This window comes from Notolabrus celidotus, chromosome 20 (genome assembly GCF_009762535.1).
Source record: "Notolabrus celidotus isolate fNotCel1 chromosome 20, fNotCel1.pri, whole genome shotgun sequence".
NCBI classification, from domain to species: Eukaryota; Metazoa; Chordata; class Actinopteri; order Labriformes; family Labridae; genus Notolabrus; species Notolabrus celidotus.
In genome coordinates, this window is record NC_048291.1 from 9,436,473 (window position 1) to 9,724,830 (window position 288,358).

Genomic DNA, 288,358 nt, shown 5'->3' on the forward strand with positions numbered 1-288,358 from the left:
TTTAATTTTATTTTACCTTTATCATTACTATTATTATTGTAATTATATTTTTAACTATGTTAGTACATTGTTGTATTCCCCTGTCCCGTGTTGTAAGCTGCTGTGACAAAAGAATTTCCCCCAATGGGGGACCAATAAAGTATATCTCTTATCTTATCTTAAAAACAAGACTCCATGGGTTCCTGCTGTATGGATAACTATAGGGATAATTATGTAAAAAAATAAGTTAAATTGACACTGCAATAAGTACCAGCATATTTCACAACACCACATAACACACTGTTATCCAATAATAAAAAAGGCCATAGCACCATCTTACAATTTAGAAAAGAATGATGAGAGAAAGTTAAAATACTGGAAGGAAAAATGTCCACTTTTTAAGTCCATCTCTGAATTTCTAGATGGGGGTAAGAGCAAACGTTTAATGTTTATTTCCTAAGTTGATGGTGACATGTGCAAAGCAAGAGCAATCCTGGGAGGATTGGGTAGATGCAGATCAACTCCAATGTTTACCTACAAATTGGTTTACAGCTTTTCCATCATTTTGATACATTTATGTTTGCTAAAGCTCTAGATTAAAGCTGGTGTTGGTAGTCACAGAGTAAACATCTGTTCAGAGAGAGGGACTTCGAATGTCAATAGTATCCCTCCCAACCAGATTTCCTCTAAGCCCCCCAACACAGATCGGCATGTGCAGTCATGATAGTTCCGGATTCATAACCAATCGGAGGACGTAGTAGGGGCCGCCCCTTAACCAATCTGGACAGAGGATTGGAGATAAGCTATGATTGGTCCGTCATAACGGGAACGAGGGGAATAATAACATTGCTTGATGCAAAGGAATTGGAAAATGCAGAGATTTCACAATAGTCTCAAATGACTCCACTTACTGATGAGTACCGATGCGCACTCTCACCTTTTCTCCAATCCCAGCAGAGAAAAAGTAACGTTTTTTACACCATTCCTACCAACAGCAGCTTTAAGGCCTGATTTAGGCCTGAATAATAAAGCTGTAGCTCTCCTGCTCACAGGCAAATAGAGGTTCATGTTTTATTTTAGTGTCACCACATGGCAGCGTAAACTTACTTCACACATGTATATTTGAGTCGTGCCGTGTCGCTCTCTCGCTGTCTCTTGTTTTGAGCTGAGAGCAGGCTTTCTTTCTGGATCGCCTCCCACGTGTTGAGCCGGCTCGCCTTCCTACCCCGCAGCTCCAGGACTAAAACACAAAATGAGAAGGGGACAGAAATCAGACAAACGAACAAAGCTCACACTATGTTGGGTTATGACGATTTATTTGTCATCTTGGTTTAAACTCTCACAAAAGTGTTTGCGCTTGGCCGAAGGGATGCGCCGGATGTATCTTTTGATAAACAGTTGGAGGTGTGAGATGATGATGAAGGGTGGGGCTAAGCAGGGCCTCGAGTGGTACTCCACGATCAGGTTGTAGCGCTGGAATTTCCAGTAGGTGTCACTTCGCTCCTGGACTTTAGAGAAGGTGTAGCTTCAAGCAGGAAATAAAATGGCATTAAAACATGCTCCCATCTAAAATCTGTTTTTAAATATTAAAATGACAAAATATTATTTGACACACCTGAACATGGCGATTAGCAAGTTGACGAGAACAATGTTGGTGAAGAGAAGGTAGATGACAAGGAGGATGACGACCAGCCAGTTGGCGTACCCGCTCAGACATGGCTCCTCTCCGGCTGCGATCAGTGTGGCGTTGTTTGTACATTCAACTTCTACCAATTTATCAGCTGCGTGAAAAAAATGAAAGGATATGTGCTTCATATTTATGGACATCTTTTGGAATAACATCCATTATAACTTTGATTATTACTAGGTGGATTTAAAAACTGGATTCTGATTGGTCAAAACCCCAAAATAATGATTCTTAAAAGAAAAAGTGAAACCAGGAACAACTTGATCACACACATCATTTCAAATCAACCCACAGCTTGTCACTTCTGCCTGTTGAAACTGTGATAAAAAATGTTAGCCTCCATCTCTGTGAGGGATCTGTGAACTGTCAGACAGAGACATGATAAAACAAAGACTGAGCAACTCACTGTCCATCTCATGTATGGGTATCTGTCCGAAAATATGCAGGTAAGGTCTGTAGAAGACTCTGCGAAATATCCAGTTTGGACGGGGGTCATACGAGTACAGGAGTGCCTGATTAGCTACTCCGTATGCCATGAGCCACACAGCCAGGAAAAAAAGGAAGAAGAAGACATCCTTCATCTGAGGGAGGGAAGAGAAGAGAGGGAGGATGATGGATGAGCAATAGAGATCAAGACCAGTGTTAGTGCATCCGCTGTCCCTCTTTCATGTGCAGTGTCTTTTAGAGACATGTATGGATACTTGTGAAAAGATCACTTTGTTCGACTGTGAATACTTTCGACTCTCTCTAAAAGCTTTGCAGTAAAGCTCACTCCACTATTTGCTTGTTTGCAGAGATCGCTTACATAGTAGATACAAATCTAAGTTCATGTGCATATGTATATCTTTAGATAACTTATAAGCATGAAGAGTTCTTCAGCAAAACATTTTGAGATGGCAGTAGCACAGTCCAAAAGAACTTGGCTTGGGAACTGAAGGATCACTGGTTCAAGTCCCAGTATGGACAAAGGCTGTTTTCGAAACCACCTACTATACTAGCAGTACGTACTGATTTGGCCAAAATTCAGTATGTAGTACGTACTATGTGAACAAGAGCAAAATCTGCAGTATGCCAAAACTCCCCGGATGTCTACTGATTCGGGAAAATTTCTCAGTATGCATCGGACCAGTCTGCCTCGCGTACTGTTTCCCACAATGCACAGTGCTTGTTCCGCTTTTTCTTTTCTCTTCTTTTTTTGATGGGGGGAACTCAGTTTTTAGGTGCTGTGAAAATTATAAAATTCAATATAAACCACATCTTGAATTTTTTAATTATTATTGATGCTAAAGAAGCAGTTTATCTGTCAGCTTGGTCGTTGTTTACTTCCGCATTCCGAAACAGGAAATTCAGTAACGTCTGGCCCAGCGTACTGCATCACAGATTGAACAGAACAGACTAAATTCAAACGCAGTATGTAGTAGGCAATACCTACTGAATACTACATTAGTAGGTAGTATGTAGCAGGCCGTTTCGAAAACAGACAAAGTTTGGCAGGTGGACTGGTTGCTGGAGAGATGCTGTTCCATTTGCCTGGGCACTGGGGAGGTACCCTTGAGCAAAGCCCCAAACTGCTCAGCTGGCACTGGTTGATGGCAGCCTCCTCACTCTGACATCTCTCTTAAGTGCATGTCCATAGCATATTTGTGCATGATTGTATGTATATCAAACTATGTGTGTGTAGCATGATCAAAATAAAAGAACCCAAGTGAAAAAACTGAATTTCCCCCATGGGGATTAATAAAGTACCTTTACTTTACCTATTTTCTTTTTGGATAAAGTTTTTTTATGCACACTCACCATCTTGCCCAAAATGATGATCTTTGGTCCGAGCTGTTTGTGGATTGCGAAGATGTGGATCAAACGAAGAGTAAAGACCATAAAATCTATGGCCATCACAGCCCGACCGAAGTCATACGACCAGGGGAACATTCTGGAAACACAACAATACATCGACTGGTCATATTTCATGCAATCGATTCGATGGTGTCACAGTTAGAGTAAATCCTGTCAGTGTTTGAGAAGAGTCACCTGCAGCAGAGAGCCAGTATGAAGAGAGAGATGGCTGTGAGGTCACACTTGTTCCATATGTCCTGGATGTAGTTCTTCATCCTCTGAAGCACGAAGTTGCTGCCCACGAAGAACGTCTGTTAATCAGAAGGATGAGAGTTAGAGACAGTATGAGGATGAAGGTGGATATTTATGTGTCTGTGTACGAAAATGGAATATGTGGTTTTGGTTATTTGATATCCCATAACCATTCAGACTGAAAATTATGCTTCATGACAAACCAGATATCAGTAAGTGCCACAAAATGCAGTTCCTTGGGTGTCCACTTGAGGTCGTCTTGCGATAAACATTAATGTAACAGTGGTCTACAGGTTGAGCAGCGTTCACCAAGATATTCTCTGCCCAACCACAAATTACCGTTGATCTCATTCGTACGTGCATATTTGTGTTTCCAACCAACCTGTCGGATCTCCTCACACACTAAGGTGAAAACCCAGAAGTAGAGCACGATCTCAAGGGTGGAGGGGCCATCAGGTGGTGGGGGCTTGAAGTCCACCAGCAGAACGTATGCGAAGAGGCAGAGGAACAGGAAGTACATCAGGACGTTTCCTAGGAACGATGTGACAGGGGCGAACCAGAACTGTCTCCACCGGGAAACGAGGAATGGCCGTCTTGAATTTGAGGATGAAGAACCTGAAATTAAGGTTGACAACTAGTCAGACAAAATATGCTATTGCTTTAAAGAAAACATAAACTTCTACAGGATGAAGATCCAAACTCACCTTGCTGGTTTTCTTTCAGAGCTCTGAGCTCTTCAGCGTCATCCTCACTGACACCCAAACAAAGAGTCACAAACTTTAGTTGAACTGAGATGAAAATAAAAAACACACTACAAAAAACACCACCACTGTTATAAATGGTTGAATGTGTACTTCTGTATGATGTCATCCAGGGAGAAGACGGTGGCATCATTTCCCTCCAGACTGTCGGTGTCTCTGTAAAGGAGCTCCACAGACTTCACGTCTTCCTCCTGCTCCCTGAAACACACACACGCACACAGCCTTTAAAGCATTTCTTTGTAGTTCAACAAACAGAAAAACAAAAAGTTAAATTACATCACATATATTTGTGATCATAGGTGAAATAACCTCTTGAAATCCTGTCTAATCAATGGATCAAGTTCAAAGCACTTCTGTTAAAAGTCTTTATTTGCAGAGTTTTCTGGTTTTTATTTTTTACTTCCCGTTGTTTGCGTATTTGCAGCACTTTACAGAATTCTGCTGCACTTTTATTCATTGGCAGGGCATTTCTGCTGTTGGATTTCATTTGTAATGTTTCTCAATTTGCATCATCTAAGCATCTGCAGCTCATTCCTCTTAACAAACATTTTTAAGCCCGTTGCAAATCGTCTTTCTTTGTCAGCCACTGTACCTTTCTTTTAACTGAGGGAATAACATTTTAGGAGTTATTATACTAAAATAAAGGGTCCTTAAAAACTTGATGATCAATGACCATAACTAGATGAAAGTCAATATTTCACATCCAACAAATGTTACACAGTGTTTGGAAAGTCTTTGGTACAGTTTTAGTCAGTAAATCTTGACTATACAGTATATTACAAAGATTCTTCTTAATTCTCTCTGAAGGCAAATTTGTGTTTGGTGATTTTGGCGTTTCAAAAATAATTCACTTTACTTGAGTCTACTTCTGATTGGTGAAGCTAGTGAATGAGTATTATTTCAAAGAGTGATAATTCAAATGTTATATTTGCTCAGTTTCTTATTTCTTGAATGATTAAGTCATAAACTTAGAATTTAAAAAAGAGCCCTGGAACATGAATCAATTTCTAAAGCAGCAGAGTCCCACAGTGATCACACAACAATACCCCACACTGACCTGAAACTGATGATGTTGGTGTAGAGGATGAGGGGCACGAAAAAGGTGAGAACCAGCTTCCAGACCTCAGTGCTCCTCTCCATGTCACCCCACCAGATCTGAGACAGCAGAGACTGAAGCAGAGAGAAGAGATGTATATTTACACCGCCTGCTTCAAGACTTCTTTCAAAAAATTGAAACTATAAGACTCTAGTTATTTCATTTTGCTGTCACAAAGTCAGATATTTTTCAACCAGATCAGGATCAAACTGGATATGTATGTAACCAACTTTACTCCTCAGTCTCATATAGTTCCTACTAAACATTCTACAGTCTGTTGTTTGTCAGTGTTTGCATCATCTGTGATAAAGTTTGGTTGTCTCTGTGGTTACAAAAGTGGTGAATCTGTTTTTTTCCAGTCTTTTTGTTGTAGTTTGTTTCAGAGATATCAGCATAGGATTTTTTTTAAAGCTTGAGCCGGATTTTCTATCCACTTTGTTAAACTCTACAGTTTGCAGGAAGGCCTCATCCCAACCTGAACTCCATCGTGACTGAAGAACAGACGGGCGTCAGCAGCAGTGGCCATCTGAACACAGGTAGCTCCGCCCCACACAGTTGACTTCCTTATAAGGAGAGTGAAGGAGCGACTCTCACTATTCTGGTAACACTCTGCAAACACATCTGAACACACAACACACTCAATGAGTTTATATGAAGATGAAGAATGCTTTTACAGAGTGCTAAATGGCTGAGCTTTAATTTAGCATAAACAGTATATTTATATTTTCTTGAAATTTGCTCAAGACTTTGCCCTGCTGTTAACTTGTCTTACTGCAGCTTCATGTCTGTAACTCACCAAGTGCAAGGTCCTCAAACTTCTGAGCGAGCTCCTTCATGGCCAGCTTGCTCTCTGTCTCACTCTCTAGCTTGGACAGCTCCCTCAGCATCTTACAGCCGCCCAGAGCGCTCAGCACAGACTCCCCCGCCTCACACACACACAGACAAAATACTTAGAACTGTGTATTCAAACCGACATGTCTTTTGGAGACAGCCGATAAAACACCAGCTCTATGTTGGTGTAATAATAAGATGATAAATGTTTCTCAGCTGAGTCTCACCATCTCCCAGAAGTACACGGCCATCTCGGTGCGGTTCTGCAGCACGGCCCAGATGAAGAGGGCGGTCCAGGGGGAGAGACAGCGTTGGTCCCGGTACATACACTCCCCCAACAGCATCTTGTTCACGTGCTGCAGGGACGCATGTTTTCAAAGTCATTTCTGTGTCTCTATTCTGGTCAGGATCATAGAAAAAGAAGGCCTCAGAGATACAAACTTTACAATTTTAATTCCAAATCTTCTTCACAGATAAACTTCACCACCCTATGCATTTATTAGTCTCTGAATCAGAGATGTCAGCTGTTTTGTTCCATGTTTTGTTTTTTGTTACACCTGCTGCTTCAGTACATCATGCTGCTAACTGTTGAGGATCGGATATTGGTTGATGTAATCCCAACCTCTTGCCATCCTGCAGAAATTAGTGGCAATTACAGGTAAGCTCTTTTAAAATTCATGTATGAGGTTTAACTGGTGTTCAAACTCATCTGCTCCCTGTTTCACTAACTAGTCCAGCAGTTTCTATACTTTCTCATCTTAAATTAATCTTTGTCAGGTTTATGAATCTCTGTGTCCTGCATTCATTATGTTTAAAAGTTACGTTTGAAAGAGTTTAGAAAGAGTTTATGAAACTGCTGTCAGAAAACTCTTGGTTTTGAATCTTGGCTGGGGCCTTTCTTTGCATGCGTGGGTTCTCTGAGGTAACTCCAGCTTCCTCCCACGGTCCAAAGACGTGCTCTTCAGGTTGATTAAGGATTTTAAATCTCTAGTGGTTACCTGTCTCTAAATCAGCTCTGGGATAGACTGAATTACTGTCAAGGCTGTACTCTGTCTCTAGTCCAATGGCAGCTGGGATTGGCTCCAGCCCCCCTTGCAACCTCAAACAGGATAAAGGGTAAAGATAATGGATGGATGTTGTTCCTCACTCTCCTACCTTCAGAGCCCTCCTGGTGCTGGTTCTGTGGTCCAGACCCAGAGGTCCATAATAGAAAGGGTGACAGACGTCGCCAAGCAGGTCCCACAGCAGGCGAGAGACCTGCAGCAGAATATGACTCTTATTTAAAAGTCTGAACTTTTATACAGTATAAAAAACATTAAAGTAAAGTGTCTGCGCAGTTCTCCCCTCCAAACATCTCAAACATGGATTCAACCTCTATAATAGCGAACTTAAATCAGCCATCAATCCTCTTCCTCACCTCGTACAGATTGAGATCCATGGCGGAGGCGATTCCAGAGGACTCGCTCAGTGGGCTCTTCGGAGGTGACCCTGCAGAGTCCAGGTTAGGCATGTATCCAGCCAGGCACTGCCGCTCGCTCAGACGTCTCTGCAGCAGGATGTAGGCGAGGGAGCTGTCGGACAGAGAGCGGTACAGACTCTCCAGACGACCGTACGTCAGGTAGTCCAGGATGTTCAGACCGTTCTCACAGAACAGACGCACAAACTGGGGTTTATCGTTTACCAGGGCGTCTGTCATCGAGTCTTCGAGATCTTCGTACTGGAAATATAAGCAACATGGAATATAGGAATAAAGCTTTGAACACTTTCTGTAACACATATACACTGTTGTTACTTTACTTTTTTACTTAGCCTTCGAATAAAAATGTCAAACTGTTCAAAGGGATTCATTTGTTTCTATTTCCTTCCTCTGTGCAGGACTGATCTGCTTCCTCCAAAGAAAGATAAGGCCTCTGTTTGTGAATTTTAACATCTTAAATTGCCTCTGATGCATGATACTTTTTATTTAATCTATCTGATTTATAGGATGAGTTGACCTCTGACCTTCCACTGGATGTCTCCGTTGAACAGCTCCGTCTTGGCGATGTCCACCCTGTTCCACGCAACCGCCAGTTTGAGTTCCTCTGTGTACTCGCTGGCATCACTGGACACACGTTTACTGGCTGAACACACACATACACACAATTGAAATTATTGGTCACATTTGATATGTTACGTTGGTATACTCCATATATACTTATCTATTCACTCACCTCTAACTAAAGCTTTGAGGAGAACTGTATCAAAGTCATCTGAACCCTCCTGTTCTCCGTGAAACACAGTGATCAGCTCTCTGTTCTGATAGATACTCAGAGCCTGGAAAAAGGAGAGGAAGACAGCGTGTGTGTTCAGTGAAAAGTTTCATTTGATTCATTAAACACATACACACACACACACACACACACACACACACACACACACACACACACACACACACACACACACACACACACACACACACACACATAGACTCACGCTGTCCACCAACTTCTCCAGCTCGGCCTCAGCTGTGAAGTGTCTCAGCAGCCTCTCTCTGACTTTGTCGCGGAGCTCCGTGCTGAGGCTCTCTGAAGCCTCCCCATCTGCAGGAGGGGAGGAGGGGCTGAGGGGGATCTTAGAGACATCTGTCACCAGTTCACTGATGAAGTCTGCAGCAGCACCAGAACCGGCCAGAACCAGCCAGGGGGTTTCTTTCCTCAGAGAGGTGTCCAACCTCTGAGACAAAGAACATGCACACACGAGGAGAGTAAACTGGAGCTCATTGTTTACAGTTTGATCTCAGATTTTGACACTGATCTCTGGGTGTAATGTGGTTTGACCCAATATAAATGCTCAGTGCACTTTCACAATGGCAGAAGTGGTTAAGACCAGTCAATCCACTACAGTAGGCTCCCCCTACCTGCATCTTTTTCTTGTTTTTGGCAAATGAATCAAATTTAATCAGGTCCAAATACAAATCTGCTTCGTAAAACCCCTGTTTTTTACATGTGCAATGACTTTATGCCCAGATTTTTAAAATAAAATAAAATGTAAATATATGTGCTGACTCCTCACCTCAAGCATGCTGGAATCTCCTGAGATCAGCATACACAACACTGGGATCTCTATACTGCCACTTCCTGGTTTTAATGAGAAAATAATACATTGAGAAAGTCTTAAGTGGTGACAGTATTTCATCCCCTTATTGTCGAGTGAAAACCATGTTTCTCTGTCTCACCCCAGATGCCAGTGCGCTGATGGGAAATATAGTCCTCCAGACTGGCCCGGAAGCACGTCTCTCCCTCCCGACGGCCCACACTCCCATCATCCACCAGGAGGAAAGCCTGGCAGTTATTATCCAGGCAGCAGGAGTCTCGTGAAGTGTTCTGGACGTAGTAGCGAGCAGGAAAACTGCCCTGCAGAGAGAAAAAAAGGGGGGGAAATCAGAGAGTTAATTCATGTGGTTTAGTCTTAAACTATGTACGCATCTGTTCAACACAACTGTCTGAGCTTGGTTAAGATCGACACCACATTTTCCACTCTCATTTGTTGCTCTTACTGTGTGACTTCTCAAGCTGTAGCAGGACTTATATCTGAAAGTTCTCTTAGTTCAGTTTTTAGTTAAAGTTTCAGTCAATCATTTCAGTATGAGAGGTAAAGAAAAGTTGAATTTAACATGTTTGATCATTCCCTAACTTTGGCATACATTAGGAACAATGGGAATTGTTGAGAGGGGATTACATAACAACAGTATTCCATGTCTCATTTTACACACTGCAAAAAGCCAGCCTTCAAAAACAAGAAAAATATATACAAAAAAGGGGGTATATTACTTAAACTAAGCACAATTATCTGGCCAGGAAAAGAAAATTTGGTTTGTCAAGACTTTCCAAACAAGTAAAATTAATTTAACCTCAATGAACCCAGAAATACCTTAAAATTAGTGTATTTTCACTCATAACAAGTGCATTTTTCTTGATAGAAAAAATATGACACTTCTTTTCTCAATATGTTGAAAAATATTCTTAAATTGAGTAAATGCTAATGCCATTATCTTTTTTTATTTTTTATTTGGGCTTTTACACCTTTCATTTGTAGAGGAGAGGACAGTGGATAGTGCAGGAAAGTGGGAGAAGAACATGAGGGAAAGAGGCCACAGGCTGGAATCAAACCCCGGCCAACCGGTCCATGGGTACGCAACTTAACCATTGAGCCAAGTCCACGCCCTAGTGCCATTGTCTTGACATAATGACATGCACTAGGAATTGTATTTTTTGAAACCAGCAAAGTTATACTAAAAACTCATTTACTTTTCTTGATGGAAAGACAAAAGTTAAGAAAATATTTCTCATTATGTAGGATCATTTTGTACCTTGTAATTTGGAAGAACTTATCTGAATGAAATTATTTCTGTTTGAAACACTTTGAAATGTTAAATGTTTAAATATCAAGTGTCAGTTTACAGTACTGTGCCAACTGTTCTAATATATAATAGTACATATTTCCTATTGTTACATAGAAAATAAAACAGTGGATTACATTTGGCTGTCATTTGTTTTAATTGTGTGAAGAGATAAAATTGTGTCAAAGTCATGATTTCTTATTTCATGCTTGAAATAAGAAATTATTACTTTGAAAAAGCAGTTTTGTACTTGTGAGTGTTTTGTAACAGCTTTGCAACAGTTGACAATCTAGCTCCAAGCATGTATTACTCAGTATAAGTCATAAAATCTCAAGCTGTAATATCTTACTGAGATAATTTAGGACCAAAACACTCAAAACAAGTGAAACACTCGGACATAAAAACTGCTTAGTGAGAAAAATCTTATCAGGCAAAAAATAAGCTAATTTCACCCTTATCTGAGATATTCAATCTTACTTAGATTTCAGCTTTTGCAGTGCAGTTCTAGACTACTAGCTCATGTGATTGATTCTGCACGCTGGGTACCTGAGGGTTGACGAGCTGCTGTCTGTTGTGCACCAGCCCCCAGGGCGCCAATCCCAGCGCGATCACCTTCTTCTGGGACAGAACTGGAGCCGCTGCCCTGTGGTCCCTCACCGCCTCCCCAACACAGCGGGTCACGCCCTCTCTCAGACCCCATGTGAGGATCCAGGCTCCTGGGAACAACAAGGATGGAGTGGGCAAGATGTTTATACTATATTTTATACACGCAATGAGATTTGAAGAATTTTAAGTCCCTCTCAGAATGTAACTTACAAACCGCAAGTTATTTTTCTCAGAGACGATTTTATACTCCCACACTGCTGACATTCTCTTTCACATTTGACTATGGTAAATGGAATTGTACTTATAAAGCGCTTTTCTAGTTTTCTGACCACTCAAAGCGCTTTTACACTACTCGTCACATTCACCCATTCATACCCATTCACTCATTGATGGTAGAGGCTGCTACACTGCTCAGCATAAATGAGTACACCCCTAACAGATTTGTTAGAAAACCTTTAGTTTCCTTGAAGGATCAGTATTTTTTGGGGGATACAATACTATGAAATACTCCCACACATGTGGACCATTCATTGCAAACAAGATTTGTTAATTTGTGCACAGAAAAAGTAATTTTTCTAACAAATTCATCCAAGACCATGTTGCAAAAATGAGTTCACTCCAATCAAAGTCTTAGGAGCAAAGCTAAATCTTGGGCTACAAAATTAAAATTGACAAGAATTCAACCACAGGCGAGTCTAACCATTCATCAGCAGACACCTGAGTATAAAAGGGCTTTACTTATCAATGAAAACCCCTCCCATTTCATGCTATCAGTAATGGCTCCACATGGAAGAGAACTTTCACAAGACCTGAGAAATAAAATCATTTCTTTACACAAGTAAGGTGAAGGCTACAAGAAGATTAGCAAAGCTTTGCTCATCAGTCAGAATACTGGAGTAAAAGTCATCCAGAAATGTAACAGTCCCTCAGAGACTTCCAGGCTGTCCAAGGAAGTTAACACCCCGACAGGAGTGTCTTCTGATGAGAAGGGTTGAAGAAAACCGCAATGCAAGTTCACTGCAGTTGGCTGAAGAGGTAGAGAGTCAAACTGGAGTGACCGTTTCCCGAGACACAATACGGCGTACACTGCAGAAGAATGGCCTGCATGGGTGTCACCCACGAAGGAAGCCTCTCCTAAGGCCCATGCACAAAAAAAGCCCACCTAGCATTTGCCATGGTCCATGCTGATAATGGTTAAGATGACTGGGACACTGTACTATGGAGTGATGAGACCAAAATTAATGTTTTTGGAACTGATGGCTTTAAAACTGTCTGGCGTTGCAAAGGTGAGGAGTATAAGGAAAAATGCATAGTGCCTACAGTAAAACATGGTGATGGCAGTGTCCTCATGTGGGGCTACATGAGTGCTGCTGGTGTCGGGGAGCTTAACTTCATTTATGGAATCATGAATTCACAAATGTACTGCTCTATACTGAAAGAGAAGATGCTGCCATCACTCTGTGCCCTTGGTCATCGTGCACCTTTCCAACATGACAATGATCCCAAGCACACATCTAAGGCAAGAGCTGAATGTCTGAAGAAGAACAGGGTGAAAGTGGTTCAGGGGCCAAGTATGTCTCCTGATCTGAACCCAATTGAACACTTATGGGGAATTCTGAAGAGAAAAGTTGAGCATCACTCTCCATCAGGCATCAAGGCACTAAAAGAGGTCATCCTCCAGGAATGGAAAAAGATTAATGAAACAATACGTCGGCAACTTGTCCATTCCATGCAGACAAGACTTGGTGCTGTCCTTAAAAAGCATGGAGGTCATACAAAATACTGGATAGTAGTTTTTGTTGTGGGGTGCATTCATTTTTGCTACAATTATTTTGAGTAAAACTGAAGATATTGTTATCCAAGTTATATTATTAACCTTACTTTCATGATATGAGTTAAACAAATGTTCTATGACACTCAGTTTTGCCAACATTTTTGAAAATATTCTTGTGTTGAGAAATGTATTAAAATCTTACTTTTCAAAGAGGGTGTACTCATTTATGCTGATCACTGTATGTAGTGAGGGACCATCAGTGTTAGCTAATCTCATTCGTTCACATTCACACACCTATGAACAACAGAGGGTGCAATTCGGGGTTCAGTGTCTTGCTCAAGGACACTTCGGCATGTGACTGCCGGAGCTGAGATCGAACTGCCAACTTTCCGATTGATAGACGACTGACTCTACCCACTGAGCCACAGCTGCCCCAACTACAAAAACAATCAAAGTTTGTTCAACAGGCGAGGTCCTCTGCCCAGTGAAAGTGTTCTTCACTGAATCAATAGTTAGGTGTCGCAGTAGGTGCCAGCATTTAATTATTATAATAATAGAAGTGAGATGAAGCAATGTCTGTCAATAACGCTCATATCTCCATCACTGCATCCCAAATGTTTTTGTTCCCATACCTCTTTCTCCATCAGTGCTGATGTTCCCTGTTCGTGTTCTCACCTGTGCTCTGTGCAGCTCTGACCAGCCCGTTCCTCAGAATGTCTCTCACCCACGGTTTGACCTTCTCCCGCCCCTCTCCCCCGACCACAGATACCACCAGGTTAGGAGATGGGAGGCCCCAGTGAGCCGTCATCAGGGTGTAGACGATCTGAGGCGGGGTGTCACAGGACAGACGCAGGAACTAGAGAGGACAGAGAGAGATTTGAGATATCTGCTTCCAGACAACAATAACCCAACAAATTCTTGACATTCTCAGAGACTAAACCTGGAAGTCCAGAGGTTTATCACAAGCAATGCTTCCTCTGAAAAGATGCCATTCTGTGTCTGCGGACAATCACACTTTCCACATCAGGTTTTAGTTTTTCGCATGAGTTCATTTCCACTGAAGGAAAGACTTTCAGTTTATGCCAATTTTGCATGCATGACTTGAAACTAGAGACTGAGCTCAAAAACTCATGAGGAAAGCATTTACAGAGGGAATAAATCTATTGAAATGTTGCCTCATTTTCCAACAAACTTCTTTAAAATCAGACTTTTTTTTTACAGGCAGTAGGGACGAGCATCAAGGAGCTTTGTTCAGAGATTCAGATTATAATTTGTCATGAAAAGGTTAAAGTGAACCTGTCTGTGTATAAACTTCTGTCAAATTGCATTACCATTAATGCAAAGTCATAAATTGTAAAAGGTTTCTCGTCTGAAGACCAGAGTATTTCAAGAGCAGTGGGTGTCCTCTTGGATTTGGTCACTCACATGACTGTGTCTGCGTCCAGCCCCGGCGAACTCCAGCTCTCCATAGGCGTCTGTGGCACACTCTGAGGAGTGCTGCTTGCTGTCCCACTGAGTGACGATCGCTGCTCCAAAGAAATCTCCCGTAGCCACCGAGTCATGCTGCTCCCGGACCCCCCCACACTGACACAGCGCCCCATTACTGACACACAACGACACAGAAACACATTTGTTCATCTGTGGATTGTGGCGTCTCAATGAATGGAGACATCTTTTCAGTTTCATGAGAAAGTTAAAGTCATGTGTTAAATGTTGCATTAAATCCACAGCCTCCTTCAGTTTTCAGTCTAAATGGAGACTGCAGCAGAGTTTATGCAAACTCTCAAGTTGAGTGCATTTGTTTAGATTTATGAAGGCTCATAATTGGCTGCTTTAGCCATAGTGGCTTTGAAAATAAAGAGTCAAACTGTCAGATTAAGATTGAACCAGATGCCAGAGTTTCATAATCAATCTCTCAGGCAGTAAAAGAGAAAGTTACAATAATCAGTAGTGCATGAATTATTTCAGAAGTTAAACAAAAACAGATATTCCCTACATCCTTGGACAGAAACATTCAATTATAAAATTGCATAATATAAATATCAAATCTTTTGGCTTTTAATTCATAAATTAAATGATATGTTTTGTTTGTACGCCACACAAAAGGAGAGATTACCTGAATGAGTCTTCAACAAACGTGGAGCAAATTCGCTTCTTGATGATCTTCGGGATCCAGCTCTGGGAGAAGGAAAATGGGACAAGTAAATATAAGAAAACTCTGACTTCATAAACATGTGGAGGCGGAGGGACAGAGGAGCAGGTGAACAAAAGGTGAAGCTGATGACATGGTTTAAAAACTTTGTTCATAAGGCCAGATGTTCCTCTACAGCTGTGTGAATTATCAGTGAGGTATAAGAAGTACACTGCAGACTAGAGTCTCTGTTTAAATTGAAACAACGGACAAATAGATCATGATTAACACACAGGTCAAGGCACTGGTGGCCTGGCAGTCTAAGTGCATCCCATATACAGAAGCTATAGTCCTCGTTGCAGCAGTTACAGGTTTGACTCCCGACCTCGACCTTTTGTTGCATGTCTTCAATCACTCTCTGCTCCCCTCACTGCAAAAACTCAAAATCTTACCAAGTGAAATTGTCTCATTTTTAGTCAAAATGTCTTATCCCACTTGATTTAAGATACATTTACTTAACAAGTAACATTTGAGCAAGATAGAGGGACTTGTTTTAAGACATCTTAAATATCTTGTTCAGTCAAACAATCTTGAAATGATCTGTTTTGAGTTGTATTTTAGAAGAAACAAGGTTTATTTTACATTTCATACATTTTTCAAGCTGAGATCTTATTTGTAGAAGAAGGACAATCTTGATTTAAGACAAACCCTTTACTTGATTTAAGTAAATGCATTTTATTGGAGAATCTATCAGAAAACAGCTCCATTGATAAAAGAAAGAAAGAAAGAAAGAAAGAAGAAAGAAAGAAGGAATAAAAGAAAGCAAGAAAGAAAGAAAGAAAGAAGAAAGAAAGAAAGAAAGAAAAGTTGTTTTTAAGGGTAGGTTAAAGTTTTCAGGCAGTGTTTCTTCTAAATCAGATAAAAATATACATCCTCAAACTACATGCACACAATGAAACACCTACTTTAGAGCGTATCTGGCTTATCCTAAAAAAGAACATGACTGAATATTAGTATATCCAGCTCACTATGAGAAGACATTATATCTCAAAATGCTCAAATTAAACTTTGAAATCTTATTTCAAGTACAAGATGGTCTTAAACATAGAGAAGTGCGACTATAATACAACTCAAAATAAGCTGAATATATCTCAAATGAAGAAGTTGACATAAAATGTATTAGTGCAAAAATCTTGTTTTGAGTGAAATAATACTAATTGTTAGCATTCATTGCTTATTCTGAGACACTAAGCTTTAAAATACTGGTCAAATATTGCTTAAAATAAGTTTTCCCTACTAATTTTAAGATCACAATTTTCTAAATATTACATCTTATTTTAAGAAATCTTACCAAGCAAATTTTCACTTGTTCTATTGGAAGATTGTTTTGCTTATTACAAAGTAAAAGTCAGAGGTGTGGACTCGAGTTACGTGGCTTGAACTCAAGTCAGACTCAAGTCACAATTTTGATGACTTTGGACTAGACTTGACAATATCACCAAAGACTTGGACCTCAACTTGGACTTTAGCATCAATGACTCGGGACTTGACTCGGACTTTAGTCTGAGGACTTGAAAATACTTGACTGTACTACAATGTCTCCAGAAGTCCATTTGTTGTTGCACCGCTTAGCACTGATTATATCCTGAACGCTGTCAGCACTCTTTTTCTGTGTAGTTAAGTTCTGTCACTCACACTGGTCTTATTTGAGTTTTCTACCTCTTTGAACAAAATGTCAATAAGAGTCAATGTAAGCAACGAATGAAGACCATTTTCTCTTTTTCTGACTAATTCTTGTCACTCTGGTTTCATTTTATTTAAAAAATAAAACAATTCAAAATGCATTCATTGTATTCGTCAAATTCAATAGATTGTTACATTGTTAAAATGCCATTTTATTTGGTAAACAGTGCTTATGACTTGTAAGGACTCATTTCAAGCCTATGACTTCGGACTTAACTTGACTTGTCTTGTCTTTACTTGAGACTTGACTCGAGACTTGGGATTAAAGACTTGAGACTTACTTGAGACTTGCAAAACAATGACTTTCTCCCACCTCTGGTAAAAGTACCTTGAAATAATTTTTTTTCTTGTTTTTCGAGGGGCCTTTTTTCCAGTGCACTTTTCCTGTCCCTCTTCAGCTGTCCTATCAATAAAGGCAAAAATGCCCCCCAAAAAATCAGTGTGTATTAAACATCTGTATCCCCACTGCGCTGCAGTATTATAAACTATGATAAACCGCTCACAAGTCACATGTCCCAAAGCTGCTGTTCAGAGCATGTTGAGATCTAGATCATGTTTCCTAGGGGGGCTGGTTGTGGATTGTATGTCATATCAATGTCATCCATGTTTAAAGCTGAGCTCTTTCTCCCTCAGGTGTCCTACTTTCTGCTTTGTATTCATGGTAGTTCATGTTAACATGAACACAGGAAAGCAGCTAACTGGAACCATCAGGCGAAGCAGGAACCTGGGACACACCTTTACTATTCAAGATTAGACCAAAGATCAGATTTCAACCTTTCCCAGTGAATACCTCCAACCTCAAACTCAAACAATGAGAGCAGAGGGATCATTAAGAGCCTTGAATGTGAGGTTCAAAGTCTGACAGGATGTTACGTTCGCAGCACAAAGCACAAAAAAATGCAGCAAAGAAAACAAACTCAAGTCTTTTCCTCTGATTTATTGAGTCGTGTGCTCTTACAGGGTAGGTCTAACTTCCCAGAAAAGCAGTTCAAGAGTCTGAAGATTTATCTGAAGGTCTTTCCTTTTGCTGGAAAAAATCACTGCCAATTACCTGCATGCAAATACCAAATATAAAGGCAGAGATTCCCTAACCGTCATTAGCTGCTGATTTTTACACATAGTTTCCAGTGAAGTCACTTTGGAAAGAATCTAGTTCAAGTTTTTCTTCAAGACAGACTTTAAAAATCTATCTCAGTTTGTTAAAGTCAGCTCTGATGCTCAGAAAATGTTAAAGGGACATTATTTCAAATGCATGGTGTAAACTCCAGACATGCCTCCTTTGGGTTTTCATGGAAGCTGTGTGTTGGAGTGGGTGCACTGTGCAGGTTTCACTTGTATCTTTAAAGAAAGGAATGTGGTCTGAGATCACAAGGTCACACAGAGAGGATTAAAGCTGCAGGAAACAGAGAACCAGACCAGGGATCAAGTTTTTTGAAATATGAAAGTCAGGGGTTAAATGAAATGTTTCAGTAGCAGACGAGAGATGAAAGCTGAGTGCAGAATGAGAGAAATGTGAGGAATGAGTGAAGAGGGAGTCATGTCGAGGCATGATGGAGGAGACTCAGGACTGTGGAAGAGACCGACGGACACACTCTGTGATTATAGCAGCTAAACAATGAGTGTGTAACATCACAAACATGGAGTTTCGACTGGTCCAACCTGTCTGCATGTTGAGGACTTTCAGACTGTTTGCATTCAAGAGGCAGAGCTTCGTCTCTTTTTCTGATTGGATCCTACTTTCAGAGGAATTATTCCTCTGTTCACAGCTAAGGTGAGCTGTGACGGCAGGATTTATCTGATGGTACATGTTATTCTAATTCAGTTTGCCCTTCCCTTGCAGAGTGCTTCAAGGAGGGAGGTGAGAGTTTATTTTTATACCACTCCTGAGACATCTATAGCTCATAAAACCCAAGCTCATTCTTCATAAAATTAATCCTTCTAAGTGAATCAAGAGGTCAGATTAATTTCACAGACCTGACTCTTTAAAAAACCAACTGTCTCGGTTTATTTTTACTGTCAAACATTCAGCCTTTTTAAATGTATGCATGTATTTTACATGTCAGAAACGTTATCATAAAGCTTCATACAGTTCATACATGTGTCGTCTTTTCTGCTCTTCCATGAAAAAAGACTTCATAGATTTTAGGCTGAAGCCGCATAAGGTGAAACACACTAAGAGGTTAACCTCATGTTGGTTCCACCTTCTATGGAGAGCTATTGAACATATATCACTTCATTGTCATTATTTTATCATACAGATAATGGACTAGTTACATTTTCTTGGCAAAGCTACAAAGAAAGTCGTCCTGAGTCAGGCAGGCATCACAGAGAAAGAAAAACAAACACTGAATGTGTGTACGGATTACTTCACTCACACACTTTATTTAATATTGATTTTGGCGTGATACCGCTGCTTCAAGCCCGCCTTACTGCCAAAATACACCCATGAAGCCACTACATTAAGAGAATATCCAGGAGCTGTTTGTGCGGTTGAAGGAGTTCACACTGGCTTTCTATCTTACACACTCAGGCTCTGAGACAACGCCAAAGTCTCTCCTTCCTGTAAAATGAAATATGGTAGCAAATTCAGGAGCCATGTTTTTATTGACTGATGGTTGATTTTTTATCTGTCTTGTTTTTGTGGACCTTGTTCTTATGGATTGCTCATTTCTTGTTTTATTGAGGGTTACCTTTTTAGTACTGAGCACTTCGTCACTCTGTTGTGTCATGTCTTGTTTGTGCTGTTTGTTGATTGTTGTTAAAAAGAGGCTAGCTCACTGCAAACAAAATTTACCTATGGGAACAAATAAAGTACCTTTGCACCTCGAGGATGGGTCCAGCCTTTCTGACCAAGGTGACCCACCTGGGGTATTGGCTCATAAAAAGGTAGCATGAAGTATGTGTGCACAAATGAGTGTCATGGTACTTCTTTGGTACCTCAATGTTGCCAATATCACAAGATCACCTCTGACAGTTGTCAATTTTATGACTTTAATGTTTGATTTTGATTTGAATGTTTTATCATTTTTCTTTATTTGTAACTATTTGATTTGTATTATTTGTCCCCTCAGTTTTATTGATATGTTTAGTGCATTTTTTTTATCTTCAACATTTATCCTTACCTTTTTTATGTATTTATTTTAACTATGTATATTCTAATTGTTAATTTTGATGCTTTAACTTATTTTAATTCCATAATTTTTATTGTTATTGGTGTGTATTAGTCTCTACTTCAAAATCCTTTATTGTTTTGCCATTTTCCTATATCTGCTTTTTTTCTGTAAAGCTGCAAAGCACTTTGAATTTGTAGTAAGGAGATACGTCCTGATCCAATCATTGCATTATTTGAAGTTGTCCCCAGAGTTTTCACACTTACAGGCGCACAGGGTGATGCTTTAGCCTTTCTGTCACAACTGGCCCGACGTTTCGTCTTGACTAACTGGAAATCCACAGAACCACCATCACACAGTAAATGGGCAGCAAGTGTGATGGCCCATCTCAAACTTGAAAAACTCAGATACTCCATTAAGGGCTCAGCTGAAGTATTTTTTAAAGTCTGGAAACCCTTCCTCTCTTACTTTGAACAAAATTTAACCTCTAAACAGTGAACATTATATCTGGGTTCCTTGAACCTCTTCCCCCCAATCTCAGAGTGTCTGCAACCCCTCACCTTTTTTTCATATGTTGTTGTACTCTGAATACTTCATTTTTACGTCAGGTAGTATGTTAGGCTTGGTCTGCCTTTTTATGTTGTTTTTGCTGTTTTTTGGTTGATACATGTTGTGATGTGTGAATTAATGTATAAAAAAAGGAAAAAAAGGAAAAATTCCAGTAAAAATATTATATAAAAATATAAAATGAAAGCACTTTGTCATTTGATTTGGATGAAAGGTACTATATAAATAATGAATTATAGTCTTTTTGGAGCGACATCTGAGGTGGCCATTTAGATTTCAAGGTGAGAGCCATGCCACCTCTGACCTCCCCTTCGGACATGCCCCTGCATAAATTCCAAAACATACAAAAGACCAAATTAAAACAGCTCTGCCATAAGCATGCTTCAAGTGATGAAGGTCATGTTGCAAAATGCCAAGATGTGCAGCTAATGTGTAAACCATGCAAAGTCAAAACCAAATGCATCAAGGAAAAAATACTCTGCATATCCATCCATCACAACAGAAAGGAAGTAGACACAATGTGCATGTTAAGATGCTGTAATATCACATGATGTTATGTATGTCTCTAGCCACCCGGTAGTTAACGTCATGCATGAAGCAGCTCATGAGTAACACATGTCTAATGTATAGGTTTCAAGATTCAGTGTATGTGCTGAGTCATTTCAAAGGATGCTCCTGTAGATTAATGATCTAAAAACAGCACGTCCTTCTCCATGTCTTTAATCTGATGTCAAACAATAAGTCGGAAATACTAAATATGCATCTGAAGACAAGTCAAAGTGAAGACAGATTAGTTTAGTTTCACTTTTGTTTGTTTTCTCTCTCTCTCTTTCTCTGTAACAGGATATTTACTCTACTTGTGTGATGGGAGATTAAAGAGATATCCTGCACCAAGATGTGTGTGTGTGTGTGTGTGTGTGTGTGTGGTGTGTGTGTGTGTGTGTGTGTGTGTGTGTGTGGTGTGTGTGTGTGTGTGTGTGTTTGTGCGTGCGTGTGTGCGTTCGTGCATGCGTGTGTGCGTGCGTGCCACTGTCTCACACTTGTGTTGTGATGGGGTGAAGGTGAGCCCACCTGGCAACAACAACAACAACAGCACACCTTCCTAAGAGTAATGACTGTTTACATCATCCATCTCCCTCTGCTCTTGGTCTCAGTTTACAGAGCTTCTTGTTGCATGCATTACTTACATGTCAGGTTCATTCAGTTCATAATAATTTAAAACATTTAAATTTAACTCACATGCCTTAAAACCAGGATTTGACAAGGCTCACTTACTTTGTAGATCCTGCTTTTTGAACCTAGAATAACTACAACAAAACATCACTAAGGTTTGTGCTGCTATGACCTAAACACTGTTCATCCTCATCAATTGAAGTATCATTGTAAAACATTGTCCAGAATGGATATGTTGAGTCATAGGCGTTTCTAGCCCATTTTTGGGGGTGCTGAAGCACCTCTAAATTGAATCCCAGCACCCCTAAATCTTGAGAGATTCATTTTTTTTACTGTATGTTCTTTTTAACAAGCTAGAAAAGTTTCATAACCATACAGTACTTGGTTGAAACGTAATATTTTAACAACAAAAATGCAACAGCCAGCTCCACTGCGTTTTAAATGTTGTGCAATGAATCTCAAATGAAAGTCTAAAAAATAACTCCAATGTCAATTTTTGGTATTTTTGGTACTCACTATAGGGGGCTGGTTTACTCCATAAACATACATAGTGTTTATGTATATGTTGAGGAGCTGCTGTATCAAAATGAGTTGTCTTTCCCCAGAAATTAGGGTTACCATATGTTTCTTTTATGATTCCAATCCATTTCTCTTTTGCTGTGGCTCAGCATTTAAGTAACCTTTATCAGATCTGATGGTTTAGTCACAGACTTTCCCAAAAAGTGTTTCACTTTTCTTTCACATAATTCGTGGGAATGAAATTGCATTAAGATGTACAAAACAGTGAAATTTATCTTGCACAGCCGGGCAGCTCTCTGGGTGCTCAGCACCCCTAAACATTCGATCCTAGAATTGCCCCTGTGCTGAGTGTAATTACTGCTGAAATGTGGCAACAGATGTTGTGGTATCACAACTGCTGCATGCTAATGTTTCACAGATGTCTCAGTGACTTCATCTGAGAGAAAATGTTGCAAAAGTTTAAGTTCTGCCTCATTTTGGGGCACTGCTCTAAGCTTATTCAGTGTAGATTTTGCATATTTCTCCCGCATTGTGCATCAATATCATTTACCGTAATATTTGTAAGATTGTTGCAATGATTTTCACATGTCACTTCGCTCTGCCGGTACACGACGCTGCTGCACAGACTTGTGTAAATGCATTTGATGAAGCTATTTACAATGATTAGTTATGCACTGCCAAGGTTGCACTATTTGTAATAAAGGATTTACTTGAGCAAAATTATAAGCTGGTACGTCAAGACACCATGTGCAATTTAGAGCAACCTAAAACAACACTTTTACCATCAATTCTGTCTTAACAAAGCTTCTACAGTTTCAGTTTGGTTATGCAGATGTTTCCTAAAAGTAAAGCAGAGATGTGTTAAATTTCAGAGGTTCATCCTTTGATGGCTGATCATTGTACAGTCCTTTTATCACACTGCCTATTTTTTATTTCTGTGTTTCTCTCTTCAAAGAAAGCTCAAAGTGTCCGTAATAAAATTTCAGGTTTCAGGTTTACAAGCAACCTGTAGTTGCATGACTTCACCTTCACCATTGTATCTCAGCAGCACACATCTGTTTCACACGTGTTGTCAAAGCTGAGGATAGTTTTGCCTGTGGGCTTTCTTTACAGTCCTTCTGTCTGTTTCCACAATAAGACACGCAGGGGACACTTTGATGAACATCGGGGACAGCAACATGTTGTCCCCAAACTCAGCATGTCGGCTAAACACAGGGAAACATTTCTGTTGTAAATATACGAGAAGAAACCTTCATCATAAAACTTTTAAAAAGCAGGATGAAGTCTGGTTTTGCTCTTTCTTTCAAGTGTAGAAGAACTTGAAGATTTTGACTTCTTAATCTGCAAAATGTAAAGCACGCATGTGAGGCATGACTTGGAGTTATTTTCTTGTTTGAGGGAGTGACAGGTCACAGCATAAACTCAAAAAGCCCAGGGCATTTCACATTTTCATGTCTGAACTGGCTCAGCAGCACCTGAAAATCCACTTACAGCGCTTTTGCATTGATTCAACTCAATATAGCACTTTCAGTGTGCAAGTGCCTGAGAAACATACCTCTGTGCTCACAGATCCACCTACAAACAGATCAATGTTATGCATCCACTATAACTTTAGTCTTATGCTGTAACTCTACAGGTGACACATACCTGATCCTTCTCCTTCCTGCTCCCAGCCTTACACCCTCCTCCTCCACCATTCTCCTTCTCCTTCTCCAGCTTCTTCATCCTGCTCCACTGAAGCTGTAGTCTGCTAACAGGGATGTGGGTCAGCTGTTCATCCTGTGCCCCCGCCCACAGCTTCCTTTCTGCCCCGCCCACAAAGCCTGAAGGAAAAGGGGCGGGGGGTGCAGCCTGGCCCACTTACTCCACTTCTTCTTCTCCACAATGTTCATTCCTTACATTCTCTGACTGTTTGATAAGAGTAGTAAGAGGTTTCAGTACAAAGTGCTAAAATATAACATTACAGGTATGAGTCATGTGAACAAATATAACACAGAAGGATTTTCAGAACAGATGTTCTACTTTTCATCAAAGTTTAAGAGTACTCAAGTCAAACTGAATCAGTTGAGAAGAAGATTTTTCTTCTTCTGTGGTTTTCTGTTTCATTCTTCTCATTTTTAACATCTTTACAGACTTCATATAACTGGGCCAAACTTTTTTCAACATCATCCAAACTGGCCATCCTATTTAGGATAAAAAATGTGTTGTTTACTCTCTAAAGTGAAAAAAGGAATCCCTGTGTATTTAATTTGTCGGTGAATAGCTGCACTGGAAAAATGCCCCTCCAAAAACAAGAAACTTACTTCAAGGCACCTTTACCTTGAAATAAGCAATAAAATCTGCCAATAGAACAAGTGAAAATTTGCTTGGTAAGATTTCTTAAAATAAGACATAATATTTAGAAAACCATGATCTTAAAATAAGCAGGGAATACTTTTTTAAAGCAATATTTTACCAGTATTTCAAAGCCTGGTGTCTCATAAGCCAGGAATGCTAACAATTAGTATTTTTTCACTCAAAAAAAGATTTTTGCACTAATACATTTCATGTCAACTTCTTCATGTCAACCATCTTGTACTTGAAATAAGATTACAAAGTTTAATTTGAGCATTTTGAGATATAATGTCTTCTCATAGTGAGTTGGATATACTTATATTCAGTCATGTTCTTTTTTAGGATAAGCCAGCTATGCTCAAAAGTAGGTGTTTCATTGTGTGCATGTAGTTTGAGGATGTATATTTTTATCTGATTTAGAAGAAACACTGCCTGAAAACTTAAACCTACCCTTAAAAACAACTTTTCTTTCTTTCTTTTATCAATGGAGCTGTTTTCTGATAGATTCTCCAATGATATGCATTTACTTAAATCAAGTAAAGGGTTTGTCTTAAATAAAGATTATCCGTCCTCTACAAATAAGATCTCAGCTTGAAAAATGTATGAAATGTAAAATAAACCTTGTTTCTTCTAAATTACAACTCAAAACAAGATCATTTCAAGATTGTTTGACTTAACAAGATATTTAAGATGCATTGTCTTAAAATAAGTCTCTCTATCTTGCTCAAATGTTACTTGTTGAGTTTTTGCAGTGTATAAAACAGTAAAATCCACAGCAGGACACTCTCTTGTCTTAGAGTCTCCACACCCCTTGAGTCATTTCCTCGACACAAGGAAGTCAGAAAAAAAAACGCATTCTTGAGCTCAGGGATTCCTCAGGTTTGTGTTAGCTCATCCAGAAAAACAAGGAAACACCTTAATGACTTTTCCCACAGTGTCAGGGTGGGAGGGATTTTAATGAGCTCAAAGGTTAAAGTTTCTGTTCAGTACAGTGAACCCGCTCAGGTGTGATCACATGACCACAGAGTAGTCACCCAACAACATGTGGTTGGAGATGTCCTTCTTCAAAGGTTTTTAGTGCCCTCCTTCATCTTTCTACAGCCAAACACTAACTCCTGTTCCATGACCTATGACCCCTCCCAGTGGGTGCTGGTGGCAGGTCTGACAGGGACGCTCCAACTGTCACAACACCGGCCCAGTGCTCGTTACAGCCTGAGACACTCAGGGAGCTTCAGGAGTCATGGATGGAACCCATCCTCGGACAACAGCAGTGACAAACTTAACTTTAAAAAAGAATGTAGAAAAGATAGATTCACTGACTGCACAGAAGACTAAGATATCATTCATTGTAAAACAGGTGAAATATACAGTTGAAGTGACTTTCTTTCAGGGGACTGGTCAGTTAACTCGCTGGACGTCTCTCTGTGTCATACTAGTACAACTTTATGGTGATTCTCTGAAGAGAAGATAATGATGTTTACTGTTGAAACCCTCCAGTCCAAACCCATGTGTGTTTATGTGTGTGTATGCTGTTGGGAAAACAATGTGAGATTAAGGAGACAGTACAGGAAGCAGTAACTAAATACCCCGGAAACATGCTTCCTGATATTTCTTCTTAGGATAACCCAAGGAGCAGTCATGGGTCATGTGACTGTAGGCGACAGTTTGTTCATAACCTTATGAGGAGTAAACATGTGTAAAAAAATATGAATTTAAAAATACATTTTTATTGGTATTTCTAAGCTAAACTTTAATTCATCAACTAAAACATTCATCCTGCATCTAGGGGCTGTATATGACTGCATTGTGGTTAAACGCAGCTGTTACTGATGACATTTGTTGCAAAACATTTTTAAAAATCCTCAAAAAAACAGCATTTCAGAAGCTGAAAATGTCCCTAATTGACTCTCCCTCAGGTAGAAGCTCTTTAAGTCATTTTGACATTGGAACAGGTTTTTCACAAGGGTCTGTACTCAGTCCTCTCTAATTTACTGTAAAGGTGTTAGTCCTGTCCTGACAAGACAAACCAAAGAGTTGCTTTATCTTTATGTAGATGACACTGTTGTTTATATAAATAAACACCACCTTACATTGCCTGCTTTTCACCTTTTTTGGGGTGATTTTCCTGGACTTCATGGTTTTTTATCCTACTCCTCCCTTCCTCAGCCTTATTCTGTCTCTTCCACACTCCCTGCCTCAACCATGTGCTGACACTGCCTATGTTCCCAACACTGGACTTGAACCCTATGTACTTTAAGTATGTACTTAAAGTATGTACTTCATCTAGTATGTACTTAAAGTATATACTTGTTAAGTATGTACTTTAAGTATGTATTTCAAGTATGTACTTCAAGTGTGTACTTAAGGTATGTACTTCATCTAGTATGTACTTAAAGTATTTACTTAAAGTATGTACTGTTCAAGTATGCACTTAATGTAAGTACTTAAAGTATGTACTTGTTAAGTATGTACTTAAAGTATATACTTGTTCAAGTATGTACTTGTGCAAAAGCAAAATAACATCAAAAGCGTTTTTGGAGAGAATACAGATAACAGATGTTTTTAAATGGCAAGAAAAGGACCCAGATAATTTACATCAGAAATCTTGGCATGAATCAGGATAATTCTTTAAGATGAGATAAACATGCCACTTTAATTGTTAAGTCTCTTACCAAAATTGATGTCTTAACTGTGTCCCAGTGACTTCAAGAGAGTTATCCATGCTGTCATTACATCCCAGCCAGTAAGCTGTAGTTTCCTCGGTGGGTTTAGATTAGTCGTCTCTGCAGGGTCTTCAACTCTATCAAAACGCTACCTGTGCATTTTATGAATGGTTTTAAGATTGTATTGATTGTTTGGTTATAAGTCCCAGAACAGAGGGGATCAAGCCCTCACAGTGGCTGGTTCTCTAACTTTGTATTATATGTGGGTGATTTTAGCTTCTTATGATTTTTTTCAATGTTATGTCTCCTTTGGTTGTACAGCACTTTTGGTGAGGTGTTTACAAATATAGGCTATTTGACTGGACTATAGTCAGCTCATGACTAAATGCTTACTCCTGCTGCCCTCTGCTGGTTTAAAGTTTACAACAGTTTATACATGAGATATGAAAACTACTTATACTTCTAACAGAGGAACATTACAATATCTTTAATGTTTCAGTAATGACTGCATGTAAAGAGTCACCATGAAATGCCATCTTAATGAACTGAGTCACAGATGTTCTGGACCTTAGACGCCAAGCTTGGAGTGTCAGCCTGCTAATAAACTAACACTGGATTGGCTTAGAGGTTTAGGGAACATTCATGAAGACTTAAGACAGGTGGGTTATACACTAAAGCTCATCTGGCAAAGATATTTAAAACTGTATCTTCTTTGTGTGATCGGTGTTAACAAGCATCGGCACATTACACTCACATGTTCTGGAGCTGTCCCGGTCTAAATGTGATCTGGTCTGAGTTATTAGGAACGTTGACTATTGTAACTGGGGTAAGACTGGTCCCTCATGCTTGTACTGTTTTGTTTGGTGTGTCTGTTCTTTCTCAAGCCAAGAAGGACATGTTAGCCTTTACGACTCTGTTGACCAGAAGGCTGATATTGTTGAATTGGAAGTCCTCTGTCCCACCTAACCATTCGAGCTGGATTAAGAGTGTACGTTATTTTCTTAAATTTGAAAAGATCAGGCTGACCCTGAGTGGCAAGGCTCATATCTTTACAAAAATCTGGAATGATTTTTTATCTCATGTCGATAGCTCGGCTTGCTGTGTGTCTTTAGACTGAGCATCATCATGGTGTGTCTTAATATGTTTATATTATTTCTTCCACCTGTCTTTCTTCTTTATATCTTTATTATACTTGCTGGTCTTATGTTGTCCATTTTTGGAGTTCTGTATAGTTCATCTGGAGGGACGGAATACCTTATTATTTTTATTATTTTAATAATTATATTAATCATTGCTTTAACATATATTTATCCATTTATCTATTTCTTGTATTCATCTGATCTTGTTAATGCTACCTTATTTTTAACTTTTCTTTCCACTATTATTTATTTTATTAATTTTACTGTATTGATTTTGTATTTTGTATCAATACTTTGTATTGATAAGTATTTTATTTATAATCATACTTTTTATAATTTTACCATTGCTGTTGTTTTCTGACTGTTATTCTGTGAAGCACTTGGGGCTGCATGTTTTTAATGTATGAAAGGTTCTATATGAATAAAGTGAGTTGAGTGTGTCAGGGTGGGGGGTTATTTGTTGTTTTGTATTTCGTATGTCATGCCTGTTTTTGTTCCAAAAAAAAAATGCAGAAAATGGACCAACCTCTAATTTTGGATGTGATTGTTTTTCTGTGAAAATCAATAAAGTAAAAAAAAAAAAAAAAAAAAAAAAAACACATGTGGGTTGTGATTTTTCAGTTATTTATAATAATGAAAGTAACTATGTTTATAAACTAATACTAGAGTAAAAAGGTATGAGAGTAGGTAAAAATGTCCTTTTTATGCAATCACTCTGAATATTCAACTGGTGATCAGAGTGTTAAAGAAATCAAAGCAGGCAAATTTACATTTCCAGTTTATTAGTTTTATTTTAAAAAAAATAACGCAGCAGCTGCAAACAAAAATACAAAAGAGAAAAAAAAGTTTGTATGTCGTGAGACGGAGCTGACTCTGCAGAGGGACATACATGGGTTCTACTGTTCAGACACAGACACTGCATCTGTACACTGTGACACACATGTGCACACAGGGGGAAAGTCCACCGGAGCTAAATCTCTAGACCTGGTCCCCGCTAAAAACTATTTTTCTTTAGGTCCGGCACTAACTGTAGGATGTCACTGGATCAAATATGGAGGGATAGATCGCGAGCCCAGACATCACACAGGACAACTGAGAATGTGCAGAATCTGAAATGCACTGCGTCCCAACACCAAACCACACACTTGCTTCTAAAGCAGGTTTGAAGGAACTCAAACTGCTGAATACAGTTTATTTAAAGCGTGCAGGTTGTGTGTAGGGAAAGACGGCCCACAACTTAAGTATGAAGTCTCCAGAAGAACATTTTGAAGACTCTATAGAGTTTAACTGGCAGCAGGTTTCTGAACGTGCAGCTTGTAGTAAATTGTGTTACAGCAAGAGGAAGTGTATGTATCGTTCACGACACATCATGATGAGCAAAAGAATCTACAGTGCAGAATCGGTGTGCAAGTTGTTTAGGACACAGTGCATGGGCTTTTACAAAACTTAAGTTTGTAAAAAAACAAAACAACCAAAGACAGATAAATTCAGTAAAATCAATCACTCAAATCCTCTGAATGTTCCAAAAATAAAGGACCTCCTGCTGTTGTTGATCCTTTAAACTGTCAATTTCTTTTTAGATGGCAGTAAGAAAGTTCAAATTAAGCCTAAACAAACGTATCAAAGGGGCGGGGCTTAAGAAGATGAAATTTAGCACGCAATCCTGGTGCATCGTTCTTCTCTTTCTGCCCTGTAGCTCAGGGAATAAGCTGCTGTGATATCTTAACACGTATCTGCACCACATTCACACCAACGCGTCGCTGGTTCTGGTCTGAACAGGTCGATGTCGCACATGTTTCTATGAACTGTACACATGTGGAGGAGGCAGGTTCTTGAGAAAACAGGAATCTCTAAAAGACTCACATCTACAGCTTTTAACAGATGAGAAAGAAGAACAGACTTCCACACGTATTACAGGGAATGAGGGGGCAACGGGGGTGAACGGTAACACTCTGCAGACGTGTGAACAGGGCCGCTGTGTTCAGGTCTACATGGGTCTGACACATGCAGAGGACATGAACCAACAAAACAAACCCCTCCCCAAAGAAGACTCAGACAGCAGGCACACACTCCGCTGAGTGACTACGGCACAATGATTCACCACGGCAACGCACTTTGACCCCGAGGATGTGAAAACCTTCAAATACTGTTTGAACAAGAAAATGACAAAAAAAAAAAGAAGAAGAGTCTTTAAAATGTTGCTGCAGAGGGGACGCCAGACTGAACAGGTTAACGCATCCGGTACTCTGACGTCTTGGACAGCTCACACAGCTGGCCCTTGAAGTCGATGTCAACGGTGAAGTCCAGGTCTCTCTGTGGGGACACAAACACGTCATATAGCATGAGACACAGAGACAATATCACATCTGTAACATACGAGTCTGAGAGGGAATACTATAGTGTTTTCAATGTGATTGTATTTTCTACAGAAATATGTGCACCAAACTTCTTTAATCCAAGTGTTTTTATGGCCTTTTTCTAATATCAATTCAAGTAGAATTATGCAAATTCATACTGCAGGATGATGCTGCCCCCTGCTGGATGACTGTTTTCAGCATGTTATACATATCACAAAAATGTTGACAACACAAGTCATGGAAAGTTTTAAGTCTCGTCAAATGTTCAACTTCTGCAGGTTTTACGTGAAAACAATTTAAACAGGACCATTAGAGAAACCACTCGTCTTTTTACCCACCTATATAATGCCATACCGTTTTACTGTACCTATCCTAACCATGGTGTGATCTTCCAACATGAGGACTTGCATTAAGGTAAGCAAAAAGACTCTAAAGCAGGGGTTCCCAAACTTTTCAGTCCACGACCCCCAAAATACAGGTGCCAAAGACTTGTGACCCCACTGTCCCTCAAAGTGATTTAATGTGGCTTCATTTATCTGGTCTGCAGAAAATTAGCCTACCTATATGAGCATGTTGCTGTTTCCTTATGAATTAACCTACTGCTACTGATGCTTTTGAAAATTACTGTTCACTAACCCTAAGTCTGGCAACAAGAAGGGCAGAAAACGCATTACATTTTCAATTTTCAAGGTTTTATTAAAAGTTTGGCTACTATTTTTGTCAATATTTTTATTTTAAATGGGTAAAATGTAATATTTTTAGGTAACATTAAAAAAAACACTCTGGAAGACATCTCACCGACCCCCCCATTTGTGTTTCGCGACCCCTCACAGGGGTCCCGAACCCCTGCTCTAAAGCATGTACATAGTGCGTGTTTTTTTAGTATTAAAGAGATTGTGCTTACGTTGTTCTTGACATTGGGCTTCATGCTGATGGTGCCAAAGATCTCCTCTCCAGTCTTCACAGTCAGGTAATCTTCCAGGTAGAACACTGTCTGCTTCCAGTGAGTGTATGGAGACTCTGGACCTGACGGGGAAGAAAACCAGGTTGTATGAATAGAGTGAACTGGATCTCTGGAGCAGCTGTGCAGATCAAGATCCAAAAATGCGCAAAAAGATGCTTTACATGCAGATTGAATGTCTTGATAAAGACACTGGAGTTATCAATTGATGCTGCATGTGTATCTGGACAGGTTTATTAAGATGCATTATCAGGAATATATGGTGTATGTAAGTGTGGTGCATTCACTTACTAGTGGAGAATCCAGTCCTCTTGTGGCAGCGAGTGAACTCGATGTTGAAGTATGTGACCAGAGGCGTGGATGTAGTCGTTCCTCTTCACCTGCAGGCAGAATGTGAGGTGAAGGTGAGGTCGTCCGCCTTCACCGTGTAGATGTCCACCTCCTGAAACACAGACACAGAGGTGAGTGTAAATTCAGAACACACTTTTATTTTTTACAGAAACAGAACTTTAAATTTTTTTAAAGAACTGCACCCACCTGATGAGACAGGCGCTGCTAACCAGCTGTTTAGGGTCGACCACATCCACCAGAGGTTCCTTTATCGCCACCTCCTTAATGCAGGACATATCAAATCCATACACGTTCTCCCACCCTGGAACTCACACACAAACACAGAGAACAGTCAGTACATGCAGTGTAGAAACAGTGTGCCAGACAATCCTGAGCCTGCTTGCTGCTCCGATTAACACACCAACAGCTGTTGTTTAATGGATTAGTACTGCAGGAGTCCTCAAGTCCAAAATGGGAGAGACGTGAGCAATTAAAAAAAACAAACACCAGTTCACAACAAGTTCAGATCCATTTCAGGAGTTTCAGATTAATCCATACAGAGAGAATCTGCTAATCCTGCTCTCCTGCACTGTGATTGCAGGTAACAAAAGCCTACCCAAAAAAGTTACCTTCAGGGCTTTCTGCCAATAGGAGAGAGTGTCCTGGCAGAAGTTGCGGAGGACTTGTAAAGCAATCTGCTGTAATCACTCCAGGATTACAGGAGATGGCTGTGAGAGTTCACGATGACTCAGTGTTTAAAGACAAACAGGATTTTAACCTAAACCTGACTGAGTATTTTGGTGCCTATATCAAACCACGCTGTGACCCCTTAAACCAAACACTTGGGTTTCAGGGACAGATCACCATGGGGGTTGGCGTAATGATTCAGGGTTGACTTGCTGCTTGTAAACGGCTATCTTCCAGGGATAAAACCTGTGTCTGATGACATCAACTAAGTTGGATTGGACTTATTCAGACGTACTGTATCAGGTTCTTTAAGGACATTACATCACCTGAATAGCCAGCAGCTCTTGAGCATAACTGAAGCGACATCTTCATCAGTACCAATTTGCAGCTGATATTTGCTTAAGCCTCTTTCAACTGGTGTTGATGATTTTCTGTTATTACGTTGCGTCTCAAACTGAGGTCGTGCTAAGTGACTGGTTACTCACAGTGGATTTTGTAGTCCTTGTACTGCCTGTCTTCAATGGCAGTAACGTAAAGAGTCGCCCTGTCTGGCAAGATGAGTCCATCTGGTTCTGTTGGAAGGAAAAGGTGGGAGAAAATTTGATTTGGGCCAATAGGCAGATCTCTCTATCTATCACAGCAACTTCCTGATTTTCTTGATGATGGTTTTGGGTCTGTACAGTTTCTAGTGTCTTAAGTGTGTTTCTGATTTGCTTCTTATCCAGACCAAAAGCCATTCAACAACTACTCCTCCTTGTCTTTACTTGAACTTACACATTTAAATCTTTCTAAAAGGAGGGTTACATTTTAAAAGAATGTCTATTACAACTTCACAAACACATTTTCCAGACTCATACATACCAGCCACTTATCCCTGGCATAGATGACTGTGTTGAGCATGGACTCATAGAAGAGGCAGTAACCCATCCACTCTGATATGATGATGTCTACACCTTCCACGGGCAGGTCCACCTCCTCCACCTTCCCCTTGATGATGGTAACAACTACAGACGAAGGGAAAAAAAGGATAAGGTCTCGAACTTTGCCCACTGATCCTGACATGATTTCGTACCACAGGATTTAATCTCATCACTCACCATCATCCATCTTATTGGCCTTCACTATTTTCACAGCATAGTCTGAGATGCTGCTGCACTCGATCTACAAAGACAAACAACATTTATGCTTTTTTGCTGCAAAGAAACTGTTACCCACAGATGTGTCCTTGTCATGTTTCTCAGTACGTACCCCTATAACCTTCTTGGCTCCAGCTTTAGCAGCGAACATGCAGAGGATCCCCGTCCCGCTGCCCACGTCCAGCACCACCTTATCTTTAAAAAGATGTTTGTTGTGGAACATTGAGTTACGGTACGTCAGCGTGCGCACTTCATCCTTCAGCATCTCCTACAGAGAGGAAGCACAAAGACAAAAGGGTTAATAACACACACAGGGCTAAAAGTTTGGGGTGCAGTTAAGTTTAGCTGTGAAGAACTCACCTCATGATGCCAAAGTGAGCGTATGAGTCAAAGTAGTAATCCCTTTGACGTCATGTCCTCTGCTGCAGGCTTGGCTGAGCTCTCCCCTGAGAAACCTCAACAGAGATACACACACACAAAAAGAGAGAAGCACAGAGTTACATGGCATGACAACACTTTCGCTTTAAATTGCTCTTTAATGTCATCTAAGGAAAGATTTCTATCACACTACATTCAACTATGGTCAGGTGTGATACAAGACGCAATGGGGGAAATCCACATGAAGTTCTAAAACTCACTTCAAAGAGGCCAGTCTGAAACTACAGAACATGGTGCTACAACTCAAGACCATCAAGCCCACTCAGTGCAGAGGTGTTGGAGTGGGCGGGGCCTGTCCCCTCTCCCTGGCCCTGGTTGTATGATCCATATAAGCCTGATTTAATGTTCTTTGAAGAGAATCCTACAGTGATATTGAGACCTTTAAATGTAAATGTATTTATTCAGTCTGGCTTTTATGTAGGGTTTAACAATTTTATTACTTACCTGTTACTGTAATATTTATTTAAATGTTGCTTTATTGTTTTGTCTTATTCTATTTTTATTTATTTTATTTATCTACTCAGTTTTATTTTCAACTAATTTCCTTACCCGTTTTAAATATTTATTTTAACCATTTTATTCTTAATTTTTATGCTTTGAATTACACATTTTATTACTTGGGTGTCTTTGTTTTATTTTACTTATTATTTCCCCCCTAATATGTGTTGCCATTGTTTTATTTCTGCTTCTTTCTTATTTTCAATCACTGTAAAGCACTTTGATTTGTATGAAAAGTGCTACTTAAAAAAATCTTGATTGATGATAAAATTGATGAATTTGAACTGTTGTATCTTAAATTTACTTTAGTGCTCATGGTAATCTGTGCTGCTCAGACTGGTCATTGTTCACAAGAATGGGAGCACATGGTGGTTTAACCTCAGAGAGATGGGAATTGTCATCTGTTTCCACAGCTCTACCTCAACGTGTGTTAAAATTTTGTTTTCTAAAGTTCAAGATGAGTAGGATCGATTAGTTGTAGCTGTGACTTGAGGCCAGATGAACAATTGGAAATAATATAACTCCTGGCGGTCGCACCTAATTGTAGTTGGTGGAATTTTTTCCCTGCACAATGGGGGGCCCCTTAGAAAAAGTTTGGGAACCACTGTTGTAAAACCACATGCATACATTTATTCACATTATTTTCCCAAAATTTCCTGACTTTTTTTCTCGGCCATACAATGGGGTACAGACATTGCTTTTGAAAGGGGGTACACAAGCCAAAAAAGTTTAAGAACCCTAGTTTTAAGTGGGCACTTTGGTGGCCGGTAATATTAATGGGGCCTATGCCCGCCTGCGGCCACCCCTCTAATGGCGCCACTGCCCTCCCCATGTCAGCTACAGACTCATCAGGAGGTTAAAAAAGGACCTTAATCCCCTGTAAGAACTAACAGCCAACTAAGGCCTTTACATGACAACCAGTGTAGCAGATAGGCGTTACAATAAGTTACATAAAAGCCGTGTACTGAGCTACTAATGAGGCAAAAAAAGTAATCTAAATTAACCCCAACAGGGTCAGCAAATTATATATTAACACTGATAATAAAGCCAAACATCGTGGGGACAGATGTGCGCATGTGTAGCATCACTAGCTAACCTCGGCTAACAGAGGGAGAATGAGGCAGCAGCAGCAGCATCATGCTAGCTAAGATGCTAACACGTTAGTCCCCATGCGGTCCCACAGGCTGCTGAGACACAGCCGGCCGCCTTTTATGCCAGCTAACTGACCCCGGTCTGTGGTCTGTTCACCTGACGTTATTTTAAAATTTAAAGAGTTATTACATAGACAGCAGTGAAGTGAAGGTTAAAGAGTTAAAATGAGATGTTAGCTCTGCGTGGTATCAATGAATGAGCGGCAGAGCAATCCCACTTGTAGCAAAGTTAAAATGGATGCATCACTATCTGGCTGGTACGTAATTACACCAAGCTGACTGTTCAAACGGTTTCAGTTGTTAGCATCCCCTTCCCAGCTAAGTAGATTTCCTGTTAGAACATTAAAAAGGCACAAAAAAGGAGTTCATTGTGTTCCCTATTGTAAGACCTTACCTCCATCCTCTCTGCTGGCGCCGCCATTTCGATCTCCTGCCTGACTGCGTGGGGCTCGTGAGCTTCAAAGATCCTACCAGGTCCCGCCCACGATAACATACTCTGGTTTCTGATTGGTCCGCCTAAATACAGAGCCCGCCCATCTTTGCTTCGTCATTTTCTTCAAATTTGAGCGTTGACTGCTATGGAAGGGAAACTGTCTACTTAATGGAGGGAAGATTAATTAACTGACCATAATGAAATAATATAAAATCTCTTTGATTTGGTGAATCTCATTAATATTAAATAATAATTTGTATTCACCCATTTTTTATTTCGTAGCTTTTCAAAAGCAAAAACGTGAATTAGTCACTGTTTATTCCGGTGTCTTGAAAAAAAAAACCTGTTTTATTTGTGTGAAACACATGAAATGTGATCTAACCAGTGCTGGAAAAGGTACACAGATTCTTTGCTTAAGTCAGGGTATAGATCCTCCTGGTTAAACATTACTCCATTACAAGTAAAAGTTGTTCAGTCAGATTATTATTTGAGTTAAAGTCCTGGAGTACTTGCTTTTAAAAGTATCACAGTATTTTCAGTACTTTTTAAAATATCTCAAAACATATTTTCCCAAAGCATGAGTGCAGTCAAGTATGCATTGGTGAACATTCTGCTATGTTATGTTGATCTAGAAAACATTATATAAAATCTAAAAAGTATACTATAAAACATAAACAGCAACTAAGATAATAATACAAGCACAGACAAGTTGGTTTAAATGTATCTATATATATGTGGGATAGATGGTGATGTTTTGTAGGCTGTGATGAAGTTTGTTCGGTAAACAGATCAGAGATGTACAATAATACCAATCATTCATCATATTTCAAACACCTCAAACATGGTCTTAAAATGTGGCCGTGGTGCTCAGGTAGAGAATCATCATCCTTCTCCACCATAGCCATCATTACCACAACTAAATGAATGGCCTGATCTGAATAACATTTGATCTTATGCTCAACAGAGATGGCTACACCACTAAGACAAACCAAACACAAGTACAAACAGTTTACGGTCTTGGGGATCTGATTTCAGAAAAGAAAAAAGGAAAAAAGTAGTGAGTACCTAGAGCATTGATTGAAATATAATGGAGTCAAAAGTATGATATCTGTCTTTCAAATGTAGTGGAGTAAAAGTAATAAGTTCCCCCCAAAATAATACTCAAGTAAAGTACAGATACAAGTAAATTTATTTCGTTACTTATCTAACTAATATGTTGGTATACAAAAAAACTTACTTTGAGATTTTCCTCTCACTGGAAATGATAACCCAAAACATCAGACAACTGTTAACAGGTGTAAAAAGTGTAAGATGATAGTATAATATTACTTAAAAATAATTATCTTGTGCATACAAGTTATTATTTTGTGAGCCTGTGTATTATCTGCTTAGGACAAGGTTTTAACTTGGCAATTATCATCTGTGCCTAATATATTTAATGTGTGTACACTAGCCAATGCATTGTGCTTATAAGTCTTTTTTAAAAACATTTTAGAACTACGGGAACCTCGATATAATATGCTATAGCTGCCCAAGACTCAAGGTACGAACAATAAATAAGTTAGTAAGTATTAATACAAATAATTAAATGAATATAGGAATAGGCTGAGCTCTAGAGAGACTATAACTTTATTTTATGTAGCTAATAAGAAAAGCCAAAGTCTTACAGAAGTGTTCTCCTCACTTTATTGCAAAAGCTAAGTTTCCACCTAAGTGCCATTCCCAGAACTCATAAGTCCAAGAAAACTAAAAGTTAAAGACATCTGAAGACAGGTTAGAATTAGACAAATTACTCTCCTATGTGGAAAAAAACAGCAATTGTTTTATGCAGGTTAACAATGGTTTATTGGAAAAATTCACAGGACTTAACACAGGAACTGACACTTTTCGTCCCACAATCAGCTTGTGGCTCTTTCTTATTCCATCATTTTTTCATTCTTCCATGTTACACGTTCTCAGTTTATCATCATACTGCCAAGGAGGCCTACTCTGCAAACTGTATTCGTCATGGTAGAAAATATATTTAAGCTAAATAGCCTATTTTATCCAACTTACCTGACAACGAGGGTCACAAATAAGTTATTAAACCTATGGGAAATTCATTGCCGAATATAGTTATTCGGGCATTTCAGTTTATCAAGCATCCACGGCAAACTATGAATGTTTTCATTTTAATGCATTTACAGCTATCTGACAAATTGTAGATGAGACTGAACCACCTGTCATAAAATAATAAATCAGATTAAAAGAACAGGCTAGTCATTGCCCTAACTTTTTTGATCACATTGATTGCTCTAGCCTTTGATTTAAGTAGTCTACACAGCTGTTAAAGTGCATGCCAACAGGAATTGGTCAACAAACGCCACTTGTCTGATTTGATAGAACCTGTACCCAGGGGCATCGTGGTGGGAGGAAAAGTGGGACCGACTACCTAGGGCCTAAGTGGGGAGGGGGGGGCCTTAATGGCCTGAAATAAATTGTGTTTTCTACTACGCTTTTATTTTATTTTGTTATAACTGCTATAAGAAAACTAAAATTGTCTGAATAAATAATCAAACATTCAGAATTCCAGGGGAATTGTCATATTTTCATAGCATCAAGTGTGGCTGAATCTGATTTAAAGTAAACTGTAGGTTTCTAGAGATTTACTTTACTTCATGAGGTCAGATTACACCAAGTAAATTCCTTGTTGTTATTCAACAAGTCACTTGGCTTCAAATAATCTTCTTTACCGAGGTGGACAGTCTGAAGGTCAATATTGTGCAGCTACATTTGGAGAAATTGTAAATATATATATTGATATGTAGTTTAGAGTTGAGTCAGTTAATCAGGATTGTTTTAAGCATATACTTATGTTTAATGCAAATTAACCAGTATTATAGCAGCAATGTTACATTTTGTAGGGTTGGCTGTGGTGATGGGGGCATACTGAGATATCTTTTCAGGGGGCCCACAATTCCTGGCAACGACCCTGCCTGTACCTGTACTCTTTCAAACAGAGACGTCCTTTACTCTGTCTGTATTCTGCTTTTATTGTAAATAAATGAAAACAGTGTGTCATGGCCAAGAAGGCAGTTAATTAGGTCAGTGAAATAACTTCAGCTCAAACGTCGCCGGGCTTCAAGCCACCAATGGAAAGGAGCGTGCGCGTCCCCGGGTACGTGGCGCGCGGTCCCGCTGTAGGTTCTTGTGTCACGAGCCTTATCCGAGCCGCGGAGTGGAGGCAGGAGAATTATAGCGGACATCACTATCACAGGACATCTCATTTAACACGTTTGAACAGAGACGGTGTTTAATCGTAAGTCGATGTTCGGCAGGTAACTCTGTCTGCTGAGAGCGGTCGGTTAATCGGTGATGTTTTCCACCATTTGAATGATATCGCTGGCCAGCTAGCTAGCTAGCTGTTGAGCTAGCTTTACGGTGCGTGACTCGAAGTAACTTAACGTTAAACTGACGGACGTTATTTTCATTAACGCATCAGGCTGCATTCCTTCTGGAAACATCCCCAGAGTGGTGTTTCTACCTGAAGTCAATCCTTACTGCAAGTGTTAGAGCAGAGCTGCTAATCTTAGCCTGATAAGGATTGAATGAAATAACGTTAGCTTGTCATAGCCAGCGGAAACGAGCCAGTTATCCGGGAGAACTTATCCCGGGTTAACAACCGACATCCAGCAAATCCAGCACATGCTAACCACGCCAGCCTCCTACAGACACCGTCACAGTGAGGTGGTAGCTAACAGTCAGTCATAGAGCTGTGAAGGGCTGCTCAGGAGCTGCTACAGACCTCAGGTTGGCCCTGTTCAGACCAGGGAGAGAAGCTGACCGACAGTTCGGTTTAACGGATCAGGGCTGAGAGAGAACACAAACCTGCAAACATGCCGGCTGTGTCGAAGGGAGACGGGATGCGCGGATTAGCGGTGTTCATCTCGGACATCAGAAACTGTAAGTCTCATTTTTGATATCAAATTTGTGTCATTAAACATGATTTTAACCAACCTTGACCTGTGTTATTACTGCTGTCAGTAATGCTCGGTGCAGGGGCGTGTCTAGAGAGGTGGCCAGAGGTGACAGGGCCCATCGGTATCTGATAGGCCTCTCTAGATTCCACCTTAGAATCCCGAACAATGATTGGCTATTTGCCTTCTGAGAGGTGGGACTTAGAAAAATCAACTGTGTGCATCAGCTGTCTCTGCATTAGAGATGGAATTTATGGCTCTTTGCAGGGAACAGGATCTTGAGGAGCTGGCTCTTTGGCTCATTGTTATATTTATTTATTTTTTAGAAGTCAACCAGGGGTAACTCGTTTTTATCTAGGAAACTATCACAGGTAGCAGTTATAAGATAAGATTTGGATCAGAATAATTCAAACTTAAACATCCCACCAATATGTATGTACTCTATTGGTGGGAATTATTCTGAAATATTGATTATAATTTCATTTGGCATTGTAAACATTCCATAAGATGGTGCCATATCCCAAAGCTTCGACAGTGAGGTCACTATTTTGAATTTTCCATCACCTAAAAAACTAGTGATGCTATAAATCTACGCAGGCTACAGATAACTTCCATGCAAAACAAGAACATTTTAACAATACAGAGAAAAATATATAAAAGAACAAAAGGAATAAATATATATGTATAACAAAAATATAAATACAACTAGAATAAAAATTAGGACATTATAAAAATGTGAATGCAAAATTGTACTGCCCCACCTGGTGTTTCTACACCTGAACTAAAGAGCTCCTTGACTGGAATCCACATCTAAACAATGTAAACAATAACAAAGTGTAGACAATAAGTGTGAACAAAAGACTCATGGGCCACGCAGGTGACACGTGAAGGCAGCGTGGGCAATCTGCATATAAAAACGGCTCCTAAATGAACTGCTCACAACTGCGAATTGGTTCTCATCGATCACTTAAAAGAGCCGTTCAAAAGACTGACTCGTTCGCAAACGTCACATCTCTACTTTGCATTCATTGTAGCACTTTTATTGGTGCTTTAAAGGTGCAGTGTTTAGTATTTAGCAGAACATACATGGTAGAAATGGAATATCATATCCAGAAGTATGTTTAAATAGATGTTTAATCATCTGAATATATGAATCATTCGGTTTTTGTTAACTTTAAGAACAATTTTATCAAATCTACATAGGAGAGGGTTCTCTTCCACAGAGGCCCCCATGTTGCAATGCCATGTCACAAAACTAGACTGATCCAGAATCTTAGATTTAAATTATAGAGAATACTTCACAATTATGTTTCTTAAGGCAGGTGTGTGACAGAAGAAAAATCATCAGCTGCAAGCTGTCAGGTGCTGAGCATCATATTGGTATGAATGTAGACTAACTATGATACTGCAGAATCACCTCAATCTGACCTCTGATGCACATGCACAGATCTATATCAAGGTTAAACCAGTGGACAATATTTAAACACTAATACATTGCCTTAATTACAAGTTCATGTTTAAAATCCTTTGGTATTTATTTTCCTCTTTACTCATCAATATTCTGATATTGAACTTATCCTTTTATAATCGATTAAAATGTTAAGATCTGTTTTAAATGATTGATTAAATATGCGTAATGCTTAATCAATAGTTTCTTACTACTTAAGTTGATGTCATTCAAGCAGCTGTCGTGACTCATAGATGACTCCACTCTGCGTAAAATCCTCTGTAGAGGTGTGCGTGTCTAATCCTTATGTAGATCCTTGATTATATCGCCTGTCTTCATCCAGGTTAAGGTGTCATTGAAAATGACTAATTAAAATCGTTATTTCTTGGCGAATCAAGCTGCATACACACAAAGAGTTATTCATTTCTTAAATTGACGTTTCATTTCTTGAAGAGAACAAACAAAAGAAGTCACGGTGAGGTGAACGGCAGGGGTGGATTACCTGTCCCTGTTTGTAGTGTATATTTGTTGTTTTTATATTGTGGAAACAACAATTCTCAAGTATCTTGAGGACGATAAATAGTTAAGTAGTTAAATTAATTTACTTTGTTTTCATTATTGCACACAGAGACTGTTCCAAAGAATGAAACACTCGCAGAGCAGTGAAATAGTGTGGTATTTAAAACAAGGAAACACCAGTGTTTGTTATGATATCATCTTAGCCTGTTCAAACAACAAAGAGGAATCAAACAGGAGGAGTGATAGTTAGACTAAGCTTAGTAAATCTAGGTTGGAGTTTTTTCACACGGCATCAGGCTGCTACCTTTATCTTGCATATCATGTTGCTGGTTGGCTGTTAAAGAGTCTCAAACAGTCCAATTAGACGTTCATAGTCTTTATGTAAACATAGTTATTTTTATTAAATGGTCACACTGTTTATTTTACATAAACAACTATTATTTTTTTGTGGTCAATTGTTAATTGGTTGTTTTACAGTGGCTTTGACATTGCAAAACATAGCATAAGGTTCATATACACCTAAAGAAAAGAAGAAGAGGATCCTTTAAAAAAATAGAAAAAAAAAAGTAGATAATTCTATCTACTCTGCACTTCTGTATATACTTTATTATATTTTATTTTATTTTATTATTATACTTTATGTATATTTATTATTTTATTTTAATATTATTCAGATTTATATCTATTTTATTCCTTCTGTCTATTAATATTCTAATATTTACATACTGTTTATAAGAGCATACTCTAATAACTCAACTCCCCCCGAGATGAATAAAGTATTTCTGATTCTGATTCTGATATCGAACATTATACTCTGATCCTGTGTGTGTTATGGGCTTCCATCACACACAGAGACATACACAGCTGTCACTGTAAGCTTGTAGTCATCTGTGTGTTTGTTTCCCTGCATATTAAATAGTATTTTGTCGTCATTATTGTGTTGAAGTTGTGGACAATTTCAGACTTGTGACAACAGTAAACAAACCACGTTTTTGCCTTCCAAACATCCGTAGTGATTTATAAAATGCAGAGAAAGAGCTTCTCTCATCTCAGTCACATAGAGAACTGTCACTCACACAGACAGGCAGCAGACCCAGCACTCATTCTATTGTTTCCAACTGAGACGTACGGTTGATGTATAGAACTATCATCCACGGGGTGTGCGTCCCTTAACATCACATCTGAGCCGTTCACGTGAGGATTGAAGCCAATGCGGAAGTGTTAAAAACTGCAGTTCATCGAGGATCGCTTGAGGCTGGCTCGGGAAGTACCGGAAACTACATACCACCAATACAAAAAGCGATCTTTACAGCAGAAATTCATTTCTGAACCGGTACACACTGTACGGGGGGTAAATATTTTCATAATGCAGCAATTTCAAAGATATTAAGATTATTCGTTTTCCATTATGAGAGGCACAGCTGACTTGATTGACAGGCGGGAACACGCTGTTGGCTAGGACAGTGGTTTTGAAGTGGGGTCTGCGCCCCCCTTTGGGGCCACCAGGGGCACTAGGGGAGCCTTGGAAATTGGAGGGAAGGGAAAAAAATAGAATCTGATTATTATTATATTGTTATCATTATTATTATTATTTGTATTTATTTATATATTTTTTTTTTACAACACGTTGTTAATAATTTCCAATGCTAAACAAATGTAATAATTGTTGAAAAGTGAATAAAAGTAAGAAATTACATTCTAAAAGTTGATGTTTCTTTACATATTTTGAAGCATTGTATTTGGGTTTGCAAAGGGGGTCCCTGGGCAGAAGCTAATGCTGTTTGGGGGGCCTTGGCATGGTAAAGTTTGGGAACCCCTGGGCTAGGAGGCTCAAAGCCCGCCTCTTTACCTCACACTAGCTTGACAGAGTTAGGTTGAGTTCAGCATTTCCAATATGGCTGCTGTCGCCGACTGGCTTCAAAACAGCGCTTCAGAAACAGATGGGTTACGTCACGGATACTACGTTCATTTTTACACAGTCTATGATTCACTTACAACTCCTCCCATCTTTAGCTGCTTTGACCACAAACTTGAAATACATCCTATAAATGTGTCAATGAGGTCTTTAAGATGTGCAACTCTACCGTTTCTAAGCAGCAACTGTAACACCATGTTAGCTTAAGGAGATCTCCTTCTCTCCACCTCCTCCTCTCTTTGTGTTTGAAAAACTGAAGCAGACTTGTGCACAGGTGTCACAACGAATGTGTGGTTTCAAAGCTGTCGAAGCAGTGAGCCGGTCTCTGCAGATGGAAACTCTGGGCTGTCCTTCTTGGACTTTCCTGGAAAGGCTTGTTGGAAGGCTGACATCCTGTCTGTTGCTGAAACAGTCCCTCATGTGGTAGTTTTGGCTCTTCATCAAATCTACTACACAGATATTTAAAATCCCCCTCAGAGTGAGAATAAATGATATTTCTCAATATGATAAATTATTGTAACAAATTGCATGCTTGGAAACACACATGCAGTGAAACAAAGGTTGACATTGTGAATTGTGTCAAAGAAGAGCTCTAATACTTTCCCTGACATTGTAGTTTTTGTTCCTTTTTCCACCATTTGTAGGTCACTAAGCATTTCTACTGGCCACCCAGGCTTTCTGTCAGCCACTTGTAAAATTTATGAGCAACATTTTAGCACAGTAAAATATGAGTCAATGGTACCTGATATGAGAAGCAAGCACAAATCATGTCCTCACCTTTAATCCATGCCAATTCTTATTTTGGGATCTTTAAGTTACAGTGATTGATAAAAGGAAAGCCCATCTGCTATGGTGACCTGGATTTTTTTCCTGTCACAGACAACACTTACCTCACACCTGACAGGTGGCAGGTGCTTATTTTAATCCCCTTTTCCCAGGATTTCATACTTATTTTTTTACTTTGCCTCTACATTTAAGAATGAAGGCTCAACACACCATGAAGCACTTCTTAATCTATTGCAGGTAGTCAAAAATTGTAATTTTTTAGCACTGCTTGGAGCCTGGATGAAATCAGAGCATGCCTGCTTTCTATTAAGAGTCTCAAGTAGAGCTGGGCGATATTGAAAAAGATGTTATCACAATAACATTTGTCGTATCAGTTGATATTGATAATTATCATGATAAATATTAGGGATGTCCAGATCCTGATCTTAAGTGTTGGATCAGGGCCGATCTGGGCATTTTTTAATAGATCGGTGATCAGCATTTGAGCCGATCATCTCATCCGATCCTTTATGTCAGCTGTCACTGTGCTCAATTTGAGCTACACTCAACCACGACAAACAAATGAAAAATCAATAAATAGATGAACTGGTTAATGAAGGAATTAATCAATCATGAATACATAAAATGTGATTAATTTTTGTGACTGAATATTAAGCTAAATGAATCTATTACACCATTCTGTGGAGAGTTTTGATTTTTATGTGAGTTTTACAACATTGCTAGCTGAACTTTGTTAAATGGGATAAGCTGAAGACATCTTTTGATTAATTTGTGTAATTCGCTTTATTTTTTGTTAAAAAGATGTTTTAAAAAAACTGTGTGCAGCTCTATTATCAGGGAAAATACAAGTATCAGATCGGGACTCTGTATCGGCAGATACTCAATATCAAAAAATCGGATCGGGACATCCCTGATAAATATGAAATTGTTGCTTCATTTAAATTTTAAAGGCAGATTTTTGGTCCTGAGTTAAAGTTGAAGTAAGCAGACGATTTGTTAGCTTGTATCTGGATTTAGTTGTCTGATAAGCTTCTTGAATCCCTAACTTTTGACAGTGCTAACAGGAAGCAGGTCTTTGTGTAAGATGAGATTTTTTTTTAGTTTTCTTCTGTCAGTGTCGCTCGTTTCAGCTATGTTTACATTCAGTTCCAAACTTCTTTAAGCCCCGCCTACCTATAACCCCACGAAATTGGCTGTTAAATGCCGTCTTCTTCTTCTGTTAATGTTTGGTGACAACTAGTGTTTAAGGCTCTTTACTCTCATATCCAGTGGTTGGAGGTTATATTTACAGGTGTAAATATATATTTTTTATCGCACCTGTGTTATATTTATATTGATACATTTTTTATCATTTTTATCAACATTTCCAAAGATCGATCACAGAGAATACTTGAAATTTACACCCCTAATTTAAAGAGATTTACCTTATTTGTTTTAATATTTAATACTTTCATTTGGGAATTTCACTTCCCATTTCTCTATAACTGTTCAGACATTTTCCAGCAAGGTATTTTTGTACAGTGATTTTAGTTTTTTGCAAGGTGCTGAAATAAAATGTGCAGTGGCTTTATTTGACTTACAACACGCCTTAAAAATGAAAAAGAATTACTTTGTTTACAAAGAAATATAAGAGAACAAACATATACTGCAACTGTCCATATCTGAGGATTGAAATAAAATAAAAGTTATTTAAATTTTGAGTTCAATCCATTTTTCTTGAAAATTGTTAGAGAATTGTGAGTGAATCGTATCGTGAAGCAAAAATCGGGATTGGAATCGAATAGTGGGTTAGTGTATCCTTACATCCCTATTATCGGGTTATCACCCAGCCCTAGTCTCAACCATCTTCACATGTTGTCCTTTTTGATTGCTACAGCTAAGCCCTTCATGTGTGCATTCGAGTAGATGACTGTGTTCCTGTCTCACCTTTCCCTTCTGTCCCTTTTAGGTAAGAGCAAGGAGGCCGAGATCAAACGCATCAATAAGAGCTGGCCAACATCCGCTCCAAGTTCAAAGGGGACAAAGCTCTGGACGGATACAGCAAGAAGAAATATGTCTGCAAGCTACTCTTTATCTTTCTGCTCGGACATGACATCGACTTTGGACATATGGAGGCCGTCAACCTGCTGAGCTCCAACAAGTACACAGAGAAGCAGATTGTAAGTGTCCTGATTCTCTCTCTCTCTCTCTCTCTCTCTCTCTCTCTGTGTGTGTGTGTGTGTGTGTGATAGATGAGGTTTGTGAGTCATCATTTCCTTCTTTGTCACTTTCTCATGCTTCCTGCTTTGTCTTAGTTTTGATCATATAGGTACTAAACGTAATTATTACTGAGGATTTTTCACTCACATTTCACCCACATTTATGACAAACAGTCAAATGCACCTGCCGAACACTGAGCTCCTACATCAGCTCACATGTCAAGTGTTTTACCTTTTAAGACCCAGCATTTAAAGTCAGACACACATAGATTTTGTTTGATTAAATCATCAGCATCATGTGCAGCCCTAATAAGTCTGTTTTCAGTGCACTAAACACTGCCAGTGATTCCTATGTGTTGTCATGAAAAGCAGGCCTGAGTGATCAATGTTAAACTGGCAGCATGTCAAGTCTGTACTGAATCATTGTGGGACATTTGGCCTAAAGAGCAATTCTTAGAAACCCTCAGTTCAACCAGTGCATAAGGAAGTAAACACAGAAGCAAAGAACCTGTATTTATCGATACATGTCGACTAAGGTTTGTTCAGCAGGAAGTTTTGATCTTAACGATTCCTTAAATATGTGATCATATATCAGAGGAGAATATGAAACACTGTAATCCAGGTCTATCAGTGTTGATAGAAGTACAGATCAATGACCTGGTGTTATTGCCCTCATGCTGCTACCTAATGTAGCATGTTAGTAATCAGCTGGTCGACAGAGAAGTCTTAAAGCCTGTCGGTAGGCTGTGGTAAAGTCAGGAGCACCCACTGCTCTGCACCTGCATGATGTGCATTAAGGGGGGATTAAATATGGATTCAGCACATCTCAACACCCTGACTTGTGCAATAAATCCTCAGCACCAAATACTTACAATTAATTTAAAAATAATACATCCTTCTTAACAGATTTCTTCATATTTGACTTGCAGGATCAGTACTTCAAGACTCTTTGCTGTTGTCATCATGACATCAATCCTGCACTTTACCTTTAAAGGGCCTGTTGAGTTTCTCAGTTGATCAGATATGGTGATTGTCTTGCAGTTCATCAGTTATCACAGAATACTATATTGTGGTACTATCAGGTATTGCACCTGCATTTTCAAACCCCTACTGTGTGTGTACAACCACCTCTTTTTAATAGGAAATAAAGAAGGGATGCACCGAAATGAAAATTCTTGGCCGAAAACCAAACACCGAAATAAATGATTATGCAAATTATTAGTAGGGAGACCGTGGACAGTTGTAACATTTCACTCCTTGGATTTTAGAGTAAGCCATGCATTTTCTGTTTTGTGTTGTATAGGCATGTTCTAGGCCATTTATTAGAAGAAAATTGAAGCTAGTTTGTATAGCAGTTTGAACACACTGGGTTAAAAGAGCTCAAAGTTAGAGACAGAAATGTCAAAAATGTTATTATTTATGGCTCTGACTGTGCACTAACCTCACTAAAATCAAGGATCTCATTGAACATATCAGACAACGAGGGTGCATGCCCCTCATCTGGTTCAGAGAGACGAGTCCTTTTTCCTGCGCTCTGTTCTCCTGCGCTGTGCACTTCTCCGTCTCTAAACGGGTTCTCCGCATCCATCGCGGCCTGAATCATTTCTCGTGTGCGCTGCTTTATTCCCACATCCAAGTAATGATCTTTATAACGAGGATCAAGTAGTCGCGATGAAGTGCAGAGGATCCGAATAGATCTCAGTGAAACCTGAGCTGACAGACTCTAAGAGTGTACTTTTCATTGTTTTCACTTCGTGGTTCGTCTCAACCTCTTTGCTTAGAAGACGCTTTAGTGCAATTAAAGGAATAACGGATGCAGACATGTGAGCCCATATTCAGACAAGCGCGTACTGGCTGCGTTTTTTGCTTGCGTCATCACAACATTCTGTTTCAACCGTGTTGTTTCTGTGATAAAAGTCTTTCGGTCGAAAACCAAAATGTGCTTTTGGGCACATCCCTACATTTCATACATCCCAGTTACCTCAAATAAAGATATGCAGACAATTTGAACTCATAAGAGTAATATTTTACAGACTTGCAATGTCACCTAAACATGCTTCATGCCTTTAAATATAGAAGCAAATGACTTAAATCATTCGTAAAGGCAAATAAAAACATGCTTGGTGGCATTTCTCAGATCTCTTATGTGAGTATGTTGTGTATGTATGTGAGTAACATCCCTACTGATCCTCAATGTAACACAAGGCTTGGAGTGAAATAGGTGTGTTATAAACTAGTGTGTGTTTTTTAATTATTAATGTTTAATTGTGTTCAGAAAGAGACGATGCACACTAATGAACTTTGGGTAATCTTGGCAATGTGTCAGATTCAGACATAAAGACTACATTCATCTGCAGTCCTAGCATATAAAACGAGTAGTATTGAATTATGGTTGCATTAAATTGCTCTGATCTCAATAAGGCGTCCTCTTTAGATAGTAGAGCTCTAACAGGGATGGTCTCACACACACATAGCTGTGGTTCTTTATCACTCTGCTCTGATGAACATGTTAGGTGACAGATAGCCGCCTCTGCTGGACGTTAGCATCTGCTCTCTATCTCCTGGCCTGCTCATCTTAAAAAGAAAGCTCTCTACTTGGACGGTTATAAAAGCAGGGGGTCATCCCATCACAAACCTTTCTCTGTGGTCGGTACATTTGGTTCACGCTTTCTCTCCTCGGGCATAACTACATGTCCGTGTCCTCACTGAAAGGGTTAGACAATAGGAACTTCAGTCTGAGGTAATTCTGCTGTGAAACCTAAAAACCAGTCCCTCCAAAGATCCTGACTCGATATTATTGTGCTGACTCAACCCTTCCTGTTCCTGAGAAAAACCCGTCAACCGCACAATCAGGAAGGAGTTCAGTTTGTGAGCTTTCTGTTCTGCTTTAGCGTGCATAAACACCACTCACACGTCTTTCAAGAGAAGACATCGTCCTAACTATCATATTCAACACTTCAGATTCATCCTGATTCTGCTGTGATGGCACCTCAGAGTATAAGAAGGGAGAGAAATGGTCTCACATCACTTGTGGTGCACTTAGGAATGATGTGGGCTGTTGCAGGAAACCAATCCCTGCTGCATTTTCTAAAAGACTGGTGATGTGGATGTAAATCGCATCAGATATTCTAATAACTGATCTAAGTTCATGCTTATTATCCAAAAAATGTGCCTCTTTATTTCCTATTAAAAAGAGGTGGTTGCACACACACATTAGAGGTTGAAAACGCAGGTGCAATACCTGATAGTATCACAATATAGTAATTCTGTGATAACTGATGAACTGCAAGACAATCATATTATGTTATATCACTATATCTGATCAAGTTAAGAACTCAACAGGCCCTTCAAAGTAGGGATGCACCGAAAATTGGCATAATGATTATTATAATTTATTTTGGTGTTAAGGTTTTCGGTTTTCGGCCTTGGTTTCCTCATTTTCGGTTTTAAGTTTCGGCCAAGAATTTTCATTTCGATGCATCCCTAGTTTATAACACACCTATTCCACTCCAAGCATTGTGTTTACATTGAGGATCAGTAGTGTAGATTACAAGGCATGACACTCTGTACGTTGTATACTCACATAAGAGATCCGAAGAAATGGCACCAAACATGTTTTTATTTGCCTTTAAGCAAGATTTAAGTCATTTGCTTCTACATTTAAACGCATGAAGTATGTTTTTGTGACATTGCGAGTCTAAACACGCTGTAAAATTTAACTCTGATGTTTCAGATAGTCTGCATATCTTTATTTGAGGTAATTGGGATGTATGAACTATTCCCAATTTTTACCAAACGGCGTCACAGTCCTCTACTTATCCACACGTTGCTAACTGGTGACAGCAATGATCCACCCAGCCACCACGTTAACAATACAGCCTTCAAACTTTGATGAAAAATCAGTGATGTAATCATTTATGAGGAAGGATGTGCACTCGTGTTTTTCTCAAATGTTTGATTACAAAGCCCTGACAGAGAGGAGTCACTGTGGACACTTGACACTCCAATGCCATTGAAGTATATTCTGTAGCTGCATAGACGGGTGTTTTTAATATCCTGCCCCCGTCTTGACCTTGCTGAAGTCAGACTCAATGCTCCTCACTGCTGTTTTGTGCCTAAATCAAAGGTTGTTGTGTCTTCATTGGTGGTTTGGATAAATCTCACAACCACACAAATGTAATGTTTTATAACTGTGCATTATGACAAACCCTTGCTCATGTTTTAACGCCATCTACTGGTGTTAATTCTGAATTACACTTCCATCAGACTGTGTGCTCATGGTGTGTTTATGCTGCAGCTGGGTTGGGGTATGGAAAACTGATGTTGGACTAACAGCTGTTTAAAATTAAAGCGAACACTGAAGGATTTGTCACTAGACTACAGCATCCAAGTTGCGTGCTGACTGTAAGCAGATGTCATGAAAAGTATGACCCTGAATTGGTTGCTGTATTAAATTAAATCTCCTTTCTGTATTCCTGTGTCCCTGCAGGGTTACCTGTTCATCTCAGTCCTGGTGAACAGCAACAGCGAGCTGATCCGTCTGATCAACAATGCCATCAAGAACGATCTGTCTAGCCGTAACCCCACCTTCATGTGCCTGGCCCTTCACTGCATCGCCAACGTGGGGAGCCGCGAGATGGCCGAGGCCTTCGCCAGCGAGATCCCCCGGATCCTGGTGGCTGGGTGAGTGCAGAGCAGATTAAATTAAAATTGCTCCTTTTAGTGTTGTTTCTTAAGTCTCAAAAACCATCAGTGACTGATCTTCCGGGCCTTGTGACTGTGCTGCCTGCAGAGATACGATGGACAGTGTGAAAACAGTCGGCCGCTCTGTGTCTGCTGAGGCTGTATAAGACCTCTCCGGACCTGGTGCTGATGGGGGAGTGGACGTCTCGAGTGGTTCACTTGCTCAATGACCAGCACATGGTGAGAACGCCTGGACCCATGCCTCCTTCTTTTCACTACAGATTACACTACACGCCCTTATAGAGCATAATTATCTGTTTCCTTTTTAATATGACTCAGAACTGATACAACTAATGATGATGATAATGATGTGTGTGTGTTTGTGTGTGTGTTCTAAGGGTGTGGTGACAGCAGCCATCTCTCTCATCACCTGTCTGAGCCAGAAGAATCCAGATGAGTTTAAGACCTGTGTGTCTCTGGCTGTGTCCCGACTCAGCAGGGTGAGTGTGCAAGAAATACCCTGGAACACATCAAGAGCTGTGCAATGACTTAATGTTTCCATATAGCTTCAATTGAGACGTATGTGCTGTAAATAGTCTGCTGCTTTTTGCTGAAACGGTTCAGCTGAGTTCATCCTCCCTGTGTTTGTTCCGCAGATCGTTTCGTCGGCCTCCACCGACCTGCAGGACTACACATACTACTTTGTCCCTGCACCGTGGCTCTCCTGCAAGCTGCTGCGCCTGCTGCAGTGCTACCCTCCTCCAGAGGATGGTGCCGTCAAAGGCCGTCTGGTCGAGTGTCTGGAGACCATCCTCAACAAGGCCCAGGAGCCCCCCAAGTCAAAGAAGGTCCAGCACTCCAACGCCAAGAATGCTATCCTGTTCGAGGCCATCTCACTCATCATCCACTACGACAGGTGAGCAGAAACTCAACTCGGCCATCTGTGTCGAGCTCATTTCAAATCCCTAGTGTATCAGCAGGTTTGTTATGATGAGATAAACCCTAAATAGTCTTTTTTTTCTTAGATGGATAGAGAGTTAATATTCTGCTTTCTGTTTCAGTGAGCCGAACCTGCTGGTGCGAGCCTGTAACCAGCTGGGCCAGTTCCTGCAGCACAGAGAGACTAACCTGCGCTACCTGGCTCTGGAGAGCATGTGCACTCTCGCCAGCTCTGAGTTCTCTCATGAAGCCGTGAAGACGCACATTGAGACCGTCATCAACGCTCTCAAGGTGGAGCCACACACCAAACACAGCCACAATAAAGTTTCATTAAACCTTTCCATATTTAACTGGACGCACGTTTTTAAACTGTTCCCTTTGTGTCTCCGCAGACCGAGAGGGACGTGAGTGTCCGGCAGCGAGCAGCCGATCTGTTGTACGCCATGTGTGACCGCAGCAACGCCAAACAGATCGTAGCTGAGATGCTGAGCTACCTGGAGACAGCAGATTACTCCATCAGAGAGGAGATGGTGGGTGTGACAGAGTGGCAGGGAGCATTTACTATAATCCTTTAAGACTCTGTTCTGTTTCAGTTCTCCACAACAGATGGAAATGTAATGTGCCGTGTCTGCCTCTTATCAGGTGCTGAAGGTGGCCATCCTCGCAGAGAAGTATGCTGTTGATTATTCCTGGTACGTGGACACCATCCTTAACCTCATCCGCATAGCTGGAGACTACGTCAGCGAAGAGGTCTGGTATCGCGTCATCCAGATTGTCATCAACCGAGATGATGTTCAGGGCTATGCCGCCAAGACGGTCTTTGAGGTACCACTCTATGAAATGTTCAGATGTAGAAACAGGTCATGTTCTTTGGTGTTTACCTGAGCTTTATTTGTTGAAATTGTTGAAATTGAATGCTCTGATCCTCTTTCTGTTGTCTTTCATTTCGATCACGTGACCTTTTATTTAATGCACTGTTGGCCTAGCGGTCTAAGTGCCCCAAATAAAAGACCACTTGATCAAGATGAAAATGTGCCCCTACATGGAGGATATCGTCCTTGTTGTAGTGGTTGCCAGCTCGACTCCTGTCCTCGATCATGCTGCATGTCTTCCCCCTCTTTCTACTCCCCGCATTTCCTGTCTCTCTTCAGCTCTATTATCCATTAAAGGCGAAAATGCCTAAAAGATATTACTTAAAAAGAAAAAAGGAGGGGGTCTTTTATTTGAATCAAAACTTGTCCGGCTGCAGACTGACCAAAGAAGTCTTTTAAATGGTGCAAATATCAAACAGTCAGTGACATCAGTGGTTGTTTCCTGCAGGCCTTGCAGGCTCCTGCCTGCCATGAGAACATGGTGAAGGTTGGAGGCTACATTCTGGGAGAGTTTGGAAACCTTATTGCTGGTGATCCTCGATCCAGGTATGTTCGTTCCAGCAGCTATAACACCAGGCTAGCAGTCTGAATGATCGATAATAACCCTGCTGTCCTTTCTGTCAGCCCCCTGGTCCAGTTTAACCTTCTTCACTCCAAGTTCCATCTGTGCTCGGTGCCGACCCGCGCCCTACTGCTATCCGCATACATCAAATTTATCAACCTGTTCCCAGAGACCAAGGCCACCATCCAGGAAGTGCTGCGCTGCGACAGCCAGATCCGCAACTCAGACGTGGAGTTGCAGCAGAGGGCTGTCGAGTATCTAAAGCTCTCCTCCATTGCCAGCACCGATGTCTTGGTTAGTTCTGACGAGCGAACTCTGATCAGGATCCGTGATTTCACTTCCTGCTAGCGCTGAACATGATTTGAGTTTATAGTCTGATTGTCTCTGTTCCTCTTCAGGCCACCGTCCTGGAGGAGATGCCTCCATTCCCTGAGAGAGAGTCGTCCATCCTGGCTAAACTGAAGAAGAAGAAGGGGCCTGGTGCTGTTTCTGTGACAGAGCTGGAAGACAACAAGAGGGAGGGCGGGGAGCTGAACGGAGGAGGCGACCGGGGACCTGACACATCTGCTATGGCTGCCTCCAACGCTGTGAGAACACACTCTGTATTCAAAATGAAGAATGAATTTATTTTTACTTTGAGCTGCCATCACACAAATCCTCCCCCTCCTCTGTCTTCCAGTCTACCCCCTCTCCGTCTGCAGACCTCCTCGGGATTCGTTCTGCAGCTCCTATTGGTGCTGCTCCAGCCAGCGCTGGCAGCCTATTGGTCGATGTTTTCTCTGAGGCAGGGCCAGCTGCTCCCTCTGCGGCTGTGAACGATGACGGCTTCCTCAGGTAAACACTCTCTATGAGTACACACACTTCCCTTAATCAAAGTTCAGTGTGATCTGCAGATAACGCTGTCACTGCTGGACTAAAGAGTCTGTGTGTTGAGACAGCCCCACAGAAATGAAACCAGTGTAAGTTAAGGAGTTTGTAGTATATACAAACAAGCACCAGTTAGGATTCTTTATTGACCAGTTTCAGTTTTTGTCAGTTTCAGTTTAACATAGACACTAGACTTAACCTACTGTTGAATCTCCAGCTGATACTGATTCCCTGACACTGGACTGATTTTAATCTTGAAGCACCTTACATTTGGATGCTCCTGTCTTAAACTGCACATGTATAAAGTTGTGTTGTCTGTGGTGTGTTTGTGCTGTTTAACTCTATGCAGTTAACTGTACTGTGTCTGTGCTGCTGTTGGCTCTGTCTTTCTTTGCTCTATCTTTGTCTAATATGGACCTGTCAACCTGGAGACGTTTAAAATCACAGACGAGGCTCTACTTGTCCTCTCTGCAATAGCTGCAATCAGCCCATCACAGTTCCTACACCCTTCCTTTTTCTTTCCTTTAGCATCCTATCTACCAAATTGTACGGTCCTTTTTTACCTCCATTCTAGTGATGGGATTGTATCAAATCTAGATGTATTCTCTTGTTTTATCTATTCAAGTAAAGTACCCATAACTGCATAAAGATATCTGCTCTTCCTAAGAGAATGATTTCAGTCTCTTGGTATTAAACTAGTATGGTAGTGTTAGGTTGATCCAGAGACTGTAGGTTGGTGCAGGCTGTTAGCCATGAGCACTAACTGGTCAAGGACGAACATGCATGCATCCGTCATGTTGGTCCTTGACCAGTTAATGCTCAAGATCCTTTTCCATATGCATGATGTCATCGAGGCTGGGGGTTGGGACTGACTTTGTGGAGCAAGAGCAGCAGTGCGTCCAAGGTAGGGCTGGGCAATAAAACGATAACGATAATTATCATGATATAATTTTTCTCAATATAAATATGACAAAAGTATGATACAACAATGATATATTTAAACCTGTGATTACACCCCCCCAACCACTGGAAAGGGAGGGGCGCTAGTGTGTCTGAAACGCTAGTCCCCACCATAGACTGTATAAATAATAGACAGCATCGCTCCGCCTTTTCCCTTTGAATGGTTTTGAAGCCAAAATATTCCGTTCCAGAACGCTGCAATCTTGTGAAACAGAGTCTGCTCAGTAGGGAATTTGTGTGTTTCCACTGTAACAAGCTCCGCCCTACAGCGTACCGTCACAAGGTCCTACAGAGTTTCTCTCTGCGGCAGCTTTCAATCAACGTGAATTCGGATGTAAAACGCAGTTTTATAACCTCAAATAACTAATGAAAAGAAACGTTTCAGAAAAAAGAGGCCTTGAACACAAAACAGTAGAATGATAACTACAAATCACCACAGCATACGGATGTGAGAAACATTCGTACGACGTGTAGTTATTTATAAAAGTTTGACCGCAGCCCCATTCATTTGAATGGGGGAGACAGCATTTTTGACCTATACTGCAGCCAGCTACCAGGGGGAGCAGCCCTTTGCGGCCATTGCGGCGGCCTCACTTCGAGCCGAGCAAGATGAGGTCCATTTTTTTTTACAGTCTATGGTTCCCACCCAACATTAAACAGAACAAGAAGTGGACACAGAACAGCCAATCATGTCGCAGGGTGAGAGGTAGGCAGGCTTAAAGACGTTTGGAGCTGAATGTAAACACAGCTGAAATAAGCAACAGCGACAAAGAAGAAAACTCAAAAATTACGAGCTCAAAGCAGAGTGAAAACATGCTCGACAAGAAAGGCCACTAAACTTCATTAGTTAACATATTTTGGCTATTTACTAGACTACTAAATCCCAGATACAAGCTATCAAACCGTCTGGTTTCTTCAAATTTAACTGAGGAGAAAAAAAATCTGCCTTTAAAATGATACGAAATAATGATTCGATGTTTATTGTGAAAAAGATCGATATCGACTGATGTGAAAGATGTTATCATGATAACCTCTTTTTTTATATCGCCCAGCTCTAGTCCAAGGGGATATGTTTGAAGACGATCCAAATATTGACACAATTCACGGCACAACACCCCTTATCTGTCTGTTCTGTTATCAAGTCAGTAAAGGCGTATCCTCAAAGGCGGCCATAGATGTAGTTCATTGTCCCAACAGGCTGCCTCGCTCTGACCTTTAGTCTCCATGGTTGGCAGGTCTGCTACACTTGTCTGTTCTTTAATCTTGCTGTGTATGTGACTGTCTTTCGTCTTTTTTCTCTTCTTCCCTTCTCTCCATTTTCCTGTGTGTGCGCGTGTGTGTGTGTGTGTGTGTGTGTGTGTGTGTGTGTGTGTGTGTGTGTGTGTGTGTGTGTGTGTGTGTGTGTGTGTGTGTGTGTGTGTGTGTGTGTGTGTGTGTGTGTGTGTGTGTGTGTGCGTGTGTGTGTGTGTGCGTGTGTGTGTGTGCGTGTGTTTTGATTTGAATGTGTGTCTGTTTTCCTGTCCTCTTCTGTGATTGGACATTGACAGAGATCTGGAACCGCCCACCGAGACCTCTGACTCCCTATTGGTGGAGGGTTCTGGTGACTCGGAGTAAGGGGCCTGTAGTGAAGTACAGAGTTAGATAGAAGACTACAAACATGGTGGCCTTGCACTGTGTTTGTAGGACCAGGCTGTTGATGTTAAAGTGAACATGATGTTGATAATGTGAAAAGCACTGAGAGGGGAGCTTGATGCACATGAGCCACAGAGTCATTTCTTTGTTGTTTAACTCCAACCGTCATACAGAGAAAGACACTGACGCATCACAAACTGTTAACAGTAAAGGCTGGTTTATACTTCTGCATTGAATCGATGACCTAGTCTATGCCTGAGGTCTGCGTAGCTCCCATACCTATGCAGAGGCCTATGAACCAACACGGCACCCGTATGTTTTTCTGCCCGCTCGTCATTTACATGACTGCTTTTCTCTGCAGCGCTAGCACGAACTTTCCTTAACAAGGGCTGTTTTCGAAACCGCCTACTATACTAGCAGCACGTACTGATTTGGCCAAAATTCAGTATGTAGTAAGAAGTATGTGAACAAGAGCAAAATCTGCAGTATTCCAAAACTTCCCGGATGTCTACTGATTTGGGAAAATTTCTCAGTATGCATCAGACCAGTCTCCCTCACGTACTGTTTCCCACAATGCACAGCGCTCGTTCTGCATTTTCTTTCCTCTTCTTTTTTTGACGGGGGGAACTCAGTTTTTAGGTGCTGTGAAAACTATTAAATTCCATGTAAACCAAAGAAGCAGTTTCACTATCAGCTTGGCCGTTGTTTACTTCCACTTTCCGAAACTGGAAATCCAGTGACGTCTCGCTCAGCATGCTGCATAACAGATTCAACAGAACAGTCATACTACATACTAAATTCAAACGCAGTATGTAGTATGTAGCAGGCCGAGGAGCCAGTTCACTCGCAGTCGAAACACGAAAAACTGGTTCTCAATTGAGCACTGGCACCAAACTGGCCCTGAAACTGCCTTGGCTGAAAAGGGGTAAGAGAGACCACACTGCCCCCAAGTGTTTCGGTGGACAAGTATGTGGTGCTCATGTCCAAAGTATAAATCAGCCTTAATGAAAAGCACTATTAGAAAAATAAAGATAATGTAAAGACTCCTAAAATGACCAAACTAATATGTTGGAAACAACTGATGCTCCATTGTAAGGAAGGTTGCAGTCTCCTAATCGCTTCCTCACATGCTTCAGCTGTGTCCTTATTTACATGCTCAGTCTGTTTGCACCTTGCTGTATTTCACTTTTATTACTACATCAACTCTTCCACATCAACCAAACTTCTAAAGCATTCTGGGATGCGTTCCTGCTCAGCTTCTTTTCACACTCACATTTTAAAATGCACATAAAGTAATATGGATGCAGAAGCTCACTCATTATTAAACCTGATAGACACACAATGTTACCGTGCATCTAAATGAGCACACTGTATGTTCAACCAATGAAGCTTCGAGCTACAAACCAGCTGGTGCAAAGTGAAGCAAACACACACTAACACAGACAAGTTCATGGCATCAAGCTTAACGTGTAGATGACATGTTTGTGCTTCTTAACATGTGGACGGTGTCTAAAGTCTAATGTAGTTAGTGAGTCACTTCCTCTTTTGACTCAAGCACACAGGATGTCAAATGAAGCAGCTCCTGGATGACGAGCTGAATACAAAGTTCCTGTTCGGTTTTTAAATTGCTACCACGGCGTACACCAGCAGGAGGTCTACACACACTGAAAGTTAGACACTTGATATCAGCACGAAGAGCGTTTTAACGTCTGAAGCAGATTCAGTTTTTTATTACAGCGTCCCTGATTGGTCGACATAAACGCAAAAATTCCCCCTCCCTTGAACACTCCGCATTCTGCACTATCAACCAATTATCCTGAATGAGAGTAAGTCACAGTATATCTAAGTCTTCTTTCTTTTTTATGTGTTTCTTAATCAACATCCAAGAGTAACGACTGTTTCATTTCTGATTCAGTGTGCTTGAGTGAAAAGAAAAGACACGGTCTACATCTGTAGTTAGAGCAGTGGATGAATATGAATGTAGCCAGCTGATATCTATCATTGTTTAAAGACTTTATTTATTTATGTATGAACTGCTTTTACTAACCTCTGCATTTTATCCTTCTCTCCTTCTTTCTTCTTCTCTGGGGTTTCTCTCTAACCGCTCTGACCTCTCTGTTGCTCTGCGCTGTGCTCAACGGGTGATTCTATATCTCCCCATCATCCACTCATTTATGTGTCCCTTCATTCTGCCTGTGGTCCCTCTCCCTCTCCTCATCTGTCCTGTGGTCATCATCCTCCCTCTATTCTATCCTGTGGTCATCATCCTCCCTCTCCTCTATCCTATGGTCATCATCCTCCCTCTCCTCTGTCCTGTGGTCATCATCCTCCCTCTCCGCTGTCCTCTGGTCATCATCCTCCCTCTCCCTCTCCTCACCCTCTTCCTCATCTATCCTGTGGTCATCATCCTCCCTCTCCTCTGTCCTCTGGTCATCATCCTCCCTCTCCTCTATCCTGTGGTCTTCTTCCTTCTCCTCCCCCTCTATCTTGTGGTCCTCTTCCTCCTCCTCCCCCTCTATCTTGTGGTCCTCTTCCTCCTCCTCCCCCTCTATCTTGTGGTCCTCTTCCTCCTCCTCCTCCTCTATCCTGTGGTCTCTCAGCTCTGCTCCTCCCTCTGAGGATCCTGCTCCTCCTCTGCCTGAGGCAGATGAACTCCTCAACAAGTAAGCTCTTTCTCGGTGTGGAGGCTCTGTGTCTGCTGTCCTGCAGCTCTGCATGTCGCCTGCAGGGGTGGGGGGTTTAATACTTATGATAACACTAATGATAATCATGAAGTATATGAACATGAAGTAGTCTGTGGTGGTTAATTAGCCTGTTCTCATTGGCTGATTAGATCCTGTTTTCCTGAGAAGCTGCAAAATCCACCACTTAATCTGTTGACCAATCCTGAAAATAATGCAGCATTTATCTTTGAGTGTTAAAGACTGATTCATTATATCTGATGAGTTGTGCTGCATGGATTGGCTGTTATGTTACCTTCAACACAGCTGAGCGGAGCATGCCATCCCCTCTGCTGCAGACCTGCTGTGATCTGGATCAGGGCTGCATTTAATCATGTTCATTAATTCATTTCTCTAAGTTAACGTTGCTGATTTTCACAAATAGAAATTCCAGAAGTCATATTTGTTCATTTATTTTGAGATGAATCAGAGAAAAGTGAATATGCTTGTAATTTCAAAGTACATTTTTCCATATTTTGGGTTTCTAATTTACTTAAAGGTGACATATCATGCAAAATGGACTTTTTAATGGTTCTCTACCTGAAATATGTTTCCCTGGCATGTCTACAAACCCCCTGAGAATGAAAAAAATCCATTCTGCCCCTGTTTTGATTTCTACACCTTTCTGTAAATGTGTGTGAAACGAGCCGTTTCAGACTTCCGTGTTTTTGTTACGTAACAACAATATCCGGTCTGTCACGGAGTCAGAGCTCGGAGCTTGTTCAGCCCATAGACTGTATAAAATAATACTGAATCCACCCTCCGTTTTTCATTACCTGCACAAATGTGTGGTAACAAGGAGCTTAGGAGGGAGGCATGCTAGTTGTAGGCTGTCTTAATAAACACAAAGGTCGGTTTTACTCCCCACGTCTGCAGATTTGAAGATCTAGTGGATGATTTTTATTTATCATGGATAAGTGCTCGCGCTAGTTAGCATAGCTACATAGCTACATGTCGTAGCTGTAGCTGTGTACCAAGACACACGTCTACATACTGACAAATAAAACAACAAGAAACACAAAATCTGTGACCAATCCTTCAGAAAAGGTCCCGCTGCCTTTCTGGAAGAGGTCGGTTTTACTCCCCACGTCTGCAGATTTGAAGATCTAGTGGATGATTTTTATTTGTCATGGATAAGTGCTAGCGCTAGTTAGCATAGCCACATAGCTACATGTTCGTAGCTGTGTACCAAGACACACGTCGACATACTGATAAATAAAACAACAAGAAACACTAAATCTGTGACCAATCCTTCAGAAAGGTCCTGCTACAGGCGCCTCTCCGTCAGGGTCAGATTCTGGATCAGATTCAGAGGGTTGAAGTAACGTGATCTCTGAGCAGCCATGTATATTCAGCCAACATGTAAACATTAGATCAACGTGCTGGACAGCCGAGGCACATCCACTTCCTGAGGGGAGTGTGGTCAGAGAGAGGACTGAAGAAGAGGGCTTTTCAGGCATGCCAAAATCGGATTTCAAAGTGTTTTTTTGAGCATAAACTTTAAAGACATGTTTTGGGGACCTCTTAGACCAATATATATTGATGAAAAAAGCGTGATATGTCACCTTTAATTAGTAAATAAACAACTGTTTTAGCTCTTATATGGAGTCTGTGTGAGGCTACACGTGACAGTAAACAGCAGAGGAAGAGAGATAAGTCACTGTTATGGAAACAAACATGTTACAATCTTTCATATGTTCCTGTCAACTGATCATTCTGACAAATAAGAGCTTTTGTAGTAATGACATTACTGGTCTCTGGCTATCAGGAGGCAGCAGCTTCTTCCTGTTTATGCACTGATAATTACTCCACAGGAATAAAGTTGTTAGAATGAAAGATGGTGACCCTGATATCAGATCCTCTTTATTGTAGAAGCAATCAAAGTCAACATTTCAATGAAGTCTAACTCCATGAGTGTGTGTAATCTGTAGGTTTGTGTGCAAGAACAACGGAGTTCTGTTTGAGAACCAGCTGCTACAGATTGGCATCAAGTCAGAGTATCGTCAGAATCTGGGTGAGTAGGCTCGACATTGGAGGGGGCGTGGCCTATTTGGTTTGTTGTCTAATATAGTCAGCAGACCACTGGCTGGGAGATGCTAACATCCATGTGTCGTTCAAAGACTGATTCCTATAATCCATAAATTACATTCTAATGTGTGTGTGTCTGTGTGTGTCTCTCTCAGGGAGGATGTACTTATTCTACGGTAACAAGACATCAGTGCAGTTCGCCAGTTTCACCACCGCAGTCAGCTGTCCTGGAGAGCTGCAGTCTCATATCCTTTTCACTGTGTTTTAATGCACCACTGATTTACAGCAAGGTTCCAATCCAGACTCCTCAACTGGTTTCTGAAAAGACAGCTGACACAATGTTTGAAATGATCATATTGTAAACAAGGGGATCCAAAGACTGTGAAGCAGAGTTCAGTGTGTCTGAAAGTCAGTATTTGGTTACTGTATAGTCCTTGACAGATGTTCACAGCTCAACGTTCAGACTAAACAAGTGGAGCCGCTGGTGGAGGGTGGAGCTCAGATTCAGCAGGTCTTAAACATCGAGTGTCTGACCGACTTCTCGGATGCTCCGCTGCTCAACATCAAGTTCAGGTGAGCTGCTTCTACTGTCAAGTCCCAGAACCTTAGCTGTGGGAAATCTCTGATAGCACTGAAATAAAGGACGGAAAAAAAACAGTTTGTTCACTCGACCACTTTCTTTATTTACCAGAGGAATCAAAAGTTATTAAAGGTTCCCCAGTGTTCATTTCGTTAACGAGAATTATGCAGATAAATGTTCGATAACGACTCACTTTTTTCATGACGAAAATGAGACTATGACGAGCTAAAGTGTATCACTGATAATAAAAACTCTGATAAACATATGTTTTGATTTTGTTAACAAGATGATGATGAGACAAAAACATAATTGGCCGACCGCCGGACATTTAAAATCCATGTTTCCCCCCCCGCTGTGCGTCTAATCTTTAAAGATCAAAGTGATGCCTTCCTGTGACAGGCTGAGTTATTATTTGAGGGGCGCAGTGTTAGCTTGGTCTCTACCTGCAACATGTGTGCTTTATGAACCAGCTCTCCTCACCTCCATCAATCTGTCTCATCTTCATTGAGGATTTTTACCCCCCGGTGTGCGTTAGAGACAAAGACACAACCGGGGGTCGCTGTTTCTGTTTTAGGACTATTTGATGTTTGCCGTTTTTGCCGCCATTACCATAAAAAGCTCCCGTCTTCAGCTTGATTTAATCCAGTTTGATGATACATCAGACACATTTAGTAAGTTTTGACCAACTCCTAATCATCAAAGATGCAGATGCATTTCAGAGTCTGTCCAGTGCGCCTGTCACTGCAGATACATTCAAGGACCGTCGTAAATGTGCAATACAGCCCTTTCATTTTGTCAGTCCTGGCATTTTTCTGTGAATCAAGAGAATCAAAATAAAGTCACAGTGGTCATATCAAGAATGTTTTCTTTTGACTTTTTAGCAGGGACAGGCTGAATTATTTAACTTAAGATATTACACAAGCAAAAGTGGTAAAAGAGTGAAATATTGACTATTTGAACACTTAAGCCCCGTTTCCACCAAGCGATTCAGTTCAGTTCGTCTTGGTACGGCACGCATTTTGTGGCGTTTCCATTGACTAAAACCGGGACAGGTTCCCAAATTACCGAGCCGTACCGTCCCACTTTTTGGTACCCTTCTGTTGGGGTGCCAGACATACCGATCCGACCCCAAAAGGTGGAGCTAGAAACACTGCAGTCCTTTGATTGGTCGAAAGAATCGTCACTTCCCGTGCGACAGTGGTAATAAAGAACAACACATAACCCTGCCATGTTTAAATCTCCAGTGGACTTCGGAAAGTGGACTTCGGAAAGATAACTTTTTTTGTTTGGAAAATGGCGTCAAGAAACAGTGTTCCATGGTTGACCGTGGAGGTGCAGACTTCCCTCGCGTTTTTCTTCTTCGTTGCATTTATGAGCGGGGTACATTGTGTCGCTCTGCCATGGCGTCACGCTATTATGTAGCTGACGCTGCTGTCGGCATCCGGCTTACACACTGCCCACCAAGTAGGGCACGGTTGGCTGTGGAAACGCAAACAGGATCAGGCGTTACCGATCCGACCCGTACCAAACTGTACTGATCCATACCAGACCGCTTGGTGGAAACGAGCTATTGGTAGCCCTGATACCAATATCTGATCGACTACAGTAATTATTTAAAGAGGGAAAATGTTCTGGTAAAAATCAAAGACTAAAATGTGACTATAACTAGACTAAATTGTTTTGAGTTTCCGTCAACTAAAACTACAGAGGGCTGAAAAGACTCAAATGTGACTAAAACTAACAGGCATTTTTGTCTAAATCTAAAATAGCCCCCAAATTAACACTGCCCAAAACAAGCATCGTTCCAACTGTGGTCTCTCGTGCAGTTTCTTCAGTCGCATTCAAACATGTGCTGAAAGATCAGTGTAGACTGTGTATGAACGTGCTTTGTGTTCACGTGTGTGTACATGTCTCTCTCTGTGTTTAGATATGGTGGAGCTCTGCAGAATCTGACCCTGAAACTGCCTGTCACCATCAACAAGTTCTTCCAGCCCACTGAGATGACCTCACAGGACTTCTTCCAGCGCTGGAAACAGCTCAGCCAGTAAGTCGGTCTCCCTGCGTGTATATATTTGTGTATATGTGTGTGTGATGTGTGCTTTTTTAACTGTAATGTTTGTGTGTGTGTGTGTGTTCGCTGTAAAAGCTGACATCTCCTGTTTCATCTCCTGTCAGGCCTCAACAAGAAGCACAGAAGATCTTCAAGGCTAATCACGGCATGGACACTGAAGTCCTGAAGGCTAAGGTAACACTCACTCACCCGTCCTCTTCATACGCACTTTTCGGGATATATTGAAATCATTAAGCACAGATGAAGTGTACCTAATGATTATATATGTGTTTCTATGTGTACAGCTGCTGGGACTAGGAACGGCCCTGCTGGACAACGTCGATCCAAACCCAGAGAACTACGTGTGTGCCGGGGTGATCCAGACGAAGGGCCAGCAGGTGGGCTGCCTGCTGAGACTTGAGCCCAACGCACAGGCACAGGTACAGGTACAAAAACAAGCACTCATCCACGCACGTTTACACATACACATAATAGTATAAAGCAAATATGACCTCAACACCCCACCCACTCCTTCAATGTGAATTTTCCAGACTGTTACGTGCTGCATTCTTAAAGCCAAATTCCACCAGATCCGTTTCCGGTCCGTCTCCGATCTGTCACAGCACCGGATCTGATAGGTTTCTATTCTAGTCAATCTGTTAACCCCCACCAGACCCGCTCCTTTGCGTTCCGGCTGCGTTTCTGATCCGGCAGGTCGGAACGCAACAGATCAGATAAGCAAGACTTCTATTTTAGCCAGATGCCGGAGCACAACGCATAAATCAACACAGAGCAGATGGAGCGGGACAGGAAGTCAGGCACCAAAACAAAATTAACACTTCTGGTTAGTTTCCTGATTAAAACACTCTGTGTTACCGTTAGATTGTTTTTAATTTAATTACGACAACAAAATGTCATTGAGAGCGGAGCCAGGCCTGGAGTCAGCAGGTCAGAGGTTTTCAGAGGAACAGAAAGACAACATGGCTGAGGAGAGGAGGAGGAGAATCCTTGATTCAGTGATTACCGTGGGAAAACCTCGGTCACATGACTCCAGCTGTCCTGCAGTCCTGCTCCGTGCTGCGTTCTGAAAACGCAACCGTAGAGAGCACGGAGCAGGACCGCAGCGGATGGGAGACAGACCGGACACGGATCTGGTGGAAATCCTGTGTTATCTTAGCTCACTCTGGAACTTACTTTGGAAGTGCAGAGCACGTCACAGGGACTCAGACATTCGTCTCTCCTGATGTGTACCTGTGTGTGTATCTATCTCTGTGCAGATGTACCGTCTGACCCTGCGCTGCAGCAAGGACTCTGTCTCCAAGCGTCTCTGTGAGCTGCTGGCCGAACAGTTCTAGAGTCCAGACCAGAACCAGACCAGATCTCCCACCATCCCCACCAGCCAGCTGTCCCCTGGAGCCCTCTTCCTCCTCCTCCTCCTCCTCCTCCTCGTCCTCCCCCTCCTCTTCCTCCCCCAACAAAGAGTCTTTGAGTAAAAACAAGTTGTAACCTACATAAGGGAAAGCAGCCACTGCTAGCAGCAGTGTCAATATTCTGTCATTCTTCTGATCCCAGATCATCTTCTTCTCGTTTATTAACATGATGCTTCGTTCTTGTTTCTGTTGGTGTTTACCTGTGTAGCTGCTGGCCACCACTCTGAGCGTGTGTGTGGGTGGGTGTGTGTGCGTGTGTGTGTGTGTGTGTGTGGGTGTCCCTTGGTTGTGCTGGGGTCCTATTCTGCTGCATCCTGGCTGCTCTGTCGTGCTCATCAGATAAATACTCACCCGTGTGTGTGAGTGTGTGTGTGTGTGTGAGACATTTCATTTGATAAACATTCCTTTAAGTCAGAGGGGTGACGCTGGTTATTGAATACTCACACATGTGCACACACACACAAATACACACGATTCTGGGGGTCCAGTTTTTACTCTCTCCCCTCAAACATTCCCAGTATCAGGTTGCTAAAGGTGTTGGGATGATCTCAGATCCCCGCCCCCCCAACCCTACATTTCCTCCTAGTCCCAGTTGTGAACTACCGCCCCAACTCCCCAATCTGATCCACGTGTGTTTTTGATGTGTGTGTAAATATGTGCAATGTGTTCCTGTTTTGCTTTCTGACACATTCCCATCACGCTGGTTTAAAATGACGACTCACGGTGGAGACTGCGTGAGTGCGGGGACAGGGTTAGCTCAGGGGTCTTTGTATTCGAAGGGGCGCTCACATATTTTCACATGTACTTATTTCTCCTGTAAAACTGGAACATTAATGTCACTTCTGACGTTTTTCACATTCATTTCCTCCTCCTCCTCCAAGATGAGCAACACAGCTGCGACACTGAAGCTCTATTGTCCACATTTCAAGCTGCTCATTTTTTTGTAGGGCATTTCCATAAAGAGTATCCAGAACCTTTAAACCAAGTAGCTCCTTTTTCAAGGGACTAAAAGGTACCGCCAGGACATTTCTGTCAGTGGTTTTAGATCACACCTATACTCCACTGATCAAAAATGTCATGCTTAGCCATTTCCACCTCACAAGTCCTTGCACTTTCAGAAAGTAGTACCCACAAAGCAAGAACCTTTTGGTGGTACCAAAAAAAAAAAAGGGTCTCGCAATGAGTTCCTCCAGAAGTCCTTGGTCCCATAGTTCCAGAGGAAGCTGGCTCAGGCCGAACAGAGTCTGTGGTTGTTATCTCTCTGAGGATGTTCGCAGCTTTAGCACAAATAGATACACCAATAGAGTAATCTAGAGAATATAAACGCTTAAAATGACACATTGCAGCTCTGTGTGTTTGATTCTGGACTCTCAGTCATGTCCCTGCTCCTTCAGCTAAGGGTTTATAGAAGAGACCAAACTCAAGCAGAGCACTAAACGTTTCCTTTTTCCGCTTCTTCCTCGGTGTCTCTCACACACGGCAGCCATCTTTCTCTCATATGCACTTCTAATGTTGTACCTCTGTCTTTCGAGTTTGCAAGTTCTAAAAAAAATGAAGGAAATCTGACAAGTTAGTGCGACCTCGCAGCTTCCAGATTGATCAGCATCGATACAAATCTGGAGGGACATAATCAGACTAAAACTGCACGTTGGTTAACTCATTAGCTAGTCTCAGGCAACAGCTGACTTTAGAATTTATCCACTTCCTAGCTAACACTACCATGAGCTGGGGATTTCCACCTCTCAATGAATCCTTTAACACTACCAAACTGTAATATTAGCCAACAAGTATCTAAATGCTCACGTTAGCTGTTGTCTAAGGATAGTAAATAAGTTATTTGATATGTGGTGTTAATGCAAAATATGTCTGAATGCCCCTCTACACTTTACAATTGTCTTTCAGATGCTGATACACCAAGAATTAGTCAAACAATCAAAGCAGTCGGACATCATAACAATATGTTAGCCTCACTCTGAGCGTGATGTCAGAGGAAAATGGCCGCTGTGTGTATGTGATGACTGTGGTGGTGGCGGGAGGGGGCAGGATGCCAGACACCCACATGTCCATTACAACTACACGGGACTCAGTGTGTTTGTGTGTTTGTGTGTGTGTGTGTGTGTGTGTGTGAGAGTGTGAGAGTGAGAGTGAGAGAGAGAGAGATTGAGAGAGTGTGTATGTGGTTGAGCGAGTGTGGCTGTAAGCAGGTAATAATAAAAAAAATGAAGCCTAAAGACATTTCTAACCCATGGTCACATGACATTCTGACAGGAAGTTGAACTTTGTAGTGTAGTCATTCTGTGTGTGTGTATGTGAGTGTGTGTGTGTGTGTGTGTGTGTGTGTGTGTGTGTGTGTGTATGTGTGTGTGTGTGTGTCTATGCAGTATCCACTAGCTGTTGCAGCCTCATGTATCGGTGTTAAAGACCTGTCCAATACCTGTGTTAGAATAAGATTTACTCTGTAATGAAGAAATGTGAAAGTAAAAATATGCCATATATCCGACCTCACGACTCATGACTCTCTTTCTCTGTTATACATTTTTTAAAGGATTGGATACAATTTAAATGTTTTATCTAAATCAGGGGTTCCCAAACTTTTCAGCCCATGACCCCAAAAATATAGGTGCCAAAGACTCGTGACCCCCACTGTCCCTCGAAGCGATTTAATGGTGCTTCATTTAGCTGGTCTGCAGAAAATGACCCAACCTATATGAGCATGTGACTGTGTTTCCTGTGCCTTTATGAATGAATCTACTGCTACTGATGCTTTTGATAATTAACTGATCACTAACCCTAAACTTAGGAGTCATCCGGCAAAAAGAAAGACAGAAAACTCATTACATTTTCAATTTTCAAGGTTTTATTTTTTGTTTAGCTACTATTTTAAAAAAAAATAAATAAAAAAAAAAGTTTTACTATAAATGCATAAATTGTACTATTTTTAGAAAACTTTTGTCATTACATTTTTTATTGCATTTTTTCAGTATTTCTTTGTTCACCACAAGATTTTCGTCCAGCGACCCAGCGATCTAAAATACAGTACAGTCATGGCCAAAAGTTTTGAGAATGACACAAATATTACATTTTCACAAAGTCTGCTGCTTCAGGGTTTTTAGGTGTTTTTTTCAGATGTTTCTATGGTATAATGAAATACAATTAGAAGCATTTCATAAGTATCAAAAGCTTTTATTGAGAATTACACAGAATTCATGCAATAAGTCAATATTTGCAGTGTTGACCCTTCTTTTTCAAGACCTCTGCAATTCTCCCTGGCATGCTGTCAATCAACTTCTGGACCAAATCCTGACTGATGGCAGTCCATTCTTGCATAATCAATGCTTGGAGTTTGTCAGAATTTGTGGGTTTTTGATTGTCCACCCGCCTCTTGAGGATTGACCACAAGTTCTCAATGGGATTAAGATCTGGGGAGTTTCCTGGCCAAGGGCCCAAAATCTTAATGTTTTGTTCCCCGAGCCATTTTGTTCTGACTTTTGCTTTATGGCAAGGTGCTCCATCATGCTGGAAAAGGCATTCTTCATCACCAAACTACCCTTGGATGGTTGGGAGAAGTTGCTCTTGGAGGACGTTCTGGTACCATTCTTTATTCATGGCTGTGTTTTTAGGCAAGATTGTGAGAGAGCCCACTCCCTTGACCGAAAAGCAACCCCACACATGAATGGTCTCAGGATGCTTCACTGTTGGCAAGAGACAGGACTGATGGTAGCGCTCACCTCGTCTTCTCCGAACAAGCCTTCCTCCAGATGCCCCAAACAATCGGAAAGGGGATTCATCAGAGAAAATGACTTTACCCCAGTCCTCAGCAGTCCAGTCCCTGTACCTTCTGCAGAATATCAGTCTGTCCTTGATGTTTTTACTGGAGAGAAGTGGCTTCTTTGCTGCCCTCCTTGACACCAGGCCTTCCTCCAAAAGTCTTCGCCTCACTGTGCGTGCAGATGCACTCACACCTGCCTGCTGCCATTCCTGAGCAAGCTCTTCACTGGTGGTGGCCCGATCCCACAGCTGTAACACCTTCAGGAGACGGTCCTGGCTGAGGTGCAATCTTACTCGCTGCTATAAACTTCCCTGTTAGGCCCTTTTTGTGCAATGCAATGATGGCTGCACGTGTTTCCTTGCAGGTAACCATGGCTAACAGATGAGGAACAATGGTGTCATGCACCATCTTCCTTTTAAAGTGTCCAGTCACTCAATCATGACAGATTGATCGCCAGCCTTGTCCTCATCAACACCCACACCTGTGTTAATGTGTGTGACACCTGTGTGTCATTGAAATTATGTTAGCTGGTCCTTTTGTGGCAGGGCTGAAATGCAGTGGAAATGTGTTTTTGGTGATAAAGTTCATTTTCAAGGCAAAGAGGGACTTTGCAATTAATGGCAGTTGAGCTGATCACTCCTCATAACATTCTGGAGTATATGCAAATTGCCATTATAAAAACTGAAACAGCAGACTTTGTGAAAATGAATAGTTGTGTCATTCTCAAAACTTTTGGCCATGACTGTACATGGTTGTAGTAGCTGATGCACAGGAGATGGAGACATCCTGCAATCACAAAAAAATCAGAAATCAAACTTTGCAAAACTCAACTTTATGTATCGCAGATGTGCCACTATAAAAAAAAAACTCCCAAAATTGTTACAATAATAATATTATATAAATAATACACCTGATAATTTACACAGAAACAAGTAATAGGGCCTGTTTGTTAAATATTTACCTAGAAGTAAATGAGGTATCTAACAATTTTCTGTTGATTTTCCTTCTTGAGATAGCTGACACCATGTTAACATCAGTGTATTTTATTACACAGTTGTGTTAAATACTTGATTCTGATTGTTCAATACACGACGCCAGCCAGTGGTGTGCTAAGGCTGTTGGGGGGGCAGGGATGAAAACCCCAAAAAGGGGCACCTCCTTTCAAACCCCATAAAAGTAACTACTATTTCAAAGTTGTCCTACAATCAAACGGCTGTCAGGTGGCACCTCCAGAACTGTTTTTCTCAAAGTGAGGAAAAAGAATATTTGCAGTTTGCATAAGCCGGAGGAAATTCATAGCCTTTTTGGACCCCTGCATACAAAACTGTCCAGCAAGCAAACTGTTCATGCTGGACCTGGAGGGGTCCATAATAGTAGACTTTACCTTCTTCATTTTTATAATCTCTCTGTTCTTTTGATGTTAACATTACACACTGTGTCAGGTGAATGGGTAACCTGTGTGTTTGGTGTGTTCGCAGCAGGTTTCAGGGCTTAAAGAGTAAAATATTTGGCTCCACTGTGAGACTCATCATGGCAAAAAATACAACAGTTGTTTTTTAAAAAGATAGATCATTAAATTTGAACATTTTTAGAATGTACTTATCCTTTTTTGCACTAAAACAAAGGGAACAATTTGGAGTTTTTGTTATTTATATGTTGTTTTGTTTTGATTTTACTGGTCCAGCCCTCTTGAGATCAAATTGGGCTGTATGTGGCCCCTGAACTGAAATGAGTTTGACACCCCTGATCTAGACCGTATTCTGTTATATTACTAACAAAGACCCAACACCAAGACAAGATAAGACTCAGTTTTATCTCATCTTAATCCACCATGAGTAGAACTTTGCAGTATTTAGCTAGTTACAGTGGAAGGGACAAACTTCCTTTTAACAGGCAGAAACCTCAAGCAGAACCAGACTCATGTCAGACAGCCTTCTGCCTCCACCGAGTTGGGGTTGGAAAGAGGGATAGAGGAGAATAAGAGAGAGAGAGAGAGGGGGGGGGGGGGGGATGATAGTACCTTCACACTGATCAAGTGATAGCCTAAATGAATCTGTCTCATAATGTTTTCATTTTGTATAAAAAATCAGCATAGGTAGCCTACAGTTTTGATTTCAGTGAGGAGATAGGTGAAAAGACCAAATATTCAGCTTGTCATGAGTGGTGTTGCAAGAAAAGACATTCAGACAACACAAGAAACATGATCAGAAAGAAGGCTTTAACCCACCTGTGGTCAATTTCACACGAGAAATATCTCACTTAATCATAATTGTGAAAAAAACAACATGTCTTATTCAAAAGTTGCGTTATTGATGTCATTATTCAGCTGAATTATTGACCTTTACTGAAGCTGTATTTACCATTAAGGAGCCACAGGGAATGTAAGGAAATCACAGCTACAGGAGTCGCCCCCTGCTGGACATGAGAGAGAATGTAGGTGCTAGTATTTCTGCATTGACCTCACTTTAAAACAAGAGGCTGCTTCCCCTGCTTATCCAGTCTATATATAACACCAGCATGCAGCAGAGCATACAGCATGCTTTTAAAAATAAGGTCTGGATGACACAGTTCCATGTCCCTGCAGCAGATATTGCCTGAAAGGGCTTTAAATCTTCTGTTGCGTAGGTGAAAACAGGATATTATAATGTGCTGATGTGCAGATTAACTCAGGGTTATGACAGAACCTCTGAAGATCCTAGGTCTGTTGTTTTCGTGTTTGCTCTCATTATACATGCACTGACTCTGTTCAAGGCAGAAATGAAGGATCTGGGTCAGATGGAGAGCAGGGGTGTAACTAGATGTCATCAGGTCCAGAAATAAAGCAAAGATGAAACCTTGTGCAGAGTGAGCATGCTGAGACTCTGCAGATAAACAAACACAGCATTAGATGCATCTGAAGCATCATTTGTAGAATTTGCAGTATTATTCCTATTTGCACATGAAGTCCGAGGTGTGTCTCTGTGGAATCATCTATCTGCTGCCGAGGCGCTGATACAGCACAGCAGCGGTGATGCGTCTGCGCAGCCTGCCGGGCTCCCATTGGCTGCAAATGACATCATCCCGCGCTGATCTATTGTTGGAGAGAGGATGAGCTCATAGTTTAGAGGAGCTGGACACAGAGCACAGAACCACAGCAGAAACATAACGACACTGACACCAGGACTGCTGCTGCTGCTGCTGCTGCAACCAGAGGACTTTAAACACACTCACAGTAAGTAAAAGAAGAGATAGATATCCTCTTAACAGACTGTCACTGTGTGCTGTGCATGTTTATCTGCTCTAATATTTGCACTCAGAAGAAGGAAAAGCTGCAGAGGAGCCTCTCCTGTCAGACCTGCATGTTGTGGACACAGAATAGAAACAGATGGAAACAAATAGAATGTTTTGCAGGTGTTTCATGCTTTGTGTTTCCTGCTTCAGACATGGTGTGGACTAAGGACAGAGACTCGGAGAGACCTCCAATCTCCGCGATCCTGCCGAGACTTTACCTGGGAGCAGAGAGCGACGTGACGCAGGTGAGTCCGAGCACAAACTGCAGACAGCAACACGGTGATGTCAGATTTTTAAAAACTGCAGCATTTTATGGAGGAAATAACTTAATCTTTATAATGCATTTTAAAAAGTTATTAATTATTACGTTTTACTCTTATTTCTGTTTTTCTTCACATCTTGTTTTTATTATTTTGTCACTCTGATATTGTATGTTTGTTCATTTAGACTATTTATGTTTATTTATGTGCATTTACTTTCCTTTGTGCATGCATTTCTAAAATAATAATTATTATTATGCTGCAAAAGATGATGTCACTGGATTATAATGACTGATGCCTTCATGTAATAGCAGCTGCAGCTCCCTGTTTAGTGTGTTGCTGTGTTTTAAAAAAAAAAGTTAAATCTGCATTTCAGACCACGCATTTGCATTGTTTTGAATGTGCAGCTTCTTGATGTCAGGTGGTTTGCAGTGCAAGTAGAGAGCAACAATGACATCATGCAGAATTACGAGCGCTATGAGCTCACCAAAAAACAAAAGCTCCCTAAATCATATAAAGATCATTTTGTTCTTTCACGCTTTGGTAAAATGTTCCTTACATTTTTATGCATTAAAAGCCTTTTTTTAAAGTCAAATGCAGATTTTTAAATATCTCACTCTATTTTGTGTTTCTCTGCAGGATGGTCTGGCATCTCTGGGGATCTCGTACGTTCTCAGCGTGAGTCGCTGCAGCCCCCAGCCCTCCTTCCTGCCGTGCTCTCGTTACCTCCGGATCCCCATTGACGACTCACTGTGGGATGACCTGCTTCCCTGGATCCCCCAGGCCCTTAGCTTTATCGGTCAGTGCCCCCTTTCATCATACACAGATATTTGAACACATTTTGTTTAAATTTTAACGTGCCTAACAGTGGGATATGTTTGTTTCTGTGTGTTTTCAGATGGGGCCATATCCTCAGGGGCTTCGGTCCTGGTTCACTGTGCAGCAGGGATCTCTCGGTCTCCGGCTCTGGCTGTGGCTTACATCATGTACAGAATGGGACTGGACCTTGACCAGGCCTACAGGTAGACCTACATCCTGCAGCACCATCACACTTGTTTTCTGAGCTTTGTTTATATATCAGACAGGACACACTACTACATGTAAACAAATACCTTTACATGATTTTAAATGAAAGAACTGCATCCAGTCACTCATGCTGCAGGGTTGTTGTTATCTTTGATTGGCTGCTGAGTTGTACCCTGCAGTGAAGATGAGGCATCCCTGTTTAGAGCATAAATTAATCAATGAAGGAATACATAACAATTCAATGTGGAGATTATTTGATGCATCTATCTTTCTGTCCACTAGAGGGCACCAGAGAAACTGAATTTTTAAAGTAAAGCTACGTGTTCTGTATTTTACTCGTTTTAATCACCAAGACAGTGTTTACAGGGGAGACGACTTTGTGAAGAATTGATAACTGTTTACATTTTGAGAATTCACATGAACATGACACCCTCCATCTGTAGGCTTGTATCAGTCAGAAAGTGTGTCTGTGATCTGTGTAAGTGTCTTAGTCCTGACCCTGACCCTGTGTGTCCCTCTATCAGGTTTGTGAAAGAGCGTCGTCCCTCCATCTCTCCAAACTTTAACTTCCTGGGACAGCTGCAGTATTTCCAGAGCACGCTGAGCCTGAAGACGCCTGCAGGAGGACTGGTTCTCCCACAGCTGGACAGTAACAAGAGGACAGGTCATCAGTCTGACAACAGAGACCTGACTCAGGACCATCAGGAGGACTCAGGGCTGACAGACAGAGCCCAGCAGAGACTCAAATGTCAGGATCAAAGTGTCAAACTGCATCACAAGACTGTGAATCAGCAGCAAAGAGAGCTTCAGACACCACCCTCAGCTAAACCTGCACAAAAACCCTTCACACTACAACTCCCAGCAGCCTCCTCTTCTCTACAAGACAAACGCAAAAGCCTCACTCTCTCTCTTACCCCGCTTGGAGTCAATCCTGCCTCACCAGCAGAGGGCGCCCTTACATCTAACAGGGAGACAGGAGAAAGGCCCATCAGGGACAGTACACAAGAGACCCACAGGGAGCACAGCGCCCCCAACAGGAGAGTGAAGGAGCAGGGTCTGCTATCTCCCTTTGGGTTCAGTCTGAACAAGCTGCTGGATTGGGGGGAGAGGCTGCTGCTGGGGGGGCTGTTTGTCCCCTCTGTGAAGATGGGACAGCCTGCCCTGCCATACAGGTGCTGAGGGGGGTGCAGGTGTTCAGTTTGTATCAGTGCATGGTTGTTTCTGAACTGTGTGATGTTTGTACAGACAGCAGCTTTATTTATTGATTATTTATTTATTAAAGAGATTAATATAAAGAGACGGTAAACCTTGACACGTTTATTATATCTGGTCAGATGTCAGATTATTTTATGGACTTTTAAATGTGTAAATGATGATTAAAGTTGACATTTCAACCATGTCTCAGTTGCTTTTTCTCAGTGTGAGCAGAGCATCTCAACATTGTTTCAATGTCAGAAATATCAGATGTCATCTTTTAAAATCTGCTCTGATTTCTGTTTGGTCCTAAAGCTGCATTCCTCTTTATGTCCAGCAGGGGGCGAGTCAATGGTTGCAAAAAGCAGTCTGATGGTATGAAGTCTATGAAAAATTGAGCCTTATTCACAGCCTCATTCATTCTCACAACTATATATATCATACTAGGTAAAAGAACACCAGCAATTAAATAGTTCCCCACAGTTAAAAAGGATGGAATACAGCTTTAGATTGATTTAAAATAATTTTATTGCTAAAACCACAGATAAAAGGTGCCAGGGTTAAAAAGGTGATTTGAAAGGAGTCCCAAGGTTAAAAGGTAGATTAAAAAAGTCCCAAAAATAAAAAGGAAGTCACTCCAAGGTCTTTGTGCGAAGTCCAATCAGCACCAGCTGTCAGTCATTGCCTTAATCAAATTCCGAGGAAGTCCATGCAGATAAAATGTAAACAATAAAACCACAATAGAAATTAAAATGCACTAAAACCACACTCAAAATTAAAATACACTACACTTTAAAACCACAAGTTATAAAAAACCAAGGCATGATTAATTGAAACTGGCACTGTGACATAAACTTTATACAGGAACATATGTAAAAAAAAATTAAAAAAATTGAAAGCAAACAAAAATCAACAAAAAATTTCATATCAACTTGTATTATGACACTTTTTAACCATCAATTCTCACATTCAATAAACCACATATAAGGTATCCTGAATATTTCCTTTAGAATTCTGTGCATAAGAAACACTTTTAATATATTTTTTTAATCTGAAGAGTGAGCTATGCTCTTTACGACAGTGGGATGATGTACCAGCATTAAATGCAGAGGGATTCTATTGTGTTGTGCCATTTTACCCAAGAGATGGCATTGGATACATAGCGAGGCAGACCAGCAATACTTTTTTTATTTTCATTTTTTTATTAGCATAAACAAAGAACATGAGATCCTCATGGGTGTTACAGTCAAGAACAAAATATTATTTTACACTAACATCATGATATATAATACTATTCAAGGTGCATACACAATCTATTTTTTCCAGCATTCAATACATTTCTCCAACTGAAGTCTTAAAACAAAAGTAAGTCTTTCAATACAGTAAATTTCTTTAACGATCCCGCACCATGGTCCACTGTTGGAGGACCTAGTTGCAACCATTTTCTGGTTGTTGCTTTCCTGCTACTGGCCAAAAGTATCTTCAATATCTATCTTTCTATAGGACTGTTTCTGGTATTATACCGAGATATAAAGTAACAAAATAAAAATCTAAATCCACCCCTATTTATTTTATTTATCTCTGTAGTCACCTCTCTCCAGTAAGGCTGGATTTTCGGGCAGGCCCAAAAACACATGAAAGTGATTAGCCATAGGTGCTCCACATTGTCTCCAACAGAAGCCTGCCTGTTTGCAGAGCTGTTATTTTAGGGGTTTTAAAAAACCTTATCACATTCTTCCAGCCAACAGCAACACTTTTTAATGCTTTATTCCCTCATTAGGTCATAATCATGCATTCAAAGAAAACAAAGGTTTTCAGTACATAAACGTTGTGGAGGATGGTTTCATTATAAATACTCCTCAATTTAAGACAACCTGTGGCCGGCAGAGGGGGATGGTGCAAGTCTCTGCCAATTGGTCCACGGGCATAAATCTATCCATATCTCACACTTTAACACCAATGGATGGTAAGCTCAACTACTATACTAGAAGTTGGCAGCACAGTGATGACAGATGGCACTAGAAAGGGCTACACATCTGCATCGAAACTGCGCATTGCTGAACGTAATGGAAGTCTTCACGCAGGACCAATGTGTAAACCTTTTTCCACAAAAACAGACTGGTGTAACTGGTGTAACTTATATTCTGGGTTTTATGGTATTTCTAGCAACAAATAGGAGAGTAATAAATCAAGTGATTACGAATGTTTAATGTTTGTTTCATACAAATATTGTATTCTAAGATTTTTAAGGCTTAATATACAGTATGTTAAATCATTTTTTCCCATAATTACCTGGTCATATAACAAGTAACACAGAGTTCAACTCATTCAAGAAACAAACCATACACTTTCTATTAGGTGAGCTAAGTAACACAACATGATCCGAATTTTTAATGCATATTTACAAACACATACTCTCCCTACTTTCCTAACTTATAAATACATTTTCTGTTGCTTTTTTACTTGCCCTTCTTTTCTTTTTATCATTGTTTTAAATATTACTCCCTCTTATTAATATTTTTTTGTTTTGTATCTAGATATTCTGTTCTACATTGATACTTTGTCTTTGTGTTGATTCTTTGAAGGCCCACTTGACAAGCCTGCTAGGGTTTTCTTTGGCTCCCCCTGCACATAAGATTCAGGATTAATTCAAGATTCAAAGGTTTTTATAATCAAATTTCACCATATATATGAAGACATACAGGAAAATCGAGATGGTGTTTCTCTCTTCCAACTCTTAAATAACAAAAATGTAAATATGAAATACAATAAAATTATAATAAAATACAGTTAAAAACAGCCTATGTACACAGTGCAGGTAGTGCAGTGCTGTGACAGTTTAAAAATGGACAAATGTAAATAGATAATAGTGCAAATAACATGTTAGTGGTTAGTTTTATTATTGAATTTACCTGTTATATCTTGGCCCGTGTAATTGAACAGCGATGTTTTGTTTTGTTATTTTATTTGTGCAATAAATAAATAAATATAAGCATAATTTAACTCAAAATTGAACGCTGGGATATATATAAATCAGCTGGATCCTGATGATGGAAAACATGTTTAAAAAAAAGATGTATTTGATATGCATTTTTAATAGTTTGATCCATGTCCATTCTGTTATCATGGAGGAGACGGGCTGTATGTATGGGCTGAGATTTGTGCCACTAGAAACCGAAATTGAATAATAATATTGAATTTGAAAAGCATGATTTGAAATTGAAATTAATGTTTTGAAAATGAATTTATTTGCCTTGAAATTGTATTTAACCTACTTGAAACTCTATTTTCCTCAAATTCAAAAATAAAAAAATTAATTTCAGTTTCTAGTCCAAATCTCAGTCCATATTTATGGCCTATACTGGAGCTAGTCAGTAGGGGGAGCCTCACTTTTTGGGAGCCTTCACATCCATCTTTTGTACTGTCTGTGGCGTGCACGCAAACAAATCACTGTTCTTCAAAGTACATATGTAGAAGTAAAAGAGCTTCATACAAAAAGTAGGAAGGGTCAAATTTCTTTAAAGAGTCACAATTCACTTAAAATGCACATTCAGCTTCAACGTAAAACACGGTTTAAATGCTGAGAATTACTGCAGGCTCTGCCCCCTTGAGCGCCCCCTGGTGGCTGCAGCTGGACCTTCGTTTGAGTGCTCAGGTAAAGGTTAGGAATGTGCAGCCTCAGGGCAGAGATACTGACAAAGCACTCCCACACACACACACACACACATGCATACATACATTCTATGTTCATTCCGTATGGTATGGTGTTGGATCCAGATGTTTTGAATCCAGATGACGCAGACTGATCTGCCCTCGCGCCTCTATATTTTACATCCTGTTCTGAAGAAGTTTGCTGTGACGTCATGGATCCTCCAAATGACCAAATAAGGAAGGTGACACACGCGAGAGGAATGTATTCAACTCAGATTTCACTTCAATGATCCGAAAAGAAACGATCAATGAACGGCGCGAGACGAATTTAACAACTTTATCATCTGTTGCTCAGACACACAACCTGCAGTGTGTGTGTGTGTGTGTGTATGTGTGTGTGTATGTATGTGTGTGCTGCTGCGTGAGAGTTTTTGTGAGAGTGTGTGGATGTGTCTGTGACTTGAGTTTGTTGAGAAAGAGAAAAGAGGAAGCAGTTCCGCCCTCAGATCAGCCTGCAGGAGGAGGAGTAGAGAAGCTCGCGGAGAAGGACCCACACAGGCCGCTATAAGGATTCAAACTAACCCGCAGATAGGCTCTCGTTCTCGGTGCAGATTCCTGAGAAGTCCCGGTGTGGACTGAGGAGGAGCCCCGGACTCTGTACCTGATATCTGCTGCTCTCGGTGTGTTCGCGACAGAATGAGGTCAATGTGAAGAAAGTTTCAGAGACAAAAGCTAACTGTTCCCCCTCACAGGCGGGTCTGGATCGGTTCTGGGCCTCACTTGTTGGTCTCATCAGGTCCCGGACGGTTTTCTGATCCGGAAAAATCCCGGATCGGTCAGACAGGATGAGTGGAGAAGAGGAGAGATTCAAGCTGGTGGTGGTGGGAGGAGGAGGGGTGGGCAAGAGCGCGCTGACCATCCAGTTCATCCAGGTACACACACACACACACACACACACACACACACACACAAACACACACACACACACACACACACACACACAGAATTTTTTTTTTTTTTAGTCAGTTATGCCTCCTGAATACCTTATTTGTATTGTATTGACCTGCAACTGGTGATCAATGATCCACTAACATCTCTTTCACTTATGAGTCATTTCAGACCAACATTAGTCATCCATAAAGTTTCACAACTTCACAAAAATAAGGAAGTAACATCAAAGGGTCAAGTTTAGAGTGAAACATATTAATAACTTATTGATACAGACACCTGGTTCAGACTCTGTGCTGGGAACACAGCGCTTGGATCTTTATTTATTTGTTTGTTGGTATAGATGCATTACCTTGTGTTTTAAATGGCATATATTTTGCAAGTTAATTACTTTAATTCTTAGAGATGACTTTACAGCCTGTAGTGTGTGATAAGAATTGATTATGATTAGAAAGCATTACAGTGTAACAAAAACATCAGTACTTACCAAGTCGTGTTCAGACACACCTTGTATTCCTGTAAAACACATGGTACGAGAGTAGAGACACAGGTCAAAGGGTTCACGTTTGCAGAATTCAAACTAGCACAAAGTTTCAGGTTGAGCATCAACAGGTGAAATATCCATCCTGACTTTGCCCGGTCTTTCTTCTGCCAACCTCCTGATAAAATTTCTGCAAGAAGTCAGGATAAGCATGTGTGAACGCAACAGGTAAAAGACAGGAAAATTCACAGATAGCAAGCATGGTAGGATGATGACGTTGCTAACCAGGCAGAGAAACATGAAACAGGATGAATACAATCAATCAGTCAATCTTTATTTATATTGTGCCAAATCACAACAAACGTTAACTCAAGACGCTTTACAAACAAATCAGGTCTAGACCGTACTGTAGACCGACTCAGTCTGATCTCATCTTAATCCACCATGAGCAGAGCACTTTGCAGCATTTATCAAGTTACAGCGGCAAGGACAAACTTCCTTTAACAGGCATAAACCTCGAGCAGAACCAGGCTCATGTTAGACCGCCATCTGCCTTGACGCGTTGGGGTTGGAAAGTGGGATAGAGGAGATGAAGAGAGAGATAATAGTGATGATGCACCAGATAATAGTAGTTGTAGCTGCTGGATTCTGGCACGTCCAAACATAAAAGCGTCTGAGGTTGAAGAATAATCCTTTTCAGGACCAGATCGGTGAAGACGTGTGCACATCCATCCTTTACATGTAGTATTGATACAAATGCAAAAACTGGGCCCTAAACGTCAACTTTAACCTTGTTGTCTCAGAGGGGATATTTAGCCAGTTGGCTCCCCTGTGCACTGATGAACATTTCTACAAGTTTTGAGTTTTCTGCCGCAGAATTGAACAGGTACTTAATCACATGACCTTCAGCATAAAGTCTCAGAAGGCAGGAAGGATGAAGGATGCTGCGGATGTAGCCTTATGTTTACAAGACATACGTTATAACTGAATGAGAAGGACATGGCAGCTAACAGGAAATATATTCAGCTTTCATTGCACGCACAAAGATCACACCTGTAGCTCACTAATTCTATGGTGTAAATTTCATCACCCCCTCCCCGTTGCTAGCTGTGAATCTTCATGACTTTGACCTGCTGCGATTTCTTGCAGAGACTTGAAGGCTCACAGAAAGAACTGTAGATAAAGACACAAGGGAATTATTGTCTGTTTTCACATGCAGCCCATCCTTCAATTTTAGGAGTTTGGTGAATAGGGCTTATCTATCTCTCTCTCTCTCTCTCTCTCTCTCCTCTCTCTCTCTCTCTCTCTCTCTCCCACCCTCCCTCCCTCCCTCCCTCCCTCCATGTGTGTGTCTGATATGTTACATACGACGACCACATCTGAGCCCTGAACCCTGTGAACACATCAAACACCATGCAGCATCTGTTCTGTGTTTAGCTTTTCATGATTTCATTAACAGACAGACTTCATCACACCACGTACCCTCACGTCCAACTGCTCACTTAAAGGAACATTCTGCACTTTTCCTTTGTTTTATAGATCTTACACTTTGTGTTACGGCTGACCTCATGTTTGAATGTGGTTATTGCTTCACAGACTGTTGACTGACTGTTAGTCTGTGGTGATGCTAGCATGCTAACACCAGTGAACACTCACTTAACTTACAAGAAAAACAAAGCTGAGCTGTTTTAAAGTTCAGTTAAGACTAAAATCCTGTGTCTGTGTGTGTTTGGAAAATGACTGAATCATCACTGATACATGTAGGGGAGTATGAACTACAACTTTATCTCCTGAAGTGAAGTAAGACATTCTAGTTCTTGAGAGAATGTACTGAGTCATGCTGTGACACTTCTTACTGGAACACATGTTTAACAGCTGAATGTACAAGCGGCAGCTCGAAGCTCACAAGAAGCCAGAATTACTGTGTAGCCACCCACCCACAAAAGTCATATTTCCACCCACAGTACCTGGAACTTTAACTCCCAGGAACTACTTTTAACCCTTTTGTTATGTTCGTTTCTTAGGGACAGCAATAATGTTCCTGGGTCAACTTGACCCTGGGCGCATTTAACCCTCCTGTTATGTTCGTTTCTTAGGGACAGCAATAATGTTCCTATGTCAACTTGCCCCGAGGCATATTTAACCCTCTTGTTATGTTCCTTTCTTAGGGACAGCAATAATGTTCCTGGGTCAACTTGACCCGGGGCATATTTAACCCTCTTGCTATGTTCCTTTCTTAGGGACAGCAATAATGTTCCTGGTTCAACTTGCCCCGAGGCATATTTAACCCTCCTGTTATGTTCCTTTCTTAGGGACAGCAATAATGTTCCTGCAGATTTAATGATCCGAAAGTGTCCAACCCCCCCCAAAAAAACAATAAACATGATTTTAATCTCATTATTAACTCCATTACTAACCATTTAAATCAATATATAGTGCATTGGTGTTCTTTAATTCTCACAGATGTGCAATACAAATGTGTGAAATGAGCCATTTTCATTGTATATGTTGTTTACCCTAATTAAGCCAAGTAAAAGAAGTTTCATAGTGAAATAATACTCATAACAATTTATTTTTTATTTTTGAACTTTAAAATGGGTCAATTTGAGCCGCATCTTTCAGTCCAATGCAGACCGAAGACCTGTGAGGGTGAGGCGGTTATGTTCCCTGACATATGTAAAACCAACAGCTGTTTTTACACGCCGTTTTTACACTGCTCTATGTACAGATTAATGAAAGAGTGATGTTTGACAGCCTTTAATAGAAAGACACTTACTCAGATCTTTGTGATTAAAGTTGAACCACATAAAACACTAAACTTTAAAGGCACAGAGAAACTAGCATTGCTAAAAACAAGTTGTTAAAACAAACTAAAGTGGGACAGAAATCTGTGATACAAAACAAAATATTCATAGTACAAAATTGAGTCCAAGCCAAGCGGCAATCTCCGGTCTCAAACTATGAAGCCCAAGTGTTATAAACTGCAACTCATCCAGAATCTGCTTGAGGCTGGCTGCAGAGACACCGGAAACCACATACACACCAATTTAAAAAAGACGATCTTTGCAGCATTAATAAACATGTTTACAGCATGGTTCAAAAAACGGCTTGGCTCTACGTCGCTAATTTCTCTATCGGCACACACTGTACGGGGGGTGAATTTTTTTCTAACGCGACGGTTCAGAAGATATTAAGATTACAAGTTTTTGCCCAAATAAGGACACGACCGACTTGACTCCCGGACGGGAACACATAGCTGTTGACTAAGAGGCTCAAACTCCGCCTCTTCACGTCACACTATGCCTGGTTGAGTTCCGCATTTCCAATATGGCTGCCACCATCGATTGGCTTCCAAACAGCTCTCAGGAACAGATGGGTGACGTCACAGATACCACGTCCGTTATTTATACAGTCTATGGTCCAAGCTCTAAAATTCTCAAAATGAATAAATGCAGACTTGGAAATTTCAAGATAATCATAAGACAGCCTAACCCAATGTTTTCCAAAGTTGCTTACTCACACACATCGCTTACAGTGTCGGATGATAGGGGAGTGGGGTCTCAGGAGGCAGGACATGAAGTTAAGAACGCCGAGGTTATCACTGTGTAATGTTCACAAGATATCCATGACAGAGGGTCAAGCAGAGTCTTTTTTGCCTTTAATGCTATGTGTAAACACATCAGTGAGGGAACAGAGTGTGAAGCAGCAACATTGCATGCCCAGAGATTACACCAGTCACATAATATAAACATCTTCACTCCCTCCCACTAGTCCATTCTGACATCTATCTGCTGCATCCTCACATCCACTAACCCTGGCGTCTTGAGTGAATTTTCCCAGAAGGCTGGCATGGAAAAGTCACAGGGTGAAGAATTTGGCTGTTTGTGTTCACACATGCAGCTATCCCTAAAATTGTCTTGAGGTTTTCAGGAGTTTTGTGTGTATGTGATATCAGCAGGAAGTTCCAGCAAGAGTATGTTGTACTGAAACACAGAACACAATTGGCTTCAGGAACCTTTCGAAAAGAAGCTCTTGAGGCTTGAAGTTCCTGATACTTTAGGTGGAAATGCTGCTTTTTACTGCTTCGCAAATGATGTCAGTGACGTCTTCGAAGCACAGTGAACAAAAACAAAAACATACCGTGACCACTTCAGATATTCAGAAATGGTGATAGCTACTTGAGTATTTATGACGTAGTACTTATAAATAGGTTCAACATTAAGACTTTGACAACTGTGGCAAAAGGCGCTGAGTCCCTTGGTAAAGTCCTGATCATGGCTTCAGTCTCCTGTTCCCTGCAGCACTAACAGATGTGTGTTTTTCTTTGGTTGTCCCCATCAGTCATACTTTGTGTCAGACTACGACCCGACCATCGAGGACTCCTACACCAAGATCTGCACTGTGGATGGAAAAGAGACCAGACTTGACAGTGAGTCTCATACACACTGACACGCACACACACACACGCACACACACACACGCACACACACACACACACACACACACACACACACACACACACACACACACACACACACACACACACACACACAACCTCAAATGCACACTCTTTCCTTTGGGTGTGAGTCAGAGAGTGCGTTTGGAAACAGAGGGTGTGTTTCTCGATGATGCGACCCAGCAGTGTTTGTGTGTGTGTGTCCGTGTGTTTTGTGTGTTTGCCCTGTTAGGACTTGTGTGTGTGTGTGTGTGTGTGTGTGTGTGTGTGTGTGTGTGTGTGTGTGTGTGTGTGTGTGTGTGTGTGTGTGTGTGTGTGTGTGTGTGTGTGTGTGTGTGTGTGTGTGTTGGGCTGCAGACTGTTGGGTCACACTGATGTTTCAGCACACACGAGTGAATCATTGTCTGAACATATTTCTGATTGTAACACAAGGATCTGATTCTTGTTAATATTCGGTCCTTCTGTATGTGTGTGTGTGTGTGTGTGTGTGTGTGTGTACATTTTATATGTGTGTGTGTTTGTGTGTGGGTGTTTATTATGTGTGTACAGATGTTGCAGCGTGTGATGTGGGGGTGTACAGGGTGGGTCCAGACTTACAGCCAATCAGTGCTCACAGAGGATCAGCCTGTGTCTCTTAAAGCTCTACATCTGAGTCACAAAGTTTAACACTTCACAAAGTTTCTTAAACTTTATAAACGTCCCTTAAACACTGTTCTAAATTTGTAGAACAAGATAAGATTAACAAAAGAATAGATTTACAATTTTAGAATTTTAAACTCACAGTACTTTAGGGAAGATTTTTATTTGGCTAAAACAGCAACACCCTCTCAACAACATTGACTGACAAACGGACGAATCAGCGTTGCAATCATGGTGCATTGTTTTGGTGTTTTAAACTTGGACGGGGATTGTTGGGACATATGGTCATCCTATATTACATGCTGCCTTGCTTTTTATTGTATTATTTTGTATTAAGATTAGGGTGGCAAAATTCCGGGAATTTTCAAAGTCAGAAACTTTCCATGGGAATTAACCATAGACTGTAAAAAATATGGACGTAGGATCCGTGACGTCACCCATCTGTTTCTGAAGAGCTGTTTTGAGACCAATCGGCTGCGGCAGCCATATTGCTTCTGTCGAGCCAGTGTGACGTAAAGAGGCGGGCTTTGAGCCTCTTAGCCAACAGCTGCAGTGTTCCTGCAGGTAGCTGTGCCTCTCATTGGAAGACTAGTAATCTCAATATCTTCTAAATTACCGAATTAGAAAAAAATTCACCCCCCTCACAGTGAGAGGACATCTAGAAATTAGCTATTCAGACTACACTCATCTTTTGTACCAGGCTGTAAACATGTTTATTAATGCTGCAAAGATCGTCTTTTCCCCATTCATGTGTATGTGACTTCCGGTACTTCCGGAGTCAGCCTCAAGCGGATCCTCGATGAACTGCAGCTTTTAACACTTCCGCATTGGACTCATATTTTTAGACCGGAGGTTGCCGCTTGGAATTAACAGGAATAAATCAGGAATTTACTAAATTGAAGATTGGCTCTTAATAGGGAACTTAAATATAGTTGGGGAAAATATATTTTAGCATAATGCTGACTAAAACAACCCGATTTCATGCAAGTACAGTTGAATATCTATGCTATTCCTCAATCACATGCACATAGCACACTGCTTACAGCAGGGCTATTGAGACCACGCCCCCTGTATGCACTGTGCATTCCTCCATCACATGCACAGATGATTTCTAGAGTCCTGGGCCTCACTTTTGAGCCCAGAGCACAGGACTATTGAGGCCACACATTTGAGCCTGTGGACTACACAAAGTGAAGTAAGTTTTGATGATATTATGTGGTAATATACTTCCTCCCACAGTTCCACAGTAATCATATCTTTCATATACTCTTCTTTCTGTCAGTCTATCTCAGTAAACAGGTAACAATGTTACAATTTTACAATGTTACAATGTTACAGTAACAGGTTTAGATACTTTCATTGCATATATTACAGGGAAATGGTACCAACATATTCACATGTTTTCAACTCGCTTTAAGTTCCTCTGTTGCTTCATCACTCTGTCTAGTGTCTCCTTTGTCCACGCTGTCACTTCTGTGTAATGTTTATGCAGCCTAGGAAAAAGTAGCATTTGCATACAAATTTGATGCATGGTACAGAACAAATATTTATGCTTGGATATGATACATTTGCATTAAATCAATTCCCAGTTAATTACTCTCAATTCCCATAAATTCCCATGGAAAGTTTCCAATTTGGAATATTTCCCAAATTCCCCAGCTTAACTTCCCATGGAAATTTCCAGGAAAATTTCCAGAAATTTCTACCCCTTTGCAACACTAATTAAGATACAAGTACATTCAGTTTCACATTAAATAGTTTTTTGAAACAGCATGGATCTTACCATCTATTTTGATGCTGTAAGTCAAGCTGCAGTTCCTCAAATGTCTACTAGAGGCTTGCACCAAAACCTTATTAGAGCCCACATCAAGAAGTCTATTTCTAAGAGTTATGTATTAATATGAGGTGCTTCTAATTTGGCTGACACAGGGTGCGCTGTAGGTCTTTGCCAAGCGGCTAAGCTATGTCCTCAACTCCTCCTCTTTGAGTGTTTCTAGATTAGCTGAACATCAACATTTCCAATATGGCGGTGGCTGTTTTTTGGCTTCATCATACTGCTTTAGGAACCAGTAGGTGACATCCATAGACTGTAATGCACGTAGTAACCGTGACGTCACCCATCTGTTCCTGAGCGCTCTTTTGAAGCCATTCAACAGCGGCAGCCATATTGGAAATGCGGAACTCCACCGGGCACAGTGTGAGGTAAAGAGGCGGAGTTTGAGCCTCCTAGCCAACAGCTATGTGTTCCCGTTCGGGAGTCAAGTCGGTCATGTCCTTATTTGGGCAAAAACTTGTAATCTTAATATCTTCTGAAACGTTGTGTTACAAAAGAATTTGCCCCCCCCCGTAAAGTGTGTGCCGATAGAGAAAGTAGCGATGTAGAGCCAAGCGTTTTTTTGAACCAGGCTGTAAACATGTTTATTAATGCTGCAAAGATCGTCTTTTTTGAATGGGTGTGTATGTGGTTTCCGGTGACATCAAGGAGACTATGTCCATGTTTTGTAAAACCTATGGTACAGTCTGTGTTTATTAGGTAATGAGTAATGTTGGAGTGCATTGTTAACTGCAGTAGGTGGAAACATAACTCCCTGTTAACAAAATGTGTTGAAAGAAAAGTACAGGCATGCATCTCATTTGTATGATTCGTGCATGAAAGGGTTAAGTTATTAGTTGACGGACAAAAGCAAACAGTTGTTACTTTAACACACACAAGCAGCTCTACAACATTTTTTATTGATATTTTGGATTTAATACCTGAACTGAAATAACTCGTGCATCACTGAGTCACAATCCAGGTCATCAGATGAAAACAGAGCATGAAACTAAGAAACAAAGAGGACTGCTGTTTTTCTGTGTTACCCTGTAGACTCAAATAGGAACTTTATGATACCCTCTGCTTTAGATTGTCTTTTTTTAACGCTGCTGTGAGTGCTGATTGGTTCCAGTTTGCGGTTATTTGTTGCTTTTTATTTGTCATCTTGCATTTATGTTTTCTGAATTCTTTCTACAAATGTTTTCATCCTGTTAGCTGTTCTTTTTATCTTCTGTTTGATATCCACCACTTTGTAAGCTGTTTATAATGTGTTATATATCAAATCCTATTTCATTCTAACACATTCTGCAGATGAGTCCACTGTTTATGTTATACCCTACCCACAGCTTTGTCTTACAGGTGCCAAGTTATTTCAAGTGAACGTTGAGTAAACAGTGTGTGTGTGTGTGTGTGTGTGTGTGTGTGTGTGTGTGTGTGCGTGTGCGTGTGTGTCAGTCTTGGACACAGCAGGTCAGGAAGAGTTTGGAGCGATGAGGGAGCAGTACATGAGATCAGGAGAAGGATTCTTACTTGTGTTTGCTCTCAACGACCGCGGCAGGTAACCTGACCTATACATAACTCTACACACACACACACACACACACACACACACACACACACACACACACACACACACACACACACACACACACACACACACACACACACACACACACACACAGACAGACACACAGGGTCAGAAATATATGAAACTACACCACAACATAACTGTGAGCCCTGTGTGATGTGGACACGGTGTGTGTGTGTGTGTGCATGGTTTTCATTGTTTGGGTCCTTGCTAAACACAGAAGTGAGCGGACTGTTTAGACCAACGCTTCTCTCTGTTTTTAGCTCTCAGGGGGGACATGTTAGGGTGGACAACATGAACCAATCTAGTGACTCTGTTGGATCATAAAGATGGTCAAATGTGTGTCCATTATTTTGCATCCTTATGTTTTATTTTGTTAGAGTCTACTTTAGTACTTTAGACTGCACTCATAGTGTTTTAATGTGCATGTTGTCTATTTGCATGCAGTACCAGTAATAGCAGCGTTCGGAAACTGTTGACTCCAGGGCGTAAAGTCAAACCTCCACATGCATAAAAAAAAACCCTATGCCCTTGAACGCACACCCAGAATGTCTCCTGTGTTCAAAGGGAACCATCATTTTTCATATTCTAATCAAACTTTAATGTATCGTGTGCCGTGAGCAGCTACCACGAGGTGCAGAAGTTTCACACTCAGATCCTGAGGGTGAAGGACAGAGACGACTTCCCGATGGTTTTGGTGGGGAACAAAGCGGACCTGGAGCAGCAGAGAGTGGTGAGTTTCTACACACAGTGAGTCAGAGAGAGTCAGGGTGTACTTTGTTCTGATTGTGTGTGTTTTTTTTATGTGCAGATCTCCAGGGAGGATGCTCAGGCGTTTGCTGCAGAGAACAGGATCCACTACATGGAGGCTTCAGCCAAAAACCGCTACAATGTGGACGAGGCCTTCCTGGAACTGGTTCTAATCATCAGGTACAGACTAAATATCAATATAGCAACAGACCCATGTTATCTTAAAACTAAAATCTGCACTTGACTGTAATGAGCCGTTTTATGTTAATGAGAATACTATGGAAGTTAGTCACAGGCGGCTCCTGTGCAACACAATGTAGGCTAACTGGCCATCATAAAGCCAATCCTTTAAAACTTACACTCACAAATCAGAACTGAGAGAAGGGGAGGACCCACTGATAAGCTCTGGCTTATGGTGAAACAATCTGCGTGGGTCCTGTAAACATGTACTAAACGCTGACTCTTGTGCGTAACAATGAATGATGAATGTTCTGGCGTGCTGAAAGATACGTGATTTTTTATCTTATCAGTGACCCTCCTGCTGTAAGAGTCCAAATGTGTTCCCTGTTCAATCACACATCAATCACACCATAACGTCATATTTTCCCCGTCTTCCTCACTGTTGCTGCTTATCAACCTTTAATCTGTTGGCCTGTTTGTACGCTATTTATTCAGAGGTTGTTCTGTATTGAGCTTCTATGAACCAATGGGGTGTGTAGGGGGCGTGGTTTTAAAATTGATAGAGGGAACAATGCATGAAAGTTGGCACGATTTAACCCTCCTGTTATGTTGCGGGTCAAATTGACCCTTTTTAAAGTCTATTTTAGGGAATATATGCCTTCCAAACCATCTAAATGCAGCATAAAAGTCTGGGCAGCATGTGACAAATGCCGTGTTAATTTATCAAAATACCTTCATAAAAAAAAAATAACGTAAAAATGTAAAATTAAATGGACAAAAATCTATGTCATGTAAAACTATTGTGTTTATATTTAGGGCTTTCCAGTACATTAAAACAAGTTTTAACATGAATTTTAATGAAAAACGAGTGAGTTATCCTCATTGAACCATGATCTGTGAGAATTAGTGAACGTTATTGCTGTTCCAAAGAAATGAACATAACAGGAGGGTTAATCATTTCCAGGTTTATGATTTTCGTACACTCTTAGTAAGGAATTTTGCATTGCTTTATAAAGAAACCCCTGACCCTGGATGTAGTGGATTTTTAAGAAACTTGTCCCCAGAGTGGGCAACAAACTAAAAGCAGAATCTGGTCGATGATAGAAGAACAAGACTATCTCACATCTTGTGAATCAACGTTAGAGCTTGGTTAACCTCTTTTTAGACCATCATTGACCTAGTAAACAGGGACAGGAAGTCGTGTTTCTCTGAAACCATGACACTACCTAATAGTTAGAAACACAAGGTTACATAATGTGAAGTTAGTAAAAAAAAAGAGTTAACAATCAGGTAAAAAATCTGTTAAAAGTGACAGAGGGAGTATAAAAAAGGCCAGCATTGGTTGGTACACAGTCCTTGTGAAGTGCTGCTAGTATTTATTTATTTATTTATTTATTTATTTATTTATTTCAATAGGGACAGTGTACAGCCATTTAGTTGTACCAGAGTTAGCTAGCAGCTAATTTACATCTGTAGTCCCTGGGCAGGAGACAGAGGCGATGCCTCTGTTAAAAACAAATAGTACATAATTTAAACAGCTACACAATAATACATAACTATTATAAAACAACAGGGATACATTTACATCAAAACTACTAACACAATAATAAAACATAAATAGCTAAAAGCACTACACTATGAAAGTTGTTATATTTAAGTGTGATGAGTACATGATTGGTTTGATTTTAGCCATGATTTCATCCTGGACTTAAACTCAGCAAAGCTGCAGCACTCTCTGATTTTACTCAGTAATGACTTCCAAGCAGTTGTTGCTCTAATAGAGAGTATATGTACAATCTGTACAAAGAAAGGTATAGAACTACTTTTAAGATATAAATAAATGAATTAGCCTAAGCCAGAGTGAAAATTTTAGTGGATGAATATAATAATAGAATATGTTATAGAATAAACCACGTGCAATATTGTAATTTATTCTAAAACTTATTTTATTATTATATTCATCCACTAAAACTTGCACTCTGGCTTAGGCTAATTCATTTATTTGCTGCTCCTACTGCTTGGAATACGCTCCAGAAGGATTTGAATCTGTCAGATCAAATCTGACTGGACGCCTTTGGGTCCATCTTAAATGAAAGACAGACCCCAGAACAGTGCCTGTGTTTTTAAATGCTGTTTTGTATCACAAATTGCACTTTTTTTGAAAATAAGTTGCACTTTTAAATTATTGAGTTCTTCTACATACTGTCTGTACATATGCTCCATGCTGTTGAGTTGTGCTATTTATTTTGACGTGTGCTGCTGACCTCTTGGCCAGGTCGCCCTTGTAAAAGAGGTCTTGATCTCAATGGGTCTCATCTGGTTAAATAAAGGTTAAATAAAAAATGTATATCTTAGAAGTACTTCTATACCTTTTTTTGTACAGATATTATTTTTATTTGTATTTAGAATTTTTAAGGTTAGTTTTTAGGTTTTTATATTTATTGTCCTTACTGTCTTGTTCTTAAGTACGAGTGTTCCATTCACCAAGTCAAATTCCTTGTGTGCAAGCTCCCTTGGCAATAAAGATTTCTTGATTCTATATCACTTATTATTTATAATATCCGGGACTTATTCATTTAATTCATTTTACTCTATTTATTATTTTTGTATTTTTATATTTTCTCTCCAATTTATTGTCTTTTCTTTTATTTACTCATTTGCTGTCGTATAATGTTCCAAAACATTGAAGCATTGTATAACTAAAGATGGATGTATTTTTGATACACTGTCTGCTTCACAATAAAAAATATTTGAATATATATATTTATAATATCCGTGGTGAATCAGCTGACTCTGTATCAGGTGTGAAAGAGGTCAAACTCTAAAAAGCCTGTCTTCTCACTCTTCGTTTCTGTCGTTTTTTTCATCCTCAGACGGTTTCAGGAGATGGAGAGTCCTCCTCCTCAGACTCACCACACAGGCAAACGAAAGGGAGGTGGCTGTCCCTGTGTCCTCCTCTAAGGACTGTTACCATGGAGACCACAATCTGGTCCCACTTCAGCTTGTCCAAAGAGGAGTGCGTTTGAATGTGTGTGTGTGTGTGTGTGTGTGTGTGTGTGTGTGTGTGTGTGTGTGTGTGTGTGTGTGTGTGTGTGTGTGTGTGTGTGTGTGTGTGTGTGCGTGAGAGAGAGAGAGATGAGGTGCATCATTTTTATTTCATTTGCACTTTTTTTTGCCTTTTTTTTAACATTGTATTCTTCTGTCAGCACTGTGACTGATGATGAATTACAACTTATTTACAATATTTTACTTTATTATAAGAATGTGTCTGTAACATTTCAATGTGTGGCACGCCCAAACACCACATGGAGAAGGCAGGGTAATGTGTTCCTCCTGCAGGGGGCAGCAGAGTCCAACAGAGGACACAATTTTTATTTCCAGCTCACATTTTAATAACAGAAAAAAAACATCCAGAAATACAACATGTCAGTGATCAGATTGTGAAATATGTCTGATGTAGATTATTTATCCAAGAGGGTCTGATCTGCAAACTCCTGATTGAGGAGAAGCATTCCTGAAAATCTACACAAAATCCTTCACGCTGCAGAACTATATTAATGTTTCTGTGACACAGACACAAACACTGTGTGGATGTTTATGTATTGAACAACATCCTGGTACTTTTACAGCCTCTGCATATAAAATGAAATGTATTTTTAATCTTTTTTTTTTAGTATTTTTAATCACAGACATGACTCAGTAATAATAAAACCTAGTGTACCATCTGTACAGCAGATAAACAGTAATCCTCACTCATGGTCCACTCTGGAGCTTCTAGCTGCATGATCTCATGTTCAGCCATGGAGATGCTCCATTTTCATAATGTGAGTTAAAGAAAGAGTTTGTAAGATTAAGTGACATCTAGTGGGGAGGTTGCAGGTTACAAGTTGCTCGTCATTGCAGTAGCTAGAAAAAGCAAATGTGCGATAGTTGCCTAAAGGTTTTCTGTATGAGATACAAGCTGCAGCTTTGAAACAAAGCAGATAGAAGAGGTACAGAAACTCCTAACAGATACAGCAACTGAAGTGTGCTGCAGAAACGAACACTCTAAGTACTGCAACACCTGTCTTCAAACTCACCTGCGTAGGTCTTTGGGTTTTTGCTCTCTTTTTCAAGGCGGTGATTGTTCCAGTATTTGCCCAAAATGTCACTCTTCTCTTATGTCTCCACAATACCTGCAGAGCATCTATCACCTGCAACCTATTTAAAGTTTTCCTCCATGATTACAGGTATCCAGTAATAATACAGTGTCATGTTAAACCTCTACAATGTCCGCCTTTATACTGAATCTGTGTTCTGTGAGGCTTTGGGCACTTTCACTTTTTTAATGGTTCCTTTTTTTTTGGGGGACATTTTTCTTTTATGCCAACTATAGACAGAAAAGGTGGTGGTGGTGGTGTTGGGGTGAGATGGGGGGGTTGAAGACATGCAGCAGAGTGTTGGGGTCAGAGTTCAAACCCGGCAGTTCATGGTTTGTCTCTGCATGTGCACCAAACTTCCCTTCTTTTCGTATTTATATTTACTTTAAAAACTGCATTTCATATGATCAGTTGTATAGTGAAATGAAGATCAAATCACATTTTTACATCATTAAAACTTTTACACAAACATGTCTCTCTCTCTTGTGTCTCTAATGACTGTACACAGTGTATTTGGGGGTCATTTTTTTAAATTTCCATACCTGAGAAATGTGTATATACTAACCCTGCAAAACATAAGGCATTGGTTGTATTATCTAAGGAGTGTGGTGTTCAGAAAGTGGACTTCCTCAGGTTGCAGTTGTAGGATTAAATTAACTGAAATTAGGCTCCTGTGAAGAATTGTGTCAACTTTGGCACCCCAAGGAGATTTACATCCTTGTGGACAAGGATGTACATTTCATCAGAAAATAAAATCTCACCCTGATTTATTTTAATGGTGAAATGTAGCATTGCTAATATTTGTTATTTTAAATGTAAAGAAAGTATGTTTCTTCATTGTGCTGTCAATGGTGTGTTCTAATACCTTCCACAAGCGCTTCTAGGCATTATATGACTCTTGCTGGTGGCCTTATTTGCTTTTGTAGGTCATAAAGATGTTTCAGTATCAATTTAACTCTGTTTCATGTAGTTAAAAAAAAACTAATTTAAAGCTGCTGTTAGTAGTTGTGATATACTTCTTGTGCGCATTCTATGAGCAGTGGCGTGTCCAGAGGGGTGGCCAAGGGTGGCACTGGTACCCCTTGAAATCCAATTGGCCATCCCAGGGGCCAACCCAAAATCTTAAACTATGATTGGCTATTTGCCTTTTCAGAGGTGGGGTTTCTGTTGAAATCTATAATTTGGGATGAGGGGTAAAAGGCTGACCGTAGGTTTCCTTATTAGTGCCCTCAAATGAGACTTTGAAAAAACAACTTTTGTAAGTCCTTAAATAATTAAGCTTAGAAGATTTAAGCCACTTTGTCATGTTTTTTTTAAGTAAAAAGGAATATAACAACTGTTTAACACTTTAATGAAAGTAGGTTGTGAAGATAGAAAGGGAAAATGTTATTTATGTGTAAATGCACTGGCCACCCCTGCCCATGTGAGAGCCTCCGTTTGGCCACCCCGGTCAAAAAGTTCTGGACACGCCCCTGTCTGTGAGGACGTAATGCCGCCTTCCCAGCCAATCAGGATGACGAGTAGGGGCCACCACTCGACCAATCAGGATAGAGGGCAGGAGAGTAGCTCTTATTGGTCCGTGATAAAGGGAAGGGGGGAATAATAACATCGCTTGATACAAAGACTTCGGAAAACACAGAGATTTTGCCATAATCTCAAATTACTTCAATTACTTATGAGTACTGATGAGTATAAATTTTCAAAAGATGAAACACTTTTACAAGGTTGGAGACAAATTTACATTTTGGAAAACAATTTTACAAACGACGGAACACTTTTACCATTAAGTCTGACTCCTTCTAGCCTGACTCCGTTTAGCCTGAGGCTATGTGGTCTGAGGCAGTTTCATCTGAATTCTGACACATGATGAAGGTTTTGCAAAGATATGACGGAGCTTTTCCGGAGACATGATGCTTTTTCATCTGAGGTCTGACACCTCACTCTGAGACCCGAGGATGTCCTAATATGTAAACCATGTCCATCTCTGTTTGGTTTCTCTCCATCAAAACAAACTAAATGACCCCTCACTCCATCACTTCCGTTTTTTGTTTCATTCCCTTTCTGTAAAAATGAAATGTTAATTTGTTTCAGAAATGGTAAAAGTGTTTCATCTTTTGTAAATTTGTTTCCTTAAATGTAAAGTTCTTTTGGCCTTGGTAAAAAAGGGTTTTGCTGATGTAATTTTGTTTTATAAAATATAAAAATGTTTTCCAAATGTAAATTTGTCTCTAACTTTGTAAAAGTGTTTCATCTTTTGTAAATTTGTTTTGTTCTTTAGGGCCACCGTGGTAAGACATTAGCATGCTATAATGCAGCTACTTAATTCTACCATAAGGTGTCCCCCTTCCTCTAAAATATCCAGTTCCAGTTTCTTCGTATGTTGGAGCACGTTTCTCTTTAGCGTCACATTTGTTAAAGGAACAGTTTGGACAGGTGCGTATTTAAAATGTGGGGATTTAAACCCAATTAGCTGGACCATCATTTGACAGTCTTTGCCATTTATTCCCACTGAGAAACACAGCTGGTGAACGAAACAGTAAACAGAGTGAGTGTCAGACAGTGAGACAGGCAGCTAGACGGGTTTGTGAGGGTTCCTCCCTCCTAAAGGTATGTGGTCCAACAGGTTTCAGGTCTGAAGCTCTTTACAGGAAAACTGCTCCAAACGTCTACTGACGGAAAACTGAGGAAAACGAGAATACTGAGCTGACTCTGGTGCCTCCATGTTTTTTTAAACTCTGTGGGAATAAGTGACTTTTTCTTCACACACACTGAGGAGCCTGCAGGTATCTCTAGAAGGACTCACCTGAGCTGGACAGGTGAGAGGTAGAGGCTCATCCCCCTCACAGTCAGGATCCACAGACGTCCTTCCTGCTTGGTTTCTGTTAACTTTTTGGTTGTAATGGCAGCTCTGTCGGCACTATGGTTCACTGTGCTGTCTCTGCTGCAGCTGATCCACTACTCAGTCTCCCTCAGACTCCAGCCAGGTAAACACACCTGTCCTCTTTGGTTAAAGACACAAGTTTCAGCCTTAACACTGAAACACAAACTCAGTTGCTCTCCTGTATTGTGTGACAGTGTATGTGTGTGGTGTGTTCTGCTGCAGGAGGTCCAGTGCAGGTGGATGAGCAGTCAGCCTCCTCGTTCCTGTCCCGCTCTCTGCTTTATAACAGCTGGGACTTTGAGCTGGTGGTGGCTGACAGTCTAGAGAGGGAGTGTGCGGAGGAGATGTGCAGCTACGAGGAGGCCAGGGAGGTGTTTGAGGACGACGTCCTGACGGTAAAACAGCTGCTGTGGATGTCCAATAACATGCACTTAAACAGAACAGGAAACTGGACTTTAGTGACTCAGCAGAAGTTTTTCTTACCCCCAAAACTAGTGTTAACTTTGTGAAGTAGTTCTGCAGTGACACAGAAATCAGACATCCCTTTAGTTGAATAATGTTTGTAAGTTTCATATGTGATGAATGGCGGAAACAATTAACACTTTAAAACAACATTACATTTTAAAAAATCAGCACAGCAAAAATTCAGAATTCTGAGATTCTGACTTTGATCTCAGAATTCTGTTTAAGTATTTTTTCAGAATTCTGACTTTTTTCTCACAATAATAAAAAAAATGTTGACCTTAATATGTTTTTTTTCCAGTGGCCCTAAGCCTCTTCTGTAGGGATTAGGGCAACTGAAAAAAAAAAATTAAGGTCCAATATATATATTTTTTTGTTTTTGTTCTAAGACAAAAGTTAATATTCTGACTTTAATCTCAGAATTCTGACTTTTTTCTAGAATTCTGACTATTTATCAGAATTTCGGACTTTTTTTTTCAGAATTCTGACTTTAATCTCAGAATTTTTTCTCAGAACAAAACGATAAAAATGATACATATTTGACCGTAATTTTTTTTTCAGTGGCCCTAATCCTCTTCTGTAGCAAAGTACAAAAATTTCTGGAAACGTCAAAACAATCAAATCACATAATTTAGGTTTGTTACATTTGCAGACACAGACTGAAGAAAGCTGCAGCTTCTGTTTCATGAAAATTTGATCACCAGAATTTTGAACTAAACCTGTTCCAGCTGTCTTATACGGGCTGCTTAATGTTTCTTTTCCATTGTTTTATGAAGCTTTCTGATTAAATTGTTGTTTCGTTTTCATTTTTAGGAAGCATTTTGGACCAAGTATGTCAACAGTCAGGGTAATGCTTTAAGATGTTATCCATTGTTATTCTCTGCTGGCTTTAGTGTTGTGTTTGTTGAGCAGAATGGGTTTTGTGATGACTGACAATTCATGCTTAACATACATTCAAGCTTTAATATATCTGTAATGCTAAAGTCAAGTCCTCAAGGTACACTTCTTCTTTTTGTTGTAATGCCTACAATCCTTATTTAAATCCTTAAATATCCTCCTGAATGTGAGTACGGCCTCAGTCCTTTCTGAATTCTCAAGTTATCAAGTTTATCTTTTGTAATCCAACCTCTGCAAACTGTAGTTAAAACCTTGAGTAACCTGAGTAAAACCTGTTGTGTGTGCATGCTTACGTACTTCAGAGTTCAGATGAGGTCACATTCAGAGCTGCATGAAGTTTAAGTTCCAATGTATATATTTATACAGCAGGAGTTATGATTTGTGACACAGGAGCTGTTTAAGGGTTAGTGGTTTGATGTTGGTGATGTTTGTGTGTGCAGAGAGTACCCCTAGAGTGGATGTATCCGGGCTGGTGGCGGGGATCGTGGCGGTGTTGGTGATTGCGCTCATTGCCACCGTGCTGGGGATCTACTGCTACAAAGCCAAGAACAAGGGGAGGCACGGAGCGTCCCAGTAAGTTCACTCTGATACACAGATAACTAAACATCAGCTTCAGGCCCCTATACAGAACCATATTCCTAGACCTCCAAAATGTATATAGATGAGAAATCTGCTGAAAATGTTTTCTGACAGGAGGATGTATTTAACACGTATACTCTTCTGCAGTGTAACATGTTACAGTCACCTGATGGCTTTGGTTGCTTTATTTTTACACTACAATATTAACTTGAGGCGTTTTTCAACAGCAGGAACTTTATCCCAGAACTAGGGACTTTACCCCTGAACTACGTGCGTTTCAACCGGAGGAACCAGGGTCTAAAGTTAGTTCAGGGTTAGATAATCTCCCCCCTGAAAAGCCCCTGCTTGGGGGGTAGTACTTTCCAAAGGTCCTGGGACTTTCTGTTGAACGTAACAGTGTTTATGGAGTTTACACAGTTGTTGAAACACAGATGGAGTTCCTGGGAATTCAAACTAGTTAAGGTTTTTTATTAAGATTTCAGAATATTATTAAAACTTTTTTTTTCTCCATACGTCACTGGCCTGATTTGCACAATCTACCCGGGACTTCAGCCTGTGGTCAAAACGCAGACAACAAAGGGGCCACAAGAACCTTTTAGTTCCGGGGAAAGTAGTTATGGGGACTAAAAGACAACGGAACTCTTGGTTGAAATACACCTTTGGTGATATTTCTTACAAGACAACTAATGAAAACTATCATAATTTAAAGAGAGCCTAAATTTGGGGCTCTTGATTCATTAGTTTTTAATTTGATTTTAGTTTTCTATTAATCGGCGCCATTCCTCATCTAGTTTGGAAGTAACCTTCTCTCATTCATTTTAATGCAATCACGCAGGTCTTTCTGTATTCAGTCATTCATACATTCCTTCAATGTGTCAAGAAAACTGTTTTTTCATGGTGTAGAGAATCTTTAGCTGCAAGGGAAAACCCAACAAACTTTTTTTATGCTTAATTAATTCTCAGGGGGGACTTCAATTTTTTCACTCTGTCATTGAACACAAGTAGTAACACATAGACCTAAAGATGTGCAGGACACTCACTTTTATTTGATTTACTTATATTACGATTGTTGGTTAACATTTATTTACATGGATTTCAAATGCAAGCCCAGACTGAGACATTATTTATAACAGCTGCTAGGGGTGATTTTGGATTTTAGTTTTTAATGTTTGAAATTCTGTACTTGACCAAACCTCCCTCTTTGATGACATTCAAGTTTTTCTATGTTGAAGTCTAACATGTTTCCTATGACAGTAGTGGGGTGGTTTAGTCACACCAACAAGTATGTGGTGGTAATGCACCTTAATACTGGCTTGAAATGACAAATTTCAGAAATCCGGGTCATAACTGCCAATAAAAATGTGCTGATTGGACCTGACGCTAGATCACCTCAGAACCACTTTCTCTGATACATTTTAGACATCCTCACAGTGAGTGAATCACCATATTTACTTCCTCTGAGTGTGACCTGTGTGTTGTTCTGTAGAGTTCCGGTGAGGCTGGCAGCAGACGGACGTCCGGCTCCAGAGACTGTGCCGTTGTCTACAATCATCGCCCCCGGTCTGCCCAGCTACAACGAGGCTCTGCACCACAGTGGGCAGCATGACGCACCCCCTCCTCCATACTCAGGGTGAGAGGCTCCAGTGTTCATATGCACAGATAAGACAGTGTGTGTAGATTCAAACAAAAGACACTACAGAATGAAGACATTCAAAAAATATCACCTACATTGTTCCCTGGCAGGGTGGTTACTGTAGCACCTGGATGGCCAACACCACACCAGTCTCACATCAGGACTCATTTAAAACAAACTTTAATACTTATATATTAAAACAAAAATACACCAAGAAGTACGAGGATGTATGAAAACCTAGTAAAGAAGTGAAATACAGAAAAACTGTTGCATTGAAATACAGAAAAAAAAATGTATATCCCCAAATTAATTAATTAAACCGAATACATACACAATCTTATAGCAGCTTAGGGGCTGGTCCAAGCCTGAGAAAGCCTAAACCTAAATGGTACATTTGTATTCTACAGAATAGTATTAGGAACAGGAATGAGAAAAACAATGAAATTGATTTTTTTTCCATCATGCACTTCAAGAAAAAAGTTTGAAATGCAATTGTGTGAATGGTCAACTCTGGTCCATGAAGTCTAGTTAGGGGAATGACTGGCAGCTATGCTAACTACCAGGGCCTCAACAATTTACTAAATTACCTCACTTAAGCTTGTGTGTTTTTTTCCTTCTGACACACAGGCAGTTGCTGCTAAATCTTTTCAAAGTCCTAATAATGACAACTAGTTTATGAGATAAAAGGATATCATTTCTTTTCTACTAAAGATGATAATGAAGTACAGTTTCACCAGTTCATCTACTCAAGGCATTTTGTAAAGGCAGTCACGTGCATTGCATGCTATGGTCTTATGAGGTCAATGTTGTTTATTCTGAATTTTTTGTAATTGACATAATATTTTTTGTTTTTTTTAAATAACTTGTATGCAATTGTGATGCTAATAGAGGATTTTTATGTTGCACTGCTCATTCACCTTCTTTTTTACATTATACTCTGGGGATTTGGGGTCCCATTTTAGCTCAGTTGGTGGAGCAGGCACCCCATGTAAAGAGGCGAGAGTCCTAGTTGCACTGGTCGCAAGATCAATTCTCTGTCCTGACATGATTCTATACATGTCATCCCCCACTCTTATCCACATTTTCAGTCTTCCTCCAGCAGTCTCATTCAATAATGGCTAAAAAAAAGCCCTAAAATAACCTTACTCTGAGGATACACAATGCCTCACGTGTCTGTTGTTATGCCCAAACATAAAATGGGCCTATGGGTTTTACAATAATCCAGAAAACACATTAGAATACCCAAATCCATGGTTTTCATTAAGACACAAAAAGAACTAAACAATTAAGGATCAACAAAATTAACAAAACACAACAAAAGAACAAAATCCTAAGGTGAGGAGCCAAACACAGTACTTCCCACTCCACAAGCCCCGTCTTTTACAGGTAGCACTTGTTTTTATAACACCTTAGACCAGGTGTTTCTGATTGCCAATCATTGATTTCACCTGTGGGGTTGAGCGACAGCAGAGGGAGGAAGGGGACAAACAGATGGAGAAAACTACAGCTGTAACGCTGGCATATGTTTATTTCATCAAATATAATAAGTGTGATTGTCCAGTGTCCTCTTACAGCAGCAGTTAATCTCACAGTGTGCTGCTGTGCCTGAAAAAAAAAAAAAAACATTGTGCAGAAAAAAAAAATCTCACAAAGGTCTCTCCTCTTGACACAGGGGGGCGCCTCAGTGATAGCTGCTCCAGAAGAGAACAACTGAGGGTCTGCTCAGCCTCCTGGTTCTGTGTGATGGGCTCTGGTGGTTTTATGAACGTTGAATATTACATGTTTGTTTTACTGATTGTATTTATAAGTGACAATAGAGGACCCAGTAGATCACGCCTACAAGGGGCTGTCCGTGCTTTAAACCGCTGCTGCGGAGGGGAGGGAGGGGAGGGGGGGGGTGGGGGAGGGGGGGGGGGGGGGGGGGGGGGGGGGGGGGGGGGGGGGGGGGGGGGGGGGGGGGGGGGGGGTGGGGGGGGAGGGGGGGCATGTTTGTGGCTTGCACTGTACAGGTAAACTGTTGTTTCTTATAATAAACCACAAAAAGGCTTATCTGCAGTCATTTTATTGCCAGAGCACAAAAAGAGAAAAACATGTTAAAGTCTGTCATCAATCTGTAACAAGGCTGCACATAATTGACATATCCTGATGACTCATTTAGCATTTTTGTCTAGCAAATACGTCACATATTTAATGTTTGAACTACTTAACTGTTAGAATTTCCCACTTTCATATTAGGAAATTATGAGTCTTGTTTTTTTCAACTATTGTTTTTGACTGAAGAAAAAAACTGGGTGTCTGCTTAGGGAAACTGATGAGCATTTTCTGAAACTTTCTTACATTTTAAAGGCTTTTAATTATATATATATAAAAACAATAATGTGCTGATAAATCAATTCTGAAATCAAAACCATGAGTTGCAACCCTGATGTGTGCGTGTTGCAACTTGTGTGTTTGTTCCAGCTGAGCTCTGTCACCACCACTGTTTCTGTTTTTACTGTGTACAGTGTCTGCACACTGCGCTGCTGCTGCTGCTGTGCATGACAAATCCTATGTGTCTGTGTGCGCGCATGTGTGTGTGTGCGTGAGGGAGGGAAGGAGAGGATGAACGCCAGCCCAGTCATTCCTCTTAAAAATGGCGTCTTGGTAACAAAATGAGAGGAATATGCTGAGAGAGAGGAGCAGCAGCAGCAGCAGCAGCAGCAGCGGTGATTACTGAGGACGGCGTCACTTTGGAGAACGCGGAGCATCTGTTGTACGGCCCCGCAGCTTTACGCACGAGACAATAGACAGTGAAATATATGGGGAGAGGAGGGAGGAGGTGCTCCTGGCTGCTGTGACCCCCTCCCCTCCTCCTCCTCCTCATCCTCTCCTCCCTCCATTCCTCCCAGTCTACAGGCTCGTCAGGCGCAGAAATAAACAGGAGCGAGCGCAGAGAAGAGAAGACGTTCCTCCCTCCCCTCCCCCTCTCCTCGCTATCTGTCCATCTTCATCCAGCCCTTTCTTTCATGGAGAGGAATTATCCCGCTGCAGGGTTCGGAGACCTGGGGGCTGGGACGGGATGGACGTACGACAGATCGGCCAAAGCAAGGTAAGACTCAGTGTGCAGAGCTCTCTGTGTGAGGGGGTTCTAACAATGCCTCAGATCTGCCTCTGCCTCTGCATTCAGAGCAAGGCTGCACGGGGGCTGTACGGGGCTGCACGGACACCGGGCTCACTCAGGTACAGCCAGCCGTATTGTCATCCAGGGGGAGGGGAGGGGAGGGGAGGGGGCTGTCTCCAAAATGCACGGAATGCAATGGAAGGTTGAGAGTGATTCTGAGACGGAGCAGAGGAGAGGAGGGGGGGATGGGTTTGTGAATGTGAAAGCACAGTGTGTTATTAAAAAAAATGTCAGATCACATGTATGATCTGGCTCTGCATTGTCTCGCTGCAGCTTTTGTCTGCTCCGGACTTCACACAGGATGACAGCAGATCCTGATTGGTACTCTGCTAATTGGCTGGAGCCTCAAATCAAAGTGATGGAGCGATGCACGCACAGTTGCTGTCAGCGCGGAGAACCAGCACTCACATACAGTACAATGTAAAGAAATATGGGCTGAAAAGATAATCAGCTTTAGAAAAATATAAATGTTCTGTTAGAATTTCAAACTGTTCCCTATAGCTGTATTTATCAAAGCAGCAGCATTGTGTGTGTGTGTGATTTACTCCTTACACTAAATCTGATGACATCCTGCCTCATTATTAGTAAACACTTCTTCATAATCATATCACGTGTCTGTCAGATGATTAATGCATGTAACTTTATTATTCCCAGCTGTGTTATTATCACTCACTTTCAGTTCAGCCAGTAATATTTACCCGACACGGTATCATTTCGTGTCAGTGAACGCATCATGTGTGTGTCAGTGAACGCATCATGTGTGCAGCTGCAGCAGCATCAGATTCACGTTAGCATCTCTGTCAGACTAGCCTTAGCAAACAGGCTAATTATCGTCTCACACTGTTTCAGCTTTTGCTTCTGCGTTTAGTGCTAACACACTCCAAACATGAATGTGTGTGTGTGTGTGAGTGTGTATTAGTGAGTGTGTCCGAGCTGCCTCTGTTCGAACACAACACACCAACATTTCTGTACTGTGTGCTGGAATGAAACGAGGCCTAAAGCTAACTAGCTACTGTTAGCTTTGCTTCACGTTAGCGGTCGCCTTGACAACCACATCAGTCTTCCACCGTGTACCCATAGCTATGACCCATACTCCACAGAGCTCCGTGCGCCCCATAGACCGTATAGGTGTAGCCATATCTATGACCCATACTCCTCCGACAGGGGAGGATTCAGGCATGGGAGGATTATTAGACCGTACAATGGAGAAGTGTAAAAGAAAAAGATATGGGAGTACATTTGCCTCCGCATACTAATTGAACAGTGTGAGATTATTCATTTCTTTATATGGGTTGTTTCATTTGCAAAAAAACGTTCTTGATTAATTTGCAGAACTAAAAAGGACTTACATTTTTTTTCAATTGCTTAAACACGATTTTAAAAACAGGGCCCATTTTGTCAAAACACTACACACAATTCGCACAACCACACACACAAGTTGCAGAACACATCAGATCCTTTGCAAATGAAACACTCTTGTAAAAACTATACTTAAATTTATCAAAACCACAATTCGTAACTATATGAACACACGTTCATATGACTTAATTCTGTTTGAACCAATTACACACTGCTGCTGCCAGCCCTAAGACACTTTTTGCACTTTCTACTCCTCATTGATAAGAGTAATGTAAGTGAAGTACACAGAGAAAGAGCAAATATACAATAAATTCACCAAACACTACACATGACCAATGCTGCAGACTGATGAAAATATCATTTATTTCTCTCTATACCCAAATCAGTCAACATGTCAAAATGGAGAATCACAATAAAACATGTCACAATTTTTATGCCACATACAGTAGCGTGCATAACACTGTAAGCTAAGCAAATATCAGACAACATGAAATACTCTATCTAGTCTCAGGTGAACTCACCTGCTGCATTTTTATAGTGCTTAAACCTGATTGGTGTGTCTACAATAAGCAATCATGTGTCTGCGCACCTGATGGCTGTGTTTAACAATCAGCTCATAGGTGTGGTGATGTGACAGTGCTTTGAATTGCAAGGAAGTGACATCATGATGTACTTCTGTGTCAAATGTATACAAATGTGGTTTAGTGTTTTGCAAATAACTATGTGCATTGTTTTGCAAAAGAATGAGGCTGACACTGTGCTTATAATGGTGCAGATCTGGGCTGATGTTTTGCTCCTTGAGTGTAAGGTTTTGATAATTGTGTAATACTTTTTTAATTTTAGTGTTTATTCAGTCGTAAAAACTGTAATGGAATAAATCACATAGTAATGTTTTACTCAGATTTACATTACAGTAATATTTATAATAAGCTTATACCGATTGATAAAAAAAAAAAAAAGGTTTGCGATGGTCCTAATGAAACAGAAGCAAACAAATTCCATTGAGTTACAAATGCTTATTTGATGCAGTGTATAGTAATTATGATAATTAGACTTATCCTACTTTATAGTAACAATCATTGGAGTAATTAGAAAGTAATTATGATATAATTAGCACCTTTCACATCAAAGGTGCAATTCAAAGTGTTTTATAAAATACAGAGTGCTTCACAAATGAGAAATCATGCATGTTAAACAGAGGGTCAGCAGCAATAAAAATACAATCCCTATTCTAAAAAAGTTGGTATTTTAAAATGTTCGTTAAAACTGAATCTGATGGTTTGCAAACTATTTAAACCCATATATGATAGAAATAGTGCTTAGACAACATACCAGAGATGCCAGCTTTTAACCCTGTGCTGATAAAAAGCTGGGTGGTGCGTCTTCTCTTAAGCGTGGAGGGCATTACATCTATGATTCCAAAAAGAATGTCAATTTTTTTATTTGTCAGACCACTGGACAGATTTCCACTTCGCCTCAGCCCAACTATAATGGGCTTGGGCCCAGATAAATTGCCAGTGTTTCTGGTTCATGGTTAGTGCTTTGCATGATACATTTTTAACTTGCATTTGGGGACACAGCAATTAACTGTGTTCACGGACAACTGCTCTTAGAAGTGATTTTAAGGCCCATGCAGCGATAGTCTATAGAGTCATGTATGTTTTAATGCAGCCCCACCTGAGGGCCCAAAGATCTTGGCCATCCAGCATTGGTAATGATATTATGTACCGTAGATTAGGGATGCACAATATTGGATTTTTTGCCGATATCCCATATGCCGATATTTTACAACTCATTTAGCCGATACCAATACCGATATTTTTTCCACACACCTAATTGAGATCATCAATTCTCTTCTGTATTGTAATTAGCATACAGTATTATGGTGATTAAAAATTTTGGCCAATTTGACATTTGACATAGTAAGTAAACCTAACCTCTGTTCACAGGGAACATGTGAAAAGTGCAACTGTACAGCAATTGAACCCAAATTAAATAAAATGGTTTACTCTTTGACAGTAAATGTGCCTAAATTAGTCAGCTACATGTACCTTACAGAATGCTGCTTAAATTCAAATTAAACTTAAAACATGAGTCCAACATGTGTGCAGCAGCCCATTATTTTATCTGTTAATTATATCGGCATATATCGGTGTGTTGGCTGATTTCTGATAGTTTATTTTTAAGCCAATATTATCTGATACCGATAATGTGCCGATAATATTGTGCGTCCCTACTGTAGATGATAAAATCCCCAGATTCTTTGAAATTTTAAATTGAGGAATATTATCGTGAAATTGTTGAACTATTTGCTAAAACAGTCTCACACAAAGTGGTGAACCTCTTCCCATTTTTATTTTCCAGAGGTTCGTCCAGAACAATGCAATGCCCTATTTGTACCCAGACGTGTTACTAACCTGTTTTTTTTTTTTGCATTACACAACTTTTTCCAGTGATTTGTCCCTGTTCCAACTTTTTTGAAATGTGTTGCTGGCATCAAAATCAAAATGTATTTATATTATTATAAAACTATACAAAATGTCAGTTTCAATGCTTGATGTGTTTGCTCTATCTTTAATTGAATATAGGTTTTAAACATGTTCAAACCATCCAAATCAGTTTTTGTCAACATTTTACACAGTGTCCCACATTTTTTGGAGGGGGGGGGGCGTGAGGGTTAGGTTGTAGTCAAAGGTAAGTATTATAATAATATAGAATAAGTTAAACATAAATATTAGATACATTTTATAATGACTGCCTGTGGTGTTTTCCACATCGGTTGATTTATAAATTCCAGTCTGAGCATCCTTCAAATCTTTAGGGATTTTTATGTTTTTCATTCTGACTTAAGTTGTGAGGCTCAGACGCAACAGTTGCATAATGTCCACACATACTGTACAAATACAGTATCTAATTTCTTGTTGTCTGTTGGAGTAGGTGGACGATGATGTGTCCTGTTGTCTGTGCTTCCATAAGAGAAGAGTTGAGCAGCAGGAGATGACACACTGAGAGCTGCCTGCAGCAGGAAATGAATGGATGAGGTTGACAGTACTGTAGTAGGACAGAAGATCAGAGGAAACAGGAGTGAGAGAAGCTGAGGAATGACGAGAGAGAGACTGAGTCACCAAGAGAAGAAGAGAAAGTTCAACTACATTTAATAACTAACATAAAAAAGATAAATGACTGCTGCTGATATGTAAGCATTTTGTTCATTTGTATATAAGTCTAATACATAAATGGAGACTTGGCTTTTGCTGGTTTAAGACTGAACTGAAACATGTAACAGGCTCAATATGAACACCTTTTAATTAGGGTATAAACATTTATCTGAGAGATTTATTTTGAAGGAATTAAATAAGGTGTATCAAGTTAAACCATCTTAATGTTTGAAGTCAATATTTTTCGGTTAAGGACCACCTCAAGAAAATTGATTTCAGGCTGAGGAACGAGCTGTAGAAACCAAGCCAGAACAGTTTGATAAACTAGAAGCTACTAGTTCTATTATGTTATAATTCTGCTTCCATTTGTATCATAGAAGGATAATATAGAAGTTCTGTTTATATAACAGAGCCTTCATGCCTTGTCAGAACATGAGAGGAGGAACAAGATCGAACTGGAATGAAACTGGGTTCTTGCAGCAGCAAATAATGAAGACGGAGAGAAACACTAACTGTTAGAGTAGCTGCAAGTCTCAAAATATGGCTGCTATGCAGCTCATTTATCTTGTGCTTTTAATTACTGAAGAAAATATGCAATTATTTAGTAAAAGTCTGTGTTTAATTTGATACCACAGAGAATTTGAATCTTGCAAAAAACATTGGAATTATACAAATATTGGTTCAGTGCTGCTGTTGTAGTGCTCTTCACTAATCCCTCCAAAAAATCCTGCAAGTCACAGGTTTTCACTATATTTCCTGCCGCTCTAACTATAAATTAAAGTTTTATTTTTTTAAATGCAAATGCACAGAAACAGGAAAGTGTTGTTTTAATGATCCCATTTAAATGATACCTTTAAAATAAAAACTGTAACAGCTAAAGCCTTCATACTTTTTGCCTCAGAAAGGTAAATGTTGCCGATGTCAATTATTATCACCTGGTTTGTATCTGAATATTGGATATATTCTTTCAACAGGAACAGATGTGTGAAAAACCCCATTTATTTAGGTACAGTTTTATTTGTTTCCTTGTCCCCATCAGCTTGATTGTGCTCCTGGTCAGAAGCACTGACTTGATGCATCCATGTTGTATTCAGTTTGTTTTATCAGTATCCCTTTACAAGAGCTTTTCTGTCAATTCTTAGAAAACGTCCATCTGGCCTTTCATATTGAGAACTCCCTGCAAAAATCACACTGTCAGACAGATTTATTTTTGATTGTCTGAATGAACAACAAGTTCTTGTTTGACATATTTGCAGAACTCTGTGTGTGATCCTCAGCCAGCAGACCATGGAAATATTTTTTTCTCTGAAAATCAGGAATGCACATATATGTTTACATTTCTAATGTTGTTATATAGACTTCCTAAGAAGTTTCAAGATGTATGGAAATTGGTGTCACCCAAAGAAAGGCAACATGCATGATGTGCAACCGAACAAACACTCCTACGAACAGCAGCTTCTTTGCCTGTATGTCTCAGCCTGCAGAACATCTCCACCCAAGCTGCTTTAGAAACACAACAAATCAGAATAATGCAACCAAACTATATAAAAGAAATATATTCAAAATTCATACAGCGTCAAAACGTTTTAACTATTAGAAAATGTATATACCTAAATATTTCTGCAGTGAAGTAGTTTTCAGAAAAACAACCATAATACCTAGTTTTTGCCAAAGTAAATCTTTTAGGCTGCTAAACTGGGTTTTAATATTAGCAGTAATGATAATAACATGGATAGAATAAGGATAGAATTAGCTTAACAGGCAATCATAAATAATATACAGAGGACCATTGGCCCTAAAAGTGATTGAAGTTATATTGAAACAGCACAGATAAACTAAGTCTGGGGGAATGAATTCCAGTCATTTTCAAGGGTGATATCACGAGGAGGTTTTGGTTGGGGGACCTAAGAGGTTGTACTGCGGTGCAGGAGGTTAAAAGCTCTGAAATTAGAGTAGTGGCTAAGCCATGAAAGTAATTGAAAGCATCTTAAAATCGATTCTAAATTTAATTGGCAGAGGCTATGGACTGAGGCTAAAACTGGTGTATTGTGGGAACTGCAATTTGTCCAAGCTTGACTGCTACATCTTGTACAAGTTGAAGACATGTCCAAGTGTAAAAAAAAATTAAACAGTAAATTATATTTGCTGCACAGAGGCTGAATTAGTTATTTTGCATTTATTATTTATGAAACATTAAATAATGGGTAATCAAGATAACATACATGATAGACGTTAGATTAAAAAAATAAAATCTACAGAGAAGTCTGGAGGTTTGAGTCCAATATATATTCAATAATATTAAAATGGAGATGATGTAACAACTCTGGCTGTAGTCTGAGCCTGTAAACTGACTATTATTAAAGAGAAGACATATCAGGGCTTGTTAGATGAACTCTTCAATACGGAACGTCAAACATTCTGAATGGACTCCTGAACTGCCGAGTGTGACCCTTGCTGTTGTTGTAATTAAGGGTCCATATTTAAGTCTAACCATACCTCAATGTGGTCCTCAGCCTCATGTATGGAAGCTCCAGGTCAGCACACCCGGACTCGGAGCTGCTCCACCGGCAGGCGTATGGCACCCCACACCCTCTACAGGGCTATGCAACCAACCACCACCCAGGAGGCAGTAGACAGGCTGGAGCATGGGGTGCACCTGGACGCACGCTGGGTAAGATTCACTCAATGGTGTATCTGTAAGATTACAATTTGTTGGAGGTACACCACAGTTTGTATTTAGATGGTGATATCTGTTGCATTCTTCGAAACTTGTCTATTCATATTCGTACTGACTATTAAACACATTTCATTATTACAGTCTGCATGCAGCAAAGAGGCAGAATGTAAAAGCATGGGGGCAATTTAAGGCAAAAGTATGTATTAGACGGGGTCTGTGTTTTGTTGCCAGGGCTGTCGGGGCTTTTTGATGCCAGCCTCCACCATGCCAGCCCCTCGGGTCCAGACCCCTCCGTCATGAATCTGATTTCAGCCCTGGAGTCCCGAGGTCCACAGCCCCCACCCTCGGCTTCCTCCCTCCTCTCGCAATTTCGCTCTCCCTCTTGGCAGACTGGTGAGTGTCAGCCTGTTATTGCAATGCTACTGTTGAAACAAAAACAAATCGAGTCCTATCAGTATGATATATACTATTGTTTAATAATTGACAATTTGCATTGATTGTATTTGCATAAACATCCCCAAATTTTTTTTTATTTTTATTCTAAAACTGTAAGCATGACAAAATGTTAAATTGATTGGTGACTTACCTTGACCAACACTGTCTGTGTAATGTTGTGTCCTGTAGCAATGCATACTCCTGGCCCGGCGGAGCTCTTTATATCAGGAGCACTTCCGGGTTCCAGCTCCTTCCCCTCCTCCTCAGCCCTTTCTGCATACCAGCATCCTGGTTCCTTCTCTGGAAGATCTTTCACTCCCTCACTATCCCTGCAGGACACACCTACATTTAGCCCCACCTCCAATGGTTTACTCTCCCCCCATGACCCCCTGCTGCACATCAAAGCACCCTCTCAGTCCAGCTTAGGCTTTGACCGTTTGCTGTCCTCCCAGAGCGTCGCCTACCGAGGCTCCCAGGAGCCTGTTACCCCAACCCAAGCCCCCCCCTCCTCCACTAGTTGCCACCTGCCCCCTCCCCAGTTCAATCTGCTGTCCTCTCAGCTTCACAACCAGTCCCAGCTCTATAACGCCTCAATGTTCTCCTCCACACCAGCCTTGACACCTACGGCCCCACCTTCAAGCCAGCCTCCTCCGGAGAGGGCAGTTTCCCGACAGGACAGTGTGATAAAGCATTACCAGCGAACATCCCCAGCCCAGTCCTCAACACTTCCCCTACAGCAATATGTCAGCTGTGGTGGGTCATCAGGCTACCAGCAGATAGCGAGCCACCACCGGCACCCTGGATTGTCCTGCAGTCCCCTTGGGGAGCAAAGCCCATCCTCTGACCCTAAGCCCTCACCAAGGATGGAGCCCAAAGGATATCGACCTATCATCCAGACTCCCTACACCTCCTCATCCTCCAGCTCAACAGCCTCCTCCACACCTGGCACTAAGGGATCCAAATGTTCCAGTTCTAGTAGTGGCTACTCCTCGTCTGGCTCAGCTTCATCCTCTTCCCGTACCCCACACACTCCACCATCAGCCTCCTCAGCTTCCTCTTCATCTTCTTCTAGTTCCAAGACAAGCAGTGGCTCCATGTCTGCTTCCTCTCGTCCCCAACCCCCACCTCAGACAGCACCTACACGTGCACCCCTGCAAGTGGTATCATCTAACCTTGCTCAACAGCCAGCACCAGAACATAGCCTCACTTCATATGGCTCTCCATCAGTGGCCAAATCTAACTTACCAGACCACACCTCTCCACAGCAACATACCCAGTCCTGCTCCCCAAACCAGCAACCACCAACACATATGGCCCAGTCGTATGGGGGCTTCAACTCACCTCATGCCCAGGACTTGAGCAGTGGAGCAGGGGGCAATGGAGGGAAAAACTTCACTGGTATTGGTTCAGGCGGGCGTTCATTTTCTGCTGAGATAGTCTTTGGTGACTCAAGCTATAGCTCAAGAAGAGCAGGTAGTCCCGTCCTAGGGTATGGGAGTTCAGGAGGATCATCAGTAGGTGGACCCATGTCAGGGCTTGGAAGTGGAGTTGGATCATCTGGGAGCGGGGCTTCAAGTGGAGGTACTGGAGGCAGCAGCTCTTACCACATGCCTGAGTCAAGTCCTTCACCCTCTATTGGTTCCTCTATCAGCCGCCCTGGATTGCACTCCCCTGCTTCTGCTCGCCCTGCACAGTCCCCTGGAGGCTCAGGGGCCAACAAATACTTTCCCCCCATTCTCTCTCCTGCCTTCATGTCCTCACCACAAGGATTCCCTGATTCAAGGCAAACACAGAGCCAGTCCTACCACTCAACACCACCTAAGTCAAAATCAGAGGCCAACATGCTTGGAGTTGAGCGACCCCAGGATGCAGAAGAAGATGAGGATGATTTCCTCATAAGCCACTTACTACATTCCCAGAGCTCAGCTCCCCACCCATCCCAGCTTCACCAACCTCCTCAGCAGGCTGGAGATGAAGAAGGAAAGGGACTTACCTACGACATTAACAAGATCTCAGAAGAACGCTACCACCTTCAGAGTGTAATCCGCACCAATAATGCCAATAGTGGGTCAGGTTCTGGGACGGCAATCGGTGATTCAGCTAGTGGCTTAAACAGTCATTTGGAAATATCATCAAAGAAAAATCAGCAGAAGTCAGACTTAACGATATCAAAGTCCTCTGCTGGAGGGCTAGGAGGGGTCACTGACTCTTTTTCTCACTCGCATCAACAACAGCATGACTCCCTGAGCTCTGTGGTCCACTATGAAAGAGGGGACCCCTACACCCAACACCCGCACTCCCAACATTCTCATCACACCTCACATTTGTCCTCACACTCTCAGCACTCCCAAATCTCCCAGCACTCTCAGTCTGCCCAACACACACAACACCCTCAACATTCTCAGCACAGTCATCCCCATTCACACTCACACAGCCACCCTCACATGGACCTGAAGAAGCCCTCAGATACAAATGAAAACACCTACTTGTGTAATACACCGGATGTGCAGCAGGGTTCACAAAGCCGGGTCCCCCTGTCTCTGATGGATTCCCCACCAGACCCTACCCAGCAAGCTCACATGCTGCATTCTGTCCTGTCCCATACTACCCGCACCAAAATGGACCCCCAGCTACCCCCTCCACAACAACAGCAGCTCACTCTGAGCCAGCAGGCGATGATGGGTTCAGCTGGAGGTGCAGGGCCTGCTGGGGTGGAATCCAACCCACAGAGCCAGTCCTCTCAGTTACAACTCCAGCTCCACTCCCAGGGCTTAGATACACACTACAGCCTTGGAACCCAGCAAAGGGACCAAACCCGTCCCAGTCAGAATCCAGTGTCCCCGTTGGACTTGCTTGAGCAAACCCTTAGCCGGGCAAATAGCAGAGACAGTGGAGGAACTCTGGACAGAATTGGGGTTGGGGTGACAGGAAGGGAGACAGGTGGCGGAGACAGACAAAGACAGCAGCACAGACTTACACCTCACCACCATTCCCAACAAACAGCCTCAGACCTTCATGATTTCCTCTCTGAACCGGATTTGGGCTTGTCCACCCCCTCACACCTGCACCACCTCAGTCAGTCGGCACATGCCCTTCCTCATGCCCATCACCAACAGCAAGCACACTCTCACCATCCGCTGTCACACTCTCAGTTAGCCCACCCACACTCCCACCAGATGGCAGCAGACATGGGAACTCCCCAACAACAGCAACAGACCCAACAAAGAGAGCCTGAAACCCAGCTGTCCCACCCCCAGTTAGACCAGCTCAAGCAGCCCCAGTTTGACCCAGTGAGCCCAGTGGGTAAAATAGGACACAATCAAGCTCAGCAACAGCGGTTTGCGCCTCTTTCATCAATCTGCTTCCCAGAGTCTCTCTTACATGATGAAGACCGCTCATTCTTTCCTGAGATGGATGACATGTTTTGTTCAGCTGATTACAAATCAAGCTGTGCTGGGGACTCTGGGGCAGGACAGGCTGCTCAGGAGAGCCTTACCCAGGGTCATGGACCAGGGCAAGAGGGTATGGAGGTGTTAAAAAGAGGAGGTGCTGGAGAAGGCTATGATATGGTTGGACACCACAGTGATCAAGGCTATGGACAGTACTGCCATGGCCTTTCAGGAACAGGAAATGGTAATCTCCACTTAGATCTTGACTCTATAAAGACCCATGAACTTCCATCCACTGTGAACACTGACCAGCTTGGACTCATCCAGTCCCAAACCCCAAATATGGGTTTGACATCAGCAATTCAAGGGGATGGCTCAGTCAACAAGATGATGGGAGCTGTGGGAGTGGGTGGAAGTTCAAGCTCCACAGGTCTTACCTCACCAATATTTTGTTCCTCTCGACCCAAAAAGCTGCTGAAGACCAGCTCATTCCACCTGCTCAAACAACGCAGGGAGCCGCAACCTCAAACAAAGAAAAACTATGCGCAGGAGTATGAATTTGAGGATGATGAGGATAAAGCTGATGTTCCAGCTGATATTCGCCTCAACAGTCGACGCCTTCCTGACCTGCTCCCAGACTTGGTGTCTAGTTGTAGGAAGGGTGGTGGGGCAATGGGAGTAAGTGGGCTCAGTCCACTGATGGGTGACATTGACTTTTGCCAGCCTGGATACTCTCCCTTTGGACAGCCTCCACAACATGCTCCCTTGGAAGGCCCAAAGAAAAGAGGCAGGAAACCAACTAAACCAAAACGTGAAGGTCCACCTCGGCCACGAGGTAGACCACGAATACGTCCCCTTCCAGAACCGCCTCACTGCAGGGGGCTGATGGGATCAATGCCTGGAGAAAGCAAAAGGGGTCGGGGGAGGGGTCGAGGGAGAGGCAGGAAGGACGAAGGACTTGTGGAAATGCATCAAGACATGAATAAAGCACAAAGCCTTCCATATCATCATCAGCAGCAGCAACAGTTGAGCCAACAGCAGCATCTTCAACAGCTTCCACACCAACAACACAGACCACCGGCAGACCACCACCAAACACCCCAACAGCAGCACCACCTGCACCATCAGCAGCAGCATGTTTCCTGTTCTCAGCACCAACCGCTTCATCAACAGCAGCAACATCAGCAACACCATCTTCAACAACAAGAACAGCTACCATCCCTGCAGCTGCAACAAGATCCAATCCGACCAATCAAGGTAATGGTGGACAAAAGCATCAAGGTCTTACTCACCAAGGGTTTTAGATTTATACTTAGAATGGTTGGAAAGTTTGGGTGATAATAAGGGATGTGTGTGTTGAGTCAACCAAGCAGTTAAACATTACCACCCTCTCTGGTCGGCACCAGAATTACTAGGTGGTCGAACTAATTAGTGAGATTTGTATTATTGTAGATCCGAAATGTGTGTCATATATATTATGTTTAATCCCTCCACTGGCCAGGGCTGTAGCTCCAGTTAAGAACTGCTGCTGTACTACTACTCCTATAACGCTCTGCTTCCTGGATGTAAACAAGCACATATGACAGATAGCATCTCATAGTACAGCACAGTGTTGCAGTATTTTGATATAGAAAATGGAGGTAAAGTGGTATGAAGGCAGCATCTGTTTATACCATAGACTGTATATATAATGGACAGCGTCGCTCCGCCTTTTCCCATTGTATGGTTTTGAAGCCAAAATATCCCGTTCCAGAACGCAGACATCTTTTAAATTTTCTGCAGCCAGAGTCTGCGCAGTAGGGAATTTGTGTGTTTTCGCGATAACGAGCTCCGCCCTACAGCGTACCGTCCCGATGTCCTACGGAGTTTCTCTCTACAGCACCTGTCAATCAAAGAAAATCTGGATGTAAAACCCCATTTTTTAACCTCTAAAACTAACGAAAAAGAAACTTTTCAGAAGAAAGAGGCCTTGAACACAAAACAGTCAAATAATAAATACGTATCACCACAGCATACGGATGTGAGAAACGTTCATACGACGTGTATTTATTTTTTAAATTTTGATCGCAGCCCCATTCAAATGAATGGGAGAGACAGAGTTTTTGACCTATACTGCAGCCAGCCACTAGGGGAAGCAACCTAGAGAGGGGGGTTATGGAAGAGAAAGCCTGAATAAATATATCACTGGTACTTTCAGTAATGTAACGTTTTGAGATAACCTCAGTTTGAACATTAGTGTTCACAGATAAATCACTTTCAAAGAAAACACAGCAGTGATCAGAGAGAGCAACATCAGATATCAGAACCTTGGAAATGTTTAGACCCTTGGAGATAACCAAGTCTAGACAGATAGACAGATAGATAGACAGATGTATCTGTTGCAGAGGGAATGAATGATTTCTTTAAGATGTATTTTCAGGCCAGTGGGACTTCATACCGTCTGCCTAATGGCAGTAATTGGAAGGAGTGGAGTAGGGGACGAGAGGGATCCTCTGTGATCAGGGTGGCTCTCCTGATCACAGAGCGGTAGTACAGTTCAGAGAGAGGAGGTTGGGAAGAGCCAATTATTTTACTGGCCTGATTAGTTATGTGGGAGAGTTTTATTATGTGTATAGTGGTGAGAGAGTTGCACCAGAATGAAATGTTGAAGGTGAGAATGGACGGAGAACAGTATTTTAAACCTGGGCAAAGTTAGAATAGATGTTGTTCTGAATGGCCTCCACAAGTTAAGGTAAAACAAACACATAGTTATATGTAATGTCGTGGTATTTCTGTTGGTCTTGTCTTTTATTAATTTAATGTTGTATGCATCAACATAGACCTGAATGTGTCATATTTCTATACAGTATATGTGTGTTTGTGTAAGAACTCCTGCTGCTAATGCTTAGGAGTCTGCCCACGCTGCGTCTCGATGTTTGTGGCCACAGTGTGAGATACATTTCTCTCTGCCAGCTCTGGCGTGACCACAAATTAGATCAGTCTCAGAGCAAAACTGAACCAAATATTCAGGCTTAGCATTGTGGACATTGCTGTAATATATCTCTGCGAAACTACCCCTGAGCCTGAGGGAGTTTGATACAACGAGCATTATTTCCTTAGAGAGTCAGTAACTTGTATATGTTTTTCTATTTTAATGCTCAATTTCTTAATCCATCAACCTTGTCCTTCTCTCAGATCAAACTGCCAGTTCCCTCCATGCTTCCATCAGAGTCCTTATTGAGGACAGACTCACTGTCCAGCACAGATCCAGTTCTGTCTGATGGTTCTGTGGGATCAGCACCAACTCTGGGCCTGAGTCCTGGACCCAGTACAGCCATGGATATCAGCAGAACAGATCTGAACCAGACTCAAGACAAGATGATGAAGCTTCAGCAGAAAGCTGGAGAGGTAAGAGCTTTTTCCCCCATGACTCATCATACAGGAGTGTTGGTTTTAGCCTTTTCTGTTCATCGCTATCTGTGTTTTTCCTGCACTGACAAAGACCCTTTATGGGGCTTCTTCCTGACAATTACTGAACTTGTCAAACTTATTCCCAGTGTGGATGTATTTGTAATAATTTCAAAGGTTTGAAAAGTTTGGCAGGATGGAGAGTACCTTCTTTGAATTCTTGCAGATTTTACCCTGCAGACTTGAATGGACTGGCACTGTGGGATGTGTGACCAAAGCTGAGAGCTTTCTCATCTTCACAGTCACATTATACACAACAGCTTGAGGGGGAGTCGCTTTTTTTACAGAGGGGAGGGCAAAATGACAAATATCAGAGAACAGGAACCCTTGGTCAAAGTCAAGTTATCATTATAGCTGACTTATTTACCCCAAAAAGCACCAAGGCCAAAACCTGTGTACATGATAACCACCTTAAAGTGGTGTAGATCATTTTGTCTAAGTCATTGTATCAATAAAGAAAAAGACAGTTATTTATATTATGTATATACAGTATATAAACTTGATATACATTTTTTATTCAGAGTGACCAGTGTATTTATTTACTGCAACTGCAGAGAACCAGGCTTAAATTTGAAACAGCCTTGTATTAGAGACAAATCTTATATTCTAGTCTGCTTCATTTAGTATTAATATAAACCTCCTAGTACATATAAGTACTCTCTGGTCCAAAGTTATTTCCCTGTAAAAGTTACTCCATCAATTCAAACTCAACACTCCCTGTATGTGTTTCAAATGTGTCTAGAGTTTCAGAAGACAGCATTCCGTCACATTTTTACAAGTCTTTTATCATGAAAAATGTTCGGTAACATGAAATCAAACAAAAGTGGTTGGAAATTCTCCCCGATTTATGTGTAGCAGTGCCATTTGAGTGGATGTTCAGAGCATCAACTTTTTTTTGTCCTTCATTATGTCAAAATGATCCATTGAAAATGAAGCTGAGATATCCTACTCTTGAAAAATAGGGATGTTGCGAAGTTACTGATTTGGTAGTCGTTTCATCCATTTACCCATTAGTCTTAATCTACTCTTAAAGTAAGGAAACAATCTGAGCACAATTTATGAAAAACGTCTAAACATGCAATCACAATCTCAAACTGGTTTGCCAAGTGTGGCTTAAGTAAGCAGAGCTAGCACCACCAGCCTTCAGTCCACATGCCTGTGCTGGTTAGTCACGTGTTGTTGGGTTATATTCCAGTTTAAGCAGACACAGCCTTCTTACAGCTGACAGAAAGTTCAGGAAACAATAATATAGATTTTAATAATTAATTTAACCGACTAGAAATTCTGGTGCTGACATGCTGGGTGGGTGATGAAGTCCAATCAGTTTCCTAGCTATATTAGCACACCTCTTGTGTAAAAAAAAAAAGCCTTGTGAGGAGCTGTTTGGTTGGATTTTTAAATTTAAGACAACTATGCACTAGTGGAGGTGGGAGGTGAAAGTTAAAGTATATTAGTTGATTTCACTGGGCAAATAGAATAGGTGCTGCCCACAGACTGTATAAAATATGGACGTAGTATCTGTGACACCACCCACCTGTTTCTGAATCGCTGTTTTGAGGCCAATTGGCAGCGGCAGCCATATTGCTGCTGTCGAGTGATTGTGACGAAAAGAGGCGGGCTATGAGACTCCTAGCCAACAGCTACAGTGTTCCCGCCTGTCAATCAAGTCAGCTGTGCCTATCATTGGAAGACTCATAATCTAAATATCTTCGAAATTGCAGCATTTGAAAAAAATTCACCCCCCGTACAGTGTGCCGATCAAGAAATTAGCTATCCAGACTACACTCGTCTTTTGTACCAGGCTGTAAACGTGTTTTTTCTGCTGTAAAGATCAGCTCTTTTGAATTGTTGTGTATGTGGTCTCCGGGATTTCCGGAGCCAGCCTCAAGCAGATCCTCAATGAACTGCAGTTTTTAGCACTTCCACATTGGACTCTTTTAGACTGGAGGTTGCCGCTAGGTGCTGCCACCTAGTGACACATGTATGTTATTACAAAATACAGTAAGATATGTACTTCACATACAGGCAGCTGCATATTACTACAATCAAACAGTTACACTTGAGATGAATCATACAGAACTCAGAGAGGGAAATCCTGATTTTTATAAAAATCAAAGTGACGGTCATGTACATATTAGCATTCGTCTTTTTTAGCACCAGCCTTTATTGGTTTGTATTCGAGACCTGATTTTTTCTGTAGTCATTATTTAAGGATGTACGTACATATAGGTATGACTTTGTGATTTATTAGAAGGTCAACTCTGAATAGCCGCTACCTTTGTTATCAGAAATAATCATATGCTTTTAATCATCCTGCATTCTGCTTACCTTTACCTGTTTGTTAAAGTCAGTTTGTATGGGAGATCAGCCAGGTGTTCTTCTTCATTGTGTCACTCTGTGTTCCAGCACATTGTCCTCTTCATTAACCAGGGACTGATGTTAAAGTGCTGATTCAGCTGTAAGGATGGTGAATGGTGTTCACATCTGTACGACTCAGCCCTTTGTAGAACTGCAATTTAGAACAATGCAGCAGGGCAGTGACCCTCAGAGCAGCGAAAGGATTTGCGTCAGTGTATGTGTGTAGAACCAGATATGTCACAAAGACCCCACCAAGAGTCTGCTGTGGTCTGTGGGTGCAAAGGATCTGTAACTAGCCTAAATATTAGATATAATGATATTCTCCAAGTTTATGCTACCTCTGCACTACTTTTTGTTTCTGAAAATGTGGAAACAGTTTGGACACCATACTTACCGCAAGAAAATTCCAGATATTTTGAGAATCAGGCTCAAAATTGTCCTTTTACAGAGCAATAAGAAAGGAGGCAGGAGCAATTTTGGGACAATGGCATACATTCTAATCATTGTGCTGCCAAAAATCTACATTTGTGGCTCCTTGTTCAGATATAAAATGACTTAATATGCATGTTTTCTCTAATATACTGTATTTAATGTAGCAGATGAATGTGTTCCTGATTTAATCTCCATGGTGACTAGCTTCTGTGAACATTACAAAGGAAAAAAAACACAATTATGGATGTTAATAAGAATCAAGCTTTAAACCTGACTGTCTCTCTGAAAAGCTTGATTTTACTGAGGAGAATTTTCTCTGATGTTCACACAGATGACGTGGAAAAAAGAAATGGACGACCCTCTGAATCCTGAAGCCTGGGCTGCTGTGCAGAAACTCTCCAGTTCGGTAAGTTGGTACAAAAATGAGCAAAGCCAGGAGCTTCATATATAATTCATCCCCCATCCATTCAAACTGCAGCCAGTGGTGGAGAGAGCAACACATCCTCCACCTTCTTCACCTCACTCACCTCGGCTGCCTGTACACACTCCTGCCTGTGTACCTGTGTGAAAGGTGGTGTTTTTACCTGTTGTCTGCTCAGATTTAATGATAAATACAAAGTGACTCATCTGTCTGTCGTCGAACAGAAACATAAATTGTAAATTCCACTCGTGTTTTGTGATGTGAGGTTTGGAGAAAGGAGGTTATAGTTGACTGACAGCCAGCTTTTTCTGACTGACAAAAGAGAGAGGAGAGAGATGGCTGTTACCAGGGCAGCTGTTGCCACGGTTACTACATTTTTTTTTCAGAGCAGGACCAGTGCTGCCACCTGTTGTCTGCTCAAGTGTACTTCACACAAATAAAATCAGTGTTCTTTTCTCTCTGGTCTTGCCTCTGGAGGTGTTAATAATGGGTGAAAAAAATCAGAGTAAAAATCCACCTTTTTTATTCATTCCCTGAAATTAAAAACTAAAGAGACTTTGGGGTTTAATAAGTCAGCTTAATCAATATGTCCTTTTTAAAGGTGCAAAGAAAAATAATAAAGCTATAATTAGTTTTGTCTTAATTGATTTGCATGTCTTTGGCATCTATATTTTGTGGGTTACGTGTTGAGAAGTTTGGGACCCCTGATCTAAATAATTAGTGATTAATCATCTTCAGATTTTTTGTCATTGCAGTTCAGTGATTAGTTTCTCCTCTCTTCCAGGCTGATGATAAATCTTTCGACTTTAAACCCGGTTTCATGGCATCTTTCCTGGACTTCCTGAAAACTGGAAAGAAAACGTCTGGTCTCGACCTGGGACCTGACGATGGTCCTGTGGAGGACCCCCTGAACCCTTGCTCCTCTTTGAAGAGCTCCTCTCTCAGACCCTTATCCCCGCCTCCTCCTCCCCTCTCAACCTCTCCTCCTCAGCAGCCCTCATCCTTCAGGGAACGGGCACAGGGTGACGGGGACCTGAACCTCAGTGGCTGCTCCAGCCCCTGCAAGCCTCTGGACGAGGAGCTCAAGAGGAACCTGGAGACGCTACCGTCCTTCTCCTCTGATGAAGAGGATTCAGTCAGTAAGAACCAGGACCTTCAGAAGAGCATCTCCTCCGCTATCTCCGCCCTCTATGACACTCCTCACTCACTAGCTGCAGCCATGGCATCTGCCATGGCCAAAGCTTCGCCAACTCCATCCCCACCTTCCCCTCAGGAGCCGCCCCTCAGCCCTCCCCTCCCTGCCCTGCCCCCTCTCATCCCCAGCATAGAGGTTGACGATGAGGAGAAAGGGGAGGCGCTCACATACACTCAACAGCACTCCCAGGACAAGGAGGAGCTGAAAGAAGTGTCCCTACAGCTGGAGAGAGAAGTGGAGGAGGCGAGAGAGATGGTGCAGGGAGGAGAGGGGGAGGAGGAAGAGGTGGAGCAAGCAATGAAGATAGCTGTTGATGATGATCTAATTGGGGCTCAACAAAATCTGCAGCAGGGATCCCTGGAGGAGGAGCAGGAGGCGGAGAGGTCCTCTGAACTCCAGTTCCTGGAGGTTTCTAAGGTTCAAGGTAACACATATCTGTCACTAGAGTAAATGCACATTAACATGGCACAATACAAGCTTCTGATACATCTGTGTATGTTAAAGATATGAACACTACAGGCAAGTTTATAGACATGATCTTTGAGGATTTATATCTGAAATGAGGTAGGATTCTGAAAATTCTTGAAAAAGAGGAAGATCCAAGAGAAAGGAGGGAGGGCTGAAGAAGGTCGGCCCAGGTATCCCCTGAAAAAAAGAAAGGGACCTGGTGGCCAGTAGGGTTGCTGCATCACTGGTTGCAGAAACAGACACTGCTCTGAGGGGCTCTGCAGAAGGTGTAAGGTGACTCAGAAAGAGAAAACCTGGCATGGCTCAGGCTCTCGTGTTGCTAAGTGGCATACAGAACGCTTTTGAGGATCTTCTAATCCAAACTTAAATTAATTATCCTCTGATGAGGAAACAGGATTTGAAGATCCAGGGAAAGAGTTGTTAATCCTTGGCAGAGGTTGCTGAGATACAAGAAGCTCTACAGATGCAGGGCAGCAGCTGAAGATGAGACGCCTACTATGATGCTGAAGACAAGCTGTCTCTACTGACACACATCTTAATTGTTGCATGTAGGTACAGTGGAAGGGCTTTGATTAATGAGGTAATGTCAATTCTGTTTGTCATTTGCACAGTCAGGAGTTTACGAGTGACTGGTGGTTTGGTGGCTTTTTGCAAATGATGTGGTTCTGCTGGCCTCATTAGGTTTGGACACATGGAGGGTTTACTGCTTAGTGTGAGGGTCAGCACCTCCGAGTCTGAGGTCACAGTTCTCTCCGCTGCAAAACAGTGGATCGCTTTCTCCATGAGAGCTCTTGAGGAAGAAACTCCTTCACAGTGAGGGTAAAGGGGATAGTGAGATTGACTAGAGCTCAAGGCCAACAGGTGGAAAGAGACAGCTGGAGGATATATTTTTCGTGATTTGTCTTTGCAACTTCAGAAAAAAGGGTTAAAATAATCATGTTTCCTATGTATCGGACATATTTTTTGGGTGTAGCATCTTGTCTGACCCAGATTCATCAGATTGGGGAATGAAAATATGATCTCAGTTGTTGCATTCATCCATCTAATCCCTGCCTCACCTTATTTTTCAGATTCTCCGTTACAACCTGTGCAAGCTCCTGCACCTCCATCCCCATCACCTTCCATTTCCCCCTCACCTCCCACCTACTCCTCCCCCTCCCCCCTTCCTCCCATGTGTCACTCTGTCCCCTCCCCTCTGCCGATCCAGCAGGAGGAGGAAGAGGTGACTCAAACACATCCACCGTCTGAGCAGCAGAAGCTGCAGCTGACCTCTTACCAACCAGCTCCAACTGCAGGCACCTCTCCTCCCCCCTCCACCTCCCCACCAGCCATCCTGTCTTCACCCCTCTCCAACCTCCCCTTGGCCCAGTCTGTCCCCCCTCCGTCTACCACACCTCCCCCTTCGTCCTCTGATCAGGACCAGGAGCCTGAAGCCGGACAGCTCTCCCCCTCCTCACCGTCTTCATCCTCACCCTCTTCATCATCCTCACCGCCACCTTCACCTCCAACTCCGGAGGAGGCCCCGGCATCCCAGCGCCTCACCTCCCTCCACTTGGCAAAGAAGCAGGCTGATGCTGCTATCGCTGGGGAGAGCGAGGAGGAGGACAGCGAGAGCGGAGGCGAAGGGATCTTCCGTGAACGTGACGAGTTCGTGGTTCGGACTGAAGACATTGGGACTCTGAAGGTGAGTAAATGGAAGCAGGTATGTGAGGTGAATAAAAGTATTTCCCTTCATAACTTACACTGTTGTTTTTTGTGCTAACAGATGGCCTTGCAGACGGGCCGGGAGCCCCCGCCCATCTGGAGGGTGCAGAAGGCTTTACTCCAGAAGTTCAGCCCAGAGATCAAAGATGGTCAGAGGCAGTTCTGTGCAACCAGTAATGTGAGTTTAACAGCAGACACATGTTCAAGTGAGGAATCCCACAAGTTCACTCAATACCGAACCCTAATCCTAGCCCCAAAATTACACGGGGCAGTGAGCTGTAAAGCTGTTATCACATGCATAAAACTCCTAAAATATCAGAGTGGCTGCATCTGTGAGCCAGGACAGATTAAATCGTCAGCCAACGTTACCCAGAGTTTTTCTTACAGAAAGTTGAGCAGAGCCGATGTGCAAACACAGCAGGAAATATGGAGAAAACTCAATGCAAGAGAGTGGATGGTCGTATATTTTATGTGATCATTACAAACCTAAAAGACCTTTGCAGCATTAATAAACATGTTTACAGCCTGGTACAAAAAACGGCTTGGCTCTACGTAGCTAATTTCTCTATTGGGACACACTGTACGGGAGGGGTGAATTTTTTTCTAACGAGACAGTTCAGAAGATGTTAAGATTAAGAGTTTTTGCCCAAATAAGGACATGACTGACTTGACTCCCGGACGGGAACACATAGCTGTTGGCTAGGAGGCTCAAACCCCGCCTCTTTATGTCACACTCTGCCTGGTTGAGTATTACCTTTCCAATATGGCTGCCTCGGACAATTTGCTTCAAAACAGCGCTCAGTAACAGATGGGTGACGTCACGGATACTACGTCCATATTTTATACAGTCTATGGATTGTACCAAATAATTTTGAAAATGTTACACCTTACCTTTCCTTCCCTTAAGATATAACATGCCTCCCTTGATGAAAATCACAGCCGGGGTTTTTTGGGTCAAGGGTCAAGTCTCTAGTATCGATTCCTAGAATCCACGAACATTCTATCTCAAGCTAAAAACAAATCAGTTATATCAGACCTTAGGCAGCATGAGCAGGGTCTCAGTCGTAAAAGATTGATGGAAAACAAAATAATTCATCTTGTTGGAGCCATGAAGGATTCAAGTGTTTATTGTATCTTAATTTTGAGGTTTAGGGTAGTTTATTGTTTGTATATTTTTTGTGGTGTTATTTTTGTTGTTTGTAACGTCAGCCTCTCAGCGGCTTTTGGCTCTTGGTAGTCGCTACACATCTTATAAAGCTTTTTATGCTTACACAAGGTCCCCCTCTGATTGAAAAGCTCTGGACTTTCTGCTCAGACAAACTTGGTTGTCTGTATGTGAACTAAATTGATCTGATCTTATGTCACACATATATCAATAATGAGGTCAGTACAGGGTATATTTTGTCGAACATGAATTTGCTGTGAAGCAGGCTGATTGGCTGTGAAAGCATCACTGGTTAGTGTTTAAGTTATGTGAGTACAGAGATTGATTGATCCTCACAGAGCAGATGTTTTTCTCCTTAGAAGAGAAACTCTTTTTATGACTTAAGTTTTTTTTAAGACATTTTGGGCGTGTTAACAAGATGTCCATTGTACCACTGTCAGATTCCCTCTACCCATACTTCACATAAAGATATTTAATCAATGTCCATCGAACAGTATCCACACTGCTTCCTTTCCCTGCGCCATCGCCACACCTCCTGCATTCAGTTCAGAGTCCCAACAACCACACCGCAAAGAAAATGTCTCTATATGTTTACAAATACAAACCACTTGTTGTACAATGTATACATTATATATTCTGGCATTCAACAAAAACAGTCAGCTAGTGCCCAGAAGGTTCCCTTGTGCTGAGTGAAACTGCAGAAACTTTCCCAATTTATCATTATATTTTCCTACCTCATTTATAAGGCTGTAGGATATTCTCTCAAAAGCTGCCACCTTGCCCAGTTCTGAGATCCATTCCTGAAATGATGGACCTTCTACCGCTTTCCATTTTCTCATTATCATCTGTTTACCAATCATGATACTCATTTTAATCCAGCTTGCTAGTGGTTTAACAACATGGACAGTATGCTGAGGGTTTCCGAGTATGTAAACACCAGGACAGAAGAGAAACCCTTGACTTTATTTTCATTCTCCATGTCTCTTTTCAGTACCTGGGTTACTTTGGTGACGCAAAGATGCGTTACCAGCGGCTGTACGTGAAGTTCTTGGAGAACGTCAACAAGAAGGATTATGTGAGGGTGTGTTCTCGAAAGCCCTGGCACAGAGCCGGTCTCACCCTGAGGTAAGTTTGATCTGTTAGTGTTTTTCAGCCTCAGTTTAGAGCTGAAGATAAAACATATTCAGTGAAATCAAAAGTCAAGATTTCTTTATCTTTTATCTTCTTCACACATGAGTTTCATGCTCTCTTCTTCTTCCTGGTCGACAGGCGACAGTCTCTGCCCAAACAGCTCCCCAACATCCACAACCAGACTCCTCCTCGACTGGAGAGAGACGACAGAGACAAGGATAGGCAGAAAGAGAGGGAGCTGAAAGAGCAGAGAGACAGAGAGAAAGAACAGAGGGAGAGGGAGCACCGTGAGAAAGTGGAGAAAGACAACAAGGAGAGAGACCGGAGAGAGAAAGATGAGCGGGAGAGGAGAGAGATGGAGGAGAGGGAACAGAAAGAGAGGGAGAGGAGAGACAAAGAGGAGAAGGAGCAGAAAGAGTGGGAGAGGAGAGAGATGGAAGAGAGGGAAAGGAGAGAAAAAGAGGACAGGGAGCAGAAGGAGAGGGAGAGAGGAGAGAAAGAGGAGCGAGAGCAGAGGGAGAGGAGAGAGATGGAGGAGAGAGAGCAGAGAGAGATGGAGAGAAGAGTGATAGAGGAGCAAGAGCAGATGGACAGGAGAGACAAGGAGGAGAGGGAGAGGAGAGAGAAAGAGGAGCGAGAGCAAAGAGAAAGAGAGAGGAGAGAGAAAGAAAAGGCAGAGAGGGAGAAAGAGGACAGAGAGCAAAAGGAGAGGGAGTGTAGAGAAAAGGAGAAAGACCTCGAAAGAGAGAAAGAGAGGGATCGGAGAGAAAAGGAGCAGAAGGAAAGGGAGAAAAGAGAAAAAGAGCAGAAAGAGAGGGAGAGAAGGGAATTCAAGAGGGAACAAAGAGAGAGGGAGCAAAAAGAGAAGGATAGAAGGAACAGGGAGCAGAAAGAGAAACACGAGAGAGAACATAAAGAAAGGGAAAGACAGGAGAGTGAACAAAAACAGAGGGAGCAGAAACAGAGGGAGAAAGAGCGCAAAGAGAGGGAGCAAACTGAGAGGGAGAGGCAGGAGAGAGAGCAACGAGAGAGGGATAGACGAGAGAAGGACAGAGATAAGAGAGAACGGGGAGCGTAGAGAAAAGGAGAAACAGGAGAGGGAGTGGAGAGAAAAGGAGCGAGACCACAGAGACAGGGAACGAAAGGAGCGGGAAAGAGACAGGGAGAGGGAGAGGAGGGAGAGAGAGAGGAGAGACGGAACGGTGGAGCTTGCAAGGCTGAAGGAGGAGAAGAGAGGAGGAGAAGAGAAGAGGATTGAGCGTCAGCCTCGAGCTAAGACGTCAAAGGACAAGGCAGAGCCTCCTCCAAAGAAGAGGAAGAAGTGGCTGAAGGAGGTGCCCTCCTCCTCCTCAGAGTCTGACTCCTCCCCTCCAAGTGAGGACGAAGGTCAGCTCCTCTTCCTCTTCGTGTGTGTGTGATGATAACATGAATAAATATGTGTGTATCCAGGTGTTGAGTGCAGGTCCTCTGTGTGTTTCAGGTCCTGTGAGGGGTGGAATAAACAGCCGAGCCATGCGTGAGATGTTCAGGAGCTACGTGGAAATGTTGGTCAGCACAGCGCTTGACCCTGACATGATCCAAGCTCTGCAGGACACTGACGGTGAGCATGACTTCCTGTTGTTGCAAGATCACCACAATGGTTGGTTGAGCTCAGCATCACACATATGTTCTGACTAACAGGCAACCGGGGCATCCTCTGTATGTGGACAGGGACTCAAATGTAAGACGTAATTATAAATATATCTCTTTATGTGTACCTCCCCAGATGAGTTGTACCTCCCGCCCATGAGGAAGATTGACAGCTTGCTCAGCAACCAGAAGAAGAGGTTGCTGAGGAGAGTCAGCATGAACGCCCAGCACCAGGTAAACCTGTTCATCCTTCTACTTTCACCTCTCAATCTACTGTCACAACGCAGGTGATCATTTCCAATAGATTTAGATTAAAATAGAGCTTTCCCCTGCTTTTACTTCTCTCCTCTCTCTCTACAGGAGGCTCTTCATATCTTCCCCAAAATGACGGCCGACCAGCTGGAATCCGGCGGGGTCAAAGTTCACTTGGGTGGAGAGGGTTACAACCGAAAAACCCTCAACAGGGTCAAGAAGAGCATTCCTAAACAACAGGTCAGAAACAGCATGGATCTAACATCACACTCTCTGCTGACAGGGTTTACTGATCAGGACTCTAGACCAACAATATGTCTTTCATGCATAGACACACAGTTTTTTTTGTCTCGATTTTATTATTTTCCGTGTGTAAAAACTGTTTCTGACAAAGACAGAGCAATAAAAGCAAAGACACCATCATCAGCCCTTGCATCGTACAAACTGATCATAAAAATGATGATCAAAACTCTTGTTTTAATTTATTACACTGATGAAAGAGAATGAATGAATGAATTAGCTCCTTAATATCAATTTGTACTCAGTATATACTCTCAAATATATTTTTGCTGTCACTGTACAATAAGAAGTCTCATCACTAAGTGTACTTATCTTTGAATTTAGGTCAACCTGTACCCGACCAAGTGTTTTCTTTAATGCTGTAAGGGAATGTCTAAAGAGGAGAGAAACTTCTGCCATTAAATGTTAGAAAATAATCCAGGATCTAAAGTCTCTCACTGATGTTTTCAGGATCTGAAGCTGTCCATAGAAACATGCCGGATCTACAGTCTGTACCACTCCCTCCATCACTACAAGTACCACACCTTCCTGCACTGCAAGAAGGAGGTAAGTTATTGGTCATATTTCACTGCATTTTACCATCTGTGTGGTTAGTTATTACATTATGACTTTCAATAGATGTTAAAGATGGGATTATTTGAGATGAGATGAGATAACAAGAGAAGACATGAGATGAGATGACGTGAGACGGCATGAGATGACATGAGATGACAGGAGATGGCATGAGATGAGATGACATGAGATGACAGGAGATGGCATGAGATGAGATGACATGAAATGAGATGACATGAAATGGCACAAGATGACACGAGATGCATGAGATGACATGAGATGAGATGACAGGAGATGGCATGAGATGAGACGACAGGAGATGGCATGAGATGAGAAGTCATGACATGAGGTAAGGTGAGATGAGATAACATGAGATGGCATGAGATGAGATGACGTGAGATGGCATGAGATGACATCACATGAGATGACATCACATGAGGTGGCATGAGATGAGATGAGATCACATGAGATGGCATGAGATGAGATCCCATCAGATGACATGAAATGGGATTACAGGAGATGACATGAGATGACATGAGAAGTTATGACATGAGGTAAGGTGAGATGAGATGACATGAGTTGACATGAGGTAAGGTGAGATGAGATAACATGAGATGAGATGACATGAGATAACGTGAAATGAGTTCATATGAGATGAGATGACATGAGATGAGATGACAGGAGATAACGTGAGATGACATGAGATAACATGAGATGAGATGAGACAACATGAGATGCTATGACATAAGATAAGGTTAGGTGAGATGACATGATATGATATGACATGAGATTGAACTTTTGACTGATGGAAATTCTAGAAAAATCTGGACCTGGTCACAAGATCATGTGCCTCTGTGTGCCTCCGACTTTCTTAAATCAAGTCATGAGGTTTGGTGTTGATTTTAAACTGGACATTCAGAGAACTTCCAACTTTAAAACCAGCTTTTAGTCAGCACCAAGTCATCCGAAATGCATGTTAAAAACATCAAAGTTCCCACATATGTGTCCAAAAATACTTTGTACTGGCAGGGATGACAGTTTAAACAAATCCACATACGATATTTGATATCTTTCATTCAAACATATGACTAGATTGTGAGCAAAATGCTTTGTCATACATGAATGGAGTAACACCTGCGAGCCAGCTTAGGCAGGCAACTCAAGCTGCACTGATTTCAGACTTTTCATGCGTCATTCCCACAATCACATGACAAACATATCCTCCCTATTGGCAGTCTATTTAAGCTGCAAGATCATTGGTATCTGCCTATGCTTTACTATTGCCAGCACTGACATGCATAAGTGCTGCACTTAAATTTTCAGCCAAACCACCACCCTAGAATCCACCTGCAGGCTCTGACTAGTGTAAGATATTGTCTCATGACTGCTCAGTTTCTTCACGTAAGAGTAAAAATGCAAGGCATGATGAGGTCAGAGCCTAAAAGCCAAACATAGATGATGTTCTTCTTCTGCTGCAAACAGTTCAAAGCATTAAAACATGAGTTGTCTGACTGAAATATGTTTGTATCCAGGGGTTTAATGAAGCTGAGAATGATAAACCTGTATGAACATGCACGTAACAGCCGTGTTGTCTCATGCAGACGGACAGCATCGAGCAGGCGGCGGAGGACCCGGGTCAGGAGGAGGTGGTGCAGCAGTGCATGGCCAACCAGAGCTGGCTGGAGAGTCTGTTTAACTCCTTCATGGAGCTGCTGAGCCTCAGTACAAAGGCCTGAAGACTGAGCCAGGATACACACCCAGCCGCAGGGGTGACGGGGACCTTCCGAGGCCTCAGAGACAAATATGCTGCTGGTTCCTTTCCTGGACATTTAACGTTTAAAGTATTTGTTTTATTACTGAGTCCATTTTAAAGACGCTGTTGATTTGAACAAACTGAGGGGCAGGGCGTAGTGAAACTATGTGAATGTGATAGAGACAAAGAAAGGGACCACAAACACTGACAGACACACAGAGGCTGTCTAGTATGTAATAAACTCTGGTTTGTATAATTTATATACGAGGACCTTTCTAAAGAGGACCGTCCTCAGACCGATTCTTTGCTCCTATTTTATTTAAAGCAGTGTTCATTAAATGCCAACCTGCAGACTTTCTTCTATCAGACGAAGGTCAGAGTGAGACAGACTATGTGATAGTTTGCGTTCTGCCTCAGTCTGCAGCAGGTAAGAGGAGCTGAAATGTATTTAAACTAAACTGTGTTCTTTCTGTTTGTTCTTCTGAAGACGATGAGAGACAGAGAGAGCGTTTAAAGAAAAAAATAAAGCTCCACTTCCTTAAAAGGAAGTGTGAGGAATGACGATCTGAAAGCATCCATGTCAGTGTTAATGTCATTTTTATCTGTTAGCTGTTGATGATATTTGCGATTATTCGACCTCTCAGAGGAGATTTCTTTGACGTGTAAATACTGTACAGTTATTTCATTCTCTAGTCCCCCGTTGCTCTTCTGTACATGAAATTCCTGTATTTGACATAATGAAATAAAACTGTTCAAAGGACAAATGTGATAATAAAAATTAACCGACTCTGATGAAGTTATTTCTCTCACATTTGATTGATATAGGAGCAGAGGAGATCTGCTAGTTCAGCTTTACCGTCATCAGACAAAACAAGTCTGTACTTTGAAATTCTACACGCTTATCGGGTTGAATTTCAATTTCTTTTGTGCAAACATGCTTGAATCTTCCTGAAAAGACAAAAAAATGTTGTACTCTTACATACATTAAGATCTTAGTGTGGAAACGCTGGGCTAAAAAGAAAAGGGTAAATGGGATTATTGAAATTTTGCATCCAATAATTTGACATCTCACACAATTTCTGGAATTCAAATACTAAAAAGCTTAAAGTCCAACAAAATGATCAACTTTTGTATCTCTAATGTTTGCATCAGTCAAAGACATGTAAAGGAAAACAAGATGCTTAAAAGTCAAAGTCTACTTCTCTGTTGTCCTAAAATTGAAGTCTGCAAAATTTAGGAGGATCGGTTTGCAGATAGAATTTGTTTCTTAAATTATTTTGAAAATTAGAAGGTCCAAAAAATTAGAAGTTCCTTTCAAGATAAGATAAGAGATATCTTTATTGTCATTGTTACGGTGTAACAGTGAAATTTGTAAGGAGCAGTCCTCCATAATAAACTGTATAAAATGTACAATAGAATAAATTATAAAGTTATATAAGAATAGAAAAAAATTATATACATAACAGTTTAAACAGTATAAACATCGACATTAGACTATGTACAGTGTGCAGGTATGTCCACAAAGTTAGCAGGTGATACAATGTCTTCTTCTGTTCACATTTCCTGAAGCCCTCTCATCCCCAGCTTCGCAGCTCAGTCTCTTCCCCCTCCTCTAATCTCCCAGCTCATACTCAGACTGCTCTTCTCCTCCTCTCCACCAGATGTCCTCACACTTTCCCTCCTTTTCCCACACTTATCCCCGTTTGTAGTCAGCCCGCCAATTACCTAACCTCCCCAGCAACCTGCTTACTCATCTACTTAGGCTTTCTTCAAACCACTCCCCTCCTCCTGTCCCTACACACTTCCACCCTGTGATGCAACCTACAGAGGGGTCCTTAAACCAGTCTTATTTTTATGTCTTTGTAAAAACTGAGTTTGAATGTGAACCTGATGACTGCTTCATTCCACCTCCTCATGTCTCTCTTTTCATGTTTTTCCTTTAGATAGAAGCAACACATCATGGTCTGACAAATCAGGGTTTTTGTGTTCTTGGAAAATATTTTGGAGTTGCTGTTGCTGAGCTTCTGCCTGACATGAAGGTGCTCATTCTTCTTCAGGTTTTATTTCTAGAGAGCAGCTGAAGTTCCTCCATGATCCTCTGAGAGCTAAACACTGAGCGGTTTAAAGTTGAGTCTCATGAATATCAAAATGTGCTTAAAATAGAGCCAGATACCTTCATTGCATGATGTTTAATCATGCAGAATAATGATCTGTAGATTTTATAAATCAATCTACAATTGTGCATTGCTGGGAATGCAAACTTTACTTTAAAATCAGAGACTGAGGTTGTGGTTAAATCTCTGCAGGTAGCTGATCATATCATAATCATGTTATCAATGTGCTCTGAATGTGGAAATGGTCAGCAGTAACTCGAGGTCAGGACAGGAAGTGTGAGTGTAGAACTGTTGAAGAACGTAACACTCACACACACACAGAGGAAACAGAGGAAACAGAGGAGTGGAACAAAGAAGAGAGAGAGACAGGCTCAGGAGGAGGGACGTGAAACAACACACATACACACATCTGGAAACCATTGAGGACAGAGAGACAGAGAGGGAGAGAGAGAGAGGGTGGGTTCACAGTATGTAGGGTAAAACCTCCTGAACAGAAAATTACATGAATCAGAGATAAAGTTCAGACTTGGAGGAGAAGACGAGAGATTTTGGAGGTAGGAGGATTAGCCAGTGAGGAACAAAAACAGAGCAAGAGAAGAAGAAAAAACTGAAGCAGATTCAAGAAGAGATCGAAAGGAGTTCTGAGGACTGGAAAAACTGAGTCAAGATCAAATCCAGGAGCTGACGGAGCCAAGAGTTACAGAGAGGAGTGAGACCAAGACAAGACGTCAGGTAAACTTTGATTTACATCTTTAAATGCATGGATTAAAAACAGTAGAACTCGAAAAGTCCTCTTTCTTAAGTTCTGATCAGACGATGATTGACTGGCTGGAACCAGGACTTTAGCTAAACATGATCTTTAAATCAGAGTATGGTGATTGTCTCTGGACTCAGAAGCAGATTTCCCCTCAGCCTCTGTCTGTAAGAATCAGAGTAACTTTTATTATAAAGCACTAAACCAGTGTTACAAAGTGCTTTTACAAAACATTCAATCCCAACAATAACATACACAACAATGTAGAAATAAAACAGTAAGACATACAACTATAGTGCTGTATTCAGCCCTCATTGGATACGGGGTAATTCAAAGTGCATGTAGGTTGATTCTATGTTCCTCAAATAAACAGATGTGTCTGTCAGCTCAGACTAAATACTATTTATGACATCTGGAAACAGGAAGTTGTATGTTTTCCTCTGACACTGTCCTGTAATAAAAAAAAGTCAACCTTTACGGAAACGATGGATATCATCCGTTTATCCAATAACAGCGTATTGGCAAATCATTTAACATTAGCTGATTGAGATAGGCAATCACATAGATTAGTTATAAAGTTATGACCACCTGCTAAATATTGTGTAGGCCCAATACATCCTTTCAGCAGCAGATCCTTTAAGTTCTGGAAGTTGTTAGGGAGAGCCTCCATGAATCAGACCCAAGTGGCAACCTCCGGTCTCACACTATGAAGCCCACGGGGAAGTGTTATAAACTACAATACATCGAGAATCCGATTGAGGCTGGCTGCAGAAACACCGGAGACCACATACACACCAATTCAAAAAAGACGATCTTGCAGGATTAATAAACATGTTTACAGCCTGGTTCAAAAAGCGGCTTGGCTCTACGTAGCTAATTTCTCTATCGGCACACACTGTATGGGGGGTGAATTTTTTCTGACGCAACGGTTCAGAAGATATTAAGATTATGAGTTTTTGCCCAAATAAGGACATGACTGATATGACTCCCGGTCAGGAACACATAACTGTTGGCTATGAGGCTCAAACTCCGCCTCTTTACGTCACACTTTGCCTGGTTGAGTTCCGCATTTCCAATATGGCTGCCTCCGATTATTGGCTTCAAAACAGCGTTCAGGAACAGATGGGTGACGTCACGGATACTACTTCCATTATTTATACAGTCGATGATCAGACCAAATGCTTGATTAGATTGAGATCATAGACTGTGTATCAAAATGGACAAAACCAAAAGATTTAGAGCTCCCTCTGCAGACTGGCTGCATTGTAGTTCATAAGCCCCACCTGAAGCGTACCTCAAAACTTCAATACACGTCAAATACACTATTCTCAAACATGGTTTCTGTCATCGTAGTTTGTTCTTATCTTGCTGATTTATGTCCAAGTGTTCATTTTTCTGTCAAGTTTGGTTATTTGATTTGAAAAAGATTGATTGAGAGCTCTGTTGACAAATGTGGGTGCCAGCCGAGTATGTTCAAGGTTCAAGGTTCAAGGTTTCTTTATTATTCCCGGGGGGCAATTAGTTTTTCAGTCAGCGGTGACATAAACAAAACAGTACAACAAATTACACCAACATTAAAATATTTAAAACAATAACAACATAAAAACAATAGTTATGTGGCATCATTAAGCAGGCCAGTTACTACCGAGACAAAAGAGTTTCTTTTTCTATTTGTCCTGCTTTTTGGCATCGCAAATCTGCGGCCTGAGGGAAGTCAGCGAAACTCACAAAAAAAAGGATAGCACGGGTCACCCACGATGGACCAGGTTTTGCTGAGGGTCTTGGCTCGATGAAGGCTTGACATGTCCGGCAGGGATGTGCCCGCAACCCTACTGCATATCTTCACAATAGCCTGAAGTCTCTTTTTATTTTTCAGACTAGTCGACCCCTACAAGCACACCATTGAAAAGTTCAAAGTGATTAAATAAAACATCTGCATAAAAGTCTTGTCGACATTAAAACCCCCTGAGCTTACAATAAAAGTACATTCTTTGATGAGCCTTTTTGCAGACAGCGTCAACCTGATGCTCGAATGTAAGTTTATCATTGATAGAGGTGCATCTACAACTCCTTGTAGGGGAGGAACAACAAGAAGAAATGTAATAATACTGACAATAATCAACTTATTTATATAGCACCTTTTAAAAACAGGTTTACATAGTGAGTGAAAACACAAAAGCACATGACAATGGTTAGGAGAACTAAAATGAGTTGAGTAAAGACAATAATAAAAACCATGCAGAAATTAAAAGTCAGTGATAAGTTAAGAAGTAAAAGCACATTTAAAAAAGTGTGCTTTTAAAAGAGGTTACAATGTTACAATGTTACAATGTCATTTAGCAGACGCTTTTATCCAAAGCGACGTACATACGAGAACAAGAGCAACACAAGCAAAGATCTAGACAAGAGGAATCAAGATCAGTACGGGTAACAAAGTGCTTCAAGTCAATTTGGGTAATGAAAACTTAAACAAGAGTCATTGAACTTTCCAACTCTACCCACCTGAGGGATCTTGGATGTTTGAGCTGTACCAGAGTAATATGTCAGCTCCTGTGGAGGTTGTCTTTTGGCTTCAAAGTTCATGACGGACAGAAATGAAGGCACGCTGTCCATAACCGTAACCCATCTGTAAACATTCAATGATTGAGATCTAGAGAATTTGGAGGCCAAGTCAGCACATTGAACTCTTCATGGTCCTCCAGGCCACCTTCTTTATTGCTCCTTGATCCAGTATGGACAGAAGTCATCATGGGCACCCCGACTGGTTTGTAGACAGTGATGCACAGTATGTTCAGACACCTTTCTTTCAGAAGCAGTATTCACTTTTTCAACTGTTTGAGCTCCATTAGCTCTTCTGTTGGATCAGACCACGCAGGCCAACCTTTGCTCCCCACTCACATCAGTGAGCCTTGGCTGCCACTGACCCTGTCACTGGTTTACCAGTTTTCCTTCCTTGGGCCATGTGACTCTGAACACAGGTCAAGAAAGAGCTGCAGTTTTGGAGATGCTCTGACCCAGTCATCTTATCATCGGTTGGCCTTGATTGGTCTATGTCACTCACATCCTGACACTCTGTTTGTCTTGCTCCCCACACATCAACTTAAAGGACAAAATGTTTACTTGTGGCCTCAGATACCCCACCCACTGACAGGTACCATTGTAACAAGAAGATGAATGTTATTTACTTTACCTGTCAGTGGTCAGAATGTTATGGTTGATCCGAGTTGCATTGCATTTATTTGATGGTGGTTGCCTCATACTTTGGCCTTCTGCAGGGTTTTTGCTATCTGAATGTAGCTCTATTTGTGTTTTTAACAATTCATAATTCATATTTCTAGGATTGTTTTTATTTGGCTGTTTAGCTTATGAGTAGTGCATTAAATATGTAGCGCTTACATTGTAACATAAAAGTATTTGTATTATGTTGAACACTAAAAGGACTGAAAATTAGTTATTTATTGACTTTATAAATTAGATTTATTGGTAACAGATTTGCGCTCAGAGCTCTCCTGCTATGAATCATGGGAAATGCCTTCAGGGGTATAATTAGGTCCACTGAGGAGGGAGGGAGCTTCCTTCCTGTCAGCAGCCTGACTTCCTGTGTGAGGTCAGCAGTAAGTGTGAGGACAAATCACACAACAGCTCTGCTGGGAATGGAGTCTGCATTTACATGTTAAAGTCCTCAGATCTGTCTTAACACAGTGGACTCCTGGACATTTTCATTTAAAAGTAATGCCGTCTTGACACCAAACCTCTCTTAAAGCTCCTCCTCCTGGAGAAAGACTCAGCAAAGACTGTTTTGTCCACAGGGGGCGACAAATCATCAAAAACGAAAGTTTTTCACAGGAGCTATAAACATGGAGGATTCTTAAATTTCTCATGTACACATCTCGGTCAGCTCCATTGATAAAAGAAAGAAAGAAAGAAAGAAAGAAAGAAAGAAAGAAAGAAAGAAAATTTTTTTTTTAAAGGGTGGGTTACAGTTTTCAGGCACTGTTTCTACTAAATCAGATAAAAATATACATCCTCAAACTACATGCACGCAATGAAACACCGACTATTAGGCATAGCTGGCTTATCCTAAAAGACAACATGACTGAATATTAGTATATCCAGCTCACTATGAGAAGACAATATATCTCAAAATGCTCAAATTAAACTTTGAAATCTTATTTCAAGTCCAAGATGGTCTTAAACCATCTTAAAGAGAAGTGCTGCTTTAATACAACTCAAATTAAGGTCAATATATCTTAAATAAAGAAGTTGACATGAAATGTCTTAGTGCAAAAATCTTTTTATGAGTGAAAAAAATACTAATTGTTAGCATTCCTGTCTTATTCTGAGACACTAAGCTTTAAAATACTGGTAAAATATTGCTTAAAATAAGTTTTCCCTGCTAATTTTGAGATCACAGTTTTCTAAATAGAACGTCTTATTTTAAGAAATCTTACCAAGCAAATTTTTGCTTGGTCTATTGGCAGATATTTTTGCCTATTTCAAGGTAATACTATATTGAAATACGTTTTTTTTTTTTTTTGTTTTTTTTGGGGGGGGGGGGGGGGGGGGGGGGGGGGGGGGGGGGGGGGGGGGGGGGGGGGGGGGGGGGGGGGGGGGGGGGGGGGGGGGGGGGGGGGGGGGGGGGGGGGGGGGGGGGGGGGGGGGCATTTTCTCCAGTGTATGAGCCTGAATTCTTCACCAGACTTCTAGCTTTTCCCCACTAATGACTATAACAGCCGCCAGAGGATGCTGCTATTAAAAAAAAACACAGCTACCATTCTTCTCCCTGTCCTCTATGATTATGAAGGTTTTACTTCTTTACATGAGGCCAACGAGAAAATATCAAGTTGGCATGTTGATTTATTTCAAAAGCTGTGTCACATATAAGCACAAACCTGAATTAGTCTGCCACATGGCACAGCAAGGAAACACCAAGAACAGAAAGTGCTGCATGATGTTCAAACCTTACCTCTCTCTGAGACTAATGTATGATTTTTGTCTGTATGTGTGATTTATTAACATGCTCTATAAAACATTTTCTCCATCTCATCCTCACACAGCAGCTCTTGCGCAGTTATTGACCGCACCAACACACATGAAAGCACAAAAACACAACAGATGTTTCACACCCTCTGACTAAAACCAGAAAACTTCCTTATTATGTGAAGCTGTATTTAAACTCGCCTCTTTCTGTTCTCTCTTTCTCTCTGTTGCAGGATGTCGGTGTCTAGGAAGTGTCTGTGCTGCGTTAAATATCTCATGTTTGTCTTTAACCTCATCTTCTGGGTCAGTATTTAAACACTGAAGAACACGCATAGATAAAACCTCCACTTTGTAACAGAGGGCTGGCTTTAGACTAGATTACAGGAACTAAATATGATAAAACTTTCCAGTCAGTTTCACAATGATGTTGATGATGTTTACTAATTTTAAAATAGCCTATATTTTGCTTTTGAATAACTAGTTGTCTACTATATCAAGCATGAACTATTTAGTTAACAGAAGTTGTGAGGATCTCTCAGTGTGTGTGGATCTTGGACAAACCATGTCTCATCTAGCTGAATGTAGAGCTCTGGTAATCCAGATTTGCTGTATCTAGTTATGATTGACTCAATAGCAGTTTCACTTTCAAGGATCTAGCTTTTTAATGTTTCAAAATACAAAAAGAGTTTCTCTGAAGATACCTTATAAAGTATTCTTTATCAAGGCGTACTAGTGTAAAGTCACGTCTGCATGCTTCAGAAATGATCTGACCACAAAACCTTGACTCACAATTTTGGATTATCTTCTCTTTACTTTTTCTGACCTCTGACCTTTCCTTCCCGTCCTCTCTGTCTCTGTGTTTCCTGATCAGCTGGGGGGATGCGGTTTGTTCGGGGTTGGCGTGTGGCTTTCCTTCACGCAGGCCGAGTTTTCCTCTCTTCCTCTCTCCTTCCCGTCTCTATCCGCCGCCAATCTGCTGCTGGTCGCAGGGGGCATCACCATGGTGACAGGCTTCCTGGGGTGTCTGGGAGTGTTGAAGGAGCAGCGCTGCCTGCTGGTCATGGTGAGAGGTCAAGTTACGGGAAGCTGTTGTAACCTGTCATTTTTAAACTGTAGTTTTAACCCCTGTTCTCCTGTGTCCTGCAGTTCTTTGTGATCCTGCTGCTGCTCGTCCTCACTGAGGTCACTCTGGTGCTGGTCATACACGTGTTTCATGACAAGGTGAGCTCACCTGACACTTATACAGCAGACAGGAAGAGTTACTTCGCTGCATTGAGAATGAAATGTAAAGCAGTGGAAACAAAACCATCACTTCTAAGCATCAAATCGAGTCTGCAGAGCCCTTAGATGAGATAAATCAGATATTACTGAGTTTACTAAAGGTGCATTTCGACAACAAGCAGCAGAACTTTTTGATTTGCAAGCAAAAATCTTGCTTTTGCATTAAACAAATATATATTCCACCCAAAGTGAAACATCTTTTGGTTGCAGCATGAAAAATTTTGCTCTTAAATCTAGTGTTTTAATTGCAGTATGTAAAGTCTTGCTTTTAATTCCACTCCATTTAAATACACGGTGAAGAAACAAAGGTATCCTCATACACTTTGAGATATATTGTGCACATCTCTGCTTTGTACAGTGCATTAGAACTTATCATGTTAAAAGGTGTTCTGAACACATCACGACCAGATGTTCAATGTGTGTTCATGCCACTGATGTGAAATCCTGCAGCAAAATGAAAGGCAGATGTATTTTCTAGGTAAAGCTAGAATGTTGCAGCCTAACTTTTCTGTCCAAGGTTCAGACCTGAGTGTAAAGAATCTTTCATTTATATACTGACAGACTATAGGAAAGTATCTGTTCACTGTCATCTTAATATCTCCAGGTATTTGACTGTAATCTTAAAAAAAACACCTTAAATGGTTCTGTCTTCTCTCTGTGTGTCAGCTGGACGCCAATGCACAAAATGAACTGAAGGAAGGAATGAAGATTTACGAAACAGAACCAGGACTGAAGAAATCCTGGGACAACGTTCAGAAAATGGTGAGCAGAGCCTGCAAACAGAAATATCTTCTTCTGTCACATGTATACAGAACAGTAGGATTCGAATATATATGAGCAGGAGATCACCTGAAGCCACATCTGTTATACTGAACACGTCACTGACTCGATACTGTCACAATCCTCTTCATATTTCTACAGCCAGATGTTTTCTTCCTCAATGTAGCAGAGATTTCACATTGTACCCTCATGGTCTGACTGTCCTCCCTGTCTCCTCCCTGTCTCCTCTCTGTCTCCTCTCTGTTTCTTCCTGTCGCCTCTTGTCTCTGCTCCCAGTTTAAATGCTGTGGAGTGACCAATAAAACAGACTGGTTTGATGTTCTGAATGGGACGCTGCCCTCGTCGTGCTGCTCTGTGGGGACCGATCAGTGCACGGACGGCTGGAGCGAGGTGGGTTTCATGCTCAGATAGACATTCATGTTGGTGGAGCCTGCAGGGTAAAATGAAAACTAACAAGCTGTATTTATGTTACCTAACTCTTAAGACAGGCAACTCAAGTTTGTAATGTTTCTTGCAGCAGCAGAACAATATTTGATATCTAGGCTCCAACTTAAACCCTCCTTGTAGATATTTTTAGATGCCCAAATTTGAGGACTTTGAACTATAATAACCCCTAGCAGGAGCCTGCAGGAGGATGTTGGAGCTCAGAGTTTGAGCACAGCACTGATGCAGGATAGTGCTGATAGTTACAGAGAAGTGGGAGAAACTGGAAATCTTGCAGCTTTAACAGATTGCTAGATTGGTAGAATATGTTTTCATATATCAATTTATCTTTATTGGTATAGCGGCAAATCACAACAAACGTTATCTCAAGATGCTTTTACAAACATAGCAGGTCTAGATCATACTCTATGTTGAATTATTAAAATACCCAACATCAAGACAGGATAAGACTCAGTCGGATCTCATCTTAATCCACCATGAGTAGAGCCCTTTTCGGTATTTAGCTAGTTACATCGGCAAGGACAAACTTCTTTTCACAGGCAGAAAGCTCCAACAGAACCAGATTCAAGTTAGACAGCCATCTGCCTCGACCGAGTTGGGTTGGAAAGAGGGATAGAGGAGATTAAGAGAGAGATGATAGTGATGAGACAGATAGTAGTAGTCGTGGCCGCTGGAGTCTGCCACGTCCACAGCAGCAGCAGGCCATCTATGGCAGCTACTCAGAGGAACCTACGAGACAAGGGAGCTTAGGGACTCCAGAAAGGTCTCTGGGTAGTAACTTTAATGGGACAGGGAGAGTTAAAGTAAGTGATAGATAGAGAGAAGGAGAGATAGGATCCCAGTGTATCAGTTCCCCAGGCAGTCTAAGCCCATAGCAGCATAACTAAGAGCTGGTCCAGACCTGAGCCAGCCCTAACTATAAGCTTTAAATATGTGTTCATCAGTCTTTGTTTCTTAATGTGGAGTAGTTGCATGTGCACAGAGTAGACAAACTTCCTGGAGCTCAAAGGATCGTGCTGCTAGTGGAGCCTTGAGTTTTGGCATTTTTAGGGATGGCATCTTTTGCTCGTTTTTTTGGATACAGAAGTGACCATGTTTAGAAAAGAGAGCAGCTTGAATATTTTATCTCGACCACTTAATGCTTTTGGGGGCTGGAGTAAATCCCAGCTGTCATTGAGACAGGTCATTGGTCTTTCAGAGGGCTACCACATAGAAAGAGACAACCAGTCACGCACACATTACGAGTCATTAATTAATTAAACAAGCATGACTTTAAACTGTGGGGTGGTACTCCGGTACTTCTGAGAACTATCAAAGGAACCAACAAATGCACGGGTTGAACATGCAAACTCTTCACACAGAGAGGCTCCTGTCTAATTATAAAGACTGAACTAGCAGCCTTCTAGCTGTGAGGTGACAGGGCTAACCACTAAAGTACCTACAATGTGATAAATGAAACAATCTAAAGTCTCTGCAGTTTTATATTCAAAGAGAGCTTCAACATACTGAGACCCCTGACTGTCTATGGAGTTTCAAAATCTGCAGCATGAAGAGCGATGAGGAGCAGACTGACTAAAGTATGTGATTTATTATAAGTGTGTTCAGATCTGCAGAAACACCAGCATCAATCCAGTATGTAGACTAAAGTTTAAAAAGTACTGTACTCACAGAGCTGAATGAAACATTCCTGGCATTCATGTGTAACACGATCACACACACACACACACACACACACACACACGCACACACACACACACACACACACACACACACACACACACACACACACACGCACATCTGGAAAACATCAGATACGCTCTGAGAGAACAGGGCACATTTAAATATTTTGTATGTTTGCAGCAAACTTCTCGGAAACTTCTGCTGGAAGAAAAGTTTCTGCTTCTCCACATTCAGACTTTAAACCAAATGTCTACAGTTAGATTCATGTTTTCAAAGATTTATCTGATCTTTCATTGTGATATCTTTGGACTAAATCACTTTAATATCACAACAGTGACCTCAATAAGTCAGATGATAATCTCAGAGGGTTTACCTGGAGTCACTCTGACTTTCTGGCTGTCAGATCTATCTAAAATCTTTAACCTGTTGACCTCTACTGATACCCCAGGTCAGATTTTTTAATCCCTGTTCATTCCTCTCTCTCTCTGCAGCCGTGTTATCAGAAGGCCCGTCAGTGGTTGTTGGATAACATCCCATCAGTCCTGGTGTTTGGAGTGTGTATCGGTGTTGTGCAGGTACTCCCCTCATGAATTTACCTGATCAGTTCTCTAAACATGAATTCCTCCAGTTTGAAAGCTGACCTCAGGGATTTTCTCTGTAGTTGTTTTCACATCTTAAAGGTACAGTTCAGGTTTTTTGAAGTGGAGTTGTTTGACAAGTACCTCATACAATCCTTCAAAAAAGCTGAACTGTACCTTTAAATGAGGGGATTTTTCACAGCACAGGCAAATGTTTGAAGTGCTAAGCTTTCTATTTATGGTCTTGGAATGTCACACTGTAAGGACAGAGATATGGGAACTACACAAAACTTTGCAGAAGTGTCACCAGAACGAGTGTTTTTCATGTCCTGAACATGTGGCATGTTGTTCAGCCTGTTCTCTGAACACAGATCAGATCCGGATGTCTTCATTAAGAAATGAAGTTTCCCCCGCTTGTTTGATGTCTCTGAAAATGATGTCAAAAGAAAACACAAACTCATGATGTTTACAGATCTCATCATGTAAATGTTTCTGTTAAACATGATTGATTTATTGATTTGTTTATTCATTGATGAGCGCTTTTTCTGTTCTAATCTTGTTATACTTGTTACCCTCTCATCCTTCTCCTCTCCTCCCTTCTTCCTCTTCTCCTCTTTCTATTCTTCTACCCCTGCCCCATTGTCCTCCTTCTTATCCCTCTCCTCTTTCCTCTTCCTTCTTCTTCTTCTCTCCCTCATCCTTCTCCTTCTCCACATCTCTGCCTCTTCTTACTCTCCTTCTCATCCTTCTTCTCCTTGTTTTTTCCCTCCTTTTCCTCTTCCTCCCTCTCCTTCCCCTCTTTTTTTCTCTCTCTCCTTCTTTCTTCTACTCTCCTTTTATCCCTTCCTTCCCCATAATCTCACAACCCTTAATTATCCTTCTCATAACCCCCATCTCCTCGTCTCCCTCTCCTCCTCCCCCTCCCACTCAGATCCTGGCTCTGGTCTTCTCCATGCTGATGTACTGTCAGATTCTGTGTGCAGAGAAACATCTGGACTGACCTTAGACCAGCTGATCGATCTCACCACTGACTCCTCTGGGATCTGGAATCGACGTTTACCTGATCCAATAACCTCCGGCACAGACTGAGCTGCTTCAGTCTTTCTGGATTCACTTTTAGTTTCAGTCTTTGAAATAATCCTGTGAAGCGTTTTTTGTTCAACAAACTCACTAATGACGGTATCAGGGCTACACAACAAAGTCAGGACTAACAGACTGAGTGGGGCGGATGTCTTTGAACCATATTAATGTAGATGAATCATATTTTAATATTGCTTTATGACATATGAGTGAGGTGTCCTTTGACCACTATGAGACAAGTTAAAATGAGCTTGTTGACTCACTCCTGCAGAGTGAGCTGAGGGGAAAATGACTCCAATGTCATCTAACATGTCAGGAATATCACAGTTACAGTTAGTCTTTGAAATGTCTCCCATGCAACCTAAAATTGTGCACCTTTGATCAGAGTGGATTCTGGTAAACATATGCATCTACTACCATTTTATTAGCCCTCCAATTTAGCCACCAAAATTAGCTAAGCATGTTTTGGAAGGGATTCCTTCACTACAAACAACAAACAGAGGAGTTACATCACAGCTATACAGGGGTTAGCACTACATATGTGTAAAAGATAAAGTTATATGATGATTTTTTTCATCGCTCTTTAATTGAGAAGGTAATCTGCATCAGTCAATACTCAGTTTGGTCAAAAGAAGGGGGGAAAAAGGTTTCATGACATCTCCCCTGAACTGTTTGTGTTGATTTTGGCGCCCCCTGTGGACAAAACAGTCTCTGCTGATCTCTTACATCTCTGATGATTTGTCCTGGGTGTGTATTTCCCAGGCCTTTCCCCTTAGAGTGCTAAAGACATTAAAAATCACAGTGTAGACTGTTGATGATAGTCAAGGTCATAAAGAGACGTCACTATTGATTCGAGTCTGTTCCATAATCAGGTATTACTCACAGGGGCTTTGTTTTTAAGACTCCAAAAAAGTCACTTTAATTCACTAGTCATAAATGTAATTTTTAGGATTTATTTTCCTTCAAAAATAAACAAAAAGTGAACAGGAGAGAATAATCTCTGTAACCTGCTGGCTCAGTTTGAATATGAGGTTAGACTCAATCTCTCCCCCATTCTGCCTCTGTTACTACCTCCAAGGGATGATCAGAGGCGGGATGACTATGCCCCACCATTAGTAAAAAGTAAAGTTAATCTCTGTCACAGTGCAGCTAGCCTTAGGACACAACAACGACTGAAGAAGGCCTCACCTGAACCTGCAGAGATTCTCACGGAGCAAACATTTCTCTAAATAAACATCTGCTTGTGAACCCCCGCAGGCATTTATCTTTTATGTGAAAACAAAACACGAGTCAGATACGGTCATTTGTCAGCATGTTTATAAAAAAAACACATTTACAGATCTTTAAAATCCGTCTTTAAAACAAACAAACTACACAGACTTTACGTTTTCAGTGAGTAATGTCAGGCTCTGCTCGCCAGTTCTTTCAAACTGTTCAGTGTTCAGTATCTCACCAAATGATCAGATGTTCCTATGTAATAAATAAAATGTAAATACGCATTAGACCTGCATGTACAGACACTACAATCTTAGTATATTCTGTTTCTCATGTGCTGTAAATAAATAGATATCACCATCGTGAGTTGTTGCTTTGCTTTTCTTCTCACGTGTGGAAGTGAAACAGTCAGTTCAGTACATAAAATAAAATATCTACCACTGAATAAAAGGTCACATTTAATCTTATAGTGTAATGTGCCTCTGTGGAGTTTCCCTTCTATACATCATGGTACAAACACATCACATCTCCCACATGATAACACATTTTTTAACTTGTACCAAACAAAAAGTATAAAAAAGTACAACATAACATTAAAACCATGGTCACTTATTTGTTTTCTTTAAAAAATTCAATTCTTTCCTTCATAAAAGTCGTAAACAATAAAGAAAATTTGTCTGAGTCAGTGCTTTGTGACCCGATGGTGAGGTTAGTTACATAGTTAGGTTTCTGTTTCAGAGCTTCTCTTTTTAAAACAGACTGGCCCTTTAAGAAATGACAGCATGAACCTAAATCTGTTGACGTCATGTCTCCACGCGACAACCTCCAGGCTTGAAAAATGAAGCCATCAGGAAGCGCACACAAGTGCAGTTCCTCAAGTATCCACTTGAGGGTGGCTCTGGGAGTCAGTACAACACAGATTATGTTCAATTTTAAAAGCCCATTTTTAAAGTAGAAAACGTTTACAGCCTGACATAAAAAAGGCTTCTGGTGTCAACACCTCATTTCTATATTCGTACCCGCTGTATGGTTTGGTAAACTTTTTTAAACTCATCCACTTTCCTGGCACTAAGGCAAAGAGGTCTGCCTAAGGTTGCATATTTTATAGCGTGGCGTATTTCCAGCTATTTGTCAGGAAGCTTAAAGCCTGCCTCAGCTCCACCTCTCAAAGTTGGGTTAAGTCAGTATTCATAATTTGGCACCAGCCATCACTGGGCTTCACAAAGTCCTGTCATAGAGACTATGTCCACGCGTAATGTTCCGTCACCCAACCAGTTCCTCCAGCTGGCTCATCCTGAGGATTGCAGGAGGTATCAAACCTCAGGGAGAGTCACAAACTCTGAGTCAGGTCTCCTGATAGCAGGCTCCAGATAAGATCCTTCATGTAAGAAAACAGGCCGTCCGTGCCGCTTCACTCCGTATCACTCCGTTTCACTCTCCTCCTCCAGATCAACGATATTCTCCTGAGGATGAAAGAAAGCTCGGTGAGTATGAACACATCAAGAAAATAAAAATCCAAGTATACTTTAAACCCCCAGACAGGTGTGAGGGTCCAAAGTGTCACTATTTGGCTCTGAGATCCTGTTACACCAGGGTTATTATCAATACATAAATACCATTATACCTCGATACAAAATGCTGCACCATAGAGGGAAACTTAGGGAATAGACTGTTATATTTGTGAATTCCCCTCTTTAACGGCTTTTTATTTATTATTATAATTTATTATTATTTTATTTTTATTTTTATTTAGATAATTAATTTGAATTTATTTATTTGGCTATTTAATTTTTTATTATTTCCTTTTCCATTTATTACTTTATTTTATTTACTTTATTTATTTTTCTTCTTAAAACATTTCATTGTCCTTTAATGCCATTATTTTTTATTTTTAAAAATCATTATTACTATTATTTTTAAACTATAACAATGATTTATTGGACTTCTGTCCTACTGACTATATTCTAATTTTGCTTTTCTTTTTTGTTTTATTATATTTTTAATTTTAATTGTGCTCTTTTATGCTTGTATGTAGTAGGAGGAAGAGGGAAGAAAAGCAATAGATAGGACGGTTTCAGTAAACCCTGTCTTGGTTTAATAATGAAGGTTTGAAATGTTTCAAGCTCTCACCCATCCTCCGTGACTCTTGACCCAGGGAGCAAACGTCTCCATGTAGCACTCAGCGTATCCCTGCATGCGCTGAGTTCCCGTAGCTGTAACGATCCTGCGGGACACCTCCATGGTCACCGCCATCCGTCTGAGTGTCGGGCTTGAGGACGGGGCTTCGGGCAGAGCCGGGGCTTCAGTCACCTCAGTCCTGCTGAATGTGTCCAGAAGTTTGGCAAAGGATGGGTACGAGAGCCGATTAAGGCTGGAGCGCAGGAATGGGTCCGACTGGATCTGAAGGAACACAAGTATTTATTAGGTTGAAGGTAGTGACAGCTTAGAGGTTAATGACAGGTAAGGATTACAATATGACATGTGTGATAACACGTATTTACACCTGTTCGGATGTGACAGCACTCACCTTATTGTTGATAGCGTCTCCCTCCAGAGACAGAACCTGAACCAGCCTCTGGACCACGACCTCTTTCTCACACACTGCTGACAGAGAGACAGGGACACAAGGTCAGACTGAAACTACTTTATATGTGAGGCTACTTTCAGACTCAAAAATACCTGTGGTCAGGTTGCAGCTTTACGTAACCATCAGAAGACAGAATACAAACCAGGAAAATAATTCTTATATTTCCTACTTTGAATGATTCTGATCATATTTCTGCACGCTCAAGATTCATCAGCAGGATGAGGCACATGTTAAAAGCCTGGTGAGCCTTGTGTGAAAATCAAGAGCAGCAGTCTTTGAGAGACCTGCTCTGACTACACATTTTCACTCATTCACACCCTTCACCACTTACTTTAAGGATTCTCCATATCTAATCTTTTTTCGTTAGCTTTTATTAGCTCGCATTATAAATGAATTACTTTCTTAATCAATACACTCGTCTTTGTCAGGTGGGGTGTCTTATGCTTAAGCTTCAGAACCAGATTGTGTTAGAGTTACATGAATGAATGCCTGACAATATCCCCCACAGGCAAAATAAATCTTCAGACGGACGTCATGTTTTTAATTACACAGAATGAAGACGTCAACTACAGTAACATAAAGTGTTTGCATCACATCACAGGAGCCTAATTGCATCTAACTCTTCCAAATCCAATCCCCTTAGTCATGATTATAATCCACCCCCTGTGGTTTCTCTCTTCTTATTTTCCTGTTTGCCTCAGGTCAAACTCACACTCTAATTATAGCAGATCATGTGTTCAGTAAAAGAACCATAGAACAGCTTCTATGAATAAGTTAGATTACACTGTTATACTTGTAATAGCTGTTGAATGAAACGCCTGAGGAAATTAGGTTGGCTGATTCTGTGCTCTTATTTAAATCAATACTTAAAACATACTTTATCAGAGAGCATTTCCTGACTTTATTTGATCAAAGTGTCTTGCACAGGGTCCTGTTTTTATGTTTACTTTTAGTAGTAATAGTACACAATAGTACACCGCAGCCAATATAGCCTGCGCTCTCAGGACATCATACAGTTGCAGGTCCCGAGAGTCAGAACTGAACTGGGCAAAAAGGCTTTTAAATTTACCTGGTTAAATAAAGAAAGAAGACATGCACTAACTGGATGGTCCTTTAAAATGTTCATGATTTTGCACTTGTCCTTTTGATGCATTGTAAAGCACTTTGTAATGCAGATTTTGAAAGTGCTCTACAAATAAAGATCATTATTATCATTATTATTAAAACATTCCTTGTTTGTTTAACACAGCTAGTTTGCAGCAAAAACGCAGAGAATAAAACTGATAAGTCTTTAGCATAGATTGAGAGTTGTACTTTCTGCAGTTGTCACAGGAATAAAAAGGAGGTACTTCACATGTATCAATTTACAATTTACAAACGAACACAGCATTTTCTGCAGGATTCCTCTTTTTTTTGTGTCGATTTCTCCCTAAACATTTCAGTCTATCGGTCTGATTGGAGTAGACTGCCGGTCATAGTTCTTTTTTGTCCAGAAGAAGGGTTAAATGATGCACAAAACATCCCCTTTAATGTAAACGCTTGACAGAAAGTTAGTTTGAGCCAGTATTTACAAAATTGCGACATCCAGCCAAAGGCTTCAAAACACTGCTTCAGAAACCACTAAGTTCATGTTTCATACAGTCTATGGTGCGTGTGTGTGTGTGTGTGTGTGTGTGTGTGTGTGTGTGTGTGTGTGTGTGTGTGTGTGTGTGTGTGGGTGTTTCTTACTTGGTGGATTCTGGGCGATAGGACTGCGTTTCTTTATGCTGGTGGACTGCTGAGCGATCTGTTCCAGTTTCTCTGCAACTTCCTCATAAAACTCAGGAGGATGATCTAAAGCAACAAAAACAACACAAAGAATATGAGATACAAACCTTTGTTTTGTGTTCAGTTTCACTTCTAACTCTGTGCTGTGGTCACATCAATGAGAAAAACAGAGGTTTAAACACTTGGGGGGGGGGGGGGGGGGGGGTAAGAGTAAAACAGACAGACTGGTTTGGAGGCTCAAACTACTACTGTGTGCAGATTCAAAGCAAAGTTAAACAGCTCATTTATATTTGAACTTAAGGCAAAGATGCAAATAAATCCTCAATCAGCTGTTCTGTGTGTTCATGAAGGGTAATGTAGGGTCATATAGAAGGCTCTTACTGGGAGAGACGAGGGTGGGTGAAGGTACTGGTCCTTTCTCTTTGATGGACAGGTCGTCGGTCTGTGAGGTTGGCTGCATCTTTCTCCTTCTCCTTCTCCTTCTCCGTCCTCCCTTTGAATAACTTGGACAGTCTCTCTTTGATCTTCTTTGGGTTCAGCTTGTTCTTCTGCTTCTTTTCACTTTCATCTTCCTCTGATGAAGAGTTGAGGGACAAAACATCACCCTGTGGTAGGGAGAGAGGAGATGGGTTATAAGACGCATGGCGTAAAGCAGGTGGTGTGCTTAGTTCATGAGCATCATGGGGAGGAAAAATCAGATTCTGATGTGAAGGTTTCGTTCATCCTGAGACATGTTAAATACATTCTTAAATATCTGTTTATTTTAAGACACCTTAAAAAATAAAGTTTCCTCACCTCTGACTGTTCTCTGCTCTGCACTAGTTTGATCCTGTTGTCTCGTTCCAGTGAGTTTTTCGTAGACTTGCGTGATGTATTTCTACGAGGAATCTTCATAAAACTTTTTAATCCAGATTTTTTTCTCATCCGTCGAGCTGACGTCCTCCGCCTGAGAGTCCCAGCTATCTTTTGATTTAGGCAGTGGTAAACAGCTAAAGTGAGACCAGAAAGCAGGGGAAGAATTAGAGCATGTCTGCATAGGAGTAACAAGACGCTGCCATGAAACCTTAAAAATGTCCTGTTTAGAGTTTAGTAATAAAAGACGCTCTGAGAGGGTATTTATTTTGTTTCTGGTGTATTGAGGTGTTTTACCTGTATTTGTTGTGGTCTGTGTAGCCTCCGCCCACTCTGCCAGGCCGCTGATCCAGTGGGAGTGCGAGGGTTCGATGGAGGAAGGCTTTGAGGACCAGGTGAGTCTCGGCTTTGATCTCCACCAGGGAGATGGAGGAGACAGAGGAGACAGAGGAGACGGAGGGGAGGCGATCTGCAGGGGACGTCATCTCTGATCCAAGGAGAAGCACAAAGGTGAAATTAATTTTGCTTTTCTGTTATTAAAGTTAGAACTATCATCTCAGTTTACACCTGATAAAACAGAAAGGGGAGAAGAGGTGAAACCTAAATGTAGGTCAGCGTCTAATTTATGTCAGTTACTACGGTGGCCCTGAAGGATAAAACTTATTTTAAAAAGATGAGACACTTTTACAAAGTTGGAGACAAATTTACATTTTGGAAAACATTTTTACGTTTTATAAACAAAATTTCATCAGCGAAACACTTTTACCAAGGCCAAAACAAATTTACATTTAAGGAAACAAATTTACAAAAGATGAAACACTTTTACAAAGTTGGAGACAATTTTACAAACGACGGAACACTTTTACCATTTCTGAAACAAATTAACATTTCATTTTTACGGAAAGGGAATGTACCAAATACCGGAAGTGATCCGGAAGTGATCGAGTGAGGGGTCATTTAGTTTGCTTGGATGGAGAGAAACCAAACAGAGATAGACATGATTTACTTATTAGGACATCCTCGGGTCTCAGAGAAAGGTGTTGGAAAAAAGCAGAGGCTCGACCTGTCAAAGTATGGTTAGAGTGAGGTGTCAGACCTCAGATGAAAAAGCATCATGTCTCCAGGAAAAGCTCCATCATATCTCCGCAAAACCTTCATCATGTGTCAGAATTCAGATGAAACAGCCTCAGAGCACATAGCCTCAGGCTACATGGAGTCAGGCTAAAAGGAGTCAGACTTAATGGTAAATGTGTTCCGTCGTTTGTAAATTTGTCTCCAACTTTGTAAAAGTGTTTCATCTTTTGTAAAATTTGTTTTCTTAAATGTAAATTTGTTTTGACTTTGGTAAAAGTGTTTTGCTGATGAAATTTTGTTTTATAAAATGTAAAAATGTTTTCCAAATGTAAATTTGTCTCCAACTATGTAAAAGTGTTTCATCTTTTGTAAATTTGTTTTGTCATTCAGGGCCATGGTAAGTGACTCTTCCTGTTTTTTATAAATCACAGAAAGTTGAGTACTTAACCAATTATTTCAACTCAATGTGGGCCACTAAAGTTACCTTTGTTTATGAATCACTGTGATTTAAAGTAAAGACGTACGCAGGAGTATTAACCTGACTGAGTCAACAATATGTGACGTCTACTCAGGTAAAGCGTCAGTCTGGAGTCAACGGGGAGTGTTCAAGACTTTATGAGGTCACCAGACAGTGTTAAAGCTAAAGTTTACTGACTCCAGACGATGGCAGTAAACGCACCACTGGTGATTTCAGCTGTAGTTAAAGCTGAGAGAAGAAAAAAAAAAAAAAAGGCGGAGATAGAGGAGAGGGTGAAACCCGCACCGGCAAGACAGGACGAGGAACATTCCACCAAAACTCTCAGTTTCCAGGAAATAATTACACATTAAAATTAAACATTATATAATAAAACACAAACCGATACAAGCAGATGTGCTTTAAAACACTTTAAAAAGTGCTAAAGAGTTTAATAAGTTCACAACATGCTGAGAACACTACGGAAAACCTCCAGAGAGAGAAACTTTCAAATACTGAACTTTAACTGAGCTCTTAGATACCTTTTATATTAACTTCACTGTAGATACAGCACAAACAGAAACAATCAAAGTGGAATAGAGCTTCTCTTACCTCTGTTTTGTTTCGGACAAATCCACGCAGCTTGTGTGAGTGTCTCCTTCCAGTGTGTATGTGTGTGTGCGAGCTGCTGTGTGCCTGCGCTGTGTTTATCAGGGGAGGAGCCTGTAAGAGGCTGGATGGTGTTTATGATCAGAGAGTCAGTTCTGGTTTCTTGTTTGTACCTGTGATATCTGCATTTTTATCTAACAGGTGTACAAGAGGACGTCACTGTAAACAATCAAAAAGTGTTTGTAACTATGGCACACCGAAACCTGCACTTACTTACTTACAAATAACATTTTAACACTCTAAAGTTCATTGTAAATGTTGAACATACAAATAGCATGTTCTGTAGGGGAGACCAGGTATGAATGCAACACTTTTGCACAGAATTTTTCAGCTTGAGTTCTCGACTTTTTAACCATCCTATTATGTTGCGGGTCAAATTGACCCCTGTAAAAGTTTATTTTAGGCAATATATGCCTTCCAAACCTGCTAAATGCAGCATAAAAATCTGGGCAGCATGTGACAGAAGAGGTGTCGTGTTCATTTATCAACATCACTGCATAAAAAAAAAAAAAAACTAAATCTAAAATAAAGTAAACAAAAATCAATGTCATGTAAAACTATTGTATTCATATTTAGGGCTTTCCAATGTACATTTAAAAAGTGTTAACATGAATTTCAATGAAAATCGAGTGAGTTATCCTCATTGAACCATGATCTGTGAGGATTAAAGAACACCAATGGACTACATCTTGATTTAAATGGTTCAGAATGAGATTTTAAAAAAATGTGTTTTGGGATTTTTTGGGGTTCTGATACTTTTGGATAATTGAATATGTCCTGGGTCAAATTGACACTAGGGGGGAGTATTGCCAAGAACTCCACGATATGAAACGCATCACGATACTTGGGTCACGATACGATAGTATCACAATATATCACGACATTACAATATTGTGATATATTGCAATATTCTATACAGTAAACTCAGAAAAAATAGGGATGGTGTTTATTTAAATGACACAATATTACTCAAACTTGAAAGGACAATTTAAGTCAAAACTATTTGATTGAAAACAACTTTTCCACTTTATTGTTTTTGAAATACTGAAGTTGTATTTTAGTTCTAACTCAGCTAAAATGTGAATTTTTATTATAACAAAAATATCGATATTAGGAGTTGAAATATCGATATCATATTGGAGGTATAAGTATTGCGATATATTGCTGTATCGATATTTTTTCACACCTCTAATTGACCCAGGAACATTATTGCTGTCCCAGAAAAAAGAACATAACAGGATGGTTAAACAAAGTATCAAAATGTGTTTACTGCAAATTGAATCAATTTAAATCTCTGCGAGAACCATGATTAGGGGTAGGCATTAATATCATGTAGTTGATCAGTGGTGCTATCTTATAAATGTTTACATTCTATTTAATATGCACCCTGTTTTTGGACACAATTTTTCTTCATTGGTTTAGTTTTGTCATAATTTCTTTTTCCCTAAAAAAGTAATTTAATTTCTTGAGAGAATCGTTAGTAAAGCTGATTGTAATCATATTAATAATCTACATCATGAGTCCAATTTTATTGACCAACTTTTCAGCTTTCTCAGATAGATAATATTCAGTTTGATTGTTGATAAAAGTACATTAGCACATTACAAACCCAGAAAATGAATTTAATAATTGTTACTTTTATTAATATGTCTTGGCAAAATCCTTTGGAAACTTTGTTTTCCGTAACACAAGTCCTGAAAGTCTTTATTCATTTAAAGAAAATTATTTTTAGTCTGTCTTAAAAGCACCTGGTTGAATTCTTAGGTGAACGTACTAAATAGCACAACACAAAGTACATAACATCAAATAATTTCAGTTAAAACACAAGAAGTTTAAAAAAGAAATCTCTAAACACTCCTCTCTTTGAATTCCCACTCTGTTTCTGTGATAAATGTGTCGCTGTCTGCTGCAGTTTGTACTCCGCTCCACCAGATGTCAGTCTTGCTTTATTTGTCCACTCTGCTGTCGCTGTCTGACGGCCTCAGGTGTGAAACAGAAGTACTGCTGATTTTGTGCATGTTAAAAGAAGAGCTCAACTGTTTTTTCTCTGATTATTGCTTCGAGCTCAGGTGGACCTGAGCTGATCCTGATCCAGCTAATTGAGACTTTCTGAGCACTTAAATATCCTAAAACATGTATTTTAAACGACTGAAAAGTAATTTACTGCTACTAAAGAGCAAGCCCCGTGTCTGACCTCAGATCAGCCTGTTAATATGCAGGTATGTTTCAGGGCATGTCTACCTCAGGAGTCAAAGTCCAGCTTCTTTAGAACAGGGCTTGTTTAGACCTAGTGTTGCCATGGATATCAAATCACAGGCGCTCACACGTTGCATTAGAACACATCTGCCAATATGCCTCAAGTGACATGTGATCAGATCTCACCTTCCTGCTATGAATGCAAATAAACACAGAGCCTGATTCACCTTCATTAGATAAACAAAAACATCAAATCACACACACACACACACACACACACACAGGAGGGTGGATCAGGAGGGACAGAGCTGATCATAGATGGTGTGAAAAACGGGCAACATGATCAGTGTGACCTGTATCATCCCTGTGATTCATTACAAATTAAGTGCATTCCCTCCAATTGAATTAATATGGACAGTTATTTCTGTATTTTCATCAATATAGCGCAACAAATCACAACAAATGTTATCTTAAGCCGTTTTTACAAACAGAGCAGGTCTAGACCGTATTCCATGTTCAATTATTAACAAAGACCCAACACCAAGACAGGATAAGATCCAGTCTCATATTTCAGAAAGGACTCAGTCTGATCTCAGCATAATCCACCATGAGGAGAGCACTTTGCAGGATTAAGCAAGTTACAGCGGCAAGGACAAACTTCCTTTAACAGGCAGAAACCTCGAGCAGAACCAGACTCATGTTAGACACACATCTGCCTCGACCGGACATGTACACTCTACTTTTATTCATGAATAAGAATAACTAAATGGGCCCTGGTAAAGAATCGAGTGTAGTGTTGTAGTCAAGACCACATTAACCAAGACCAAGACATGACAGAGTCCAGAGTGCACTGAGACAAGACCAAGACCATATACTGTATATCAATGAAAAATTGCATGAGAGTTAACAAAATAAAAGACTTCTGTTTATTTAATTTAAGTTTTCTTTAAATACAATTAACAGCAACAAACAAGATTTGGTTTTCGCCATTGTTAGTTTAACCTTCCCTTTTGATTCAAGTTTTCTGTTTTGAGAAATGTGGGGGGGTCTCTCTTGTCACAGTAATGACAGGGCGAGACAGAGACCTTAAATAAGTAGTCTCGAGACCGGTCTCGAGACCAAGACCAATCTCGAGCAGTACAACACTAAGTGAGTGGTTTGTAATGTGGCCCGGGACTCATGAGTGTCCACACTGCCTGACGGATGTGGATTAATGCATCCCAGATCACCTCCTTAAGTGGTCTGAGAGACTTGATCTCAATCAGTCCTGAACAGTTGAGGTGTGTTTACCTGCAGTTAAGGCTGTCCACATGCGTCCAGATCACCCAGGAGGACGGTTGTTGTCACCAGTTGTAAAGCATGAAAACACTCACAGAGCATGTTTCCTGCACAAATACAGAGATGAATTTCCTCTTTAACTTGCAGAGTTCTTTGTTTATAGGATTCTGCTGCGAAAAATAAAAGCTGGATCTTCCTCTAAAAATGAGATTAACATGCAGAATGGAGATACATTTTTTAAATATTTGGAAAGATCAGTTTGGGGAAATACTTAATAATCTGGATTAGGACTTTGTATCCTAAATATATTGCTTGATTTCTGCCACACAGACTCATGTCTTATTTGCTCCAGTTACAAAGACTCTAAGTAAAAGGTTGCCCCTAGAAAGCCTCAAATGCAGACAGTATTTTAATGATGGTTCAGATCTTCGCTTTGATTCATTCACATCTATAGAAACACCCAACATGATTCACACATTAAAGCCTGTGAGAATTCATCAATCAGATACTTGGCTTTGACATTAATACAAATGTTCTGTCAACCTCAGAGGAGTTAAAAGTGTGCAGTCTTCACATTGTTCTGCTGTGGGAAACACCCCAGAAACAAACAAGTGAGTAAAACGTGATTACGACTGTTTGGCTAAACCACATCTGATCAAATCTGATCACACACGTCAGGAGAGTGTTACACTCTCAGAAATAACAGTCAATGTGATTTTTGTTGAATGAGGACGAGTGTGCACTTTATCAGATCTATTTTTCTGCCACTTTTGGGTGTTATCAGCCACTTTTGGTTGTTCCCAAACGTTTGGTGACAGGTGTGGACTTCTTACTTTGTGATCTTACTTTTATGTTCCTTAGATCAGTGATTCTCAAAGTGGGGTCCTAGGACCCCTGGGGGTCCGCGAACCTTAGCGTGGGGGTCCATGAAATAATTATATCTCTCCGGTCACAACTGTTCCTGCTACTACTTAGCTTTGCTTACTACCTCGCAAGCATGGAGCCATTTCTAAATCAGTTCACATCGTCAAGTGATGCTAAGCCCAAGCTAGCTAAATTAAGACAATATGACGACAGGTATATAGAGTTTGGTTTTATTGAGAACAGTAATGGGAGACCAAAATGCGTCATGTGTCTTCAGGTGCCAGCGAACAAAGCTATGAAGCCAGCCAAGCTAAAGCGACATCTGATCGACCGGAATATAAGAACAAAATTAAAGACTTTTTCCAGCGAAAGAGAGAGGAACACATCCGCCAGAAAACACAGATGGAGAAGTGTTATCTGTCTATCACTGTGGAACAGGTCTGAAGTATTTAGATTACTAAGTTTTACAAGACAAATATTTCAAAATGCATATAAGAGTGCAAATGGTAGCAAGCATGTGCTTAAGCGATGTTAAAATTATGAGGGTGTCCTTGGAAAATGTTCCCACCTGTAAGGGGTCCCTGGCCCCAAAAAGTTTGAGAACCCCTGCCCTAGATAAAGAAAGAGAGAGACTATCGGCTTCATTTCAACTTTGAACGAAACTTTATTGTCCTGATGGGAAATTTGTAAAGACAAGAAACATAAAAACATCAGCACACAGATTCCATACAAAGCCGATGGTAAAATATATGACCGTATGAAGGTACACCTAAAGATAGGGGAGCTGTTTAACTGTCATTAAAATAATAATCAGCCTCCAGGAGGAACTTCTCATCAGAGATAAAAAACAAAGTCCTCAACCTGTTAGACCTCGGACCTGGGTTTCTAAATCTGCATCTGAAGGGGATACCCTCAAATATTCAAAACAGAAAATACAAATGAGGTCATGCATAGCTAATTTCTGTCATTTCTGAGCATGCACACATGTTATCACAAATTCAGAAATCAAACTGAACAAATAATGGAGCTCATAGCAGTAGCAGACCTCAGCACAGCCCCCCCCAACCCTGCACAGCGTCTCTGAGGATCAGACACTGGTACAAGGATTGGGAGTGACCGGCCCGAGACAGACAGGAACATGGACTGAGAACAGGAGAACAATATCAGTGTGTAATAACACTGCAGGAACAAAAGATTGGGTCCGTCAGCAGATCGTATTCTCTACAAACTGAAGATCAAATCGTGCCGAGCTCAAAACAAAATACTTTAAAGTTCAGAGAGTTCTTGCAACAAGCAGAAGCAGCAACAGAGTGAATTTAAGTGGATATTTTCTTGTTATTAAAAAAAAAAAAACAGGAGAGAATACAAAGTGAAACCTCAAACATGCAGTTTTATAAAGTGTGTATTTCTGTGTGTGGAATTCACACTTACCTCCTGCAGCACACACTCGCCCCCCTCACACACAAACTCAGACCTCTCCTGCTCTCTCTCTCTCACTCATACTTCTGTGGATCTCTGTCCGTCCGTCCGTCCGTCCGTCCGTCCTCTGCAGCGTCTCGTCCACTTGTCCTCCCCTGTCCACACTCTGCTCCCTCTTTCTATTCTCCCCCTCTCCGTCTCCCCCCTCCTAAATTAATTCAGTGTTCATCACGGGCCAATGGGGAGGCAGGCGGCAGGGTGAGGCACTTCCTGTGTGACAGGAAACTAACAACAAACACCCAGAAACCACCGGAGGGGGTAGATGAGAGAAGAGAAGGGGGAATAAAGAGATGCAGATGTGAGAGAGGAGGTCAGGAGAGGGTCAACAACAAAATACTCACTGATGATTGTGTTGAATTCTGAAATATATGTGCCTCTGTTATATTGTTCTTATTATAAAATCTATCATATTCACACACTCTGTCCTCAAACGCCTGAGGACTGCAGGTAAAGAACACATGGATGAGTCCTGCAGTGAAACTTCAGTGAACAAAACCCTGTGGTGTGGTTAGATGATGATTTTGCATTGAGGATGGTGGAGCAGATCAACATTTAGACTTTGATTTGCATGAAAAACCACACAAGACACAAGGTGTTAATCTTGCAGAAGACAATGTGTTTCGGGGTATGTGCATGATTTGATAAAAGGAGCTAATAAATATCATCATACTTTAAGAATTAAAAGATAACAAAGATAATCTTTATGGATAAATACATCAAAAGCTAAAACATATCCTGGTTTGAATGCAGACTGGACTTCTCGCCTTTTCTTGAATTGTCTTGGTTTATGGATCTCAACGTTTTTTTGAACACTTTCCCATGTAGTCCTGCTTGTGTATTCTGCGAAATGTCAGCACATTCATTTTTCATTTTTAACATATCTGCCTTAGTATTTTTTTAAATGTTACGTTTCATCTGCTTAAATGTCTTTATCCTAACTGGGCAAGCGTTTTGATGAAGGCCTGCTGCCATGTGTTACTGTGAAGGCTTTCAGTTGAACGCCCCTCTGCATGATCATTGAAAAACATCAATGATCAACTCTTGCATTTTTTTTCAAACATGTCGTTAAAAGCTTTATTGTAACAGAACGATATCGACACGCTTTCAACCAATAATCAATCAGAGATTCATCCCTCCAGCACTCAGGATCTCTGCTCTACAGCCTGAGCTTCAAAGCTGCAGTAAGGAACTGGTTTGTGCTGATTTTTGGTGTCCCCTGTGGGCAAAGATTTCCTTCTTATCTCTACGTTGATCTGAACCTGAACATGGTTGTTTTTTTGACAAAAAGTCATATCCTGCTTTCTTTTGACAGTTAAATGTGTCTGAATGTGATTATTTCCTGTTGAAATGTTAAGAAAGGCGGTTTCTCCAGCATGCTGTCGATTGTCTGTCCTCCTCGCAGCAGTTCCAGGTCATAGAGTTGATAGAAATAGTCAATCTGGTTGCTGATAGTCTTGTTTGTTTTGTACGTCTAAAAACTCCTCACAGGAGCTTTTGAAGTATCTGATATTTAACCACATAAGATTAAGTATATGTTGTTAGTCTGTGTTGTTTAAAATAACTTCAGGTGGCTTCAATAATTTGTTATTGTAGAATGGCTCCAGAAGTCTCTAGGAAGGTATAAAAGAAGATCACCTTCACCTAGACAATAAATTTGATTGACAGTGACAGTTGACATCTCTGACATGTTCAAAACAAGGTTTTCAGAAATGGAGTCAAATAGCAGCTAATGTTGTACTGGTATTGAGATGTCCATATATGTGTGTGTTGTGACGACACCTACACCCTTGATAAGACGAACTTTGGAGACAGAGGACAAGCGACTTCATCTGGCCCGGTCGTCCTCCAAGCAGTCGTGATGCTTGTTACTGATGCTGATGCTGTTTGATTGTAATAAATCTAATTACTATCCAAGCTGGCCAGTGTCACAAAGTTAATTCTACATGTACACATCACGGGCTGTTAAGACACGACACTTTAACTTGAATTGCACCTTATTCAGATTAACTGTACTTTATGCAAAGAGAGCACAAATTCACCGGCATCAGATGAGAGGAGTCACAATTAGAGTATATTATTTTAAGAGTCTAAAGAAATGAGAGTTTGATTTTCCAAGTGTTTCTCCCCACAATAATCTACTCGACAGCATGAACACACCGGACACTGGAATAAAAAATTGTCTTCCCTTTTTTATACTTGTACTGCTAAACTTTGCCATCCAATCATCATGCACCTTCCTGCACAAATGCAGAGCTCTCCATTGCATATATCTTATGCTCTGTTTATACAGTTTTCATAGTAAAATCTTGATCTAGTTCTATTTAAGGTTTTTAACAGACATATTATTTGTATTCAAAATATTTTTAATTTTATACATTTCTATTTTTATTCCATGTGCTTTGATGTTCATCATTTTTTCACTTAAACATCATGGTACCTTCCTCGTACGTGTCAAGCCTACATGACAATAAACTGCATTCTGATTCTGATTCTGTGGAACACAAAAGACAACAGTGATTGCATTTAAAACATTTTTTTAAAAATGTATAAATGCAAATAAAAATATTCTTTTTGAAGTAAAAAAATCTTGAATGATTGAAACATTTTTGGCGAAGAACAGAAAAGTTACAAAGCCAAACTTTTGATGCCTGTGAATCTGATTTCTGTTCAACGTGCAGCAGGACGCTAAGCGCTGGAGGTCTCAGAGGGGCTTAGCTGGGTGTAGAGTGTTTGTGTGTGTGTGTGCGTGCGTGTGTGTGTGTGTGTGTGTGTGTTTGTTTGTTTGTGTGTGTGTGTGTGTGTGTGTGTGTGTGTGTGCTTGTGTGTGTGTGTGTGTGTGTGTGTGTGTGTGTGTGTGTGTGTGTGTGTGCGTGTGTGTGTGTGTGTGTGTGTGTTGGGGGGTGATGCTGATGGAGTGATAATGATGGAGGGATGAGGAGGAGTGCTCTGATAAACGCAGGGTGGGGGTCTCTATGGGGGATAGATGTTTATAAAGGAGGTCCAGTCCCACATTTTTATCTCTTCTACCATCCTTTACCCACCACCACCACCACCACCCCTCAAACCACATCATTAACTCCACACTCTATAGCTGTGTTGCCATGGTAACCCCCGACCCCGGCATATCTGACCTTATATGGTCTGCAGCAAGGTTTTTTATCAGAGCAGGAAAATCGGACTCCTCCCTGATTATCATGATTCCTGATTTCTCCTGTCTCCATCCTGGGATCAGATCACCCCACAGTTAGATAACAGAGCTCTCTGAGTGTTGAGGCAGAAACAATTAAACAGTTGAATCTTAAAGGAAGTTAGATTTTCTGGCCTTGAAGCAGCCTCATTTTCACATAGACAGACTCAAAAAGAAAAGTTTTTCTCCTCTCAAAGCGGTAAAAAAAGTTCACTCATTTGTGATAGTTGTTTCTTTTATTCCAGCTCCAGGTCACTGTGTGCAGCAGACAGTCAAAGTTGTGTGTTGTTGTGTGTGCAGAGCAGGGTGTAGTGATCTGCTGACAGGAAATCCATGGTCACATAGGCAGGAAATGCTGCTCACACAGAAACAAACTGTGCTAACATCAGAGCAGTCTGACAGTCTGAGAGTCTGAGTCCAATCTACAAACTTTATCATATCACCATTTCTGGTGTCTCTGATGTACCTGCAACAAAACCACACCAACATATTTATATTTGATCTGATTGTGATTTATGCTGGGAGGAAAGTTCAGTCAAAGGAGCAGCTTTGTGTCCAAACACAATAAATCTCAGGCTGAACTTTTGATTTTTGATCGTCTCACAACAGAAATGATTACATGTGATTAACAAACATGCCAGAGTCTTAAGTTTGTAAAAATATCTCAAAACTCTTTCTGTCAACTTCAGATGCAGAAAAACTAACACATGCTTTTATAACAAGTAGACAAGACTACTGAATGGTCACTGGCCTCCCAAAAGGAATTGTATTCTTATAGCACCTTTCTAGCATTTCTGACCTCTCAAAGTGGTTTTACACGCCTCCTCACATTCTTACACTGATGGCAAAGGATGCTACAGTATTTAATAATCCCATTCATAAGCATTCACACACCACTGATTGTATCTCCAGGAGCAATCTGGGGTTCAGTGTCTTGCCCAAGCTCACTTTGGCATGTGACTGTGGGAGCTGGAATTACCCTTCTGATTGAGAGATGACCCACTCTACCACTGAGCCACAGCCACCCACAAAAAAATCTGCAACAACTCATTCAAAATGCAGCTTCAAGGATTCTCACCAGGACTAAACAACTTGAAAGCATTACACTACATCTTAGACTCCTAAATTATCTAAATATCTGAAGGCTCATGGTGAGACAGGATGGGATATTCCAGACTCAGGGTCCAGGTAATCAAGCAAAAAGTAAATAAACATGTAAGATTTATTGAAAACGAGTTTGGAAAAATATTTACACCTGCAACTGCAACACAACCCTATTGTCAGAATATTGCCAACTCATGATAATAAAACATTTGAAGTCTTTGCATGATCTGTTCTCGTTGTTTGACCACACCTGATGTGTACCGAGGAGCAGACAATCATAGACAATAAATGGAAAATTAGTTGAAAATTATTAACACATAAAACATTATCGTGCCTGCTAAGTGTCTCAACATAGCAGATAGAAAAAGCATACAAATTTGGTGAACTATTGAAACTAGAAGTTTTTTTTGCTGCTTACACTGCTCAATAATTGATGCAAACCCATTTTTAAACTTTAGTTTTTATTTCTGTAACTACAAACTTTTAAGTTATTTTAACAAACTGAGTTTTAATGAAGTTTTGTAACTGAACTTACTTTCTTTCGTGATCTTAGATTTTAAAATATTTTATGTTTTCATGCCTATGTTTGTTTAAAGGTGACATACCATGCAAAATCGACTTTTTAATGGTTCTCTACCTGAAATATGTTTCCCTGGCATGTCTTCAAACCCCCCGAAAGTGAAAAAATCCATTCTGCCCCTGTTCTGATTTCTACACCTTTCTGTAAATGTGTGCTGAAACGAGCCGTTTCAATTTTCAGTGTTTTTCATACGTCACAATGCCATCCGGTCTGTAACGGAAGTCAGAGCTCGGAGCTTGTTCAGCCCATAGACTGTATAAAATACAACTCAACTCCTCCTCCGTTTTTCATTACCTGCACAAAAGTGTGCTAACAAGGAGCTTAGGAGGGAGGCATGCTAGTGGTAGGCTGTCTTAATAAACACAAAGGTCGGTTTTACTCCCCACGTCTGCAGATTTGAAGATCTAGTGGATGAATTTTTATTTTTCATTGAAAAGGGCTAGCGCTAGTTAGCATAGCCACATAGCTACATGTTAGTAGCTGTGTACCAAGACACACGTCGACATACTGACAAATAAAACAACAAGAAACACTAAATCTGTGTGACCAATCGTTCAGAAAGGTCCTGCAGCAGGTGTCTCTCAGTCAGGATAAGATTCTGGATCAGATTCAGAGCGTTGAAGTAAAGCGGGTCTGTGAGCAGCCGTGTATATTCAGCCAACAGGTAAACATCGGATTAACGTGCTGGAGAGCCGAGGCCACATCCACTTCCTGAGGGGGCGTGGTGAGAGAGGAAACGGAGTGTTCTGAGCAGGGCTGTAAAAGAGGGTTTACAGGCATGCCAAAATCTGATTTCAAAGTGTTTTTTTGAGCATAAACTTTAAAGACATGTTTTGGGGACCTCTTAGACCAATATATTTTGATGAAAAAGAGCGTAATATGTCACCTTTAATGTCATATTTTAAATTGGATATTTTCTGACAAGGTATGGCGTTATGGAATTAACCAGATATTGGATCTACAATTAAACGTTGGGCATAAGGGCATCCTGCAGGGGTGTCAAGAGGTCTGAGCCAGCTTCGGGCTGCAACTCGACACAGACAAGATTCAATGTGTGAGTCTTAATCCTTGGGAAGGATGGGCGGGACAGTAAGACTCTGCAAGTTACAGACTCCAGAGCAGTGATTATTTAGAATAATCCCTCCTAATTTTAATGAATAATAAGACCCAACACTATTTGCTGTGTATGTTAAGTTACATAAGTTGACAGAGAGAGGAAGAGTAGATCAAACATAAGTGGCCACATATAAAATTGTAATGTTTGAAGTGTTTTCTGTATGTTTTTGTTGATTGTTAATGTTCTGTTTGTTTTTTTTAACTGTGTAAAGCACTTGCTCTTTGTATAAATGGTGCTTTACAAATAAACTTGCCTTGCCCTTCAAACCGTCAATACCGAGGAGAACCACCAGGCGGCAGTGATGTGAGAACGGACAAAGAATAAAACGAAGAAGAAGAAGGAGGTAGAAGCGGAAGCAGGAGAAGTATTTGTTGTTTGGCTATTTGGTCCTTTTAAACACATTTGTTTCTACAGATTTAACAGCACCGGTAATTATAACTTTGGTATTGAAGTATTCTTTGTACATTACTTTTTTTATACGTCTACACTCAATTTGTGTGTTATTATATTTGTGATTACGAGCTTATGTTAGCATCCGAGCTAATAGTCACATTCTCCTCGTTCTTCCAGATCAGCTGATTAAACTCAAATAAAATGACTCGACACGGAAAAAACTGCACTGCTGGAGCTGTGTACACCTACCACGAGAAGAAGAAAGACACAGGTGAGGATGGTCTGAAGGCGGAGAACTCAGGCAGTGTTTTAATCATTGTTAAGATAGTTTGCCTCCACATTCAAAGCACATCGATATATAGATATACTTTATTTCAGACCCATAGGTCCATATCAGCACAACAGTAATATAAAAGACAAAAAATCATTAAAATACATGTCCAGCAAGAAATAAAGGGATCATATGACAACCATTTACACATTAATTATGATTAAAGCATAACAAGGCATTTTTTCCAATGTTTCCAAAAGCAAGACAAATACCTTGTGTCACTTAATGTGGGCTGAGTGAGCTCCCTTAAAATTTCATTTTCTGAATCAGCGAAGCGACACATACATTTATACATCAAATTTTTCAGTACAGCATGAAATGTAGGATACAAACATAAAACTTGCACTGGTCCATCTTGGTAGTTTAGAGAAAATTCTATATGTGTCATTATACGCTACCTGAAGCGTTTTCATTTTAGCTCTACTGTAACTGCACCACAGATGGGCAGTATAAAGATGAGTACAGTAAGCTCTAAAAAGCTCTGTTTTAACATTATCTGTGCACATTGGAAACTTTTGTGCCAGCATATTAGCCTGTGCATAGTTTACAGCACTGTCGCTGCAGATCATCATCATCACGTAAGTCATTTCTGATAATATGACCCAGATATTTGACTTTGTCCACCACAGTAAGCACTTGATCAGATATACAGAAAGAAGGAAAGTTTTTCTTCTCATCATCCTTGGCTTTCACAATCATTCTAACACTCTTTTTTCTGTTGAACTTGATGTCATGCTGCACATCATAGCTAGAGCATATTCTGAGCAGTTGCTGTAAGCAGGCACTGTAAGGGGACAGGATGACTAAGTCATCAGCATACATCAGATGATTAACAAGTCTATTCCCCACCATACACCCAGTCTTATGAGCTTTGAGCTGTTCAGATTGTCCATGTACAAGTTCAAAAGGATAGGTGACATAATTCCACCTTGTCTGACCCCATTAGTCACTGAAAAGGCTGCTTATAGACTCCTACCCCATCGGACTTGCATTGTTTGATGCAGATACCAAAAGTGAAGAATTCTGATCAGATAAGGAGGAACCCCTCTCTTTGTATTTTTTTGAATAATTTACCATGATTTATTCAATCAAAAGAAAAAGAGAAAGCCATCCCCACATTGGGACTATGAAGTAAAGTAAAACATAAACTAAAGTCTGTTTTAAAGTGTGCTGAAACTAATATCTACTTTAATGCTATTTAATGAGTTTACTGCTCTCTGGATTACTGATTATTGATATTTTGGTCTCTAAATGCCAGAAAATGCGAAATATATATATATATATATATATATATATATATTAGTGTCTCCTTGAGTCCAAGCTGACATCCTCAGATGTCTCATCAATATTTAACTTCTCTTCCCCCAAGCGTCATCTGGTTATGGCACTCAGAGCATCAGACTGGGAAAAGATGCCATTAAAGACTTTGACTGCTGCTGTCTGTCTCTGCAGCCCTGCAAGGACCCTGTGCTGACGTACGTATCTCGCACACACCCACACGCACACACACACACACACACACACACACACACACACACACACACACACACACACACACACACACACACACACACAAAGACATGGCATGTTCTATAAACCCTGTTTGTGTCGTTTCTGTCTCAGTCAGGATGGATTCTTGTACGAGAAGCAGGCGATCCTTGAGTACATCCTGCACCAGAAGACAGAAATCGCCAAGAAGATGAAGGTAAGCTGAACAGGAAGTCTCACACTGCATCCACTCTGCACCGTCTCATGGTCTGACTCTACACCCGTCAAGTTGTGTTAGTAGAGATGCCACGACAAGAAAAAGTTGATGCTGCATTGACATGGATTCAGACGGACATAAGGGATCTGGAGTAAGTCGATGAGAATAGTTGTGTTAGGATGAAGTAATGTTTTATGAAGATTGTGTCAATTTTGTCAACTAAAAGTGAGTCTGCTTAACATTCTCATGCCATCAATGCGACTCAAACATATTTATTTTGAACATGAAGAAGTCTGTATTAAACTTAACTCACTGTTTCTGCAGATTCACTTTCTTCCATGCTTCTTCTTACTGCTGAATACAGATGATTTAAAGTAAAGAATCTATGTGCTCATGTATGTTTTTTTTTCTTTTTCAGGCGTATGAGAAGCAGAAAAAGGCTCAGAAGAGCAGCAGTCAGCTGGAGTCAAAGTCAGAGGAGAGAGAGAGGATGGAGAGGTTCAAGAGCAGAGAGAACAGCATCGTGTCCAAACCCATCAACCCCTTCACATCAGGTATCTGCATGTTCTTATCATATCCACAAACTCTAGTGACCCATTTGTTCACTGAAAACACTTCAGGTTATATTGTTGAACTATTCCTTTATGGAGCTGAAATCAGAACATGTTTAGTCCAGCTCGTCATAAAGATTCCAAACCTTCAAAATCACACCAGCCAAGACCTTTAAATGCCATAGTTTGTTGTCTGCACTCTTCTTCTTGTGTGTAAAGGACAGGAGTAAGGGAACAGTCTCCACCTCCTCTGCTGTGTGTAATGAAACTCTATAAATCCTCCTCGCCTCTACTCGTAATCCAAACAATTATCCGCGAGGTAAAGACAATAAAAATGTGATTTAAGAGCTGACTTTCTCTTTTAGGACAGACCTCCGGAGGTGAGAAGAGCCAGACAGACTCTGCCTCCGCATCCTCATCTTCATCAGCGCCCTCTACCTCCTCCTCCTCCTCCGCCTCCACCTCCTCCTCCTCCTCCTCCTCCTTATCCAGTCTGCCCAGTTTCTGGGTCCCCTGTCTGACTCCAGTGGCCAAACCCACCCAGCTCAAGAAACCAGTGAGTGTCCTCTACAAAAAATATGATCATTTGAATATGATAATGTGAAATCCATAATCCATTGAACTTTGGGATACATCTTATTAACAGGTGCAAGAGTTTTCTACCACTTAAGCTATATTTTGAACCTTTTACACCTTTTATTTATAGAGGAGAGAACAGTGGATAGCTAGGAAACCAGGAGAATGATATGCGGAAAGGGGCGGCAGGCTGGAATTGAACCCAGGTCGATACATGGGAATGCAATTTAACCATTAGGCTGAATCCAAACCCTTAGGTTTAAGAGTGTCGTCTTCTTCTTCTTCTTCTTCTTCTTCTTCTTCTTCTTCGTTTTTGAAAGTAAACTTAAGACTTACCTTTTTAATTTGGAGTAATTTATTTTTAGCCCTGGACTGCATTATTTTTATTATTTGTATTAGTATTTTAACCATTATTATTTGAATCATTGCTTTAACATTTATTGATCTTATTTAGTTATTTATTTATGTATTTATTTCTTGTAATCACCTGATCTTGCTAATGCTACCTTATTTCTAACTTTTTCCTTCCACTATTACTTATTTTATTAATTTTACTGTATTGATTTTATTTTATTTTCAAGTATTTCATTTATAATCATGCCTTTTTATAATTTTATCATTGCTGTTGTTTTCCGTCTCTCTGTTATTCTGTGAAGCACTTTTTTTATGTATGAAAGGTGCTATATAAATAAAGTTGAGTTGAGAGTTGAGTTTAACCTGAAAATAAATTAAAGACATGATAACATTGAACAAAGGCAGGCTCATGCTAAAAATTGTTTAGCCTCTCTGACACAGCAGGCCCAAGATGTCAGGAGGGGCTGCTAGCTGAGCTGTTGATGAAAAAGTTTGCAGTGATTCAAACCAGTTAAAACATGAAAAAAGCAGCTTCATGTTAGTAAAAGTGTTCCTTTTTATCTTTTATTTTCAAGAGCTGCGACCCGAGCTGCTGCTAAATTCAGCTCAACTGTTTCCCTCAATCTCTACAATCCTTTATCCTCTCAAATGAGAAACTTTAAACTACCAGGATCTTAAAAGTGATGGTGATATTCTTGAAATAGTCAAAACGTTAGTTGGAGAAAGGCTTCTTCTGTTTGTCAAAACATTTCAAGTATTACCTGATAGCTCAGAGAAACTGTACAGCACCTCTCAGGAGCATTAAGCCACACCAGCTTCTGAACCTCTGATCTCATAAGATCAACATCAGATTAGGGATGTTCACAATTAATTGACTATTGATTAATTGATTGTTAAGAACTAACTCGAACACATTTTTTTGTTTCGGTTTGATATTACGTGGAACACACATCATGTGTCTCATATTTAATTCAGCGATCAGGGAGGTGTTTTAAGTTTAAAGCATGTTTCGATGTGAATCAGCTGACTGCACACAACAGAGACACTGCGGCTGAGTGACACGTCTCCACGAGCGCTTTTTTCCTCCGCCACCGGACTGATTGCGACCCGCTTGGGCTCCCGGCTTACACCTGACCACGTTCACATGCTTATTTTTCTCAATAAGAATGAGTAGACAGAAAACTGGACTCCACATGTTGTAGTCTGAGCCTTCACTTTAATTGACCCGCTCTTTAATTGACCCTGCTCCACACGTTGATATTCAGCGTGTTTAACATTTTGAACACCTCAATAAGATCCTAGCTATTCCATACTGTCAATTATATACATTGTGTCGTGAAGAAAAATTAGATTCGGGGGAAAACACATTTTATTTTTTATTTCTTATTTATTTTTTTTATTTTTAAATTTTTAGATTTAAATTTTTTTTATAATTCACCAATTAGTGTATATACATGTAGTCGATACAGACATACTAACAAGTACAAACATTACAAAACATGGAAGGACACATTTATACACTTGTGAAGAGAGAGAAAACAAGAGAAGAGAGGGGGAACAAATGAACCCAAAACAAAATAAAAACAAAAAAATAGAATAAAACAACAAAACAACCCAAAAAAAAAACAGATAACAAAAAAAAAGAAAGATAATAATAATAATATTAGCAATCACTAAGAGTAGTAATGTGGCAATATATTATAATAAGAGTAATCAATAAGTAAAATACTTCTAAGACCAAAGGGGATGAAAAAAAATAAAAATAAGAATAATACGCATTTAATTTAATCGATAATTGACTTTTAACGTTTCCATAGATCGATCTCGGAAAATACTTGAAATGTACATCCCTACATCATATTGTTCTCTGTTTAAAGTTAAGCTGCTGTAATACTCCTCTCTACCTATAGAGAGCATCAGACTGACAGAACACACTGTCTGTATGGTGTTTTTGTCCGGTGTTTGATGTCAGTAAATCATCTCTCTGATTATCTTGTGTCTCTTTGTTTGATGTTGACTCAGATAAAGACAGCACACATGCTGGCACCTGGATCTGAACACTGAGCCCTCTGATTGGCTGTGGCTAACTGACCCCTACCTCTCTTTCTGTGTCTGTGTGTCAGAGTAAAGTGGTGCTGTGTCCGATGTCAGGGCGACCTTTAAAGATGAACGAGCTGATTACAGTCAGATTCACTCGGCTGGACCCCAGCCTGGAACGAGTCGCTCTGCTCACACGACAGGTCAGTGCGAGTCAGTGAGAAGCTATTTTAAACCACGACATCCTGATGGTCATGTGACGGTAACCTGCTGAATTAAGAGGAAAAGCCTGATTATTTACTGACACACTTCTTCTTCAGGTAGAGCTGTATGTGCTGTTAGATGTTGTTCACTGAGTCTCAGGTGTGTGTGTGCTCTCTCCTCAGGACAGGTATGTGTGCGCAGTAACCAGAGATGTGCTGGGTAACAGTGTCCCCTGTGCTGTCCTCAGAAACTCGTAAGTACTGACATGACGTCCTCCTCCTCTCTCATATGTTCACACTCGGCCTGTCATGATTACATTTGGATAACACATTCTCTGTGCTGTGTGTGTTTAGGGGATGCGTGGTGACTCTGGAGTGTGTTGAGAAGCTGATAAAGAAGGACATGATCGATCCTGTGAGCGGAGACAAGATGAGTGAGAGAGACATCGTTCCTCTGCAGAGGGTACGTGTTGGAGGGAAATTTAAAGACACATTACACACAGTTTTCTTTAACTCTGGATTAGATAATCCCCTGAGTAAAGATTCTTCCTCCTGGATCTTACAGACGGTGTGTTTCATTAACTGTTTTCGTCCTCACATGTGTCAGATAACCTCTGTGTTCTGTTTGTACTCTGCAGGGTGGAACCGGCTTCGCTGCATCTGGAGTTGACCTCAGCGCTAAAGAGGCTCGTCCTGTGATGATGGTCTGAGAGGATCTTATTCATGTCCTCCATTACAGTTCCTCTCAGGACTCTGAGAGGAGGGGTTTATTTTTGTTTGAAACTTGCTGACTTAATGTTTTTTTGTTTTTTTTTTGCCTGATGATTTCTCCTTTTAGGTAACATTTTTGTTGGTGTCAGTGTAAAATACATTTTACCTTTAAAACTCGTATTGTCTTCTTTGTCTGTAAAAGACAGAACACAAGTACAGAACACAACATTGTGCTGTGTCAGTATTTTGCTCACAGCCTTCCTTCCCTTTGTACGGTGGCCCTGAAGGGAAAAACAACATTTCAGAAAACACGACATTAAAGAAAACATGATGACATTTCATGAAATGAAGACGTTGCAGAAAACATGACAACATTAAAGAAAACACGACAACATTTCATGAAACAAGAAGACGTTGCAGAAAACACAACAGCATTTCAGGAAACACGACAACATTAAAGAAAACAGGACAACATTAAAGAAAACACGACAACATTTCATGAAATGAAGACGTTGCAGAAAACACGACAACATTAAAGAAAAACACGACAACATTAAAGAAAAACACGACAACATTTCATGAAACAAGAGGACGTTGCAGAAAACACAACATTTCAGGAAACACAACATTTAAGAGAACACGTCAACATTAAATAAACCACGACAATATTTCATGAAACAAGAAGACGTTGCAGAAAACACAACAACATTTCAGGAAACACCCGACAACATTTCATAAAACGAAGACGTTGCAGAAAACACGACAACATTAAAGAAAACACGACAACATTAAAGAAAACACGACAACATTAAAGAAAACACGACAACATTTCATGAAATGAAGACGTTGCAGAAAACACGACAACATTAAAGAAAAACACGACAACATTAAAGAAAAACACGACAACATTAAAGAAAAACACGACAACATTTCATGAAACAAGAGGACGTTGCAGAAAACACAACATTTCAGGAAACACAACATTTAAGAGAACACGTCAACATTAAATAAACCACGACAATATTTCATGAAACAAGAAGACGTTGCAGAAAACACAACAACATTTCAGGAAACACCACAACATCAAAGAATACATGTCAACATTAAAGAAAACACGACAACATTTCAGGAAACACCACAACGTTAAAGAAAACACGTCAATGTTAAAGAAAACAACATTTCTTGAAACAAGTACGAAAAAGAAAACTTTTCAGAAACAAGATGTTAAAAACAACATTTCAGGAAACATTAAAGAAAACACATCAACATTAAAGAAAACACAACAACATTTCAGAAACAAGACGTTACAGAGACAACATTTCAGAAAACACAACAACGTTAAAGAAAACAACATTTCAGAAACAAGATGTTGCAGAAAACACAACATTTCAGAAAACACAACATTTCAGAAACAAGAAGACGTTACAGAAAACACGACAACATTTTAGAAAAAAGACGACGTTAAAGAAAACACGACAACATTTTAGAAACAAGACGACGTTAAAGAAAACACAACAACATTTCAGAAACAAGACGACGTTAAAGAAAACACGACAACATTTTAGAAAAAAGACGACGTTAAAGAAAACACGACATTTTAGAAACAAGACTACGTTAAAGAAAACATGACAGCATTTCAGAAACAAGACGACGTTAAAGAAAACACGACAACATTTTAGAAAAAAGACGACGTTAAAGAAAACAACATTTCAGAAACAAGACGACGTTAAAGAAAACATGACAACATTTCATGAAACAAGAAGATGCTACAGAATACACAGCAACATTTCAGAAAAAACAACATTAAAGAAAAGACAACATTTCATGAAACAAGAAGACGTTACAGAAAACACAACATTAAAAAAAAGACGACAACATTTCTTGAAACAAGAGGACATTACAGAAAACACAACATTTCACAAAACAGAAAGGGTAGGGACATGTCTTGTTTCTGATTGGACAGAAACCGACAGCTCAACGTCATTTCCTGTTTCTGTAAATACTACTCAGCTGAGTCCCTGCACAAATTTTAAACTGAGAAGGAAGGAATGGAAGAGGAGATGGAAATAATATTATTTTGACAAAGGATACATATGTAATGTGGCCTGATACTCAGGTCTTTTTTGAAGTCACTGAAGTCTTCATCATAAATGGGAAAAGTGATCTGATGACATGTAATTTGACTACTCTTTGAGAGAGTACTCTGATAACATGTACTCTGATAACTTTAGGAACAGTAACAGGATGGTATGCTTTCATATTAGAACTCTGATCATTATGCCAATTGTGCGGTGGTTAGCACTGACAATCTTCAATGAAATAATTGTTGGTTCGTATCTTGGACTGTGGCTTTCAATGTGGGGAAAAAAAATTTCACACTGTCTAATATGCTTTTAAAGTATCTCAATAAAATGTTTAAATAAAAAACACCTTAATCTCAGTTAGATAAACACTGCCAGGCAGGCTTATGGTGACGTGGCAGGTAATGCGTTCTTTCAGTGATATAGTTTAATGTTCAAATCCTGGACAGACCTATTTGGTGGTGACCATGAAATGTTTCCATCACAAAAGAGACACATTGTGCTTTTGAAGTCCCATTAAGATATAAATGAAAAGACCTAGAGAGGCAAAGTTGTTCAATGCAAGGGTCCTGGGTTCAAATTCCAGCGGGGAAAAACTTTCCTCACATTATATCCAAAATCCAATATCCAAATCGTAGAATCAAAAGACCAAAAAAAAGCAGGCTTTTCCAAGCAGCCCTGTGGTGTTGAGGATAGGCCTGCTACCTTTCAATCTGATGGTTCTGGGTTCAAATACCACTAAGGGCTTCAAATGTGAGATGGCAAAGTAACACTTCCCTCGCAATGTGGTTGAGCTTTCAAACTACGTCAACAAAATTATGGAATGAAAATATTTAAAAAAAAGCATGCATTGCCAGGCAGCACTGAGGTGGTGTGGATAGGGCTGATGCCTTACAGTCTGATGGTTCTGGGTTTACCTCCCACTAAAGTCTTCAAATGTGAGATGGAAAAGAAACAGTTTCTTCACAATGTGGTTGAGCTTTGCTTTTAAACAATTCCAACAAATTGGTGGAATGAAAAGGCTGAAAAAGGCATATATGTGGATTTGCATGAGATGTGTGGGATGATGTTCATAAATTGTTGTGAGGTTAGGTTGGTGTTTATTATCTATGTTTATGCTTGTCCACACTGGGGCAACAAATTTCCTTGCTAAGGACAATAAAGATATATCTCTCTATAAATGGACATGATTGCTCGTGTTGTGTTCACTGTAAGTCAGGTACATCAAACACATGTAGACCAACATACGACTGTTTTTATTAGCTGTAGTTTCACACAGAGAATCCTGCTACCTGTGTCACTGTAGTCCTTAGCTGCTTCATGTTGTAGCTGAGACATCAACCTCACATCTGAACTGAGATCAAACACATTTAAAGCCATTCCTACTCCTCCTGCCCTGTGAAGAATCAGTCACAGTTCGTCATGTTCGTCCACCTTCATGCCTCCGAAGTCGACGATGGTGCTGATTTTGATGAAGTCCATATTGTCGAGCAGCTCAGACAGAGTTAGGCGCCCGTCCTGACGTTAAAAACGTAGAGATACAGATATAACCAGATACAGTTTATAGACATGGAGCTTATTCTACAAGTCATTATTATATACGTTGACAGCGGAGGATACAGACACTCCTAGAATTCACATTTAGTTTAGTCTGTTTCTTATTTGTAAATGCAGTGGCTCACCACTCTTTAGTTTGCATACATTTAAATGACAAATATTTCATTTGGGGATCCAGAGTTAACAAATAAACTCAAAGAGGAGGTATTATGTCCATTATTACGCTTTAAATTGTCCCTCTGATAGCTGTGTACTAGCTTTACATGACTTACAGCTCAAACAATTCTTAACTTATCTCAGGCTCAACATGACATGTAGGACGTGATGGGGTGGTCTCTGTTTCGGACTCACCTGTTCACTCATTTTTCAGTGTTCACTCCACACTTTCTCACATTCACATTCACAGACACAGCACAAACACTCTTAGAAAAAAAAAACTTTTATTCAGAATCAAACCCAAGGAGCCAGAAACACAGCTCAACCTCCAAGACTGAGTGACAGAAACTTTTCTAACTTCTCACAAATGTTCAAAAATCAATCATTAATGATCCTCAACTCTCACCTGCTCTCTGTCACACAGTATGCAAGCACGTACCTCTCTGTTAAAAAAAACCTCTGTACTTCCACTTTGCGCTGAAGAACACTTTCTGTGTCAGCTGCATGTCAGTGCATGAGGGATTTAATCCACAGTTCATCTGGAGTTGCAGTTTATACCTCACATAAAACTGTCAAATAGAAATGTAAAGAACACAAGCAGAGGAGTGTGTGTGTGTGGGGGACCATCAGTTCACCTGTAACCACATACACAGTATGTGAGTGTCCACCAGACTTGAGTGGATTAGTAATCATGCAGGCTCCAGGATTTATTCCCTGGATTACAGAGTAACACAGAACCAGGACTCTCTAAAAACTCAGTGTTTCCTTTGAGGCGGAGCTTCGGTCCAAAAAGTGTATCTGTTGTGCGTTCCTGTTATCTTGTCACTTTCTGTATGATCAAACTATGATCTAAAGTATGTAACTGTCAAGTTTGATTTGTGATATGTCTCCTGGTTTGTTCTAAACGAACACATCACGGCTTCAATTTCAGGTTCAAAGTGTGCACTGCTCCTTTCTGCAGCTTCACACCCATCCACATTAAAAGCTGTGTTTGTAGAGAGTCCCGGTTTAAACCTGACTTTACTGACTTTACTGAGCACCCCCCCCCCCCCGCCCCAAACCCAACCCCAAACCCCTGTAACTATCCCTCCATAGCTTTTGAAATATTTAAACCCCTGTGAGCTTCATCAAAGCTCGTCGTGTCTCTTGGTTAAATCTTCTCCGTAGTTGGTGGCCTGGCTACCCACAAACATGTTCCAGTTAGCCAGAATCTCCTTCTTCGACATTTTCTCATCCTGATGATCGATAACCAGAGACGATTATTCATTATGATTGACAGGAAGAGGAGAGAGAGAGGAAGAGGAGAAGACAGAGAGAGAGGAGAGTGTTAATAATTAAGTCACAATTATTCTGATTATTCCCACATTAGTCCTGCTTTGGCCCTCACAAAGTGCTATATGTGTGTGTCTGTGTACTGTAACAATAACACATTTTATTTATAGTGCACTCTAAATTGAAAGGAAATCTCAAAGTGCTACAAGACAAAGCATAAAAAGTAAAGAGCAACATTAAAACTATATGAGCAACAAATAAGAGCAAGCTGGTTTTAGAACTGTAAAATACTTGTTGAACTTTGAACTTCTTCCCCATACATCTTTCACACCACAAAAGACATGGCATAAGAACAAAGTGTGTGTAGAGTGTGTGTTGAGGTGTACCTTGTTTGTGTCAGTCTCGTGGATGAGGTGTTTGGCCTCATTGTCAGCATGATCCACCTCACCAGGTAAAACCCACTGAGCAACTTCATTACCATCCATGAAACCATCCTGTCACACACCAAAACACACAAACTTACATCAATCTTTATTTGAGATTGTTAATGTATGTTCCTGTGGGCTTAAAGACGTTGAATCTGCTTTGATCTTTTATTTTATTTATTTTTTCTATGTCTTTTTAAAGAATGTTTTTATTCTAAATTCTTCAATCAGTTTTTACCTTGTTGACATCTCTGAACTCTGAGAAGTGTTTCTTCTCTGTCTGGACCCACTCAGGCTCAGACTCCCCGTTCTCAGGAGTGAACATGTCCCCTGTGAAGCAGCACACACACACACATCAGGACAGGTGACCTCCAGGTGTGGACAATCTTAATTGTCCCCAAGGGGCAATTTAGGTCACAACAGCAGTCCACACATCCTATACATACAAGCAATAGATACAACAACAAACACAAGTTCACAAATCAGTTCAATTACACATCCATATAACTTAACTCCCGTGGATGACATCATTCTTCCTGTGCATGAGACCAAGGTAAGGTCCTACAGCTAGTTTAAAAACCCAACATCTGAGGGCACAAATGATCTAAGATGTCGGTTTGATCTTGCCCTCCTAGTATAAGTGAACCTCCTCCCTGTTGGCAAAAGTCTAAACTCTGAAAAAAGGGGGTGGTGAGGGTCTTCAAGGACGGCCTTTGCCTTCTGAGTGGCTCTCACTTGATAGAGATGGCCAAGATTATTAAGATCAGTGCCAACGATCTTTCGGCAGACTTTGACAATGTAATCTAACCTGTTTTTGTTAAAAAAGCTGGAGGTTACCAAACCAAGAGGTCATTGTAAATAGAATACTATAGAACACTTACCAATATATTCATTCAAGTTTATCTTTCCGTCTCCGTCCTTATCGATGTCTTCAATTGTTTCCTTCAAAAGAAAATATTTGATAGGTTCTCACAGAAACAGATAGCATTGAACAGTTTATTATAAATCTAGCTTTTACGATAAAAAATTGTCATCACCATTTGTCATTTGTCATATATAGCTGAGGGGTCCCTTAAGTGTTGGGTGCATCATCAGGGGATCATGAATGTGGGAACCCCAGTGTGTGACAGGGTTCTCTATCATTCAGTTTAAAAAGCAGTCTGTACCTGCACCACCACGTCTTTCATGTAGTCGAATTCCTCCGGGTGGAGGAAGGCAGTGAACTCCTCGCGTGTGGCAATGCCGTCTCTGTCTTTGTCAGCATTCTTGAATCGTCTCTCATCCCGGTTCTGCATGGACTTATAGGTGGCTTTGTCTTCAATATCATCAAACTCCTCATCTAGAAAAAAAAGACCGTCATGTTTCACAGAAGCACTCACACACTCATTGATAGGTGGATTTATTCTTGCATCTGTAGTTCTGTGGTCGGCTTGCTGTAAATAACTTTGTCATAAAAAGTCATCAGTGTTAAATTCAGACTGTCTTAAAAATAGTAAAACTCTTAAAAGGATAATTTAGGTGAGAAAAACAGGGAAATAAAAATATTACTCAGGTAGAATCCATATGTGGTGTTCTTGTACTCCTCCCAGCTGATCTTTCCATCCTGGTTTTGGTCGTAGTCGTTCCAGTGTTTGTTCACGTTCTCCTCGATGTACCTCCTCTGTCGGTGTTTGATCCAGTAGTGCAGCTCTGAGTGTGTCACAAAGCCGTCCTTGTCTAGGTCAATGCGATCCACGATCTTCCTGCAAGGAGAAAGAAGGTCAAGGTTAAAGACAAGAGTGGAATCATCCATTTACACCAGAGAACATCAAATTCTGCACACCCTGAGACAGATATGATAACAGAAGTGATTAGTCATGATTAAGCAGAGTTAGCCCGACCACACTGAGGGTCAGGAAGTGATGGTGATGGTGAGGGTAAGTAAGACCTACCCCAGCTTCTCTTTGCTCTCCTCAGGGGTCAGCTGGTCAAATGTCTTGGCATCCTCTTTCCCCAGGAAGGCCTCATGGTCATACTGGAAGCCGTGGGCGTCGTCATGAGCGTGGTCACTCAGGTCGGCATGGTGATGGACGCGTTTCTCCTGAGCAGGTACAGCGAAGGCCACAGCAGCCAGGAGGCAGAGGGACGCTAACGATGTGAGCAGCATCTTTTTGAGCTGTTACAGAGAAGAAGCAAATTTAACATTTACTCTGAAACACAGACTAACAGAAAAAAAACATCTATTAAACATTTTGATGTTAGACTGGTGGGTCAGTTTTTTTATTGAGAAAACTGACAAAAAACTCTCAGAATTAAATAGACAACAGCGCCACTTGGAGGTCAGAGTTTTACCTATGTTGGGTGGAAGTGAACAACCATTATTTTGCACAAGCTTTCTTTTAATTTAACTTAATTTAGGTCTGCATAGTGATTTAAATTGTTAAATGAACGACTGTGTTGCTGTTTCTATAATGGAAAAGAAATAAAAAGTTTGAAGTTGTTTTAGTTGTCGTCAGATAAACTAAATCCACATTTGTTCACCGACATATTTTGCAGTTTTGTACAAAGTCCAGAAGGATTAATCTGATCGGGCAGGCTCATGAAACTCTTTGACAGTGAACTTTTCTCAGACTGCTCCTCTGCTACTCAGATGTGTGATTAGAGTTTCTCTGACCGACCGTGGAGCTGCTGGATTTACTCAGGGGGATGAAATGCTTTACAAACATCTTTATAGATGTTTCATTAAGTCTTGTTTGCATAGACACTGACAGCAGTCAGATAATACAGATGTGTACAAATACTAATTTCTTCAGTCATCCTACATTATTCCCAAATGTGTTGATGATGCAATGTTCTGCAAAAGAAGTTTGCTGAAGGAGGCCTCTGACACTTTGTCAGCATTACAATAAAAACATGAAATCCTTCTCAAAAACAAACATTGTTATAAGCTTAATATTAGAGGAAGAGGAGCTGATATCAGGAAAAAAATGCTCACACTGACAAACTCTTAAAATGTCTGAGCATGACGCGTATCATCATCACAGTGCTTACATCTGATTAAAACCCACTCATTCTGTCTTTCTTTATCAGTCAGAGTGATAAAAACTCTTAAAATGAGTGATAACTAAAGGCAGGGTGATGAGAATTAGTCTGTTGCAGTCCTGCAGGCTGTCTGACCTCCATCACTGAAATACAAACTGTATCCTGCACCCTACTTTCACTTTAAGCTCTGTTGCACTTTCTTTTAAACTCAGTCTCTCATTTTTTGTTCTTTAATCAAACTTTTTACAGTGAAAGTGAAGAATTCTGAACTCACCGTCAGTTTTTATCGTCTCGCGACACCACCCAGCTCTCAGATCAGTCCGCGTTGGCACTCTGTACCTTTAAATATCAGTGTCACAGAGGCGGGACTTCTTGTTCAGGTAACCAATCATCAACGACTTCTGAGGAATTCTAACCAATGAGAAGTGTTGGAATACTAACACCCTGATTGGCTGGTAACCGCCACGTTGTCATGCAAACGCAACACTCTCTGATTTAACAGCCCAGGCTCATATCTCTCCCGCCCTGAGATGATTCAACTGGAGTGTAACATCATATTTTAAGATTTATTATGTTGAAATGCTGACTCGGCATTTCAACATATTGTTCTTCTACTTTATTATTATTTTTCCACTTCCGTGACCGCTTTCACAGCCTTCAAATTTTGTCAGATTTTGACCGTTCAACTTTTCAACTATTCAGCTTCTTCACCTCTTGCTGGCTATTACTTTTCGCATATTCAACCCTTATACTTTTTGAATTATTCAACTTTATTTAAACTTTATTTTTAACATTGAAACAGATGGGAGAATTCAGCAAATTTGCCTTTCACTCATTCAACTTTGAGATTCTACAGCTTCAGCATACTTCAACTTACAGCCTTCATTTTTGCATTAAAATGTTCACAAATCTTTCAGCTATTGTATTCAACATTTTTCTGTATCTTTTATAGTTTTTGATATTTTACAGCTTAAATGACAAAGTTTTTTGCTGCTTTTCTAACTTTAACATTGGTGTGTATGGCGGACTGTTCATGGCAGCAGAGCACGTGATGTCATAAGACAGAGGGTGAGGCCTGCTGATGAAATCTTTGAAATTTTCCAAACAAACCGCCATAAAATAAAAAAAATGCACTCCACATACACAAATAAGACATCAAAACGTTCCCTGTCTTCTCCTGCTTCTGTTAAAGATGTAACCAAAGCAAAAGATTGTACCGTTGAGCCAGCAGGTCACCAACTGTCAGAGAAAGTCTCTCTGCTCGGCCATCTACTGTAATGTTAAATATTTCTGGAGGGCAGCGCACGTTTCTCTTTTCTTAACTCGCTGCCCTGACTATATTTCTGACTGTACAGACATGAAAAACACGTCACTGTGTTCATCAGAGTCTTGTGACGCTCACGGTTTGATCCTTTTTCTGATAGCTATTATTGTTATCGCACAGTGTGGACATATGTAGACCTTACTTTTCCCAATGAATCCCATTCTAAATCAACTGTCACACAGCAGTTACACAGCTGGTCCCATCACCATGGCAACAGTTAATGACAGTTGGAGACACAGGTGTTTCAGATGACCTCATCAGTGCTGAAATACACAAGCACACATGCACATACACACGCGCGCACACACGTTCTACACACACACACACACACACACACAGGTGATTAAGATGACCTCATCAGTGAGTGACAAACACAAATACACACACACACACACACATGCATGCGCGCACACACACACGCACACAGGTGATTCAGACTCATCAGTGCTGACTGATACACACACACACACACATTTATACATAAACACAAACACACACACAAACACACACACACACGCACACAAATTTATACACACACACACACATACACACACACACACACACACACACATTTTCATAGTTTGTCATGCAGCTTAATAGGTGCTACCACTTCTACTTTTTCCACTTCTACTTTTCCCAATCCTTCTACTTTTTACACTCCTTCTTTTTCCACTTCTTCTACTTTTTCCACTTCTTCAACTTTTTCCACTTCTTCTACTTTTTCCACTTCTTCCACTTCTACTTTTTCCACTCCTTTCACTCCTTCCACTTCTTCTTCTTCTTCTTCTTCTTCTTCTTCTTCTTCTTCTTCTTCTTCTTCTTCTTCTTCTTCTTCTTCTTCCACTAATTCAACTACTTCTACTATTCTTCCACATGTTCAGCTGTGTTTCACAGCTTTCATCCTTTAGCTTCAGCATTTCAACGCATTTGCTTTCAGGAAATGCAACCTTTCTAGTTTAAATGTAATACTCTGAAACTTATAATAAACCTATTTAATAAATTAATCGGATGCATATATGTATCTGTATGTGTATGTATATGTGCATGTATAAAAAAAGAGTATGGACAATCTTTAAAAAGAGATGAATATTGGATATGTTTGTATATAAAAGGTAAGCTTACTTGATCATTAATTACTAATTAATTATGGAGAAGGGGTGGGAACTAATACGTGTTACTTCTTCACACTCCTTTCCGGACATGTTAAAGAATTTATATAAGTGATGAAACAGCTTTGTTTTGACTTTTTTTTGCATTGTTTGTAAGGTTTGCTTTTTTTGAGGGGGTATGTATTTTTGTTTATTTGTGTAATCTTTTTTTTCATGTTCGAAATAAACACTTTCAAATCAAGTCAAATCAAATGTTAAATAAACTTTGTCTTCTTTTCTTGACTATTTGTTGAACCAAAGGTCACCTTTTCCCATGTTAAACAAAACATTTAAAAATATTTTCAATAATCAATCCAAAACAGGGTAATCTGAATTTATTTTAATGTGAAGAAAACAGAAGTCAAACTGATAATCACAGAGAGAGCAGACTTTCAAAAGATGTTTCAATAAAAAAATATTGAAATACTTCTAAAGCAGGGGTGTCAAACTCATTTCAGTTCAGGGTCCACATACAGCCCAATTTGATCTTAAGTGGGCCAGACCAGTATAATCATAGCACAATCTATAGAGAAAGAGAACTCAACATTTTCCCTTTGTTTTAGTGCAAAAAAGTAAGAGTACATTCTGAAAATGTCCACATTACATGAACTATCTTTTTAGAAAAACAGCTGTTGTATTTTTCATCGTGATGAGTCTCATAGTGGGACCAATGACGTACGCACATGTATGGTAAGCATGTACACGATATGTGGCTCCTTTTTTCGAAAAAACTCCTGCTGTTACAAGTTTACAGATACGAAAACTATAGTGTTGATTGGATCTTGAAATGCTCTAAAAAGCATATGAATTTCCACTGGATTATGCAAACTGCAAAATTCTCCCTGAGCAACGTTCAGGTGCGCTCAATCAGCACTATGATTGAATGCAACCCCCAGAGGACAAATCTGAAATAGCAGTTACTTTTATTGAAAAATTGTAGCTAATGTCTTCTATGTAATTGTTTCACTTTGGGAAGTCATCCAGGGGCCAGATTGGAACCTCTTGCGGGCCATTTTTGGCCCGCAGGCCGTATGTTTGATACCCCTGTTTAAAAGATTTGTTTGAAGTCCTGAAGAGTAAGAAAGACAAAGAGCTCAGTGAAATAAAAAATTATCAGTTTTAGGGGACATCATCTCAAACAATCTTAATAATAATGGGCCTACATTTCGTCAAATACATTCAAAGAAATACACCAGGATGTAACATGGGGTGTCCATCAATCTAATTTTTTAAAATCTCTTTTTCGTTTTTAGCACTCTTTGATATTTATTTTGTTGGTCATTTACAATGGACAGAAAACATTAATTAGTATTATCATTTTATTTTATCTTTATTTTATCTGGAATATTCCCTTAAAATGTGTGATCTGTTTTAAAAACCAGTCCAAGATGGCAGCACAAGAAGTACCAATTGAGAAAAAAAACAAAAAAAAAAACATCCGAATTACATTTAAAGGTGACATATCATGCAAAATTGACTTTTTAATGGTTCTTTACCTGAAATATGTGTCCCTGACATGTCTACAAACCCCCCGAGAATGAAAAAAATCCATTCTGCCCCTGTTTTGATTTCTACACCTTTCTGTTAATGTGTGTGAAATGAGCCGTTTCAGACTTCCGTGTTTTTGTTACGTAACAACAATATCCGGTCTGTCACGGAGTCAGAGCTCGGAGCTTGTTCAGCCCATAGACTGTATAAAATACAACTCAACTCCCCCTCCGTTTTTCATTACCTGCACAAATGTGTGCTAACAAGGAGCTTAGGAGGGAGGCATGCTAGTTGTAGGCTGTCTTAATAAACACAAAGGTCGGTTTTACTCCCCACGTCTGCAGATTTAAAGATCTAGTGGATGATTTTTATTTATCATGGATAAGTGCTAGCGCTAATTGGATTAGCCACATAGCTACATGTTCATAGCTGTAGCTGTAGCTGTGTACCAAGACACACGTCGACATACTGACTAATAAAACAACAAGAAACACTAAATCTGTGACCAATCCTTCATGAAAGGTCCTGCTGCCTCTCTGGCAGAGGTCGGTTTTACTCCCCACGTCTGCAGATTTGAAGATCTAGTGGATGATTTTTATTTATCATGGATAAGTGCTAGCGTTAGTTAGCATAGCCACATAGCTACATGTTCGTAGCTGTGTAACAAGACACACGTCTACATACTGATAAATAAAACAACAAGAAACACTAAATCTACGACCAATCGTTCAGAAAGGTCCTGCTACAGGCGCCTCTCCGTCAGGATCAGATTCAGAGGGTTGAAGTAACGCGATCTCTGAGCAGCCTGTATATTCAGCCAACATGTAAACATTAGATCAACGTGCTGGAGAGCCAAGGCACATCCACTTCCGGAGGGGGCGTGGTCAGAGAGAAAACAGAGTGTTCTGATGAGGAATGAAGAAGAGGACTTTTCAGGCATGCCAAAATCTGATTTCAAAGTGTTTTTTTGAGCATAAACTTTAAAGACATGTTTTGGGGACCTCTAAGACCAATATATATTGATGAAAAAAGCGTGATATGTCCCCTTTAAACATTAAATAAGCAGTGTTCATGAACAGCCATGTTCATTCAGCATTAAAATTTACTTTAAACTAGTTTTATTATATACAGTTATACAATGTTTATGAAAAACCTTTCGCTTACACATCTACGTTAAAGTGTTGCAGTTAGCTAATAAGCTATGTTTAGTCTGTGATACCTAGATTGTTTATTAGAAATTATTTAGATTTTTTCAGAAAGTCTAAAATATGCTTTTGTGTATGTTAACAGAATGATGGTAAACAAAGAAACTATCAGATTAGCGTAGCAACACAAAGTCAATATAATATACTTTCTGTGTGATGTAAAACTGCTGTATTAAAGTTGTCTTTCAGATTCCAGTCAACAGACTTAGTGAATATTTCTGCCTCATTCCTGATAGTGCAGTGGGACATTACGAGCAGAAGACATATTAAGTCTGTGAGTTAGTCAAAACTTCATTTCTTTATTGATCACAGTACATGGACAGAAAGTTTTACAACAGTTAAAGCCATCTAAATAATTACAACAATAATCATTTATATGTCAGGTCACAAGTGCAATAGTTAATGTGGACAGAGGTGATCATGGAAACTCTACAGCAGGTAATACTGACCGACAACAAACAGACAGGCACTGTTGTCATCACCTCCATCCGTCATATTGCTACCTAAATAAATCTTTTATTATTAACATGTATTTTTTAGCGTTATCAATACAAGAAACAGATACTTTACATTAGTGTACTGAATATTATCTCTGCAACATGAATGTAAAAAGATGTAAATGTCTTCATATACAGCATATATTTATATTAGGTTGTAGTAATTGAACTGCTACACATTCCAAACACTTGTCTAAAAGCTCCATGAACATTCACAGACATGATGAAAAGGTTCAACAAGTCACAGAGCATCAGATTCAGCACTTTTACAGAGAAACTCAACATGATTTATAAAATATGTGCTGAATAGACTCAGTATCAAGTGTTTGTGGGGGACCCTGTTTGATGGACCTGTGCTTAAAGTTCAGCTGATTAGCTACAGTGTGCTAAAAAGCTGGCGTGTTAGGGTGTGTAGATAGATACCATAATGTCAAATATTTTAACCCGTTTGTAGTTGTTACAGAATAAACAAGATTCAGTTGTACACATATCATTATTATTACTCACCCTGTGTGGATGTGATATGATTTCTGTCATTATTATTTTGCCTGGCACAATATACTGAGTCCTTCTTGTGATGCCACCTGCCTGCTAAATACTAAAAGTACCACTTTTTTTGTGTGTAAATATGTATGTTATTTTGTTTTTACTGATAATGATTATTTTAACTTTTCATAAAAAAAAACAAAAAAACAGAGCATCATGATGATGGGAAAACATTAATAACAGACAGATTTAGCTAGCTTTCAGAGATGTTACACTCTTGGCTAGCACAGTAGTTTCCTATCTTTCCATGCCAATTTAAAGCACCTTGAGTCAGTTCTTCTTTGTAGATGTAAAACAGGAATATTTTTTTTGGCAATCATTGGTAAATGATTGAAGTGAGGGCTGTTTTTTTTTTTGAAAAATACAATAAAAAGAAAGTCTGTTAAAGCTGCTGTTGGTAGGAATGGTGTAAAAACTGTGTTTTTTTTCCTGCTGGGTTTGGAGAAAAGGTCATAATACCCATCAGTACTCACTTGTAAGTGAAGTTATTTGAGATTATGGCGAAACCTCTGTGTTTTCCAATGCCTTTATATCAAGCAATGTTATTATTATTCCCCTTGTTCCCATTATCACGGACCAATCAGAACTACCCCCCAACCCTCTGTCCTGATTGGTCGAGTGGTAGCCCCACTACGTCGCCCTGATTGGCTAGGAAGCCACTACTTCCTCACAGAACGCGCACAACGATCTTTTGTGGGCGGGGTAACGACAGCAGAGAGGGGAGGGGGAGTGTTGACTTAGAAATCTCTCTCCTAAATTATGTTTATATCACGACTACCAACAGCAGCTTTAAATGTTGTTCAGCTCTGTAACTTGACTGGCAGACTCACTATTGTTCAATCCCACTTTTCAGGCTGAACCAAAGCATTTCTCATACTGGTATTATTAAATGGGAAAAATCTAAATTGCATATAACTTGCTGCAGCTTTAAGCTTCAGTGGACAGGCTGTTTAAATTCTAACTGTTATAAATAAGAGGGAAGGAGATGTTAGCTGCTATAAGCACAGGTTCATAATGTTTGTGTTATTACGACAGTGTGTTTTTATATAATTCTGAGGTAATTTGTCTAAATGTTGTGATTCAAACATGTTTTTTATAAGTGTGTCAATTTGGATATGGACAAATATATTAACATATGTGCTTTTGCTTTTATGATTTGTCCTGTGGGGTAACCATAGTTTTCTGACAAACTGCATTTGATGCAGAAAGAAAACCTCTAGGTGTTCAATTTGAAATATTCACATTGAAGTGAGACATGAAAACTAAAGTGTAGATTTACATTTTTTGGAAATAGTAATCATGGCATCTGATATGAAGCTCTTGTTCAAGAGTAAAGTGAATGTGTTCAGACATTTTCTAACCAATGCTTGCTTTTATTGGAGGCAGTATAAAAATAAAAACAAAGAAAAATAAAAAATTAGCACATTTAAGTAACATGCAGGCACTAAATAATCTATGACATTTTTGTGGTCCATTTTTGATTCACATTTTTCTGGGCTAAAACATTTCAAGCTGAAAAAGTCATTCCTATAAAGAGCAACATAACAGTCAGAAGCATAACAAGGACATTTCTAATGGATGGCATTGAATGACATGCAGGCTGGCATTTTATTTAGTGACCCATTATCATAGACCACCACAGTCTGTTACAGTCCCTCACAGTCAGTCACTGTGTCACAGTCTATTACCGTCTGTGACAGACTTAAACAGACAGTGACAGCTGTTCCAGTCCAGCTTGTAATAGTCTTTGACAGACTCTGACAGACTGAAGGGGACTCTGGTGCACTAACACACTCTATCACAGTCTTTCACTCAGTGATAGACTTTAATAATCCACCCGAGTCTAAGTTAAGGGTCTGAGGGTCTCGTCATGCGACGATGTCTGTGTATGTGCGCTTACAGAGGCTGTATATCAGACTTTGTTCTGGTCTGTTAGTGAGGTTAATTAGGAGATCTTATTTACATTAATATAGTATTGTGCTACCTGTTAAAGGAACAGACCCACATGTTCAGCCTACTTCCAGACCTCTCAAGCAATGGACTTTTTTTTTTTCAAATCTACAAAAGGACCCATTGTAACCTGTATTCCGATTGTTCTCTTGGTACATCTTAATGGAGAGGATATCCTAATGATCATATGAAGCAAACGACATGATAATTGGTTAGAGTTATGAAATGAATTGGTCCTTGACCTGTAAACAGCAGTGAGAAGTGTGTGAATTACTGTGTGGATTGTGCTCATCATGAAATGGACGGTCTGGAGCCTCTCCACCTCCACTCTGGATTCACTCAGGCTCATGCAGGGTCAGTCCGGGTCCTTCAGGGTCCATTGGGGTACTTCAGGAGGGTTTATTTGTGCTGGGCTAACACATCGTTGAAGATGTTGAGGAACATGTGGACGTGGTACTCTTTAAAGATGAGCGCTGGACGGAAACGGATGGATTTATCTCCACAGCCTCCCAGGAGGACACCTGTCAATCACAAACAAATATTTGTGATTATTTAATTTTTATTCATTCATTTCTATCTTGGATTGATATTTTGTTTGTGGGAAAGATCTAAAGCTTTGCATGCAAAACCTAATGATGTCATACATTTTTTAACACAGCACAACGCAGACTTTTTTTTACCGAGCTGCGAGCAAGCAGACACACATGGAAGTCTGATCTTGTAAGTATTTAGTTTAAAGTTAATAACTTTTAAATGCTTTTCTGTCCTCAGGATAAGGGATAGATTACTTTAGCTGAGGTTAAAACTTGCTCATGAAGTCATCATCGTAGTGGGATAAGCCTTAGATAAGTTCAGATAGTGCATCATATTATTTCCCTGGCAATAGTGGGCAGGAGAAAGGGAGGATTGCACATCTTTTCATCTCTTTGTGTTCAGTGTATTGCCAGGGGAACAAAATCCCACAGTGGAGGTAATCCTGTAGAGCTAGATAAGGACAGTCTACACTCTACATCACTCTCATTGTGAGAGGGTGACAATAAATGAATGAACTCCCCCCTGCCCCACATTAGAGAACATATTATTCCTACCTTTGTCTCTGGCCTTGAGCAGAATGCTGTTGCGAGTGGCGTCGTCACAGATATCGATAGCGCAGAAGGTTCCCTGCCCTCGAGCTCGGCTCAATATGCCGGGGTACTGAGCCTGAGGACACATACACACACATGTAGGTCACATTTACACATAGAGAGTCATCACACTGCAGTATGAAAACTCAATACTGTCACGCATGAGCTCTTGGTCACTGGGTAAATTCTCAGTGCATGATGCGCTAATACACAAGTGATGGTCAATATGCTGATCGATCAGTGTTACTGTACCTGCAGCTCATAGAGGCCGTTTAACAGAGCTTTGCCTGAGCGGGTCACCTCTTCCAGGAGGTTCTCCCTGCGGATCACGTTCAGAACTTCAGACAGGATCAGGTTCTTTGATGGATCACCCATCCATGTGTTAAAGATACGATACGGCTGGAAGAAGAGAACAAGGTCACATACTTAGAACGACAATGATCTTAGAGGCGGCCTGACTGTTACAAACATTAAATGACATTTTCAGTGACTTCGGTTTTTTATCTAAGAATATACAGTAATAACAGGATAGTGTGGTCACCAATGCTTTACTACTACACTGGTTAGCGCAGATGATGAACTCTTTGGCAAATAATACAATCATTAAATTATAAACTGTATTAAAGGAAAACGCCTTGTTTCCTCCTAGCATAACCAACGCTTTGCAGTCATTGCAAATTGCAAATTTACGGTTCGTAGGTGACACTTGGAAATAGTTCCAAACCACAGACATCTCATGTACCGGGCGAGCAAGATTGTTAGTCACAGTTAGCAACCCACGAGTCTAGCATGTTGTTGTTGTTGTTATAAGTCATCAAGCGCGCGCCTGTAAACGTCCCATGCTGCGTTAATGCAGGCTCAGAATTGCTAAAGCCTACCGAACAAACATCAATTATAAAAACCCGATACCGATTATTCCAGATATTACATTTTTAAGTCAATATCGGAGGGCCGATAATAATCGCCCATCCCTAGTTCTAATATATAAAACCTGTAGAAGAGCCAGATCATCAGCATTTTGTTGGGTTTTAGACTTTTAAAGACCAAAATGACACTCATAAAATAAATATTTGTCCTGAATAAAAGAATGAATCTGAAACCTTGTCGGCCTGCAGTTCATCTTTGTGGTAGTATCCTCCGGTCAGCAGCTTCTTACTGAAGGAGACGATGTCTGCAGGGTCGTCCATGCCCCAGTGCTCATGAGCCCAGAACTTTCCTGTGGCCCCGCCTCCGGTCTGAACCTCATCAACATGGAACGCACAGCCGTGCTGGGGAGGCAATGGTTAACACAGTCAGGTATAATGATCAAAAAGGAGGAGATGAAGAAGTTTACACTCAGAGACACAAGAGTCAGTCTTTGGATTGATTCAAACTCTCGAACTGTTTGTCAAATAACATTTGACAGCACACTAATTAATGTATTTGAGGATATAGCTCTGATAGAGAGAGATTTGGCAGATTTGTATTCCCTGCGCAGAGACTTGTTTCACTTGGCATGCTGCCAGGGACATGTTCTGTGTGGGTCTGTAAATATTTGACAAATGTCCTGCAGACATGGCGAGCAAGTTTGATCTACTGAAGTAAATATGTAAAAGGAACAAGAGGCTAAACTACATTTTTGAGAACGATTTAAGTAAGCATAGTCAATACTTTTTAATAAATATTAGCACTACAGTTGTCAGCTGCAAAAAGAACAAAGTATCTCGTTGGTAGAGATTTATCTTTACATCAAAGTCAAACGAGATCATGTAAAACATATCCCTGTTTTTAAAGGGTTTAACCCGATTATGGAAATAAAGAGCACCTTATGTCCCCCTTATTCTGTTTAATTAAGCATTCAGCACAGTAACAGGCGTTACCTTGCGTGCAATGTTGCGCAGGTTCCTGAAAAAGTCAGGGGTGGCATGGTTATCTCCACCTTCAGCCTGGATCGGCTCAATAACGATTCCACACACCGGCTTCCCCTTCTGCCTCCACTGCACGATCAGATCCTCCACCTTGAGATGATAAAGGAAATCAGGTTACGCTTTCTTTGTGCTTTGTAGCTCCTATCACAAACATATTTATGTTTTCTTATTAGGACATGTGTGTGATCAGCGCGCTTTGTCTTTGAGTTCCACCTCCTCCAGCTCTACAGTGTTTAGCAGAGCAGATTCTGATACAAAGGGTAAAGAGCAGTCTTCTTTCAGCATGTCATGGAAATGTATTCCTAGGTACATATTTGACAGAGTCAGTTTGACTTTCAGCTTCTCCAGAGACTCATTTCTAAATCTCAGTTTCTTCAAGGACTTCAGCTCCTTCCTCTGGCAGTTTTTCAGTTTAGCTTCCAGGTTTTCTGAAGTACTGTGATGAATTTCAATGTGTTTTCTAAAATTATCAGGATTCACAAACTTAAAAAAGCTGTGAGCTGGAATGAACTGCAGAAATGAAAAAAATGTTTCATGGCCAGACATGATGAGACTGACAGAAAGCAAATTAAACGCAACCTGCTCTGATACAAAACCTCATAGACCATAATGTCTGCAAATATAAAATACTGTAGTATGACTTCTCCTTTTTAGGTTTCATCATTCTTAAAGCACTATATGTCGAAGCATTTTGAGCCAGAGCCGTGGGAAGTGGCTTTAAGTTGGGGGTGCTGTAGTAAGAGGTGCAACATTTTTTCTTTTTGCGTTTAGGTTACGTATGCAACTGATAGGCTATAGCGCACATACATTTTATTTTTATTTATCTGGTTTGAATACAAGCTTTCAAGAGAACTTTTCATTATGAATTCACATCAATAACGACTATAATACAGGCTACTTTAATAGGTATCAAATGCCCGACTTGCAACTTCCATACCCTGTTGTACAGCAAAGAGCATACAAGCCAAACCTGGTAAAACAGACCCATAAGGCAGTAAAGCGCATTGAACAGAACCTATCCAAATACGTTCAGTTTTTAAGCAGGCACACACACAGGGCCCAGGCATCGGGTTATTTTAAAATGAACAATTTTTTAAAATTGCTATAATAATTTCTCAAATCTTCCTCAGGCATTACATTTTCAGAAAATAATACAATGAAAATGATTAAAAAAAACTGTTTTATTGTGTTAATTAATGTATTTATTTCTACTTATTTATGCATTCAGAAAAAAATGTGTGATGCCTTTTCTAACAGGGGGTGCTGCAGCACCCTCAGCACCCTCAGCACCCCTACTTCCCACGGCCATGTTTTGAGCTCAACCCATAAGGGGGGCTTCAGATATAGTGTCTTGAAACTGATAGAAGGAATTTCACAACTTTTTATGCACATGCTCTGTGATGAAGTTTAAATCAATGTACTCATACAATATTTCAAAAATATGAAAATTTTACTATAAGACAAGAAATATCACATATATAAAGTGATACCAGCACATCATTATTGTGTACAAACACACACACACACACACACACACACACACACACACACACACACACACACACACACACGCACATATACATTCATATACACACACCTCCTCCAGGCAGCGGGCCTCCTCCTGAGCGTTCTCCCGGGTGAACTCTTCCAGAGGATACTGCAGGCGGGGGAACGGAGCGAACGGCCAATCAAATGTGGGAACGTCCAGTTTGTGGATCGCTTTGGAGTGTGTTGTTGCTAAGCAACCTGAAAGAAGAAATAAAAACCATATTAGTCATTAATGTTTGAATAATAACTTGACCTTTATTTCAGTGCAGCTTTTCGTCCCAGCTTCATGTCTTATTCGATAGCCCCCTCTCATAATTTGATCAAAAGCACATCCAACATTGTTCTCCACAAGTGCTTCTGATGTCACACTCACAGGAGTGTGGAGCTGTTTGAAACTTGAATAACAAAGAGTGGTGTACAGACCCAATGTTCGTCCGTGGAAACCTCCCATGAAAGATAAAATACTGAGTTCGGGACATCCAGGAGTCTGGCATATGGAGACAGAAAGAACATTTATTTATTTTAGTACCATAAAGGTTGAAGTCCAATGTGTAATCATAAGAAGAGAGGTTTCTTTCTCTCACCTGGTTGATCATGCAGCTGCTCAGGTCTTCATCTGACGGATTGTTGTGTCCTCGTTCCTTATTCTACACAAAATATAGAAACACAGATTACATGAACACTGTGTGAATTACATATAAATTAAAATATTTCTCACATCAATCCAGTGTTTTAAATACAAGATTAATTTCCACCCACAAGAAAATATCTGATATAGTCACAGTGGGGGGACCTTTCCTGGACAACATTCATACACTCCCATCATTTTAAACTAGCACTCTCCTCTTCTAGTCTTTTTCTTTTTGAATATACATCTGTGATATATTATAATCATACAACTTATTGTCTTTCTTTCATACTTTTTCACTTTTCCGTTACTCATCTACTTTTGTATTTTTCCCAATGCACAGTAGGCTACTTAATTTTATTTCGTTTTTATTTTTTGTTTTTCTGTCATTCTCTTTATTTCAGGCTTTATGATACCCGAATTCCAGCACTTATTTGTCCATTAACTCCAGAATTTGATATTTAAGCACAGTGGCATGAATATCCGGCAGTAGACAGGGATTTCAGGGAACGAGGGAGGGGGTTACTGATTGTTTTCTGTATCTTTCGCTCATTTCAAGAGCTCACTGTACTGTATTAATCTGTATAAAAAACTAATACAAATATTTTTGAGTTAAAAAAAACGTCACAGTGGGTGTTTAGCATTCCTTTTACTGTCGCTTTTTTAATGGAGGCTTTAACGGATGTTTCTGTCTTTCTGCATGTGACAGGCTGTTTGTTGTGTCCATATTGAACACAAATGTCACAGATTATTTTCATTATCAGAATAATCTTGATACATATCCCCTTACTGATTGTAGTTTACCAGGTTTGGTTTAAATTGCTCACCCTGTACCAGATGAACATGGCTTTGTAAGCGTTCTCGTTGGAGCAGGAGCCGCACGCCATCGTCTGAACTCGAGACATCCCACTGGGCGCCACCTGAGGGCAAGAACCACACACTTAGAGGCTGATGCTTTACAAAGACCTTAATTACATACATTAAAACAGTTTCTTTGAAGTTTAATAAGAACAATAACAGCTGTATGTGTGTGAGTATGTGTTTTACTGACTGAAAGCAGACTCTCTGTGATCTTGTCTGGAAAGTTCTCCGGTGGCAGGATCCCCAGAGCAGGTCGGTTCACCAGAGTGCTCTGAAGCAGCCCCACAAAAACACACAAATATAAACACACACTCATGTCAACACAAACTTTCAGAAGAAACACATTCAGGTAACTTGAATTTTTTTTTTAACTTCAGTTAGATAGAGTCGAATTAACCCGTCTGAGGCGTCTAAGGATTTATGTTTGATGTGTCCAAAAAAAAAGCTGATTTGTGCGTAAACTGTACCTCACCTGTGCCTGTGTTTTATTGTGTCGTAGTGACTAACTAATGTATGGGATAATGGATAAAAACCTGTGCAGTAATCTGAGATTATGCAGCTCCGACAGGCTGCAAGAGTCACAGATTATATTCCCTGTTCTCAGCCTCAGTGTGAGTTAAAGAGGATTATTCACTCCGACTTGAGGAGCAGTAAAACTGACAGCTCTGCGTCTTTGTGTGTGTTAGCGCTGTGAGGAAAAACTGCTCAACTTCTTAGCACGTGTGTAGTAGCTGAGATGGAGTTTAAATAGAAAAGGGTAGGAGGTCATGTGACGTCATTTTTGGTTTTATGAGTGAACCCTCTGCAGAGTGAATTCTTCCTCTATCAATGAAGTGTGTGAAATGTACCCAGAAACAAGTCACTGAATGATAAATGTTTGACAAATGAAAGCAGGTGCTTTACCAGGTTGTTGGGGTTGGACATCAGTTTAAGCAGATCAGGGTGATTGTAACCTGGTGGAGGACAGAAATAATCTACATCAATGAATTATACATTAAAGTCAACTTTAAAAGGACTAAATATTCTGCTTCCATGTTAAATACATGAGTTTTGTCATACACACTGATCAGCCATAACATTATCACCACTGACAAGTGAAGTGAATTTCCTTGATCATATTACTACATCACTAATCAGTGGGTGGGATACGTTAAGCAGCAGGAAAAAATGGGCGAGGGCGAGGATGTGAGCGACTTCCACAAGGTCCATGTTATGATCGCTAGACAGCTAGTCAGAGCACGTCCAAGAGTCCTCTTGTGGGTTGTTTGCCAACTTTTCTTTCTGCAGTGGTCAGACTCTATAACCAATAACAAATACATCACCAAAACAGACTCAAGTGCAATATTTCCCAAATCCAGTTCATCCTTCTCTTCTTACATGTGCAATATGTCTTTCTACCCATCTTCCCAGTTATGTTCTGTACATTGTTTATACCTAGGCTACAAGTCTGTGCACATTCTCACCGCGTCATTGGTTTTGGAAATATTTGTAAATTTACTTATTTAGTTGTGTATATACGTTGTGTATATATGTTGTAAGATATGCTTATTTTTACTTCTTTAATTCTAATTGCTAATAACTTTTTAATAATTGCTATTTTACAGGCTCTTGTTTGCTTCATACTGTTTTGCACTGTCTACTTGGCTGCTGTAACACTTAAATTTCCCCGTTGTGGGACGAATAAAGGATATCTTATCTTATCTTATCTTATCTTATCTTATCTGCAGTGGAAAGTATCTACCAAAAGTGGTCCAAGAAGATCCTGTGACAGGGTCATAGGTGGGCATGGCTCATTGCTGCGAAGGGGAGCAAAGGCTGGGCCTTCGTGGACTAATCCAACAGAAGGAACTCAAGGTGCTAAATAAGTTTATCTTTTTATCATTTGATTTGTTGTGCATTGTTCCAGCTACTTAAAGTGCAACCAATGCAGTGTATACAGGACTTCTAGCCAGGACTAGTTTGCAGTCATTGTCCCTGGTTAGGCTTTTTGGGGGATTTTCTTGCCTTTAATTAATACGACAGCTTGAGAGAGGTTGGAGATGTGAGGAGAGAGAGGGAATGACATGCTTTAAATACTACAAGAACTGGGAATTGTTCCAAAGACCAATGTGAGGAGGACTGTAGCCTCTCTTCATGGGTTGCCTGCTCCACCAACTTAGCTAAAACGGTGTCCTGCCTGCTGAAGAAGTTAGTTCTGATGGAAAGGTGCATCACAGCTTGTTGTGTATGGGGCTGTGTATTCAAATATCAGTCAGGAGTGTCCATGCCGACCCCTGTTGTCCACTTAAGAAACCACAGCACACCCTCAGAGGTCTAGAGGAGACCATGTCTCATTAGGTCAGGGCTAATGAGAAGTGGGTCTACGCAGTAGTAGCAGATGGTCATAGTGTTATGATTGATCGCTGTAAATAACCTCACTTTCTCACCACAATCATGTATCAAATATCCTCTATCTACGCTGGATGTATAATTATTGTGCATGTTGGAATACAGCAGAGACAGAGGATTTGATTGGCTGAGCTGTGTTAATAACTGACCAATGGGGATGGAGGAGATCTGTGTGTAGACGTCAAGCATACGGTTTCCGTCCACGTCCACCAGGTAGTTCCCCCGACTCTCCTCATAGTTACAGAAGAAGTTTATTGCTCCCACGTTCTGAGGACAGAAATGTTCAGAGTTAATGGTATACAGTTTAAAACAATAATGGTATACAGATGATTGAAATCCTCCCTGTGTTATCTGTGCAGCAAACACACACTCAGAGCAAACCCTTAACATGTGACACCTAAATGATCAAACTGACAGGATAACACATGTAGTAATGACGTCGACACACTAATAGAAAATGTGTTCATGATTTTAACATGTGTCATTATTTTCAGGAACTCAGAGGGCAAAATAACTAATCTAAAAAAAACGACAGTATCAGACATTAATTCTGTTTTTATGATGGAATAAAACAAAAAAATCTACAGAACACATTCTTTCACTGTGATTGAAAAAATACACATGACGGAAAAATCATGCTTCATCTGAAACATGAATCTGTGAATCTACGCACACTATTACTCACAGCTCAGTGCACTGAAAGAGTGTATGTGAGTGTGCAAGTGTATGAGTGTTTGTGTGAGATAGCCGATGTGTGTGTTTGTACTGAAGTGTACATGTGCAACAATTACTGCTCAAGGCTTGATTATACTGGTTCACTGCTTTAACACAATTAGATACCCATCTGGTTACACACACACTTGCATGCACACACACACACACACACACACACACATATGTACCATAGACTATATAAAGATATGCACACACAGAGTTGTAGTCTGTACTGTTAAGAACACTGTTTCAGCAACATGGAGTACCTTCCAAAGCTTGATCTGTAAGGCAACTGGACTGGTAGAAATCTACTAAAGAATTTCTACCAGTCCAGTTGCCTTACAGATCAAGATTTTGGATTACCATGACCTGGATGACTGAGAACCTTCACAGACATGGAGTATCTTCATTAAAACTGGTTTAATATCAACTCTGACAGTGACAGTACTTTCATTCTCCTGGTGTGCAGTCACATCACACACGTGTATTAAGGACTTTTGGGTTGTATATATCGACTTTCATTCATTTTCTGATGCATTAACTTTAACCAGAGACTTCCAATCAAACATATCCTAGACCCTTAACTTCACCGCTGCAGATTTTTACCTACACAAGGTTCCGATTTTGTTCCTGATTTTACAAACTTATACCAGTTATGACTTCAGTCTGGTGTGTGTGTGTGTGTGTGTGTGTGTGTGTGTGTGCCCCTGAAGGTACTTATGCACCCATCACACACATACCAATACTAACACACATCTCACATACACCCTCAACCATGGCCAAAATGAGGGCCTCAACTCACCTGGATCTCTCCAAGCTGTTTGGTCAGGTCCTGCAGGAAGAAAGAAAAATGAGTTGTTCATGCTATCGTTCAGAACAGCAAAACAAGTTGTTTTATTGAATTGAATTAAGTATTATTGTGTTAACTTTCTGCTTTTCCTTAAATGTAAAAGGTAAGTCATTACATTATAAAAGGGCTCTACATAAACCGATATTAAACTGCTCCTGCTCCTTAGAGGACACACTGTATCTTTTCAAGACGCTTTTTTAAAATTCCTCAATAGTGAGAAATAATCCATACAAATCTGTGGCAACATATTTCTACAGTTATGTGAGTGAGCTCCATCTTTAAATAAATAGAATAACTGTGCAGTACAACCCTCTTCATTGCATGTTGTTGAGCCTCTTGTGGTTTATTGTTCAGGTGTTATAAAATGTGAGCTGTCATAATCTGGTTCACCAGCAGGTGGCAGTGTGATCAAAAGCACTTTGAGCCAAGGCTCCAGCTGGTGAGAGCAGAACTAAGCTGCACATAAAGGTTTAAGTGTGATTTATCTCGGAGAGCCATATTTATACCTGATTAACACCTGCCAACAATCATGACTCGGAGTTTTACAGGCAGAGACTAGGCATTCAAATTACAATGCAGTTTTTCCTGCATGATGGAATAATTTATACAATTCTCTTTCACTTTTTCAGGAGAATTATTTATGTTTCTGTTGGTTTGCATGTAAAACTGTGTGATGGATAAGTGCATGTTTGTTACCTGTGATCTGGGTCCAGGTACAGCGGTTTTCATGGAGGGTCCGTTATAGTCATACTCCTGCTGAGTCTTTGGTGCTGCTTTGCTGACATACCTGCAGGCTGGAGGAAGAGACACACACACTAACTATCAAACTTTTTCATCAACACCAGTGTGTCTTATGTCTTTCATGCCATAATCCCTGTGGATTATAACATGTGTTTATACATAGATTTTATAATAAATGTTAAAGGAGTTAATATTGCTTCCAGAAGTTAAATTCCTCTAGCTCGTTCATGATTAGTGTGGATGATCATTTTGGTATAACTTTAATTTCTATTGTCAAAAACTCTGCATGTTTTTATTTTTAGCGAACATGTTTTCATATGACTGAAACTGTAGTGCAGCTTTTATAACATTTGACATTAATCATTAAAGCTGCAGCATCTGCACTTTGCTTGTGAACTGTGACATAGTCTGATAGCGATATTATTCTGATTATTTGTGCAGCCTTGAACTGTATCTATTATCTGAGCTGAGCAACACTTGCTGCCAAATGACAACATCAGAAGTGACAAGCACAAAGAGTTCATTTATTGTTCTTTTTTACAAACAGTTATAAAATACAGCATGGGTTAAAGATTGACGGATTAAAGAAGAATCAAAGTAGGAGCAGGTGGATAGAGAAACAGAGGTAGAGGCAGATGCTACTTTTTAATGAAACAATGAAAAATAAAAAAATATATTCCCACATGTTGGTGTGGACAGAAGTTTAGTTAAAATCAAATTTAGACTGAATTATTTGAAAGATTTCAAATAATTTAAAAATGAATCCATGCAATCTGCCTGGGTCCTGTTCTGTTTGTCTGTCTGTTCTATTTCTCATGAGTGTTAGTCAAATCAATACAATGCCCTCAAATAATAAACCATCTATTATGCACATTAAGCACAGGTGAGGACTCCTCCGCAGCCCCTTTATTCAACACACACACGCTTTTTTTTGAAGATTGTATTTATGGCTTTATCATGCTTGAGATATAGGACAGTGGATATATAGAGAGTGGGGAATGATGTGTGGCGAAGTTGAACCCTCTAAATGTCGGAGGATTTCAGCCTCGGCACATGAGGCACAGAACTCAACCATGCACTGAGCTAAACTGGTGCCCCTACAAATCATTTTTCTACTCTGCATCTGCTTCAGTTCATAAATCTCCTCCTCACACTCTGATATGAGAGCAGAGAACACTGAGAGTATCATAAATCTGTGCAGGTAAGAGGTATAGTGAGGTGGTAAAGGTGGCCGGGCTTATTGATGATTGACATGAGAGAGGACCTTTGAGACTCGATAATCGCATGCTGCCGCGGGTTACACAAACATTTACACTCATTATATAAGATTATGTAATGATCAATTATATAATGCTGTTGGATTCTGAGAAAACTTGGTCTCCCCTTCACCTCTGTAGCGTGTTACGACATCACCCTATAGTTAACTCGTACAAACAGGGCTTTATATTAGTTACATCACATTAATCTATAGTGTGGTCCAGATGTAGATGAGATTTAGAACTATATTTAAGTTTTTGTATTTAGAATGTGATTGATCATGCTTCTTTTTTCTCTCACTCTGCTCTCACTTGGTAATCCTCCACAGAATTATCCCAAAGACTGCTCCTGAGCTATCACTAAAATAGTCAAAGGTGTTAAAAGCAAAAGGGTATTCAGTGCAAACGTATGGATGAGATGCAAGCTGATCGTCCAGACTTTCTTGGTGTAATGTAAAATTCAAGGTATGTAAATATGCAGCCCAGTAACATGTCTCTACTCCCCTACACCGACTGCACCGTGGAGGTGAACAAGTTTTGTTTGTTATTTACCTGGAGCGCTGAGCCTCACGTTTCTGTGCAGAGAGAGGGCAAAGTGTCGGCTGATCAGACAAGACGCCATGATGAAGTGTCAAGAGAGGATGAGGAGAAGAAGAGAGAGAGAGGGAGAGGCAGCAGCTGCCCTCAGGGTCTTACCTGCAGAGAGAGAGAGAGAGAGACGCGGGGAGGGGGGCACAGGGTTAATCAGTGTTACTTCAGGTTAATAGGCAGGGAGAGAGAGCCAATGAGCTTTTAGCTCCACAAATGTACAAACATAATTATTCCAAATGTCTTTATCTGTTGGTCTTGGCATTGTCCATAGCTTCAATAAAAAGGTTAATGTAGCTGTCACTCAATAATTCATGGACTACTGCTTAGGCTGGAGTTTGGCCACTTATTTTTAGAACCAGAAATGAACATGGATGCTAAGTTTTGCTGGTTAAAAGGATCATTTAAACTATGTACTCAATTAAAACTGAACAGCCAACAACCTAGTGTCTTTTAGTACAACTTTAAACTGAACAAGACATTTTTAAGGTTAGCATGGTAGCAACTACAGATTTACCAAAGTGAATAATTTCCAAGTTCTTTGAGAGGAAATATAAAATCAATCCAGCCAACTAGTCAAAAGTTTAGTCATAACTGAGCACAACTTGTTTAACAGTTTGATAAGGGGTCACAGAGCCTGCAGGTAAACAATGTCAGATTGGTTTGTTTGAGTGTGGCTAACGTTTGCAGAGACAAGATCACCAGACTACAGTTCTCCTTAAGATAAGATAAGATAAGATAAGATAAGATGTTACTTTATTGATCCCCGGGGTAGGAAAGTTAGTTGTCGCAGCAGCCCAGACATAAGTACAATCAAGAAAAAGTTCCAATAAGTAAAATAAAATAAGTACAAATAAAGATAGATACATAATTTTTCAATTTAATTTAATTTGAGTTTATTTGGTTAGGACAATGCACATTAATCAACATTTTAACAGTATACCTCAATGTAGATATGCCGGATTTAGCGCAATAGCTCAATTTCATCCGTAGTCCTAAGGCAGGTACTCACATAAAACATAAAGATTGAAAACAACAGGATGTCACAAAACAGTTAACAAGACACTACACACCAAATGCTATGATGGCACTGTTTGGCGCAACTCCATTCACAGCACCACTCTATTCTCGAGAAATCACCTTCATGGCCTTCGTCACTCTTTTAGCCAGATGCTTAATACTGCTTTAATGGAAATCCCCCACGCCTCCTTCCCATATAGTGTGGTTAAGGGACATTCTTCACTTTGTGAAGCTGGAGAAAGTCAGACATTTAGTGAGAGGCTCCCTGAGGGAATTTCACAAGATGTGGGACTCGTTCTTTGAGTATTTACAGGAGATGGACCTCTTAGACCCCTGATTAGGTGATTACCCTTTTGGCAATATTCGAAGTGATGTTGACGGTGGCAGACTGACCAATAACAATTTATTTATTTTGGATTGGTTTTTTTTTGTATGTTTGTTTTTAAATTTTTGTTTTTGTCTATTTACTTAATCATTTATTTACTTTATACATATTGATTTGTATACGCTTCTCATTATCATTTAAATTCTCATATAATATGTACCACTATTGTTGTTGTTGTTGTATGTCACTGTCTGTGTGCTGTCCTGGTTTTGTGTTGTTTGTATTTAACAAATTGTCAATAAACATATCTGTGAAAAAAAAAACAGGACACTACACAAACTGACTTACAAACAGATTTTACATACAAAACGTTTGTGACATTATATAAACAGGATGGAAGGTGAGGCCAAAGCCCCCGGGAACGGGCATCAAGTGAGAAAACAGATTATTCATGTGTGCATGACTGGTTTGTTTTTAATGTTTAACTGTTTTTTTTTTTTAAAGGTACAGTAGTTCTCAAGCTCCCTAATGTGCACTGGTAGTTTATTCCAGGACTGTGTGCCTCTGACAGACACTACCATTTGGCTGAATTTGGTTTTTCGTCTCGGTACATCACAGTCCCATCTAGTTTGTGTATTTATCATATTGTGTTTTTGTTTTTTTTTATATATTTGAGCAATGATGGAGGGGCAAGCCCAAGAAAGAATAGAATTTAGATGTTACAAATGGAATTTAAATAGATACAAATGTTACAAATGGATTACATGGTTGGTAATGACAGATTAAGCAATATAATAAATAAATATGGGTATATAATATGACTGTAAGTTGTATTAAACAATAATAATGTAATATAACATAATATAATATAGCAAGATAATTATATAATATAATATAATGTAATATGCATCGTTGCAGGTTAACGTCTGCATGTCTGTGCAGGTTACACATTTCCCCAGTAGAGTTGTAATATGCCAATATAACCAGAAACAGCCTACACTCCACTTTATTTCAATTTTCTAGATCAAAACACTGACAAAACACAAGTTACAAGATTTCAGGTAGTGATGCGTATAGCATTATGGGAGTAGACGCAAGCCTGAGCTACAGCCTGGACTAGAGGCTACAGCTTAGAGACAATGTGTGAATGCAGAATTATTCATAATTTGTTCAACCAACTAACCAGTAATTCTGGTACTGACTAGAGAGGGTGATGACGTTGACTTGTCTTGTGGAATAAATGTGCACATCCCTGTTAGTAGCATGATGTTCACAGGTAGCCCACTCTACATCGTCCTTATTTATGGTCTCTTTGACTCTAAATGGGACTACACATTACAACTGTATTGAAGAAGACTTCAAACTAGAAGTTGTGAAAATAAACTCGTTATGAAAATGTTTACAGAGGGAAATTAATCAATTTAGAAATAAGCTCACGTTCAATTTACAATCAGTGGAGTCGCCCCCTGCTGGACATTAGACAGAACACAGGTGTAGGACTTTTGAATTTACCTTGACATTTTTAGAGAGAACAATGTCATAGATTATTAATATTAGGGATGCACAATATTGGATTTTTTGCCGATATCCGATATGCCGATATTTTCCAACTCATTTAGCCGATTACCGATACCGATATTTTTTCCGCACACCTAATTTCAGAGATCATCAACTCTCTTCTGCATTGGAATTAGCGCACAGTATTATGGTGACTCTTATCACATTTATTACGTAATATTCATTTCTTGTGCAAAATAAGAAAAATACTTGATACTGAAAAACTGAATATTTATTTATGACAATTGCTTTCAAACTAAATTAATACAAAAAGATACGTCCTACTTAAAACTTGGATGGTGCTCTCCCTGAGACAATCATAACAATACCCACAACCAGGGCAAATTTGGCCAATTTCACATTCGACATAGTAAGTAAACCTAACCTCTGTTCACAGAGAACATGTGAAAAGTTCAACTGTACAGCAATTAAACCCAAATTAAATAAAATGGTTTACTCTTTGACAGTAAATGTGCTTAAATTAGTCAGCTACATGTTCCTTACAGACTGCTGCCTAAATTCAAATTCATCTTAAAACATGAGCCCAACATGTGTACAGCAGCCTATTATTTTATCAGTTAATCATATTGGCATGTTGGCCTATATCCGATAGTTCATTTTAAAACCAATATTGTCCGATACCGATAATGTGCCAAAAATATTGCGCATTCCTACTTAATATTGTGGAAAAAAAGTGAAAATATATGAATAAAAAAAAGGAAAATATTTTCATATCAAACACAATGTGTACAATGTGTAAATATGTATTTTCAATCATGACAAGAGTTGGCAATTATAGGTTCAGCTCTGTGCTCTATATGTGGTGCAGACAGCTGAGAGGTTAACTAGACCAGGCTATGACACATTTATAAATCACAAGTATTATTTTTATTTCATTATGTACAAGTACAAGTATGCATATACTGACATATATCTGTGATGGGCTCATCTCTGCACACTGTCAGTTGTCTATTGTAGTTTTTATCAATGTGTATTTATTTGTTGACAGGTTTTATGAAAGAATAAATGAGCTGTCTGTCTGCGCTCTGCTCTTATGTAACACAGGCAGCAGGAACAGGAAAATTCCAGCTATCTGCTTTTACACAGAGGAGGAAACCCTGAACCTCCACACACATTCACACAGCCATACACACGCATGCATGCATGCACACACACACACACACACAAGCATGCAGGCGGTTTCTTGGCAACAGCTCTAACTGGATGAAACTGGTTTAGAGAGTGAGAGTTACACAAGACTGCATCTTCATATGGCCAGGAGGGGTGTGAGGGTGGGGGGTAGCGGGGGCTCACTGAAGGGGGGGTAATAAAAGGGATGCAGGTCAGCTGAAAGAGGTCGGTGGGTCTGATCTGGGATCAACTGGATGTGGACACGGAGAGTCTGATGGAGGATTCAGTGTTGGAGATTCAGAGGAGATTTACAGACTATTATCAAAGTGTTTCAAACATTAAACGGGTTGTTTTATAACCAGGTAACGCCGCACAGGTATAACTATCAGGATGCAGCTGCCTCTATTAATAACTGTTAAAATATTCATCAACTTGCTCCTGAAATCTGAGCAAAAAAATTTTTTAAGCATCCTTTTTACATTCAACTCTGCACCGCAGCACCAAAAGCTGTGAGCTCCAATAGCTGCCAATTAACCTAATGAGCTGTCAATCAAAGAGGTACCCAATAGGAGCCGTACTCCGTGTTTAAAACCTGTTTGATTTAACGACTCTGAGCTGTTAAAACCCAAACGCAAGGCAACACAACACATGATGATGAAAGACCCGCACCAGCTTCTGGATCCATGTTCACGGTTTCACCCTCCGTCTGAGGGTCAAAGTTCACACTGTCATTCTCATTGTTATTCCGAAGAGAACCGAGCTCAGAACCAGTTTAACATGCAGCTGACATCTCCATCCGTCACCATGGGAACGCACAGAACTCAAAGAAAGACAGAAACAGAGCTGTGCGTGTGAGTGAGTGTGTCCCGAGTGAAATGTTCTGCACATTGAGCTCACTAAACTTCCCCATCACTGAATATTAACACACAGTTAAATGTTCTGCACAGGGAACAACAACGTGCATCATCTTAATGAACAGCCTTTGATTATGAGGTTAATGCATGAATGAAATCACTTGAGGCCTTGTGTGTGTAAAGTTTGCAGGAGATGTAAAAGTGACAGATTTAAAAACATAAAACAGCGTACATCCTCTATTTCTCTCCTGCAGCTTGACTTACTTTTTAAACTAAATCCTGCACTGACACATGTAGGAGCGCCTCAGTGTCTCTTTGTCTACAGCCTGTTGAAACACATCGTCTCGTCTCTCATTCCCAAACATTCAGCACCCTGATGTTTAAATAAAGCGTGGCTGGTCTCTGATCCGGTATGGGACGGTTAATCATCGTCCTGTCCTGCAGTGACCTGAAAGTGCATCGACAAAAAGACTGTTGTGTAACCGCAGCTGTAGTTTGTGCAATCGAACTCTGGAGCTAGTAGACTCCACAGTGAGAGTACTTGGTCTGCAGGCGTTTGATCGACACAGAAATACTCTGAAAGAGACACAGGGAGGGGAATATCTCTGAGCTCTGACTGGAGCTCTCGGTGTTTGTTTTTTTTCTACCATTTTTGGAGCAAACAGTTGTCCCATGTGCCAAAGACTAAATATAGAAAGCTTTATCTCACTCATTACAAGGAGAATAATCAGAAATTTGGTGTTGGTGGGCTGATAAGCTGAATTCAAAGATATAACGCACACACATTTAAGGGCTGTGTATCAGCAAGGATCTGGGTGTTGTGATATTGTCTGTCATAGGATACAGGATGTTGCTTAATATATATAGGTACTGTGCAATAACTGATATATTGCACCCATCTGACTCTTTTGCTTCCCACGGCATGTGTTCTTTGTGTTTATACTAACTATGTGCTAACATCCTCCTGTCTCCGTTTGGGATGCAAAGTTGAAGAGTAAGATAGCTGACGAGACACAAACAAACAGTCTTCAACAAGTCAGGGGTTTAAAAAGAACACTGATTTCAACCTTTGCAACAGATTTTTACACATGAACTATGATTATAAAATCTCTGCAGTGTTTCTAGAAACACATATCAATGTTATATGTATTATAAGACATTACTAGCAATATTTTGTACACTATGAAAACATTTAGAGAAAGGTTTTCATGAGTAAAACACAAATTAAACACAAAATAAGTTTTTATTTTAAGATTTTAAGTATTTCCAAAACCTTCTCAAGTTTTTGCTCACAGTTGTTGCGATTACCTGAATTACCCTTTGCCTCTTACAGCAAAAACTCATACTCCTAATGCACAGATGCTGGAGGTATTTTAAGTTGGGGTCTGACTGCACCATCTCAGACAAACTGGTTCCCTTAAATCCTGAAGCTACAAACACATCTTGCAGAGAGCACATCAGGTCCCTCGCATGTTTTTTTTTAGCTTCATTTGAACTGATGGAACAACCTGTAATACAACCTTAGAGGAGCTCAGGCTGTCCTGCTGTAAAATTTCACTCCTCATATGATCTCAAAGTTCAGTTCACACAGATTAAAATGAACTAGTTCATGCTCATATTTCAGTTTTTCAATCATCTGCTCCAAGCATTTCTTTTTAAATAGAACCTCCTCCTTCGATCATCACCGGCCCATTATACTACCACTACTGAACTAATGAATGACTGCACTACCATAGAAACACAGACAGAAGACATTTCAATGGTTTATTTTGATCTTCATTCACTCACAGATATTTCCAAAGACTGCTCAGAGACTTAAACACATCACAAGACTATAATCAAAGATTAAAATCCTGCAGGAAGGAGACCACTGATGCACATCAAGCCTGCAGAGGACTCACACAGATCTCACACTGTTAACACAAACTGCAGGAAAGTTCATATGCAGGGCAACAACAAGACTCTCACAGTTACATTGAAGATGCTGTATTACCACCTAAAATGATATGTGGTGGACTAGAGAGAAGTGGATACACTGAATAAAATCTAACATAAAGAAATAAAAAGAAGATATAAATTCAAGAACCATTACTTTTGATTAATGAAACTATAGTTAATCCAATTTGAACAGCAATGCTAGGCTGCTCAGCTAAAACAGGTCAACAACTTTAACCAGCACATACTACAATAAACCAGCACAGATCATGTGATTCAAGCACTGACTTTTAAACAAAGGAACAGATCATAAATAACTACAGAGTACAGACATAAACTAGCACAGACTTCATAAGCCAGCAAAGACCATAGTCAACCACAACAGACTATCATAATGAGCACCAGAAAATCACAAACCAGCACAGGCTGTCATAGTGAGCACCAGAAATCACAAACCAGCACAGACTATCATAAACCAGCACAGACTGTCATAAGCCAGCAAGAGCTGTCATATTGAGCTGCCATCATCAGAAACCAGCACAGAGTATTGTAAACCACCACAGGCTACCTTTAACCACATCAGACCACCATAAACCAGCACAGACTATCATTAACCAGCAGACTATCATAAGCCAACACAACCTGTCATATTGAGTTGTCATCATCAAAAACCAGTACAGGCTACCTTAAACCACATCAGACCACCACAAACCAGCAAAGACAAATATCTAATCAATTTGATTGAACAAATTACATTTTGATACACCAGCATACTATTTTTTTAATATGTGAGCTACTAATTGCAGTAACCACTATTTATTTGTTTATTTATTAACTATTACTATTATTACTATTATTACTATTATTGCTATTGCTATTATTATTATTATTATTATTATTATTATTATTATTATTATTATTATTATTATTTCATATAAAGAAGACCTGCAAAAGATGTATTATGTGTGAAACCACCATGGCCCAGATCACTTTTACCCCTGGGAACAATAACATCAGTCTTATTTTACCTAACTATAATTAATGTCTGAAGAGAAGAATGTGTGTTATTAGGTGTTTGTGATAGAGTTTTATAGGGAGATAAAACTGCTCTTCAGATTATACTGAGTTTAATGATACACAGCAGGTTCACAAAGGAGAGATATACTGCTTTAGATTATCACATGTGCTCTCTAAATCATAAGAATGGAAACCAAATAACCAAAGATGTGTCCATAAATCAACCTCTGAATATGGCATTTATCTATTTGCTCCTCTTATACTCCAAATACACACCTGCATTTTTTTTTCATCTCAAAGTTTCATAAAAATATGAATGAAGATAAAATGACTCACTTTGTGGCTTTTATTTTCCAATCAGATCTCTTGAATAGATCTGCACAGGGCTCTGAAACACAGAGAGCAAGGATCATATTAAAAATTAATAGTCTTCATTTTAAGGAACATTTACTTCACTGTGGTTAACAATTAAATCAGTGAATCTTTGAAGGGAATACTCCCTCAGTGAGGTAAAATATGCTTCAGGACATAAAGTTTCTGATGTGGATCAATGCTTTCCTCCTGCTGCTGCTGCTCGACTCACAACACAATAAATTTAAAAAGTGTGTCGCCTGAGATCTCATTAACATTTTCAGCTTCAAAGAGAACTTATTTCATCCTCATCAACATATTACACAACATACAGACACTGCAGACTGGTACAAACTGGAGAGAAAACAACAAGCACTGCACAATGTGAACTTCACTTCAATAGGAACAAAATGTTATAACAATAATCTGCAGAAGAATTAAAAATAATGCATTTTATGTCAAATTAGAATGAAAAACTTTGGTGAATGTGTCACTGCTGGAGCTGCAATAAAAACTGTATTTTTAAACAAAAGTACAAAGTGATCGGACACACTCATTACTAAGTGAATGAATAAAGGGTCTCCTCAGGGAAATATTTAACTGTAAACCTCTCTGTGGTGCCTCAGACTGGAATTAACTGCCTTACAAATAATAATCTTTGCACAGTGTTGTCGGAGCAAACTGTCAGATTATCATTATTTTAGTAAAGTTGCAGTTCATTTGCATATTATGTAAAACCAGCTTGTGTAAGGAAAGACTAAGGAAAAGCTGCAGCTCTGTTTGTGTGTCTGCTGCAGGGAGGGAAAAGTTTGATTTTTTAAAAGCTTTGATTGAAACAGAAACACGGACATGAAGCGATTATGAATTAAATAATACAGGGAGATTGAATAACCGGTGAGTTCTGTAACTGTCTTTGTGCTCCCTGCAGACCGACGCTGTTACATATCTGTCTGCAGGGTGGCCATAGAATTCAATTTCCTAAGAGCACTATTAAAAACAGATATAGATTTTAAAAGTGGTTAGAAACAAACTGATAAAGCAGACATTTATTTGGTTATTGAACTACACATTGATGGTCTCTGTGACAGTGAACCTCCCATAGAATGACACCATGACATATCAGTCTGCAGAGGACAAAGGAATTTAACGCACAAACAAAAACAAGCATCAGAGTAAAGTCATTTTGATGCAAAACTCAAAAAGTGATGCATATTTGTTGTCTATTAATCGAGTTAATCATTGGTGAGATATGTAACAGTAGAACTGCAGACTGATATGTAACAGGGCTTAATCTGCAGTCTGACAGTGGTATTTTATAGGCAGTGACAACAACCCAAACGTCTATTTCGAGACATGAAACAGGTTGATAAAGTGAGGAATGACATTTTCAATCGAGGCAAACACCGGTGAAATCTGTAACAGTAGAGCTGCCAGTTGGTATGTAATAGCTCAGAGTCTGGAGAATAAAAACTTTATTCTAAAGCACACTGAAATTATAACAGAAAGTTGTACAAAGTTATTAAAACAGATTGATAAACTGGTGAATCACTGTCCTAATCGAGGTAATCACCGATGAGATCTGTAACAGTGCACCTCCCTGCAGACTGATATGTAACAGTGCTCAGTCTGCAGGATGGAGCTCGCTGTTTGTTCAGTGTTTCTGCTGTTTGGAGGATCTGGTTCGTGCTGGTTCTGACCGGCTTCCCCCCCTCTCATCAGCTGATCGAACATATTTATTGATCAGGTGATTAATGAATCTGATCAGCTGGTCACAGGTTGTGCTCGGGTTTTTAAAGCAGATCTTTGTGGATGCTGAATCCTCCGCTGTGTGCTGCTCCAGCTGCAGACCGACACAGAAACATGACGGAGGTCTGAGCTGGTCTGAGCGGAGCCCCCCCGGGTTCAGATCCAGTGAATCAGCGCTGTGAGTCAGAGAGATCACTTACCGAGTACCGGAGTCTGCAGCAGGTTCGATCCCCGCGGCTCAGAAGCACAGCGGACAACCGCTCTGAGACACAGTGAAGAGGAGACTGAGACACAAACACACAAACACAGGCCTGCTTTCTACTGTGGAGAGGGGAGGAAGGGGGAGGCAGAGAGGGGAGGGGCTTGTTCTATCTGTTTATCTCTGCCTCTCTCTCTTTTTTCAAGAGAAACCTTTATTTTATTCCAGCTCTGGACTTCAAATTATAAAAACATCTATAAAACGTGGACATTATCACAATAATAAATACTAATCCATAATGATTATGAAATGTAAAATGGATGCTAAATAAACTACATGCTGCTAAAGCTATGTATGTATACTAGCCTACTTTTCATCATGTCAATATATGGACATTTTGGAGTCACAGTATGGAAAACATATAAAACAGACGTCATATAACTTAAAGAACCATAAACCTATATGGTGGCCCTGGAGTGCAATTCACAACAGCAATTCAGAAAACACTACGACAATTGAGAAAACAATACGACATTAACCACCGGGTTAGGGTTAAACAAAAAATAAAATAAAATCACAAAATCGACATTTGCCGTAGTGTTTTCTGATTTGCCGTAGTGTTTTCTGATTTGCTGTTGTGTTTTCTGATTTGCTGTAGTGTTTTCTGATTTGCCGTTTTGTTTTCTGAATTTGCTGTAGTGTTGTCAGATTTGCCGTAGTGTTGTCTGATTTGTCGTAGTGTTGTCAGATTTGCCGTAGTGTTGTCTGATTTGCCGTAGTGTTGTCTGATTTGCCGTAGTGTTGTCAGATTTGCCGTATTGTTGTTGGAATTTGCACTTCAGGGCCACCGTACATATTGGAGTCACAGTATGGAGTCACAGTATGGAATACATATAAAACAGACGTCATATAACTTAAAGGACCATAAACTTATGTGTGCCACCATTATGTTATTTATTTACAAAGACAGTGTGGGCTAAAACTCTGCCTATCTTTCCTTCCTTTTCATCTTGAAGGACTCAACCCACAACCTTCATTCATTTGACATTGCGCAATTTGCCATCCCTAAAGTCAGAACTGAGTCTGAAACAATCTGCAGACTGATTTCACACTGCAAAACTTAGTGAGCTTGAATGTTTTGAAATCCTCAGAGAAAAGTGACAATCCAGGCTTTCTGAATGCAAATGTTTTAGCTGACTTCTTTTTAAGGTTTTAGCTCTTTTCTATGAGTCTGTCTATTCTGTTGTCAAAACCTTAGACAGGTCCCCATTGAAAAAAGAGATCTCTGATCTCAATGTGACTAACATGGCTGATTAGCTATTGAATAAAATAAACAAAAATCTCAGTGTGGTTGGTCAAACACTCAGGCAGGAAGTGGGCATTTACATGTCAAAAAGAAGACATAGAAAACAGTATTTGCATTTGAATTTGAATATACCATGTGTATCCAAATAAACTGAAAGAGGACACAATGTACACACAGAGGCAGGATCAAAGATAAGATATCTTTATTGTCACTGTGCAAGTACGATGAAATACTGTCGGAGGAAACCTGTGGATGTTGAAAAAAAAATAGTTTCAAAATAATATATAATATACAAAAAGTAAAACTGTGCAAAAACGTAAGCCAATATATAAAATAAACAAGTAAAAATGCAAATATCTTTACAATAAAGCTAAAGGTAACAATACAATAAAGGTTCTTATTTATAGGACTGATTTCTATTATGATGTGACAGCCAAGATAAATACTCAGTATCATTTCCCCTATTCATCAAGGGACACATGATTTATTCTGTTTTTTAATGTAATGTAAACCTATATTTTCTCCTATAGTTTCTCCTCAGCTCTAACATAAAGGTAGTTCAAAAGTTGGGTTGCAGTTTCTTTTTCCAGACCCATTTACCCGTACCAGCTGACTCGCCCTCTCAGGTCAAACACATTCAGTTATTAACAGTTAAATGTACACATTTCAAGACACAGGGCGACAGAGCTCTCCAAAACTCTGATGTTCTGCCAATCTGTAGAAGCTGTGGTGGATATCTGGAAATGATAGACTCAAGCAACAACGATTTGTCTTTGATGTGACAGCCAAGATAAATACTCAGTATCATTTCCCCTATTCATCAAGGGACACATGATTTATTCTGTTTTTTTAATGTAATGTAAACCTATATTTTCTCCTATAGTTTCTCCTCAGCTCTAACATAAAGGTAGTTCAAAAGTTGGGTTGCAGTTTCTTTTTCCAGACCCATTTACCCGTACCAGCTGACTCGCCCTCTCAGGTCAAACACATTCAGTTATTAACAGTTAAATGTACACATTTCAAGACACAGGGCGACAGAGCTCTCCAAAACTCTGATGTTCTGCCAATCTGTAGAAGCTGTGGTGGATATCTGGAAATGATAGACTCAAGCAACAACGATTTGTCTTTGATGTGACAGCCAAGATAAATACTCAGTATCATTTCCCCTATTCATCAAGGGACACATGATTTATTCTGTTTTTTTAATGTAATGTAAACCTATATTTTCTCCTATAGTTTCTCCTCAGCTCTAACATAAAGGTAGTTCAAAAGTTGGGTTGCAGTTTCTTTTTCCAGACCCATTTACCCGTACCAGCTGACTCGCCCTCTCAGGTCAAACACATTCAGTTATTAACAGTTACATGTACACATTTCAAGACACAGGGCGACAGAGCTCTCCAAAACTCTGATGTTCTGCCAATCTGTAGAAGCTGTGGTGGATATCTGGAAATGATAGACTCAAGCAACAACGATTTGTCTTTGTGAGCTTTGTTCCGGCCATCAGTGAGCTTTGCAAAGCGGTCAGCTGGCAGAGTGATCTAACAACCGAGACAAGGTCTGCTCAACTGACCCAGAGTGAAGATACAACACGTTACTTATTCTCATCAGAGAATAAGATTAACACATCATTAAGCATCTTCAAAGAACTGTGAGACAAACGAGAGCTTTTTACGATATCTTGCTTCCTGGTCACCTTCCTGACTTCTCACCTTATGGTCTGCTCCTCAGCCATGGGAACAGATAACAATATGCAAATCACAGAAGGTCTGGTGTGAATGTTTCTAGCTTCTAATCAAAGCAAGAACAACATACTATCATGTCTGTGTGTTTCCCAACACAAAGCTTTTACAAATCTGTTCAGGTAGGCATGTGGTTAATTATCCTTCATCGTATAATGCATTGTACAGTGTTTATTGTATATGTAACATATGTAGCTCATGTAATAACCTCACCTCTTATGCTACCTAATCATTGTTTTACATTTATTATCCTGTGAGTTATATGCATGTAAAGTGCTATACAAGTAAACTTGACTTGTTCACTTTCTAAATGTATCCACCATGTGTTCTTTCTGCCTGTAACAGTCTATAGTTCAGTCCATCAGCTCAGCACACTGAAGTCCTCAGTCCAGTGTTTGTCACACTCAGTGCAGCCGGGACACACACGCACATGAGTCCTTTCACAACAAAGCTCCTTGTTGTCTGTGTGTTGGACACAGACGATGTGTTTGAGGGAATCTGCTGCAGCTCTGTGCTTGTAGAGATCTGACATCAGTCACTGAGGCTCATGAACCCAGTGTGAGTCATTTGATGTTTTCTATTTTAGAAGTTATTGTTGTATTTGAATCTTCATACTTCTGATAAGTGGAAGAAACAGCTCTGACTTCCATCTGGGGCTGTTTGTCTGCTCGGATTAATCATAACGCGTTTTTACAATTAACACTGATGCTTTTTAATGTCCTATCTAAATTGCAGTTGTTGGTATTGTTATATCCTGAGCATTATAGATGGGATACCTGCAGAGATGTCATTTTTTTTAACTATTATTGCTAATTTGAAGATACCTTGTTTAAGTCTTGGCTTTAGCTCTTTTTCTGAGGACATTGTGTTATCATTAAAAAAACATCTTCACAGTAGCTGTAAAGCAGGCATGTCCAAAGTACGGCCCGGGGGCCAATCGCGGTCCAAGGTCCATTTATTTATGGCCCCAAGCTTCTATCTTAAAAAGTGTTAGTTATAGCACAGAAATTAATCACATTCTGAATCATCTGTACATTTGCAGATTCTTTCAAGAGCACAAACAAAACTAAAGTAAATCCAGAAACGTCTCAAAAAGCTTCATATGGACTACTTGTATAAAGCCAAAGCTCTGGGAATTCTGCAAGACGGCAATAAGGAAGAAACTAAAACACTCTTAAAGTTGACAGGTTTTCAAATTAATGTTTTTATCATGATGGGAAAATGTTCTTGATGAACACTAAAAGTTCAGAATATACAAAAGAGGACACAAGACAAGATCAAAATTATGAAATTGTGCAGAAAAGGCTAAATTTGGTGCATAAAAAATGTTCAGAACTCAGGATAATAATTATTTAGTTCTAAAACTGTTGTCTGCTGATCAAAAAAGTCTTAAAAACAACATGAAAAAGAAGTGTGATGAAATCCAGATTGTGATCCTGCCATAGAAAAATTAGACAATATTTTTCCCACATTGCCTGCCAGAAGAAGATAAAGTTTTCTCATGTTTACGTGGCTTGTGGAGAACAGAGGACTACCTAGTTACTGATTTATTGAGAAAAAAAGTAAAATAATTGTTATTAAATAGACATTTCATATATAACTTTTTAGGATTACTAAGTCTCAGTAGCAGCCACTGGCACTGAGGTATTCTGACAACGTCAAATGTGGCCCTCTTTGAAAAAAGTTTGGACACCACTGCTGTAAAGGAACTACTTATGATAGTGTTTGTTTCATATTTTAAAGCAGACATAACTTCCAGGGCTGAGAAATGAACTCCCAAAAACTGCAGTTCCTACAGTGTCCACTTGAGGCTGTTCCCAAAAGTGAGACACTCCCCGAAGATCCCCATAATAAACTTTACAGCAACATTAAGCAACTAATGAAGCTGCAGACAGAGGTAGGGTTACCTTATCTGATTTGAGATAAAATGCAGACGCAAAGTTCTTCCACCAGAGGGCAGCACAAAACAGCAAAATAATAGTCATAATGTTTACATGTGAGGATGATGAGGTCATGACCGTCATTTCATACCTCCTGCAGGAGAACTGACTTTAACTGACATTTGTAACACCTACTATTCGCTTTTAGAAAAAAAAATCTTAATTTATCTGTTATATTGTCAGAGGATTATATTGAGTTTGTCTTATTGTTTGTTGTGCTGCAGTTTCTTTGTGTAACATGTTTAATTATCACTTGACACTCACGCAGCATTCTGTTAAAACAACTTTAAATTGTGTTTAAAAATCATGTATCTAAAATTAAAATTCTAAGTAGACTGATGGACTCAATGGACTTTATAGTAAAACTTTATTCAAACACTGATTTCGGTTGATCAGACAGACTTACAAATAGAGAAAATCAGCTGAAGCTCTAAGTTTTAAGTTAAAGTAAGAATGGCATGTCATGGCTTAAACTTAAAAACAATAAATTAATCAAAATTCATAAAACATTGTATGGACCTGTGGTCAACCCCCTCACTGTAAAACATTCTAGGTTGAAAAATCAGAGTTACATTGTTACACAGCTGATATTAGTTTACATTTGAATCCTTCAGCTGCTAACATTAGCTCTCTGTGCAGAGGTCAGTGCAGTGTTTGCTCTGTGCTTCAGTCTGTGGCTCACAGTCAGGACGGGACTCATCCAGTTTTAGACTCAGTCTGATGAAGAGAAGAGGTCACCTTCCACAGTTCCTGTACACATCAGTAACAGATCAGTGATTAGATTTATCAGTGAAAACCTTCATGACCTCAAATGAATATTAACTGAACAGCAGGGCATCAAGAAAGAAGACTTTTTAAACTCTTAACCTTACAGGGATAGGGACAGTTGGAATAGATCTGGAACTATTATATACAAATTTAAGAAATGTTGTGTTTCTATTTAAAGTCATTTCTAATATTTTTAGATGTTTTTTATTATGTACACATGGCTTTATATCTTATCATTAGAAGATTATTGAGGATCCAGTTTCCAGTTTCTTTAAGAATTTCATTTTGGGGGAAGAATCTTTCAACTTTACCTGCAAACATTTGTGCCTTGCATCAACTTAAACTTTGAGGAATGATGCAGCTCAAAGAGATTCAACCCTATGTGTCTTTGTGTGTCTGTGTGTGTGTGTGTGTAAGCTGAGTTTTTTTCAGATGAGTTTAGTGCAGAAGCAGCAGCTTTGTTAAAAGATAAGTAATAAATATATTAATATGTATCTCTGTGTTTCTCACCAGGTGCTCGATGCGCTCGTAAACCATAAACTGAGAGAAGTCGGTCTGAAGCTGAGTGACGGTGAAGCTGCAGCGTCCGTCCTGCAGGTCCTGCAGCTGAGACAGACAGCGTCTGAAGTGCTCGTACGCCTCACAGGAGACATCCAGGTGTCTGAGGGTGAAGTTCATCCTGACAGGTGCAGCACGAGACACATGGTCAGTCTTTCGGCTTTAAACGTTTAGCACCTGACACATTTCTTACACCTCAGAGACATGAACAAACTGTGAGAAAAACTCTGTTTGACTCTGTGAGGATCATTTTAGAGACTCAGAGAAAAAGAGGATTGCACAGAGCCGGTTTGTGCAGAGATGATGAGTATATTTACTTCCAATTAACAATTAGATAATAAACTAATCTTAAACTAATGTTTACATTTTAAGAATCTCCAGCCACAGATGTTTATTCAGTTTGTTCAGAGAGCACAGAGGACTGCTCTGAGTTTAGAGCTGAGCTTAGACTGATCTGAAACTATTAGTCTCACTTTCTATGCAAAAATAACCACGCCTTTTAGGGCTAAAGGTGCTAGAAACCTTTCGAAAACTTGCACATGTATGCCTAAGTTATGAAACAAAACATTTCAAGAGGGAGCCCCTGAGTACTTTTAACCTGGATGTATAAAAACTGTATTTCAGTTCTACCTTTACCCATCAGGAAATCAAACAATTTGGTTTTGGATTGAAATGTATCTTTACTTTTGCTCTTTCCTACTGATTAAACTTGAATAAACTTAATCTCAGAGATGATCCAGTTGAATTGAAGATTTAACGTTCTCACCTTTTCTCGATGGAGATGTAGACGGTGCAGGTGTGATTAAAGCTGCTGCAGAGTTTATACAGAGTCCTGAAGAGTCCGTCTGTTAGATCCTCGTCATAGCACACTAGAGATAGACAAAATGTACAGTATACTTAATGACTTCATTGACTGGATAAATACATAAGCTATGATTCCCAGTTCCTTTAATATGTGTAGATTGACATGTTTTCATACCGTCAGCAGCGATGATGAAATGTGTGTTATCAAACATGTCTGCCACCTCCTCCTCCGTCCAGCTGAACTCTTCACCAGCATCTGAAGGGTTAAACATCATAGAGACAGTCAGGGGTGTTTTTTATGGGAATTGTAGTGAGATCTCACACATGGAGGAGGAGGAGGAGGAGGAAGAGGAGGAGGAGGAGGAGGAAGGTCAGGTGTAATTTTAATACAGCTTCAGTTTACTCACAGAAAGTTGTAAATCTGCTGCAGCTTTCATTAGTTTTGTTCTGTTAAATATCTGAACACGACGGAGAGTCTGCTGCTCAAACATTTTACATTTATAAGTGACTAAATAATGAAAATAAAAATAAGTGAGTGAGTAGTAAGAGTGTGTGTTACCTGTACAGAGGTCATGCTGGAGCCAGTCTAACTGTCTCACCTTTACCTCACCACCTGAACGACAGAACAAATACAGTCAGTTACAACATTTAAGACTGTGCACTCTTCTTTTCACATTTTTTTTAAACATTTTTTCAATAACAATTTTTTTTCATAAAATAGGAGGAGCTCCAAAATGTAAATTATTATTTTTTTCTGACCATGTCTACAAAAAATGGTGATGTATAAGCTCCCTACAGGTAGAGTTTATGGGAGAGCTGTTGTATTGGATTATATTGGATTAGATTGCACAGATGGTCATAATATTCTGGCTGATCTATGTTAATCTATCAAAGTGTTCATACCTCAAGGTGATGCACAGACTGCATTTTTCAAAGACAAAACTACATCAGATCTTTCCTTTAGTGTCTTCTAAATGTGATAGATGCTGTTCTGCCAAAGGATCTCTGGCACACCTTTTCTGGTTTTGCCCTTCTGGACCTCAATTTTTGTTTTTTTCTTAAAAGCCTACTCCAGAGACATTCAACTCGACCACAACCGGGTCGTCTTTGTATGCTCTGCAGAGACATTCAAGTTGTTGTACGATATGCAGATTACTCTGCATGTAGGGATGGCAGTTGCTAAAAAACGTATTCTCATCACAAGGGAGTCTACCTCACACCCAGCTTCTTGCATTGGCTCAAAGACATGCTGTATGTTTGACAAATGGAAAAACTGGGTTTGCACAAACCCAACACACAGAGTAAATCTGAGGGAGTTTGGGGAGCTTTATTTGGCACAATGTAACATTAACCCGTCGTCATAGGAGGGATTTGGTGAGCTTAAATTTAACACCAAGTATTCATGTCAACTTACTTAATTCCTGAGTTGTTACTTTAGTGATAACAATTTTGAAACACTATTTATGTATCTCTATGAACTGGCAGCACTGTTATGGTTTCTTTGGCTGTTTTTGTCTTTTCTCTCTGTTAATACTTATCTGTACCATGTGTTTGTTTAATTAAGTGTGTTTCAATTAGTATGTATGTATGGTGCTCAGTTTGCAACATATTTGACTTTGTAAAATCAAAAAACTATAAATAAAATATAAGTGGTCATACCTGCTGGCTCCATCAGGTGTCTGTTTAACGCCACATTTTTGTCACACATGCTCAGAAGGTCTACTCCAACATCTGGAAAACAAAAAAACAGAACGATTTTAACCCTCCTGTTATGTTGCGGGTCAAATTGACCCTTTTTAAATTGTATTTTAGGCAATATATACCTTCCAAACCAGCTAAATGCAGCATAAAAATCTGGGCAGCATGTGACAGAAGAGGTGTCGTGTTAATTTATCAACGTCACTTCATAAAAAAAGAAAAATTAAAAATGTAAAATAAAATAAACGGAAATCTAAGTAAAACTATTGTATTTATATTTAGGGCTTTCCAATTACATTAAAAAACTTTGAACATGAATTTTAATGAGTTATCCTCCTTGAACCATGATCTGTGAGGATTAAAGAACACCAATGGACCAAATCTTAATTTAAATGGTTAGTAATGGAGTTCAAAATTAGATTGAAAAAATGTGTGTTGGGATTTTTTGGGGTTCTGTCACTTTTGGATAAATGAATATGTCCCGGGTCAAATTGACCCAGGAACATTATTGCTGTTCCAGAGAAACGAACATAACAGCAGGGTTAATGTATTTTTTTCACATTGTCATTTTCTTTTTTGTTTGTTTTTATCTGCAAGGAAGTGTAAGTAGCAGGCATGTAAAAAGTATTAATGTGTAGTAAATGTGCCTCATAGATTACAGTTCTCACCTGTGCAGTAGACAGTTTTCGCAGCAGTTCCCATGACAATGCTGGTTACACCTGTTCCCGCTCCGAGCTCAAGGACTGTAGCACCTGAGAACAAGACGGGCTCAGAGAGGATGAAGTCAGCCATGAGGAAGGCTCCTCTCCACACCTGCAGACAGAGAGAAACATTAGTTTAATTATTTTAACCAACAAAGAAACAAGCGGTTCATCACACCTTCACTTCTTTATTACACCTTCACCTGGGTTACTCTCTTAGTGTGGGTGAAAGATGTAATTGATTCACATTAATGACATTCAAACTCGATTGTACCCTGGACCTGTCACACATGGAAGAATTTTTCTTTATCATCTTTCTTAATTAGAGCTTAATCTTATTAAGCTCTTATCTCTCCAGGCTCAGTTAGGTTTGAATGTTTATCAGGAGAGAGGAGGAGAAATCAAGAATAAAAAAGAGGTTTGTTTTTTTTAATCTCTGACCTGTTTGCCGACGTCCTCCAGAGGAGTGGCCATCGTGTGCTCTGTGAAAAGATAATCCAACATGTCAAATTTTAACACTTGACTATGTCACTTTTAAGACTTCATGTTCTTATCTTGAAACGTTAAATTCATGTTAAAGTATTTTCTGCGTCAGAGTTAATCAGATGCATGTTTGCAGGAACCAGGACAAAGATAAAGTGAGCACAAAGCTAGTCCAGGCACTTACCAATCTTTATAACATCTTTGGAGCATTTTTCATCTTCATCGTCCTCGTCTTCATCATAATCCAGCACAGACTCAGACTGTAGGAGGATGATGGGACGGACAAACTCTCTGCTGATTTCCACAGAGTCTCTCCTCGGTCTGTGGAATAAAAAAGCACAAAATTACATCGATGAAACACAGATATCTCTGTGTATCATGTTTCACTCACTACAGCACAACTTTAACATGAACAACCTGCATCTTATGCAGTGGTGTGTGTTAACACTTCATGAAAAGTGTAGTGTGCAGTATTGTCTGAGGATAAACCAGCTGTATATTTATGGAGGTTAGAACATACATTACAAACTGTTGTGGGAATATTTCACAGTACTTTATAATGAGGAGTCTGCATTCATGTTTATAATGAGCGAGGGTGAGCTACGGGTCTGTGAGTCAGAGCCATAGACTGTATGAAACAAGGAAACAGTTTCTGTGACGTTTCGCTGAGGCACAGAGGTGGAGTTGAGGCCTTAGCCTTGGCAAACAACAACAACATGTTCACTTGTCAGTCAAAGTGGCCCTTATATCATATGCAAATGTGTGCATTACTCTTATAACATCATGAAAACAGTAAAAACGGACTGTGAACCGGGGTGTTTAATTCTGCAGTACAAACAGGCTTTTTAATGTTGGCTCCAATTGTGTTTCCTCATCAATTGGAGCTCCATTTTTCAAAACAGGAGTTAGCTGCTTTGGGTGGAGGGGGTATCAGGTGTTGGGGTTACTATCTTTAGGTTTGAGTGTAGGGGGAAGGGCTTTGGGGTATTGACTTCCACTGAACAGACACTTCTTATCACAAAAACACCGCATTGAGTTTCTGCTCCAACACATTTTATTCCAATGATCTGCTCACTAACACAGAAAGAGGTTTTAAAGAGCGGGTTAGTAATGTAAGAAAAAGAAGATAAACCGGCACACTTAATCAAAGACACACAAAGTTTGTTCTATCACAACATTTCAACTCACTGAAGGAAACATTGCTGCTGTTTTCTGATTACCCTGTACATACAGAGTGTCTGTACAGCACCACTCTTCAATGTTCATAGGTGCGAATTGCCCGGGGCGATAGAGGATTTCGCCTCCTCTGCTTTTTATATCCCTCCTCTGGCCATTAAGTTTTTATCTCTGGTGGGGATACGTCTCACTGTGGTCTGTGTTCAGACTGCATGAAATGCATCATGTTGTGTCCAGCTTGCCCGCTTCTTCTCATATTAACATACAAAGCAATCCATCATGAAGCACCCTCTTTTCTCTCCAACCTGCTCCACTCTTACATCCCCAGTAGACCCCTCAGATCCTCAGACCAGGGTCTGCTTGCTGTGCCTCGTGTGAGGCTTAAAACTAAGGGTGACCGTGCCTTTGAGCATGTGGCTCTATCTCTCTGGAACAGTCTTCCGCCCCAAGTGCGCTATGCTGATTAGACTGAGACTTTTGACCTTCCGTTGTAATTTGATGTCCTTTTGTCTGCTTTCTTTATTATCTTATTTATTGCTCATTGTATTGTCTGGTCAACATTGATTCTCTGTAAAGCACTTTGTGACTATTTCTGTGAAAGGGGCTATACTAAATAAAGTTTACTTACTTACTTTAGGTGGAAAGAAGAACACGAATGGAGTGCTGTTTACAAAGATCGGTCAGTGAAGTGCATAATTTGTTTAATTCTGTTTAATGTGCTCTTATTCTCAAGGCATGTGGAAGATGCAGTAGTGCATCTGTGCAAAAATTAAGTTTTTACGCTCTGTTCCAGCAACACTGATGATGAGCATGTTCAGGCATATAAGGGCCATTTAAAGAAACAAATAAAAAAAAGGAGCCGCAGGAGAAGAGTCATTTTCAGAGTCTAAAATGACTCTTCTCCTCCGGCTCCTTTTCTTTAATGGCCCTATAAGACGTCGTAGTATGTTTGTTATTCCTTAAAAAATGTTTGGAGGTATCCCCGCTTTGTTTTTTTCACAAATCGCACCCTGTTCAAACTGTATACCATGTAAAGGGAGATGATGTAGAACAGAGTTGATGTACTGTAGAGCGACCTTCCTCCCTCACAGGAGCTTATTTTCCCCTGCTTTCTTCATGACAGAGGATACATTGGGAAGAAGTTAAAGCACACACACTCACAGAACAGCCAATCATGTTCTTACTGTGAAGTTTTATTCCATACCGGTGTGTGATTTCCAAATCTCCATCTTCATCCAACAATGGCTCCACTTTCCCGTCCCCACCTTCCCCTGCATCTTCTGTCACCGTGTCTTCATCTTTCCTCCTGTCTTCATATTTCTCCGTCTCCTTTAAACCTCTCACTCCATCGCCGCCGTCCCTCCTCTCAGCATCCGACAGGATCTTAAATTTGGAGACAAAGACTGGACACAGCAAACACAGTCAAGTTTGAGCATCAGACAACACACACACACACACACACACACACACACACACACACACACACACACACACACACACACACACACTTACAAGACTTCATAGGAGAAACAGTATTGTGACACACACCTGGCTGTCCGACATTGTTGAGTCGGGTCATGAGGTGGCGTGTGTTCGGCAGCAGCAGGTGAATGTCTGACAGCACGGTGTCATGATGGAAGGTGATCCGATCCATCGCTGATCACTGCTGATGACCGAGTGGGATCATCTCAGGCATCTGATTCAAACACCTGAGGAAAGAGAGAGAGACAGAGAGAGAGAACACACACACTCAGTAAGATGAAAGTGAGAACACAGAGTGAACAGGCTCAGCTAAGGTAGCTTATGTATTAAAATCAGAGTATGAGACTCTGCAGAGGAAACTTTGAGGCCACAATCCATTTCAGATATTTTTAAAAGAGCATATGAAACAGAAAACAATGATTCATGTGATTTATAAACGATGACATTATGTGGTTTGTCCAGCAGAGGGTGCTCTGAATCCACAGCCTACATTCCACTCAGCACTGTCTGTTACATATGTAACTATGGACTGTAGAAAACATAGACGTGGTCACAGTGATGTCACTCACTGGTTTCTGAAAATGCATTAAAAACCTCAAAGATCTTGAGAACCATATTGGAAATGCGGACACCAGCTAACTTATAAGCTTTATGCATCGTATGCACTGACCTAGAAGTCAATCCACCACACCCATGGTTCTGCAAATTTATGCAAAGCTTTCAGCATTAAGGTGATGAAAAAGAATGACTCATAAAAAATAAGACCCAATAAAGAGTAGGGTTGTCAAATTTAAGTATTCTCTGCGATCAATCTTTGGAAATATCAACAAATCAATTATCAATGAATCATTAAAAGAGCGTCGACGTTTTCCATGCCAAAAACAATGCCAAATGTGTTTTCTCCCCAAAATTTCCTTAGCAACACAATGTATATAATTGAGGGTATTGAATAGCTACAGATCATATTGAGGTGTACGAAATGTTAAACACGCTGAATATCAACGTGTAAAGCAGGCTCATAATCTCCGCAGACATACTGTCATAGAAAGTGAAGGCTCAGACTACAACATGTGGATTCAATGCAACAAGAGAACTGAACAGAAACATCATTCAGACTCACAGTGTCAGGTTCTCTGCCTCTACGTGATACAAAATCGAAAAGAAAAAAGTGTTCGAGTATATTCTTAACAATCAATTAATCAATACTTGATTAATTGTTTACACCTCTAATACAGAGCGAACAAACAAAGAAATAAGGCATGAGCCAGAAGGGATCAGCAAATGATAAGATGTACATCTTTATCCACAGGGGGCAAATTAAAATGAAACTAAAGTTCCTTACAGAAGCTTTAAGAAGGCATGTTTGTTTGTAACAGATCCTGGAAAAATATCCAGTCTTGAAAATTTTATTAGCACCTTTCAAACATAAAAACCAGCAGCCTGAAGTTCAAACTTCACAAAATAACAGAGAGACAGAAAACAACAGCAATGGTTAAGTTCTAAAAGGCAGGATTATAAATGAAATACTATGAATGAAATAATGAAAATAAAATGAAATAAAAATCAATACAGTAAAATTATTAAAATAAGTAATAGTGGAAAGAAAAGTTAAAAATAAGGTAGCGTTAGCAAGATCAGATGAATACAAGAAGTAAATAGATAAACAAATAATTAAATAAGATAAATAAATTTTAAAGCAATGATTAAAATAATAATGATTAAAATAATTAAAATAATTAAAATAATAATGCAGTCCAGGGCTAAACATACATTACTCCAAATTAAAAGCTAGATTAAAAAGGCAAGTCTTAGGTTTCCTTTTAAAAACACCCAGAGAGCTCGCCGTTTTGATGTCTAGAGGCAGATAGTTCCAAAGCTTAGGGGCGTAAAAACAGAAGGCTCTCTGGCCGGTGCCTGTGTGAGAAAGACAAGGAACATTTAATAGGGAAGCAAGGACCTCAGTGATCGGGTTGGTACATAAAATGACAGGAGAGCAGTGATGTATAGAGCAAGGCTGTTAAGAGCTTTAAAAACAAGTAACATAACTTTAAAATCAATTCTAAAAGAAACAGGGAGCCAGTGCAGAGTTTTAAGAAGAGGAGTTATGTGATCTGTTTCGTTTTCCTTGTTAAAACTGGTTTTGTTTGTGGGTTATTGTAGCACCTTCATGTCTTGACATATAATATGTGAAACTAAAAATCTGCATGCTGCCAGCACTTCTTTAAAACATTGTGATAAAAAAAGGAAAGAAAGATCTTCTCCTCAAATTGTGCAACCTGTTACATAAAAAATAAACTCTACTGATTCACAGCAGCAGTGAAATAATTATCTGCCAACAGCAACAAATATAATGTAACATTTAAATGAGTATCAAATCAGACATGCTGTTCCCCTTTCTACAGGGTAAAACTTACTGTATGCTTTTGACTCACTATAACATGAAGAACAGCAAATCTGAAGCACTTCAGGCACTCTCCTGTAATACTATCATTTAATCAACATATATTTTAACCACACAAGGTCAATGTTAATGCGTATCTACTGCTGTGAGCAGTTAGAAACACCAGCAGGCTCAACTGAGGTAAAAATAACCCACATTCATTAGAAATCCTCCTTCACTCTGCACAGAACAAACCTGTTGAAACGATCGAAGAGGAGGATACAAACTGCTTCCGTTTGAACTACAGATTCATCGTTTCATGTTCGAACAATCGACAAATTCAAGCAGATGATTCATTAATAAGCTCTCAATAATCTATCCTGTGTTAAACCTAAATAATGCTGCAGTAGTTTCTATTAATAAACTACAGCTCACCTCCATAACAGCACCACACACACCCCCACCACTCATTGGATCCACTGATGCTCAAACTGTGCATCCTCCTAAACCGTCCGGACCAATACAGTGCAGGCTGTTCAACGTTCCGCTTCGAGTTAAAATCAGACATCACAACTTCAGATTTCACTGGACTAAAGTCTTGAAAACCAGGCAGGTTAAAGCAAACAAAATGAGCTGAAAGAAGAGATATTAAAAGCTTTCACATTCATTCAATTATTATGATATAAATAGTAAACATAAAAGGAGCATATTTACGCATATGGTAGCCAAGTATCTTCTCCTTCAAGAAAGGCCTGTTATCAGTTTCTTTCATTGTGTATTTGTATTCTTATTTTCTCAAACAATGTTTAGAAAAATTGTTTATTTGCTTCAATAAATAAATTAAAACATTTTTTGTTACGAGACATTTATCTCACATGTTGAAGAGAATTGAATATGTGGATGCTGGCCTTTCTTCTGTAACAGCTCCACCTTGTGGACATCTGATTTTTAAAGGAAACCTAAGTTACTTTAGTAACATGAACAGCACTTGAATGCAGCACTGGTATCCAGCTACATGACTTACTGAGCTCATGAACGCAGCACGACTTCACTCTGTAGTCTACTTTAAAAGTATTCATTAGTTCTGGATGAGTTGGCCTTTTTAAACAGGTCTGACTGAATCAAGTTCACAAAAGAAAACACATCCAAGAAATCCAGAAAGAAAGTCCACAACACCATCATCAATCTTCCTGTCAGACAGTTGCCCTAAACACCAGTAGTGTGTTCATTATGAACCTAGCAGGGGACCCTGAATGCATCATAACAGCTGCTGTGCCTCATCACATGATGTGTAGTTACATTATGATGTTGTTCATCCTGCACCAACCTTTCTGTGTGTCTCTCCAGACATTAAAACTGACACAAATGTTTATATTTAAATTTGAGGGTTTAGAGGATAAGTCAGGAGCTATAGTCAGGAGTCAACAGATGAGCTGCTGTCTGATTTTAACCCGAAAATACTAAAACAAACAAAAGAAAGAGCTGAACTCAAACAGTGCCCGGGGAGCAGAGATCAGTGTTTGATCATCCAGGGAGATCCTGCAGAGATTTTCTCCTCCATCAATGTCTGTCAGATTGAAAGACAGAAAGAGAGACAGAAAGAAAGACAGAAAGAAAGAAAGAAAGAAAGAAAGAAAGAAAGAAAGAAAGAAAGAAACAAAGAACTTTTCATTTAAACCAGTTGAGTTTGTCTTTGCACTCCATTGCATCATGTATTTGCATCAGTGCTCCATTTTTGGCTTTCTTCACAGTGATATCTCCCTCGGAGAAGTTGGGCATTTTTAAAGATTTTAAGAAGGCGTTGGCTTTCATCCAGTCCTAACTATTGTAATTATAGATATGAGTATCTTACAATGTATGGGATTTGAACATTGTAAGATGCATTATCACATATTTCACTTTCAGTAGGTTAGCACTTTTAGTTTTTGGGATATCATGTTTCAAAATGTTGTCCCATTAACTTCAATTCAAAATGATATTCTTTAAATATCAATATAATATTACTTCCCTCAGTGAAAGTCAGCCCATACTCCTTTAAGCAAAAGTGAATTACACACAGCTGTGACCTTAGAGGTTTTACAGTCTGATTCACAACAAAGTCACGAAACATGACAAAAGTACATCTTTAAACACAACCCTGTGCAAATAAATGTTTAATGAAACATCATTTACAGATGAACAGTTACCGTCCTCTTCTCTGTCCAATGTCACAGGTTTGATCCCCTCATTGAGTTGTGTCAAGTTCACACACACATTAAGCTCTCTGCCAGTTTTATCAAAACTAGAAGCTCTTATTTGAACAAACTCACATTACACTTTGAGTTTAAAGCATAGAGGAATAATTTCAGTCTTAAAATACAGGAGTCAGCAGTTTAAGCTGTGACTGAAGGCTGGTTTACGGAAAGCCATAAGGGACATTATTCACCACTAAACCTACAAAATTGTAATGCCAAATTGTATGCCATTTTTTATGGCCCTCTGGTGTGGTTCATAAAAAGCCACTTCAATACTCCAAATGTAGAAAAAGACGTTAAAAACCATCAAGGATTTTTAAAATGTTAAATGTGTAGTTTAAATGCACCTCATACCGTAAGTAAAAGTCGTTTTGACATCTGGTCTTTGTAAAAAGCAGGATATTAAAAGTTACATCCTTCAGTGGCTAATAGTGTCCCTTTTGGCTCGCCATACAGGGAGACATGCACTCATGCTTTACAAAATATAAATGCTTCATGCCTGCACGGCCTCAGCAGCAACAAGCATCGATCACTTCAAGTACACTTGCAAAGGAGAAACAAAAAATTTGCATGATAATTATAATATAGACAATATATATATATATATTTATTTTTGTTCTATGAAAATAATGACATTCAAAGTCTCTGGGAGTTTTTCATGCATCTGCTTAAAAACTGCACCTACAAGCTACTGCTGTGCAGCTCTTATTCAAGTTAAACCTTAATATAATAAACGTCATGCACACGTACACTCAGTCATTTCTCTTTTTTAGGACATTTGCCGTTCAGCTTTGGCTGAAGCTTCAGTGCATCAAACAAGGTTTAGAAAAAAGGTAAATATTTCTTCAAGTTTTCAAAAATGTTTTACGAGTCAGAAATTCAGATGGCTTTGTAGATTTATCATGGGGAATCATCTGCATCCAAATGTACCAACACAGTTTGATGTTTGAAAATAAAAACAAAGACTTCACACAAGGCAGCAGAACTATGTGTTTGCTCTGCCACTTAAATCTGATGTTTTCTCTGAGGGTTTGGTGTTGATGAGGGCGCTAACCCTCTTCTATTTTCCAAATCAACAGTGACGTAAACCTTTAACATGGGAGACCCAGGCCACACAAGGGCAACACATAAAGCAATATTTCCTATAATCCTCAAATATGTGGTTAATCATTTACATTTACCAATGAATATCTGCAACAAAACAAATGTTATGAAATGATAAAATACTTAAAGAAACTAAAGGTGTATTTCAACCAAGAGTTCCAGGTCTCTTTAGCCCCCAGAACTACTTTCCCCGGAACTAAAAGGTTCCTGTGCCCCCATTGTTGTCTGTGTTTCGACCGCAAGCTGAAGTCCCGGGTAGATTGTGCAAATCAGGCCAGTGACGTATGGAGAAAAAAAATTATATTAAATAATATTTTGAATTCTTAATAAAAAACTAAACTCGTATGCATTCCCAGGAACTCCCTCTGCGTTTCAACAACTGTGTAAACTCCACAAACAGCGTTACGTTCAACCGAAGTCCCAGGACCTTTGAAAAGTACTAACCCCCAAGCAGGGGCTTATTAGGGGGGAGATTATCTACCCCTGAACTAAATTTAGACCCTGGTTCCTCCGGTCGAAACGCACGTAGTTCAGGGGTAAAGTCCCTCGTACCGGGGTAAAGTTCCTGCGGTCGAAAAATACCTTTAAAGCCTGGCCTCTCCAGACCCATCAGCCAGCTCATATTCAATTGTTCTGGCAGGTGGGTCTGGAACTGCTGCCATCCTAAACATTTTCCAAACAGTTTCAGATAGACCTGACCAATCATAGCCCTTTATTTAGAAATGGGGCGGGCTCTGTACGATGATAGCACAGGGGCGCCACTTCAGCCTTTTCGTAAACAACTAAGATGGCAGCTTCTGCTGCAGGTAGGTCGATTGAATCAGCTATTGACGTGATTTTATACAAACTGGTTGATGAAGTGTCATTAGAACAAGAACAAATAACTTCCCTTACAGCATTCATTAGTAAGAAAGATGTGTTTTCTGTACTATCGAGGGGATTTTCTGCCATTCTGCCCTAGTTAGTCTGATTGATTGTAGGTCTGCCCAATTGCTTCCAGAGGCACCCTGCATGCAGCTAATGCCTGCTGGAAAAAGGGAATGAATATAACAGATCCAGACCTATCTGACTGTTGTAATCACAACTCTAAGTCTCCTTCAGAACATGATTGGATGGTCATGATGCTAAATCTTTCCTTTCATTTTATTAAGAGAGTTGATTAAAAGGCTGGTGCCCCCCTGTGGTTTTAAAGGGTAAAGCAAAGGACGGCCATCTTTAAATAATTACATTGCAGGGAGAAAAAAACCTAGTTCCTGTGGCTGTTATAAGTTTTTTCATTGGGGGAATATATGCTCGTCTACGTACGTATCTATAAAAGGTCTGCTTCTGTTGTTTGATTTGTGATTGCTTTGGAATGAAGCTGCTGGTTTGAATGCAGAAACATAGAGAGAGAGAACTCTCCTGCTTGTCTGCAAGAAATGCTTAAATGCTTTTTTCTTCTTTATCGTCCATAAATGAGATGATTGATCCACAAACTGACTCAGTCATGAAGGAGGAGAATGATCAAATCAGTCTGTTAAGTGCTTCTTTTCTCCTCTTTCACAGGAGTATCGTCATCACAGAAGTCTTTTCCTCCTCAGTGTTGCTGTTCTCCTCTTCATCTATTTCTAATGTCCGACCCCGAGCACCTTCTTCATGTGCTCGTACACCACGTACGAGATGCTGACAGCGGGGATGACTTTGAGGAAGTTAGGAGTGATTCCCCTGTAGAGTCCGGGGACGCCTTCATGAGACATGATGTGTCTGAACTGTCCCAGCATGGTCAGCTTGGGTGTACCTTCAGTGAGCGCTGGAACCAGAGGAACAGAGGAACAAAGGAACAGAGGGGATGAGGGAGAGAAGCATATATTGCATTAATGCTGTGTGTGTGCGTGTTACTCCAGTCTGTCTCACCTTGTGCCTGCATGCGAGTCCTGATCAGAGCGAGCGGGTACGACGCTAGCTGTCCACAGGTGCTGGAGACGGTTCCACAGCCAAGCAGAACCAGAACTCCAGGATCAGCAGAGCCTACACAGAACCTCTGCAGCCAGGCGTTCTTCAGAGTCTGACAGAGAAAGCAGATAGTAACGGTTTTAAAATGCGGTTGTGTAGAAAGAGACAGAAACAAATACAAGTAGAGGAGGTTTAAGGGTTAATGGAGGCAGGAAAAAATAACATAATGCTATAAAGTAAAGTCTAAAACTGTTTCAAAAGACTTTTTGGAAGCTTTCCACTGGCTAACTTTTAGTTTTTGCCTTAATTTTCCTTAGCTTTATATGATTTGTCCTTGTTTTTATTTCTAAAGCACTTTGTAACCTGTTTTTAAAAAGTTATATCATTATTAATACCTCATACACAGCCAAATCGATGCCGGCGTATGGGATGATGCCGATTGTGTTGGGCAGGTATCCTCTGTAAAACGCTCGAACTCCCTCTGTCCTCAGGATCTGTCGGGCACAATCAGCCATACCTGAGTACTGACCTGTCTTCCTCAGAGTCAGACGAGTCTTCAGCACCTAAACAAGAGGAAGAGGGAGGGGAGGATGAATAACAGCAAATAATAAACACTTTTTGAGCTTCAGGATGATGGTAAGAAATCTGCATATTGAGTTCAGATATACCTCCATGGGGTAGATGATGGTCTGTGCTGTCGCTCCTGCAAGAGAACCAGCGACGAATCTCTCCTGAACCCTCAAAGCTCCTCCTTCTCGACTGCCCCGGATCACATACTTTATCTACAGGACAAGGCAGAGGGGGAGGAAGAATACAACAAGAAGAAGAGAGAAGAAATATGAAGCAGAACCAGACTTCAAACTTTACTGAAGAGAAGACTGTGATTGGTTCATCAGGTTTAACTGACCTGTTCGTAGGCCATAAACTTGATGGCAGATTCAGGAGCGATCTTTAGGACGTTGATGCCGTTTCCTCTCCACAGCGAGACCACGCCCCCCTCCCGGACCATCCCCCTCAGTCCATGCCACAGGTTCCCCTTTCGAGACGAGGAGCCGTGTACCTGCACCCATAGACACAGACAGGTCAAGTGAAATTATACAGAACATTGAGTAACATTCCCTAATGTTATAATAGGCGTTTTTCAACCAGAGGAACTTCACCCAGGAACTAGGGACTTTACCCCGGGATTATGTGCGTTTTGACCGACGGACCTAGGGCGAAAAAGTAGTTCAGGGGTAGATAATCTCCCCCTAAAAAGACCCTACTAGGGGCGTAGTACTTTTCAAAGGTCCCGGGGCTCTTGGCGGGCAGGGCCTGCAATGCTGAACGTGTCTGATTAGTAGATTAACCGCAGTGTTTTTAACCCTAACCCTAACCCGGCTAATGTTGTAGTTTTGCTGTGACATCATGGACATACTCCGTTTTGCTATTTGTTTGAAAGAAAGAGACTTGGGTTGAGTGTGGTGTAGTCCTGCTCCTAACGTACACTGCCCCGTGATAACTTTTGATATGATTTGGCAGTATACAAGTAAAATCTTACTGATCACCAACCTGCAGAAAGACCTTTAGGCGGTCCAGAGGAGCAGTTCCTGTCCGTGACACAGCACCTGCCATTGCTCCAGCAACTAGCTGCCTCCACACCAGACCGGACCGCCGCTCCTTCTCAGAGAACTCGTCAGGCACAGTCAGTTGTTCCCCAATATCAAACATCTGTTAGAACAATAGAATGAGACCATAACTGCTATCAGGATGTTATCACTGCAGTGACATCACATCAGTGTGTCGTGTGACTCACGTGAGAATGTTTCCAGTAGTGCACGATCTCCTCCATGTTGTGGAAAGGGTTAAAAAGGAAATGATCTCGCCATTCAATCCAGTCGATGGTCATTGTACCGTCTTTGTCCATACTGAGAGACAGTAACAGTACAGAGTCATAAACAGATCTGTTGTGTTTTCTGCCATACCTCTGTTAACTTATCCCCTGTTTTTTCTACTTTAACAGCCCTTCCCCTCCCTCTGTCTCTGCCTCTCACTCACTAGCTCTCTCGTCATACCTTTGTAGTATTTTAGAGGCCTGCTCCATGCTGACTTTGACTCCGAGTTTGTGCAGGGAGTGCTGGATCTCTCCCACATCAATCCGACCTGCAGAACAAAAGATAGAGATCAGAAGATAATACTTAACATAGCAACAGCACCTGTCTCATTTACCCTTCACGCAGATTGTTACTGTGAGCTTTCGCCCTGCCCTCACCGTCATTGTTGCGGTCCAGGCTATGAAACATGAGCAACAGTCTCTTCTCGTGAGCCTGCAGGTACTGAGAGAACTCCTGTAAGTCCAGCAGTCCGTCATGGTTCATGTCACTCTCCAGGACTATCTGTTAGGGGGGAGAGCAAGCCTATCAGTCACTTAGCAGAGAGAAAATATAAGGTAAGAGGCAGCCTGCCAGTCACTGAGCAGGGACAAAATATAAGGTTGGAAAAAACAGGTAAGGAGAGGATGAGGCTGAACAAATAGTGAAAGTGTACAGATGTATGGGAAGCCAAAACAGACATTATTCGCCATTTAAAATTAACTGCCCGAATTGAAACGCTGCTTGGAACACAGTTTTATTTGTCTGATACACTGCTGTTAATAACACAATGGATTAAAACAATAGTAACAAGTCATTAAATGGTCAAAAATGCTGCTTTTGAACAACAATTTGATACAACTCTGTAAGTCATACACATTGAACTTGATACAGTGCCACATCACGACACCGACCAGAATACATCTGAATATCTCTGGAAGAGCCCTGTAAAAAGCTACATTGTTAAAAGCTTTTTACACTGTAAAAAAACAACAACATACTTTTAATCGGAAACAACAGAGCAGCATTTTTAACATCCTCAACAATGTTTCAAGAAGTGCTTTAATTTCACTCACAGAAATGCAGTCAAAACACATTATTGTGGATAGCTTTTAACAGGGTTAAAAGCTGCACTTCAATTTTATCCAGATGTAAAAAGTGGTGAATTGGGGTAATAAAACAATGTAAAGTGGCGCTTCAATGTAAATATGTGTTAAATAAACTTAAATAATGCCCCTTTTGGTCTACCATACGATTAAGTTTGTGTAATGTAAGTGGTGTGGTGTTGAGGGTGGTTAAGATGTGTGTGATAGAGTGAAAGAGGTTCACAGGTGAGAAGAGAAAGTGAAGCTATGTGCTCCATGTTGAAATTCAGAATTAACCCCTTCTTACCTGCTGACATTACCTGTCCTGTCTTCACGAGGACAGAGAGACAGAGAGAGAGAGAGACACAGAAGAAAAAAAACACTGGATCCTGTCCTCACAAGGCTGAAAAAACACACTCATGAAACTCCACTGAGTTACAAGTCTATAAAAAGAAGTACAGCTAGATGCTTGGTATCATGTAAAGGAGTAAATAACCATCTTTAGGTGACTCTGGTTTTTGGCAGCAGTGATAGTATATATAGTATTCTAAAGCAGGGGTTCCCAAATTGTGGGTCGAGACCCCCTGGAGGGTCACGAGACACAAATGTGGGGTCGTGAAATGTCTTCCAACATTTTTTTCCCCTTAATTATCTAAAAAATATTACATTTTACCCATTTATAGTAAAAAATATCGACAAATATAGTAGCTAAACTTGAATTAAAACCTTGAAAATAGAAAATGTAATGAGTTTTCTGCCTTTCTTTTCGCGAGATGACTCCTAAGTTTAGGGTTAGTGATCAGTTAATTATCAAAAGCATCAGTAGCAGTAGATTAATTCATAACAGGACAGGAAACACAGACACATGCTCATATAGGTAGGCACATTTTTTGTAGACCAGCTAAATGAAGCCAAATTAAATCACTTTAAGGGACAGTGGGGGTCGCAAGTCTTTGGCACCAATATTTAGGGGGTCGTGGGCTGATAAGTTTGGGAACCCCTGTTCTAAAGTATACAGACTCCTGCTGTTTAAAGGGATAGTCTTTGTTTTTTAAGTATATCACCAACAGGAGATGCTGGTTAGCTCAGCCCCTGCAGCTGATCAATGCACTGCACGTGAACACCAATGTGTTGCATCTAAGTCGATGGAGGTCTGCATTGAGGATAAACAAGCCAAACATTTTTTTAGGGTGAGCTTTCCAGCTCTAGAACTGCTTTTAACGTCACAACATTTCATGCTTTCTTTGTGAATTTCCTTTGAATAAAATAAAATATGAAGCATAAAGAAAGCTCAGTGGGACAACTTTCGTAACCAAGCAACAGTAAGCGCCGCTATTCTGCTGTATATACTGTGCTGTAGTCTGAGCTCCTTCAGGTGCTTGTTTGCTTCTCACACAAGAGTCCTCCACAGTCGGTGAAGTGTTTGCAGTTCATTACTGGATACCAGTCTGAATGTTTCAGTTTTCTACCTGTGGGAACCTGTCAGATGTAAGAGTTTAGGAACGAGGATCCTTAAAGAGGTTAATTAAGTTTGACTGGCTCTTACTCTTTCAGGGTGATCCTGCATAAACAGATTATCTTCATATTCATTAAACACTTACATTGTTCAGATTTCTTCACAAACCGTCTGGTTTCAGGCCACACATGTTAATGTGAAGGTGAAGGAGGAAACATGTTGGTTTGTAAGACGGTAAGTCGTTATCATGATCCAGACGGGGAAGCTTCTCGCAGACTAAATGTGTGAACGCCGTATGAGGATGTTTTTAAATTCAAGGGTTGAGACGAGTCGGAGGGGGCTTTGGCTTCTTTTCCTCACAATGGGAAGAGATGGGATTGCTTGTTTTACACACATACACACGCACACAGAAACTGGGGCACAGTGTCTTTAAATGGAGACAGAAAGAGGACACACACAGAGGACAGAATCACCTGCAGGAGGCTGATTAAAGCTCTGGAAAATGATATCAGATCATTTCACACTTATTCACTGCAGACTGTCAACACTTCTCTGTGTTTCAAATGAACTAAAATACATCTGTTGACATGAAAAATATATGACTATAAAGAAAGTGAAGCCCTTTTCATCTACAAACACTCAATGACATTTTCGGCTGTCAATTTCATTAAAAAATAAAAATGAAACCCTGTCATCGGCAAAGGAACAGAAACCTGACCCTGTCGCACATTGTCACACTGTGGGGGCTTTCTGCAGCATTTTAACAGCAAAGAACCTTTATAACGTTATAAATAACACCTGTGCTTTTCCAGTAAGGACAAAATGTGATAAATAGCTGTCAGTTACTTCTCAGAACTTGTCCATAGTGTTCGCTTTCATTTTGTGGTGTTACTTTTCATCACACATCCATTATAAGGAGCACTTTTCTTCATGCGGCCCAGAGAAATGAGCAAACAATCAGATGTTTAGCATAAAAAATCAGCAGCTTCAATGTTTTATAACAGGACAGGTTTTAAAGTATCAGTGAATATATATACAGTATGTGGAAATCATGTGAACTCACGTTTTAACACATGAAGTCCTGCTGCAGTGACACCATGTGTGCTGTGTTGTAACGGAGTAACAGGGTGAAACACACACTGATCTCATTCTTTATTGAGCAGCTTTAAATTCAACCTGCTGGGTAGAAGTGTTTTAATGTGATGAGAAGGTCCCTCTGTGAACTCACTCAGAAGAGTTAAAGATGCCATGAGAGTCTTTCTTCTTAGTGAGCTGATGATAACAGGAGTCAGACTGCAGATGTTAATACCCTTAACGCCTTGATTTGAGTTATTATTAAGGGAGTTGGCTCTCCAATGGTGACAGAAACCCTCAATTTTAACTCCTACAATAAGAGGTCAAAGGTCTCGGCATGCTTTGGCATGCAGAGGGTAAATCTCAAGGAAACTGTTGCTAAGCAGCACTGACAACAAAATTGATTTCTGAGTTTTTCACACTATATTGTATCATTTAACCTCAGATAGCAACTTCATACTTAACCCCCCTCTTATGTTCCGGGTCAGATTGACCCATTTCAAAGTTAACATATACAATAAAAATAGTTCATTTAACATATTTGCAACCCCCCTCCATGTTTATATTACATAGATACTGTCGGGTCAATTTGACCCGGCAGTCAAAGTGGAGGCTAAAAGGGGTCAGAAGTGTCATATATTAATTGTTTCTTTGCAACTGTGTGACATATTTCACCCGAATCACAAACACACACAGGAAAAACAAGTCAGTTATCATTATTGAATCATGATCTGTGAGAATTAAAGGACACCAATGCACTAAATATTGATTTCAATGGTTAGTAATGGAGTTAATAATGAGATTTTAAAAAATTGCATTGGGATTTTTTGGGGGTTCTGACACTTTTGGATAATTGAATATGCCCGGGTCAAATTGACCCAGAAACATTATTGCTGTTCCTGAGAAACGAACATAACAGGAGGGTTAACATGTGTTTGCTAATCTGTTTTTTATTTCATTGAACACTTTGCTGTTGAAGTGTGGATTAAAGCTGAGGGAGGTACATGAGTGAAGATGAAGCTGACACACACACACACACACACACACACACACACACACACATACACATGCAAGGAAAGGATCGTTTGAATTTGCAGATAAACTCTCTCCTATATTTCAGCTAGTTATCTTTTTATACCAATAATGTACACTGACGTGTTTAAAGGCCATTCAGTATTAATGTATCATTGAGTCACGTGACTTCGTTCTGCTGATGGTGCAGACCCTGTGAGTGACACCGGGTAATCCAACCTGTGTACTATCTGACCTGGTCTGACCCAGTCTAACCTAAGCCCAAGCGGGCCGGTCCGTGCCTCACCTCCTCCGCCTCCCCCTGGTGAAGACCCCGTGCAGCCAGTCCGATCCGGAGTTCGTTGATGTCAACTCTGCCGTCATTGTTCAGGTCCAGCTGTCTGAACAGCTCCACATATTTCCTCGCCCGGTCCGGATCCAGAGGCGCTCCGCTGGGTTCTCGGTGATGGTTCCGGGCGCAGTCCTGGTCCTGGTCCTCGCCCATGAGAAAGACAGATCCGGTCTACATGGATCCTTAACCGAGCAGGTCTGCACAGAGACCGAACCGCTGCTGACACCGAGAGCGAGCAGAAGAAGAGCTGAACGTGCCTCCTCCTCCTCCTCCTTCTTCTTCTCGGTAAATGATGGATGGGTGGATGAAGGATGTGGGTCCACCAAACTCTCTTGAGGTCGTACCTGTGTCAGTTACATGGTCTCACCTGCACGAGCCGGTCCCAACACTCTTCAGGATGAATTAAAGTTTCGTCACAGAGGAGCTCGTGCAGGAGCAGCCGGTTTTTACCGCAGTCTGACACATCTGTGCGCGCGCAGGATTCTCACGTTACCCGGCAGGTCGTTTAAATATGAAATATGAATTACTGATCAATCATCGGACAAATATCAGACATTGAAATTCAGCAACAGTGTCTTAAATGTTTCTACCTCCTGCACGTGAATCCTCCCCCCTCTCTGCGTCTCTGCAGCATCACGCACATCACGCATCATCACACCATCAACAGCGCGCGAGAAGAGAGAGAGAGAGAGAGAGAGAGAGAGAGAGAGAGAGAGGAGAGAGAGAGAGAGAGAGAGAGAGAGAGAGAGAGAGAGAGAGAGAGAGAGAGAGAGAGAGAGAGAGAGAATAGGGGGTTATTGAGTTCAAACACTGAATTCAAAAAGAACGTGTTTAATTCAGAGTTTTAAACCAAAAATAACTTCAAACTGCAATTTATATGTGGTATTCGTGATTTTACTGAAAATAAACCTCTTAATTGTTGTAACAGTGTTATGAGCTGTTTGTATGGTGACCCTGAAAGTCAACTGCTGAAACATTTTATGACTTCAGAAAACATGTCACTGTACCCCAAAAGACATTGTACCAGATGCTAGACCTTTTTTTTTTTAAATGCAAAAAATTGTCCTGAAATTCAGAAACAAATCTCAAAACGCAAATACATCTCATGAAATACAAAAACATTTCACAAAATACAAACTATTTCATTAAGGCAATAAAACTCTATAAAAACAGAAACAAAATTATTGAAAATAAAATAATAAAATATAACAATAAAATAAACTTGTGGTCATGAAATATTTTAGTTGACCCTCAAGGCCAGCATATGTTTGTCTTGTGGGTCACAGTGAGTAAATAGCTGTTAGCTTACTGACTATAAATAGCTTTTATAATGAGGATTGTGAGGAGCAGCTGAAGGTCAGAGAAAAGTCTGCTCATCATTCATAGGATTCAGACAGAGATTAAAAGTGAGTCACACTCATATCGTCATATCTCACATATATATCATACAAATATGTTTTTAAAATTATTTTTAATGGGACAATACGTTTAACACACATAATAAATATGTTCCTCTTAACATCCTGAATATCACTGAGTAACCTATTGTAAAAAAAGAAAAGACACAACATAATAAAATAAAGATTGTATATGATTGTCCAGGGGATGACATTGAAAAATGGCTAAAATAAATTATATTTTTAATAGGTCTCTGATCAGACATCTTCACTAGTCTACTCCAAAGCCGAAACATTTCACATTTGTGTTGATATTTTGAGGTTCCCATTCCATATCTCTATTAACAGCCAGGACTGATGTTTATGAACTCCAAAGAGGGACCAGAAAGTTATGTGATGTTAAGAATTACAACTTTTTGAAACCATTAAACACCAGAAGCATGAGACATTGGACCCACACATGAATAATAAATATATGTATAAGTATAAAATCCCAGATTACCACAATGTTTAATGCTGGTTCAATTCAGATCCCAGAGCTCTACCAGCTCACTGAGTTAGAACACTCATAGCCTCTTTAAATGTCATGTGCTGCTCGGCTAATGTCAAACTGAGATATTTATAATGATCAGTATATGAGAATAGAATAGAATAGAATAGAATGAACTTTATTAATCCCTGAAGGAGGAAATTCAGGTGTTTGGCAGATAAAAAATATAAAAATCACGTAAAACAAGTAATTCAGGTGTATGTCAGCTGATCTCCCATTGACTAGAGAGTTATGAAGCCTAATGGCTGCAGGGATGAATGATTTTCTGTATCTCTCAGTCCTGCAGAGAGATGAGCCGTCCACTGCCGCTGTTTCTCTGGACCACAAAGAAGTTGTGAAGTGGATGATCTGTGTAATTTAGCTTCTTCTGTGTACGTCTATCCACCACAGCCCCCAGTGAGTCCAACCTGGTTCCAATCACAGTGACAGCTTTTTTCACTAGTTTGTCCAGTCGCCTCACATCTTTGTGTTTTATACTGCTTCCCCAGCAGACTGCAGCATAGAATAACACACTTTCCACCACAGACTGATGAAACATCTGCAGCATCTTACTGCAGATATCTAAGGATCTGAGCCTCCTCAAGAAAAAGAGGCGGCTCTGCCCATTCCTGTAGAGTGCATCTGTGTTAAGGGACCAGTCCAACTTGTTGTCCAGGTGTACACCTAGATATTTGTAGGTTGGCACCACCTCGATGTCCACCCCCTTGATTGTTAACTAGCTAAATAATAATAACAGTAGTACCTAAACTAAAAACAACTGGCCATCTCACTAATGGTTTGTGACACATTATTTGAGTTATATTATTATTATTTATTTACTTATGTATTCATTTATTTTAAATTATTATTATTGATAAATAGTAACAGGAACAAAATATATATATTTTTTCCCCCCTGACACTACAGACTTTTGTCCAGCAGGTGGCAGTCACGCCCCTCCAGCAGGTTTGTCAGCCGTCGTTTAGTTAAAAGAATAAGAAGTCGTACCGTCTGCGGACTGAACATAAGAACATATTTATGACAAATATCCTCACCTAAACGACACCGGAGCCAAGAAACAAAGAAGATGCCTTTACCTGTGCAGGTCTTTAACTTTCAGGTAAGTCTTCACACTGTCTGAAGAAGATTACAGAAAACTGAACATGGTGCATCCTCACTGCTAGGTTAGCTTTGGAAACTTAGCCACAGTTCAGGATCACAAATAGATTACAAACAAGCATATTTCGTTTCGTATAATGGCTCTTATTCAGGCTTGATTTAGGGAACAATATCGTGTTCCGTTTTATTATACATTTAAAGAATCAAAGTCTGATACTCAGCTAAGGGTACTGTTTGTACTGAACGTCACTGAGTTTCTTGGTGATGAAAACGAAGGACAGAAATCAGAAATAAACATCTTATTTATGACAATAATTAATGCTCACTGCGTTTAATCACGCCGAATTAAGAAATAAATCTGAAACTGCCCTTAAACCCCTTCAGTGTGCGTATTAAACACGTAACCAATGATTTTGAGACCAAACCTGGTGTTCCAGGGTAATTAAGTGGAGTTTAGGTGTGAAGGCTGGAAGCTAACTGAAGGCCCCTGCTGGCTAACAACATGGACATGAACAGCGGTGCTACAGACATGTTAGAGCATTATAATGAAAGGTTTGTTATTTAGATTCTTCCTCTAAAGTTAACATTAGAGGGAGGATCTAAAGACGTCAGTTTATCAGTGAAACCTGATGGTAAGCACAGCTAACACTGACAAGACAACTTCCTGTTGTTAGCAGTTTGTCATATAAGCCCCAACACAACTAGCATTAGCTTCTGGAGTGTCAGATACCAGGGGCGAGTCCAGGAGTTCTGCCAGGGGGGGCCCAACTGGGGTGTAGACTGTGACTTGAAGTGTGTGCACAAATGATTTTCTGAGTGTTTTCTCATCTTTTGACTCGTCAGCTCGTTAGAATTTAATTTTCCATTTAAATGACCAGATAAATAGTTGCTTTTGAATAGGGATGCACCGAAATGAAAACTCTTGACTCAAAACAAAACACGAAAATGAGGAAACTAAGGCCCAAAACTAGGGATGTACATTTTAAGTATTTTCCGTGATCGATTTTTGGAAATGTTAACGATCAATTATCGATTAATTTATAAAAAAAAAACAACATTATTATTCTTACGTCAAAAACAAGGCCAAATACGTTGTTTTCCCCCTAAATTTTACTTTCTACAGCAACAAAATGCATATAACTGACTGGATTGAATACGGGCACATGTTTGACACGCAGATTATCAACGATCAGGCTCATTAAAATATTCTCCACGGACATAGTCTTATAAGGCTGAGACTACTAACAGAAAAGTACTTATTAAAGACTAACAGTGTCCAGTTTTCTGTCTACTCGTTCTTATTGAGAAAAATAAACATGTGTATTTGATCAGGTGTCAGCCGAGAGCGCAACCGGGTCACTATCAGTCCAGCTGCAGAAAAGCTCAGACTGCTCTGATGTTGCTGCTCTGCAAACATAGCATACCTGAATTTCCCACTTGTCTGTTGCCTTCGTATCCAAAGGTGGGAAATGTCCTGTTTATAGTTGTGAACCTTTGTGTCTCTGTCGTTGTTTGCAGCAGTTTTGTATTGATCCTCTTTTAAAAAAGCGCACGTGGAGACCTGACACGCAGCCGCAGCCCCCAGCTGAGCGTCTCCGCTGTGCGCAACACCTTTAACAGCTGATTCACATCTAAACATGCTTTAAACTTAAAATATCTCCCTGATAACGGAGTGTAATATGCGACCACATGATGTTTGTTACACGTGACAGAAAATTGATAACAAAAATGCGTGTTTCGAGTAATTACTTAACAATCAATTAATCGATAATCGATTAATTGTGGTCATCCCTACCCAAAACCAAAACACCGAAATAAATTATTATGCCAATTATTAGTAGGGAGACCGGGGACAGTTGTAACATTTCACTCCTTGGATTTGAGATTAAGCCATGCATTTCCTGTTTGTGTTGCATAGGTATGTTCTAGGCCATTTATTAGCAGACTCTAGAAGCTAGTTTGTATAGCAGTTTGAACACACTGGGTTAGAAGAGCTCAGTTATAGACAGAAATGTCAAAAATGTTACAACTGTCCCCGGTCTCCCCTACCATTTCATTTATAGCTCTGACTCTGTACTAACCTCACTAAAATCAAGGATCTCATTGAACATATCAGACAACGAGGGTGCATGCCCCTCATCTGGTTCAGAGAGACGAGTCCTTTTTCCTGCGCTCTGTTCTCCTTCTCTTTCCTACGTTGTGTGCTTCCATCGCGACCTGGATCATTTCTCGTGCGCACTGCTTTATTCCTACATCCAAGTAATGATCTTTATAACAAGGATCAAGTACAGTCGCGATTAAGTGCAGAGGATCCGAATAGATCTCAGTGAAATGTGTGCTGACAGACTCTAAGAGTGTACTTTTCATTGTTTTCACTCCGTGGTCTGTTTCAACCTCTTTGCTTAGAAGATGCTTTAGTGCTGCAATTAAAGGAATAACGGATGCAGACATGTTGGCCCTTATCCAGACAAGCGCGTAGTGGCCTCGGTTTTTGCTTGCGTCATCACAACATTCTGTTTCGGCTGTGTTGTTTCGGTGATAAAAGTCTTTCGGCCGAAAACCGAAAATGCACTGAAAGACCATTTTCGACCCAAAATTTTCATTGGCCGAGTTTTCGGTGCATCCCTATTATAAATAGTTGCTTTGGAACATTCCTACTAACTCCCCTCCTTTGCACTTTCTTGCGAAATAGATTAGTGAAGTGTTTTTCTTCATCTTAGATTACCTACTGAAGGAAATGTACTACATTGAAATGAAAGAAAACTACCAGAGGTCTGTTGCAACACAGTAAAAATAGCTGATTTTACACAAGTCCCATAGCAAATAGCCAATCATAGTTAAGCATTTATGGTAACATCTTGGGTGGCCAATCATGAGGGCACATGCCACCTTGCTGGGTACAACCCTGACTGTAAGACCTTGCTGTGTCTACCCCTCCTAGTCCGGGAAGCATGTTGCAAAGTTAATATTAGCTCAGCACTTGTTGTTTCGGTGGTGACATCAAACCACCTTAACAAATCAAACATGCTCATCTTTCACATTCTGTTTAATACAAGACTGATGACTTGCTGGGACAACTTGTGGTCCACTATTTAGATTGGCACACATCCTACCGTTTATCGTCTGTGAAGGATAACAATATGATACACATGAAAAGTATCGATCCTAGCTTAGTGAGTAAAGTATTTTGGCTTGACATGCTCATTTGTAACTCCTGAAGCTGTTCTGTTTTTACTCTGGGATCCAGGCAGTTTTTCAGTTCCAGTAGAACACACTTCATTACACTGTTTTATGTTTAATCCACAGAGACATTTGTTGTATTCATGTCATACAGACTTAAAGGTAGAACCTTTCTTGTATCATGATATCTGCTCACCTCTGTATCTCCTGTGTGTTTGTGTTTCTCTCAGGGGTCTGTGGAGCCGATGCAGATCGATGCAGACCCTCAGGACGACCAGCAGAATGCTCCAGACACAAACTACATTGTGGAGAACCCTACACTGGTACACATCTGACACACTTACTCATTTACACTCAGTGGGCCTCATTTATCACTCGTGCGTGAAAACGGGTGCAGATCTGAGCGCATAATTGGTCTTACGACAGGACACATGCGGGATTTATGAAACATTCGAATCTGACCTTAAGATCGCTGTTAAAAAAAACATGTGACCGCTCTCAAACAAGCTGCGCTGGAGACCCCAGCCTGAAACTGTCTCTGTTTACTGTAAGGGGGGAGCGGCAGCACTTACCGGGTCTGTGTCGGGGCTTAGGGGGAACAGACGAACCTGCGCCTGTGTCAGATGCAGTTGATGGTAAATATCAAGCGGCAAACTCCGGTCTCAAACGATGAAGCCAATGCGGAAGTGATATAAACTGCAATACATTGAAAATCCGCTTGAGGCTGGCTGCAGAAACACCGGAAACCACATAGATATGAATGGGAAAAAGACGACCTTTGCAGCATTAATAAACATGTTTACAGCCTGGTTCAAAAAACGGCTTGGCCCTACAACGCTAATCTCTCTAATGGCACACACTGTACGGGGGGTGAATTTTTTTCTAACGTGACGGTTAAGAAGATATTAAGATTATGAGTTTTGCCCAAATAAGGACATGACTGACGTGACTCCCGGTCGGGAACACACAGCCATTGGCTAAGAGACTCACACTACGTCACACTCTGCCTAGTTGAGTTCCGCATTACCAATATGGCTGCTGCCGTCGATTTGCTTCAAAACAGCTCTCAGGAACAGATGGGCGACGTCACGGATACTACGTCCATATTTTTTACAGTCTATGGTAAATATTCAATATCGTAGACCGCACACTGGTTAACCTACCAATTGTTTTCAATTAACTCCGACTTTGGTCATTTTGTAACACATATCCTGGGCAAGAAATCGCATGTGCGCAATTACGCCATGAGGCAAACCGGAGTGTTACATTAATTATTAATAACTCCAGATATGCCGACAGGTCTTGATCTCATGTGCATGAATTTTCTTTGTTCTTAAATGGTCAGCTGACACACACAGGCCGTTTATTCAATAAAATAGTCAGGAGTAAATCAATCCTCTTCATGGTAAATCCCATCATCAATCACATCTTTCTAATAAAAATCTTATCTCACACGCTAAAAGTTAAATTCAATTTCCTCTGGTGGATTTTCATTTTCTTTTGATTTTCTGTTTACAATATTTTCTATAAAGTTATCTGTGCACGTGGGAGTGTTGATAAGCAGCCCCCTGAAAGCTTGGTAGATTTTTAAAGTAAATCGATAAAAACACAAGCAAATAATCGAGAAAACACGCATTTGTTTTTTTGTTGTGATCAAATTTTTATTTTATTTTTTCTTTCCACATAATAATAATAAAAAAGAAAAAATACAAAATAATAAAGTATGGATAGACATATGGACATTACAAAACATAGAGTACATATTCACATACCTATACTAAGGTTTATATACAAATACCAGGAATACACAATTAAAATAAAATAATGATGATAGTAATAATCATAATAAATAAATATAAGAAATGCAAAATAAAAAAATAAAAAAACACGCATTTGTTATAGGAAGAATGTTACAGGATCAGTTAACAGCTTGCACTGCTCAACGTCATTATGCGCATTTTGCAGGGCTCGATAGAGAGCGATACGTAAAAAACATTTTAGGTGTCATATCTAATTTAACAATCCAAATATTAATCTGTGAACCTCTGTTTGTCTATCTAAAAATGCACTGTACTAATCCGTGCTAATTCTCTGCCATAGCCAGATTTACTTTGCTGCACCGCGCTCCACACTGACAAGAAAACTTGCGTACACAAGCTGAGACTTGGCGTGGGATTTGAGCGTATCCTCAGATCTTTGCGTGGAAATGGTCGTACACCGCACGTTTGATAAATGAGGGCCAATAAGTATCCCAGTGAAACCTCTGTGGTGGAGTCTTCCCAGTCATGTGTGTGATCTACAAGGTTTGCTGCTAGAGTGGATTCTCCTGTTGGCTGGTCACTATGTTTATACTGAACTTAAATGATTTCATGAGCCAAGACCAAAAACTCCTCATAGCATTAAACATGTTAGATTTTTTTCTGATCCTCAAGATGTGACAAATACTGACGTAAGACATTTGGACTGAGTTTTATGATCATGTTATGCAAAAATCATGACGACAGGAGCACAATAACTCAGAGTTTTGTTCTGATGTTGTATTATTTACTGTAACAATAACAATGTTAAAGTTGTTTGGTGTAAAGCTCTCCATAACCAGCGTTAACATGTGCTGCACATGTAATATAAAATGTCAGTCCACCTCATCTGCCTGTCAAACGTTCCCTCAGATGTGGACATTCGTACTTATCTGTCTCTCCCTGTGTTTTTCTCTCCAGGACTTGGAGCAGTATGCAACCAGCTACAGCGGATTAATGCGTATTGAGAGGCTGCAGTTTATTGCTGAACACTGTCCTCAGCTCAGAGTGGAAGCTCTGAAAATGGCGCTCACCTTCGTCCAGAGAACCTTTAATGTCGACACATATGAGGAAATCCACCGCAAACTGACAGAGGCCACACGGTAACACGGCTCATAGGATAGAGAGAGAAACTCTGATTCAAACACACGTCATGTCAGAGAGTTTAATGCTTAACAAAGAGGAGGATGAGTAGTTGATTGTCAGTTTAATCAGTCTTTTTCACTACAGAATCACGGTTTGGTTTGTTGTCTTTGTAACAGATTTTGTGCCTCTGCCTTTTACTCCCACAGTAATAAAACACTGTAAGAGAGCGTTCCTTATTTAGAAAGTCCCACGTTTGACTGCTGCTTTGTATTTTTTTTGTCTACCGCACTACTTACTCAAAGATTTTTCTAATGTGTAGATGTTTCTCCAGTGGGTTACAAGTAGGGATGCACGGTATTGAGATTTTTGCTGATATCCAATTTGCCGATATTTTACAACTCATTTAGCCGATTACCGATAGCGATATTTTTTTTCCACACACCTAATTGCAGAGATCATCAATTCTCTTCTGTATTGGAATTAGCGCACAGTATCATGGTGATTCTCTTATCACATTTGTTATGAAATATTCAGTTTTTGTTAAAAATAAGAAAAATACTTAAAACTGCATATTTATTTATGACAATCGCTTTCAAACTAAATTCATACTAAAAGATACATCCTACTTAAAACTTGGATGATGCTCTCCCTGAGACAATCATAACAATACCCACAATCAGGCCAAATTTGGCCAATTTCACATTTGACATAGTAAGTAAACCTAACCTCTGTTCACAGGGAACATGTGAAAAGTGCAGCTGTACAGCAATTAAACCAAAATTAAATAAAATGGTTAACTCTTTGACAATAAATGCGCCTAAATTAGTCAGCTACATGTACCTTACAGAATGCTGCTTAAATTCAAATTTAACTGAAAACATGAGCCCAACATATCAGCGGATATCGGCATGTTGGCCGATATCCGATAGTTCATTTTTAAGCCAATATCGACCGATAACGTGCCCATAATATCGTTCATCCCTAGTTACAAGTCTGCATTGCTATATTTCTGATACACACTAATACTTTGATGTTCATTTCTATGCACAGAGAAGCACAGGGTGTACCTGACACGGTGCCTGAAGGCGGGGCCGTCCCTCCCCCTCTGGACTCAGCCTGGGCCGAGTCGACCAGGAAAAAAGCTCTGCTCAAACTGGAGAAACTGGACACTGACCTGAAAAACTACAAGGGAAACTCCATCAAAGAGAGCATCAGGTGGGAGACAGTTTCTTTATCTTTATCTTTAAAGAAAAATCAAAGATAAGCAAGTCATCAAAAGTTATGGCGTATAGCTTATTCAACTTTTGGGTAAAATGTAGGTGAGATGAGACAAAAATATGGACACTGTGCATGTGCAGAGCAGCAGCACCTTTACAGTGGAATAGTAAAGTCTACTGAGACACAAAAACACCACCTGACCTGACATTGATATCCCCCTTTACAGGAGAGGCCATGACGACCTGGGTGATCACTACCTGGACTGTGGTGACCTCAGTAACGCACTTAAGTGTTATTCCAGAGCCCGAGACTACTGCACGAGTGCTAAACACGTCATCAACATGTGTCTGAATGTCATCAAGGTACGCTCGCTCGAAACAGATAGACGTCAGGGTTCATTCGGCTCCACTGGTTTGATTTCTCTTTGATTAATTTCCCTCTTGTCTGCTCGTTTTGCATTCATGACACGTTTCTCATGTTGAACACAAGTGATGATAAAGTAACTCTTCTCCCGTGCTCCCACTCAGGTCAGTGTTTACCTGCAGAACTGGTCCCATGTGCTGAGCTACGTCAACAAAGCAGAATCCACACCTGAGATAGCAGAGGTGAGGACACGTACATGCTTCTGCAGGGGTCAGAGGTCACTGATCTCACCCTGCAAAGCCTGATCTGTTAAATGAAGAGCTTTAAATCACAGCCTTCCTTTAGTTTTTCAGGGCCTATCACAGAGATGACAAACACTTCAGCTGATGTTGATTCTGATCTTATGTTTGTTTGTTTGTTTGTTTGTTTGTTTGTTTGTTTGTTTGTTTAGCAAAGAGGAGAGCGAGACAGCCAAAACCAGGCAGTCCTCACCAAGTTAAAGTGTGCTGCAGGTGAGACCGCATCCTGCTCTGGGAGGATCCTCTGCCGTGTTACTGAGACCTTCTGGGTGATTCAGTGTCTGACACTTGTGTGTATGTTTGTGTGTGCTTGTGTGTTTCAGGCCTGGCAGAGTTGGCCTCTCGGAAATATAAACCTGCTGCTAAATGTTTCCTGCAGGCGTCTTTTGACCACTGTGACTGTCCAGAGGTGAGCCCTATCATGCAGGTGAACCATGGTTACTGACCATTTTAACTACTTCTAAATTGATTGAATAACTTTCCAGGTCCATCAAAGAGCAATCATTTTGACCAAATTTTAGATCCATACAGCCTTTATTCATATTGCGTCTGTACATACAGAGTTAAAGCGAACACAAGGGTTCATTAGTCTCTGTAATTTAAATCCTCACCCAGAGTTCCAGACATATTGACTACAAAATCCTTGATTGTGTTATTCTCTGCCGCAGCTCCGCAAGGAAACACTCACTGAGTTAAATAGACCTTTACTTAAAGCAGTCATTTCATTTGTTTGAATGGATCCGAACATGATCGCAGGCTGAGGTTTTAAGAGTACGTTCACAGAATGAGCCAGAGTAATGAAAGAGGAACTATTGACTTGACAGTAAAGCCATAAAAATGAAATGTACAGCTTATTTAACAACAGTCACGCTAGAATATTCCAAATGGAACAAAAAGCTATGAGCTGGTTTCAGAGTTCATGATCTTAACCATTTGAGTCCATCTTATAAGTGAGCTGATGTTAAGATTTTAAGTCAGATTTTCACACTTTTCGTCCAGTAGAGGGCACTCTGAGTTTTTACAACCCTTTTAGCACTGTCTGCTGCGTAATTAGCAGAGATCACAGCTGAACATACAGTGGTCGATATGAAAACTGATATAAACTGAATAAAGTTTCATCTCGTTGAAGGCAAGGCAAGGCAACTTTATTTGTATAGCGCATTTCATACACAAGGGCAACTCGATGTGCTTTACATTAAAAGATTAAAAAGCATTGGAAACATTCAGACAAGCATAAACAAACTTAATTAAAATGACAAATATAATAAAACAGAAAAGAAAAGGAAAATTAGAAATATATATAAAATAAATATAAAATTAGCATTTAAAGCGTGTTAAATACTTAAATACGCTAAGATAGGAAGGCAGTGGCAAATAAAAAAGTCTTAATCTTTAATTTAAAAGAGGTGAGAGTTGGAGCGGACCTGCACCTTTCAGGGAGTGTGTTCCAGATACGTAGTGCATAATGACTAAAATCTGCTTCACCATGTTTCGTTCTGACTCTCGGGACTGAAAGCAGACCAGTACCTGATGACCTCAGGGGTCGAGATGGTTCATAAAGTAGCAGCAGATCAGCAATGCATTTTGAGCCTAAACCATTCAGTGCTTTATAAACCATCAGCAAACCATCAGACAAAGTGTAATAGAGCAGTGTACGGAGCTTCTGCAGAGTCATACCAACTTCAGTTTAAAATCTCTCTAAATTGGCCTCCATGTCTATAATCTATGATTTTCTTTCTTCTTGAAACAGAAGAAAATGAAAATCTCAAAATGCCTTTGATGGTCTGATCTTGTAGTTATTAAAGAATACCAAAGCGCACTGATTAGTGTCGTGTTGCATGTCTCTGCAGCTTCTCTCTCCCAGTAATGTAGCTGTGTATGGAGGTCTGTGTGCTCTGGCCACATTTGACAGACAAGAGCTGCAGCGTAACGTCATCTCCAGCAGGTAGGGGGCAATGTACGTTTATTATAGCAGACCTGTCTCTTAGTAAATTATTGTTTTTATTCATTTTCTTCTTTCGTGTTGTCATCAGCTCTTTTAAGTTATTCCTGGAGCTGGAGCCTCAGATCAGAGACATCATCTTTAAGTTTTATGAGTCAAAGTACGCGTCCTGTCTGAAGCTGCTGGATGAGATGAAGGTACAAACATAGACCTCTCTGTTTAACTACACAATGTGGAGTTTTAAGTAAAGACCAGCATGAAGCGGTTCATGTTACAGGAGTACCTGACTTTGATCATGTGATGTTTTTTCTGCAGGATAACCTTCTGTTAGACATGTACCTCGCTCCTCACGTCAAGACCCTGTACAGCCAGATCAGGAACAGAGCCCTCATCCAGGTCAGACTCAAGAAACAACAACCTGCTTTTTCACTTTTAACTCCTTTATGTGCCGATTTATACAAATATTGAATGTTTGCACTCAAAGTTAAGAAAGCTTGCACATCACAAAGTCCAAGTCCTCTCTCTACACATTTTTTTAAGTGCAGGGTTAAAAAGTTTGATTGTCCTTTATCTAATATGATAATAAAAGTCTGTGTGTGTGTGTGTGTGTGTGTGTGTGTGTGTGTGTGTGTGTGTGGTGTGTGTGTGTGTGTGTGTGTGTGTGTGTGTGTGTGTGTGTGGTGTGTGTGTGTGTGTGTGTGTGTGTGTGTGTGTGTGTGTGTGTGTGTGTGTGTGTGTGTGTGTGTGTGTGTGTGTGTGTTCAGTATTTCAGTCCATACGTGTCAGCGGACATGACAAAGATGGCTCAGGCCTTCAACACCACAGTTGCTGCTCTGGAGGACGAACTCACTCAGCTGATCCTGGAGGGACTAATCAACGCCCGCATAGACTCACACAGCAAGGTACACTATTACACACATTTACACACACACACACACACACACGTACATGTAAGTGTGTGTTAAAATATGTCCCATTAAAAACTCTCTCGATCTCTGTGTGCGTGTAGATCCTGTATGCTCGGGACGTGGACCAGAGGAGCACCACGTTTGAGAAATCTCTGCAGATGGGGAAAGAGTTCCAGAGACGAGCCAAAGCCATGATCCTCCGAGCCGCTGTGCTGAGGAACCAGATCCACGTCAAGGTACACAACAGACTCTTTATCATACTGTATTTACATTATACTACAATTTAACTTTCCTAACTGCTTAGAGGGAACTTCATAACAGGGCAGGAGTTTAGTTCAGTAAGAAACAACCTGCAGTCGTTATTTTGATGTGTAGAATAAGGTAAGAGTTGTTTTTAATGCTTTGAAGTTTAAAATCTGAGGTGAACATGACACAGAAGGACAACTGCAGGTAAAAGACAGACTTAAGGCTGGCACACATTACAGGATTCTTCAAACCTTCAAACATTTAGAGACCACACACTTCATGACACAAAAGACATATCGCACAATATCTCTCTCCTCTGATCTTATAGAGTGTGGTGTGCATTACGGAGCACACCACACACTAACCGATTCTCCAGCAGAGTATCAGGCTCTTCACGCTCAATATTCCAAATCTCGCGGAGTAAAAAAGTGACCTGGTGTAAACAAACATGGCGGACGAACAGGAAGAAGCAATGGTGATCGTTTTCGGCCTCTTACTTTCAGAAAAAAACACACAAAAAAGAAAAACGATTATGGAAAAAGTCATGGAGACAGCGGGAATGTGGGCTCACAGCGGTGAGTTTTCACCGGTGCCATGTTTTTGTTTGTTTTTACTTCCTCTTCAGCTGAGTCAGCTCACGTCTTGATTGGCTTTTGCTCCAGTACACGTGACATCTCACACTGTGCGTGCTCGGCTCCTCTCGGAGCATCCACACACTACAGGATTTCTAGTCGCAAATATTAAACATGTTCATTATTTACGATCTCTCCTTCTGAGGCCTTCCGAGCGGCTCCGACCAGACAAAATCACTCTTAACGCACCCCACACCACAGGAAAATCAACACTATGTCATTTGCAAACATCACACAATCGGGCCTTTGCTGACTTTGATCGTAGGGGGAGACCGGGACAAAAATCAGCCCGATTATCCTGTAGTGTGTACCTGCCTTTAGTTTGACTGTGTCAATAACAAAAGAGAGCAGTCGCATGTATGAAGCACTGAACTGAAGATCAAAAACTGTCTTGTTTGAAAGTCTCACACATGACAAAGAGTCACGGCCAAATTTCACCAGATCCATGTCTGGTTCATCTCTGATCCGTCAATGTGTTAACATCCTCTGGATCTCCGTTGCGTTCTGGCTGCGTCTCTGAGCCGGCAGGTCGGAGCCCTCCAGATCAGATACACAAGACTTTTATTTTTTCCAGATGCCAGAGCACGATGCATAAATCTCAACAGAGCAGATCGAGCAGGACAGGAAGTCAGGCACCAAAATAAAGTGAGTGAACAAATGAGTAGAGGGGGTGTTGGGGGTCCAGTGTTCTGGTGCGTGCTCTGCGTATGATTGTTCTGCTTTTGAGGTCAGACAGGTTGGGTGTGGGGAGGCGGATGATTTTGGTGGCCGTGTTTAGCTTAACTACAAAAATGAACCGTCATGCTGAGCGGAGCCTGGCCTGGAGTTGACAGGTCAGAGGTTTTCAGAGTGCATTAAGACAACACGGATGAGGCGAGGAGGCGGATAATCCTTGATTCAGTAAATGCCGCGGGAAAAACCTCAGTCCCATGGCTCCAGCTGTACGGCGGTCCTGCTCCAAGAGCACGGAGCCGGGCTGGACAAGTATCTGGTGGAATTCCGATGTCAGCAGTCCTCTCATAGTGTCTATGAAACAGGAGGTGAACTATATCTAGAGAATGTGAGAGTTTAGAGACTTCAATAACGGTTAAAGAACAATATTTTTAAATGCAACTACTGATTACAACATCAAACAGATATAAAAGTGTCTCTCTCCTGTCCCCCGCTTTAGTCCCCCCCCAGAGAGGGCAGTCAAGGGAGCTGACTCCAGCCAACAGTCAGACCAGGATGAGCACCAACATGTGAGGAGGAGGAGGAGAAGAAGAAGAAGAAGAAGAAGAAGAAGAGGAGGAGTCTGCGGGAGGAAAACAGCTGCAGACTGAAGGATCAGCCGTCATTCATCAACACAAACACCCTCATCATCCTCACCCTCCACCCCACCCTGTCTGTCACAACAGAACCGACACAGACCTACAGACTTTATGTTCTTTAACGTTTTTGTCAGCTGACACTCTTTGGTTACAGTCTGAGGACGCCTGAAGATGTGAAGAAGTTCAGCTCTTTGTTCTGTACATGATGGAGACTCACTCGCCTGAAAACAGGTTTTAAATAAAAACACACCCTACCAAACACAGAATTACTGCTGTGGTTTTTTTGGGATTAAACCGCATATTCAGAGCTATGTAATCTATGTCACTACAGGTCAGTATCTTAGGTTTGAATGAAACCTGCTGCCCACTTGTCTTCGAGATAAAACGGTTCAGTATGCAGGCGTATATCTTCTATTTTCATTATTTAATGATTTCATTCTGCTGTTTGTTGTAGGAGACGAGGTGCTTTAAAAAACTGCAAGAGAGGAGTGATTCAGAAATGCAGACAAGGAAAAGAGGAGCGCTCAAATAATGTGTTAAAACTCTGTTGCTAAAATAAAAGGATAATTACAGGGTGTCAAACTATAATCAAGGGTCGAATAAAACAGATGCATGGGGAGTGGTTTGATGCAGAAAGCGTATTGTTTTTTTCTGGGACAATAATAAAAAGAACAGTTCATTCAGTATTAATCTGAACTAAGTAGAGAGAAATAATTTAGTATGCTGCTGATTTACTCTTAACAATAACTCGCACTGCAGCTGTGTGAGGGCTTATTTAATTCAGCCCCTAACATTAAGGGAAAAATCTCTTAAACATGATTTATATCTGTGCTGCATAATAAATATTTAGGGAGGGATTAAATCAAGTGAGATGTGAACTTGTGTACTCAGACTTCTATGCAATCAGACTGTCTTTACACTAGGGGAGGCTTCACTTGTCAGTCTCAGAGGCTGGATCACTTTCTGTGTGCAGTCTGAAGAAAGTCCAGAATGTTCCAACAAAAGAGAAGACTGATTAAAGCTGCTTTTTTTAATTAATCATGTATAGGGTAATAAGGGGCAGTGGACACTAGGTGGCAGTGTTGTCAAGGTTTACTTTTCTGCAAAGACCAATAACAGTCAGTGAGAGAGGGATCATCCTCTGATTATCTTCATTTTTTCAGTTATTGTATTTTCATAGCTTTTCCAGTCTGTCTCTGGGTCTTAAATGACAGCAGGCGGTGTGTCCAGTCCTTTTTGACCGGGGTTGCTCAACTGAGGTGCTGAGTCATGCAGGGGTGACATGAAGTTATGTGTGCACTCACTCATGAATGAGAATCATTTATATGCCATTACTGTTCACAGTAATTACATATACTTTTGCAACTAACACTAGAATATCATACATTCTTAACTTTAGAAAGTAACAACAGAGTTGTAGAATTTGAAGCCCCCTAGCTTAATATCTTGGTACTCAAAAAGGAGATGTATGTCAAGAGTTGCAGTTTAAGGTGCTTAAAATTTGTAATTGAACTCCTGCAACTATCTAAATGTCAAAAATACATTACAAGCATTACGTCAGTACCACAGACTGTATAAAATATGGATGTAGTATCTGTGACGTCACCCATCTGTTCCTGGAACGCTGTTTGAAGCCAATCGACAGAGGCAGCCATATTGGAATGCAGAACTCAACCAGGCAGAGTGTGACGTAAAGGGAAGGAGTTTGAGCCTCCGAGCCAACAGCTATGCGTTCCCCACCGAGAGTCACGTCAGTCATGTCCTTATTTGGGCAAAAACTCCTAATCTTAATATCTTCCGTACAGTGTGCCGATAGAGAAATGGTCCACGTAGAGCCAAGCCGTTTTTTGAACCAGGCCTGTAAACATCTTGATTAATGCTGCAAAGATCGTCTTTTTCCATTCATGTCTGTTTTTCCGGTGTTTCTGCAGCCAGCCTAAAGCGGATTCTCGATGAATTGTAGTTTATAACACTCCCGCATGGCCTTCATCGTTGAGACCAGAGGTTGCCGCTTGGTCAGTACCTAAATGTGCTGGATTTGCTTACAACTTTTGATGGATGATGATTCCTCTCCTACGCACTTCGCCTCAAGAGCGATGATTTTTCTCCAACTTAAAGCTCCTCTGTGGAACTTCTGGTTTGTATTGATTTTGGCGCCCCCCCGTGGACAAAGTGATAATTCTGAGTTCTTTGCTGATTTTGCACTCTACATGTGTCTGTGTTTTAAACCCAAACTTCTTTCTGCCTCTTTGACAGCCGTAAGTAGCACTCATCGGGACTCCTTGCCAGAAAAGAAGGCTGTTAAGGCAGCGTGTATTTTAACCACTTTTTGACACCTACCCTTCAGCAGTGGTTTCAGAGATAAAAATGGCTATACAGGACTCTTCTCTCTTGATGCAATGGTCTAGTTTGCTTTGTGGTTATAAACACATAAAAAGTCCAATAAAAAAAGTGAGCTACATTTGAAAACAGTTTTCCAAGCCCCCCCTGGCTACCCCTTTGGACACCACCTTTAGTTAAAGAATATTGTATGCTGTCAGAGATGGACCGTGATTGGTCAGGCATTAAACTCAAGAATCTACTCAAGTAAAAGTAAAAGATACTTTATTAAAAGTACTAAGTACTGAGTATTTACAATGAACAGGATATCAAGGGCGCAGCCAGGGGAGGAGGGTTTCCAGTTTGGGGGCCTCAGAGTTTGTTCTCCCCTTATTGCAGATGAGGTAGTTCTGTTGGTTTCTTAAGGCTGGGACCTCCAGCAGGCTTGGGGCGGTTTGTAGCTGAGTGCTAAGTGGCTGGGATAAGAGTCAGCACCTCTAAGTCCATGGTTACTCTCCTGGATTGATCTCTCTGGGATGGGAATGAGTCTTTGACTCAAGGTGAAGGGGTCAAGTACCTTGGGGGTCCTGTTCAAATGGATTGTGAGATTGTGTAGCAGTCATGCTGGCGTTGTACCGGACCATCGTGTTGACGAGGTAGCTGAGTCAAAGCCTTCGATTTAGCAGTCGATCTACCATTCAGCCCTCACCTTATGGCCATAAGCTATGGGTAGTGACTGAAAGAATGAGATTCACAGATACAAGCCGCTGAAATGAGTTTCCTCTGAGTGATGGTTGAGCCTAGAGATAGAGTTAGGAGCCTGGACATCCGGAGGGAGCTCAGAGTCTCTTTAGTTGCTCCTTCACATTGACGGATGTCAGTTGAGGTGGTTTGGGCATTTGATAAGGACTCCTCCTTTTAGAGATGTTCCGGGCATGTCCAACTTGGTCTGAGGCCCCCAGGGTAACCCAGGCACGCTGGAGGGATTATATATCCCATCTGGCCTGAAAATACTCTCCCGGGAGGAGCGGTCCGGGTATAGACGGCACAGGATAAGCAGATAAAAATGGTATGGATGGATGACAACTTACTCTAGGGACAGGAAGCTACAGGGGGTTGAAAATATGACCCCCAAATTATGTAAACGTGTGTCCTCTTAAGCATGTTGTTTGTTGTATAACCAACCAATAGGCCATTAATGTGTGAAGGGATTTGCTGAAACACATAACCAGGTTGAGTATTGAATATTTTTATTGCTTTTTTTTTTTTTGGTATTGCACTTGTTTAATGTCTACACACAACGAGTTATGGCCCGCCGTTGCAAAGAGGTCACTGTAAATTGTCCAGCCCACAGGACGGCTCATACTAATGAAATCAGGTTATGGCTCGCTGTCTACCTCGGGTTGGAAAGAGATGTCAGTTTTGTAAAAGCAATGTTGCGCTGATAAGTTATCGACCTGAGAAGTTTGAAGAACCTGTGAATGTATTTCCAACTTTACACAAGTATTTCTTGCTGTGATTTCAGTACGAGCATGCAAGTCCTTCTCCTCTGTTACATGTTAGTTCAGCCGATAATTAGGTGGTAGACATCAGCCAATCAGCTTGTGTCCTTTTTTACTAAGTAATGCATGCAATTTAAATTAAAAAATTACTCAAATACGTAAAGTAAGGGCGCTGGTGGCATTTGCTGCATGTCAAAGACATCGTTCCAGTAATCCATGTCCTTAGTCTGCTTGTCGTTTAGCAGAATGTTTGCAGACTTTCTTGTGCATCATCTTTAGAAGAAATGTGAGGGGCATACTCACTTTTGTGAGATACTGTATCAATAAGACAAAAAATGCCCAAAGCATAACTTTAAAATAAAAAATATAAGTACAACAAAAATCGATATCAGCGACAAGTAACCTGAGTAGGCGAACTGTAATTAGTTACTTTCTATCCCAAATAACGATTTAAAAGTATTGATAGAAAGACTGACAGTAATGATCTTTCTTAAGTTTTAAGCCTCAGACATCAGTCATCATCCTCACCATGAGTCTCTTAACTTGACTCCTGTTTCATTACGCTTTTAATAAAGAGACAGAGAATCTGAAAGTTCCTTCTTAATTCCTCGGTTTAGTTTGTGAGACAGTCTGTCTTCAGTCTGAGCTCTCTGCAGTGAGGAGGTGATCACAGATCTTTAACTGAAATCATCTCTCAGATCTTATTCACTGAGCTGACAGATTAAAACTAATTCGCATCACACAGAGCGCATTCAGATGGGCAGAATGAACGTCTGCACATCATCCTCTGAGCAGGCTGGATGGACAAAATGTTCCTGAAAATGAGAAGGAGATGAGAAACAGAGACAGAGGAGATGATGCACCCTTGGCTTCTTAGGAGGGTTTAAAATTTACATCAAAATATTAACGTGTGTAATCCATACTGAGGACAATACATAATTGTAAAGATGGTTTGGCCCTGATGAGCTGTTATCAGTGTCAGAAAACAGAGTGCTGAGAAATGTACAGACTGAACAGATTTAACATGAAATAAAGGAAAAGAGACAGACACTCAGAAAAAAAGAAGAGATGATTTTACAGCAGCCTCTGTCTGAATGTTTCAGAATCACGGAACAGAAAGACAAAAAGACAAACAGGAGGGAGGACGTCACGGATTATGAAAGACAAACTGAAGAGAGAAAGAGAAACAATAAGACAGACGGAAACAAAGACAATCATGTCAAAGGAAAGAAAAGACAAGTCACAAATAATCAGAGTGAGTCAGGCTTTATATGTCTTCACAGGAAACACACACACACACACTACTCACTCTCTCATTATTCTAAGTACATTCAATCAGGGATGTTTTGTAGCATCGAGCGGCCTTAATCATATTCTCTGTAGATATTTCTGCTCCTCAGAGGATGGTTACTTGTGTTCTCTGACCTCTTAGAGACCCACTCCTCCAAAAAACATCAAAGCTCAACCTACAAACCAGATAGACATCACTCTTAAAAATGAATAAAACATGGAGATTTACTGCAATTTACCTGAGTGATGGCTATAATTGGATGTGTCAGCATCTGCTACTGCCTGCTGACTTTGATAGCAGCATAGATAATTGGATTAAAGACATCGGACACGTTGGACATATGATGATGAAGGTGATCAGATTATCTCAACATTAATTTATATTATACATTAGACAGAGAGCCTAATTACTTAATGGAGAAAATAGAAGAAAACCTGACCATCATTGAGTCATGATTTTCAGGATTCAACAATCCAAATATTTAGGTTATTAATTCAATTTGTTACTCTGGTGTTTTTGTTCATGCTTAACACACATAGTTTTTTCATACACACATTCATGCACAAGTGGTGAGAGATGTCAGATTGAGGAGGCTGCCATCAACTTGCTGTAGCATTGCTCAGGCACTTCGCTAGTGCCCAGGCAAACAAAGCAGAACCTCTCCAGCCAGGACTTAAAACAGAGACCTTCAAATTCCCAGGACAGGACCCTATCAACTGAGTACTGCTGCCCCAAAAGGCTCTACAGGGATTTGAACTCAGGATCTCCTGTTTGCCAGACAGGCACCTTACCAAGTAAGCCACACACCAACCTACTGTCCTGACTTTAACTTGTGGATTGCCCTGAAGATGGAGGGTGAACTTGGACTCGTTGGTAGATAAAGACTGTTTCATTGTTTTTTTTCTGTAAAGGGCCCTAAGAATTACTCTGTTCTGACAAAGAGCTGTCATGTGAGTTTACCTGTATACAGGGTCACGTGCCGCCAAGTTCAGCAACAGTTACTATCAGAACGCTGAAAGAGGCGCCTTGAATCGAGAGTTTTGTCCAAAGATTTTACAACAAACAAACAAGAGCAATGCAACATGTTTGACATATAAAAGAATATGTCACCTGATATTTGTCCAGGATGCACCGAGAAAAGTAAGTGAGATGCATAAGTTATTCGAACTGTTACTGTAAGCTAGCTGCTAGCTAATAGTTAGGGAAAATTGTGAAAATCTGGAAATAAATTCCTTACCAAAATTTTTCTTCACCAATGTGTTCATAAAGGTCTATAATAATACTAATAATAATAATACATATTAAAATATTTAATCTCAACTCCTGTAGCAAAATCTGTGACAGCTGTTCAAAGTTTGAGTAAGTGGAACCTTATTGGTGAAAAATTGAAAATGTTGCTGCAGTCCCCATCACAAATACACCGTATGAATTGGATGAGCTCCTTTCAGAGCAACTGGATATAGTGTTGGAAATGGCTCATAACAGTCTCTACCTGGCATCCTATCCACCCACAGGGCTAAGCCAACTGCCTTAGTGCCCGTGAGCAGGACATGCGTCCCAACAGTAAAGACCGGGGCGGCTCAAGTCCAGTGGAACATACAAGGTTGAAGCAGGGACCGTACAAGGTTGAGGCAGGGACAGTACAAGATTGAAGCAGGGACCGTACAAGGAACAGAAGAAGGATGATGCAGGTAGGAGCAGGACAAAAGCCATGAAGTCCAGGAAAAAACTCCTTTACGGAGCCACTCCTTCGTTGGCCGAGCGGTGTGTTTGGGATCATTGTCATGCTGGAAGACCCAGCCACGTTCCATCTTCAATGCTCTCACTGATGGAAGGAGGTTTTGGCTTAAATCTCACGATACATGGCCCCGTTCATTCTTCCCTTAACACGGATCAGTCGTCCTGTCCCCTTTACAGAAAAACAGCCCGCAAGCATGAGGTTTCCCACCCCCATGCTTCACAGTAGGTATGGTGTTCTTGGGATGCAACTCAGCATTCTTCTTCCTCCAAACATGACAAGTTGAGTTTTTACCAAAAAGTTCTATTTTGGTTTCATCTGACCACATGATATTCTCCTAATCTTCTTCTGGATCATCCATATGCTCTCTGGCAAACTTCAGACGGGCCTGGACATGTACTGGCTTAAGCAGGGGGACACACCTGGCGCTGCAGGATTTGAGTCCCTCTCGGCGTAGTGTGTTACTGATGGTAGCCTTTGTTACTTTGGTCCCAGCTCTCTGCAGGTCATTCATCAGGTCCCTCCGTGTAGTTCTGGGATTTTTGCTCACCGTTCTCATGATCATTTTGACCCCACGGGATGAGATCTTGCGTGGGGCCCCAGATTGAGGGAGATTATCAATGGTCTTGTATGTCTTCCATTTTCTTACAATGGCTCCCACAGTTGATTTATTCACACCAACCTGCTTGCCTATTGTAGATTCACTCTTCCCAGCCTGGTGCAGGTCCACAATTTTATTCCTGGTGTCCTTGGACAGCTCTTTGGTCTTGGCCATGGTTGAGTTTGGAGTCTGACTGTTTGAGGCTATGGACAGGTGTCTTTTATACAGATAACGAGTTCAAACAAGTGCCATTAATACAGGTAACGAGTGGAGGACAGAAGAGCTTCTTAAAGAAGAAGTTACAGATCTGTGAGAGACAGAAATCTTTTGTCTCTCATAGTTGAAGTGTACTTCTGATGAAAATTACAGACCTCTCTCATCTTTCTAAGTAGGAGAATTTGCAAAATCAGTGGCTGACTAAATACTTTTTTGCCCCACTGTATTGTGTTAACACGGAGAATGCCCTTTCTCTCTGTTGGGTGAACTCAGCCTGTGCTTGTGCGTTAGCACCTGCGGCTAGCGTGTCCGTCTCCGTTAGCATACCCCATAGCCCTTTAGACTTTAGCAAGTGCTCAATCTGAAACTTCCATGTTGCCCAGTTCTCTAGTCCGCTCAGCTAAACAGCTTCTCATCCATTGTGAAAACCCACAACACTGTTTACTTAACACAAAGCTCCGTGTTAAGACAGCCTCTTCAGCGTTGATCTGGGCCCATAACCTGTTGCAAGTTTAACGTGAGCTTTATTCAGCGTGTACAGGAAACAACAACGTCACAGCAGGCAAGCAGAAGTAAGAAGGGAAACCAATTGGTTAAATTATTGTACTACAACATGTCTATACTGACATGTTGGGTCATACAGAGATGTTGGTTGTTAGTGTATGTCTGTACTGACATGTTGGGTCATACAGAGATGTTGGGTGTTAGTGTATGTCTGTACTGACATGTTGGGTCATACAAAGATGTTGGGGGTTAGTGTATGTCTATACTGACATGTTCGGTCATACAAAGATGTTGGGGGTTAGTGTATGTCTATACTGACATGTTGGGTCATATAAAGATGTTGGTTGTTAGTGTATGTCTGTACTGACTTGTTGGGTCGTACAGAGATGTTGGGTGTTTCTTGTATGTCTGTACTTACTTTTCCTTTTGAAGTATAAAAGTTGATTTCTGTTCTTTTCTTCTCGCAGCTGAACTTGCAGGAAAGAGTCGAAGTAGCAGCAGACGAAGAACCCATAACACCAAAGAGGCGCAGAAAGTTCTGATGGCGGAGCTCCAGCAGAGAGAGACAGGTCTGAGGAACAAGGAGGAGGAGAGAGACACACTGGGATGTCAGAGCTGGAGGAGCTAGAACGGGAGAACCAGAAAGCAATGCATGTCTGACTTCATCCTGGCTCTTCACTCAGAGGGATTATTATGTTTCTCCTCCTCTTTTTCATTCTTCTTGTCCTTCTTTTGCACTTTCTTCTCCCCTTCTTCCTTGTTTATTTCATTCTTGTCCCTCTTTTCTGTCCAATTTTATTTACTGTATTTTTCACACATATTTTAGCATACAAGATAAATAACTGTCCGCTTGAGTCTTTTCAAATTGTACGCGAGGAAAACCATCGTGTTAGGGGCAGAAGTGCGCTCCTTGCTTTGTTGACTGTAAATCCTGTCTTTGAGAATAACCTCTCTGATCGTGTGGAGGTGGATGGGATGCTGTGGATTGTTTTTGAGGCTTCGGACAGCTTTGGGTATTCCTGTTCGTTCTTTTGGCCCGTACAGTTTTTGTGTGGTCCGGTAATCCTTGATCTCACAGCCCTCTTCATGAATCTGCTCCTCGTCTTCATCACTATTTTTAGGATCAACTGAAGTTTTATTTCCTGACATTTTGAGCTGCCATGAACGTAGAAAGATTTAAAGGCCAGCTGAGGTGCGTCTGCTCCACCTTTAATTACCAGGGGAGATTTAATTACCACTTTAAGGAGATTTAACACTTCAAGAGCTGTTCTCAGAATTACATTAAATAAGTTTATATTTATATAAAAATAGGTTATATGAGACACTATTTTTACGGGAAACAGGAAAATAATGTAAAATTAGACATTGAGCACCCCCATGGTTTGAATGGAATGATCCGCGTTTCATATGCAAATATTCGACTATGAGATTGGCAGTCGACTAATATTCAACTATTTGGGGTCACCCTACTCTGTTGCACTACATTTTTATACATGTCATGGAAAGAAAAGGGCATACTGCCCATCGGCAGTAAGTGTTTACATCATCTTACTAATACACAATTGACAGTTGTACTTTACCGGCCCATCATCATTTAAAAGTTTGTTTTAAAGCATTGAGATTATAGTCCAAGTAGAAATCAAAGTGTTTGTATAGAATCAAATCATAAGCAATGTTATCTCAAGACACCCTTTTTTATTTCTTTCTGTTTTTGAAGTGTCAGAAGTAATCTCGACTGTCCAGTGAAGTCCTGCCAGTCCAAAAACATGCAGCGCCTGGACAAGCGTCTTTCTTCAGTTCATTGGTTTCAGGTACATTTCTGTATATTTATTGCTTAGCTGGTCATCTTTGTCAGGGCTAACATAATTTATGTCTAGGCCTGTTTCATGAATTTGATCTCTTAAATGATTCTGTTAAACCAAATTTCAAAGGCAATAACTGCTTCTTATTTGTCAAATTTCAGTACAGTTTTACTTTTGTCATTTTCAAGTTATTTCAGTGACTTAAATTAGTTTTTAAGGGTACCAACAATTTTATCCGCATGTGTATGGCATCTGGCATGAGAATGACTAGTAGAACTGACATAAACTTAGTTTCTCTGAAGTCTTTTGGTACCCAAACAATGTGTCCCTTTTTATACAGAAACAGATGGTGCAGGTGCGTATGGAGAAGGCCAAGGACATATACTTAAGAAGGCAACTTGCCATATTGAGGGCCAGCCAGTCTGACCCTCCAATGGTGTCCCATTTTGACGAAGTGGATGGTTCAGCAGTGGAAGAGTCCATCCAGAGAGAGCTCACCTCTGACAGTGAACCATCCACTTCGTCCACTAGACTTCCTCCGAGGATCAACATAAGAGGGAATAAAGTCAGTAAGAGCCAACAAAAAGTCAGGCACAAAGACACAGGTGCCGACAGGAAGTGCATAGGGCTCATGTATCTTTGTTTATGACATGGTGAATACATAGGTGAGATAGTTTGTCTCATTCATGTCATTTTATTCCAGGCAGGAATGTACAAGCGTCTTCGGACAGGATCCCAAGCCAAAACCCCCGCTTATGGTATAAATATAAAATAATGCTGAAAATATGTTAATGTTGGTCAAAAAAATGCTGAAAATATGTTAATGTTGGTAAAAAAAATGCTGAAAATGTGTGAATAATGCTTGTAATAAATAAAATTACTGTAAAAATGTAAGTAATGCACGTAATAAAAAATGTTATCAGGAAAAACAGAGTTAAAAAATCCAGAAACAATAATATAAGATGGTGGAAATAAAAATAATGTTTTGAGTGAAACAATGAAGTGTCTGTCATCCTTAGAAAAAACTAAGCATGTGTAAATTGTGATGGATAAATGTTATACTAAACATAAACATTAACTCAGTACAGTATAATAACCATACACCCAACATGTAGTATTAAGTTTCTTTCATGGTGAAACCTGTAAATCATAAAATTTGACCTTTTGACCTCTTCCCCTGCTTTAAATATGCATGAACAACTTTTAGCCTGGGGGCTCCCTCGGTCCTGATAGAGTTTACCTACTTCAAATACGCATCTGCACAACTTTTAGCCTGGGGAGCCCTGGGGGCCCTGATTGCCCCTCACTTTGTCCTGATAGAGTTCCCCTACTTCAAATACGCATCTACACAACTTTTAGCCTAGGGTGGCCCAGGGGCCCCATGGGCCCCTCACTTGATCCTGATAGAGTTCCCCTGCTCTAAGTATTCAAATGCACAACTTTAAGTCTGGGGTGCCCTGGGGTCCCGAGGGCCCCTCCCTTCGTCCTGATAGAGTTCCCCTGCTTTAATGCATATGAACAACTTTAAGTTGGGGGTTCCCGGGGGACCAGAGGCACCTCTTCAGATGTTTGCACCTCTGTGTGTCCCTGTCGGTCCACATAAGCCTTAAAAATGTATTTTCCCAAAGTTAGAAAAAAGAATTTGTTGGCATATTGGGTCTGAAAATGAAAAAATAACACACTCGGGTGGCTAAAGTTGCACTCCTAGATGTTGTATTTTGTTAATGATAATGTTGGCATACCGGTATGTCCATATGAATGGAAGTGAATGGCTTACGGACACAGCGCGATAACTATGTTGTCCTTTGAGACCATTTTGTAATTTCCATAATGATAAAAAGTCCAACTTCTCCATATAAAACCCTAACCCTAATCATAACCCTGACCCTAGGTGGAGCATAGCATTTAATCCGCATTAAAGGCGGAAGAAAGGCGGATTAAAGGTGGAAGAAATGCGGGAAAAAGGTGGAAGACCCGTGCACCGGTGCGATTTTTTCAGAGTTTACGGTAACTCAAATAATAAAACGTGAAATTTGCTTTGTTTTATATCGACCACTAAGCAGGATGAATATCAGGATTAAGCAGGTACATTTTGAGTCTGAGTTGAGTTGAGAAACATTTGTGGCCATTTTTGTCATTCAGTTTTATTTAGGTCATTAAAGCACTGATCCTCTGATCATTATTTTTATTTAATTATTTCAGTAAGGCAGCTTCCTGATTCCTTTGCTGGCTCTTTTGTTTTTTTCTTAGCTCATTTTATATTATTTGAGAAAAGAGAAAGCTGAGATGTTGCCCATCATTGTTACTTGGTTGCACTAATAAAGTGAAGTGCTGTACATCTGTGGTTGCATTATTCTATTATCAATTTGCCATCATTTTTAAGTATGTAAGAGATGATTTCATTGATAGCCATAGACTACATGTCTTTCAGTGTAGACTTCCACTGAGAGGAACATATTGGACTATTTAGGAACTAAATTAGGAACTAAATTTAGACGGTCATACCAGCTTGATCTTCACTGAAAATGTCCTGGAAAATGATCTCTGGAAAAAAGTGGGAACCCTGATTTATAGTGCCCTGCAAAATTAAGAATTCAATGTAATTGTCCACAAACTTACAATTCTCATTAAAACATTTGAACCACTTGCAAGATCAGCTATTTAGATATCAAATGATCTCTTCTTTGACTTCACAATATGGTCCTTCCTTTACAAGTCTGTTTGGAACAAAACAACTTCACAAAGATTTAGTGGATTTGAGAGAAATTGCTAAAGATAGAGATTTCATACCAGGTATGACAGACCATTTATTTAAAATATGGGCCGCAAAAGGGCTGACCAGATTTATCCAGATTATTACAAATAAAGGGGTGGATTCTTTTGGGTGCTGGTGGCCTAGCGGTCTAAGAGCCCCACATACAGAGGCTACAGTCCTCGTCGCAGGGATCGCCAGGGATTCCCGGCCGGTCGACCATTTCCTGCATGTCTTCCCCCGCTCACTACTCCCCACATTTCCTGTCTCTCTTCAGCTGTCCTGTCAAATAAAGGCAACAAATATATTTAAAAAAAAGAGAAGAATATTAGCCATTAATGAGATCTCTCATTTAAGTCTCAAATAAGACTCATGTCATGGTCTCAACTATTTCTCCTAGTGAATTTGGGAGAAACTAATGAGAAACCAATGAGAACAACAAGTGAGAATCTCAATTTTGTCTCCAGAGACTTAGAAGAGAAAGCCTTGAGCAGTAAAATTTTCCTCTGGGTTGGTACTCTGGAATAAATCGGGTCTTCAACTTGACCCCTTTGAAGGTTGCTGTTGTCTGATCATCTACAGAGGGTGATGCTGGAGAGATGACTTTAATCAAACCCATAGAATGAAATGTTGATGTCTATATTGTCTCCAACACACTGAGTGACTCTGCAGATAGAGCTTGTATCCCATCTTCCATGGTGACCACCTGACCAGCACTCTGTATTTCACTTTTATCCTCTGTTGTAATTGATAGATCCTCAATTTTGAAATTTACCTCAACGTCATCATCTGCCTGATCATCAGTTCCTTCAACAAAGGTACAGAGAGAGCCAGAAGCACTAGAGATGTCGACACCATTCTTGTCACTTAGGGAACAGTATTTGTAATCTTGTATCTCTGCCTAGTATACCCCAACTGGTGTAACTTGTTACTTGCAGCCGTAAAGCCTCCATGCCAACCTCCAAACCCCGGACTGGATGCAGGTCCCCAGAGACAACGAATGAATGGAAGGGGGTTCACAGTTATGAGCCAGTTCAAAACACGATATCCAGTGGCTCTAAAGGGAGCTCATCCAATTCACAAGCTGTATTTGTGATGGGAACTGCAGCAACCATGCAGCTGCAAGAAGAACGGTGTGAAGTGTATCTCAGCATGCAGAAGTTGTACAGGCAGTGCATGCAAGAACCCTATACATGATGATGTAGAGTCTGGAGAAGAAGTTCCAGGTACCCAAACACAGCTGTTATGGATTTTGCAACAGGAGTTGAGATGAAATCTTTTAATATGTGTTATTAGAGACCTTTATGAACACATTGGTGAAGGAACATTTTGGTAAGGAATTTATTCCCAGATTGGCCAAATATGGGCTAAAATCCCCTGACTATAAGGGTAACGTCTCAAGATGTTAAAGTGGTTAAAATTCTGATTAGAGACAAGTGGGCTGCGGGTGTTTCAGAGTTAAAAAGATATCCCTGCCATCAGCTGGTACAAAAGTTAACACAATTAAAGTTTGTCACGACTGTAACAGCTGCTAGGAACTCCACAGGTTCATCTCAATGTCTTCTAAATCTAAAGTAGCGTTACATGGGCAGCAAAGATAAAATAGGAAGCTGTTCACATCTTAGAGCAGCTTGCATTCAAACACACATATGATGTTGGAGATGACAATTCATTATTGGTGGTTGCTAACTTCTGGGGTTAGGCAGGTTCTGTAAAACAGCCGCTCGCAAACTTTTCTGCAGCCCAGTTTGAAATCCAAACCTGATCCCTAATCCCTAATCCCGAATCTCTGATCAACACTGGAAACCAGGAGCAATAAAAAATTGCATTTAAAAAGATCTGTGTGGACAATCAGTGCTAAAATAAACCATCTCCATTCAGCTTATACGTGTGTGTGTGTGTGTGTGGTGTGTGTGTGTGTGTGTGTGTGTGTGTGTGTGTGTGTGTGTGTGTGGTGTGTGTGTGTGTGTGTGTGTGTGTGTGTTTCTGTGTGGGTGTACAGCATATTGCAGCAGACAGGTTTGTGTGTGAATATGATGAATATGAGTTTCCTCATCCAGCCTGCAGCCTCCTCTCTGTCATTATTCCTCCTTTTCCCTTCTTCTGTCCTTCCTTCCTACACTCACACACATACACACTCACACACACCCCTCTGTCTCTCTTATCGTTGCCTTCCCACCCGTGCAGCAGTAAAAACAACCAGCGGCTTCATGAAACACTCTTCCCTATTTGTGTGTGTGTGTCTGTGTGTGTGTGTGTGTTTATTTTCTGTCCCCACAGATGAATCCACCCTGAGCTTTGTTTCCTCTCCTCCATTTCTGTGTTCCAGGTTCCCTGCCTTTCTTTTGGTCTTTTTTATTTCCCCCTTCAGACCTTCTCTCTTCTCTTCCTCTCCTCCCTCACATCATTTCCTCATTCCTCCACCACACTCCCTCCTTCCTCTCCCTCTGAGGTTAACAGACAGATTTCCGACAGATCTTCAGTTTTGGCTCGGCTGATTTTCTGGAACAGTTTGAAGAGCTGTAGGAAAAAAAACAGATGACAGAGAGGAGACAAACAGACGGTAAACAGGCGTTCAGTCACTTGACTGTAGATTCAGCTGTAACCATGGCAACAACAGGTGACAACAGCCTCTTCTCTCAGGTTTAAATGATCCCTCAGGTATGTTTGTTTTCCTCAGACAGATGGATTTTTTTAGGAGGAGAAGAAGAAGAAGAAGAAGAAGAAGAAGAAGAAGAAGAAGAAGGAGGTGGAGAAGTAAGTTAAGGAAAAGAGGAAGAATGTGATGAGAAGGAGATGAAGATGAAGTAGGAAAAGGAAAAGAAGAGGAAGAGAAAAAGAAAGTCAGAAAGAAGCAGAAAAGAAAGAAGAGTAGGTGGAGAGGAAGAGGAGGAGAAGGAGAAGAGATCAGTGTAAATTTCGGGGTGTTTGTGTTGGATGTTGACGACTTTTCAGTCTGATTAAAGTGAAACTTCATGAAGAGACTGAAACACGACAGTAACCCACTTTATCCTGTCAGAACATCACGCTACATTACTGACACACACACACACACACACACACACACACACACATACACCTACACACACACACACACACACACACACACACACACACACACACACACACACACACACACACACACATATACACATACTGTTAAACAAGATTAAACAACCTGAATATAAACTATGCTGTCACGGCTGCACCATAAACATATTAAAAAATAGAAACAGTTTTTAATTTGTGCATTTTTATCTATTAAGATAAAGCTACGTCTAATCTACAACATTTAATCATTTCATCAAACATTTATTATTACAGGCTAAATCTATTATACATTCTTTCGGTTGGGATAAAAACATGGTAAAGACGCAGGACAACCCTAAACTAGATAAGTCACAGAACATTTTCTTGTAGTCATGATTTGGAGATTAATCACATTTTCAATCGCACTTTTGAAATTCCATTATTTAGCATTTCAAAGCAGTCTTCAGTTCCATATTAATAATGTAAAGCATGTCTTACTGATGTCTTGATATGAGGAGTCAAATGAATGCAGTAAGGCTTTCCTGATCTGGCCTGCAGTCAGTTCAGTCGCCACCCATGTAGCAAGCGCTGTAGTTGACTTGTGTGATCTAGTCTCACCTACAGGTCTGTGCTGATTCACCCACTCATAGTGTTCTGCTGACATCAGTCCGATGTCTGCACCTGTACGCTCAGCTCGTAGGTGGTAGCTTGAACTCGAAGTACTTCAGTGTTTGACATAAAGTGCGTATCACTTTTGACTTGTCAACTGAGCCGTCTGAGAGTTTTTTATAGTGAAATGTGCCGCAGTGGTGTCAGTATCTTCAATCACAACAGGAGCATGAAACAGGAAGATGCTGCGTTGGCTAAACTATGGTGTACCAAAAGGGACAAAATAGCATGTGATTAAAAAAAACAAACGTTAATTCGAGACTTTTATGACATGTGTTGTTGACAGCTTACAGTCAGCATTACTTTGAGGGAAATCCCAAAACTAAAATGTTCTACATTGAGGCTTAATCATCAATCAATCTTTATTTGTATAGCGCCAAATCACAACAAACGTTATTTCAAGACGCTTTTATAAACATAGGTCTAGACCACACTATGTCAAGTTATGAACAGAGAACCCAACTTCAAGACAGGGTAAGACTCAGTCTGACCCCACCTTAATCCATCATGAGCATTGCACATCACAGTATTTAGCTAGTTACAGTGGCAAGGAAAAACTTCCTTTTAACAGGCAGAAACCTCAGGCAGAACCAGACTCATGTTAGACAGCCATCTGTTTTTGAAGCTCTGTTTTGAAGCCAATCGTCGGTGGGTAACATATTGGAAATGTTGAACTCAACCTAACTTCTGTCCAGCGAGTTTGAGGTAAAGAGGTGGGCTTTGAGCCTCCTAGCCAACAGCTACAGTGTTCCCGCCTGTCAAAGTCAGGTGTGCCTCTCACTATAATAATCTTAATATCTTTGAAATTGCCACGTTATGAAAGAATTCACCCCCCGTACAGTGTGTGCCGATCAGGAAATGAAGCTATCCAGACTATACTGTTTTATGTACCAGGCTGTAAACATGTTTATTAATGCTGTAAAGTTCGGCTTTTTGAATTTGTGTGTATGTGGTTTCCGGTACTTCTGAAGCCAGCCTCAAGCGGACACTGAAGAAACTGCAGTTTTTAACACTTCCGCAATGGCTTCAATGCTTGTGGCCTGAGGCTGCCGCTTAAGTGCAACTTGCAACTTAAACAATGATACACATGACATCAGTTGGATAGTCAGTAATTGCAATTAGTACCAAGTATTGTGTGTCTTCACTTCATGAAAATATGCGGATAAATTACCAAATTAGTTTTCTCTGTGATAAATATCTAAATAATAAACGTCTTTATCTTTCACTGCAATACCAGCCAAGTTAAACAGATTATACAAAATGTTATGAGGAGGAATCCTGTTTTCTTTAGATGCTGTGCCGTCCTTAAAGACTGTATGGATGATCTGCTGAAGTGATAATATTACCTGAAGCAATCAGTTAAAATGAGAGCAGGGAGAGTGGCATGGCGTTACATTCATCACTAACTGATTCAGACACTTTGTAATGGGACATATACAGTATGTGTGACTAACTGCACAGCTTTACTCTGAGGATTTATTGTAACATTAGAGTTCCAGATGTTTCTATATTCATATAACATCAGCTGAGAGTCTATACTGCCCGCAGCGAACATTGACAGGAAATAATCCCAGGAAAACATGCCTGGTTTTCAGCTGAATTAAAGCTGAAATTCTGAACACGAGGCTATTCGGCTCTCTCAGTGAGTGTAACTGCAGTGACTCCTGCCTACCATGATGTTATGTGCATATTCTCAAAAGTGAACTGACAGCCATTACGCCCTCAAAGCAATGTGAATATTAAACTATTGCAACACAAGCAGAAGTCTTGTTCTTACTTGCCTCTATGCATTAGTAGTATGTAACGGTTGATCAGCCCGGCTTGTCAGACAGATGAGTTCACCGTCAGTCAGGTTAAATCTCATTGCGTCTCTGCAGAGGTTTACTTTGAGGCTGAGTGCTGAATAGAGAGTCTGTGTGTGCAGATTGTGAATAAAAAGAAGAAAGGGGAGTTTATAGAAAACAGGAAGTTAAAGTGTTAATATTTTAGATTATGTGACCACTTCTTAATGAATGTTTTCACTGACCCTTACATCCAGCATGTGTTTCGTTTTTATTTCAGGCTTTAAGGCCTTTTATACTTTATTTATTTTTTGTAAAGAAGCAACAACAACAGCCTGAATGTCTGGAGTCTTAAAGATTACCCCCACCTACACACACACACACACACACACACACACACACACACACACACACACACACACACACACACACAGTGTAAATGTCTGTGTGCTCTTTACTCGGGCTTAGCTGCAGGGAGCTGCAGAACGGCTTTGGCTGATGATATTTGGCCACGTTTGATGTTAGACTCTCTCTCTGTGCGTGTGTGAATGTGTGTGAGAGTGTGTGTGTGGTGGGTGTGTGTGTGTGTCCTGCAGAGGGAAAAATAGGACAGGAGGAAACAGAGTCTGTCCTGGTCTCACCTGGAATATAGCAGCGGTCTTTGAGCTCAGTCATGTGTGTTTCCTCACCTGCACCACCTCACACATACACATGCATGTACAAACACATCTACACACATCTGTAACCTGCAGCTTGAATTACCCACGCCCACTTAATTCTCAGTTCTTATATTATAGATATGATTCTGGCGCAGTGTCGTTTTCTCGCTAGATAATATAACCACCTCTGCATTTATGTCATCTCTTTTAACTGGCATTTTTTAATATTTATCCCTCTATTATGACATTAAATTGTGTTTTATTTAAAATGTTTTTTTTCCCCCTTACAGAGATACCTGATGTTTTTCGTATAAAATTTGCAAGGAACTCTGCATATTAAGAAAGGTTGACCTCATTGAATTAACATTAGTGTCTTCAATATGAATGTATTTCCACATTTGAAAAAAAAATCACACATAGGTTGCCATTGTTGTGCAATGCATGGGAAGTGAGAGGAAATGGTTGCTCTGTTCTTTTTTCAAAATCTTTCTGTTTGTGTTCACCTCAATCCACTCTGCAGACGACACTACATAGGAATAAAAACTGGGGAGAAAACCATCCATCCATTTGACATCACTACCCAGAGTGCATTGCATAATAATAGCAGCCTATATGTGAATTTATTTTTTCAATATGTCCAAAAAATTAAGTGTGTAGTAGTTTTTTGTGCAACATACATAATGAAGATACTAATGTTAATCTAATAAAGTTTGTAGTTAGACGTGCTCATGAATATCCACCAGGTGCATGATGGGGAATAATCTCGACATGGAGCTAGGTGTAGTCTGTCAATAGTGACCCTGAAACATGGCTGTGTAAACTGTACAGTCTCCAAGATCACTGAGCTGAGGACTGTATCTGACACGTTCCAACATGTTAGTGAATCTGAACTGCCATCGCAATGATCTGACAGAACTGTGACCTATGTGTGGTGTGTGTTGGGCTAAAGAATCATTTGAAGCGGAGACAGAGATGCTGCCCTTCAAGGATGAGTAAACACAGAGCTGACCTCCAGCACCACAGTGTGTGTGCGTGTTTCCTCAGTGTGTGTGTTGCAGAGCATCGCAGCATGATAAGACTCTTCTTCATGGACGATAAAGCCTCTTTAAAGCCTCATCTTTCTGCCATAAGTCTCTTGTGTGTGTGTGTGTGTGTGTGTGTGGTGTGTGTGTGTGTGTGTGTGTGTGTGTGTGTGTGTGTGAGTGGTGTGCGTGTATGAGAAAGAGAGAGGAAAGAGAGCGAAATAGTGAGAAGGACAGTTGTTATGTATATCGGGCAGCATGTATCCTGCTGTGTTGCAGCTGTGTGTGTTTGTGGATGTATGTAGACTGTCTCCTCCTCCTGCATGGCTGCACACGTGTGTATCTCTTTTTCTGTTTGTTGTGTGTGTGTGTGTGTGTGTGTGGTGTGTGTTGTGTGTGTGTGTGTGTGTGTGTTTGTGTGTGTGTGTGTGTGTGTGTGTGTCTGTACTCATACGTGTGGGAAATGTGCTGTGTGTGTGTGTGTGTGTGTGTGTGTGTGTGTGTGTGTGTGTGTGTGTGTGTGTGTGTGTGTGTGTGTGTGTGTCTTTGTGTTGTGTTTGTGCTTCGGGCTGTTTCTGCTTCTTGTCTTGTCTCTGATGCACTCACAGCCTCTGAACAGTTAATGTCTGATCAGACCTCACAGCTCTTTCTCTGTTCCTATTTTAGCAGTCAAACAGACACGCCCTTCCCTCAGAAGCTCCGCCTCCACAGGTCACAGACGTATATTTCCATGGAGACGTCTCTTAATACTATTCAATAACAGTAACCCGGTGACTCAGAGTCTGCAGCCTGTAGATTTATTCTCTTTAAACTGACAGGTTATTTCAAATGTTCATCAGACAGCAGAAACACAGAGGTATGAACATGATTGAACTGTCTCCATTGTCTCATCTGTCTCGCCTGTCTCTCTAGCCTAATCATTCTCATTCATCTAGCCTGTCTCTTCAGTCTTATTGTGTTTCATCTGTCTCACCTGGCTGTTACGCTCTTATTTCTCATCGGTCTCATTGGTCTCATTGTTACACCTGTCTAATAAGGGTCACCTGTCTTATTAGTCTTCTTCAACTCACTGGTCTTATCTATCGCATTTCTTTTGTGTCTCACCTGTGAGAAAGACTTACAAACCTGTCTCATAAGATGCGTCCACTCACCTGTGTCATCAGTCAAACCTGTCTCATCTGTCTTACCTTTGTCATTTTTAATGCATTCATTACAAATCTGTATTGGTCTCTAACAGCCGTACAGGGACAGTGCTGTATGTCAGAGATTTTCTACGTCACGCTAACATGCTGAGGAGAAATACAGAGAACACTATCATAGTGTCATATACAGTATATTGAATATACATATATATGTAAATACCATATATAATCCAGCCTTACCTGCATGAATGTTAAGGTGTCACTCAGACTGCTCTTTCTCTGTCCTGCTCTCTAAATCTCTCCCTGTGAGTGTCATCAGTATCTGTAATTCAAATCACACAACACGCACACGCTGTCCTACTTATTTTTCTTTTGGTCCGTCCATTATCTCTGCGCTTTTTGCTCGCCCATATCTCTTTCATCTCTCCCTCTCTCTCTGCCCTCGTTCCTCCGTCGCCTTTGTCATCCTCTCTATCACACACACACACACACACACACACACACACACACACACACACACACACACACACACACACTGATAGAAATAACACACACACACACACTGATAGAAATAACACACACACCCCAAGGGTAAGATCTCAAACATCATACTTGTGTGAATAACTGCAAACTCTCCACTGACAACTGATAATAAAACACACACACACACCCACACACACACAAGACACTGTGACTGTATGTGTCTGTGAGCAGTGTTTGATAAAAGAACAAAAAAAATGTCTGCAGTTTTTTTTAACTCTGTATAAACAGTCAAACTGTTCTGCTCTGACACACTGCGTTCCAGGAAAAAGCCCGTTGCCTCCCTCTGTTATTATCCACCCATGCAGACAGAAACACTGGGTCCACTGACGTCCTGAAGCAGTGGGGTGCCTGTTTTAGAGCTGATATCTTTCCACCAATAAAACGAAAGAAAAAGAAGAAAGAAAAAAAAAAAAAAAAGAGTCTAGAAATTTTTTAAAGTTGTTTTTTTATTTTCAAAATGATAAGAAAATAAAAAGGCATTATTTGAAACCATGATAATATATATACATGTCTTTCATAACATAAAGCTTCTGTACAGCTGTCAGTGAAGGGATGTGCGCTGTCCATGGTGCTGAAGGAGCACTTGTCTTCTAGTATAGCCCCTCATGACCATTGACTTATAGACTCCCTCACCACCTGAGGAGGACACACACATACACAGAAATACACAGAAATACACAGAAATACACAGAAATACAAAGAAATACACAAATACACACAAATACACACATATGAAATACAGAAAATAAATAAACTATAAAATAGACTAACTAATGTGTTTAAAGCTGTGAGTAACTTTATTTCTAGTTTGCATTGATTTTGGCGCCCCCTGTGTATAAAGTGCTGCCTTCAGTGTCACGTGTGAAGAAAGGAGGAGAAGGACCCAGGTAAGGATTTAAATAAAAAGGGATTTAATAAACTTAAATTGAGGTAAAACAAAAACTTCTTCAAACAACAAAAACTCAAGAAACACAGGGAACAGTAGAACGCGAGAAAACACACTGAAGACCACAGACAAACACACGTCACAAGCACAGAAGTACAATGAACAGGCACAGAGGGAAGGAAACACAGAGACTAAATAGACACACTGGGTAACGAGTAAGGACACACAGGTGAGGACAACAAGTCACAGGTGAAGACAATTACTAAGGTGGGAAAACAAAGGCAGTAACACTAAACTTAACACAAATATTCTACAGAATAAAACACTGAAAACAAACTCAAGGCCAAAGGAAACACAGGCAAGCAACACAACAAGACACTAAACACACAGAACAGCAACAGATAAAACACAGAACATGGAGCAATGAAACCCAAAGTAAAACCAGAAAACAACAAAGAAAACACAACACAAAAGCAACTCATGACATCCAGTTCCTTTGTGATCTTGTCCTGTGCATGTCTAAGTTGTGTTGTTAAAGAAAACTATATAGAAATAATCAGTCTTTTAGCTGATGGTCTGGTTTGATCTTATATTTCATCAAAATGAATAAATATTAGCTTCTGTTTGTCTTATAACCAGATTAAAACCTCTCAATGGAGCTCCTGTATTTTTAAACTTAAACTCAATTCATTGTGAGCTCCGTCAGCACCATGGATAGTGCTCTAATACCTGCTCCTCATGTGAAATTTCAGGAGATGGCTCCTGCTGTGATTTAGAGCTGAATGAATACAGAACAAATCCTGAATGCAGTAACAGCCCTAAATGATCCAATGACTTCTTTGAATCTCCCCCACCCCTTCTTTTCTTGACACAGGCTGAACCTCAAAAAAAGAAAAAGAAGCAACTGAAGAGTTGTTATCTGTCTAATGTCGGATGATAATGAACGCTGAAGCCCTCAGGGTTCACTGGAGTTCACTTCTTAGTTTTGGTAATGTGAACAAGCAACTCTTTGGAAAATGTTGGGGGAGGAGCGCCTGATAAACTCTAGTAATTCCCAGGAGTTCATGTGTAAAGAGGCTTGTGTGTGTGTGTGTGTGTGTGTGTGTGTGTGTGTGTGTGTGTGTGTGTGTGTGTGTGTGTGTTTGTTTGTGTGTTCCCTACAGCGGTAATGTAGAGCTGTGAGATGCTAAAAAGTCTTCCAGTCAAAGAGGCACTCTTAGTAACCCTATGACAAATGTTTGTGTGCATGCCTGCCTGCGTGCGTGCGTGTGTATGTGTTTGTGTGTTTGTGCGTGTTTATTAATGTGTGCATGTGGGTGTTAGTGAGGACTTGAGTGTCTCCCTAACAACAGACTCTATTGGAGGTTAATTAGCCAATTAATAGTGTTTCCATGGAAACATTAAAGAGAGAGAAGCTCTTTTTATAGAAAAACTGTCAGACTATTTTCAGAGTTTCTTCTAAATGAGAAAAAATAGCTTCAGGCAAAAGAACTCATTATCTTTGTTGTTTATTTATATTTTATAATGCACTACACACAGTATATATATATATTAATATGTAACAGCTTACAGGACTTAACATGTTTAAAGGTCAGACTTTGTTTTAACAGGCACAAATAAAAACATGTCAGAACCACAGACACTGAGTTTGTGAGATGTGGATTACGTCTGGATGAATTCTCCCTCAAGGTTTAGTTAATAAAAGAGAAAACAAACAGAACAGAGAGAGGTTTTTTTACTCTTCTTTAAATAGAGGAGCAAAGAGGAGAAAAGGGAGAACATTGTAGTTTGAGAAGGAGAGAACTCTGCAGAACACTGACACACACTGAAACACAGTCAGACACAACATGATGTAACAGAGAGAACAACGAGACATGAAGGACCAACAGGGCGTGATACTACACAGACACATTCACAAACACAGTCACATCACAAGCACACACACACGGAGTTATGCTGAGTGCTGAATCAGTTTCATATTAGATCACAGAGAGGTTGGTGTGATAATAAAAAACTTAATATCGATAACCCTTTGTACTTTGAAATCAGTGACTGTTGGATCTGTCCATGGTGCTGAATCTAAGGACAGAACCATGTTCAACCATTATCCATAACTCAAGTCTAATCCCATGTGGGGGAGAGCAGGTGTTGGAATTGCTAGGTGACTCATGGCATTGCACAATACGATACAATATGATAAGAAACAAAAGAAAAAGAAACAGAAAGAAATATGAAATCAAATGATGCAATAAATTATGATGATACTTAGCCCCAGAAATTACTAATATCATGATACCTTCAGTAGAAAGTATCCATATGAGCACAAGTGTATGCAAGTTTGTAGTGTGTAGGAATGCATTTCCCACTCGTTCTCAATACAACGGGCAGCCATGATTACATAAGACTCCACAGTCCGTGAAGTACACACATAGCAGGTGAGTAAAACTTGCTGCAGACTGGAGTGCATCCTCCAACTTTCCTCTCGTCTCACCATAAAGAACTGGAACTGTGTTTTTTTTCGTCTTCCTTTCTTTCTCCTTTTTGGGTTTCAAAAGTGGCTAGCACATTTCGCAGTTAATTGGCCAAAGAAGTTGACAGCTGCATAATAGGCCGACCAGTAGGAGACAGGGGGATGTCGGGCAGCAGTGAAAAGAGGTTAAGAAATGTGCTACCTACTTTTAAAACCAAAAAAAGAGGAAGAAAGAAAGTACAAGCTGTACCAGCTCTTTATGGTGAGACGAGAGGAAAGGTTGAGGATGCACTCCAGTCTGCAGAGAGTTTAACTCACCTGCTATGGGTGTTCTTCACAGAGTGCAGAGCTTTATGTAATCTCATTACTGTTATAAGGTGGTATAAGATGGTGCAAGGTGGTATAAGGGGGAGTAAGGTGGTGTAAAGTGGTATATGATGTAATGAGGTGATACAAGGGGGTAAAGGTGGTGTAAGGTGGTGTAAGGTTGTGTAAGGTGGTGTAAGGTGGTGTAAGGTGGTGTAAGGTTGTATAAGGTGGTATAAGGGTCAATTAAGTGGTATAGGTGGTATAAGATGGTATAAGGTGGTATAAGATGGTATAAGGGTATAAGAGGTTATAAAGTAGTGTAAGGTGGTGTAAGGTTGTGTAAGGGGGTGTAAGGTGGTATAAGAGGTAATAAGGTGGTATAGGGGGTATAAGGTGGTATAAGAGATAGTAAGGGGTCTAGGGGGGTATACGGTGGTATAGAGGTAATAAGGTGGTATAAGGTGGTTCTTTGTTTCTGCAGTAATGAGTTTCGCCTCAAACACACAAACATACACCACATACACACACACCACATACACACACACCACACACACACACACACACACACACACACACCACACACACACACACACACACACCACACACACACACAATAGAATCCTTTGAGCCCAAAGATGCATCTGTCAAGACTGGACAGAGAGGCACTTACACCAGTTCTGACAATAAGGTGCTGTGTCCACTTACACCGTCAGCCCCTATTTACTATTCATCTTACATAGGATTCAGCATTTCTAGTGCTCAGCATCCTCAACACAAAAACTACCGAAGTGCCAGCTAACTTTTGTAGCAATTCACCCAAGCAGTCCTGGGGTGTTGAGGATAGGCCTTCTACCTTTCAACCTCGTGGTTGTGGGTTCAATTCAGAAACAGTTTCCTCACGGTGCGGTTGTGCTGTGCTTTTAAACTACAACAGCAAAATGGTGGAATAAAAATGAAATCCAACTCCACTTGTATTTACAAAAACTGTATTTTTACACATTTCATTTTGTTGTTGTACTCAATTATACAACTGTTTTTGCTGCAATAGATATGTATTAGACCTGTAAATCAGTATTAATATATTTCTTAATGTGCAACGAATCTTGTGACTGAAGCAGATGATAACTCATAACGTTACACACCACTAGATTATTGGAACCAGTTAGCGTAAAAAACTAGTACGGGATAATAACGGCTGCTCATTCTTCTGTTGCCTTCTGATAGAAGGCTATATTAGCTTTATCTTGCCTTTTATTACCCCATTGCACAACAAGAGATGATCATTGTTGAACATGTAGTTTACAATTTACCACAGGGAACTTATGCCAAGAATACTTATTTAGCACCAGCATCCAGTAACCAGCATGTCCCTTTTGCCGTTGGAGGTACCAGATGTGCTCGGGTAAGGTCCTTCGCCTGCTAGCGACGTTACACAATATGACTGGCTTTATGTTTGTATGATTGTTCACATTGTGATCAGCTGTACATTGGAGGGTTTGTGGATATAGTTTTGTAGCAGGCACAGCAGAACCCCAATCAACCTGACCACCCGAGCACATCTGGTACCTACACCAGCCATGCGAGGGAGGCAGACATTGTGATGCCTCATGAAAAGGTCAACACTTAAATGCCACCGTTTTCATTTCCCCGATCCTTTATTGATAAGCAGCTACAAACAAGGGGAGAGTTCAAATCCACAGAGACATCGGGCCATGTTTCAAATCAAAATCTACGTCTCATTCACACCAAACAATTAAATATTTATAGTCCACATCCTACTCATATTACCAAGATAACCTATTTATTTAAACACACAAACATACACAGACAGACAGACAGAGAAACACACACACACACAAACACAAACTCTGCAGTCATGGTTGAGCTAACAAAGGCACAAGCCTCTGTCCTCATCTCTCAGGAGATGAACTGGAGCTGATAAATTTAGCAAATACACAACCCCTCAGGCCACACACACACACACACACACACCACACACACACACACACACACACACACACACAACCACACAAACACACACACACACACACACACACACAAACACACACACACACACACACACACACACACACACACACACACACACACACACAAACACACTGCCACCATCTTTGCTTGCTCTTTGTGAGTGTGAGCTTCTTTAAGGATAAATCTATCAAAGTCGGACAAGTGAGTGAGAGACCAAGGAGGAAAGGAAGTAAGTAATGGGTGTATGTTAGGAAAGGAAAGAGGGGCATTAGGGAGTGATAATAGTCATGTGTGGAAATGAAGCGAGAAAGAGAGGAGGGGGGGAGGGAGACAGAGAGGAGTGAGGACAAAATAGAATCGAAGAAAAGAGTGGGCATGTTTGATATTAGACCGGCTTAATTTTGTGTAAATCAGATCAGCTTGGTGTTCTGGAAGTTTGTGCTCTGTGTCAGTGTGACCCTGTTTCTGAGGACTGCTGGCTCAGCACATTTTATTTTAGGATGTTTCATCTTCAAAGAAACAGACTGAAGACTGAAGGAGGACACTTAAATATGGAGGGCTACAGCTGATCAAACACTTAGCTGCAATGGAGTTTTTTAAATAAAACACAGATTTCATCTGGGGTCAGAATATGAAGAGAAACCAATTTTAAACTCAGGGCTGGCTGAGTTACAGTACTGATAACAGATAATAGTTTGGGATAAAAGTTGACTTGAGGGGTGTACAGAACAACAAAAACTGCAATCAAACAAAATGAAATCATGATCTTCACTAAATCTTTCCAGCCCCTGAACACAAACTAAACACATTCAAATACAAAAGACTTTTACAACCCCCTTTTTTTACCCTTGTGAAAACAGTTTTGGTTTTATTTGGTGATTTAATAACATTTCTGCCGGTGGTCTTTTGGCTTCAAACACAGTGGCGGAATAACTCTTTTCATCTACAAGCCTCCGAAACTGACATTGAGAAAACAAACCTCAGCATGTCTTTAAAAACAATACCAAATGTGTTTTTCCAGATAGTCCTTAAACCTGTCAACAGTTTTACTGGAAGAACTCCAGTGGAGCATAATCCCAATAAAAACTGCCCACAGAGTTTAAACCAAAGAGAGGAAGCTGAAGGAGAGAAATAAAACAGAGGAGAGGAGGATAAAATAAAAGAGAGAAGGAGAAATTGAGGAGACGAGAGAACAGTTTGGAGAAAGAGAATCAAGACAGCCTTCCTTTCAACAAACATGAAACCTTTAATCCAGCCATCATTGTATTTAGCGCCCTGGGCTGTAAAGAATAAGTGTAACTCATCAGCTCTGTTTCACGTGGAGTTGAAACGCTGTGTGACAAATTATTTTAGTTATTGTGAATCCTGAACCGATATCAGGCTGAAAACAGGATTTAGGAGGAGGATAGAAGATTGCTCAAGAACGAGGAGCTGAATCAAACCTCATTGAGGACAAAATTTAAGGCTCACATTTTTATTACCCTCTAAGCAGCTCTCCAGTGTAAAACTGTAAGTCATCAGGAAAAGAATCCATGTTTCATTTCCTGTCTTATAGATTAGCATTATTATTACTCGGCTTTCTTTCTGATCTTCCATTTGTGTCTGGTTGGTCAAAACCCCTTGACAACAGTTATTAACTTTCACTAACATGAGCAACACCAGAGGCAGCTGATCACGGGTTATGTCAATCTCTGTCCCACGGGCCATTACCATTGTGACATTTTCATGGTGGAACCATTTGATGTCTCTCAGCCACTCTCCAAAAACTGTGAGCCTTCTTTGCATCCACGTTCACTACATGACCATCGCCATCATCAATATCATGAGTTACATGCACTTATCATAAAGTTACGGAAGAACTCCCCATTTCTTCAGCTCTTCAGATTTTGCGCTTGTTAGTTCCCTGTCACGTGACAATGAGGGAGTGAAAGGGAGCTAATATCAACTGATCTAAAATCAGAATAGAAAGTTAAGAATGTCAAGCTCACATTGGATTGGTTATGTAGACGTTGGATTGAATGGAACAAATGTTGATTAGAGGCACACGCTGCTCTTGACTGATGTCATAACACTGCGCCTCTATCAGGCAGTAGTCATCAACAACCAGTCACTACTGTATATTGAAGTATCTGATATTTAACCACATAAGATAAAGTATGTGTTGTTGTTATTCTATGTAGTCTATGTTGTTTAAAATAACTTCGGGAGGTTTCAGGAATTTGTAGAATGGCTCCAGGAAGATTCAGGAATTTCTAAAAGAAGAGCACCTTGCTAATAAATGTGATTGACTGTGATAGTGGCATCTCTGATCATGGTCACTCAACTGTGGTCACTTCAAGTTCTTCAGAGATAGGGTCCAAAATAACAATGGTATACTGGTGTTGAAAAGTCCATGTATGTGTGTGTTGTGATAACACTTTCACCCTTTATAAGACAGCCTTTGGAGACAGTCAGTAGGTGACTTCATCTGGCCTAGTCGTCCTCCAAGCAGTTGCGATGCTTGTTACTGATGCCGGTGCTATGTTGTAATTAAACATATTGCAATACAAGCAAACCAGTGTCACATCACGGGCTGTTAAGACACGACAATATCAAGAAACGTTTTAAAGGGAAATGGAAAGAAAAAATGTTGCACCACAACAAATGTTCGTACACGCACAAATGCTTCCAAATATATTTTGAGGTCACCACAGATACATTTCAGGAGCAAAATGGTCACAATTTCAAGCCCTGAGTACTAAGCTTGTCTTCCAGGCTTAATATAAACAGAAAGATATGGGAAGAACTAAGCGGCAACCTCCGGTCTAAAAATATGAGTCCAATGTGGAAGTGTTAAAAGCTGCAGTTCATAGAGTATCCCCTTGAGGCTGGCTCCGGAAGTACCGGAAGTCACAGACACATGAATGGGGAAAAGACGATCTCCACATTAGAAATAAACAAGTTTACAGCCTGGTACAAAAGACGAGTGTAGTCTGGATAGCTCATTTCTCGATAGGCACACACTGTACGGGGGGGGGTGAATTTTTTTCTAATGCGCAATTTCGAAGATATTGAGATTACGAGTCTTCCAATGAGAGGCACAGCTGACTTGATTGACAGGTGGGAACACTGTAGCTGTTGTCTAGGAGGCTCAAAGCCCGCCTCTTTATGTCACAATCACTCAACAGAAGCAATATGGCTGCCGCCGACAATTGGCCTCAAAACAGCTCTTCAAAAACAGATGGGTGATGTCACGGACACTACGTCCATATTTTATACAGTCTATGGACGTAACACTGCGCCTCTTATCAGGCAGTAGTAATCAACAACCAGACACTACTGTTTAAAGGGAAATGTAAAGAAAAAATGTTGCACCACAAAATATTCGTACGTGCACAAATGCTCCCAAATATATTTCAATCAGGAGAGACGCAGTTTGAAGATTAAAGGTTATTTATTACAACTTAATGAATAGTGAAACTTGAAAGAAATCTTCTGCATAAGGACTCTATGGGGACAATTTTATGAGCGTAGGATCTGTGAATTTGGCAGCAGAAGAAATCCCCCTAGTCCAGACACTGGTGGTGGTGGTTGATGAATTCTAGGAATTGAAGACTTTGCGGAGACCAGGTGGAGATGGGGAGGTGGAGGGGTGTGCGCCATCAATACAAGAAGGAACTAGCTGGAGAGAGAGACACATTTAAAAAGACAGCAGAAAGTTGGCTGACGATAAGGAGGACAGCCGCCATTGATTAACCAATGACAGCTCCAGAGCATGCAGCTGGAAGCAGGTGAGCTATTGAATGAGGGAGATGAGAGTTAAAGTCTTCCTATCTGAAATTTTGCTAGAGATACATTTTGAGGTCACCACAGATACATTTCAGGAGCAAAATGGTCACAATTTCAAGCCCTGAGTACTTAGCTTGTCTTCCAGGCATAATATAAACACAAAGATATGGGAAGAACAAATTGAACACATTGTTAAGGCTATGTAAGCATCTGTCAGTCACAAAACATCATGACTTCCATTATAACGTGCATGTTAACAAATCAGAGCCTTCACACTGCCTGCTAGAGCTGTGCTGGTAATCACAATAAAACGCCTACAGTAACACACCTTTCATTACAGCTGAACGTCTTTATTTACAGAATCTATCTCTAACATGAAAAAAGCCTCAGTTTTTTAACTCTAACCTGCCTGAGTCTGCATTCTGGTGATGAGGCTCATACTTTAAACCAGACTCACTGCAGTAGCATACACAATGACTTAAGAGCCCCCCGTGTTACAGGGAGGTCCATGCTAATGAGCTGATATGAAAGAACAGATGTGTGTTTGCAGTGAGTCTGCGGAGAGGAAAGAGTTAAAACACAGAGAACCGTTCTCCTGGTTCTCTGGAGAATCTTCAGAACAAACCGTCTGTTTGTGGGTAAATAAAAGTGAAACTGCTCCGAATCCTCTGAGCTCAGCCCCGAGAGTAATCCTTCACACCACAGAGCGAGAAACAAACAGAGAGAAACTGAAAGATACAGAGCGGGGGGGGGGGGGGATTACATGTGTGAGGAAGAGAGAAAGAGAGAGAGAGAGAGAGAGGGAGAGAGAGAGAGAGAGAGAGAGAGAGAGAGGAGGAGAGAGAGAGGAGAGAGGGATAAGAGGTGAAGAGGAGGAGGGAGGAGGGAGGAGATGAAAGAGAGGAAAACTTCACTGTGAGATTCCTCAGTAATGTGTTTTCTGTGTTCAAAGAGTGTTTCAGTATGTTTGTTTCATGTTTACATTCAAATATCTGAAAACTGATTTTAAAATGCTTCTTTGATGAATGGAGGTCTGACTGAGAGTGACAGGGGGTTCAAGAAAAGGGTGAGGGTGTGCCACAGCATGTGCTACTGCATGTACCGGCATTTCTATGGCAGGTGCCTTGGCTGAGGTATTCCACTAGGGGGCCGGTTTTGATCGCTAGAGCAGAGTGCTGGTCCTCTCTGTGATACCACTAGTCTTCCATCAATGTAAATTGTTCCCTTACAACAGGTGCAGCTAGAAAGAGGGAGGCCACTATCACATATATATACATGGTACATCATACCAGTAGTTTTACTTTAGGACATGTACTGTTATTAATACATACATTTTTACTCTTTCTTGGCAACTTATCTGCAACATCGTCATGTACTAGATAAAAAAATGTATACCTTTCTGTCGTTCATTGTTCATGTATATTGAAAGCTTGGTTGTTTGGTACCCTTGTGATGGCGGAAAAGTAATAGCATAGCTATCTTTCTGCCGATGTAACCATTAACCTTCAAG

General features: G+C 40.4%; 15 protein-coding genes and 1 long non-coding RNA gene across 22 annotated transcripts in view; 8 read left to right on the top strand and 8 right to left on the bottom strand.

The window, feature by feature from the left end:
• Window positions 1-24,206, bottom strand: part of trpm4a (transient receptor potential cation channel, subfamily M, member 4a) — a 27,485-nt gene extending 3,279 nt beyond the window's left edge. The window contains exons 1-25 of the mRNA XM_034710734.1: window positions 24,088-24,206; window positions 15,314-15,375; window positions 14,623-14,800; window positions 13,873-14,053; window positions 11,364-11,533; window positions 9,654-9,831; window positions 9,491-9,555; window positions 8,912-9,151; window positions 8,650-8,752; window positions 8,441-8,559; window positions 7,857-8,156; window positions 7,595-7,696; window positions 6,667-6,795; window positions 6,405-6,534; window positions 6,084-6,229; window positions 5,570-5,682; window positions 4,606-4,710; window positions 4,456-4,502; window positions 4,134-4,366; window positions 3,695-3,810; window positions 3,464-3,596; window positions 2,073-2,247; window positions 1,595-1,760; window positions 1,323-1,504; window positions 1,087-1,219 (exon numbers count right to left, since the gene is read on the bottom strand). Of these exons, the coding sequence (XP_034566625.1) occupies window positions 1,087-1,219; window positions 1,323-1,504; window positions 1,595-1,760; window positions 2,073-2,247; window positions 3,464-3,596; window positions 3,695-3,810; window positions 4,134-4,366; window positions 4,456-4,502; window positions 4,606-4,710; window positions 5,570-5,682; window positions 6,084-6,229; window positions 6,405-6,534; window positions 6,667-6,795; window positions 7,595-7,696; window positions 7,857-8,156; window positions 8,441-8,559; window positions 8,650-8,752; window positions 8,912-9,151; window positions 9,491-9,555; window positions 9,654-9,831; window positions 11,364-11,533; window positions 13,873-14,053; window positions 14,623-14,800; window positions 15,314-15,375; window positions 24,088-24,165 (3,584 nt within the window). The 5' untranslated portion in view covers window positions 24,166-24,206. The remainder of the gene's footprint in view (window positions 1-1,086; window positions 1,220-1,322; window positions 1,505-1,594; window positions 1,761-2,072; window positions 2,248-3,463; window positions 3,597-3,694; window positions 3,811-4,133; window positions 4,367-4,455; window positions 4,503-4,605; window positions 4,711-5,569; window positions 5,683-6,083; window positions 6,230-6,404; window positions 6,535-6,666; window positions 6,796-7,594; window positions 7,697-7,856; window positions 8,157-8,440; window positions 8,560-8,649; window positions 8,753-8,911; window positions 9,152-9,490; window positions 9,556-9,653; window positions 9,832-11,363; window positions 11,534-13,872; window positions 14,054-14,622; window positions 14,801-15,313; window positions 15,376-24,087) is intronic.
• A 5,135-nt stretch (window positions 24,207-29,341) lies between these two features.
• On the bottom strand, window positions 29,342-38,968 carry prmt1 (protein arginine methyltransferase 1). Its single transcript, XM_034711434.1, is given in 13 exon segments — window positions 29,342-30,889; window positions 31,838-31,959; window positions 32,186-32,246; window positions 32,248-32,288; window positions 32,291-32,333; window positions 32,428-32,546; window positions 33,397-33,483; window positions 33,763-33,915; window positions 34,009-34,072; window positions 34,160-34,312; window positions 34,404-34,448; window positions 34,450-34,502; window positions 38,959-38,968. Coding segments are annotated over 13 exon segments (1,035 nt in total). The 3' UTR covers window positions 29,342-30,805.
• A 750-nt stretch (window positions 38,969-39,718) lies between these two features.
• On the top strand, window positions 39,719-69,211 carry ap2a1 (adaptor related protein complex 2 subunit alpha 1). The gene is given in 23 exon segments (XM_034711062.1): window positions 39,719-40,509; window positions 47,139-47,171; window positions 47,174-47,349; window positions 51,878-52,071; window positions 52,181-52,199; window positions 52,201-52,311; window positions 52,470-52,571; window positions 52,728-52,987; window positions 53,133-53,301; window positions 53,403-53,540; window positions 53,653-53,835; window positions 54,331-54,428; window positions 54,507-54,738; window positions 54,843-55,031; window positions 55,124-55,278; window positions 60,504-60,566; window positions 62,555-62,637; window positions 62,807-62,896; window positions 63,101-63,224; window positions 65,159-65,275; window positions 65,407-65,476; window positions 65,587-65,721; window positions 66,559-69,211. Coding segments are annotated over 23 exon segments (2,886 nt in total). The 5' UTR covers window positions 39,719-40,442; the 3' UTR covers window positions 66,637-69,211.
• A 4,207-nt stretch (window positions 69,212-73,418) lies between these two features.
• Window positions 73,419-76,430, top strand: si:ch211-195b15.8 (dual specificity protein phosphatase Mpk3). The gene is made up of 5 exons (XM_034711747.1): window positions 73,419-73,691; window positions 73,901-73,995; window positions 74,650-74,809; window positions 74,909-75,032; window positions 75,561-76,430. The coding sequence occupies exons 2-5, from the start codon at window positions 73,903-73,905 to the stop codon at window positions 76,213-76,215; spliced, it is 1,032 nt and encodes a 343-aa protein (XP_034567638.1). The 5' UTR covers window positions 73,419-73,691; window positions 73,901-73,902; the 3' UTR covers window positions 76,216-76,430.
• A 3,531-nt stretch (window positions 76,431-79,961) lies between these two features.
• Window positions 79,962-95,346, top strand: rras (RAS related). 2 transcript variants are annotated; one of them, XM_034711788.1, is made up of 7 exons: window positions 79,962-80,561; window positions 80,634-80,813; window positions 85,652-85,739; window positions 89,674-89,776; window positions 90,431-90,539; window positions 90,618-90,736; window positions 93,610-95,346. In XM_034711788.1, the coding sequence occupies exons 2-7, from the start codon at window positions 80,727-80,729 to the stop codon at window positions 93,695-93,697; spliced, it is 594 nt and encodes a 197-aa protein (XP_034567679.1). In that variant the 5' UTR covers window positions 79,962-80,561; window positions 80,634-80,726; the 3' UTR covers window positions 93,698-95,346. The 2 variants fall into 2 exon arrangements, with proteins under 2 accessions (XP_034567679.1, XP_034567678.1); XM_034711787.1 differs by having other exon boundaries at window positions 79,968-80,813.
• A 2,254-nt stretch (window positions 95,347-97,600) lies between these two features.
• On the top strand, window positions 97,601-101,331 carry prrg2 (proline rich Gla (G-carboxyglutamic acid) 2; the record flags this gene model as incomplete). The annotated part of the gene is made up of 6 exons (XM_034711620.1): window positions 97,601-97,691; window positions 97,782-97,859; window positions 97,979-98,151; window positions 99,032-99,065; window positions 99,556-99,688; window positions 101,181-101,331. Coding segments are annotated over 6 exons (657 nt in total), but the record flags the coding sequence as incomplete, so codon positions are not given.
• Window positions 101,332-103,851: 2,520 nt separating this feature from the next.
• On the top strand, window positions 103,852-133,090 carry prr12b (proline rich 12b). Its single transcript, XM_034710557.1, has 18 exons — window positions 103,852-104,415; window positions 111,518-111,675; window positions 111,913-112,074; window positions 112,306-116,762; window positions 118,680-118,892; window positions 122,074-122,148; window positions 122,948-123,782; window positions 124,897-125,510; window positions 125,592-125,708; window positions 127,687-127,820; window positions 127,965-128,048; window positions 128,445-128,695; window positions 129,075-129,212; window positions 129,307-129,426; window positions 129,592-129,689; window positions 129,816-129,947; window positions 130,458-130,553; window positions 132,161-133,090. Exons 1-18 carry the CDS (start codon window positions 104,333-104,335, stop codon window positions 132,293-132,295), a joined length of 7,902 nt encoding a protein of 2,633 aa, XP_034566448.1. The 5' UTR covers window positions 103,852-104,332; the 3' UTR covers window positions 132,296-133,090.
• Window positions 133,091-134,831: 1,741 nt separating this feature from the next.
• Window positions 134,832-147,584, top strand: tspan4b (tetraspanin 4b). Its single transcript, XM_034711729.1, has 8 exons — window positions 134,832-135,158; window positions 140,394-140,463; window positions 141,032-141,223; window positions 141,307-141,381; window positions 142,108-142,203; window positions 142,498-142,611; window positions 144,837-144,920; window positions 145,855-147,584. The coding sequence occupies exons 2-8, from the start codon at window positions 140,395-140,397 to the stop codon at window positions 145,921-145,923; spliced, it is 699 nt and encodes a 232-aa protein (XP_034567620.1). The 5' UTR covers window positions 134,832-135,158; window position 140,394; the 3' UTR covers window positions 145,924-147,584.
• On the bottom strand, window positions 140,946-142,785 carry LOC117832549. Its single transcript, XR_004635201.1, has 2 exons — window positions 142,291-142,785; window positions 140,946-141,214 (listed from the first exon to the last, which is right to left on the bottom strand). It is a non-coding gene; the product is annotated as an uncharacterized LOC117832549 (long non-coding RNA).
• On the bottom strand, window positions 147,304-154,697 carry bcl2l12 (BCL2 like 12). Of its 2 annotated transcripts, none has more exons than XM_034711731.1 (8): window positions 154,565-154,697; window positions 152,722-152,911; window positions 152,368-152,561; window positions 151,954-152,177; window positions 151,534-151,638; window positions 149,746-149,819; window positions 149,349-149,618; window positions 147,304-148,681 (listed from the first exon to the last, which is right to left on the bottom strand). In XM_034711731.1, exons 4-8 carry the CDS (start codon window positions 152,030-152,032, stop codon window positions 148,640-148,642), a joined length of 570 nt encoding a protein of 189 aa, XP_034567622.1. In that variant the 5' UTR covers window positions 152,033-152,177; window positions 152,368-152,561; window positions 152,722-152,911; window positions 154,565-154,697; the 3' UTR covers window positions 147,304-148,639. The 2 variants fall into 2 exon arrangements, with proteins under 2 accessions (XP_034567622.1, XP_034567621.1); XM_034711730.1 differs by having other exon boundaries at window positions 149,746-149,822.
• An 11,968-nt stretch (window positions 154,698-166,665) lies between these two features.
• nosip (nitric oxide synthase interacting protein) lies at window positions 166,666-173,863 on the top strand. Of its 4 annotated transcripts, none has more exons than XM_034712080.1 (10): window positions 166,666-166,769; window positions 166,997-167,090; window positions 168,520-168,625; window positions 168,774-168,855; window positions 169,274-169,409; window positions 169,772-169,962; window positions 172,460-172,576; window positions 172,760-172,830; window positions 172,931-173,039; window positions 173,215-173,344. In XM_034712080.1, exons 2-10 carry the CDS (start codon window positions 167,021-167,023, stop codon window positions 173,284-173,286), a joined length of 954 nt encoding a protein of 317 aa, XP_034567971.1. In that variant the 5' UTR covers window positions 166,666-166,769; window positions 166,997-167,020; the 3' UTR covers window positions 173,287-173,344. The 4 variants fall into 4 exon arrangements, with proteins under 4 accessions (XP_034567971.1, XP_034567970.1, XP_034567968.1 ...); XM_034712079.1 differs by having other exon boundaries at window positions 166,706-166,790; XM_034712077.1 differs by having other exon boundaries at window positions 166,718-166,854; window positions 173,215-173,863.
• Window positions 173,864-178,153: 4,290 nt separating this feature from the next.
• On the bottom strand, window positions 178,154-182,195 carry rcn3 (reticulocalbin 3, EF-hand calcium binding domain). The gene is made up of 8 exons (XM_034712194.1): window positions 182,074-182,195; window positions 180,710-180,933; window positions 180,327-180,520; window positions 179,945-180,117; window positions 179,660-179,720; window positions 179,017-179,108; window positions 178,740-178,847; window positions 178,154-178,316 (listed from the first exon to the last, which is right to left on the bottom strand). The coding sequence occupies exons 2-8, from the start codon at window positions 180,922-180,924 to the stop codon at window positions 178,209-178,211; spliced, it is 951 nt and encodes a 316-aa protein (XP_034568085.1). The 5' UTR covers window positions 180,925-180,933; window positions 182,074-182,195; the 3' UTR covers window positions 178,154-178,208.
• Window positions 182,196-187,230: 5,035 nt separating this feature from the next.
• Window positions 187,231-212,824, bottom strand: abat (4-aminobutyrate aminotransferase). Its single transcript, XM_034712244.1, has 17 exons — window positions 212,699-212,824; window positions 210,738-210,789; window positions 202,527-202,670; window positions 200,674-200,771; window positions 199,930-199,959; window positions 198,563-198,680; window positions 196,929-196,978; window positions 196,216-196,296; window positions 195,992-196,084; window positions 195,121-195,183; window positions 194,960-195,023; window positions 194,586-194,734; window positions 192,941-193,078; window positions 192,182-192,349; window positions 191,334-191,480; window positions 191,046-191,157; window positions 187,231-190,478 (listed from the first exon to the last, which is right to left on the bottom strand). The coding sequence occupies exons 3-17, from the start codon at window positions 202,594-202,596 to the stop codon at window positions 190,357-190,359; spliced, it is 1,503 nt and encodes a 500-aa protein (XP_034568135.1). The 5' UTR covers window positions 202,597-202,670; window positions 210,738-210,789; window positions 212,699-212,824; the 3' UTR covers window positions 187,231-190,356.
• Window positions 212,825-218,030: 5,206 nt separating this feature from the next.
• On the bottom strand, window positions 218,031-228,257 carry mettl22 (methyltransferase like 22). Of its 2 annotated transcripts, none has more exons than XM_034712102.1 (12): window positions 228,168-228,257; window positions 225,419-225,579; window positions 225,075-225,273; window positions 222,879-223,015; window positions 222,653-222,693; window positions 222,179-222,323; window positions 221,472-221,543; window positions 220,372-220,425; window positions 219,988-220,068; window positions 219,775-219,877; window positions 218,961-219,129; window positions 218,031-218,432 (listed from the first exon to the last, which is right to left on the bottom strand). In XM_034712102.1, the coding sequence occupies exons 2-12, from the start codon at window positions 225,522-225,524 to the stop codon at window positions 218,379-218,381; spliced, it is 1,161 nt and encodes a 386-aa protein (XP_034567993.1). In that variant the 5' UTR covers window positions 225,525-225,579; window positions 228,168-228,257; the 3' UTR covers window positions 218,031-218,378. The 2 variants fall into 2 exon arrangements, with proteins under 2 accessions (XP_034567993.1, XP_034567994.1); XM_034712103.1 differs by lacking the exon at window positions 228,168-228,257 and adding an exon at window positions 227,988-228,116.
• A 3,319-nt stretch (window positions 228,258-231,576) lies between these two features.
• On the bottom strand, window positions 231,577-240,044 carry LOC117832818 (calcium-binding mitochondrial carrier protein SCaMC-3-like). Its single transcript, XM_034712101.1, has 10 exons — window positions 239,786-240,044; window positions 235,254-235,377; window positions 235,057-235,144; window positions 234,798-234,909; window positions 234,554-234,712; window positions 233,910-234,062; window positions 233,671-233,784; window positions 233,398-233,565; window positions 232,964-233,114; window positions 231,577-232,859 (listed from the first exon to the last, which is right to left on the bottom strand). Exons 1-10 carry the CDS (start codon window positions 239,981-239,983, stop codon window positions 232,678-232,680), a joined length of 1,449 nt encoding a protein of 482 aa, XP_034567992.1. The 5' UTR covers window positions 239,984-240,044; the 3' UTR covers window positions 231,577-232,677.
• Window positions 240,045-242,708: 2,664 nt separating this feature from the next.
• gps1 (G protein pathway suppressor 1) lies at window positions 242,709-256,121 on the top strand. Its single transcript, XM_034711543.1, is given in 15 exon segments — window positions 242,709-242,876; window positions 246,286-246,378; window positions 248,773-248,954; window positions 249,988-250,152; window positions 250,382-250,517; window positions 250,683-250,760; window positions 250,970-251,030; window positions 251,141-251,226; window positions 252,668-252,762; window positions 252,851-252,956; window positions 253,075-253,155; window positions 253,524-253,661; window positions 253,769-253,903; window positions 255,717-255,741; window positions 255,744-256,121. Coding segments are annotated over 15 exon segments (1,461 nt in total). The 5' UTR covers window positions 242,709-242,843; the 3' UTR covers window positions 255,791-256,121.
• Window positions 256,122-288,358: the final 32,237 nt, after the last annotated feature.

Excerpts from the sequence above, each read along its gene's own strand:
- si:ch211-195b15.8 (XM_034711747.1), top strand. The coding sequence starts at position 73,903 with ATGGTGTGGACTAAGGACAGAGACTCGGAGAGACCTCCAATCTCCGCG. Across the intron at positions 74,810-74,908 it reads CCAGGCCCTTAGCTTTATCG|ATGGGGCCATATCCTCAGGG; the intron begins GTCAGTGCCCCC and ends GTGTGTTTTCAG. Across the intron at positions 75,033-75,560 it reads GACCTTGACCAGGCCTACAG|GTTTGTGAAAGAGCGTCGTC; the intron begins GTAGACCTACAT and ends TCCCTCTATCAG.
- rras (XM_034711788.1), top strand. The coding sequence starts at position 80,727 with ATGAGTGGAGAAGAGGAGAGATTCAAGCTGGTGGTGGTGGGAGGAGGA. Across the intron at positions 80,814-85,651 it reads TGACCATCCAGTTCATCCAG|TCATACTTTGTGTCAGACTA; the intron begins GTACACACACAC and ends TGTCCCCATCAG. Across the intron at positions 89,777-90,430 it reads GCTCTCAACGACCGCGGCAG|CTACCACGAGGTGCAGAAGT; the intron begins GTAACCTGACCT and ends TGCCGTGAGCAG.
- prr12b (XM_034710557.1), top strand. The coding sequence starts at position 104,333 with ATGGAGAGGAATTATCCCGCTGCAGGGTTCGGAGACCTGGGGGCTGGG. Across the intron at positions 112,075-112,305 it reads CTCTCCCTCTTGGCAGACTG|CAATGCATACTCCTGGCCCG; the intron begins GTGAGTGTCAGC and ends TGTGTCCTGTAG. Across the intron at positions 129,213-129,306 it reads CCCTCCAAGTGAGGACGAAG|GTCCTGTGAGGGGTGGAATA; the intron begins GTCAGCTCCTCT and ends TGTGTGTTTCAG.
- tspan4b (XM_034711729.1), top strand. The coding sequence starts at position 140,395 with ATGTCGGTGTCTAGGAAGTGTCTGTGCTGCGTTAAATATCTCATGTTT. Across the intron at positions 141,224-141,306 it reads AGCGCTGCCTGCTGGTCATG|TTCTTTGTGATCCTGCTGCT; the intron begins GTGAGAGGTCAA and ends TGTGTCCTGCAG. Across the intron at positions 144,921-145,854 it reads TGTGTATCGGTGTTGTGCAG|ATCCTGGCTCTGGTCTTCTC; the intron begins GTACTCCCCTCA and ends CCTCCCACTCAG.
- bcl2l12 (XM_034711730.1), bottom strand. The coding sequence starts at position 152,032 with ATGCAGCCAACCTCACAGACCGACGACCTGTCCATCAAAGAGAAAGGA. Across the intron at positions 151,639-151,953 it reads ACCCACCCTCGTCTCTCCCA|ATCATCCTCCTGAGTTTTAT; the intron begins GTAAGAGCCTTC and ends TTGTTGCTTTAG. Across the intron at positions 149,619-149,745 it reads GAGACGCTATCAACAATAAG|ATCCAGTCGGACCCATTCCT; the intron begins GTGAGTGCTGTC and ends GTGTTCCTTCAG.
- nosip (XM_034712080.1), top strand. The coding sequence starts at position 167,021 with ATGACTCGACACGGAAAAAACTGCACTGCTGGAGCTGTGTACACCTAC. Across the intron at positions 167,091-168,519 it reads CGAGAAGAAGAAAGACACAG|CGTCATCTGGTTATGGCACT; the intron begins GTGAGGATGGTC and ends TCTTCCCCCAAG. Across the intron at positions 168,626-168,773 it reads TGCAAGGACCCTGTGCTGAC|TCAGGATGGATTCTTGTACG; the intron begins GTACGTATCTCG and ends TTTCTGTCTCAG.
- rcn3 (XM_034712194.1), bottom strand. The coding sequence starts at position 180,924 with ATGCTGCTCACATCGTTAGCGTCCCTCTGCCTCCTGGCTGCTGTGGCC. Across the intron at positions 180,521-180,709 it reads GAGAGCAAAGAGAAGCTGGG|GAAGATCGTGGATCGCATTG; the intron begins GTAGGTCTTACT and ends TTCTCCTTGCAG. Across the intron at positions 178,848-179,016 it reads AGTTCAGAGATGTCAACAAG|GATGGTTTCATGGATGGTAA; the intron begins GTAAAAACTGAT and ends GGTGTGTGACAG.
- abat (XM_034712244.1), bottom strand. The coding sequence starts at position 202,596 with ATGGCGTCTTGTCTGATCAGCCGACACTTTGCCCTCTCTCTGCACAGA. Across the intron at positions 196,085-196,215 it reads TCACAGAGAGTCTGCTTTCA|GTGGCGCCCAGTGGGATGTC; the intron begins GTCAGTAAAACA and ends TCTTGCCCTCAG. Across the intron at positions 194,735-194,959 it reads TTTCCACGGACGAACATTGG|GTTGCTTAGCAACAACACAC; the intron begins GTCTGTACACCA and ends TTCTTCTTTCAG.
- mettl22 (XM_034712102.1), bottom strand. The coding sequence starts at position 225,524 with ATGGATCGGATCACCTTCCATCATGACACCGTGCTGTCAGACATTCAC. Across the intron at positions 219,878-219,987 it reads TTTCATCATCGCTGCTGACG|TGTGCTATGACGAGGATCTA; the intron begins GTATGAAAACAT and ends GTCTATCTCTAG. Across the intron at positions 219,130-219,774 it reads TACATCTCCATCGAGAAAAG|GATGAACTTCACCCTCAGAC; the intron begins GTGAGAACGTTA and ends TGCACCTGTCAG.
- LOC117832818 (XM_034712101.1), bottom strand. The coding sequence starts at position 239,983 with ATGGGCGAGGACCAGGACCAGGACTGCGCCCGGAACCATCACCGAGAA. Across the intron at positions 234,063-234,553 it reads GCCTAAAGGTCTTTCTGCAG|GTACACGGCTCCTCGTCTCG; the intron begins GTTGGTGATCAG and ends CTATGGGTGCAG. Across the intron at positions 233,115-233,397 it reads TCGATTTGGCTGTGTATGAG|ACTCTGAAGAACGCCTGGCT; the intron begins GTATTAATAATG and ends TTTCTCTGTCAG.